This window comes from Onychomys torridus, chromosome 3, assembly GCF_903995425.1.
Source record: "Onychomys torridus chromosome 3, mOncTor1.1, whole genome shotgun sequence".
Classification (NCBI taxonomy): domain Eukaryota; kingdom Metazoa; phylum Chordata; class Mammalia; order Rodentia; family Cricetidae; genus Onychomys; species Onychomys torridus.
Genome location: NC_050445.1, coordinates 60,071,984 through 60,360,341, shown reverse-complemented (window position 1 = coordinate 60,360,341; position 288,358 = coordinate 60,071,984). Strand labels below are relative to the sequence as shown.

The 288,358-nt window shown below is 40.9% G+C and overlaps 2 protein-coding genes and 2 pseudogenes across 5 annotated transcripts in view; 2 read left to right on the top strand and 2 right to left on the bottom strand.

The window, feature by feature from the left end:
* Positions 1-90,342: 90,342 nt before the first annotated feature.
* Col28a1 (collagen type XXVIII alpha 1 chain) lies at positions 90,343-253,909 on the bottom strand. The gene is made up of 35 exons (XM_036181591.1): positions 253,820-253,909; positions 251,152-251,312; positions 249,587-250,143; positions 243,510-243,530; positions 242,320-242,376; positions 240,962-241,015; positions 239,236-239,277; positions 236,799-236,825; positions 231,492-231,536; positions 229,077-229,121; positions 227,625-227,678; positions 211,307-211,375; positions 210,190-210,258; positions 200,918-200,986; positions 197,879-197,947; positions 193,471-193,539; positions 189,247-189,315; positions 188,091-188,159; positions 182,725-182,796; positions 181,957-182,025; positions 178,489-178,560; positions 174,137-174,205; positions 173,036-173,104; positions 169,334-169,402; positions 168,943-169,011; positions 157,203-157,271; positions 152,652-152,720; positions 114,588-114,656; positions 114,038-114,118; positions 113,912-113,947; positions 109,258-109,294; positions 106,896-107,444; positions 105,135-105,292; positions 93,406-93,595; positions 90,343-91,886 (listed from the first exon to the last, which is right to left on the bottom strand). Exons 2-35 carry the CDS (start codon positions 251,273-251,275, stop codon positions 91,714-91,716), a joined length of 3,429 nt encoding a protein of 1,142 aa, XP_036037484.1. The 5' UTR covers positions 251,276-251,312; positions 253,820-253,909; the 3' UTR covers positions 90,343-91,713.
* LOC118579852 lies at positions 95,943-96,729 on the top strand (annotated as a pseudogene).
* Positions 130,866-131,315, bottom strand: LOC118579449 (annotated as a pseudogene).
* Positions 253,910-284,856: 30,947 nt separating the features above from the next.
* Positions 284,857-288,358, top strand: part of Mios (meiosis regulator for oocyte development) — a 32,968-nt gene continuing 29,466 nt past the window's right edge. For 2 of the 4 annotated variants that reach the window (XM_036180924.1, XM_036180922.1), the window contains exons 1-3: positions 284,858-285,090; positions 286,411-286,492; positions 287,988-288,050. The gene's annotated coding sequence lies outside the window, so the exon portion shown is untranslated. The other 2 variants (XM_036180925.1, XM_036180923.1) reach the window with 2 other exon arrangements.

Here is a 288,358-nt window from a genome sequence, read left to right as displayed (position 1 = left end):
GAGGGCTTCTGCTGTGCTTATAAAAGCAATGGGAAAAAATGAAGGCAAAATTTAATGAATGGGTACCCTAAGGTGTAACTGCAGAATGTATTTCAGAATATAACTTGAGGTGGTACAACTAGGTTTTAGTTGCATCTATCTAGACCTTGGGTATTACTTATAATCTTCTATAGTATTTACTGACGCTGACTCCTTCTCTGAGAGGGAGACATGCCTGATTTCAGTATCAGGAAAACAAATCTGAGGCTGAGGATGTGACTACACGGTAGAGATCTTGCCTGGCACACAAAACCTCGAGTTCAGTTCTCAGCATCATTAAAAGATGGAAAATGTATTGAGCACAGATCTTGTCATATGACAGGACTCTTGAGCCTCCTACCTTCTTAGTGCCCAGTTCAGCAGGGTAAACTACTGAGTCAAGTGCTATTGATTTATATGTGTAAATCAATGTGCAAACACCAATCGCAGAGTGTGTGGTGATGGCGGCTACCCTAGTGTGGCTGTGCTGGTCTTGCCATATGGGAAAGTAATTTTGTGATACATGTATAGATGATAATATATTAGTAGTCTGGATAGGTTTGCTTAATTATAGTTAGCCATTTACTGTTGATATGTTGATTTGTTTATTCTATGGTAAAATCATATACCTTTGATATTTTTTGTTTGCCATAAAGACACAAATAAACCCAGAAATTTCATTTAGATTCTTTTGTATATTAGACAGAGATGGACCTTCCCAATAGCAAAGTAACCTGTGTACCCTATATCTCAGATATTGAAACTTAAAGTTATTTTTTATATCCAAGTAGAGATACTGGTTATGCACATAACAGGGAGTGACTTGATCATGACAAAATCCTGAGGGCATGCCTTGAGAGTCTTGGGATTAAAAAAAAAGTGACAAAATCATATGCCAAGGCAAAGAAGCCTCATTTGAAGGATAATATAAAAGTATTGAAAGCTCTTTTTAAAAGTTGTATTGAAAAATAAATGAACCAAAGAAGCTCTAATGTGTCTCTTTTTCTAATGAGGAGATCTGTTAAAAGACTTATGTGAAAAGCCAGGATCTCTGGGAAGACATTAGCACACATAACCCCATAGCCTCCTTAGAAGAGAACTCAGCCTGATGAGCCATGCCACATTGACAGCTGGAGTCAACTGTGGGAGAAGTGGAGATGAATTCTTCGCAAACTGTTCCAGGTCGCTGTGAAAGGAACTGATGTATTCAATCTTATTGTAGCTTGCTTTGGAAACACAAGGTAACACAGCCTATGTGTAGATCAGTTTGTACTGATGGTCCCCTGTTGTATTTGGTAAAGCATCAAGCTCCACTACCTATATTCTTTAAAAAAGGAGGGGCTATTTGTGTACTGCAGTCTACTGCAGTTGCTACCAGGACTTTGTCTACACAAAACGCTTCTATGTTTTCATAGAAAACAAAAATCCCAAGAAAATGAAATCTTTGCCTCCCTCTGTGATTTTTATAAAGGAATTGGCAACTACCTGAAGTCCCTCTTCACAGAGAGATGCAGGAACTTCCTGGAGCAATACATTCTGTAACAGTCATAAGCATGAGTAGACTGCGACTCTCTTTTGCCTGTTTATTTCCCCTAGCTGTCCCTGATGCCTAACAGAAGGCAGAGGCTTACATTAGCATTTACAGTAAGAAAGCAAACCCAAACCGTATTATGTAACTCTAGCTTATCCGACAGTGCTGTGCAGAAGGAAAAAAAGGACTTGAGCTCAAGCTATTTCACTGGGAGTGGAATTTCAGAATATTCTTCCCTGTCCTATTTAATGTATCGCTCCCCCAGCTCATGGAGTTCTTCCACAATCCAGAGAAGAAAGCTTTGCTACCTGTGACAGCCAAGCTCCAAGGACTGCTGGAGTATGGTAGGCGGCACAGTGTCACCAAAAAGAAAACTCATCTCTACTCCTACCAAGAGAAGACAGGGTAAAGAAAGAGGACCAGAAAAGGCTGCTACCAAGCTACTGTCTGTCCACAGACATTGCCCACCCTACCGTCAACCCACCCCTAGGTTGAAATGCAGAAGCAGAGAGCCATGAAGACTTTCTGCCCCTAAATCTCCATTTGGAACTCTGGGAGGGATCACCTGGAAGACTGTTGTGCACCAACCTGAAAAGAAACCATGTCATAGGGTGGTGCAGAAGGTCAGCAGGATGTTGTACATTCTTCAGTGGCCTCAGTTTCCCTGTTGTGTGTAAGGTGATCCTGCAGCCACTAGGCTGTAGTGGGAAGTGTCCCCATTGGGGTTGCTGTAATAGTTGTGGGGTACCGAATGGAGATGGTTATAGGGTAGGCCTCTGAATCAAGTGTCAAGAACCCACATGGAACCTGCTGGGCTAAATCAGTCAAGAACAGACAAGATGACAGAATTTCCACAAAGTGCTTAGATGCTGTCACTACATGAACACTATAGAACAGTGCTCAGGGGCTGGAGGGATGGCTCAGAGGTTAAGAGCACTGACTGCTCTTCCAGAGGTCCTGAGTTCAATTCCCAGCACCCACATGGTGGCTCACAACCATCTGTAATGAGATCTGGTGTCCTCTTCTGTATACATAATAAATAAACAAATATTTTTTTTTTAAAAAGAAAGAACAGTGCTCAGTGCTTTAATTATTCCTATTACAACAGAGAAGGAGGTCTATAAAAACATGAAGGAAGTTAAACTTAGATACAGAACCAAGGAAACCCTATACACATGGGTTATACAATCCACAACAGCTATGGAATGGAGTCACAAGTACCAGACACATAGACTGGGTCCTCTACTCCCAAAGGCCACTTGCCCAAGACCATCTCCCTAACCCAGCCACATAGTCTCTCCAACCTAGGAATCATGAAAACTACAATAGTCTCCCATCACCAAAAAGTCATCATAGAGTCAAGGGATGGATGGCTCAGTGACTAAGAGAATTTGCTGCTCTTACAGAGAACCCAGATTCTGTTCCCAGCACCCAGACAGAAGCTTACAACCATCTGTAACTCTAGTTCCAGGGGATCTGAAATTCTCTTCTGACCTCTGTGGGCACTGGACACTCACATGGTACACAGACATACATGCAGACAAAACATTCATACATATCAAATAGAAATAAACAAATTAAAAAGAGTTTAAAGAAGAGTCTAGAAAAGGCCAAGATAAGAAATGTAGAAGGGGGGCTGGCGAGTTGGTCCAGCAGGTAAATGCACTTACCTCATAAGCCTCACAACTGAGTTCAACTCCCAGAACCTAAGGTGGAAGGACAGGACCAGTTTCTGGAAGTTGTTATCTGCCCTACACACAAGTGCATACACACACACACACACACACACACACACACACACACACACACACACACCATGGCATGTACATGCCTGTGTAAATTTTAAAAGAAATATGGAGCCAGGCATAGTGGCACATGCCTTTAATAATAGCACTCATAAGGCAGAGGCAGGAGGATCTCTGTGAGTTTGAGGCCAGAATGATCTACATAGTAAGTTCCAGAACAGCCAGGACTACATGGAGAGTGCCTCAAAGAAGAAGGAAGAAGAGGAGAAGAAAAAGAAGGGAGAGGAGGAGAGAAAGGAGGAAGGGGGAGGAGGATAACAAAGAAGTATGGAAGATTTTTTTGTGTGCCAAACATTATCTGAAGGGATTGATTGTTTTATTAGTTTAAATTAAGATTTTATCTTGACTGGGAGAAAAGTGACTTTTTTTTCCTTTCCTTCTACTAGACATCAGGGGCAAGGCCAAAATGTTTATAGAATAGAATCTAAAGAAATATTTGCTGGTTATGGTATGAGTGTGGTTAGCAACCCAGGTACAATGCTTTTAAGTCATGAGAAATACAAGTCTGTCTATTTACATTCAGAGTAATGTCAAGGTTGAGCTTGAAATGTAAAATTTATCCTTCGCCTGTTTATGCTATGAAAATCAACATGGTTAATTGGAGAATTAATCTAAGAGATCATGGATGGCCAGAAAAATACAAGGACATTTTAGTTAGGATACAACATACTGAAAGAATTTTCTTTCTCTTGGACACATGGCTGGCTTCAGAACATGAAGCACACACTGAAACAACTCCCCTGTGGTCCTTGACCAGCCAGTCTAGACAATTAATGAGCTCTACATTTAGTGACAGGCTCTGCTTGGAAAAACGAGGTCCAGAGTGATAGATGAAGATCCAAGATGTTGACTTTCATGTACACATACATGCACACAAACGTGCACACACATACATCTACACACACACACACACACACACACACACACACACACACACACACACACATTGATTAGTCAGTTAGAAGGACTGGATTCAAAGTTATTTTTGCTTCCAAAGAAGTCTACTTCTCCAAAGAAGTGGGCTTCACAGTCACATTGCCAGCTCCCAGGGAGGACACTGGGCTGTGTGACCCTGCTTCTTGGGAGCAGTGAAGCTGAGTTTCTTCTCCCACACTGCTACAGCCACTGCAAGTGCCTGTGAGACTCTCCTCCAAGAATCTGATGCAGTCACATTTCCAGGATGAACCTGGACAATCCTTGTGAAACACATCAATGTCTCTGTCTTTAACCATCTACAGTAACTGTTCAACGCAGATTCAAAAGAATCATTAGTGAATACTGTCTTCACACTTTCATCAGTAAATCAACAAAGCATAGAACATGCTAATGGTGTAGAGACAATTCCTTCTACAGTCCTTTTCAGATCTTCATCCCACCTTGTCTTTTCCAGAGTCCGAGAGACCCTGAATAGCCTCTGTTTTCAGCCCTAACACTGCCCCTTTGAGCGGTAATGTACCCCTGAGTCACCTGAGCTCATACATTTGAATCCATTACCAAAGACCTAATAAGTTAGACCAAATTTGAGAAAATAAATCTACAGACATGCAGTATTTGAGTAATGTCTATACTTAATGACATTTAGGAGAGGACAACATGAAATTTTTTCTGGGTATGTTTTTGCCTTACGAGAATGTAGGATTAGAAACACCTCCTGTCAATCATACTTAAAGAAAAAAATGAAGAAAAGAATGTGTGTGTGTGTGTGTGTGTGTGTGTGTGTGTGTGTATGTGTTTAGGCAGAAGGAGGCATAGCAAGTAAACACTAGAGAATTGTTCAGTGAAATATAGTTGTCCCTCTCTACCTACAAGGGATTGATTCTAGGGTACCCAGGCAAGAATAGGAAATCTCCAGATGCTGGAATCCATGATGCAAAGAACCTGCATTTGGACTTTACATATCCTCCTGCTATACTTTTTTCCATCATTTAGATTACTTATTTTGCCTAGCACAGCATAAATATATAAATAGGTAAGTAATTGTTATACAGTATTATTTAGGAAGTAGTAACAAAAGGAAAGACCTGTGTTCTGTATAGGTAGAATTATTTTCCACCTGAAGGTGGATGGATTCCATAGAAGCAAAAGAACTTGCAGAAGAGCTAATAAGCTAGAAAGGTAGCAGAAGAAGAGGGAGGCACTTAGTGCCTAAGAACCAAAGCCTGTGGAGTATACAGATGGAGAAGGTATTGGAGTGCTGAGAAGCTGGGGGCCTATGAGGCAGAAGTCAGTGTCCTCAGTAACAATTCAAAAAAACATCTGGAGCAAATACAGCTAGCTGTGTGTTGAATTCTGCTTTTCTATTTTTCTAAACTAACAAAATTCACATTTTTTTCTCCAGGTTACATATATCAATAGTTCAAAAGTTGAACTTCCCAGACCCCTTTCAGCTGGTGTGTGATATGATACCATTGAGACATGGGCATGCATCCCAGAGGTGGTCCAGCCTTCCCACTGAGTGACAAAGTCTGAGAAGAAGAGGATGTTTTTCCCCTGAGTACTCTCCTTCATGCCTTGTGAGTGGTCCTGATGCTTTTGATGCAACTGTCTTAGAATTGTGAAGAACAAAACTATGACTAAAAAGACCAAGGATGGAAGGAACTGAAGGATGGAGATGTGAGGATTCTGATGGAAGCTTGATCCATGGCAGCTCTTGTTATTTGAAGCAGAGTACATTTCTAACAGATAGAATACAGTCCATCTTGATGACAAAAGATACTACTGAAAATACATCCTAACAAGCCTTCCCCATTGCTTCTCAGCTTTTGGGCCAAGATAAGCAAAGCATGCTTTTGTCAAAAAGAATTTCATTGGGTGATTTCAGAAAGCTAGATGTTCTTGAGGAGGAAGTACTGTGCTATAATCCTCTAGGACTGTGAACCTTGTGTTACACGCATCCCAGCAAACATCCTACAGGCATTGACTTCGCTTACCTTGAACTCTTAGGGTTCGGGTATGACCTTCTGGAAACCAAATTAATAGCTGGATGAAGGAGAAACTAATATCCTCAGTAATGTTGGCCACCATGCAGGCTCCATAACAAACACTTTAATTCTAATGCTGCACATCCAGGTTAAATTATAGGGACTTAATTACAGTTTCCCAAGGAGGGGATGGCAGCTGAGTGGTTCTGATTCCTGAATCATGCTGTTTCATAGATTTGAACTACTTTACTTAAATTCTGCCTTTATCACTATCAACATGTTAAGTGTGAATAAAAGACAGATTTCCAGATGATTCCATTAGTAATCCTGGTGTACATTTGTTGACATCAATATGAAATGAAGAGAATATTCTTCCTAAAATTCAAACAAGTAGAAAAAGGTAGTGTTTCTATTTCTTAAATAAAAGGCAAATTCGTTTAAAGTTCACAAACAATCCACATGTGAATAACTAACAAAGACTTTACAAGAACACCCAGTCCTGTTTCTAGTGCCTGTTTTAGCACTGAATCAGCTATTGTGTGTAGCATTACAAGATCAGCCTCTTTACTCAGGTAAACAATACAGGGGAGCTGTCAGGATTTTTTTGGTTTTGTTTTGTTTTGTTTTGTTTTGTTTTGTTTTGTTTTTGGTGTTTTGAGACACGGTTTCTCTGTGTAGTTTTGGTGCCTGTCTTGGATCTCACTCTGTAGACCAGGCTGGCCTCGAACTCACAGAGATCCCCCTGGTTCTGCCTCCTGACTACTGGGATTAAAGGTGTGCGCCGCCGCCACCGCTGCCACCACCACCACCACCACCACCACCACCACCACCACCACCACCACCCGGCAAGCTGTCAGTTCTTACAGAAATCATTTCCATCCATTTTAATAGCTGAAATTTCAGGGAAAAAATGTACCCAGTGGGGCTATGTCCACAAGCAGAGATGACCATGTTCCACATGGCAGTGTGGTTCCAAGGAGACTCTCAGGGTCTTTATGTTAAGGATTGGTTCAATACTTCATTACTGAGAAAACGTGTTTGATCAGGCAAGACCTTCTAATCCAAGCTGCTCTGTGGTCAGGGGAATGCTAATGATTGTCTGACAGCCTGTCACAGACATTGGATTTGTCCCCAGAGTTTTTCTCCTTTTTGGTGGCTCTGACAATGCAGACTGCCAAGAGGCACCATTCTCATGATCTTGAGAGAAGTCCGATGCCAGCCAGCAAGCCTACATCTATGAATTATATCTCTATTCCAGGTATCTCTTAAAATTCACAGTCACACTATTCGAGTTTTAATTTGCATTCGTTTGTTACATCACTGCACAAGACTCCTTTGTCTACTTTATCAGTCTGTATCTGATGGCCTCAGGAGATGAAAGTGCCTGAAGAATTTAAATCTCTCCAACATGGAGAAGTCCCTGAGAGACTGTCTGTGCCTTTGATTCTGTTCACAGCCCTTCAGGACACTGTCTCCACCCACACTCCCTTGCAGATGACCCCTGTGGTGATATTTTGAATATATTTGAATGTATTGAATCTACTCTGGAAAAAAAGAGATATAGAAATGATATGATAAAAGTAGATTATTGAATCTACTCTGAAAAGAAAAAAGGGAGAATATGGATATGTAAGATAAAAAAGTAGATTATTGAATCTACTTTTAAAAAGCAACTATTTGTTTTAAATAGTTTACATTGGATTTGATTTTGTATCTTATATACAAATTGTATATATTGATACAAAGTTGAGATTATTTTTGTTGGAACATACTGTACATATATTTCTACTCTTGTTCAAGGTATTTTACCTATACAGTTCATTTAACAATGTAATGCAAATGGCTAGTCCTTTAAAGTTGTTATTACAAACTATTTAGAACAATAAAGAAATGTAGGTTAGTAGTTAATCATCTATTACAATTGAACTTGTAGTTGGGTTAGGATGTTTTCAAGGTCAAACAAATATATTTTTAGACAGTCTTCAAACACTTTAGAGATCTGCAGAATATGGCGTTTAAGATGTTTTAATAACATAGATTCTTTTTTATAACAATGAGACATGTCTGCTCCTGGAAGCACCAATCTACTTCAGAGAATATGATGAACGTCAAAGAAACTTTATATGGAGTTTACTTTCTTTGTGGCCAAAGTTAGCCACTGGGCAAGCAAGTGCCCTTACCTCAACTGCTGACAGTATGCTGTCCAAATGGACAAGCGGGACACAAAAGAAATGATTGCTGAAACTTGCCAAGACAAAGTAGAACAGCCCTTCAGAAAATCCTACTTCACAGATAAGTCTGTCAGGTATGCTAGGCCTGTAGGCCAAAGATGGATGCCCCAACGTTGCGGAGGAACCTTGGGTGACTGTCCAGGCAGCCAGCTGTTTCTGTCATTTCTCACAATTTTTTGGAAGTCACTTGATTGCAATTCCCAATTACTCAGTTAATATTATTTCCTTCTTGGGTCTCGGAGGGAGCTGAGGACTAGATAGTTATAGTTACAGCTTTCCTTGTTAACAATTCAGAAAAGAAACACACTAAAGAGGTGTAAAGTGTGTAAGTTTGAAAGACATCAAAAGATAGTTTTGGGTTGGTAATACAAGTTAGGATAGAAAGTGAATTAGGAGGGGCTGGGGATTTAGCTCAGTGGTAGAGTGCTTGCCTAGCAAACTCAAGGCCCTGGGTTCAGTCCTCAGCTCCAAAAAAAAAAAAAAAAAAAAAAAAGTGAATTAGGTACAACATTTTGGACTCACCAAAATTGGATAAACAATGAAGTATTTTCTCTGAATTTGTCAATTGTTAATGGACTGGACATTTTTTTATGTAATTCTTGTCTGTATATATTGTATATATTTATTACACTTATTGTATTTTTATATTAGTTATAATTTTCATTTATTATTTTAGACAAAAAGGGTAAATGTGGTGAAATTTTGTTGTACTCTAATAAAATTTGCCTGAAGATCAGAGGACAGAGCCAGCCACTATATTAAACATAGAGGTCAAGCAGTGGTGGCACACACCTTTAATTCTAGCATTAGGGAGACAGAGAGCTTCCCCTCGTGTTTTAGTTTTTTAATTTAAATAACGTATTTTTCATTCGCTTTACAGTTAGTTTCCCCTCCCTCCTCTCCTCCCAGTACCCCCTTGCCCCTCAAGGGTCTTACCTCTTACATGACATGACACAAAGCTGCTCACCAATGACAAAAACTTTTACTTTTCAGTAAATGATCTTTCAAGCAAAGACTGATGGTTTTTTATGATACTATATGATGTCAAAGCAGTGACCTCAACTAGCAATAGTAAATTGAAGATGATTAAAGAGTACTTCACCAATGGCCCAGCTCAGAGTTCAGTCTCAAGTTGGTTCTAACCAGACTGAGCACAGGCATAGGGGTCAGGACTTTTGCTTCTCCATCCTCGCTGTGTGACTATGCCCACACCTGTGTCAGAAAGCTCTGGTTATTCTGAGTTCTGAAAAGCAGACTATCCACATGAGAATAAGCCCTGAAGGACTAAGGGATGTGTTTGTGGTGTATGGTAGATGGACATCTTCCCTGATGGAATTGACAGGCAAAAGATGGCCTGCTGGGCACAGGATGAAAGGTGGACATTACTGCCTCTCCACATGGGTGCACTGGGATAGTGATGCACAACGAATCCTCTCTTGGTTGGGTGTGATACAGAAACGGGTCCACAAGTCAGTGCTGGGAGTTGGCATGCCAAAGCAGGAGACTTGTAGCCAGCGTTCGCAAAGCAGAGACTATGGTTGACCTGAAAATAGAAAGTGGAACAGAACCTCAAGCATCAGGTAGTAGATGAGGCCTAAAAGCTTTCCATTGTTAGGCTTCTATTCCAGGCAAGAGGTGAGCCAATGGGAATACCAGAGTAATGACAGTGTGGCTGAGGCTGAGGCTGAGGTGTCGAGGGAGTTGAGAATTGGTGTTCTTTGTCATACACAGGACATACACAGGTGGAGCATGTGGACCAGAGGTCAAAGACACACAGCCAAGTCCAGTATTAGATGTATGAGTCAGGAAGCATGGGAACAAACGGGACTCTCCCACTGGACTGTCATCCATTGTCTTTTTTTTTTTCAATTTATTTATTTATTTTTCTATTATCAGCTTGATACAGTATAAATTCTTATCTTAATAGTGAAATGATTCGTTGAGGCTTCCTCAGTAATTGAGTAAAACCAAAACTTATTATAAGCCACAGTCATCCTAGGTCCCCCCTGCTATATATATAACCTCCATGGTTCTGTGGGTTGCAGTCTGATTATTCTTTGCTTTATATATAGAATCTACTTATGAGTGAATACATACCATGTTTGTCCTTCTGGGTTTGGGTTATCTCACTCAGGATGATTTTTTCTAGTTCCATCCATTTGCCTGCAAATTTCATGCTGTCATTGTTTTTCTCTGCTGAGTAGCACTCCATTGTGTATATGTAGCACATTTTCTTAATCCATTCTTCAGTTGATGGGCATCTAGGTTGTTTCCAGGTTCTGGCTATTACAAATAGTGCTGCTATGAACATAGTTGAACATGTATCTTTGTGGTATGATTGAGCATTCCTTGAGTATATACCCAAGAGTGGTATGGCTGGGTCTTGAGGTAGTTCGATTCCCAATTTTCTGAGAAACTGCCATACTGATTTCCACAGTGGTTGTACAAGTTTGCATTCCCACCAACAGTTGAGGAGTGTTCCCTTTGCTCCATATCCTCTCCAACATTGATTGTCATTAGTGTTTTTGATCCTAGCCATTCTGACAGGTGTAAGGTGGTATCTCAGAGTTGTTTTGATTTGTATTTCTCTGATGATTAAGGATGCTGAGCATTTCTTTAAATGACTTTCAGCCATTTGTGATTTGTCTTTTGTGAATTCTCTGTTTAGCGATTTAGCCCAATTTTTAATTGGATTGTTCAGTATTTTGATGTCTAGTTTCTTGAGTTCTTTATATACTGTGGAGATCAGTCCTCTCTTCAATTCTTCACAGACTTGGAAAGAAAAATACTCAACTTCATATGGAAAAACCAAAGACCCAGGATAGCTAAAAGAATCCTGTATAATAAAGCAACCTCTGGAGGCATCACCATCCCTGACCTCAAGCTCTACTATAGAGCTATAGTAATAAAAACAGCTTGGTACTGGTACAAAAAACAACATACGGACCAATGGAATCGAATTGAAGACCCTGACATTAATCGACACACATATGAACACCTGACTTTTGACAAAGAAGCCAAAACTATACAATGGAAAAAAGAAAGTATCTTCAACAAATGGTTCTGGTATAACTGGATGTCAATATGTAAAAGATTACAAATAGATCCATATCTGTGACCATGCACAAAACTCAAGTCCAAGTGGATCAAAGACCTCAACATAAATCCAGTTACACTAAACTTAATAGAAGAGAAAGTAGGAAGTACTCTTGAACGCATTGGCACTGGAGATCACTTCCTAAATATAACACCATCAGCACAGACACTGGGCACAACAATTAATAAATGGGACCTCTTGAAACTGAGAAGCTTTTGCAGGGCAAAAGACATGGTCAACAAGATAAAGCAACAGCCTACAGAATGGGAAAAGATCTTCACCAACCCCACATCTGACAGAGGACTAATCTGTCATCCTTTGTCTTATCCCAAGCCAGGACATGAGGTGCTATTGCACTGCCGCTCTCCCAGCTCTTTGCAAGCTTGCTGCATAGCAGCAGGTAAATGATAAATCTTCACTGAAAATGTGATTAATTAAACTGGCTGAGATTCCATCTCACTTTAATTATAGGACACAGATGAAGAGTCAGCCAGCCTTTGAAAATCTATTCTGGCTTTAGTAGTAATTAAAAGCCATATGTCCAGGTAAAAGAGACTTCTTATACCCTTCCCTTCATTCTCTTCCCCATACCCAATGTCATCATTCCCTTTTCTTGATGGGCATTAAATCTATTTCATTTATATTGAGTAGCAATAACAGCCTTCAAAGTGAGCCTCTCCCTACCCTCCTCTACTGGATAATAGAATCTGTTACTGCTCTACTGTCTACACGGGGACTTGTCTTGGCCACTCCAATTGGCCATAATCTGTGAGAAGCGTTTTCTCAGAGTCTAGTAAGACAAGGAGAGGTGGATGGAGACTCTGAGTTTCATACACCATGAACCAGCCTTCCTGGTCTAATGCCTTGGTAGGGCTGCATGATTCTATTCAGCAAAGCTTCAGAATGGCACAGAAGGGTTTTCTACAATAATCCCAGGGCAGACAGCATTGCAATATTATCTAGATATTCAGGATTCCCTACTGCACTTGGTCAGGTTTCCTTTCTTCAACTGAGATCTGGGACCCTTAGCTACTCCCCTCAAAACCTCTGTGAAGTTAAGCTATGATAAAGATTTCCCTTTAGATAACTGTACCCCAAATAATGAAAATTAGGAAATGTGGAGAATCAGACGCACATGTAGTTTTTGTTTCTTGAGGTCTCTTTTGTTTTTTCAACATCATAATCAAGATCATACTCAGTCACTAGCATCCACCAGATTATAATGTATCTCTCCCCAAGGCCCAGACTTCATCCTGAACCTAATATGTGACTTGCTGGTAGCCCCCAGTGGATGCTTGTCAGATATGAAAACACCCATCAGTCAACGAGGCAGGAGAAATTTGGATATAAGAATTTTTCTCTTTTTGAACAAAAGAGAAATGGGAAAATAAGCAAATGTGTAAGGTTGACAGGATCAGGGAGTCCTCTTGACTCTTTTGGAAATCTGTTACCTCATTCCTTGTGTACAAGAGAATGTTAAAATTTAATATCGAATTGTATGCAGCTAAATGCTTTTGTATATCATATTCAACCAGTTTGATGTCTTTTTGTGTTTTTCTCCCTAGTATCCATGGATCCTACTTACATAAAGAGATGTAAAGAAGGTAGAGAAACTAGGTTACCATGTGGGGAAGCGGTGAGGACGGGGAGAAGGGGGGATTTCCTTCCGAATGACTGTTTTTGATTTGTAATGTTGCTCTCTCCCACATGACTGTCTCCTCTATCTACTTCTGTGCCAAAAAGAACTCAGAACAAAGAATGAATGGACAATTCATAAATGGCTGTAGCCTGTGGAAGAAAAGATACATATAGATGTTGCTTTTACATATAGTTGTCACTTTTTAATGAGGATCTGTTTCTTTGGTACTTCCACTTGGTAACATCCCACTATTTTTTAAAATTGTGGCTGAAAAAACTTGCCCCTAATTATACGATCCTGGCTGTTGAGCTGCTGTTTATGCCTGAACACCCACTCAGAATATCACTGTAAATTACATATCTGCCACTCTGGGTTCTGCAAAGATAGGAACATGCCATAATTGGAGAACATTACAAAAGTGCTTACTGCTAAAAGGAAAATGAGCTAAAATCTGCTGCCATTTCCTTATAGCCCTGCATTTTAAGATGATCTTTATTTTAATAGCAATACTTTGAATTTGTAAAATTCTTAATCCTTATCATGTATACTTCCCTGCTCTGGGTATGTGATGTAGAATTGGTGATTGCCATTATACACAATTTTCCGACATCAAGAAATTATTTGTCCTGCTCTGTGTCTTCTTCTATGCTATGATCTGTGGGAACACTAGCCTTCCATTCTTGTTCTTCTCTCTAATACCTTCCCTGTGTGGTTCCTCTTTCTCTTTCTGACAAGGCATAGTCCACCCCTTCTAACTGCTTCTATGCATGCACTGCTGAGATAATGTCCTGGTTGATCTTTCTGCTTCCAACCCAGGCTCATCTACCACATGTAGCCAGTGGCAGTTTTTGTGACCATACTTCTGAAATGATCACTCTGCTGATTAAAGATTTTAAAAAGCATCCCATGAATTTTCTGTTAGCTTGCATGGCCTGATGCTCTCCACCATTGGAGCTCTCATTTCCCTACACTTTCCACCCCTTTTTATAGTTTGCTGAAGGTGTATATGTGCTTGGATTCCTATCTAACATTTGTCCATAGCAAGATAAAAGCCATGCAATTCAATTTATTTAATGTTCTTTTTTTTTTTTAATGTTCTTGAAATGACAGTTACAGAAATGGGTAACAGGTTAGCTTTCCATATAATTCTCCCAGGGTGAAGGGGAAATGGAGGCAGGTGGAAACATGACAGCTATGATAAACAGGAGCTGGTCCCTGTGACTATGGATGTGGCTTGAACCTTGTTTGCATTGGATCACTCAACAGTGACACAGTATGATGGTTTTAGGCAAGACAAGGTCACAGTGGATGCTGGTGAGGGGAAGAGTACATTATGTTATGATAGTTCTTGAGGTGTACATCAGTCTGTAATTATCTCAAAGTGAAATATTTAATAAAAATATCTGACAAAATTATTATACTAAACAAATACTGAGCAAATATGTCAATGATTATTTGTAAACTAAACCTCCATGTCTTAGTCTGGTCTTTTTGATAAAACCCCATATCTGAGACAGAGTACTTTATGAACAAAGATTGATTTTTCACAGTTTGGGAGTCAGAAATTCAAAGTTGAGACACCAACAGATTTAGTGTGTGGTGAGGTCCCCATTCCCAAGACAGCTTCCTGTTGTTGCTTGCAGTAGAGGGATGCAATGTCTCCATGTAGCACAACAGAAAGAGTGCCTGCATGCTCCTTAGAGTCCTTTGATAAGGTCACTAATTGCAGTGTAAGATCCCCATCTATTTTCTTCTTATATGCTAATTTGCTCTTCAGGATTTTTCACACATGCATGTAATACATTCTATCCCACTCATCCTTTGGCTTGCTCTCCTCCTCCTCCCAAGTCCCCATCCTGTGTTCATGTCTTAAGGCTGCTTGTTTTTCTTTTGTGACCCATTGGTTTAACCAGAGCCACTCATATGAGCATGGCTATAAAGCTATCTACTGGACCACAAGTAATCTACCTATAGCTACATTTCTGAACACAATAACTTCCTCTCTTCCAACAGTTCCCAACTGCTTTAGATCCCCTGGGTAGAGCAGGGTACCATGAGCTCCTCACCATTCACCAGTGACTATTCAGTGGCTCAGTCTTGTGCTGGCAACCATAGATAGGTGTTGCAGCTTCGTGAATGCTATGGCCATGTCACACCATTAGACATAATTTCACAGTCCCCCTTCCTACATTCAGCTCCTTCATTCCATCTCCTCCCCTCTGCACAGGGCAATGGTTAAAACAGAGACTCATATCCAATCTAAGTGCTGAGGGAAAGTGCCCAATGAGCACTCAGCTTTCAGCAGGACAGACATCTATATCAGGCCCAAGGAACACCAGAGAAGAGAGAAGAAAAATTTAAGAGTCAGAGGATGGGGAAGAATGTCACAAAATGCTGACATTCAAATATGACACACCACTGCACCATGAAAACCTGAAGAGACACTGACTGTTAGTGGGCTTTTCTTTCGGGATTCGAAGGGTGCTAGAAGAGGTGGAGTCATCTTCTATAGTAGTGTAGCCAGTGGGAGTTGAGGTAGGAAGAAAAAGGCTTAGAAGGATAAAGGGGAGACACCAGAGAACAATGATGATGAATACTGTGCATATGTATGAAGCTGTCAAAAATTTAGAAGTTAAGATAGCAGTATGACCCCTTTTACCCAAAGACAATCTCACAGAATATTGTGAGGTTTCCTTCCGTGGGGAGATGTAAACAAATATTTACCCCATCCTTGTATAGCCTTACAGAAAAACAATGTATAATTCCACCGAAGTCTAATGTGGAGAACCAATGAGTTTGTTGGGCTTGCTTACAGAGCATGGGTGAGAAGTTACTTCTAGAGTCAAGGATGATCTCAGCCACAGCACTGGGAAGTGTCACCCCAGCATGTACGGTGACTTAGTCATAGCTGTGTAGATAATGTCCCCTCATTTAACATCAATGGTACTACCACCTCTGAAGGATAGCGTTCTACAGCATTGTGTTGTGTTAGAACTGTTTGGTTGAAAAAGTGTTGTTTGGCATGCTGACTTGAGTTTTACTTTTATTTTTTAAAATCATCACATGAATTTTGACTTGGAATCAAGATAGAATTTCTAATGTCTAAAATAGCCCCAAACATATTTCCGCTATTTTGTATTATGTATTAATGTAAAGTGGCTTTCTCAACATTGATAGTTATAAAATCAAAATACAAATCAGCTCTCAGAATGCTGAAGATGTTCTATGCCCTGCAGCATCAAACATTCAGTGGCAACTTAGTTCTTTATGGAAAAACAAGCAAGCACATCTACCTCATTAGTCTGTGAATTTGATTGCATCTTTAGTAAGTGTACATTAGAAATTGTTTTAAAAGGTATTTCTTTAAGCATTATCATCAACAAGTGTTTAATTTGTATACCTATACCTATGCCTAGACAAATGGAGAACAGAAATTGGAATTATAAGTGATTCTCAAATACAAAGCAACCCTGGGAAAGAATAAAGCCAAATAAAACCACCTGTTTTCAAACTACACAGCAAAACTATAGCAGTCAAAGCCGTGTGGTGTTAGCAGAAACTTGACACATAGCTCAGTGGATCAGAGAGCCAGAAGTAAATCTACACACGTGATCAGTGAATGTTGACAATGGCCTCAAGAATTTACAATGGAATCAGAAGTGTCTGTTGGGTAGACTGTTGTGCCCAGATCGCAGGGACCCCGAAAAGACCACCACGGAGACCTAATCCCATATGTAAAAGCAAAGAGTACTTATTTTCAAGCTCTGAGCTTAGTCTCAGCTCTGTCTGTTTCACAGCAGTAAGAGCAGAGAGCCCTGAGCCCAGGCTGGGAAGAGTTTTTATCATAGCAGAGGTTAGGGTGAGGGGATTTCCAGGGTTCAGGACCCTGATTGGCTGACATTTGTCTAGGGGTATCTGTAAAACAAAAATAGGTGTGTGCTAGACTCAAGGATATCTGGCCACCTTATCTAATGGTTGGAAGGTTTGGGATGTCAGGTACTTCCCCTTAGAAGTATGCCCTCCCTGGGTGGGGTCAGCTTATGGCTTTTCCTGGATCTGGGTGTTACCTGCCAGTAAACCTGTCACAGAAGCTGTGTCTGCGCCTCTAAGCCTCTCATGGCAGCTGTGTGGTCAAGATGTTAGGGGGCTCCTCTACATAAACAATGCTGGAAAATGAATATCACATTGAGAGAAAGAATCTGGACACTGATCTTACACCACATGCAGAAATCAACTTGCAATGAGCTTAAAAGTCTTTAATGCAAGAACATAGCTAAACACCCCACACAACAAAGAGGGTGCAAAGGTGAGAACGTGTGCAAACTAGTGTCTGATAGGAGGGTAAAATCCAAAACCACGGGGACATATAATGCAATAGCAAAGCCGAGCAAGTAATTGAGAAAGGACTTAAATCAACATTTTTCAAAGATACCATATACAACCAACAACAAAAAGTCTTTATTTTCATTAAATCTGTGTAGGAAGAGAAATTTTTAAAAATGGCATATCATCTCATACATACAAGGATGGTTACCTCAGATCAAGAAATAAATGCTGGCAAAGATGTAGAATAAACAGAAATATGGACACTATTGGAGGAATTTAAAATTAGTGCCGACATCACACACACACACACACACACACACACACACACACACACACACACACAATATAGTTTGAAGTCCCTTCTTCCCCTAAAGTAACTGAAAGTCAAACTACTACACAATCTAAACTCTTACTTCCACACAAACTGCAAAGGTCTGAAACCAGTTAATCAGAGACACCTGTGCTCCTAGGTTCTCTTGCAGCAATATTCACAAGAGGTAAATATGAAATGATCAAAATATCCATCAATGGCTGGATGAGTCAAGACTTTGATAGACACTCACAGGAAAGAGTGTCTTTTTTTCTATTTATTTCTATTGTTTTTCCTAGAAGGCAAGCAGTTTCTCATTCCCAACATATTTAAGCAGAGAATGTTATTCAACTAAGATCAACCAAACAAAAGAACAGGTATGATCTCACTTAGATCAAAACTCAAAACTTTTCTAAAAAAAAAAAAAAATGAACTCAGAAACAGTACAGAATAGTAGTCATGGGCTGTTGGGAGATATATGGCTATTAAGCAAACAGAAGACACTTTTGCATAGAATCCTGGAGAGCTAATGCACAGAATGGTAACTAGAGTTTGTAATAATATATTTTATGTTTGAAATTTGCTGAGAGATCTTAAGAATTCTCACTAGCAACAACAACAAAAAAAGCAAAGTCATAAATATGTTAATTAGCTTGATTATGGAAGTAATTTCATAACATGCTTATATTTAAAGCAAGTCGTATATCTTAAATACAAAGTGTTTATTTGCCAATCATACCTCAAAAAATGAGGGAAAATAAGGATATTTAATTTAAGAAAATATATTACATAGAATTCTGTAGGAAAATTATGTTCTTTCTGGTAGGCCTGAATTGCTTTAGCTTCTCTTATTTATTTATTTTACTTTACTTTGTTTATTTATTTTTACTTTCTGAGATTACAATGTAATTACACCATTTCCCCCTTCCTTTTCCTCCCTGTAAGCCCTCCCATACACCCTTCCTTGTTCTCCTCTGAATTCATGACCTCTTTTTTTCATTAATCATTGTTACATACATAAGTGTATTTACATATATATTTCTAAATGGGTAAATACAGCCTGATCAATCTCTCTAATGTTACTTGTATGTGTATTTTCAGGGCTGACGATTTGATGTTGGGTAACCAATGGGTGTGCTCTGGAGAAGACTAGTTCTTCTGTTCTCAGCTTTCCTGAGTTGTCTGTAGTTCTTTGTGTTGAAGGCTCCTCGTCTTTTCCTGTCCACTTTTCCAATGTCTGTTTTCCTTGTTTGGCTCCTTTGAAATGATTGCTCTTTAAAGGATTGCTAAAAAGCACAGGTTGCTTAGGAACTCCGCTACTGAATTTTTTAATGCAGTAGGAAACTTTAAGTCCTTCAGCATGGACAGTGTGATATGTAGATGTGTGTTTATGTTCACTTTAAACTCAAGGAGAAGTTTAACGCCTGAAGTACTATAATCATACATTCACTCTTACTTTTATTTTTTTGCCGGAGCTGGGGACCAAACCCAGGGCCTTGTGCCTGATAGGCAAGCACTCTACCACTGAGCTAAATCCCCAACCCCCATATATTCACTCTTGACAGATGACTGACATGTGAGACGTGCCATGTTCAGGATGGCATTTCTGCAAGACTTTCAAAAGCAGTCATCCAAATCTGTGATTATGGAACTTTGAAGGGAGAGTTTTAAGGCCAGTTTCAATAGTAAATGAAAGATATGTTCCCAGCCTTGATGAACCACACTATACCATGCCAAAGAAGGCTGAAGCCCATTGCTGAGGAAAGAGCCCTATAACTCAGAACCTGTACTCTATGCTTCCCCTGGGAGTGTTCTCTTCTTTGTTCAATCACAAAATTAGCTGATTTTTCAATAATATTTTTTATTTTCCTGAGAACTAGCTTGGTTGTCGTTTGTCCACATCTTGGTATAGGACATATCTATACCACAGGTTGTGACTCCAAATCCTGGAGGGGCCCACGTCACGTGATCGTCTAGCCTGGGTTACTAATAATACCTTTTTACTCAAAATAATGTACAAATTTGGATGATAAACTATATGCTCACTCTTGGGTTTTTGTTTGTTTGTTTGTTTGTTTGTGTGTGTGTGTGTGTGTCATTTTGTGGTGCAAGGATCCAACCAAGGTCGTCACACCTGCTAAACAAGTGCCCTGCCACTGAGCTCCCAGAAGCCCTCTTGTAGTATTTAATTTTTTTTTTTTTTTTTTTTGTAGTATTTACCACTTTTTTTTTTGGCTATTCCTCCACTCAGGAGCCAGAAGCTAGTTTCTCATGCTCTGAGAATGCGCTGGATCTGGCGGCAGGCACCTCAGCAGTACAGTAAGAGGGAAGCGACCGTGGATGACCGGTTGAGTCAGAACACACACCCCAGCTCTATTTTGGCACACTCAATCTCAGAGGAACCAGCCTCCATGTTGAGGGGCACCCAAACATCCCTGAGGACATACCACATGTCAGGAAACCACAATCTCTTGCCAACAGCCTGAGCAACGGTCCTTTTTAGAAGGACATCCCATTGCCAGCACCGAATCTTCAGAGACACAGCCTGACTGATGGTTTCGCTACAACCTACAAGAAGCCTCGAACTAGACCCACCAGCTAAGCTACTCCCTGTTTCTGGAGAGATCCACCAGCTGGTCCACCATCTGTCTGACTGTTATGGAGACCCATCTCAATGCAGCATAATGTGGATAACACAGCCAACCACAGCTTTTATCAGGTTCTCATCTTTAGACTTTATTAAGTACTGGAAAGATAACTCAGCAGTTAAGAGCATATGTTGGTCTTCCAGAGGACTAGAGTTCAATTCTCAGCACCCATGTCACATGGCTCCTGCACCCACATGTGTGTGCGCGCGCGCGCACACACACACACACACACACACACACACACACACACACACACACACAATTACAAAACAGTGTTAATAGACTTTATTGATATTCACCAGAGATCTAAGTGAAAATGACCAAATTGCTTTCAGACTGATTGATTGAACCCAAATCCTCTCAGCGCATTTAGATTCAGCACAGCACAGCAGAAGACACACAGTAAATTACTGGTAACGGTAGAAAGTCTTCCCAGGCCTTCAGTCTCTATCAGAAAAGGACACTTTGTGGGACTGTCTGTTGTACTCAGGGTTAAGCTCTGTGGAAGGATGCTAGCCAACTATGTGAAGCCTAAGAACCGGCCAGGCCCCATAGCCAGGCAGTGGAAGCATCTCTCATGTAGGCCTACCCACCTCTAAAGCCTGTTCTCCACCAAACTTACAAGCACCTTCTTCCACTCCACACAAATGAGTCCAGGAAAAGATACCACAGAAATCTCAGCCAAAGGCCATAAGCAAATCCGAAAGGACCGTGTCTGGAAGAGAAAGTAAATAAAAGACTTCTTATATTGTTCCTAAGTCATTTTTCTTTTAGAGTAGTTGACACATTCTCACAGCTCAAAAGACACGAAATGTATTTCTGTGAAGTCTCTAATTGCTCTCCCCAACCACCTGGTGCCTCTTCCTGATATTTCTGTATCTTTCTGGAGCTGTTTTATTCATGCTCAAGGCCAAACATATGCATGACCTCTACCTCCACCATTTTCTTACGTGGCTGGCAGTATGGAACACTGTTGGCAGCTGCTTTCTTACCTCATGATGGACTTTAACGGCAGCAGTCATCACGTGATGACAGCTTTCTTTACAACTGTGCCACCTGCTAGTGAATTGTGTGGTATTTTATGTAACAAGCACCCTGTGAAGAACTGGTTTACTTTTTTTTTTTTTTAATCCTCTTTATTTCAGTAAAATGTCACAGTAAATAACCTTATCTAGATAATTTTTAGATACAAGGACTGAGTGTGATCACCAACTCCATCTTTCTGATTTGCATTCTGAAACCTAGGGTGCTATGCACCACTTGTTATCATTAATTACTGGCTTGAAATCAGAATCTGTGAGACTGTCCTATGATAGTTATTTTCTTTTCTCCTAAACATCTGTCCAAGCTGTTGGCAGAGGGGACAAGTCACTTCTTCCCATATGTGCCGTAGCTAACTCAGCTTCCCATGGGTGTAGGGTTTGTTTGCTTGACTGCTGATGTCCCTAGACAAGTTCTGTAAACAGCATCCTCTCAGCATGTAAAAGAAAGGGTACCAAGGGCACAGTTTCCTCCACTGGAACACAGACTGCACTCTACACATCCATCAGGGCACCCTGCCCCCATTATCCCTCTATGGGGAGACAGAGAACAGAGATCTCTTTTTTTAAATAATGTATTTATTTGCATTGGTGTTTGCCTATATATGCATCTGTGTAAGGGTGTTGGATCCCCTGGAATGGGAATTACAGACAGTTGTGAGCTGCCAGGTGGATACTGGGAATTGAACTCAGGTCCACTGGAAGAGCAGCCAGTGTTTTTAACTGCTGAGCCATCTCTCCAGCCCTGAACAGAGATCTCTTGATATCTCTCCCTTGATGGCCCAGTCCGCCAGTCCGTTGTTGTTGTTGTTTTTTTCCTTTTCCTTTAATAAATCTTTTTTTTTTCTAAACCTCTACTGTAATACATTAAGGAACTTGCCTTGACTGTAATATGATATAAATGGTAACCATGAAGACACCCATTTTGCATGACAGAGATGCCAGTCTCCCAATCCACCTCATCATGTAAGAACATTTACTGAAGGATGGGCTTTGTGGGAAAATGGACTGATTGTCTGTCTGACTTCCCCTCACACCCTCATTGGGGATTCATCCTAGACCAGCCCTGGAAGACATCGAACACAAGGTCTGTAACCTTTCAGATCATTGTCACATAACAAACAGTCCAGCCGAGCTGACAGCCACAGAACAAAGGAGACAGAGTCCCAGCCACAGCCATAACCCCACCTGCCTGGCCTCGAGGGGACCGACATACACAACTGCACCTTCAGACAAGGAGAAGATGGACCCCACTGCTCTACAGCATCATCCTCACAAAGGCCCAGTGGATACAGGATCTGAGGCAAGGAGCACTGCTCTGTACTGGATAAAGCCAGGCCTCCTTACAGATCTGTGCAGTTCGAGGAACTAATCAAATCAGAAGGCATTCCGGGCTGAGTGCCAGATGAGACTACTTCCCTTTAACACGCATTTCCATCCCAGCTTCTGAGGTGTACAAGCGTGAGATGGATGAAGCTGGATTCCTACATGTACCATAGGACATTTGGAATCAGCAAGACTAGCGTGATACATCTGCTCCATATTTTTTAAATGTTTACTGAGGGAGAAAAACAATGTTACTGACTGGCATAGCCAGGCATAGGTCACCAGAACAGCAACTGTTCCCACTTAGAGGTCACTTTGTATTTAGGCAGAAAAGCTGAGCTCCGGGTGAGCACAGTTGTTTCACATGGGCCTTAGAAGTCTGAAAAGAATTTGCATCTTAAGATGCCAATGAAACTTTTCTCGATATAAATTCACAAATGAATGAGGAACCTAAGTCATTTGGAGAGATATTAAGCCTTTATTTTGGGCTCATCGGACCTGCCAACACTTTCTAGACGGGCTTCTGTCAACTAGAGGATACTCTTAAAGAGGGTCTTTAAAAAGGCCTGTCAAGCATGACCCTCTGCCACTTGACAGAAAGAAGAAAACAAATCCTCATCTTCTGTATTGTTGCTACAAAGCAACAGATGTGGTGAATAGGAATTAAAAGTCTGACTGTGCTATTTCTTATAGGTAATGTAGGACATTCACCAGAGAAGACCGCTCACTCGGACATGGGTTTAAGCAAAAATAAAGAAATTCTTTATTTGCCAGCCTCTGCACTGGGTGTTTGGGATCCCAGTATAGCCCCAAGCCTTTCACGGGCTGAGCTTTTAAGCACAAAGACCATGTTCTGGGTTGACATACTTCAGTGAACAGTTAGCCAGCAGAACTTCAGAAGCCCAAAAGCAGGATTAGTACATTGAGAGACTTTCCCAGACCTGCGGACTTTGATGGATTAGGTGTTTCTCTCAGTTTTGGCAGGTGGTGCTGTCTGCTGCTGAGTTTTACAGCCTGAATGTTACTTTTACCATGGAGTCAGTTATGCTAAGGTCTGGGGCCTGTTTCAGGAAGAACATGAAAAGTCCACTTTTTAAAATGTGATTTCTTACAGGAAGGACATTAAAAGTCAACCCTTTTGCAGAACTAGCATATTCTTGTTTGGTTTGTTCCTGGACATAGAGAAAAGTACTGCCCAATAAAAACCCTGAATATTATCATTTTAGCCTAGTTTCTCAAAATATCCCAGAGAGAAAAATAAGTGGCATTCTTTTGTTTTCAGTTTTCTCTAATCTGAAAACTGCAGTTAGTGCCTACTGTAGAACATTCAGAAACAAGTACACCAGCTTCATTCCTTGGGATAGTCAAAAACCCACGGAAAGTAAACTGTTCAAAAAGAATAAGGCTCCTTCTTCTACTTTTTGGCTCAAAGGAATACACAAATACAGTGCACGTTAGGTTTATAACGAAAGCACGGTATTACATTTTTCTTACGTTGTTTAGATACTAGAGTAAATCCCCACACTAAGTGCATTTCAGTTGTACAGACTACGCAAATGTAAGTGCATTTCAGTTGTACAGACTACGCAAATGTAAGTGCATTTCAGTTGTACAGACTACGCAAATGTAACACTGGCCATTGCACAGTTCAAAGTTCTAAGTACAAGGAATTACTTCCTGCTTCCTGTTGTTTGCTCGGGGTTAACTTTTTTCTTTTTATCTTCACTATACTTGGAAGGGAACCCAGCCCTGTGCTGGCTTCATCACTGAGCTGTGTGTATCCTCAGCCTCAAAGTCTCTGTAAGTTATGCAGGCTGGCCTTGAACTCACTCTACAGTCCAGGCAGGCCTTGAACACGAGATTCTCCCTCAACAGCTGCCGGAGATTTTAACCCTGTTCCACTGGGCCCAGATGAGCTCTTTACAATTTTCACTGGACTTTCACAGACAGATTTTAGTTCAATTTTGTACACATAAAGGTGTGTAGAACATCTATGCATCTTTTAGAGGAAGCTGCTGCTGTCTGCAATGGCTAGATCTCAAACTGATCGTAAGGGGCCCTGAGTATTCTTCTAACCCGTTCTTCCCACTGTGTGCATCCATCCGCTGGACTTTTCATGGGTATAATTTTACATTAGATAGACTTTTAATTAGTCTGTCTCATTTAGGCTTATATATAGTATTGTCTCTCCCCCCACCCCGTGTGCGTGTGTGTGTGTGTGTGTGTGTGTGTGTGTGTGTGTGTGTAAGTAGAGCCCAAAGGTTGATGCCAAGTATCTTTCTCAGTTATTCACCATCTTTTTAAAAATTCTTTTTCTTTTCTTTCTTTTATCTTAAAGGAAGAATCTCTCATTGAACCTTGCGCTCACCAGTTTAGGTAGCCTGGTGGTCAGCTCCAGGGATCCTCTAGTTTCTGTTTCCCAGCACCGGTGTGACAGGTGTGTACCAACGTGACTTTTTGTTGTTGTTGTCCTCACACTTGACCCATCTCCACAGCCCCTCATCTAGGTGAAAAGCTCCATAACCCTACACCTCTTACACCCCGCACGACTATGAAAATAGCACCTGTGGATGATACCAAGCCCTTGGGCCTGCTTGCCCATACCTGCAGTGGCTTAACTTGGGAAAACATTCCCTGGGTGGGCTTGTGAAAGCTACAGGGGCACTCTGACCTGCAAAAAGTCTCTCTAATTTCTGCAGTTTACCGAAGACACCTTCTTTACTGTGCAGATTCCTTGGCTTCCCTTAAATGGCACAAATCTCTCCAACAACCAAGTCCTCTATGTCTGTTATTTTAAATGAGCCCCTTTCTGGCCAAGTTACATATTTTTCACATATTCATGCTCTATGTTTTACTCCAAATTTTAACTGTAAACCACCTAAAGGCTGCCAACAATAACCACCATACAGCCTGCACTCTGTTAGGCTATCTTGAAATTTTCTCTGCCAAATAAATTAATCCATTACTTTAAAATTCAGCCTCACTCAAGTTTTCAGGACCTTGGCAAAATGTAGACAAATTCTTTGGCCGGATGTAGCATGAGTGGCCGCTAGTCTAATCCCTAGTGCAGTCTTTGCTCATCTGAAACCTCGTGGTCACAGCTACATTGTCCACAGCTCCATCACCACTCTGTTCTGAATTCCCACAGGACACATCCTTTGAGCTCTGGTCCCAGCATTCCAGGGCTTCACTAGTCCATACCACAGACTTTCCTGAAGTCTTCCTGCAAACCAATTCCAAAAGGCGAAGAACCACATGGTCGGTCACGTTGAGTCACAGCAACAATACCACTTCTCCGGTACCAATTTTCTGTATTGGTTATCTTGTGCCAGTGTCATCAAAATTCATGACAGAAACAAAGGAGGAACGATTTTCAGCCCATGATGCTTACCAAAAGGCAAGGTGGCAGAAACTATTCATTTTGTAGTGTAGACCAGGTATAACCTGCAAAGATCTGCCCCTAGGAACAGACTCTTAAAGGTCCTACCTACTCCTCAGCAGCCCCACCCACTGGAGAGCAAGTGCTTCAAACAGGAGCCTGTCAGAACCATTCAGATTCAAATCAAGCCTCCTGTGCCAGATAAAATCTACCTTGTATACCTCATAAGTGTGCCTGGTCTCTCCTCCCTTGTCTCTTAGACTCCAGCCCATTCTGTACAACGTCCACAGCGGATTCATGGCAGTGTAGATGTGGCTTCAATGTCATTTCACTTTGAACTCCTCAGTTGCTTCCTTGAACCTTCAAAAAAGAATCCTCCCAAGCTGTAACTAGAGAGAATGCTAACATTTCTCTAAATGCCCAAGTCACTCCCTACTGAAGCCCAAATTCTGGGGTAATTGTTTTCTTTAAAGTGATTATAATGATCTCCATTTTCAACATTGTTTGACACAGAAAACATCTAGGAATGTGAATGACTACTCTTTTTACTACATCTGCTTTTTAATATTTTGGCCTATGTATCTCTGGATTTGGAAAATCAGTTCCATTATTGTTTGTTTACCTTTGTCGTTTTAGGGACCATAATGACACGAATCTGGTAATATATTTGTATTTTTGTCTCTGGATTTTCAGATGGAATAGTTTAACATAAACACTCTCCTACATTGATATAAGATCTTTGTAAGCTTTTTAGCAACTGATACTGAACGTTTTGCCTTTTAAAGCGGAAGTGCCTATTTTTGTTTTTTAAACTTCCTGGTCCCACATAAAGAAGGCACGAAACAAGAACGGTGGAGTCATGGTGGCCTCTCTTCATTTCCTGCTGAACCAGAAATTCAATTCCCAGGATTCTTTTTGTCTTCTGAAGCCTTCAATTCCCTGTTTGCTAAAACTACTTCTCAATGCAGTACTGAGTATTAAATAAGATACTTGGCAGCAAATTCCTTCATATTCATTCAAATGGTCAGCTCTCCAGTGAGCTAAGCATCTTTTCCTTCACCTGGACTCGTACACAGCCAAGCAAGAGCCAGCCCATCCAGGGATCATTGAGGGACCCAGGGCTCGACAGGCAAACCATTGCTCAACGCCCTGGCTCAGCAGAGTGACAGAAGCAGAGGCCTCTTCCCTGGCTTCCAAATGGCATTTCTTCTCTAACCTGCTATTTAAATTTAAACGAACATGGATTTTTCAATCATTCAAGCTTTCACAGTTGAGAGCGTTATAAGAGAATTTTTAATAAGCACCTATTATATTGGTCATGGAATGGCAAACCATTTTCTGCTTGCTCAAAACTTCTCTTCAGAGACAGAAAGTAGGGAAGAGGAGGGAGTAGAATATGAAGTGGGCCAAGAATAAAACCTTCTGTGCTCATTCAATCTCTCTGGCTCACTTCTGTTTAGGGCTCTATAATTGGATTTCTGCTAGTAACAGGAAATTACTATAGGCTATTCTATACCCACTTGGAAGAGATCAGGTCAGAGGACCCAAGTGCAGTCTTTGCCTAAGTCATTCTGGCCTTCTCCAGGTCCAGGGTCATCTTCCCTTTCACCAGAATGCAAAGCTGCAGACTAGAGGGCAGTCAGCCAACCCTGTCCTGCATGTCTACCTAAGACTTGGCCAAACTCTCTAACTCAGACTAACATGGCAGCTCTTCCACCCTCTGTGCCTTCTGGACAGACCTGGGCATGCTCCTGCTGGCCTGTGAGTCATGACTGCACTTTCAGAGAGTGGCTGGCTGCAGGTGGCACTCAGGCTTTCTTCCAGATCCCAGAGGTCAAGGGGTTGTAACATACGCAATGGCCACACTAAGAGGCAGAACCTTGGACCAGAACTACCGCAGCATCTCTCAGGGCCTCCATTTCCTCAACTTCAAAGATTCTTCCCAGGGTCTTATTAAAGCAGTTATCTTTAAGAACAGAGCAGGATTAATAATCAGAATGACGCGGCAAGAAAGTTCAGGGCCATTTCCAGAACCATCCCCACTTCTTAGGGAGTTCCACTTCCTTTTCCGGCTGCTCTGGTCTGTCCCCTCCATCCCTCCGCTTCCATTTTGCATCTTTTATGTAGCCCTGCTTGTACATGGCCTCATCACATCGGTCTTTTGTGAATCCCCCTAACAACTCAGTACCACATATGCTTCTCGTTTGAATTCCAAAGAGAAAAACGGTGTTGGGGGTTGAACCGTGTCCCTCAAAAACACATGTTCAATTTCTAACCCTTGGGGATAATGAGCCAGACATATCTGGAACTGGGATCTTTGTAGATGTAATCATATTAAGATGAGGTCATACTACATTAGCATGGGTCCTAAATCTAATATGACCAGTGTCCTTAGAAGAAGAGATTACATTCTATCACAGAAAAAAAAAAAAAAAGACACACCAGGAGGATGTCATATGACATGAGAGGCAGTGACTGATATGTGGCATCCACAAGCTCAAGGGCATGAGAGAGTTGGGGCCACTGCTAGATGCTAAAAGAAACAAGGATCATTCCTAGTGTCTTTTGAGGTATCAGGCCTTGCCAGCACCTTGATCTTGGATTTCAGAATGAATTCTGGTTGTTCTAAATCACTCACTTTATGGTACTCTGCTACAACTGCCCTAGAAAATTAATCTATGCAGCTTATCTTATGATGCCAAGCCAGTCCATCTGGGAATGTAGGTAGCTCGACTACTGCTCCCCCTCCACCCAGTCAGACATGGCAGAGTTGGGGCAATGTGATCCAGTTGCAGCTACTCAGGTAGTGAGGCTATATACAGAGCAATGTCCTTATAGAGAAGCAAGAGCTTGATACTCTCATCACAAATGAAGAGGTTTTAAATCCAATTCCTTTCTAAAGATACACACTGCCTAGGGTCCTCTACCAAATCTGGCCATATTCCACTCCAAGAAATATTTTTGTTATTGTTTTGCTTGCCAAAGCATTGTTTTTATTGTAAGTGATTTTCTCATCCACGTTTCCTAGAGACTGTTCATTAAACACAAAGTATCTTGGTTACTATGCAGACATGCCCTTGTTGGCAGATGCAGCAACAATGATGCTCCAGCTGAGCAGCCCCTGTGAAGCAGAATGCATCTGGACTGACCTTGAAGGCACATTTACCTCGCACAGCCAGAGGCAAAAGATCTTAAGGAGAACTAATGATCTCACACAGAAAGGTAAACAGAACTAACATTCATGCCAAGTGAGGTAAAGATAGACAGATGATGCATGGCCTGTGGCTCTGTAAACTGGATGGACACAGGTGGTAAAATAAGAAAGAACGTATGTAAAATCAAGACCACGAGGGATGAGTGAACAAGACTCTCGTCTACCAAGTGCGTGATTCCAGGTTGATGCAACTTTTTCAGCATGTGATAGACAGCTTGTGACTCTACCCCATAGGGGTGTGTGTGTGTGTGTGTGTGTGTGTGTGTGTGTGTGTGTGTGTGTGTGAGAATTAACTTCTTTCTTATTTTTTATTTACTTTATTTGTGACACGTTGAAATCAGAGAACAACTTGAGGAAATTTTTTACTTCTTTCCACTATGTGGGTCTTGGGGATTGAATTTAGGTTGTCAGGCTTGGTGGCAAGTGCCTTAACCTCCTGAGCCATATTGCCAGTCCAAATTAACTTTTCTTAAGAAGGAAAGCATTTCTTGATATGTTAGAATTCTATATAATGATAACAGCGATGAAGATACATCCAAAGCCCTAACTATTAAGATGGGAACAGAACCAGGCACTGGAAGTTATTGACAGGCTTGCTGGAGTGGAACCTGCCTCTTACTGGGATGTAACCTTCCTTGTGCCTCTTAAAGTACTTGTTTCCATCTGTGTGATAGGGCACCCTCTTACTGTAGCAAGACAGGGAGGACTCTTGGAAGTTCATTAAGAGTCTGATGCCAATAATGGCTGAGGACTGGCTCTTTCACTCAGATCCCTTGTAAGGATCCTAGGACCTTTTATTCATGTCCACTCCCAGATCGAACCTGCTGTGGATATCTTTGCAGAGGAGGGTTGCTTACCTTGGCTCTTCTGCTTACACAATGTTTTAGAGGATGGCAAACGATGCCTGTGCATAGACTGCTAGACACTCTGGCACTAAAGGGAGGATAGTTAGTGTACAGTCATCCTAGGAGGAGGGTGAGGGCAGTAAACACGAGTGTCAATCAGGGAATACCTGAGAAACTGAAGAGCAGACTAAGAGAACCCATTCCCAAAGGATTAGGCCTGATGGGGGTTGGGGAAGGGGAGTGGTGTCCTGGTAAGGGGGAGAACATAAACAGAGGGTGAAGCATGAGGCAAAGAGAGGCACAGAAAATCTACAGTGTGCTTCCAATAACATTTTAAAAGGTGAGAGAGCAAGGGTGGAAGAGAGACAGAGACAGACAGAGAGACAGGGGAGATATAGAGAGACAGAGGGAGAGATAGAGAGACACAGAGAGAGTCAGAAAGAGAAAGAGAGAGGCAGACATACATCATGGGCAGGATGATGGATGATCCCACGTTATGAGTGACGGCATAACCAACCTTAGTCCAATAGTATCAGGAAACTATAGCAACAAAATGTCTATAAACCTGTATCTGCTTTAATTCCAACAGAATATGAGAAAACCACAGTAAGAAATTAGTCGAGAGTGGAACAGTTGATGGTAAAAAGCTCAAGGAGATGATACAAAACGTTTTTTCATGTGTGGATTAGATAATTAGCAACTACGATAACATATCTTCCTTCCTTCCATTATTACAAATTTCCTTTGATGGAGAGATAGATGCTTAGCTCACATGGGTCTATGAATTTGGCAACATCTTTTAAATTAAATTGTTCCAAGTACCTTGGAAAATGCTAGTCTAAGGTGTGAGAATCCTCTCTTCATCTACATTGGGAAGAGGTGAAACATGTGCTTTTTCTTTAAAGATTATTTTTGTAATGTGTATATGTGTGTGCCCAAATCTATGTGTGTGTATCATGTGCACAGATGTCCACAGAGGTCATAAAAGGGCATCATCAGATCCTCAGGGACTGGAATTACAGTTAAAAACGCAGTGGGAGTTCTGGGAACTGAACCTATGTCCTCTGTAAGAGCTGCAAGTGAGCTTGAGCTTAACTGCTGAGCCATCTCGCCAAGCCTATCAAACATCTACTTCCTAAGAATAATTCTTTGGTTCATGACCTTGCTCTCTCGCCATCCTGGTGGCCCTCTTTCATTCTTATATGTGTCTTCTGTCCTTTCTTTCGCTTCTTCTCCTTCTCTACACACTCAAGTTTTTCTTTCTCTGGATCCTACTGTCCTACAGACTCACTCCATGGCAATTCCCACCCTCTTCCCATCACTTATTAAAAGAACACTTCCCAGTGTCTGCATCTGTCTGCACAAAGCTTTTGTAATTCTCCAATCCATACCTGTTTTCTCCCTTTGGTCCTGTCCCTCCTTGGGTCCTGTCCATGTGCATTGTTTTATTTACTCTTAAGGGAGCCCCAACCTCTCTTGGGAACACATTCTGAACATAAGCCTTTCCACACACCCACTGGACCTCTCTTCCTTCCTGATCTCAAGTTACAAACCAAATCTACCAGTGTGCTCCACAGCTTAGGATTCCTGTCCTCCACACTCACTGCAGTATTGTCTTTGCTCTCTCAGGATGATTGTGGATATTGTGAGAGAATAAGCTCCACCTCCTTCCTATTGAGATACCACAGATCCTGTCTCTTAAAGTCTCCATTGCCTGCTCTGATACTCACGCTCTCAGGACTGTGAAACATGATCCTAATTAGTTGCAATCAATAAAAACCTGGAGTCAGATATTGAGAGTGAAAGCTGAAAAATCAGAGAAGCAAAGCAGTGGCCACTAGAGATTTCCTACCTCTACAAATGTCTCAGATTGAATGGGGACAAGATCCTGTCACTATGAATTTTCGGACTGAATAGGGAATGAGATCCTGTCTTCTCCCAATTTATATTCCTGTCTCTGCTTCCCTAATGCTGAAATTAAAGGCGTGAGCCTCCTATGTGCTGTGATCAAAGACATGAGCCTCCCATGTGCTGGGATCAAAGGCTTGAGCCTCCCATGTGCTGGGATCAAAGGCTTGAGCCTCCTACATGCTGAGATCAAAGACATGAGCCTCCCACGTGCTGGGATCAAAGGCTTGAGCCTCCTACATGCTGGGATCATAGGCACGATCAACTGGCTCTCTTTCTCTTTTAGACTAGTTCAATCTTATGTAACCCAGGGTGGCCTTGAACCTGATCTTCCTGTTTCTTCCTCCCAAGTGCTAGAATCAAAGTTATGCCGCCACTGCCTGGCCTCTGTGGTTAACTAGTGGCTAGCTCTGCCCCTCTGATCTCCAGACAAGATTTATTTGTCAGACCACAAACAAAATACCATACAGCAGGACTGAAAGGCTGTGGTTGATTTCTGTAAACCAGCAATCTTACCTCTAGGGTTTTCTCTTCCTTCATTCAGTTCTTCTTGAAGAGGGCTAGAGAATGACACCTACAACACCCGGGTGATTGTTTCTTCTACTAGATCAGAGACAATCTAGTTCCCACAGAGCTATATCCCAAGGAAGAAACTAGAAAACAACCAGCCAACCAACCCTTTCATATTTAGCTCTCAGTGGTGCAAAAGTAGCCAAAAGATTAGGATTTGAGGGAATACACAGAAATAGGAGAAAAAGGAAAGTAAGATGGGAAGAGGGGGAAGGAGAGAAGCTAATCCAGCAGTCCAAGAGATCTCACAGGACGCAGGCAGAGCAGAGAAAGCAGGGGAGGACTATTTAAATGAGGAGGTGCTAGTGACTCCCAGATGTGCCATACTGACTCAGGATGTAGAAGTATTGCTAGCAGTAAGCCCAGGACAATGCTGGGCTTCATACACTGCCCATGTGGAACACACCTAGCCAATGGCTCCTTGGCAGATGTTGAGTGTATAGAATTAGCTCTATTATTCAGCCCCATTAACCCACCTGTTCATCAACAAGCTTCACTGTCTGAAATGAAGACAAAGTTCTGATCAAGCTTGCTTAGACATGCCCAAGCAAGCCCTGACGGTGTGTAGCTGCCTGCTGGGATCTGAGAGCAGCTGATTCCTACACCATTGGAAAGACCTTCATTAGGAAATAAGCTCCAAGCCAATACAGCCTTGCTGGATAAGACCTTGTAGGTGCCTCAGATGTATCAATGTGATGACATATTTTAGAATGTGACAATAGCCTGGCACACAGATTTAGTTTACACCAAACTCCATGTTCCAACGTGGTAATAGTTTCATAAAGTTTTACAGCAGCAGAACAAAAAAATAAATAAATAAGAAATCAAAACACTTTTCCAAATATGTTGGTGTGTACATGGGGCGGGCAAGAATGCTATTTGGCTGTGTTCTTAACTTGTTGGAGTGTAGCCAAATTTCTAAGTGGTCTTATTAAATAAAAACACAGAGCCAAATATAGGGGTGAAAGCCTTAGAGATCAGGGAAACAGTGAGAGCCACCAACCAACCTTACCCCACCAGCTCTGCAGCTTCCCAAAGGCACGACTTCCTGTCTACCCAGGCTTTTATTGCCTTGCTGTTCTACCCTCTCATTGGCTCTTAGCCCAGCTACCTCACTTCCTTGTTACTGCCTGTCTGTACAGACCTCCAGGTCTCTATGGTTGGTACTGGGATTAAAGGCATGTGTCACCACACTTGGCTCTGTTCCCTAGTATGGCCTTGAACACAGAGACCCTGCCTGCCAAGTGACTAGATTAAGGGTGTGTGCTGCCTGACTTTTGTGTTAACTTAAAATGGCTTGCTATTTCCTCTGATCTCCAGACAAACTTCACTTATTAACATACAAATAAAATATCACCACATTTCAGCACAAATAAAATACCACCACATTGGAGGAAGCTTCCAAAAAGATTTACCTAACAGTCACAGGATGTTAGGTCACGCACAGAGGCAGGGACTAAGTGACGAATGAAGGGGATAAGACAGCCCGAGATGCGTGGCTCTGCACCTGCAACATTCCAACCTCTCCACAGTGACAGGGCTTGTAATCAGTTAATGGGCATTGTTCCCCAAAGTGTGACTTATGGAAGGAGGTTTAGCGTACAGCAGATGTGCTGAGTGGAACCTCCTGTCTGTAGTGAATGAACTCAATGTGGCCAGTCGTACCACAGCAGCACACACAGTACCGACAGTCAGTGCATTTCTCTAGTTGTGTTACCATTATAGTTGAGTTTTTCTATCATCTAGAGAGTTCTCTCTTGCTCATTTGCAGCCAATCCACAGTCCCATCTGTTCTCTGTCTCCATCATCTTGCCTTTTCTAGAAAGTTTAGGCAAATAGGACCACTCACAATATGTAGTTGAAAAGTCTAGTGTCTTTTACTTAGCATAGTGTTTTGGGATTGATCCATGTTATGGCAAGTATTAGTATTTTGTTCATTTTATAGCAGAGCGGTTGTTCCACACAGAGACATATTGTGTAGTTCGTTTCTCCGTTTGTCCAATGCTGGGACGTTTGATTACCTCCAGTTCAGGGCTACTGTGAATGATGCCATGAACTTTGCTGTGCACATCTAGTGAAGACATGCTTTCACTTCCCCTGGCCCATTACCTGGGAGTGAATTGTATATTCTATGCTAGATCTATGCTTCACTTTAAAGACATTATTAGTATGTTTTTCTGAAGTGGCTGTAACACTTTATATTCTAAAATTAGTTCCAATTCAGTCACATTCAAATCCAGTTTCTCTATATCCTCGCCAACAGCTGGTGTTGAAAGCCATTTCCACTACAGCAAATCCCATGAATATGAAGTCGTTCCTTGTGATTCTGAATTGTACCTTCTGTTGGATAATGGTATCAAGTATGTTTTTATTTGATTATTACACAAGTAGACACTTTCTTTGATGAAATGTATTTTTCTCACTTTTAAAACTATATTTTCTGCTAGTCTACAGAAACACACCCAATTTTTATAACCTGCACTGCTATTCTATAATAATGATGAACTTCATAGCAATAGATTTTCTAAATTCCTTAGGCTGTTCTATCCCAAAGATCATGACAGTCTTCCTAGTTAATCTCCCACCTCAGTCTTTATGTTGCTTTTCTTCTTGTTTTGTGCCAGCTGATAGCTCCAGGACAGCATTTAGTAAAGGCAGCTGCAGCCTTGTTCCTGCCCTTACACAGGAAACTCATCCAGGCTTTCAGTCACTGAGCAATTACCCATAGCTTTTCAGTCAGTACTCTCTCTTAGAGTAAGGAGTCGCCTTCCATTTTTAGTGTGCTCACATTTAATCAAGAACAGAGTTCCAGTTTCATTCTCTTGCTGTGAAGAAACACTTTGATCAAAAGTAACTTGGTGAGGAAAGGCTTTATTTTGCTTACACCTCCAGGTCACAGTCCTTCACTGAGGGAACGCAGAGCAGGCAGTCAAGATGGGAACGAGGCTGGAGACAAGAACCATGGAGGAACACTCCTTGCCCTCTGGATTGCTTGGTGGCTCATGCTCAGCCAGCTTTTTTACCCAGCCCAGGACCACCTGCCTAAAGGATAGCACCACTTGCGGTGGGCTGGACCTTCCTCCACCAACTAATAATGAAGACACCCCCCCACAGGCATAATCACAGGCCAGTTTCATGTAGGCAATTCCCCAGTGGCAGCTTTTCTCTCGGGTGACTCTGGGCTTTCTCAAGTTGACAATTAAAGAAAACTGGGACAAATGGTCCTTAGAATTTTCCAGATGTTTTTCCTGCTTCTACTGGATGGTAATTTTTTTAATCTCCTTTACCCTATTAATATAATTTATCCTGTTCATTGCCTTGGTTTACCCTGCACTCTTAAATATGTTGTACTTGTTTAAGATGTATATTTGCTACATTTTGCTGTTGATTTTTATGATATTTTATTAAAGATCTTTGTACCTATGTTTATGAACCTAGCTTTATAATTTACAATGCTTGATTTGGTCAGCATCATACTCACCCCTTGAAAGGAATTGAGTAGGACTAGCCCCTTCTCTTTCTTCAAAGAGCATGTTTAGTATTGATATTTTGTTTTGTTTTTTTCTTAAAACTTTGAGAAGTTCACAAAATAGCCATATGGGGAAAAAAGAAATTGAAGGAGATGTCAGAAAATGGAAAGCCCTCCCATGCTCATGGATAGGCAGGATTAACATAGTAAAAATGGCGATCTTACCAAAAGCAATCTACAGATTCAATGCAATTCCCATCAAATTACCAACACAATTCTTCACAGATCTGGAAAGAATAATACTCAACTGCATATGGAAAAACAAAAAACCCAGGATAGCCAAAAGAATCCTGTACAATAAAACAACCTCTGAAGGCATCACGATCCCCGACCTCAAGCTCTACTATAGAGCTACAGTAATAAAAACAGCTTGGTACTGGCATAAAAACCGACATGTGGACCAATGGAATCGAATTGAAGACCCTGACATTAACCTGCACACCTATGAACATATAATTTTTGACAAAGAAGCCAAAAATGTACAATGGAAAAAAGAAAGCATCTTCAACACATGGTGCTGGCATAACTGGATGTCAATATGTAGAAGGCTGCAAATAGATCCATATCTATCACCATGCACAAAACTTAAGTCCAAGTGGATCAAAGACCTCAACATAAATCCAGTTACTCTGAACCTGATAGAAGAGAAAGTAGGAAGTGCTCTTGAATGCATTGGCACTGAAGATCACTTTCTAAATATAACACCAGTAGCACAGACACTGAGAGAAACAATCAATCAATGGGACCTGTTGAAACTGAGAAGCTTTTGCAGAGCAAAGGACATGGTCAACAAGACAAAGTGACAGCCTACAGAATGGGAAAAGGTCTTCACCAACCCCACATCTGACAGAGGGCTGATATCCAGAATATATAAAGAACTCAAGAAATTAGACATCAAAATGCCCAACAGTCTAATTAGTTTAATTACAAATTAAAACGTTTCTTGTTTTGGATCTACACTCACCTTCCTCTTCCTCATCTTCACTCCCTTTTCTCTTCCTCCTCCTCTTTTTCCTTGAGGCTCAGTTTCTCCATGGAGACTAAATTAGCTGTAAACTCACAATGCCTCTGCTTCAGTTTCCCAGGTGCACACCACCGTGTCCAGTTTAGGTTCCCGGGTGCACACCACCATGTCCAGCCTAGGTTCCCAGGTGTGCACCGCCATGTCCAGTTTATTTCTTTGTGAGTCAGACGGGGTAATTTATATCTTGCTGTGGGTTTGTGCACTCTGCTGTAGAGATGAGCTACCGGGCTGCTATGCACAATAATTTGGGAGAACCTGTTGAAAATGGCAGAACTGAGTTGATGATTTTGTGTTGATGGCTTTGGCAATAGGAGAACATAGGGGATGGCCCTCTAGAAGAGGCTGCTGCTTTAACCCTGGGAAAGGCTGAGGAGAGAGACAGTCAACAGCAACCTGCCTTCTAAAAGGGTGTGTGGTATCACTCGTAGGAACGGCTGCAGGGCAGGCCCAGCCTGGGGTCTGTTTGATTCCTTACTGCTGTGCTCAAGCCTTCAGCCAACCTTTGCAACCACTCCGCCCATTTCCTGGGGTTTGGAGAGTGGGTAAAGTGTGTGGGGTGAAGCAGGGCTGTCTGTTGTTTTGCTTGTTTAAGGCAACAACCTAGGGAAGCCAACTACTAGATGTCAAGAGTTGACTTCGGGGCCCTACCTCACCTACCCTTACCTCTGAAGAGGACAGAAGTGACAGCTGAGGGGAGAATTGCCAGCCAAATAGAGATCCACGATAATTTTTAGAGATTTCTCCGAGGAGCCATAAAACTAGGAGGAAAACTGACTCTCATCTAAGGAATAGAGATTGTGAGATGCTGAATTAGGAAACCAGACAAAAATGTAAAAGTAGCTCTACTTGACAGGCATGGAACAACAGAACCAGGGGTCTTCCAGTCACATACTGTTCTTCCAGCAGTCACTCTGGGGTGGCAGTGGTGCTGGAGTACTAGCTGCTTCTTCCAAACTGAAACCATTCAGATCAAGTGTCACACACACACACACACACACACACACACACACACACACACACACCCCTCTTCTCGGGGACAACACTTGCATGGTAAGTGGGTGTATCAGCTATCCCAGAGATGTCACTCACTATAAAGAAATAACTGTCAACCCTAGAATCCCTGATCACGGGACAAACAAGGAGACCGAGATTGGGGGTAATGTGATACAAAACCTTTGGACCACTCAGATCACACATACAGATTACACTGCAATATGCTTGTCATACATAAAGTTTCCTACACAAGCTTCATTGTTTTTGTTTGTTTGTTGTTTGCCTGTGTGTTTGTTTGAGACAGGGTCTCCCTATGGAACCCTAGCTGCCCTGGAACTCTATGTAGACCAGGCTGGCCTCGAATTCACAGAGATCAGCCTGCCTCTGCCTCCTGAGTGCTGGGATTAAAGACTTCCTCCACCACACTGGGTCATAAATCTCACTCTGAATCAAGTGGAACAGCCATCCAGGCAAGCTAAGAGGAGTCTGTGAGATCATTTAAACCTCATTAGCAGCTGCACTTAGGCGATCTACACATGTCCAATTACTTCCTATTAAATGCCTGTGCATCCATCCAGAGAAGACAGTTTTACTTACTGACCACAGAGAGGTTATTTGAAATAGGGGTTTCTCACTTCTCACCATCCTGTATGGAGCCTTATTCATAGGAACCAGACATAAAAGGTGACTGAGGAAAGCTAGCGACCCAGCCTTCTTAGGGAACCTGCACTGATGCCCCATTAGGAGGGGACTCCCTCCACATCAGGTGTTCTTAAGAAAACAGCCACCAGAGCAAACCGTAGCTGGAAAGGTCTGGGATGTGCTAATTGTGCAATTCCCATCCTCCCCAGGTTTTCATCTGCCTCAGCTCTCCCAGCCCTGCCCTGCCCCTACTCTTAACATGCTCTGTGGAGGTGTAGATGGATGGAAGACAGAGGAGTGTGGAAGCTCAGGGGCTTTGTGGATCTGAACATGCCAACTGGGAAGATTAGGGCTGAAGGGGGAAAGGCAGGGCCATTGTGAGTGAGCGGGGAGGGTGCTGGTGTGCCCACTCTTAGAGAAACTGAAAGGGCTGAGGTTAGAGAGAGTGAGCCCATAGCTTGAGGGGGAGAGACATAGATAGCCGAGGAAGAGTAAGACCATGGTTCTGCTTCAGGACAGAGGCCTACAGAAGTAAAGAGGCCCCAGCCACATATAGCTCAGGGCTAAATCTAGGTGGTAGACATTGTAGTCCCTGGGATTCCAGGCCACTCCATCAAAAAGACAGATGTGGATCTGGGGATATGGTTCAGTCAGTGAGGAGGCTTGCCATGAGGACTTGAGTTATATATAGATGTGGAGACAGGAGGATTCTCCCCCCCCCCCCCCCCCCCCGTCTCCATATTTGCTTGCCCCCACGTTCCCAGGGAAAAAAAGCCTTTTTAAAACATAAAACTTATGAACCAAAATGTAAACAGCCTCCTTCACACTGATAAGTCAGCACTAGAAACTTGAGATCATCTGGGCCAGAGAACCCAGTGGTGCTCCAAAGGAGAGGAGGCAGAATCTTCTGCCATGTTAGCTTCAGGAGATCTCAGAACACAAATTAATATAGTCGTAGCTAACGGGGATGAGAATTCTGTTACTTGAGCTCAAGTCTTTTTTAATGTGCATGTGCATGGGTCCCTAAACACACACAGAAAGCCTGAGACCCTGGCAGTGGCAGCTCCCTGGAGAGACTTTGGACAGGGCCAAGGAAGGGAAACAAGCTACAAGCAGTGGACAGCCCTTACAACCTGCAGGTTTTCCTTGGAGTAGGTAGTGGTCCTGCTGCTGTCTGGAAGGGTGCATGGACAGGGTTGTCCCCCTTTACATGCCTCCACCACCTCCTATCCTAAACCCTCAAGCTGCTGATACGTGTGTTCTTGTTTTTAAGCAAGATGTAAGCTTCAAGTGGAAATCATTAAAGAGGTCTTAATCCCAGTAAATAGATTTTTAAACTTACTGAGAAAAGTTCCCCTGAAATATGAAGAGGAGGATGCACAAGTGGGTAGCTCAGGGGAGGCTGAACTGAGGTGTAGGGAGTAGAGAGAAGGTAGCAGCTTGGGAGGGATTCCCCAACAGGAGCTTGAGGCAAAAACAAGCAGCAGTGAGGAGTGGCTTTGCCTACCTCACCTATCTGTGGAAACCAAGGCCCAGCAGGGAGAAGGTGAGAGAGGGAAGGGGAGGGAGAGAGAGAGAGAGAGAGAGAGAGAGAGAGAGAGAGAGAGAGAGAGGAGAGAGGAGAGAGGAGAGAGGAGAGAGAGGGAGGCAGAGAAAGGAGAGAAAGGGAAAAAGGAGAGTCTGGACTGGCTGCAGCATGCTCCTGTATGGACCAGGGAAGAGGCCCTTACTCTATCCCACTACCGTTCGGCCTCTGCTGGTGAGACAATGGTGGACAGAGATGCTACTGAAGTTGTATAGATGCTGGAACTGGAGTGAGATTGTTTTAACGACTGAAAACTTGCAGAGATGGATCAGGAATGAGGGAGAGGCTGTTGCTCAGGATAGCAGAGTTTGCAGAAGTTTCAGGAAATAAAAATTATGTTTTAATTATGTGCCAAGGAATGAGCTTGTTTCCTCACAAAGATTACGTTGATGAGGAATTTTGCTTCTTCTTTGCCTTTGATCCATTTTCTGTTGCTTTGTTATCTGCAACCACTGGTTAATTAAGAGTTTATATGCTGAACAAATACTCTCTCAGTTTGTCATTTGTGTGCCAGCCATTTGTCATTCTTTTTTTGGGGGGTGTGGGGGGTGTTTTATTTTTAATTACAACATGTAATTTTATATAAATTAACTTATTATTTTCTCTGTAGACTCTAGTGTTTATGATCTTGCTAAGAATGTTTCTTACCCTGAAACAAAATAAAAATATTTTATTCCATTGACTTCTATACTTTTTTCCTGAGAATCTGAGGAAAGCTTTAGAAACATGTCATGTTCTGTGGCTCCCCTTTCCATTTATCCTCGTCATCAATATCCGAAGCTGCCACAGAGCACAGGCCTTCCAAAGTTTCCTTGGACCACTGCTACCGGGATAATTGCTCCTCTGTCTTTCTTTGCACCCTGGCATACTGATCCTTTTGTATGTTCCCTTTTCCCCACCATTCTTTAAAATACTCAAGAGATGGGTTGAACAGGATGTGGACCTTCCTTATCCCATTTGCCAGGGTCAGGATGATGCTACTGGTCCTGTTGGTTCCTAAAGTTCAACTTCAGCAGGTACCCCAGAACACTATAATGCAGTCTTGAAATTTTTTGGTTTAAACATGGATTATGTTTTCAATTCCATTTATATTCCATTCTTCAAAATTATCATCATCTTCTAAATGGGATGACATTGTTTCAAGTCGGCAGTGCCTCTCAAGGTAGAAGGAATTACTACTCACAGGGATAGGCATGTTGTGTGTTTCCTCAAATGATTTCTATAAGGGTACTGCCTACTTGATCTGCCTATATCTTGGAAAAAATACAAGATTTAGAAGTAAACTCCCATTAAAAAATCTCAAAAGCCTTTTTATGACTAATCTCTTAAAATGCCCCCCCCCCCCCCCGTATGATTTCACCGGTTCGTCCAAAAATTTGTTTGCAAATCTGCTCTACAACACACACTGACCCAGTTACTTTTGTGGCTCTGACAAAGTATCTGATGAAAGAAGGACGATACAGTTTATTCTGGCTCAGAGTTTGAGGACACAGTCTGTCATCACGGGAAGGCATGGTGGCAGGGTGTGTGGTGGCTGGTCACTTTGTATCCACAGTGACAGGCAGAGAAATGAATGCTAGCACCACCCCCCACTTTGACATTTTTTTCAGACCCCCTCCAATTTGATGGTGTCACCCATACAGAGGGACATCTTTCTCTTCAGCTAATCCTTCCTAGAAACACCCTTCTAGATGCAACCAGAGTTCAGTTTCCATAGTGATTCTAAATCTTGTCAAATTAGTAAAGAAGATTAACTACCATAGTGCTAAGAGTAAACTAGTGAAAAATGCCCAAATTCTTGTTTTTATGGAGCAGACGAGCTCATGGAGACAGACTAATAGACAAAAACAAATTCATCAATGTATACCATGATGGCAGATATAGTTACTGTGAAAATAAAACAATGCAGACTAAGGGTGTGTGGAAAATAGGGATCACATTAGCAGGGAAGAGCTCTCCAAAGAGAGAACATGGTTGGTACAGAGACCAGAACGGGGGGGGGGGGGGGGAGAGTAATGAATGAAGCATTCCAGGAATGGGGAACCTCAGGGCAAAGGCTTTGTAGGAGATTCTGGTTAGTGTGTTTAAGGTTGCGCAAACAGCCACGTGTGGCTGCAAGAGTACACACAAGGGAAAGAGGAGAGACACAGTCACAGAGGTAGCAGAGCTCTTACAAGCCATCAGCCGCATTCAAATGGTCTCCTTTACATCAATAAGAAAGAGCAAAGGATGACTCCACGAAGCACACTCTCCCTTTCTCTTCCGTGCTTCAAGAGTGGAGAAGAACAATGCATTTCATAGGGCATGGGCACAAAGAATACAGGGAGACTGAGTTCCAGTTTCCTCTTCGTCCAGCCACAAGCTGGTCTCTGTAGGTGCAAAGTCAGCGTTTTAAGGTATCTTTTTCTAGGAGACAGACCTGAGTGAGAAGGACTGATCTATCCAGGGGAGATTACAACAGCAAGCATGCCCCCCACAGGAGGGAGTAGCACAGCTGTCCAGTGTTGCAAGAGAGGCTGTGGAAAGTAGCTGATGTTACCAGAGAGCAGACTTGCCACAGCCCAGGTCATCCAAGGGTCTGTCCAAATCCTAGGTCTAGATGTGACATGTGGTCACAGTAACTGAGACAAGTAACTCATGGATGCAGTCTGAGAAGGCAGGTGAGCCTAGCACTCTCCTGGGAGCGGCGTTACACTCCACGTTCTTATTGTGAAGCATGCTCATCAACAAACTCTGGAAGCTACACACAAAGAACGCCTGATTTCTACTTTAAAAGGCTCACTCTAGATCCCACATGAAGAGTTGATGATAAGAAGAATGTTCTGCAGAAGACTGTAGGACTAAATCAAAGGCTGCATTGGGAGTATACACTCGGGAAACTGAGGCAGGAGAATCCTGAGTTCAAAGCCAGCTTGAGCTACACAGTAAGACCCCATCTCACAAAACATAAACCAAAAGGAGAGCAAGGATGGGATACAGAGACTAGCTATGAGTTATGTCTACATAAAGTGCTAGTGCAGAGTTCTGGACTTGGAAAAGGTGGTGAGCTCTTGATACTCCATGAAGGTCTCCAACTGGGCGAGAGCAAAGCAGAAACAACTGGCGTGAACCTGGGCTTTGGGCCGAAGAATGAATGGCAGCATTATCATGGAGACACCCAACTGGGAGGTAGGTATCAATTTTGAGGGTTGTTTTGATTTCATTATGTCCCTCTAAATTTATTGTGGGGTTCTTCAGAGGCAATTAATGCATTAGGAAATGATTAATATTTTTTGTAGTAAAAGTGGGTTGATTTAACTTGAAATGTTTTGATATAAAAGTGAGTTTTATACTCTCTCTCTCTCTCTCTCTCTCTCTCTCTCTCACACACACACACACACACACACACATGCACACACACAAGTGTAATGCTCACTTCCATGTTATAATTCATCAAGAAACTCCTCATTAGACTCTGGCCCTTGATAAGATGTCCCAGGATCCAAAATGGTGAGAAATAAAATTCTTCTCTTTATAAATTGCCCATATGTGTTATTCTATTATAGACACATGAAGGGGGCAGAGAGAGGGGCTAAATAATAAAGTTTGATTTTTAAACACATTCTATTGAGGAGTCTTTTAAACATGGGTGTGTTTTGGGGCAGACAGACATCTAAGACTAGAGGGCAGAGAAAAGGCAAGTGATAAACACTGATAAAAAATCACATAAAAAATAATTGAAGTCCTAAGACTGGATGAGACATCTGGAGAGGAAGAGAGGATAGGGAAGCTCTCTGGGGCCAGGGGTCAGGAGAGGAAGAGGATGCCGAAAGAAATGGTGAGTCCCAAAGGAGGAAGCCAGGAGATTATTTCCTCAAAACTGATGGGAAAATAAATGCACATGAAAGTGGGGTTATCTGCTTTTTAGGGACAGTGAAGCTGAGTCTTCCCATTACCTTAGGCTGCTCCCACATTTCTCCCCAGTTGATGGAACAGGTTTATCCTCATGACCCTCGAGCCAGCATTCCAAAGTTTATTCTCTACATGTTGCCTACTGAATACTGCTGCTTTCTTAAAGAACCCCATTTCATCCAGGATAACATGACTCTACCACCCATGAACTAGAATTGATCTTGTGACACAGATCCAGCCAGAGGCTTGAAAACAAAAGCCACACAATGCAGAATTCTAGAAAATTCTTTAAGAGACTAATTCAGCTGGCCTAAGTGCCCACTTCCCTCAGGCCCTCTCTTTCTTCCTGTCCCAAACATGTATGATCTGGTTAGAAATCCATCCGGACACCAGTCAGACTACAGACAGTCCTTGAAGACAGTGTGTTAGGATGCTGGAAGGAGCCTAGACTGTCCAGTAACACTATTGATTTGCGCAAAACATTGTGGTACATTTGCTTTTTGGTGCACAGTAGCTTTACCTAATACTGGATGGCATACTAGCTATACATTCCTTGTCCACAGTTCTTCCTGTGGTAGCAAGCCCTGTCATCCCACAGGACGGGAACAAGATGGGACAAAGAGACAGGTCCTGGTCCCAGAACCATCTTAGCTTGTTCTGAATACTAACATGACTTTGGTCAAAATGCTTGAGAGTTCTTTAATGTTTACTTTGTCTATAAAATATGTGTCAGAAGATACAGCTTCTATCCTTCCTTTATAACTACATATTATTTTTCTTCACAGTTATTATTTTTCTTGGTTATCAGCAAACTCAAACTTCTCATGCTGCTTGAAGTAAATGTGAATGGAATGTCTCCCCAGGTCCAGATTAGATCAAGGATGTGAAGAAAAATCCACAAGCTACAATAAAAATACACTTTAAAAACTTGAAACACTAAAATAGAAAATGTTGTACCTTTTTAATGACCGCTCGGTAAAAGAAGAAAATACAAGAACAAAAATTTCAGTTGTGAATGGAGGCTCTACACATTTAAAGGCTAGAAAAATAGGTCAAATGTCTGGGTGATTTGTCTGAGTACAGTTTGCCGAAAACTTTATTAATAACTACTAGAGATGCTGGGACCCCACCAGTTCCAGAGAATAGAGGGGATTATGTAGGTCAACTTTGCTGGGTGGAAACTGGCCTCGAGCCTGTTTCAGAACAATAGGGTTAACCATGGAGAGGTATGTGCCTGTGAGAGAGCTCATGACTGAGAATGCAGGGCTTGGAGAAGGAAAGTAGAAATGAAAAGTCTAAGATTAAGGGAAGAAAAGATGTTAATCTCTCAAGGATAAAGACATTCAAGAGTTGTTTATGTTGTGCCCTAGGTGCGAGACCCCTGAAGAGACCACCAGAGACCCGAACTTACCAAAAAGCAAAGTTTATTGAAGCAGTTCAAGCCGCAGCAGGGCCCTTGTCAAGCCATACAACACAGTAGAGGCTGGAGGAGGTGCCACCCCTCTGCAAGCTCAGGTTTGAAAGGCAAAAAACATAATGTTGCATTATTTAGGGGTGTTAGTACTGGTACAATTCTGATTGACTCAAGTTTTAGGGGCTTTTCAGAATTTCTGTGTTATTTTGTAGTTTTAACTGGTTGTTTGTCAAACTTTATAGACTACATCCGGCACTGGGGCATTCTGTGGTTAATCAAGTGCTACCAGATAGTCCTTCAAACATCCTGACTTTGTACTTTGACCATCTTCGGCATCGGGGCATTCTATGGTTAATCAGTTGTTACCAGATGGCTCTTCAAACATCCTGACTTTGTCCTGGGACCTATGTCAGCAGCTCTGAGAATTTTGAAACTCAGGCCTGTTTCAAGCTGGGGTGAGGGGCTTGCTTGAAATGGGTGTGCTTTGGTTCTTCAGTTTACACTAAAAATCATAGCTAAAGCTGATTTCAGTGGCAGAGCCCATCCAGGACCACATGACTGTCTTGTTGGAGGTCTTTCAAAGTAACTTGAGAGGCAGAGGAAGAGCTTCAGCCAGGAAAGAACCACCTAAGTCAACGCCAATGCTTGTTTTTGCCTAACCCAAGACAAGGATTGACCTTTATCTCAGCCCATCCTCATTAAGTACCTTGAGAGGCAGGTTAAACAGGTCCAGGCCTGCTATCTGAGGTATAGCCAAGCACTCTTATAGTTGAGGAGGAGCAGGCCTCCAAGAAAGGGGAGGTGTGGCTGCAATCCTGCAGCTGGGCAGCAGCCCCAGTGTTGACCCCCCCCCCCCCCCCCCGCTCCTTGTCAAGGCTTCTCTGATCTATAGGTGAGTTGCCTTCAGCTTTGCTACAGCCTGGGACAGACCCTATTCTCTACTTGCTTCTGTGGGAAATCAGAATGTGCCTCCCCAAAATATGAAGGAATATTGAGCTGCAGGTAATTTGGAAGAAATGGATTTAGAAAAGTGCTCTGTCTTCTCTGTGTTTGTCTAACAGTAGGACTTACATTTATAAAGATGGACTTGGACCTTCCCTGCCCCCATCTCTAGCCAAAAAACAAAGGTTAACCCTGGAGACAGCTCTTACCTTCTGGGTCTGGCAATGGTATCGGGATTTATGTCACCCAGGCACTAACCAGCTTTTTATCTTCTTTTACTTGCCTTGCCCCAAGCTGCCACCATGACCTCATAACCTTTATCTTACTTCCTTATGAACACCCTCTTCTTTTCTGATGATAGAATCCAAAGCCATCATCTTAGGGATTGCTCATTTCTGACTCAGAGTTATATGAAACACATGACATAATGTATTAACGAAGTCCTGTGGGGGGCCTGCCCCCACATTTTCCCCCAGGGTACTCTTGAGCGGGAAGAAGTGAGAAATATTTAGATAGAAATATACAGAGAGAAACACAAGACAGCCTTGGGAAGGCCTGGGTCAAAACTCACCAGCCCCTTCTGTCTCTGCTAAGGGCTTTTATAGGAACGCCAAGGGGTGGAACAAAAGAGCTCCCCCAGCACAGCCAAATGCAGACCCTCCCAGGCACCTGGTGACCATGTACGTGGTCAAGCCGTCCCCTAATGCAGCCCTGCTGTGTAAAGCAAGCTCAGATCTCATTAGGAAACCTTTGTGGGCTCCACAAAGTCCTCTGATTCCTCCTGTTGAACTGTCTGTTGTAATTCCAACTTAGTGGAGTTTTGTTATTGTTTTGTTTTGTTTGTTCCCTGATGTTCCAACATTTTGCTTTCTTTAAATGGTCGGTGTGTGTGTGTGTGTTCTTGTGTGCTCTTATGTGTGAGCACACACCCACAACTCCATGACACTCAGATTAGGGACAACTTCTGATGTCAGTCCTTGCCTTCCTCCTTACTTGAGACATAGTCTCCTTTTTTTCTGTTCAGTGTTGTGTACTTCTAGCTAGCTGGCCCACAAGCTTCCAGGGATTCTCCAGTCTCCCTGGAATTAATTACAAATGCTTGTTACTGAGTTCTGAGGCTTCAAACTCAGCTCCTCACTCTTGGCCACAAGCATTTTATCCGCTGGGCTATTTCCCAGCCTCCTCTTGGGACTTCCTGTGTCATAAATGACAACTGCCTGGTTAGACTTCAGTACTAAGCAGGATTATGGGGACTCTGGAACTGGGAAGCTCAAAGACCTAGATTGTGTCGTTGATGGAATCTAGTGGCAACTTTTGTAGCTCTTCATCCATGGCTGCTTACATTTGGAAAAGGAGATCCCAGGAGGCAATATCTTAGCTCAAAAGAATGACGGTACAGTGCCTTTAGATAAAACAGTGCATAGAGATGAGGGATGGTTTAAAGTCAAAGACGACTTCCCAAGCTTTTCGTGTTAAAGAACTCACAGAGTTCAGGACACAATACCTCAATACCTTATCTCAGCATTAAGAAAAGAGCAGAATCAAGAAGGTCATTCCTCGTGCTTGTCAGGTCCAAAGGGCAGAGCATTCTCCGCACAAAGGGAAGACCCACTGACTCAGCCCCAAGTTGACTCTAAGCCCAGCTCAACCTGAACTGTAGGAGGACTTCTGGTGGTTAGATAAAAACTAACATTCCTCAGGAACTGTGAAACTGTTTCTCATCTGCCAAAAGGAGACAGAAGGAACATAGAGCTCCCTCGGCATCTACCTGTGGCTGTACATCAAAGCCCTTGTCTCTTCCAGGCTCCCTCGGTCCCTGCTCACAAGTATACAATTCATGCCCCCCTCCAGTCTCCTGGCTCTTTTCTCCCCAGGCTACTCACCCCCCTTATAACTGAATATTCTACCATCCTGACACTTACTCTCTCTCACCTCTCCTATGCTAGCTCTATTGTCTCCCACTCTCCGGCTTCCCTAGCCCCAGCCATGTCCAGTCTGTATTAATTTCTCTCTGTTCTAGACCCCTCCACATGCCTCTGGATGTCCTCTCTTTTATGCACAACAGAACCTTTCTCTAATAATAGAGTAGTCACACCGGCAATTTCTTTACTGCAGCCGCTCACCGGCAATGTTCTCCCACCCCCTTCAGAAACCATAGGTGGGAAAAGGCTGCAAGACCTCAACCATATACAGGGAAATACAGGCAACTGAGGAGAGCTGGGAGCTGGTCAGGTGGTCTTCCGAAGGGAAGAGCACATGGATTGGTTGTTCAGCACCATGTGGTTGGCCCTGAAAACTTAGATACAAGTAACATTATACGGACTGAGCAGATCTATTCAGAACTGCATGTGTGTATACATATTCATGTATGTATGGAATAACAATTAGTGACAAACAAGGGCATGAATTTGAAGGGGAATGTGTAAGAGTACACGAGATGGTTTGGAGGGAGGAAGGGGAAGGGAGGAGGAGATTATACTATAATCTCAACAATTAAAAAAAGAAGACTCTCATGTAGGATGTTTCCTGGAGGAAAGGAACGAGGAGACTAAGCATTCCCATTTATCAACCAAAGCCTTCCTATCCATTTTTTACCAAATTCACTACAGGCTGAGCAGGCCTAAGCCAAAACTCCAGTGTCTGAATGCACATAAATCTGAACCATTTTTAACACTAATTTGATATTGTGGTGAAAAATCCCACACCTCAAAACCTTGTTTCATATATAAAAAGTCTTTTAAATTACTTTCCAACTATGTATTTAAGATCTATACTAAATGTAAATTAATGTCCTGTTTAGATTTATCTCCAAGGTATTTTACTATTTTACTCTACAACCATAAAATAATCTAAACTCCAGAACACTTCTGATCCCAACCATTCTAGAAAACGAATACCCAACCCACATAAAACGTATCCAGGTCTACCTGGGCTGGGAGAGGGGGTGTTCATTTCCTGCTGAGAGTTCACATGGTGAGTAGAACTTCCGTTAAACAAGCCTTTGTACTCTCTTCTTACTGCTTTGCCTCTGCTGACAGGAGCCGGAGCTGTGAACCTAGGATGCTTGCAGAAAGCGTCCTATCTGCCACAGAGCCTTGGAAGCTGCTTCATCTGTGCCTGAAATCCACATGCACACACAACCGCTGTCACGGTCCTTGTTCATCATTAAAGGTATTAAAGGCAATAGAAATGAGGCACTGCACGACCCAGGGGCAGGAGAATAAGGAAGAAGCATTTCTGAATCACGTGTATAAAACAGAACTGCAGTCACTCTGCCTTTTCCAACCTTTCACCCACCTCCTAAGAGAATCCTTCACTCATTCTTTCAGTTCATACAAACTCAGTGGGACACTTTTGTCCACATGGGATACTGCACTGGCTTCTGGGGATATAGTGAGCAAGACATACATACAAGGCACTGGACCTTAGAAGAGGTAACCAAAAATAAACAAAAAATGTGGGAAAGAATCACTATGTGAAAGACGATTCTAGTCGGCACAGTCAGGGAAGACCACTATGCTTGAGTGGAGAAGAGCAGACCAGCCACTCAAATTGCTGAGAGAGAGAGCCTCCTAGGTTGAGGGAGGAGAAGATGTAATTACTCAGAGGCCAGAAGGGGCCTTGTTAGTGGAGTGTTAGAAATGATGAGAACAGGCATGGGGAATGGAGGGGAGAGGTAGCAACATCTGTGTCACACTGTGCCCTGTCTTGCGTGTTTAATGAGAGGTTACTGGATGTGGTTAATTATCAGAGAATGGCTAGATACTTTAGATTGATAGAGACCACAGGGGCAGCTGCAGAGGCTGGGGGAAGGGAATTGAGAATGATTAAGAAAGACTGAGGAATTCTCCCACAGCCTTGTCTGGCAGCACTCCGCTGTCAAAGGCAGAATTACAGCTTGGGGAAGCCTGGTGTAATCCCTGTCTGGAACTCTTTGCCAAGTTTCCAAAGAACTTGATGGTGTTGACTTTTCTCCAGTGCTCCTTGGGTCTGTTCTGCTAGGTGTACGTGCTGCAAAGCGACACCTGCAGCCATCTGGACACTCACATTACTCTTCCTCCTGGTGCTGTCCTCCGCTCTTCAGTGGATGCTATGAGGATTCAGGGGTAGGTCCAAGAGTTTGGTATTCTGCTGCTGGTGATTCTGCCTATGCTTCTTTGAGTGGTTCCAGTCAAGCTACCTACCTTCTAATTTGGCCTAACGACCAACAAGCTGGGTTTGCCTTCGCCACTGCCTTGTGCCCATCACATTTTCTCCTGATCCCAGTCGACCATCAGGATTTTCATGCTAGACTCCGCACCAGACTTTGCCCTCACTCATCGACATTTGTGGATGGTGCTCCTGAGATGTTAACATGAATATCTCCTGACTTGGCTTGCTCCGCCCCCATCTCTATCACTGCAGCACATATAGACATGCCCAGCTGCTCCACTGGGCCCTGTTTTCCAGTTGGAAATGCTCTGGGACTTCCCTTGGTACGCTCTCTGCCCACCCCTAGATATTTCACCATTTGATCCAAAGTTGCTTTTGTCCTTTCTCCCAAGAGTCAGAGAAAGTTCCCTTTTAAATTAAACTCCCATCTGCCTTGATATTGGAGAGTTCCCAAAACATACAAGAATATGAGGTCTGGGCTGTGGTCTGTATTCAACATACGTAAAAATAATGTGTGAGGACCTGTGTCTTCCATTCTCATTTCTTTGTAATTACTCATTACTTTATACTTTCATCTTGAAACATGAAACATTACTCAATTAACCACAGAAATGAATGGGGAGATTACATCACATTTGGGCCTGCCACACAACTTACATATCTCAAAGGACAAGGTTTAGGCTTTGCTCTTTCTTCCTCTGTGGACATCCTTGTCTTGGAAGTATTGAGATTAGAGGAGACACTGGGCTGAGAAATAGTTTCCTCACTATCTGCTCTCCCTATGGATACCATCATCTAAAAAATTATCCCAGCATCCTTCTTCTTGCCAATCTAAAAGAGTTGAATAATATGATTCAGAGAACTAGATTCAGCAGAAATAAGAATGTCAATCTTGCATTTTAAGAAACCAAATGTTGGGCAGGCTTTCTATGTGAAAGAGAATGAAAATTACCCCCCAAATATTAGGCCTCTTTTGTAGAATGCAAGAGAAAGCAGGCTTTCCAAGCTCATGGTTTTCTGTTTACGTTTTAGAAGAGTTGAAGAAAACTGAGTTTACAGCATTATAACTGGTGTGTGTGTGTGTGTGTGTGTGTGTGTGTGTGTGTGTGTGTGTGTAGAAGGAATGGAAAATCAGATGAGAAGCATGAACGCATAAAATGAAAACAAACACCAGAGCATCAAAGAAGCCCTCACACCCTAAGACAAAGTGGACACCATGTTTCCATGCACTGTCCATGTATGATGTTGTTGTACAAATGTCTGCATGTGCTGGGAGCCCTGTTCTCTCAGCTTCTGCAACACTGAGGAACTGCCTATGAGTGGCACCCTGGTGAATAAAGGCAGAGTGGGAAGAGCAGTGGGCAAGAAGACCTGGAATGGGTGCCATGTGAGGGCAAAGGGCAACAGGCCTCTGTGTAAACTTTCCCCTAAGGAAATCTGTGAAGAACCACAGAGGTGTCTTAGTGAGATCTGAGCTTGCTTTACCTAGCAGGGCTACATAAGGGGATGGCTTGACCACACCTGTGGTTACCAGGTGTTTGGAAGGGTCTGAACTTGGCTGTGCGGTATGCTTTCATCTAGCAAGGGGGGGGGTCTTTTTCCCCACCCTTGGCATTGTTATAAAAAGCCCTTTTGAAGAGACAGAAGGGGCCAGTGGATATTGATCCAGGTCCTCCTGAAGCTATTCTGTGTTTCTGTCTCAATCTCCACTATCTTTCTATCTACAAGTTTCTCATCCCTCTCTCCTAAAGAGTACCCTGGGTAAAAGTGGGAGGTGGCTTCCCACAGAAATCAAAGACCCAAAATCAAGTCAGTATTCTGACTATGGATCAGTCAGCACAGTTAATACTAGGACTAACCTAAAATTTGAGCCCTGCTCCAAGTAGTGACAGCAGTGATTCGCTTTTGATACCCAGAGCTCTACACCTCGTCTTTTTTTTTTTTTTCATGGCAAGCCCTTGTTTCTTCTAAGACAATCCTTCTCATGAACATCTCTCACAAAAGCTGGCTTCTGGCACAGCATTGCATACCATTGGAAAGGACAAAATTCTTTGTAATCCAGGACAGAGGCATCTGATAGGGTCTTTGCCACCTAGAGCAGAAGGGGTTGGCCGGACACCAGCCATCTCTGGGCCTAAGGGAAGCTAGAATTCTGGCATGCCTGTGAGGGGTCCCGACAAAGGAGCCTGGCTGAAGGCAAATCCATAGAGACGACTGTGCTGCAGCTCCCCAGGCCTCAAGTGGGCCTGGAGATTGGGGTTAAGTGAGAATGTTCTGTTCCTGGTACTTGTGCCAGCACCTGGAGAACACACATTAATTATGTGAATAACCTACTAGGGTCCTTTGATTCCATTCTGTGGGATTTCATTTTCTTTCCCTAACATTGGAGTGCTACCCTCTAATCTAATTCTTAAGGGGTGTGAAATGACTGCTGAATTAGAAGGACATACATTGTGAAAATTACAGATGAATTTCAGTGTTAATGTAAAGGGGGGACTGGTGGTTTACAAATAATAGTCAATGGTAATTGAAAAACAATTATGTAGAGCATGATGCATGGAGATGTGTATAAATTTTAATGAAACCTGTCCTGTATCCCTCCAAAACTGCAGCCTCCTCCCAGAGAACAGAAGATGGGAAGGGCCCATGTTAACAGTTAAGGCAAGTGTTTAGCACCCTGGGACTCTGCTAGTCTCACACTATACATACACCCCTGACTAACAGTGCACTTAGCAACCTAAGATCCTTGTCTGCAGGTACAATTCACTTGTTCTTCTCTCTGAACAATTCACTTAGTATTTGTTAGCAAGCTATGGTCCCTACCTACTTTGAGCTGTATAAAGACCTCACTCTGAACAATAGAATAAGTCCCTCCTTCTATTAAGGACCATCAAACACAGACAAATTCTATTCTATTCCAATTCATCTGGGAATAATGTACACTAGGCCAATGTGGCCTAAACTGGTTTTGAGTGAAATGTTAGGGAGAACCCTGTATTCACCATCTTATGTAAAATTGGGTATGCATTATGATTAAAATCAGATGCATTATGGGAAGAGACATGGTCGATAAAAATGGTTATATAACTTAATCTATCAATCAAAACAGGAAAAACACTCTCACTATGCCCCTTAGCAACCAAACTCCTCCTCTTGAACCCTACAAAGGGAAGCCTCAAACAATAATTGGAGGAACCCTTCAGTACTCTGATCTCTTGCACATACTATCTCACTTTGATTTGAGTAAATTTCCCCTGCTACTTTGCAGATCTCTGAGTGTTTACTTCAGTACATTGAATAATACATCAAGAACTGGAAACACCAGGCCCAGATGCTGACCTCTTGTAACACTTCAGCATTGTGGGGAAGGAAGTTAGGAGTTTGGTTATGTGTAGTATCTTAAAATTGTAAGTACTTGGCTGGGCCACAGTCAAGTCTAGGCAACACATTCAAGAAACTCGTTAAACGCTCTGCTTCCAAACGAAGACAGTACTGCAGGTAGCTCCTGCTCACTCACATGTAATGTCTTTCCCATATGGAAAGAAGTTGAGTATCGGTTCTAGTAATTGGGCTTTCTGGCGCCACAGTGCAGAGCTGAGTCATAGCTAGTCAACCATTCCAGATACCTGTGACCCAGGCATGACCCAGACCCAGAAAGGCTAAGGATTCCTGCTTCTTCCCTGTTAGGCTTTGAGGCCTTAACAGATTGCAGAGTAAATGGCACCTGAGCCTGGGCCAGATGAGGACCAACCTTTGAGAGCGAGTCTGAGAAAGATTCTTGGCATGTCAGTTACCCTGTTTCCAGGGACTCTAGGCAATGGTGTGGGCAGTGAATGAAACTGCAGTGTTCTTTGGTGTTTGAGTTGGTTTTGAGTAGTAACTTCACTAACTAACTAGTATGACCAGATAAATTAACTAAAATGATGGTAAGAAAATGATTCCACCTCCAGGAACTGAGTCGTGACATTTATAAAATAAAAGCTTTCTACTCAACTCAACCGGTAAATTATGAACTTCTATCAAGATTTATGATAGGAAACATGGATTTTATATAGTTTAGCATATAAATATTAAGACAGGAAGTCCAAGTCTTGATTTTTCTAGAATTCCCAAACCATATTTTTCAAATCATCCCATTATAACTTTCCTATAGTTAAAAGATGCCTGGCTGACACAGCATCCTGGATTTCCTTAATAAGAGACAAACTACAATTCATTAATATCTCCAATATTATTTAATCTAAAATAAAATTTCAATATTAGATAAAGCTTAGATTGTAAGAATGATTCTTTTGCATAGAACCTCACATCCCCTAAGAATGCTCATGCTATGAAATATTATAGCTGATTTTCTGTCTCCATGTGGATTTAATCTTGGTCTTTTTTAGTATATGCCTTGAGTAGGGATGTGATGTCTTTGCTTCCTTTTTTGTCCCCATAGAATGTAATTCATTACTCTAAATATAGTTAGCATTGAATACTTTTGTTATTGACTGAGTTCAGGTAATCAGGCAGAAAAAGGGCATGTCGCTTGTTTGATCTGGCCCCTCTGATTAAATGTCACTTCCGCCTTACCAGCTAATCAGTCAGTAAGCTAAGCTTTCCAACACACCTGACGTTCCCCGTAAAGAAAATCACTGCTGAAAATGAGATAGAGAGGGTACCCATTTGGAAGGTTCTCGTGTGTACTACAATGGGGCCATTAAAACACCAGGTGCCTGCTGAGAGCCTGCCTCCAGAAGTCTTAAGGTTTCCAAGTAGCCCCCACACCCCAACACCCACACTGCCAGGTCTCAACTCTATTAGATATTGTGCTACAGGAAGAAGAGGAGAGAGAGAGGGAGGGAGGGAAAAAGGGAGGAAGGGAGATTGATTTTAAAGAATCAGTTCACACAGTGTACAAACGGAAAACCAGGCATCTGCAGAGCTGGAGACCCAGAGAAGAGCTAGCAAGCTATGGTTCTGAAGGCAGTCTAGAAAGGGATTCAGTTATTTTTATTATGGCCAGCAGTCCTTTGGATGAAGCCCACTCACATCACAGAAGGTAATCTGTTTGACCCAAGGTCTACTCATTTAAATACTAATCACATCTGTTCCCACAACAAGGCCAGGCTGGTTTGGGTTCAGAACATCCAGGCACGGGAGCCTACTCAGACTGACCCAGAGCACTCACCACATTGCATACTAAAACAGAAAACTTTTGACCTTCCTGGTTCTCTCCTGCGGTCTTGGGCTCCATTTGCCGTTTTAAATATTCCTCAGATAACAAACAGGGTGTGCATGCCGATGACTTTCCTAACTTTTAGAGGAGCAGTCCTTTTCTGACCTTTCATTTCCTCCTCCCACTAAATCCTGCCTCAGGCTATGTTCATTTTCCTGTACCTAATACATGCTCCATTCAGCAGATACAGAAGAACAGGCAGTTTTCAAATTCAGAGGCCCTTCAGTGTGAGAAAAGATGAGTGTACAAACCCTTACCACATTACCTGTTGCTGCCCTGAGTTTTAGAAAACAACAGAGGAGGTAAGGTTTAATGAGGAAGCTAGCACGTGACGGTACTCCACACACAAGGGCTTCCCATACCTCCAAACCCGGTCCACTCCATATTCTCAGTGCACAATGGTTAGAAACGGAAGGTCTGGGAACTAAGTCTGAGGGTACTTGGCCAAGGGGCTAAACCCATCATCCCATGTCCCATACACAGTCAGCTAACTAGATTCACTCTGCAAAATCTGTTGCCCAAAGGAGAAGGGGTAAAACCATTGCCATGGCATTTATTCTTCATTTCAACTTGCAACTTGACATTTATCTTTCAATTTTATGTTCCTCAAGCCCCGAATTTTAAAATAGAATGTATAGCTACACCTGATGTGTCTGGGGATATGTCTGGAGATGGGCAGACAAGGATACTAACCCATATCACTGAGACTAAGATGAAATCTCCTTTATTGTGTTATCAAAGAGACTGGATTATATATCTCCAAGAGGTGTGGGACAAGCCCAGGGTTTTAACTAAGCCTTCTCCCTCTGGGAGCTGCTGATAACCCAACAACAATAGGAAGTGAATTCTAGGAACTGAGAAGCACACAAATAGGCCTCCTGGAATTATGTGGTTTAGACAGCAGTTCTGGTAGGCCTTACTTCTTCTCCTTTCCAAGAGAAAGAGAGAGAGGGTCTTGGATGGAGAACTGAGAACTTCCAGAGATCTTTGGTTCTAGATCTCAGAACCTTTTGCTTTCTGACCGAGTCCTAGACTCTGTCCAGGGAACAAAGAAAGCTATCATCTGCTGACCCAAGAGGAAACTGTCCTGTGCCAACCCAATATACTCCACCCACTTTTCTTTGCTTGTCTTGGTTGAGAAATTTTTCAATCCACTCAAAATATGAAAGGCTCTGAGTTTTAGATGGTGCTGGACATATCTATAATTGCTCTCTCAAGTATTGGGGAAAGTAAACAGACCTTCATTTCTCAATTATTTGCCTCATATGCTTAAAATTTCAGAGCACCAGCGGATCCTAGAGTGTTTCAGAGTGAGAGTCCCTGAGAAAATGGGATTATTAAAAAGCAAAGCCTGAGGCACATAGCACTTAATAAAGCTACAAAACAGTCTCAGAGTGGCAGAAAAAAATGGTTCATGTCAGGCCTATTCTCCTGCTTTTTAAGATTCACGCTCTTTATATATTCTGAAATTAAATGATTTTTTTCTAATTTAGATAACTTCCGCATATTAACAGTTCAGAGTGTGACTCTGGGGCAAGTTTTACATTTCTTCACCTATGTTCTGTTCTCCCAGCCGTACAGAGAAACTACATCAGCTCAAGTCTTTGAAAGAATCACCAACATGAAAATTTTCAGCCTCTCCTATCCTTTAATAGGCAAATTTAAAATAAAATACACAATCAGATTTCCCCTGCCACATAGGAAAATGCCTTGGGAATCATAATCAGAAGGATGTTTCCAGATTCTAAATTGGAGCAGGAAGATTAAATGGGATGAAGCAAACATCTGTCAGCATCAGGCTGTACAAGCTGATACATCTGTCTATAGCAGAGGTGACCAGATAGGGCTAGGGGATGGTGGGTCACTCACCTGCCAGGACAGGATGGGTGCCACTGTTTCCAGTTTTAAGGTAGATTTTCAATGACTTTATCTTGCCAATATTTGAGAATTATAGAGTTCTGTTAGAATCAAGAAAAAATTGAAGGGCCCTATCAAGCGACATTGGGTCCCTGTAACAAGCTTTTTACTTGTCCAGTGTCAGTTTATTTCCAAAATTTTGCTTGATGTTGATGCAACTGCTGTATCTCATTAGGACTGATAGAGATGCTGTCAGTGGTAGCGTACACAGGATTTTTAAACCATGGGAGGAAGAGAAAAGGGAAATGGCAGAAATTAAGGTGCAGCAAAAAGTAGAATTACCTTATCTATTCTAATTAGAACCTATTGTCAGGAAATCCATGTATAATTCCCTTTAAGCATTTTTGCCAAGGAATTAGGAAATAAATGTTCTTACTAAGTTTTCTATGCTGGACCTGTGCTGGCTAGTTTTCATCAAACTAGAGTGTTTGGGAAGAGGGAATTTCAAGTGGAATGGCTTCCTTCAGATTGGCCTGTGGAGATTTTTCCTGATTAATGGTTGATGTGGGAGGGTCCAGCCCACTATGGATGATGCCACCTCTGAGAAAGTGGTCCTGGATTATGTAAGCAAGCATCTCTTCTTAATGGTCTCTGCTTCAGTTCCTGCCTCCAGGTTCTGGCCTTGGATGTCCCCAATGATGGACTGTAACCTGTAAGCCAAGGAAACACTCTCCTCCCTAAGTAAGTTTTAGTCAGTATGTCACCACGTTAATAGAAACCGCACTAACGAGGATGCTCAGTTTGACATGTGTGCTTTGACTTGCTTCTTGTCTAAGCTTCCTATGTAGGCATTAGATCTTTTCATTTTGGAGAATTTACTTGCCTATATTGTCACTGAAAATTCACACTGCATCTAGATTCCCTCTAGTCAGAATAACAGTCATTAAGAGACAACAAGTAAGGTCAGAAAACCAGATAGCCTGCCTAAAGATCTTCTCTTGTCCTTCTGTACCCCTAGATCCAATCCCCCAATATCATCCCCAGCTCTTCAGCAAAACACCAGTGGCAGTCCCCCTCCTCGTACCCCCACTCCCACCTCCTGTGGACCCCACAGATCCCTTGTAACTTCCCTCTCCCCACTCTGCTTTGTCCCAGGCCCCAGCCCCATCAGGCACCCCCTGATAACCCAAGGGCCACTCCTCCTGGGGCAACAATTATGCTGAAGGCAGATCCACACCTCTTCTTTTCCTCCTCCAGTTATAATCCCCCAGCCTCATTCCCAGCTCTGTAGCAAAAAACCTGCTGTCTTCTCCCTTTCCTCTCTGACTCCATCCCTGACACAAAGACCTTCTCCAACCTCTCTTCCCCCCACTCATCCCAGTATCCCAGCCTCCAACACCAACAGGTACTCTCTTTGAACACACCAGCTGAACAGGTCAGGAAAATAGGCAACACACAGCAATCTGGAGAAGAAACAGAAACCAAGGAACAAACACACACCTAAAAAAAGACAAACCCAGATCAGCACCTAGACTTTTAATCATCCCAAACCTAGATGCCAGTGTGAAACCACAATCAATGCCAGGGCAATATGTTTTCACTAGAGCCCAGCTGTACTACCACAGCAGGCCCTGAATATTCCAACACAGCTAAAACACAAGAAAAAGACCTTAAAGCCAATTTTAAGAAGATGATAGATGTCCTTAAAGAGGAAATGAATAAATCCCTTAAAGAAATAAAGGAAAATGCAAACAAGTACTCGGAGGAAATGAATAAATCGCTAAAGGAAATCCAAAAATTACAAACAGTGGAAGGAAATAAATAAAACTGTTCAAGACCTGAAAATGGAAATAGAATCTATAAGGAAAACACAAATTGAGGGAATTCCGGAAATGAAAATTTTAGGAATTCAAACAGGGACCACAGAGGTAAGCTTCACCAACAGAATACAAGGGATGGAAGAGAGAATTTCAGGCATTGAAGAAATGATAGAGGAAATGAATATATTGGTCAAAGAAAATGTTAAGTCTAAAAAACTCCTGGCACAAAGCCTCCAGAAAATCTGGGAAACTATGAAAAGACCTAAAGTTAATAGAAAGAGAAAAATCCCAGCTCAAAGGCCCAAAATATTTTCAACAAAATCATAGAAGAAAACTTTCTTAACCTAAAAAAAAAGAAATGTCTATAAAAGTATAAGAAGCCTACAGATCACCAAATAGAATGGAACAGAAAAGAAAGTTCTCTCAATACCTAATCATGAAAACACTAAACATACAGAACAAAGAAAGAATATTAAAAACTGCAATGGAAAAACACCAAGTAATATATAAAGACAGACCTATTATAATTACACCTGACTTTTCAGTGGACACCCTAAAATCCAGAAGGGCCTGGGAAGATAGATGTCCTGCAGAATCTAAAAGATCATAGATGCCAGCTTAGACTATAATACTAAGCAAAACTTTCAAACACCATTGATGGAGAAAATAAGCTTTTCCATGGTAAAACCAAATTAAACAACTGTCTATCTACAAATCCAGCCCTACAAAAGGTACTAGAAAGAAAACTCCAACCTAAGGAGGTTAACTTAACTACACCCATGAAAATACAGGAAATAAATAATCTCACACCAGCAAAATCAAAAGAAGCATGACCATGCATCACACACACACACACACACACACACACACACACACACACACTACCAACAACAACAACAACAACAAAATAACAGGAATTGACAATTTGACAATTATTGGTCATTGATATCACTCAATATCAATGGACTCAATTCCCTAATAAAAACACAAGCTAAGAGAATGGATGAGAATACAAAATCCCTCCTTCGGCAACATAAAACCTCACCTCAACATCAATGATACACATTACTTCAGAGTAAAGTCTTGGAAAAAGATTTTCCAAGTAAATGGACCTAAGAAGTAAGCCAGCATAGCTATCCTAACATCTAACAAAATAGCCCTCCAGCCAAAATTAATCAAAAGAGACAGGGGAAGATACTTCATACTCATCAAAGGAAAAATCCACCAAGATGACATTTCAATTCTTGACATCAATGCCCCAAACACAACATCCACATTTGTGAAAGAAACATTACTAAAGCTGAAATTACACATCTAACCTTACATTAATAATGGGAGATTTCAGTACCCCACTCTCACCAATGGACAGATCATCCAGACAAAAACAAAACAGAGAAATACTGGACTTAACATTTCACCCAAACACAAAAGAATATACCTTCTTCTCAGAAACTCATGGAACATTCTCCAAAATTGACCATGTGCTCAATCACAAAGCAAGCCTCAACAGTCACAAGAAAATTGAAATAACCCCATGTATTTTATCAGACAACCACAGATTAAACCTGGATTTCAGCAAGAATAGTAACAATAGAAAGCCTAACAACTCATGGAAAATGAACAACTCTCTACTGAACAACTACTGGGTCAAGACAGAAATAAAGAAGAAATTAAAGATTTCCTAGAATTCAATGAAAATGAATATACAACATACCCAAAATTATGAGACACAATAAAAGTGGTGCTAAGAGGAAAGTTCATAGTATTAAGTGCCTACATAAAGAATTTGGAGAGATCTCATACTAGCAACTTAAAGCTGTAGAACAAAAAGAAGCAATCATACCCAAGAGTAGTAGATGGCAGGAAATAAACAAACTGAGGGCTGAAATCAATAAAATGGAAACAAAGAGAACAATACAAAGAATCAATGAAACAAAGAGTTGGTTCTTTGAGAAAATAAAAAAGATAGATAAACACTTATCCAAACTATCTAAAAAGCAGAGCGAGAATATTCAAATTAACAAAATCAGAACTGAAAAGGGGGACACCAAGGAAATACAAGCAATCATTAGGTCATACTTAAAAAATCTGTACTTCACCTAATTGGAAAATCTAAAAGACATGGATGATTTTCTCAAGAGATACCACATACCAAAGTTAAATCAAGATCAGATAAGCAATTTAATTAGATCTATAACCCCTAAGGAAACAGAAGCAGTTATTAAAAGTTTTCCAACCTAAAAAGCCAATGTCAAGATGGGTTTTTTGTTTGTTTGTTTTTTGTTTTTTTTGGGGGGGTGGATTTTTTGGTGTTTCAAGACAGGGTTTCTCTGTGAAGTCCTGGCCATCCTGGAACTCACTCTGTAGCCCACGCTTGCCTCAAACTCACAGAGATCCGCCTGCCTCTGCAACCCTAGTGCTGAGATTAAAGGCATGCGCCACCACCGCCCGGCCAAGATGGTTTTAATGCAAACATTCTACCAGACTTTCAAAGAAGAGCTAATACCAATACTTCTCAAATTATTCCACAAAATAGCAACAGAGGAACCTTGCCAAATTCTTTCTATGTGGCCACAATCACACTGATGCCAAAACCACACAAAGATTCAACAAAGAAAGAGACTTACAGACCAATTTCCCTCATGAACATTGATGGAAAATACTCAGAAAATACTTGCAAACTGAATTCAAGAATACAACAAAAAGATCATCCACCATGATCAAGTAGGCTTCATTGACACAGGAGACAACTTCCTGAATAGACCACCAATAGTACAGACCCTAAGATCAACAATAAATGGGACCACATGAAACCAAAAAGCTTCTGTAAGTCAAAGGACATCATCAATAGGACAAAACAGCAGCCTACAGAATAAGAGATCTTTACCAACTCCACATCTGATAGAGGGCTAACAATCAAAATACATAAAGAACTCAAGAAACTAAGACATCAACAAACAAATAATCCATTTAAAAATAGGGTGCAGATCTAACCAGAATTTTCAATAGAGGAATCACAAATGGCTCAAAAACAGTTAAAGAATTTTCAACATCCTTAGCCATCAGGAAAATACAAAACTTCTTTGAGATTCCATCTTATAACTGTCAGAATGGCTAAGATCAAAATTATAAATGACAGCTCATACTGGCAAGGATGTGGAGCAAGAGAGCACTCCTCCATTCCTGGTGGGAGCGCAAATGTGTACAGGCACTTTGGAAATCAATATGGCCATTTCTCAGAAAATTGGGAATTGATCTACCCCAAGACCCAGCTATACCACACCTGGTTCATCCTACCACAAGAACATTTGGTCAACTATGTTCATAGGAGCTTTATCCATAATAGCTAGCAACTGGAAACAACCTAGATGTCCCTCAACCAAAGAATGGAAAAAGAAAATGTGATACATTTACACAATGGAGTATTACTCAGCTGTTAAAAAAATAACATTATGGCATTTGTAGGCAAATGGCTGGAACTAGAGAAAAATCAGTCTGAGGGAGGTAACCCTGACCCAGAAAGATAAATGTGGTATGTATTATATATTAACCATTAAGCAAATAATAACAAAGCTATAATCCATAGACCCTGAAAAGTTAGGTATAGAGGAAGTGTCTAGTGTGGACACATGGATTTCCCTTGGAGAGAAAAATAGAATAGATTTTACAGGTGAATTGAGGGTGGGTGGGTGCTGTGGAATTTACTTTAATTATGTAAATATGTGTTGCATTTATTTCACCTTGCCTGTCTAAGGCACCTGATTGGTCTGATAAAAAGCTGGAGAGATGGCTCAGTGGTTAAGAGCACCAGCTGCTCTTCCAGAAGTCCTGAGTTCAATTCCCAGCACCCACATGGTGGCTCACAACCATCTGTAATGAGAGCTGATGCCCTCTTCTGGCCTGCAGGGATGTGTGCAGACAGAATACTGTATACATAATAAATAGATAGATAGATAGATAGATAGATAGATAGATAAATGAATCTTTAAAAATATTGGGGGTTGGGGATTTAGGTCAGTGGTAGAGCACTTGTCTAGCAAGCGCAAGGCCCTGGGTTCAGTCCTCAGCTCCAGCAAAAAAAAAAAAAAAAAAAAAAAAAAAAAAAGCTGAATGGCCAATAGCAAAACAGTAGCAGTAGCGGGATAGGCAGGGCTGGCGGGCAGAGAATAAGTAGCAGGGGGAATTTAGGCTCATAAAGAAGAGAGAACAAGGGAGAAAGACACAGAGGAAGCAGGAAAAGTAGGACATACAAATGGTAAAAAGCCTCGAAGCAAGATGTGGATTAAGAGAAACCGGTTAATATAAGTTACAAGAGCTAGTGCAACAAGTCTAAGCTAAGGCCAAGCATTCATAACTAATAAGAAGTCTCTGTGTCATGATTTGGGGGCTTGAAGTCTGAGAAAGCCTGCTACAGGTAAGAATAAAAATGGGAAGATCATCAGGTGGGGATGGGGAAACAGGGTGGAGGGAGAGAATTCAGGGATAGACAACTGGAGGAGCATTTGAGGGATGATATGGAAATCTACTGCAGTGGAAACTTCCTAAAATATATAACTATGATCTTAGTGAGGTCTCCTAATAATCCGGGATATGGAATCTCAGCTGGCCATCTCTTGTTACCAAAGGAGGTTTACAGTAGTGTGACTGGTTTGCATTTGAGTTTTTGGTCAAGGGGGTCACATGAAAACCCCCCCAAACAAGCCAGGCTGTCACTAAGACAATGGGATGCTCTCTGCCAACTGATAGTGGGGCCCATTGCTGAGAATAACACCCACATAACTCATTGCATTGGAGAAGTCCTGCTGGTGCCTGCATGGAGCCCTTGCCCCATGTTCTACTGTCTTTGATGAGGGAAGGTGCTTTACGAGCTACTTGTGGGAGTAGCCAACCAAATGTCTCATTTGATTTAAGGCCCACTCCAGGAGATGAAACCCATACCTGACACAGCTTTGGTGAATAAGAACCAGAGACTTGATAGCCAAGAGATCTAGAGTAAAACCAAACACTACTGCTCTAGAAAAGAAGGAGGAGACGAGGAGGAGGAGAAAGAGGAAGAAGGAGGAGGAGGGAAAGGAGGAGGAGGGGAGGAGAAGGAGGAGAAAAAAAAGAAGAAGGATCAATAAAAATGACTCCTAATGATATTCTGCTATACTTATAGATCTGAGCCTTATTCAGTCATCATCAGAGAAGCTTCCTCCTACAGTGGATGGGAACAGATGAAGAGACATTACATGGAGAGAGAGCCTAGTGGGATATCTCCATCAAATCCCTCCACTCAGAGCTCAGAAGACCCCATGGAAGAGGACGTGGAAAGAGTGTAAGAGCCAGAGGGGATGGAGGCCACCAGGAGGGCAAGGCTGGCTGAATCAACCAAACACGGCACATATGAATTCACAGAGCCTGAAGCAGCAAGCATAACGCTACATGGGTCTACACCAGTTCTTCTAACTATATATTATGGCTTAGCGCTTAGTATTTTTATGGGACTCCTGACTGTGAGACTGAGCGGGTCTCTGACTCTTCTGCCTATTCTTAGGTTCTTTTCCTTCTGTTGGGTTGTCTTGTCCAGCCTCTATGTGATTGTTTTTGCTTCATCTTATTGTATTTTATTTTGTCATGTTTAGCTATTATCTCTTAGAAGCCTGTTCTTTTCTAATGAGAGACAGAAAGGAAGTGGCTAATGGGAGGAACTGGGAGGTGTAGAGGGAGGGGAACTATAATGAGGAAATATTGTATGAGAAGATAATCTATTTTCAATAAAAGCAGAAAAAAGACAACAAATAAAACAAATACTGTGAAGAACACCGAGAAAACAGTACTTTTATACAGAGCTAGTGGGAAAGTAAACCGATCTACTTACTATGGAAACTAGTGTGGAAGTTTCTCAAAAGCCTGAAAACAGGTCTACTGTGACCCAGCTTTTCCACTACTGAGCATCAAGCTGAAGGCTTCCAAATGGACAAACCACAGATATGCTTGCCAGCAATGTTTTCTGCAGTACTGTTGATAGTAGCTAAGTATGGGGCCAACTAAGTGTCTGTCAACAGAGGGATAGATAATGAAAATATGATATATACATATACACAATGGAACTTTTTCAGCCATAAAATAGAATGAAATTTGCAAAATGGATGCTGGAAGTGTTGGAGCCCGGTTGGAAAGATATTCTGGCAGTTGGGAGCCAAGGGATAACCACAGTGTAGCAGCTTACAGCTCTGCTCCAGCGAAAGGTTTTCCTAATGCTAGTGCCACAACTTTGTTCCAGCAGGGTAGGGTTCCCAGCCAAGTTGTTAAAGCTGCTGAGCTTAGGTCCCCTGGAGTAAAACAACTCTGTTCCCCTAGGGAAAAGCTTCCCCCAGCAAAAGTGTTAACAGTTCTGCTCTGCTCCACTCTGCTCAGGCCCTGGGAGCCCCTACCCCAGCCCCATGGAAGTGTCACACTGCACATCAAACCTCTCTCTCGAGATATTGGAAAGGAAGACTCTAGGAGAGTGGCTGCCTTGGGTGAGAAAGAGCAGCAAATTCAACAGGGATTATATAGGATTTCTTCGTGTGTGTGTGTGTGTGTGTGTGTGTGTGTGTGTGTGTGTGTGTGTGTAGCTTTTCAGGGTGGCTTAGAAATGGTGGATTTTTGTGGCTTGATTCTGAGGCAAGCTCAGGGATTGGTGGTATTTTGAGCTCAGGGACCTCAGGAATTGGTGGGATTTCATGGTGCTCAGGGATTGATGGGATTCTGGGGCCTGGGACAACCTCAGGGATTGGTGAGATTTCAAACCCTGGTCCTGAGGTCAAGTCAGGGGCAGGGTATTTTTCTTTGGTCCTTTCCACCTTGATGCATGTAGAGAGCTGCGTGTAGCCGTACCCTAAAGATGGTGCTGGCTTCCACCCTCTGCCTTCCCGATGGCAAGCACTCTTTGTGGTAAACAGCTCCTTATTTGGCTATATCGTGTGCCGCTGGCATATGCGTGGACCTGTGGATAGTGCCCACGTGGCTGTCTGGGGTTGGTAGGCCAGACCTACTTAGGGGCTGGGAGAGGCCTGCCCCAAAGGAGAGACAACACAACTAACAAAGGTCCTGAATAAACTGTTTTAAGAAGAGCCCCGTTGTTGCGTCGTCCTTGCTGGTCGAGGGGGACGCGACAAGTGGTGGCCCGTACGGGGAAAACGAACGTACGGGGATACTCCCACGTCTCTCCGTGGGGCTCAGAACTTTCTACAGTCAGGCGGTATACCGGTAAGTCCTCAGAAAAAACTGAGGATCCGCGACAAAAGCGGGTTTTTACGCTCACCTGTAGACAAAGGCGGAGCGGGACAGTAGAGCCGCGACCAAAGCGGACGGGTAATTAGAATAACAAAATAAACAAGTGAAACCTGTTCTGCAACAATAGCGGACGGGTAATTTGAATAACAAAACAAGCAAGTGAAACCAGAGGGCTGGGGCTGTTCCGTAAAGGCTCCGAGAAACCTCCGAGAAACTTCTTAAATTGAGGAAGAAAGGATATACTAACATGGGCGCTTCCTCCTCGCACCCAATTTTTCTGGCTCTTAATGAGGCTGCTTCTCTCTAAGAAATTGAAAATAAAAAAAAGCACTCTAACACGGTTCCTGGAAGAGTGTGATGTAGTTGCTCTTGGTTTGCAATTTCAGGAAGCCTCACAGTGCCTTCCTGGGAGAAATTGGGAAGAGACCTAGATTTGGATACTGGAGCAGATTGCAATATCATAGCTAGCAAAGATTGGCCTCGAGGTTGGCCTATACAGGCTTCCTCACAAACATTGCAGGGATTGGGTTATGCCAGTGTTCCTAATATTAGTGCAAATTTGTTGAATTGGCAAGATTCAGAAGGTCACTCTGGCGTTATGCAACCCTATGTTCTTGAACTTCCAGTGTTCCTCTGGGGGAGGGATCTTATGAAATCCATGTGCTTTCAGTTGAGTAATGAGTATTCCAAAGAATCTAAAAATATTATGAAAAACATGGGGTGTCATCCTGATTTTGGCTTGGGAAAATTTTTACAAGGCAGAAAGGAGCCAATACAAACAGTACCTAGGAAACCCAAACAAGGGTTGGGTTTTTCCTAGGGGCCGCTGAGGAGGGCATTCCCATATCCTGGATAACGGAGGAGCCAGTGTGGGTTCCTCAGTGGCCACTCTCCTCTGAGAAATTACATGCTGCATATCAATTAGTGAAAGAGCAATTGGAGGAAGGGCACATTAAACCCTCCCTTTCTCCCTGGAATACACCCATATTTGTCATCAAGAAGAAATCAGGAAAATGGAGATTGTTACATGATCTTAGAGCTATAAATGAGCAAATGAGAATTATGGGACCCGTACAGCGTGGTCTTCCATTGCTGTCAGCCTTGCCTGAAAATTGGCCTATTATTGTGGTAGATATTAAGGACTGCTTCTTTTCCATTCCGCTGAATAGCAAAGACAGTGAGAGATTCGCTTTCACTTTGCCATCCACTAATCATGAGGAACCTGATAAAAGATATCAATGGGTTGTATTGCCACAAGGCATGGCCAACAGTCCTACTATGTGTCAATTGTTTGTAGCTACTGCTTTAGAACCCTTGAGAGCACGTTTTCCTGGCTTGAGATGCCTCCATTATATGGATGATATACTGTTAGCAGCTAAAGAGGAGAGCATTCTTCAAGAAGCATATAGCTCACTTGTAGAACTGCTAAAGCAAAAGGGACTCTGTATCGCCCCTGAGAAGGTGCAACAGAGCAAAGTTGTCAATTATCTTGGCTCTAAAATAACTAATCATCATATCATGCCACAAAAGGTAGAGTTAAGGAAGGATCATCTTTGCACATTGAATGATTTTCAGAAATTATTAGGAGATATAAATTGGATAAGAGGAAGTTTAGGAATGGCCAATTATGAATTAAAACCATTATATGATATTCTAATTGGAGATGCAGCCTTGGATTCACCGAGGCAACTAACCAATGCAGCCCGAGAAGCCTTAACAAAATTAGAGGATAGGCTACAAAGGGCTTTTCTTCAAAGAGTGCAAAATAATGATGATATTACCCTGTGCCTTCTGCCTACCCAGTTACAACCTACGGGAATTTTATGGCAAAAAGGACCCTTGTTATGGATTTATACTAAAATCTCACCTGCAAAATCAATTGAGTATTATCCTACTGCTGTAGCATTACTTGTGCAACAGGGTATTCAGCAGTGTTTACAATATTTTGGAACATCACCACAAATGCTAGTTGTTCCTTATGATTCTACTCAAGTCAAGGTATTATGTGCTGCCATAGATGATTGGGCAATACTGCGTTGTACCTATCCAGGACACATAGATTGCCATTATCCTAAACATCCACTATTAACTTTCTTTAAAGAACATCCTGTAGTTTTCCCTAAGGTAACTGCTTCCCTGCCCATTCCAGGAGCAAGTGTTATATTTACAGATGTGTCTAAGACAGGCTGTGGTGCTTATATGGTGGATTCTACTGAACCTGTAAAGCATCAATTCTTGCCAGGTGCACCCCAACAGGTGGAGCTTTCAATAGTTCTTGAAGTTTTCAAGGCTTGTCCATTTGCATTTAATTTAGTGTCAGATTCTAGTTATGTTGTTAATGCCTTGAAAAGCCTTGATGTGCAGGGCCCATCAAATCTTCTAGCCCTGTTAGCTCATTGTTTGGCCAATTGCAGAAACTGATCTGGCAACGTAAGAATCCCTTTTTTGTGCAACACATCTGCGCATATACCAGTCTGCCAGGTCCATTGGCTAAAGGCAATGATATAGTGGACCAGTGTACTAGACAGGAATGGATGTTTGTGGCTTCTGCCATACAACGAGCACATGCTTTCCACAAAGAATTTCATGTTAATGCAAGGACATTACAACAAAAGTTTTCTATCTCACGTGCGGATGCACGAAAGGTGGTACTAGACTGTCCCCAATGTGTCATTTTTCATCATCCTTCTAGATTAGGAGTTAACCCTCGTGGTCTGCTCCCCCTAAAAATATGGCAAATGGATGTTACACACATCTCTGAATTTGGACGTGTCAAATATGTACATGTATCTGTTGATACCTGCTCTGGAATCATTCATGCCACCCCAATGGCAGGAGAGAAAGCCTCTCATGTTATTGCTCATTGCTTAGAAGCTTGGGCAGCATGGGGTAAGCCTCAACAGTTAAAAACAGACAATGGTCCTGCATATACCGGACAGAAGTTCGCTTCCTTCTGTCAACAGATGAATGTGCAACTTGTACATGGCCTACCATATAATCCACAAGGTCAAGGCATTGTGGAGCGTGCTCATCGCTCCTTGAAGGAGTTGCTTCAAAAACAAAAAGGGGGAATAGGCTATGGCCGTACCCCTAAGGACAGACTCTCTCTTGCATTATTTACCCTGAATTTTTTGAATTTGGATGCTTCCAATTGTTCTGCTGCAGACAGGCATCATTGTCAGCACAGTCCTTCTAAAGGAATGGTAAAATGGAAAGATGCCTTGACAGGTGTTTGTCACGGACCTGATCCCGTGCTGACATGGGCACGAGGTTCTGTTTGTGTTTTCCCACAGGATCAGCAAGACCCGGTGTGGGTTCCTGAGTGCCTCGTGAGAAGAGTCCAGTGCCAGGAAGAACATGTCTGCGAGGACAGTGATCTCTCTGTTCATGCTAATGATGATTCAGCTGGGAATGACAGACCTAAGATGGGGGATACTGTCAGTGTTCCCCGAGACCAATGCCAGTCCATCATGATGCAATATTATTCCCACGGCTATTCGGTAGTAATAAAAGTATGGATGTGCCATACCTCCCTATGGACCCAGAGGAAGCTCCTATAGGAGAAAATAGGTCTTTTGATTTAAACGGAATTCTTTGTTTCCAAATTGTCAGAAACAGATCAAATGTTTCCCCATGTGTCTTGATATATAACCAGACGGCTATATGGTTTGATTTGCCTGGACCAGGCCCTTGTTTTTCAGCCAATGACTCTTGGGTGTCTGGATGGTGGCCTGCTAAAGCGTTGGGAAATGATACACCTGGTCAACCAAAATGGGCCCCCTTTTGTTGGGGTCAAGATGGAGGGAACGTCTGGCCCTGGACAGGTTGTCAGTCTCGTATTGTGATCTGGGCCAATCAAGGAAAGAGTTTCACCTTTTCTCCTGGAATAAGTACAGACTTTAATCAGACTTTTGCAGGTAGTAATTATAGTGAGCAAAATCCCTCTCAGTTGTATATTTCTAATCCTTTTGATAATTGGCTATTGTGTGGCATTAATGGAAGTTGCATGAATTTAGAGCCCCTAGTTATGATTGCTGGGGGAGTGCATGGGATTAGTCAGTTTTCATGGAGTAGCTCCAAGCCTTGGGGCTCCTGGGATTCTGTGCCTGGCCCGTTATCCACAGGCATCACTGCCAAAACTGATACAGGCTGTGCGTATGACGGAGTTGAGCCACTGGCTAATATTACTTATAATCCTACTCCAGTTTGTGTGTATCCTCCATTCTTGTTTATAGTGAGCAAAGAGAGGCCTGTATCTTGCCATAATAATACCTGTTTTTATACTCAATGCTGGAATGCTTCTAAATACGATTATGCCATAATTACCCGTATGCCTCGCTGGGTGCCTATGCCAGTTGATGCTCCTAATGCTATGACCCTGTTTAGACAAAAAGAGATTTTGGCATTACTGCTGCCATTGTTACAGCTATTTCCTTGGCTGCTGTTGGAGCCGCTACAGCCGCCATTGCCATGAGTCATACTGTACAGACGGCACAGACCTTGAATAATCTTTCTGCCAATGTGGCACATGTTCTGGATGTGCAAAAGGGCGTCAATGCTCAAATACGAGGAGGATTGATGGTGGTCAACCAGAGAATTGACCTAGTTCAAGAGCAAATTGATACCCTCTCGCAGATTGCCCAACTCGGCTGCCAATGGAAGTATGAAGGGTTTTGTGTGACTAGTGTCCCATATAATAATTTTACCCATGCTGCAGATTTATCTAAAAGGTTGTCTAGTTATCTTTTAGGCAACTGGACCGGAGAGTTTGATAACCTGATGGACCAGCTGAGGGTGGCTATTGTCACGGTGAATTCGACCCGAGTGGATACCGGACTGGCAGAGGGTTTATCTTCCTGGATTGCTACAGCCATGGATCACATGAAGAAGTGGGCGGGAATAGGAGCCCTAGTAGGCTTACTGGTGCTCACCTCCCTAGTATGCTTGTGGCGCATTTGTCGCATTAGGATCTCACAGCGTCGCCATGCAGCCATGATTGTCCAAGCTTTTATGGCCATTGATGCAGGACAGTCCCCCCAAGCCTGGTTGGCTACTTTAAAAGATATTTAGGCACAGGATGCGAGGCCTGTGCACTGCACTTGAGGTTATGATACGCTGACCTCAAGAAGAGCAAGTCTGATTGCATGTGGGTTGGTACCCTAACTCCCACCTCTGTGAAAAGGGTAACGGACGGGTCTAGTGTTCTCTGGGTGGACGACGCCTGGACAAACATTAGTACATGTTCCATTTTAGCAGAGATCAGACCTCTACTCTTGCCTGTTGCTCTGTAAAACAAAAAGGGGGAACTGTAGAGAGCTGCGTGTAGCCGCACCCTAAAGATGGTGCTGGCTTCCACCCTCTGCCTTCCCGATGGCAAGCACTCTTTGTGGTAAACAGCTCCTTATTTGGCTATGGCTGGAATCGTGTGCCGCTGGCATATGCATGGACCTGTGGATAGTGCCCACGTGGCTGTCTGGGGTTGGTAGCCCAGACCTACTTAGGGGCTGGGAGAGGCTTGCCCCAAGGGAGAGACAACACAACTAACAAAGGTCCTGAATAAACTGTTTTAAGAAGAGCCCGGTTGTTGCGTCATCCTTGCTGGTTGAGGCGGGCGCGACAGATGCAGGCAAGGATAACCTTACCAGGGAATTACATTAGTCTCAGAAAGACAAATGCGATGTTCATTCTCATTTGTGAATCCTAGGTCATGTGTGCTGCATGCATGTGTATGCACAGATGGGGGAGTAGGGTTGGGGGGAGTGCATGCTCCTGTGCATGGAAGCTAGAGGAGAACATTTTGTATTTTGTGCTATCACTCTCTACCTTATCTACCCAAGTCAGTGACTCACAATAAACCAGTTTGCCAGGGTTTTTTGTTGTTATTGTTGTTTTTGTTTGTTTGGTTTTGTTTTGTTTCGTTTTGTTTTCCAATTCTGAATGACTGGCCAGCAAGTTCCACTAATCCTCCTGTCTCCACCCCAAAATGCTGGGGTTACAGGAGAATGTGGCTACATCTGCTTTTGGGGGTGGGCTTGGTACTGGGGATCAAACTCACATCCTATGCTTGGCAGCAGGTACTTGTATTCACTGAGCCATTTCTCCAGCCCTATCCTAAATTTTATACAGACAGATAAAATCACATATGTATGATTTTTTCATATACATTTTCACATAGTATTTTCATATATATACACACACAAACACATACACACATACAGTGCAATGAATATACATCAATTAAGATGTTACTAATAATAAAGAGTAAGGTTTTAATGACATGAAGAGTGAACAGGTAATCCATAGAACAGACAGGGTTTCCAACACATGCATAAAGGAAACAGATACAAAATACCTAAAAGTTCACCTAAAAGGCAGATTGTTCGGAATATTAAATGACAACATGTCAAGGATAAGATTTGGCACACAATTTGCAGTTGGTGTGTTATGAGTAGTGGTGATCTGAACAAAGTTTCAGGGCCTTCCTCTTCTCAATTTCTATGTCTCTGTCATTTTTCATCTAGTGTTCAGGTATTTAGTTTGAAAAGCATGGTAACCATAGTAACAAAACATCTGTAAGGTAAACCTATAGAATTAAAAAATCTATGACTTAACAATTGGAGAGAGAATATCCATTTTCCCAATCACTCAGTATTTGTTACTGCTTTCTGATGCTGTGTAATCTGAATTCAACACAAGATGAAAAGTGAAAAGCATGAGGTCTTCTGCCTATTTCCCCGCCCCTTTGTGAACTGCCCCATCTCACAAGCTTCCTAGTCCTGGAAGACTTCCCAAACCCCCAGGTGTGGTGATACTTTATTTATGCTGAAATGTGATATTTTATTTGTATGTTAATAAATAAAGATTGCCTGGAGATCATAGGTCATAGCAAGCCATAAATAGAAGTCAGGCGGTGGTGGTACACACCCTTAATCTGATCACGTGGCAGGCAGAGTCTCTGTGTGTTCAAGGACACAGCCAAGCGTGGTGACACACTCCTTTAATCCCAGTACCTACCAGAGAGACCTGGAGGTCAGTATGGACAGGCAGTGATGAGGAAGTCTTGTGGCTGGGTTTAGAGCCAATGAGTAGGCAGAACAGGAAGGCAATAAAGGCACAGGTTAGACCGGAAGAAGTTCTCTCACCTGGGAAGCTACTGCTAAGGGTAGTTGGCGGCTTTCCCTATTTCCTTGATCTCAGGCTTTCACCGCTATATCTGGCTCTGTGTTTTTATTTAATAAGACTGTTTAGAAATTCATCTACACTCGGGATCTGATAGGACATCTGAGCTTAGAGCCTTCCCTGAGCACAGCAAACTGAAGCTGACTCATTCCGGAGGAGGCAGTCACCCTGTCAACTTTATATTTGCCCTCCCACAAATCCTGTGTGAAAAAGACCCATCTCTGCAGCCTCACATTCATCAAAAGCCTTCAAGGCTCAGATCCTCTTGCGGTGGTATAGAGATCCATGTCTGTCATCAGCCCCGCCTTGGCCGAGTAACTCACAGAATGCAGTGAAATCCCCTCCAGAATGGTGCCCCACCCCCAGGGAGATGTTGGCTTCTTTTCCTCTGCAGCTACACTCTCTCATAGCCCTGCTTTGGATTTTACCATAATTAGAGAAGCAGTCATGCCTCTGAAGTAATATGTTTATGCAGCAGACTGTTACCTGCAAGCATCATGCTTGCAATTTTCCTTTATCCGTTTCCATGACACTGGCTCTTTGGCTTAATAGAAGATGCAAGTTACCGAATCCTTTTGTTTCCCAATCATCACCAATTTTGGAATGATTGCCTCTCCAAATTTCATATGTTAAAGTGTAGAATCCCAGTACCTCAGAATGTGGGTGTTTAGAAATGAGACTTATCAAAAGGCGAAGTAAGATGAGGGCACATTTGGTCGAGATCAGCTCAATATGACTGATGTCCATTAAGAGAGAGGCTAGGAGTGGGGTGCTTGCCTTGGAAGAATGAGGACCTGAGTTTGATCCCAAGAACCTACTTTTTTAAAGGCAGATGTTGGTAGGGAAACAGAGAAGCAAGGACCCCAGCTTGACTGCCAGCCTAGCCTACATGACAAATTCCAGGCCAATTTTTAAGACATGGTTTCAAAATTTAGCTGAGAATCAAGGAGGAAAAGACCTAGTAACTTAAAGGGAACAAGGGATGCTTCAGTTAACTATTGCCATGCAACAACCCCAAAACTCAAGACTGTAAAGCTAACATGTAGTATTACTAAGATGCCAAGAATGAGCTGGATGGATTGTGACTCTGAGCCTTGCTGAACTCACTCACACATCTGGGGACTGACTGAGTGCTGAGTATCTACAAGGACCCTACTCACAATTTTGAAAATCAATTTTCCATGCATTGAGCTGAACAGGCCAAGTGCCTGTCATCATTCCTCACACTAATTCATATGGCAATGCTAGGCATCTACAGCAGAGCAAGTCTGTGAGGTCTCCCAAGGTCTTGGTTGTCAGGAATTGGTATAGCATTCTGTCCTACAGGCAGTCAGGATTCACTGCATTGGGAAAGAGATTGACGTATGAGTAGGAGCTACAATTTTGTCAACATGTATACCAGCAGGCACAATGGATGAGAGCCATGTTTTGCAATCATGAAACAAAAGTTGGCTTTTTACTGTTTGAGAACTTCATACATTCATATAATGTGTTTTGATCAACTCTACCCCTTTTCCCCTCCCTCATCCGTCTTCACCATCCACCACCACCACTGATCCCAATTTCATGTGGTTTTTCTTTCAAACCTCACTGAAAACACTCAGTGCTGCCTACATGTGCGCGGGAAGGTAGGGCCATCTGTTAGGCACGGGTAACCTCTTGGCGGTGACGACCCTGAAGAAAACTGATTCTCCCTCCCACGGCAGCCATCAACTGCCAATAACATCTCAGATGGGGTGGGACTTTGCATGCCCTTTCCACATCAATGCTAGGAATTTGGTTGGCTTATTATTTTGTAAGTCTTGTGTGCGCAGTGATAGCCATGCTGAGTTCATGTATGCCGTGGCCCTGTCATGTCTGGCAAATACTGCTTCATGACAGATGTCCACTGCCCCTGGCTTTTATAATTTTTTTCTGCCACCCTTTCATCTAAGATCCTTGAGTCCTGGGGGGAAGGAGTGTGATACAGATGTCCCGTTCAGAGCTGAACTCTATACAGTCCCTATTTGCCCACACATTAGGTAGCTGTGGGCATCTATATTGATTGCTAACTACTGCAAAAAGAAGCTTCCCTCATTAGAGTTGATAAATTCACTGATCTGTGGGTACTGTATGAACTTGGGTAGCAGTTTATCACTGTGACCATTTATTTAGTTCTTAATGGGATAGACTGTTGTGGGATATTTTAAATGCACTCCGGAGACTGCCAAAAAATTAAAACCTTGAATCAGGGGGCAGAGCCAGCAACTAGCTGACTAGAATTAGCCATAGAGAAGCCAGGGATTTGGATAGAGAAGACGTAAAGGAGGAAAGGGCAGGACTATAGTTTGGCATGGATTTTTGTTTTTTCTTTTTTCTGGTCAAGGAAGAGATGGGTCTCTTGCTGTGTCTCCAGCCAAAAAGCTAGGCTGGCTGTTTGCTTCTTGGCTTCTCTGATCCAGCTGGTTTTCACCCTCACATCTGACTTCCAAGTCTTTGTTGGTAAATAAAATGATAGAGACTTAGTTTAAACCTACATATTGCAGCCACAGCAGAGCCAAGGCTGGAGGAACAGAAGGTGCTCCAGGCTACAGCCTTGGGCTAGTGGGGCTATAGACAGTAATTAAAATATCAGGAGATGCATTTGCAGCCGCTAAGCTGACAGAAAGACTGCATTAGGCTTATTCATATTCAAGTGACTGAGAAAGGAGTTTTGTATAGAAAAGGCTGAAGATGAGGATAGACAGGATAGACAAGATCCCTGAAGGAAGTTCCTAAGGTGACTGGAGAACGTAAGCTACTCACTGGAAGGTGAAGGGTGAGCCAACTTCCATTGTGGGAGGAGGCAGAGGGTGGAGAGCAGTGTGTACAGACTTGAGTAGGAAGTAGGCTAACTTGTTGCCTGAGGACTCTTTCAGTTAGTGGGGTTGGGGGCGAAAAGGATTTATCAAGAGTGAGGGGAATGTGTGGTGCTTGGAGGTCTAGAGACCTAGTGAAGAAAGTACAAGTCCTGGCTGAGATATGGGGCAAGATCTAATATTTCTTCAGATTGCATGCTTTTAAAATATTTCCCGGACACGTTCCATTGTTTAGAAGCAGACATGTACAAGATCAACTGTGGTATTCACCAAGGTTCAGATTTCGCCAGGCCAATGAACTGAACTGAAAGAGTGAGGAGGCAGAGAAAGCAGTAACTTGTGGGATGTGCACCAGACAGAAAGTGGGATAAGCATGGAAGGTGGGTGCATGGGTTCCTATGTCTGCCGTGGAGCATATTCTATGCAAACCAGTTTGCGGAAACAACAGAAGTATGTTTTCTTGCAATTGTAGAGCCTATGTGAGAAGTCAGTCTTTCTGCAGGCGTTGTTTCTTCTGAGGCTTCGCTCCTTGGCTTCCATAGTATGCACACATCATAATCTCCTCTTTGCTTTTTTCCTACGTGTGTAGGTGAGTAAGGGTGTGCAGTGTGTGTAGAAGCCAGACGGTAACCTCAGGTGGTTTTTGTTACACGCTGCCCACTCATTTCTTTTCTATTTTTAAGAAGAATCATAAAGAAATCAAGAGATCTCACAGACTTCTGCTGTGCTGTAGATGCCTAAAACTGTCATATGAATTAGTGTGAGGAATGATGACAGGCACTTGGCCTGTTCAGCTCAATGCATGGAAAATTGATTTTCAAAATTGTGAGTAGGGCCCTTGTAGATGCTCAGCCCTCAGCCAAGTCCCCAGATGTGTGAGTGAGTTCAGCGAGGCTCAGAGTCACAAACCATCCAGCTCACTCTCAGTATCTCAGTATCTTAGTATCTTAGCTTTCTGGTCCTGAGTTTTGGGGTTGTTATGTGGCATTAGCTCATTGATCCTCCTTAAGCTACTAGGTCCTTCCTCCTTAATTTTCAGCTAAATTTCAGGAAGAAACACCCTGTACTTGTTTCTTGTCAAGATCTTCAGAACTGTTATACTGTTCAGTCCAATGAATACTGTGCACGTGCGTGCGTGCGTGCGTGCGTGCGTGCGTGTGTGTGTGTGTGTGTGTGTGCATGTGTGTGCAGAGGCACTCATATGTAGTTGCACATGGCAGATGAATAAATAGCTTCTCAGTGGGTAGTGGATACCAAAAGACTATGCACATATTCCACCATACCATGCTTACTGGCTTAAAAAATCATCATTGTTTATGGCCTTTAGTCCTTCTTTAAAACTTCAGCTGATCTCATGCCACATTTCTCCCTCTTGTTTTTCATGCTTGATTTTCTTTCTTTGTATCTGAAATCTCAATTTCTGTTTTTGAATGCTAGAGAAGGTCTTTTGAACGATCTTCCAATTTCCCCTCCTCCTCTGTAGGTGATATGTCATCAATGTTATTTTAACAGCAAAGCACTGAGTATATTTACATGCAACTAAATGCACTATACAAAGTATATGAGTTTTGATAAAACAGGATATAGACTATTATAACATATACAGTAGTAGCCATGTGTGCTGTTTGCATAGTGTAACTCCTTGTCTCTTGTATTCTTTTTTTTTTTTTTTGGTCTTTTGAGACAGGGTTTCTCTATGTAGCTTTGGAGCCTGTCCTGGAACTCACTCTGTAACCCAGGCTGGCCTCAAACTCACAGAGATCCGTCTGGCTCTGCCCCCGAGTGCTGGGATTAAAGGCGTGTGCCACCACACCCGGCTGTCTTTTTGTATTCTTAATCTACTTCTTTCTCTGCATTTGAAATAATTTCCTCCATATAGCAAGTCTTGCTTCTTTTGAGATTTAGTCAGAGATTTTCTGCTTTGCGAGTATATTATTTATATTTAATATACTTATTTATGTGTTTGATCGATGACTGTCACTTTGGTATTTTTTTCTCCTCTAACTCATTGAGGTTTTGTTGTATTTTTTTCTTGCCTTATTTTTGTGTTATTCAAGTACATTTTAGTATTCCCATAGATATCCTCTACTGAATTTTGTTCTATACTTGCATATTTTAGTAGGTAATTTTCTAACTTTATCAACCTCCTTATACTCAACATTAAGCTACTTCAGATAGAATACATAAATATTGGGCGGGAGGGGTGGCTCTGTGATTAAGAGCACCTACAGGTGGGTTCAGTTCCCAGCACTATGTCAGACAGCTTACATCTGCCTGTGCCTCCAGCCACACTGGCTCTGACAATCTCTTCTAGACTCCGTGGGCACCTACACTCATGCACATATATCCCCAAACAGACACACACATGTGCACATAATTTAAAAGTAGTACAATAGATCTTTAAATTCACATACACACACGTATATAAACTTTGTAACAATATAATTTCATTACACCTCTCATCCATCTTTACCATTCTTTGTGCTATTTGTCATGTATAGTATAACTGTATAGGAAAAACTGCAAAATTACAGAGAAAGAAGTTTTAAGCCATCATGTATTTGTAAATGCATTAAGAATAGGAATAGAATACATATATATGTTCTTCAATATAATAATTTAGAGAATAAAAATACTCCATATTAAAAATCATAGGACTTTTTTATTTTAAAAGAAAGTAAAACTTCCTTGGATACAAGTGAAAACTGACAATAAAAACAAAAGGTGTAAAGTCCTGGAAACCTGTTCGTGACCCTAAATCATTTCTAATGTCTGTTATTTCTCCTTGTAATTCAAATTACCATCCCACATGATTTTTCCATCAGGTAGAGAATTTCCTTTGCCACTTCTTATAGTGCATAGATAATGAAAAGAAATTATTTCTAGGTTTCAACTTTGTGAGTCCTATTTAATCTTCATTTTAAATAGCAGTTTCACTGGGCACAGCATTCTATACTGACAACAATTTCCCGTTTCTTTTCCCTTTTCAAATTCCATTTATTTACATTTTGTGTGTGTGGACACATCATGGCATGTGTGTGGAGGTCAGGAACAACTTTCAGGAGGGGTTCTCCTCTTTCATGGTGTGGATCTGTGGGACTGAACTCAAGACATCAAGTTTAGCACAAGTCAATTTACCCACCAAGCTGCTTCAACAGCCCAGGCATCAAACTCACTGTGTAGAGAACCATGGCCTTGAACTTTTGATCCTGTAGCTTTACTACCAAGGGCTGGAGGATCCAGGCAGGTGTCACCATGTTCAACTCATCTGGTGTGGGAGGTCAGACCTAAACACTCTACCAGCTGAACTACAGCCCAGATGTTTTCTGTTTAGCATTTTGAAAATGAGATATTGGACTTTGGCCTTCGCATCTTTGATGGGAGGTCAGTAGTTAACCACACTGTTGTCCTCTGCAGGTGTTACAAGTGTTTAGTCCTTTTCTAGAATTTCCCTGTGTGGCCAGGGGTTTTGACTATATGCTTTGTTTTGTACTCATTGTGTGTGAGGCTCACTAGTGTCTTGGGTCTGGAAGCTCTTTTTCACTGGTGTGCGACTGTCCTGTTTTTCAAGTATAGACTATTTTCACAGCACCAGAAACTCTTTCACCTCCTCTTGCCATCACCATCCCTATAGTAGAGAGACTACTGCTTCAGCGCCATGCCCCACGGGTTCTGTGCTTTAAGATTTGTTTTCACCTTCAGGAGCTACTAACCCAAAGCGGAGGACACTGCTCAGTCAAGTGTTTGGTGGCAGCTGGAGCCCCCGACATCTGCTGATTGCTCTGACTCCTCTCTTCCCCTCAGATTACAGCCCTATAATCCTTCCTATCATTAGCTGGTTTTTACAAAGCTTGTTAATATTGAAAAGCTATTTTAAGAAATATATTCTGCAGACTCCAAGAAAATAGTTCTCATCATTTACCAAGTAAAGTAGCCCTGCATGTTGCAAGGTACAGAAGTATCTAATTTCAAATAAATTTAAAGTATCTTCAGTTAATAAATAAGAGCCTATATTAATTAAAGAGATCCTTCAAATGGACACATATTCTTTCTAAATTGGTGGGAATCTAGAGCCAAGAACGGGCCTATTCAAAAGCCATACAATGTTGTTTGGATTGGAAAGAGAACAAAGACTCCCATTATGGAAGTGCAAATTCAAGGAAACACACAGAAAGATCTGGAAAGGGACTTCAGGCTTTTAACACATTCGTACCTGTTTTGTAGTTGACAGTTCGGGAAATCAAGTGAAACCATCCACTTCGCTATAGAAATCGATTTGAGAGGTTTTCCTCGAAATGTAACAATGAAAACTCCATTTATTGTGGAGCTCATTTAAGTTTTCTGTAAAACAAGCAGGACTTGAGGGGGAAACAGTGTCCATATCCGGGAATGCAAGAGAGCTAGCCTTGAATTTGAAAGTAACCGTTACAGGAGAAAGGCAGATAAGAAATACATCACCATAAAATCTTTCTACTTCTTTGTATCAAGAAGTGTTTGCAAAAGCCTACCGACAGTGAGGATATTAACATTATCTACAAGATTAAGGGCAAAAGCTTTAGAACCTTAATATGTTGAAATTTTGTTTTCTTTATTAAATAAACTAGGTAAGTCACTTGCAAACATTTTAAGAGATATGGAACCTGCCTTCTCATCTACATATTTACATCAGGTTGCTTTTTGCACACATCGACGGACTTTGATTCAAATGAGTAGAATGTCCACACTAGCAAAAAGAATGAATACAACCCTCAGTAGGTCTTCCGACATCCTGGCCAGTGTAAGGAAGTAACTGCTCCTCTTGTCTCTGACATAGAATCTGCAGTTTAAATGTGTGGTCTCCTTCAGAGTGCACTGTTTTCTTGTCACCAAGAGAGTTATTTCTGACCCAGGTGAGTTAATAATTGAAAACTCCTAAATATCCCAAGGCACAAGTCTTTCCTCTTATGTCTGTTCTACAAAAGTCCCTAACTTCTCTTTATACTTTGTTTTTGTATTTCTAAAATTTTCTTTTTTTTTCATTTTTCTTTATTAAGAAATTTTGCACTTATTCCACATACCACCCACAGATCCCCTCTTCTCCCTCCTCCCACCTCCCAGCCCTCTCTCCCAAGCCACCCCGCATCCCCACATACCCCAAATCAAGGTCTCATGGGGAGGCAGCAGAGCCCAGCACACTGAACATAGGCAGGTCCAAGTCCCTTCCCACTGCACCAAGGCTGTGCAAGGCGTCACACCACAGACACCAAATTCCCAGAAGCCTACCCATGCACCAGGGACAGACCCCCGATCCCCCTGCCTGGGTGCCCCCCAAACAGTTCTGGCCAAACAACTGTCTTCTGTATCCAGAGACATGGGGCTCCACATGTAGTCCAGTCCCATGGGGGCTCCACAGCTGCCTAAATGCCCCTCAACTGAAGAATGGATAAAGAAAATGTGGCACATATACACAATGGAGTAGTACTCAGTAGTAAAAAACAATATCATGAAGTTTGCAGACAAATGGATGGAACTAGAAAATATCATTTTGAGTGAGGTAACCCAGACTCAGAAGGATAAACATAGTATGTACTCACTCATAAGTGGATACTAGATGTGAGGGAAGGGATGGCCAGACTGCAACCCACAACTCCAGAGAGGCTAGCTAACAGGGAAAGACCCTAGGAGGGACACATGGATGACCCTGAAAAGGAGAGGTGGATGAGATCCACATGAGTGGACTGGGTGTGGCGGGGGCATGGCAGAGGGCGAGGAGTGGGGGATGAGAACGTAGGGAAATGGGAGGGTCAAGCTGGAACAGGGACAGAGTGGGAGAGTAGGGAGAAAGATACCATGATAGATGAGGACATCATGGGAATAGGAAGAGGCTGGGTGCTGGGGAGGCTCTCAGGAACCCACAAGGATGGCCCCACCTTGGTCTGCTGGCAGTGATCTAGAGGGTGCCTGGACTCCAGTGACCAGTCTAGCAAATAACCTAGCTGCCATCGTGGAGCCTTTGTCCAGTGACTGATGGAGGCAGATGCAGAAATCCAGGGCCAGGCACCAGGCTGAGCTCCAGGAATCCAATTGATGAGAGAGAGGAGAGATTCTGCAGGTGAGGGACGTCAGGATCATGATGGGAGGACATGCAGAGATGACCAGCCACACTAGTGGAAGTCTAAAACTGTTCTTAGCAGGAAGGAGACGACTGCAGCCTCCAGTGGAAGGAGCCACCCTCTCCCTGATACCGCCTTTTGCACTAGCATTTTGTGTCTCCCAGCCCATTGCTGGGAACCCAAGGTCACTGCCCTGGGTTGCAGTTAGTTTGACTTGTGCCATTGGTAGTGCCTACTGCAGAGCCACTTAGAGCATCCTTAGGCATGTATCCTCAGGATCTACATAACATCTTGCTGACCCTGGGGATGTACGCCATTGAGAATCTCAAATACAGTGGTCATTTATTTTCAAGTCGCTTCAGTGGAGGCTCCAGTAAGTACTAATAATGACCTATTTCTTAAGCTAGGTGACAGATACACAAGTTTTTATAACGTTAGTTTGTTATAAACCTACTTTCACATAATGGATATCCTTTGTATATATCAAATATTCTGCACCATTAAAAATGAAAAAATGGGAATAATTACAACTAAAGGAAATTCCATCTTCACCCAGTAGATGGACAAAAGTTAATGGGGGGAACAGCAGGCACGCTCCTAAGTTAGGAATGTTGAATTGATACATTGTCACCAGGACAAATGACATGTCTGTCAAAACTATAGCTCTTTGTCCTTACCATTTCTCTTTACAAATATGCACAGGCAGATCTAGCAAAAGGCCACGGATACTTGGTAAAGTTTTGGTAATCACTGAAAGATATTGGAATGTATTTTGACATCCAGTAAAAGGGGGTGATAAGAGAATAGCTCTGAGGCATTTAAAAACAATAATGTAGTTCTTAACCTGTGGATAAGGGATGGATTCCATGATGTGAAAGGGGGATAGGCCATGTACTGAAAAGGGAAAGATGGAAGGAGGAAAGACTGGACTGAAGTGTTGCAGAATACTATTTTAAGGTGAGTTACTTTTGTTTATGTTGCACTTGTTTAACTCTGTGATGCTGTGTTACTGTGCCTTTCTAAAACATCTGATGGTCTAATAAAGAGTTGAGTGGCCAATAGTGAGGCAGGAGAAAGGATAGGCTGGGTTGGCAGGCAGATAGAATATATAGAAGGAGGAATCTGGGAGAAAGAAAAAAGGAGTAGCTAGAGAAGGCAGAGGACCTAGGGGTCAGCCACCTAGCTACACAGCTACACAGCCAGATGCAGAGTAAGAAGGAAAGAAAAGGTATAGAGGAATAAAGAAAGAGGAAAGCCCCGAGGCCAAAGATAGATGGGATAATCTAAAGTTAAGAAAAGCTGGCTAGAAACAAGCCAAGCTAAGACAGGGCATTTATAATTAGGAAGAAGCCTCCACGTGTGATTTATCTGGGAGCTGGGTGGCGGGCCCCCTCAAAGAACAAAAGCAACCAACAACACTGAAGAGTTGAAAGATACCAAAGGAGAACCAAATGATACTCTTAAAAGGTAGCAACTAATTGAACCGAACAAAATTGAAAAATACATGTAAGGATACAGAGGGAGATGAACTGAACATATAAACAGTAGTATGGGCTTGAAGAACTTTAAATACTATGCTAAAATGTTCATTCTATATTTTGAAGAAAATGGAGAGCCAGCAAAATGCTTTAGGGAGAAAAATGACTAGATTCAAGTCACTGTACCCGCACAGCACTTAGTGACCCCAGATTCTAAGTAGATGGTGATATTGAAAGTGAGGAGGCCAAATCTAAAGTCAGGAGCAATGGCAGACCCAGGGTAAAGAGGAAGAGCTAAGCCAAACTAGATCTCTTGAGCAATGAAGTATGAGAGATGAGGAACAAAGAATCCGGGATGTTTCTCAAGGACAAGATGAGGTCACTAGCTCAAGTACTGTGTCATTCACATAGGAATGGACTACTGAAGGATTTCTTGTTTGTCATTGCTGGGGATTGGGACATAAAGCAAATGTAATAGGTTTTGTCTTAAGTTCTAACAAGGGAAAAACAAGGATAGTATCCCAACATTTGGAGAAATACCATTTAAATTGTTTTTTGCATTTTTCAGTTTTTTATGTTAGTAAAGCAGTAATAAACAACAGAGAAAGTCTATACTAATGCCAAATATTTATTTCTTATAAAGATGAGATGAAATAATTACATAACGGATAGTTGGTTTTGTTTCCCTGTGCAGACATGTTCTGACTTTTGTTATCTCTGCTTTTTAAATAGCTGAAGGCAACTGTGAGTGGTGATTTATTCATAATAGGATCAGCTTGAGAAAAATGCCAAGTTGCAGACACTGGCAAACCATAGTGCTTCTCATTAATATGCAAGAGATGAAAATGGCCAAATGATAAATTTAACATAGCACTAAACTAACAATATGTCAAGAAGGAAATAACTGGAGAATTACATTAGTATTTAAAACAGAATATCAGGAAACTATGAATGTGGCACATAAGGACAAATTTGAAGGATGATGAAAATAAAATGGAAGTCTCCGGTCCATTTTAGAGGGAATAGGGAAAGAAGACTTTGCAACCCACAACTCCCATTTGATCCTCCAGCGTTCCCTTCCTGGGCTGTGCTTGTGATTGCTTAGCATAAGTGAGCACTGAGTTCAATACCCAGCACTGGAAAGCAAACAAACAGAGAAAAAAAAAACACAACCCTTTCTTATAGTGGTGTAATCTCTGCTTTTGCTTATATGACGGAGAGGAATTTTTCTGGCAGCCCTTTGGGGGCCCAAAGGAACATATTTAGAACAAAGAACATAACTTGCTCCTGTCCCATTCTAGGAACCCAGAAAATCTTCAGAAAGTAAGGGCAAGCTCAGAATTACAGAAGAGGACTGGAGGAGAGCCATGGAGACAGGAGAAGCGTCTGGCTCGGCCAGAAGGAAAGAGGGGATAGCTTGCCTGCCTTAAGATAATAATAAGATCACAATGATGGTGCTGCAGGTCAGAGCAGGAGTATGTGACACCAAATTCAGGGAGGCAGGAGGTCCAGTTACAGCAATGGAATATGAGGAATGGGATGCTTCAGAAGGATGTGGTGTCCTGTCAGAAACAGGACACCATCCGTTCTTCACAGTGTTTTGTCTAAAGCTTAGAGCACTAGAGAGACATGGGATCTAAGGATTTTTGATTAATCTAAGAGCCCTTATTTCTGAACCTAATTTAAACAAGCCTTAAACATTACTAATTTTTTGAGCCCAGGGTAATTTTAAATGAATTAATTTAAGACATTTCCCCCAGGATGACAAATTTATGTTAAATGATAAGAAATGATGAGTGCTTTTAAAATGCAAATCAGTCTAATATTTTTAAAAATTGAAAAATGAAATGCTAGGAACTTATGTGTGAAGTAAGAATTGGGACTGTTCTAGTTTTAACAGTCACACACGTTTCTGGGATATTCTGGGTATCTTATTTTAGTGACATTTCATTTAAAGATACCATAAGGAGGAGAAAATCTTTACATTGCTGTTACTGAACATGCTGGATTAAAGATTTGTAAGGGAAAGGGCACAGTGAGTTAAACACCTGACATCCCAGGGCAACTGGTCTCTCTCTTAAGAACATTCAGGTGGTGGTTCTCAACATGGGTCCTCGGCAGGATCTTCTGGGTCCTTCTACTGCTTTACTAAGTTCCTGCCCTCCAGCTCCTTCTGAGACTCATTTCTGTGTCTTTCCATATGTTTATTGGGCATCGTATTTGGATTCCTAGATTTCTTTTAAAATTATTGTTTATTTGTAGGATCTCTGGGTTTTTCAGAGACATGAAAAAAAAAATCTGTTACAGTTGCAAATGTTTTTCCTTCATTCTCCCAAATTACTTATTTCTGTGTTTAAGATAAAGAATGAAGTCAAGAAACCTAATTGTCATCTCATAAATTTAACATGGAATTTGTAACATGTTTCTCTGTCCTGCCACCTAGCTCCCAAATAATAACAAGAAGACTTCTTATTAATTATGAAAGCTCAGCCTATAGCTTAGGCTTGTTGCTAACTACTTCTTATAACTTAAATTAACCCATTCATATTAATCTTTCCTGCAGCACATTCTGCTTCCTCTGTGTCTGGCTGGTGACTCTACCTTTCTTCTTTCCAGAGTTATCTCTCTGCACAGAAGTCCCACCTATACCTCCCACCTAGCTGTTGGCTGTTTATTATTTATTACACCAGTTACAGCAATACATTTTCACACAGTGAACAAAAATCCCATAACGAGAGTTCCAATACCTGAGGAGCGTTCTGTGTAGTTAGTGAAGCTGACGTTAAACAGCCAGCATGGTAGAAATGATGGTGTAAGATGCTTTAGCTGATGAGAAATGTTCTTATCAAGTATGTTTGTGTGCAAAAATGAAATGATGAACCATCACCCTCTTTCCCAGAATCAATTATCAGATCGTTTATTTTCTTTGATCCAAAAATCTATCTAGACAACAAGCCCTGTGGCTTTTCCTTCAGTTGCTAATGATGGAGTGGGAGGCTTTTTACTGTCAAAATGGATCTGAGAAGGATAGTTTTCACATTGGTTTGGTATACTCTCTGTTAAAACTCATCTGACTATTTCATGATCTTTTTCTATTCCTCTCTCGATTATCATTTCTAAAATGACTTTTATAAAAATGAATTTAATTTGCTTTTAAATTCACTGAATTCTTCCAGCTTGTGAGGAATGAAAGGTCCACCGAGGAATGGTGCATGATGGTCCCGCTCCTGAACAGCTCAGACAGTAGAGAAGAGAGGCAGTATGGCACATAGCAGAATGGACTCAGAGATGCCCACTCCTTTATCCTTAGAACTCCTGTATGCCATTTCATTTGGCAGAAGACACTTAGAAGATGTCCTTAGAAGGCATGTATGCCATTTATTTTGGCAGAAGAGACAGTAGACATGATCGAGGTGAAGGACCTTGTGGTAAGAAGATGACTTTGGATTATTCAAATGGACACTATCTGACTACAAGCCTTAAAAAAGCAATTACTGGTTCCTAGTCAACTGTCCAGAAGGATGGCAGCCTGAGAGAGACATCACCAATGCTGCTGATTTTAAAAACAGAGGAAGGAGCTGGATGTGGTAGTACACAACTGTAATCCCAACACTGGGAAGGCTGAGGCAGAAGGATCGCTATGAGTTTTAGGCTACCTTGGGCTATGTAGTAAGTCCCTATCAAAACCCCACAAAGTAAAATGAAAAATAAAAAGAAAGGAAAACAGAGTAATGGAGTCTCATATGCATGCCTTCCATCCTAATACTCAGAAGGGGAAGCCTGATAGCACAAAGGGTGGCCTACAGAGTATGATCTTGTCTTAATGAACAGGAAGAGGGGGGAGGGAGGGAGGTAGAGAGGCACAGAGAGACAGAGATACAACGGGACCCTTGTCAAGGAATGTAAGTGACCTCCTTTCCATGTTAGAAAAGAGAAAAGGATTCTTCCTGGGGTCCTCAGAAGAAACACAGCCTGGACACTAGACAGACTAGTTTTAGTCCATGAGACTTCCAACCCATGCAACCATACATTAACACATTTTTGTTGTTGTTGTTATTTAAGCCACTAAAACTGTGGTCATTTGTTACAGTAGCAAAAAGCAGATGTGCCCCATAATATGCAAAGCAGCTGAGCTTGTGGTCACTGTGGAAAAGGAAAAGACAGAAGGCAGGGGTTTGGGTCTTCAGTGCTGGGCAAGAGTGACAGGAGTAAGAAGACAGCGCTAAAGAGTGGTTTTTGGGTAGGACTTAGTCCAGAAGGAGGGAAAGGATGCCCAGACAAAGGAAGAAACCCAAGTCAACACACAACATGTTTGCATTTCAGCTTTCTGTGGGAGCAAAGTTATGAAAAACTTGAAAAGGGAATAGAAATACATTTGTTCCTGTCAAAATTGCAACGAGACATTCTGAAATCCTTCGACTTTCCCAACAACATATGGTGACTAATCAACACTTTATAATGCATCGCTAGACTTTCAGAAGACAAGAAAAAGCCCCAAGTCCTTAATTCCACCACAAATAAAAGAATAAAACTGTGATAGAGCCATGACCCCCATGTCCTAGCTCAGACCTTCATTCAAGGCCAACTACAGGGATGAAGAATGAAAACCGACACTGCTCTGAAGTCACCCAGCTCTACAGGAAGGAATCAATCACCAGGCACCAGGTGGGAAAGTAGGTGCTGCCAACACTTGATGATTTCTGGTCCTGGGAAGTCTTGCCCCCAGGAAAGAGAGCTGAGAAGCTTAGCAGTGCAAATCTAGACTAGTAAACTTCACTTCATTAAAAATTAAAACAGAAGGTGGGCAGTGGTGGCGCACGCCTCTAATCCCAGCACTCTGGAGGCAGAAGCAGGCGGATCTCTGTGAGTTCAAAGCCAGCCTGGTCCACAAACACTAGTTCCAGGACAGCCAGGGCTATACAGAGAAACCCTGTCTAAAAATGGAAAAAAGAAAAAGAAATTAAAACAGAAAACAATGCCAAAAAAAAGAAAGAAAGAAAGAGAGAGAGAGAGGAGAAAGGGGGGGGGAAGACAGGGAGAAAGGAGGGCAGGCTATAAACACGATAGCAATATAAACACCAAACAAAATAGAACTCAAAATATATAAGGACTCCAAGAACTCAATAAAGAAAACAGTACAATCAAATAAAAAGTCTTATAAACAGGCATCTCACAGAGCAGGAGCACAGATGGTAATGAAGCTGGCTAGGGATGTTCCCAGAGAACACCACATTAAAACAAGATACTGCGTTACAGTCATCTGAGCAAAAGGAAGAGGTATATTTGACGTGCAAACAGCAGCACCTCGGACACAACTGGTGGGAACTTAAAAATAAACAGGTTCACTTTGGGGAGGAAATTGGCACTATGTATACCAGTTTTAAATAAAAAAAAAATGCATCTCAGAAATTCCAGTTAAGGTATCTACCCTTGAGAAACTGGAATTTGTGTTTCCAGGGACATAAATATGAAAACATCCTCAGTAATGATGGTAGAATAGTGAAAAATAAAATAGAAACAGTTCAATTGATCACAGCCAAAGCGGTGATTAGATATATTATTATATATTCCCACAAATATTATACAAGTATGGTATTCATACAAATGTATGTATATGAATAACTGTCATCTAGCAAATCACAGAGAAGTACATATTTCAGTAAAAGTTGTCTAAGACTCCAACATGTAAGTAATAAATTATTTGGGAATATATTTATATAGGTAAAATATGGCTTGATTTTAAAGCTAAATTAAAATATTAAGCTGTAGAAGGCTAGAACAGAGCATCATTTTAAAAAATCTATAAGCTACAAAAGGCTAACTATATGTTATTTATATTTAGGCATCCATAGAGAAAAGAGTAGTTTTGCATGTAAAATTACACAGAAAAGTCAACAGTGAAACAAGTTTGGAGTAGGAGATCCCTGGTATAGAAAAGTAGATTGTGAGGGCATAGGGACTTCCACAGAGTCAGTGCTTTGGTCTAATCTGTAGGTGATATGGTTACTGCCTGACTCATCCTGTTTTAAAACTGACACAAATGCTGTATGTGTTCTCTTTTAATAAAAATACTACATAATGCAATTTTTATTATATCACAGACACCCCCCCCCAATGTTATTTTGGTCAGGATGGCTAGTCTTCCATTTTCTTAGTTTGGAGCTTTTTTGTGTCCAACTTGAAGGAGAGTGACAGGCTGAGAAGGAGAAAGCATGTTGTAGATGATGTGTTAAAATGCTGTCTCAGAACTCACAGCCTTCCCACACTTAGTGTGACAAAATTATTACAAAATGGCGGACCTAATTCTCATTCCTTCACCATAAATCAAGTCTCATTCATGTATTTTTAAAGAAAAAGTGAAAAACCTGCTTCATTTTAATACACAGTTTAAGCATTCAAAGGGCTTTGATACCAAGGAGGGATGAGAAGTGTCCATTTGTCATATAATTTGTGAATTTATTTCAGACGTATTTCTCTCTGCTATCACTTTGGGCTAATTTCTTCCCTGCCCTCACCATCCTCTGCCACTCTCCAGCGCTCACAGGCAAACACTCTTACCACTTCCAACTATGGCAAACCAAAGTCCTTCCCGTCACAGACCACTCTCTATTGGCTGGGGGGTGGAGGGTGGCACAGGCAGGGTGGGGTTTCATCTGACAGCATATGTGTAATAGAGTGATCAGGACTCAGGGCCACACTGCAGGCTGTGAAGTAGGTAAAGCCTGTGTTCTAAAGTCACCCAGCTGAGTCCAAACCCTAGCACTTCCATCCATCTGCTGGTGACAGCTGACAAGCCACTGAAATCACGGGTCTTTGCTTTCTCAACTAGATAGGCAGTTAGTAATACTATGATATATATGATATGATGTAGGTGGTGGTTGTGAGGATTCCATACGTTTATGAACTATCAGTACTTGTGTATGCTCTAATGTGGTGCACTGTTTGTGTTAGACTCTCTCTTTCTGAACGTCCAATGGAAGCAGGTTAATTCATGGTTTAATGCAGGTTTCTCGGCACTCCTTTTCACTGTGGAACCTGTTTCCTGAGCCGTTGCAGCCACTGAACCAAAAGCGAGCACAAGAGTTGACCTGTTTGTCATAATACCATCGAACGACATAGTCTCCACAGTTTCCAGGTTTCAGGGCTTCCTCACATCTTGGATCTAGGGAGAAAAGGGGGTAGAGGTTACTAGTAGTTTTTCTTTCTCTGAAGACATCAGGGGAAAAAAACAAAAGCTTTATGAGGTGAAATAACATAATTTTTTATGCACAGGAGCAGACCAATTGAGAAAACATGGTTCTAAGTTATTGAAAGGAGGGTTCTATATTACACTCAATACCTGAAACTCTACCATGGTGATCCATTCCTTCAAAATCAAGTCTTTCATCTTTATGAAACCCCATTAAATTGCACATTTCCAAGAAGGCATAAATGAGAATCCATTTACTAATACCTCTGGGGAATTTGCTGACAGGAAAGATAGGATTTTTTTTTTTCAAATTGTCTCACTAGGTAGCCCAGGCTGGCCTTGAACTTATAATGTTCCACCCTCCACCTCCTGTGGACTGGTATTACAAGGATGTGCTACTGTGCCCAGCACAGGACTTCTGTATTTAATTTAAATAAAACATAAGCACTCAAGGGTGGTTTTGATGTTGCAGTTCTCTTTTTAAAGGACAACTGTTACAGTCCCCAAGAAGATAGGGCATGACCCTCTCATGTCAGTTACTGTGAACTTCAGGAGTGCACCCCTATAGGAAAGTCAAAACACTAAGGTCATGCTGCTAATTTAATCAGAGCCTCTGACTTATTAAGTCCCTTTTCATTGACCAACAATGCAGAGTGCCTTGATTCTTACTTCTAACTGAAAATAATCTTACCCAAGGTAAGAAAAGCCAGACAAACAGAAACCAGCTGCCCAAGACTCTCTCTTGGAGATGGTTTGTGCATCATAAACTTCGTCTCTATAGCAAAGCCAGTCTTGCCTTCAACTCCTCACGTTTGGAGTGTGTCTTGATATATTTTCCAATACTGAACTCTAAATCTACTTCTGCTATGAAGACTCCTTAGGCCTAATATAAAAGAAGAGATTTATATGACCCCTACCTCAAGAACTAAATAATTTCAGCCTGGTCTACCAAGTGAGTTCCAGGAAAGGCGTAAAGCTACACAGAGAAACCCTGTCTCGAAAAACCAAAAAGAAAAAGAAAAAAAAAAGAACTAAATAACTTATATCGTGCAACCTGTTTTCAAGTTCTTCTAAGCTTCTGCTGGACTTGGGTATTGTTGCTTTTTTTGTACATTGCAAAACATATGCAGTGATGCATATCTCCATACATATATTAACTCAGAAAACATGTTGCTGGATCAGAATCAGAGTTATACAATCAAAAGAGTCAAACCCCCAAATATCTGCATTTGAGGAGAACACAGAGCAGGTGAGGCTGTGGCAAACAGGAAAACAATCACCTCTGAAATGCTCAGGTTAAAACCTGTGCTGTAACATTTCCATACCTACCTTTACTACCCAGACAGCTGCCTCTCAAGTTCCACAGGACTCAGCCAAAACCGGCTGTCTCCCCAATTAAGTTATAGCACTTCCTGGGGGAAATTCTAGAGACCACGCTGGTGTGCCTCTCTCACACTAGGGATACAACAGCTGTGTGACAGATGTCTCTTACCTTTGTGCAGAGATTTTTCTGGCTGTAAAATCAAATTGGGATTTTGAGTTCTGGTTTCTGTTCCCTCAGGGCTGCTGAGCAATGGTTCAGGTGTACTGGTGGCCACAGGCAGCATCAGGACAGCCAAGTGACCAGCCTCAGTCAACATGGTAGGTTCAATCTCTTCATTCTGGCCTCTAGAGACATTAACCTACACACACACACACACACACACACACACACACACACATACACACACATCACATATATACACACACCACACACATACACATACACACATCACATATACATACCACATTAATATAGCACACACATACAAACATCACACACACACACTCACACACACACACACATATATATCACATTCATATACCACACACACATCACAAATACCACAAAACACATACATATACCACACACACAGAAACATCATATATACATGCCACATTCATATAACACACACACACACACACACACACACACACACACACACACACACACACACACGAAAGAAGGGAAAAATAACATTACAATTTTTTGTTTCTGATAATGTCAACTCAACAAGGCTAACTGATTTCTTGGAAAAGAAAGAAAAGGTTTATCATTGCTGTGTCACCCCAGCTGTCCAATACTATTTCAAGTAAAGCTCACAAAATCATGCCCCAGCCCTGACTAGAGAAGGATTGACTTTCCTACTTAATGTGGGTTCTAGTGTGTACACACTCATTGTCTGCATCTGGGCTCAGATGCTCTTCTGCTGAGAACTTCCAGGGATAATTGCATGCAGGGCATGAAATATGTAAAACTGGAAAGAGATGGCCTTCATTCTTCTTTTGGTTATTGCTATGCATAAGAAAAATCAACACAAATTTAGGATTTTCTGGTCTTTTTTACTCCATTTCCTAACACTAGAACTCTTACTGAGATATTGCAAACTATCTACCCAGAATCTTGAATCTTGAGTCAAAGAACTGGGACAAGAGAAGACAATACAATTTAAATGAAAGCACCCTCACATCCCATTTGATGATTGCTCAGTCCCAGCTGAAAATCCTGTGCCTTCTCGTACTATCACCCAGAGCCCAACCGATGCCCACTACTGTAGGATGCTTAGCTTCTAAGAATTCCGAGAAACACTTCATCTCTAAGGCATCCAAGATCATAACTACACAAGCAAAATTTTTAGAACCAAACTTTCAAGTTTCATCTCAATTTATGATATATAATGAAATAGGAAAAATACTTTGCTTAAGAAAAAGTCGTTTTCTTGACTGTTTGTATCAAGAGCTAGGCAAGTCACTTGCAGGAATAATTTTAAGTGTGTTTTTTTTTTTTTTTCTTTCTTCGATCTTAGCTATATGGAGTGGAATCAGTCACTCAACCTCAGTCCTAGCCCAGTGAGATTATTCTTACAAGGCTCTTCAATGTTCACCTTTTTGTTGATTTCAGTAAGCAAATCTATGGACTAAATAAAGTAGTTTTTCTGTTGCTTTTTAAACCAGGGATCCAAGCAGACAGTGAGTGGAGCTAGCTGTCATCAGTAGATGACCTCTGTTATCTACCGTTTTGCAGCATTTGATTCTCTATGCACATGCATGCAAACACATGCACACATACTCACATACCCTATTTTCAGGCTGGAAGGAAAGGGTTCAGTCCCCTGTTCTCCAACAGGAAGGGAGAAAGGCTCTGATCCACAAACAAACACTGTTCTCTTCCTTCCCATCACCACTTTAACACTGTACCAAAAGAAAAGCCACTGGCAGCAGTCTATAATGGGAATCAGAGGGTCTCTGAGGGGAGTGTCTGTGCTCTGGGCAGCACTGATTCTTTAAAGCAGTGGTTCTCAACTATCCTAATGCTGTAATCTTTTAATACAGTTCCTCATATTGTGGTGACCCCAAACATGAAATTATTTTCATTGCTACCTCATAACTCATAGTGATTTTGCTACTGTTATTAACTGTAATGTGAATATCTGATACACATGATATCTGATATTTGACCCCCAAAGGGGTTGTGACCCACAGGCTGAGAATGACTGCCTTAAAGGCATTCCTTCTGCTTCTGAATCTTTACAGAGCTCGAGTCCTGGGACCTGAGAAGTTCCACTTTTTCTCTATGTAGAAATGCCTATTTGCTTCCTAAATCACACAATCATTTGGGAATTTCCACAACTGTAACATTATACCATGTTTCAGAATAAACACAATTAACTTTCTTCTATAAATGAAAATAATTTCATCAATCTTCTGGCTCAGTCAAGTTGGAGACTATTAAACAAATGTGTAATTGTTGTGGTTGGCAATTTAAAATTTTTCTCCCTTCTTACAAAAGCAAACATGTTTGCTGAAAGGAATTTTAGAAAATAATGGACAAGCAAAAAGAACGAAATAGAAATCAGAAGCAATTCTACTCACAGATAATTACTGTTGATATAGTTTCCCTACTCTAATTTTTTGCCTATGTGAATATATTTTTGACAACAAAAAGTGCAGGCTGGGGCTGCCTGTGCCTCCATCTTGGTGGTGGGAGTCATGGCAGCTCGTCAAGCTCTGCACTCAAAGTGGGGAACTGCTTCTAGACGGTGCATTTCTTTCAAGATGTCCTGGGGATGCAGGTTCTACGCCATGAGGAATCTGAAGAAGGCTGCAAAGTTGCATGTAATGGGCCTTATGACGGGAAATGGAGTAAAACAATGGTGGGTTCAGGCCTGAGGATGAGCATTCTGTTGCAGAACTGACATACAACTATGGCCTTGGAGACTACAAGCTTGGTAACGACTTCATGGGAATCACACTTGCTTCCAGCCAGGCTGTCAGCAATGCCGGGAAGCTGGAGTGGCCACTCAGTGAAGTTGCAGAGGTGTTTTTGAAACTGAGGCCACAAGAGGATATAAGTTCTATTTACAAGATCTACCCCAGTCAGATCCTGTATTAAAAGTAACTCTAGCAGTGACTGATTTCCAGAAGTCCTTGGTCAAATCTCCTGGGGATGAGAATTTATGAGCACGATGAGGAGAAGCAGAGGGCTTTGCTGGGCTACGCTGATAACCAGTTGCCAGACTTGGAAGACTTGATGAAAAGGGAGAACCAGTTGATCCTGACTCCACTGGTGAGTCTGGATACCCCAGGGAAGGCAACAGCGCAAGTAGTCATCCTGGCGGACCCTGATGGACATGAAGTTTGCTTTGTTGGGGATGAAGCTTTTCGAGAACTTTCTAAGAGGGATCCAAAAGGAAGCAAGTTGTTGGATGATGCAATGGCAGCAGACAAAAGTGATGAGTGGTTTGCCACGAGAAATAAACCAAAGGCTTCGGGTTAGTGGAAGCTGTGGGAAAGCAGCACTTACACCTGCAGTCTAGCATCTGAGGCCCAGCACGTCTGTTTACAATAAATACCCCACCACTTAGTTGTGTCCAGCATAGACCAGGAGGCTCATGTGGTAGTTCCACTCTTTAAAGCTCTGTTACGTTTTAGAAATGAAATATTATTTTTATCATTCTTGGTAGAGGTGAACTCCTGTGTGTAACTATTAAATTTGGTAACAAATTGTTTTTTAAAAATGCAGGCTGGGACTGTAACTTGATTTCTCATTTGTGTGTAACATGACAGCCACTGTCTGAAAGTGAATTATGAAGCTTAAGCCTGAAATCACAAGCCTGCCCACCACTCTGCCCATTTCTGCTCTATCACACTGTTCAAAAGCAAGTGTAGGGCTGGAGACTTGGCTCAGTGGTTAAGAGCACTTGTTCTTGCAGAGGACCTGGGTTCAATTCCCAGCACCCACATGGCAGCTCACAGCCATCTACAACTCCAGTCACATGGAGATCCAGGGTCTTCTTCTGACCTCCAAGGGCACTCACCTGTGGGCAAAATACTCATACATATAAAATAAATAATTCTAAGTGGTTTTTTATTTTAATTTAAAAAAAAGTACATTGACTGCTTTGTTCAGACTTAGCATTGCCCGGCATGGTAGGTCACATGGCAATACAGCCAACACCTTCAAAGGTGTCTGGCTTTACTGGATTCCTCCTAGATGAACTATCCCAGGTGGTAACTCTTCTTGGAGGTCCATCAGCACTTACACAGTGAAAGTGATTCGCATTCAGAGTTTTCTAGACCGCCTTGAGCTTGGGCTGCTCTTACCCGGAATGATGGGGGCTTTCACAGACATAGAATGCTGGACTGTACTCAGCTTAAAGCCTCCCACATTTTTATTGTAATTCATCAGGAAGTAACACAAGGAAACTTAGAAGTCTTTTTTTTTTTTCAAATAGGACATACATGAAATTGATGCATCTATATATTAAAAATAATAAAATGGAAAAAAAACATAGAATTTGGAGCTGAGAAAATAAAGTATGTATCTTCAGCACTGAGAGTACACACCAAGTGTTCTGACTCTGTGTCTGCAGGATTACAGCTAGGTCAGTTCTCAGTACGTCTAGTTGCCTTATTTTCTCTTCTATAGGACAAAACACCTCACACTCAAGGGGTGATAAGTCATCAGCAACAGTCAGCGCTTACCCAGCAAATTCACAGTCTAATAATTAGCTGTTCCTTAGGTTTTGCTGAGATTTGGACTTTCTTACCACAAAGAGAGCATTAATTTTATTTTATAAACAAGTAAATTGGGATTTAGCCAATATAAGCACATCTGTAGATGTGATTTAGTCATGACCATTTAAAGATAATTAGCTTTGATTTCAGAAAGTAAACTTAACTTTGCTGGCATCAGAGAAACTAAACAGCAATAAGCTTGGTCTGATGTCTCTTGACATTTTCAGTCCCTTGATTATGGCCTTGGGATAGGGTACTTTGTCATAGTCACTATAATATAATTAAGAAGCCTACAAAATTTCACGTCTATAGAACATTCAAAGGAAATATAGATACTGTCAAACATCCGTGCTATTTCTCCTACTCTGTAACTGGGCCTCAGCACCGAGTTAACATCAGCTGTTCTATTATAAACAGGTTTCTAAGAAAATACAGCCATAGTGAATTATATATGCAAGTGAAATAACTTGTGTTTTTTTTTCTTTTTCTTTTTCTTTCTTTCTTTTATTTTATTTATTTTTTTCTGAGAAAGGGTTTCTCTGTGTAGCTTTGGAACCTGTCCTGGAACTCACTCTGTAGACCAGGCTGGCTTCGAACTCACAGATATCTGCCTGTCTCTGCCTCCCAAGTGCTGTGATTAAAGGCGTGTGGCACCACCACCCAGTATAACTTGTATTTTTTTAAGAAGAAAAAAAATGACATTGTCAGTAGGCAATTAATAAGCTAGAGAGCATTTAGGAAAGAGTTGAGATATAAATTATGACCATATGGTGATATTATTAATATAAGCAAATGAAGAGCCCTTGATTCTTGACGTAATGACATAGTGAGAATAGAAGTTGGTAGAATGGACAGAGGAATGTCAAGAACATTCTAGAGAAGACAGTACTAGTCAGTGGGGGGTAGTTATACTCTGGACATAGCGAGGGTTTCCTGAGAGATGAGTGTCTGGTTGATGGGGCTGTTCCACAGAAGGGAAACATAAAAGAGAACACAGTGACTAGGGGCTAACCATCTGTGGAACAGTCAAAATAAGGTACACAGAGGTCATCAGAAGGGTGACTGAGTTCCAAGACGAAGGTCTGAATTGGGGATTTGGGTGTGGCAGTTGTCAGGATGTGTGTCCCTGGAACTCACAATGAGACTGTAGAAGACAAAAAGCAGGTTTAAAATAAATATCAGAAGAGAAAGAAATGGGGAGAAAGAGTTGAGGCGGGAGTCGATATGTAAGAGGCAGACAGAGAAAGGAGGAGGAACCCATGAGGTAACAGAAAAAGCCCCAGCAGAGGGATGGGACTTCACTTCAGATAGTGGCTGTCATGTCCACACAAATGAGAAATCAAGTAAGGATTTGATAATCAGCTGGTCCTTGGTGGCCTTCTGCAGAGTGCTGTGGATTAGTAATTGATAAGTGAAACACTGATTGGCCAGTAGCTAAGCAGGAAGTATAGGCGGGACTAGCATAGAGGAGAATTGGGAGAACAGGAAGGCGGAGTGGAAAGAGATGCCAGCCTGCCATCCAGGGAGCAGCATGTAAAGGCAGCAGGTAAAGCCATGGAACACGTGGTGACATATAGATTAACAGACATGGGTTAATTTAAGATAGAAGAACTAGATAACAAGAAGCCTGCCATGGCCATACAGTTTGTAAGCAATATAAGTCTCTGTGTGTTCACTTGGTTGGGTCTGAGCGGCTGCCAGACTGGCGGGTGAGAGAGATTTGTCCTGACTGTGGGCCAGGCAGGACTGGAGAAAACTTCAGCTATAGCAGAGGCACATTGGAGGATACACTCTAGCTTCAGAGGACAGTAAGGGAACTACAGAAAGATGGAAGGATGAGGTAGGAGAGAATGAGAGGAGAGGGAGGTGAGGAAGAAATGGGGGAAAGAGAGGGAGTGAAGGAGCAGAAGACACAGAGATGTGCAGAGCGAATAAAGAGCCAAAAAAGCAAAAGAAAGACAGAACAGGAGACTAGCCTAAAAGGGATAATTTTATTATGAGCAGATAGAAATAAATGTAATACTAGCAAAAGAGTGGAGAAAATTCAGAAAAGACTACTTTATTTTACAATAGGTTAATCTGAAACCTACTTGCTGAGCCTAGGGAGAATGTCTGGTGGGGATGGAGAAGCCAAGTCCCAACTTGGACCAAGTAGAAGGAAACACTGAAGAACTTAAGTTAAATAGCATCACATCAGAGCTGAGGCCAGAGGCCAGGCTATGATTCTGGAATGAAGCAATATATTCAATTTTAGCATCAAGTCTGAACCTGACCAGTTCTTTGAGAATGTTCCAGTAGAAACTAGGCACGTTAGCTCAAGTCTGTGATCCCAGAACATAGGGGGCTGAAGCAGGAGGATTGCCATGGATTTGAGGCCAGCCTAGGTGTATAGTGAGCTTCAGGTCAGCTCAGACTATAAAATAAGCCCTCATCTTGAAAAAAAATCCCAGTGGAGCCGAGCTCAGAAATGGCTTGTTTGGGTGACCTTGAGATGGGATGATGGGAGAGAACTGGAGACAGAGGCATCCAGCTAGTGACACATGGCACAGATGTCAGCCCTGTGCTGACCTGCGCTGTACACCGGTGCAGAAGATTCTTGTATACTGGAGGCAATGATATTAGGAAGAGGGCAGCTCTCTTGCCTGCTCCTCCACCACACCTCCTCTGTCCTGTAACAAAGCTACCTGGGGCTCATCCCACACTAGCTTGGCTGTGTCAGTCATCTGGTACAGAAACCCCACATCTTCCTCCAGAGAAAAAGTGGTCCAGCTGTCAGTTATCTAAGTTACATGCAGTTGAGGAAGAATTTTTCATGATGTAAAGAAATTTTTTTTCAAGAGTAGAGAAGATTTCATTCCTTTCTACTTCCTCAAAATGAAAAAGTATGTAAAGAATTCTGTAAAAAACTAGTTCAAGTGGATTAATGTCCATGCACAGGCAGTAATTATTAATTCATTTATAATTGTGGAAGATAACTTCACACAGGAACTGAAGGTGCTTATGGGATTAATAGACCATTACTGATACAACCACTGACCTCATAAGTTGATGTTTAATTGAGTTCTCTGCCTTGCTTTCATTTATATCATGAAAATCTTAACCCAACTGTCCAAACCAGGAAGAATAAATAAACACGAAGTGTTAATATTATTAATGCCATCACATATTTAGGAAGCATCTACAGTAGAAAGTTTTTACCAACTTTTTTGAAGTCTTTAGTTATTTATCCCTCTCATTTTCCCTCTTCTAGCCTGTCCTCCCATCCCCCACTCCACTTAACCCTTCCTGTTCCATTATTCCATCTTAAACCTATCTATCATTATGTTCTCTCTCCCCGTCTTTGGAGCCCTCCCTCACGGTCCCTCACTAATTTCCAGGCCTCGGTAGGTATTCCAAATTTGAAACACAGATGTGTCTGCAGATTTAAAACTAACATACACAAATAAGAAAATGTGTATGTTTGTCTTGCTGAACTTGAGGTTCACCACTCAGAGTGACAGTGTCTAGCTCCATCCATTTACCTACAAACTTAATTTTTCTTAACAGCTGAATAATATCCCCCTGTGTGAATGCACCGCATTTTTATTATCCTATTCACCAGCTGATGATAGAAACAGGTGATTTCCATCTCCTGGCTATTGAGAATAGGGCAGCAATGAACATGGATGTGCAAGTATCTCTATAGTCGGTTTGCTGGCTAGTCATATGCCAACTTCACACACAAACTAGAACTATCTGGAAAGAGGGAACCTTAATAGAGAAATTGCCTCCATAAGATCCCGCTGTAAGGCATTCCTTAATTGATTGATGGGGTAGGGGCCAGCCCATTGTGGGTGTTTCCTTCCCTGGGCTGGTGGTCCTGGGTTTTAAAGGAAACCAGGCTGAGCAAGCCACAGAAAGCAAACCAGTAAGCAACATCCCTCCATGGCCTCTGCATCAGCTCCGACTTACAGGATCCTTCCCTGTTTGAGTTCCTGACCTGACATCCTTCAGTGAGGCACACTGCTGTAGAAGTGTAAGTTAAATGAACCCTTTCCTTTCCAGCTCGCTTTTTGGTTATGGTGTTTTGTCACAGCAACAGAAACCCTAAGACAGTAGGACACAGAGTTCTTTGTATACATGCCAAGGAGGGGTATAGTTGAGTCATATGGTAGATCTATTTCTGGATTTTTGAGGGACTTCGACACCAGTTTCCATACTGGACCACCAGTTTGCACTCACACCAGCAGTGAGTCTATGTTCCCCTTTCTACACATCCTGTGCCAGCATGTGTCGTCATTTTTTTTTTAAACTTAGCTATTCTGACTAGGGTAAGATGAAATCCCAAAGTAGTTTTCATTTGCATTTTTCCTGATGGCTAAGAATTTTGAACAATTCTTAAATGTTTCTTTGCCATTTATGTCTCTTTTTTTTTGAGAACTCCATTTTTAAATTGAGTTTTTTGTTTTCCTGATTTTTTTTGGGGGGGGGAGAACTTTTTATATTCTACATACTAATTCTTTGTAAGATGTATGGGTGGTAAAGTTATTTTAACCATTCTATAGGCTGCCTCTTACCTATATCAGAAGCTTTTTAGTTTCATAATTGTCAAGTCAAGTATAGTGGTGCCCATCTTTAGTCCCAGCACTTCAGAGGCAGAGGCAGAGGCAGGTGGATCTCTTTGGAGTTCAAGAGTATCTTGGTAAGCAAAAGGAGTTCCAGGACAGCAAGAGCTACATAGTGAGATCCTGTCTCAAAAAACAAAACAAAAAATTTGTTGGTCTTAATTCCTGTGCTACTGAGATCCTAGGATCTTTTTATGTTTATAATTTTACAACAGTTGTAATTAGTATTTTGCATTGAAGAAAAGCTTCAGATTTTTCTTTTAGGCCAATAGCTAATATAACATTTATTTTACCAATAAGCATGGCTTGAATGTCTACTAGATGTAAAACAAAACATAATTTTAAGTCATGTAATTAAACAAGGTTTAATTAGATGCAGATTGTGTCCTCAAGGGATTTCAATCAATTAGAAAATTAAGGTACATACATAATTATTAATAATATACAATGTAATAAATTACAGAAGAAAGCATAAATTACCCCTAAGAAGGGGGGCAGAGTATGATGGATAATCACAGATAGCTCTCCTTACTGTTCTACAGGAGAAACAGCGGAGTCTTCCCAGCTATGAACCAGGAGATACTTCTACTATCCTTATTTCTCAACATTCCTCTTCTCAGATACTTTAAGAGGACAGCTCAGTCAGAATCAAGTCTCCTTCCATAGTTAAATGGAATGCTTAAAAGGTTAGATTTTCTTTGCAGTAGACACCACCAACTTAAATTTCAGACTAAAGTGTAAATAATTCATACCAAATTTTTCCCTAAGAACAGACTTTTTTCAGAAAGATAAGGAACAAGGAATGACAGACCTATCTGAATGAAGTGATAAAAGGGACAACAAAGAAAGGAATAAGACACACACAAAAGAAAGAGAAAGAGACTTCTAGGCATTTACATACTTTGCAACATGGCCTAGAATAGACTTGGAAACAATTTGAGAACCTGAAGGTTTTAATTGATTCATTTTATTTCAGATACTTGGATGTTATAGCAATACAGATAGATACTCATGCACAGAATATGACTAGGTGTTTTGAATGAGAATGCCTTCCATAGGTTCATATGTTTAAATGCTTGGGCCTCAGTTAGTAGATTTGGGAAGGATTAGCAGGTGTGGCCTTGTTAGAAGCAGTGTATCACTGGTAGTTGGCTTTGAGGTTTCAAAAACCCATCCCCAGCTCAGTATCAGTTTCTCTTTCTCTGTCTTTCTGTCTCTCTGTGTGTCTGTGTCTCTCTCTGTCCTCTGTCTCTCTGCTTGCTGCCTGTGGATCAGTATGTAAAGCTCTCAGCTACTGTTTGAGTAGCTGTCTGTTTCCCACCATGATGGTCATGGACTAATCCTCTAAAACTGGAAGCAAGCCCCAATTAAATGGTTTCTTCTGTAAGAATTGCCATGGTCATGGTATCTCTTCACAGCAATAGAACAGTGTGACTAAGACAATAATAATTTATATACACACATAGTTATAATAACATTTCATTTCTGTGTATGTACATCTACCTTTAATTGATGAGATTTCTCAGGTATCTCCAAGGTTTAAGCTGAGGTGAATGTATGTTTGTCTGCTCAGACTAAATCATCATTGGGAAACTGGTTGCTTATACGTTCTTCTACTAAGAGAACCTATTGACTTGGAAGCATTCCAAGAAATTCAGATTCATTGCAAGCTTCCAGTATCTCACTCTCCCCATCCTCAGCTGGAGTGCTTCACCTGTCAACATCTGTTAAAGTCACTTGTCTCTCAGGGAGATCAGAATTCCTAGGATACCATACCAAAGGTACAGGGTCTTCTTGTTCCTCATTCCTATATTAACTTATACTTAGATGCTACTAAGGGCCTTAACATGGTGCAAACAAACTTCATTGTCTTCTTTTTAAGAAGTAGCCCCTCCCCCATGTAGTCTTCATTGTAGCCTATGGTATTTCACTCTATCTTATCTCTAAGCTAGTATCCCCATGGTCACATTAAGACCCACCTTTGCTCTAACTGCCAACTCACCAAATCCTGCTAATTCTACCTAGAAAAAGCTCTCCAATCTATACCTACCTCTTATTTCTACTGCCCCTGCTTAGCTGATTTACAGCCTTATAGTCTCTCAACCAAGATTTGTACATATCTCATATCTCAGCAAGGCAGGAGAAAGGACAGGCAGGGCTGGCAGGCAGAGAGAATATATAGAAGGAGAAATCTGGGAGAAATAAAAAAAGGAGTAGCCACAGAAAGAGAGGACCCAGGGACCAGCCACAGCAAGCCACAGAGTAAGAAACAAAGAAAGGTATATGGGAATAGAAAAGGAAAAGCCCAGAGCCAAAAGGTAGATGGGTTAATTTTAAGTTAAGAAAAGCTGGCTAGAAACAATCTAAACTAAGGCTGGACATTTATAATTAAAAATAAGCCTTCATGTGTGATTTATTTGGAGGCACAGGAAGGGCAGGGACAAAGCCTTTAATATCAAACAGACTACACCATTTCAGTGTAAGGAGTAAGCCAATAGCTACTTACTGACCTATAGCTACTTCCCAACTCTCAACTACTTCCCAGCTCACAGCTACTTACCGACTCAGAAATTTCTTTTGTGGGCTTTGGAGTAGATGTGCCGAGTTCTTGCACTGACATCCCAAATCCAGGTTGAAGGGATGATGATCCAAAAACTTGAATGAGATAGGAATCAAAATCCTCACAAATTTTTTTGGACAATTTTTGCTTCAGAGTATCTTTTTAAACAGAAGTAGAAAGGGGGATTAGTGGAGCAGAGAAACTTTACTCAGCCCTACTCAGAGAGATCAGCACTGTCCTTAAGCCCCTTCCCATCAATTGAAATCAACTGCTAAGTTAACTACAGTAGGAAACATGTTATTATCTGTGAAAGATTGTGTCAAATCTCTTTATTTAATAGTACACAGTAGCACAGAAGGCATACGTATCATCAATGCCCATTTATCCGAAGTGCCAGTTCACTGAGTTATTCTGTGGATAGGGCTAGCCTCCTAATACTACATAAAATAGGCAGCTGCATCTGGCTTTAGGGTTAACAAAAGGCCAATTAATCAAAAAATATATTCTTTATTACTGTAACAAATTAAAAACTCTCTCAGGTAAGATGGCAAAGCCTTCATTCAATTGGTAAAATATAACCATTTTCTCAAATGTGTGATACTTTTGGTCATTCTAACATATGAACAGCCCAGTGAAACTGAATATATCGGATGAATTTACCAGTCAGCCAGCAGAACATTGAGGAACTGGAGACCCAGATCAGCAGACCTCCTGAGCACGGTAAGTTACCCCTATGGCTGGTGGTTTGGGTACTTGGTGTAGGAAGAGCCTGAGGTAGTGAAGTTGTACTCAGCTGCATACTGGTTTTCCCATTGGTAAGTATCAGTAAATACGAAAAGATACTTAGTTTAAGAGTGCCCATCAGGTTAGCATAGTGACATACTTCCAAAGGTTACTCTTTAAGATAAATCGCCAGGGTAAAGCGAGCAACTAGAGCATGACCTCCATATTGCTTGCATTTCTCATCTCTTTAGACTTCTATAACTTTATCATCAAGGTTTTTTTTTTTATTATTTCTTTTCAATTCCAGGGTTTTTGTTTGTTTGTTTGTTTTTGTTTTTGTTTTTTTCAGCTTTGCCTTTCGGTCATTACGCCCCTTCTTCTAGTTAGGAAACTTGTGAACAGTTACCAATAGTACCAACGTCAAAAGTCCCATCCCTTCATCCCTGTCCACTGCCACGGAAACTCCAGTTGAGCTCCACAACTGAGCATTCACTACACATGAGTAAATACAGGATTGTGTCCTCTACACTCAGTGTCACCACACTTAGTCTTTAACCTCCTGTAGTTTACAGGTTACAATGTAATGTTGACATAATCCTCTTTAATTCCCTGGTTTCTGGCTGTGCGGGGCAGCTACCCACCAACACCACAGCTCCCTGGAGTTTTCTTGAGTGAGAGTATAGCAGGAAATATTAGATAGAAGGATTTAGATTGTGGAGATAAACAGATGGAAAATACAGGATAACCTCAAGAGGGCCTAGAACCTATTCCAACAAGCCCTGACTATCTCTGCCCTAAGATATTTATAGAACACCAAAGGGTGGAGCAAAAGACCTCCCTGCTTCACAGCCAAGTGCAGACCATCTCAGACACCTGCACTCAGACCCGTGGCCCTAATCATCCTCTCTATGCAGACCTGCTGGGTAAAGCCACAAGAAACCTGAAAACAGGCTCCCAGATGGCTGCTGCCAGGATAATCTGGTGGTAATACTGCAAAGAACACCATAGATCCATTGGCACTGGGGCAGACATCCTTACCTTGCAGGGTAAAAAAATCATCAAACTGATAAACATGTTCTGGGTCAGTAGCAATGACATTCATTTCTTGATAAAAAATTTCAAAGTTGGGATCATCTTTCTTCACCACCCCAATCACAAATATTTCCACATTGGAGTCATTGGCATCCTTCACCACATCTGCCAGTTTCTTTTTATCTCGAGAATCTGTCTGTCCATCAGTGATCACCAAGGCCACCTTCTTTACACCTGGCCTTGCCTCCTTGAACATGTCATTGGCTGCTTGAAGAGCAGTGGCTGTATAGGTGCCCTCTCCCAGATACTGCATGTTGTCTACCACCAACTTGAAGTCATCCTTGCTGGAGAACTGCTTCAGGCTAGCCACCTTCTCCACCTTGTGGCTATAGTTGATTATGCCTATCCGGGCTGTGGCAAGGTCCAGGGCTACCCGGTCAGCCAGAGTCTTCACAAAATTTTGGATGATCTGAAAGTTCTCTGGTCCCACACTTTCTGAACTGTCAATCACAAACACCAATTCCAGTGGAGTCTCTTTGCATTTGGGCCCACAACCTAACAATGAATATAGACATAGAAATGTTGCAGAAATGAAAAAACCATTACAGAATAATATCACCACCATGGGAGAGTGGCAAGATGGGTGGCAATGAACCAAGGCCTCAGCTGTGGTCTTCTTTTCCTATTACAGTGGGAACAGTTTATAACTCTCTCCTCTTTGGATTCCACACTTTATTCAAAAAATATGTATGGGGGGGCTGTCTTGTAGAAATTTCCTCCAAATTGAAATTTCTAAACTGAACAGAAGTTCCTTAGGATTAAGGAACTTCTAAAAGGAGGAAGTCAATAACTCACAAGTCTTAGAAAGTCTCTGAAATTTACCAGATTCATATAGAAGCAGAAAGGACTACCTACCAGTCACATAGAGAGTTCTGGATTGAGATTCTAGGGTTTTGTTTGTTTGTTTGTTGTTTTTAAAAGTAGGCACAATGCTTGGGATGTCTTCTGGTAATGCTGGTGCCTTTGAGTCATTTATGTTCTTGTAAGTAACCCCTCCCATAGACTCCTGAGTGTCACCCCAACAAACTCATTGGCTCACCAAGTCGGACTCTGGTAACATTGTGACTTTGACCTGTCATCTATTTCCTGTCTGGGGTAAACAGACACTTGTTTCTGTCTCCTCACTAATAGTACCACACCACAAAAGTGTAGTGGATACTAAACACCCAAATGTCTATTTCTTATATTAAACGTAAAAGCCTTTTTAAAACTTAGCATGGTCTGTGAAAGCCTCCTTGCTTCCATTCCTCCCTCAGGGGCAACAACTGCTGCTCTGAATTTCCTTCCTCATCTACAGTTTGTAGTTAAACTAAACTATTTTAACCTTCAACCATATCTTTAAGTGAAACTGGAGATTTGCTCACTAGGATGCCAGATGGATAAAGTGAAAGGATGAAAATGTTTAATTAGGGGGTAGATTAGGGCCCTCGAATCTACATGAGAGCAGCTTCTCTAGGCAGTGACTCTAGTCACCCACTGGGAGGATTATTACAGCTCCCATGCTATCAAGGAAGCCAGCAGTCCATCTGCACCTGAACTCTCTGATAAGAGGGATTCCAGAAAATACTGGTCAATAAGCAACCATTCAGAGCCGGGATCCCCAAAAATCTAATCCAGGAGCCATGTCTAAATTCTCCTATTACTAGATGTCTCAGTTCTCAGGAGACAGAAGTGCTGGGATTTGGTGCTATTCTTGCCTCTGACCCCTTCAAACACAGAAGTCATCCTCATCCCATCCATCTTCTCCTTCCGCTAATCTTTTTCATTATTCTCTCTCTCTCTGGTAACTCTGAGTCTAAAGTGCTCAGCCATGAGGGAATTTAGATTTCCTTGTGAAACAAGGTGGACCCCTGAATGCCTTCCTGCCTGTGAGATAGAACACAGTTGCAGAAATCACACTGAAATTCACTTTGGAGAGACATCCCAGCTGAGGGAAAAGCCTGTGACAGCCCTTAGCTAGTCTCCAGGTGTGTGTTGGGCTTTTGCAAAGGAATTTCCATGGTGTCACTTTTCTTCCCAGGCTCAGGTAAGTCACTGACTATGGATGAGCATAGCACTTATAAAAGCCCTGCTACCCACACCTCCCACTCTCCAGACAGCCTTAAGGAAATAAGAAAACAATTGCCTCCCAGGGTTCTACAGCCTCCCCCATGTCACCTCTCCATGTACCACTGACTTTTCAGGTGAGCCTCCCATTTCCCCACCATGTACATGTGTCTTCTGAATGATCACATTAGCTCTGCCACACAGCACACAGTAGGGCTTATACTATACAGGACATTTCACTTTCTTGATAATTAAATCTTACCACATATTTCAATAATAAGTTTGATAATTTCTTCTTTCTGGGGAAAAAGGAAAATGTGTCAACATTAAGTTTATGATTACAGTATGTTTCCTATAATCCTGAGAGATTTGTCTTATACTTGGCATTAGACCATCTGATTCACTCCTTTACTAGAGAAAATTAAATGAATAACACAAAAGTTGGAAGTTGGATATAATATATATAAAGTTGTGTTATGCCCAAAATGAGGTTGAATAGTGAAACTTAATAGCTCGGACTTTTAGACCTTAAATTGAAACTCCAGTACGTGTCAGCTGTGGGACCATGGCTATTAGAGGACATAACAGTGGGACCCGGGTTGTCAGATGATGTAACTTAAGTGGGACCCAGGCTGTCAGACAATGTAAGAGTTTCTGGGTCTTGGGGTAATGACACAGATTCTATGAGGTGAATGTGCACAGGTCTGACCTCACAAAGTCCTGCCTCCTCTGGCATGGTGCCAGTCAGCAAATGATTTAGACAATGTGCTGAGTCACTAAGGCAAACGCTGAGACCTAGAGGTAACCATTCGTGATCCTTTTTCTGTTCCAATACTCATTTCTGAAAGTCCCCTCCTCGTGTCCTGCTAGTCTTCTTGATTCCTTGTGAAATGCTCTAATATTTCTAAAGTCCCTTCTTGTCCTATAGCCTGTCTGCTCTGCCCTATCGACAGGCACAGAAGTTGTCTGTCTGTTCTAACAACAGGCTCCCAACGTTGGTCTACCAACGCTGTGTGTTGCTTGTTTACAAGGGACTGGATGGACTAACAGAGGCCAGCGTCTGTGTTTGCTAAAGACATGGGGCTGAGAGTAATGATTAACAGGACTCTGGATCTCAACAGGAATGAACAGTAGTCAATGTAAGAAGATAAAGCCAACAGATACACAATGAGAAACTTTAAAGAACAAAGCCATGATGACAGAATTGGGGACAAGACAATGTATAATGTGGAACCGGCAACACAGCTTACTTAAATTAGCAAGCAGCATTATGGAGACTATTGAGGTCATTTTCATCTAACAATAGTTTTATGACAAACTGATTAAAAACAATGATTCCTCTCATATGATACTGAGTTGTACTAATCAAATTATCTAAGAGGAAGGTGTCAACAGTGTCTCTGTTGTGGGGTATTTGTACACTGTGTGAAGGTATATTGCTATGGGTTGTGTAATAAAAAGCTGAACGGTCAATAGCTAGAAAGAAGTTAGGCAGGATTTCTGGGGACAGAGAGGACTCTGGGAAGAGGGAAGGTGGAGTCACCAGCCATACAGAGAGGACACAGGAGATGCAAGATGGAAGCGAGGCAATGCTACATGATAGAATGTACTATAAATGGGTTAATTTAATTTAAAAGAGCTAGTTAGGAATAAGCCTAAGCTATAGGCCAAGCTTTCATAATTAATCAAAAATCTCCATGTTATTACGTGTGAGTTGGCAGCCCAAAGAAAAATCTACTACAGGTCTCTCTTCTTCAGGCATTGCCATACTTTTCCACATTCAGAAAGACAGTTGGTAAATCTGAACCAGAGGGCATGCTGAAAGGGAAATTGCATGTATTTATGTAGGATAGCTCTAGAAAGGAGAAAGATATGTCACCTGGTTTATTTGAAACAAGGCCTCACTATGTAGCCCAGGCTTGCTTGGAATTTTGTTCTTTTGTTTTTTGTTTTTCAAGACAGGGTTTCTCTGTATAGTTTTGGTGCCTGTCCTAGATCTTGCTCTGTAGACCAGGCTGGCTTCAAACTCACAGAGATCTGCCTGGCTCTGCCTCCCGAGTGCTGGGATTGAAGGCGTGTGCCACCACCACCAGGCCCTGGATTGGAATTTTTAATCCTCCTGCCTCAGCCTTCTGGCTGTTGAGATTTTAGGTATATACCGCCACAGACAGCTTTCTATTTAACTTTTCACATGTGGGAAAAATATCTAAGCTTTATGAGCATATTTTTTCACTTAACTTTCTATCATAATTGTTTTTCATATTATTACTTATCTTGAAAAGCTTGATCAAAGGCATGGTCATCTTTAAGGAAGGTCCTTTGATGAGCAGTACAATGCTCACAGCTATGTTTTAGAGAAATTGTGAGAACTGATGCTTCCAACAGCAGTGTTGAAGGAAGCCCATTTGATTTCAGACACAACACTGGTTATTATTACTACATAGTCATATTCTAGATGGTGAAAAACTAGGGTTGACAAGTAACTAAGAGAAGAGGGTGGGAATAGAAAGAGTTTAAGAGGGAGCAGATAATCATGGGCTTGCTCTGGACTATGGAGGCACGAAAAGAGTCAGATAGAATCTGGGTGACTGAGCCCCAGTGAGTTTGGTGCATTCTGGGACATCCACCTGAAGATGTTCAGATGGCTGTAGGATGTAAGCTCTGATGTTCCAAGGAGTGATCCAAACTGTAGGCAGATTTAAGAAATATTGTAGTATATATGACTACTTAAACAAGGACCACAAGTCAGTTTGCCCAAAGCAAGGATGCTCAGCCTTTTGAGTCTTCTAAATTCATTTCTTCTTCTTCTTCTTCTTCTTCTTCTTATTATTATTATTATTATTATTATTATTATTATTACTTTTTGTTTGAATATATATATGAAAGAGAGAGAGAGAGACAGTGAGACAGGAAACCAGAGGGTGGGGAGAGGTGGTGAATGGCGCCTGCTTCAATGTATATGTGAAGGTTTGTGTGGATTGCAGGTGTCAAATTCAGGTTATCCGGCTTACATGTATGGGAACAAACACCATTATCCACTGAGACATCGCAGTGGCCATCTCTTTAGCCTCTTTAGAAGCCAGTGTAGCTACCACAGTCTGAAAGATTTTTTTTCTATATTCATAGCAAATACAAGTGTTTTCATTTACCCTTTGATTTCCTAGGATATTCAATTGGCCTTTCAAACTACAAACCCTCGTGCCTTAACAGTTAACCTTCCCTCTTGCATCTGAAGACAGGAAGCCTGAGTTCAGACTCTGGGAAATACCAACACTGAAAGGGGGCTGCTGAAGGAACTGAGAAAGGCTAACAATAGTAACGGGGGAGTGCTCAGGCCTAAAGGGACATTTATATCATTTCACTCAAGGCTCAGGCATCATAGCAGGAGAAAATGTGGCAAAAATGTAACAGCTGAAGGGGTTATTTTCATCAAAAATAGCTGAAAAGCAGTCCATGCTTAATAAATAACCTCCTATCCTTGCTCATGCAAACAATCCTAATTAAATTCAGACACACACACACACACACACACACACACGCACACGCACACGCACACGCACACGCACACGCACACATACCACATGAAAGTTTGAGGGAGAACTTCTTGGGGAACAGTGGGTTCAGCTGAACAAGCAGGGGATAAGAGAGGGTAGAGCGGTGGAAATTACTGAAACCCACTATAGGACTGTACAAAGCATCCAAGGTTGAACAAATTTACAAAAGCAATAACAAACCCTTCTGTTTAAGAGACAGTCTCTCTTGCCCTGAATAATACCACATATCATTTTGTCTCCTCTGGACTACCACATTTCCCTCAATCTTCTTTTAGCAAAATATTCATCCCATGGCAGATGAACTCTTTTTGTCTCTTTCTCCCAGATTCAGGGTCATGGTCTCTTACTTCCCACAGGCTCCTATTTTCATAGTGCAAATCCGTAAGTCTGACCACAGTAAATGCCCAAGGAATGTTGGGGAGATGAGCATGCAAATGTCTACACGAAGGAAAGTAGACCTGTCCCACCCCCATGTCTGAACAGGAAGACAGCGGCCGGCCATGAGGAATGCCCCTCCACCATTTACACATAATCCCATCTTTGCTACTGCTAGCAGGTACCCGCTGCATGCATGGCTCTTCTCTCACTGTAGATGTCTTCAGGGATCTGACTGGTGGTAGGGACAACAGAAAGAAGCTGTTGTCCTGACCAGACAGACTCCCTTCCCTTCCAGGTTTTCCTGCCACTGTACATAGGATCAGCATTCCCAGCTGATAATGGACCAAAAAGGAAGAAAGAAAACGTCCCCTTCTCTAATCTCCAGGAGAGGAAGTGCTTTTTAATCAGAAAGGAAGAGTTTGAAATTGCAATGAAAACTCTAGAACCCTCCTGTTCATTAGAATTTAAAGAATCATCTTCTTGTTTTTAATAGAGAGTGAAAAAGAATAGAAAATGCTTGTAGACATTCAACAAATCTGTAAATTTGGCCATATGTATAATCCCAGCTTTGAGATGACTAGCCTCAAAGCACTTCCTTAAGGAACTAGCTCAAGAAAAAAAAAAAAAGAGTCCCTACCCTGAAGTGAGAAAAGCCACAGGAAATAAAAGCTCATTTGGCCTCTGGACTTCTGCTAAGCAGATCACTCCCTTACTGCCAATAATAGCAACCTGATCATTTCTGCTAGAAGCCAGAAGGGAGCATTCCTAAGCCTTCACATGGAGCTGAGCATGGCTTCCTAGTGTGATTTCTCCCCCTCATCCAGATGAAATCACCTCAGGTACCCACATCAACACCGGCCTGGCAGCAGACACCATCATTTAAACAGAACAAACCAAAACCCAAAACATACTTAGTTCTACAACATGAATGTAATAGTTCTGCAAGCATGGGCCCCTCAATTTCCCTCTAGGATAGATACTCACCGTAAGTCCCAAGTCTCCTTTTGGTCCTTGTAACCCCTACTTAGTGGGAGAAAGAGTAACATTCAGAATAGGCTAGACGAGCCTAAAGTATAAAGGCAGAGTGAGGCTTGAAAAAGCACATCTTGCCTGTTCTCCGGGAGATCCGGGCTCTCCGATTTCCCCCTTTTCCCCTTTCTTCCCCACATCACCCCGTTCTCCATGGTCTCCCTGTATAAAATATGGTTAAAAGATAAATGTCAATCATGAGCATTAAGGGCAAATAAGAAAAAAAAGAATCCTACAGTTTGATTTGTTGCAACTAAAATCCCCTTAAAGACGTAGAGTTCTTATTGACATAAATACACATAGGGAGAAAAATCATTTACACTTAAGAGGAAATAGACATCTTCTGATCAGCTCGTTGCCTTCAGGAAACTCAACTGTTGTATAATTTACCAGGTTCCCAAGGTTTCTGTGTCTCCTACATGTCTTATATTAATTTATTCTTACTTTGGCTACCTTTGAAGAATGAGGGAAAATGCAATGTAAGTAGAAAAGCCGTGGCATTTGGATTCTATGGCAGATGACTCTTTTAGTATGGTGGGAAGGGCAGGAAGCATGAGATCTCTGTCAAAATCAAGGTCAAGCAATTGAGACCATATGCCTAAACATTTCCATAAAATTCTGATTCACTTACCTTCTGGCCAGGGAGGCCATGGCCCACTGTGCCCTTTGACCCTGGAAAACCTTGAGGTCCTTGCTCCCCCTATGTGAGATATAAGAAAGACATGTTCTTATTAATTCCCCAGAATAACTCAGAATGTTTAGGGAGTTAGAAACTCACTTGCAGCTTCCAAACAGCATCACAGTACTACCCAATTTTGAGGGATGTTATAAAAATATGAATATAGATACAGATTATAAAGAGACAGAGGCTTCTTGGTTTGCCATCATTCCTGTGGTATAGACACCTCTGTCTTGACTGACCTAAAGCTATGGGTGTTAGAATTCTGCAGTAGCTAAGTAAGGGATCTTACTTCTTATATCATCAGTGCACTATATGATTGCGCAAATGTGCACAGCACAGTCATGCAATCAGCATGTGTGGTGTAGCTCTGTAAGTCCACCTGCGCATGTGCAAGAGAATCCTTAAAAAGTGGACACAGACTCCTACCTCCTCTTCTGCTCTCTCACCCCACTCTCTCTTTCCTGCATGTGTCTCTGCCCCAAGCCTGGCCATGCTCTCTTCTGCCCCCCCCCCCCCCCCCACCCACCCCACCCCACCCCCCGCCACTTCCTCCTAATAAAACTCTGATACTGGGTTTTGTCGTGCCTCTGACCTTTCCTCGTATGGTAACCAGTGCCACCTATTTTTAAAACCAATGGACATATTTACTTGTTCACAAATAGCTAATGTTTCAGTTTATCTTTATATTTTCCTATATTTATAATATGCTAAAAGCACTTATTAATAATGGGGAGAAAAATAAAACATTTTCCTCCAATCAAGGATAAGGGTCTGTTTATATAATTACTATAACCTGTTAGTTCCATCTTTGATTGTTTATAGCAACAGGCAGGACTTGATTTTGGCTCTCCCCTGCCCATCTTAATTCCCTTTCTTGTCCAAAACACACAAGAGCAAAAACAACATAATGGTATAGAGAATATGAAACAGAAATAATCACTAAAAAATCACAAAGTCATCGAAACTATGCTGCTAAGAAATCTACCCAAATCCTTACTAAAGTCTGGATCAGGAGATTTGTCTGTGGCAAAGTATGAAAGATACTGGAGTGGCAGGGCTGTCTTACTTCCCTTCATCATACGCTCAGAAGTTCCCTAGGCAACCCCAGGAGAATGTCAGTGGGCACAATAAAAATTCTAACCCTAGTCCCTACCTCACACTAGCTTAAAGAGAATCATGGGTGAAGGGAGAGATAAATATCTGTTCTGCCTTGAGTCAATCTCTTACAGCACAGTGTGACTGAACTCTAGGAGTTCTTTTGTATCTGAATAGATTGCAAGCATTGGCTCCTAAATTCAAGATACAAAGCAAGTTCCTTAGAATGGCCGAATCTGCTGGGCAGTGGTGGTGCATGCCTTTAATCCCAGCACTCGAGAGGCAGAGGCAGGCGGATCTCTGTGAGTTCAAGGCCAGCCTGGTCTACAAAGCGAGTTCCAGGAAAGGCGCAAAGCTACACAGAGAAACCCTGTCTCAAAAAACCAAAATAATAATAATAATAATAATAATAATAATAATAATAATAATAAATAAAATAAAAGAATGAGAACTTGTTCCCTAGATGTCTTTTCATCTTGGTGTCCTTCAGCCAAGCCTAATGCTATGACATAGTGAGTCTAGCGGGAAGGACTGCAAACTCTGGACACATCTACAAGATGACTCACCCTCAGGAAGCTGTTGTCCACTTTCAGCTTGGTAGAAGTTATTGATATTGTTTATTCAGTTTGCAATCAAGAGTGATTCTCTTTTCCCACTAGGAAATCTGGAAATACTGAGAGGCCCAGAACTCTGCATGGAAACTGGTGCCAGCTAAATAACACATGTGTCATCATAAAAGAGTAGGCAGAAATGTAAAGAAAACAGAACAACTTCACACTTACCAGAAAACAGTCTCCAGTAGGCATGGATCCCAGCCTTATCTAGAGTTTAGAAGGGTCTGCCTAGCTACTGACTGGGTGGCCAGTCCATAGAGAGGTATGAAGGACCCTGAGGAGACAAGTGCCTGAAATTCTACTACCCTTCATTTTAGTGATATATTACACGTGTAGTCTTAAGAAAGATGTCTCAGGGAAGGTCACAGTGTAAATTTGCTTCCTCTGATGTTTTGTGGAAGTGAATGAGGGCATCTTCATTCAATGAGATATTTGGTAAAAAGGAAGCTTTGGATTGAGCAGTTCCTCATACTACTGGTATCTGTGCTGAGGAATCCAGAAGGACTCTTGGTCAGGTACAAGGGAGACAAAAAGTTCATGACAGAACATTCAAAGGAATCCAGTGGTTAGCTTTGGCCCTATCCCAAAGGAGGACAGATAGTAAGAAGCACTGTGATACTATGATGTAATGGAAAATTACCACTGGGAAGTCTACATTTAGAGTGGCTTGGGAGGAGCTCCATACCTGTTTAACAATTATGCAGAATGTTTGTTTCTTAGGCAATATTTCAGATCTCTACAGCACATATTACAAAAATATCCAATAAATGTTTATGACTAGCTGCCTTTAAGAAGTGATGCAATTTCCCAACAAAGTGAAAAGCCATATCCTGAGGAAAATCACTGAGAAGGCATGTATCAAGAGGCAACTGGATGTCCAGGAGCCTACACTAAAATGCTTTCTAATATAAACATTCTATTTATAGTTGTTAATGAAGGAAGCTGGGCCTCTGTAACATAAAGGATTTTCTTCCTCTGTAACCATTAGTTTTCCTTCAAAACACTTGAGGGTTTCCTAAAACTTTCAGAGCAGATCACCTGGCTAAAGGCCTTTATTAGGTAAACCCATGCTTAGCTTAGCAGATGTGAATGTACCTTAATCAGGTTTCCTTCTATGCTTCAAGAAAGTGGTAAAGAATGATCTCACTCTAGATCAGAAAGAATGCCAGAAGGGTTTATCTACTGGAAAATATAATTAAATACATCTTTCAAAGTGAACTACTCCACCACTGTATCCCTATACTCCATTTCTAAGTATGGCCTGCTAAAAGTGGAATAGATTTAGATTTCAATAATTGATTATTTTATAGAAAAGAAATTTACAAGAGTAAATAATAAATCATTCTTAAAACAACAACTATATATAAGGTGTTTACATTATGAAACATTTCAGGGTAGGCTCCTGGACATCCAGTGACCCACGTGGTAATTGACTTCTCAGTGATTTCCCTCAGGATATGGCTTTTTACTTTGCTGGGAAATTGCATAACTCTTAAAGGCAGCTATTCATAAGCCTTTATTGGATATTTTTGTAATATCTGCTGTAGAAATATGAAACAATTAGTCTACATAATTGTTAGAAATGTATGGAACTCCTCAAAGACCTCCTTGTATAAGTGAAGTCACAACTCTTTTGGAGACTGTCATGGACCTGTAGTTGTGGGACAACCACTGCTCAGCCTCTTAGAAAACACTGGATCCCTAAGAAGAGCCAGAGCATTAGCACACCCTTCCCTGATGGAAATACCAGGTGTTATGTGTAATCTGGCAAGTAGGACTCAGACAAAATTCTGAACCTATTCCTACCAGCTAATGTGGTTGCTGTGAGATGATGGGACGCTGGGGCTAGGCAGAAGGGGAGATCACACCTACCCCTCCCCACCCCCCGGCTGCTCTGCTGGGACCCACCAGAGCTCAGAAGACATGCAAGCAGGAAGGCTGGGCGGGAGTGACATGTGGGAGGCTGGAGACGGCTCCCTGTGGTACAGGCCTGGAAGTAAAGCCACATTGCTACTGCCTCATTCTGTCCAAGATGCTGGAACAAAACACTGGAGTGTTGGGAAATATTATTTTAAGGTGTGTTACTTTTGTTTATGTTGCATTTGTTTAACTCTGTGAAGCTGTGTTGCTGTGCTCATATAAAACCACTGATGGTCTAATAAAGAACTGGCCAATAGCAAGGCAGGAGAAAGGATAGGCGGGGCTGGCAGGCAGAGAGAGTATATAGGAGAAGAAATCCGGGAAGAGGGGAGATGAAGTAACCAGAGGAGGAGGAGGACTCCAGGGGCCAGCCACCCAGTTACACAGCAAGCCACAGAGTAAAAGTAAGGTTTACAGAAGTAAGAAAAAAGGAAAAGCCCAGAGGCAAAAGGTAGTCAGGATAATTTAAAGTTAAGAAAAACTGGCTAGAAACAAGCCAAGCAAAGGGTGGGCATTCATAAGTAAGAAAAAGCTTCTGTGTATTTATTTGGTAGCTGTGTAGCAGTCCCCCCCCAACCCCCGCCAAAAAAACCAAAAAACAAAAAACCAACAACACTGGGGGATAGCAGGCTCACACATGGAGCTTTCCATTTCTTACTGTTCTGGAGGCTGAGAAGCCCAAGATTCAGACAGGGGAGGAGGCATTGTCTTTGAAGACCATTTTCTGGTTCACAGATGGTGTCTTCTGGCTGCATCTTCTCATGGCGGAAGGGACAAAGCAGCTCTCTGGACCTATTCTGAGGACACTATTCATTTGTGAGAGCCCTGCCCTCTTGACTTATTCACATCCCCAAGGCTGTGCCTCCCAATAACATCACCTTGAGGGTGAGGCTTTCAGCATAGGGATTGCGAGGGAACCGAAATGTGCAAACCCTATCACCCAGGGAAAGGCATGGCACTCCCTATGGGGAAAGGTCATCTAAGGGAAGGACAACCAACATCCTTACCTCTTAGGCAAAGGTGATGGCTCATTATGGTGATAATTTATTTGTGCTGAAATGTGATTTTATTTGTATGTTAATAAAGTTGCCTGCAGATCAGAGCTAAAAGCAAGCCACTTAGGAGAAGTCCACACAGTGGTAGCACACACCCTTAATTCGATCACATGGCAGGCAGAGTCTCTGCATAGTCAAGGACACAGCCAAGTGTGGTGACCCGAACCTTTAAACCCAGTACGTACCATAGAGACCTGGAGGTCTGTATAGACAGGCAGTGACAAGGAAATCATGTGGTTGGGTTTAGAGCCAATGATAAGGTAGAACAGAAAGGGAATAAAAAGACAGGACATGCAGGAGAAGGTCTCTCTCTCAGGGGGAAGGATGGCAGCCACTGGTAAGCTAAAGGCTATTCACTAGTGCTCTGACCTCTTGGGCTTTTAACTCTGTATTTGGCTTTGTGTTTCTTATTTAATAGAACCATTTAGAATTTCGTCTATAGCTCATAGCAGTTGGAGGAAGGAAACAGATTAAAACCCACAGCAAGGAATCTTAGGAGCAGGCATTAAAGCTGCCCTATTGCTTGGGACCAGGAACACATGCTCAACCCCAGCCAACAGGAGCCACCTGTGCATAGAACTGGTATGAATTTTACCACATATAAATCATTTTCCACTAAATAACGAAAGTAAAAATCCTTTAAAAATGGAAGGAATTGGAGGCAGAGGGATGGGTCAGTGGTTAAAGCAGCTGTGGCTCTTGCAGAAGACCTGGGTTTGATTCCCAGCACCAACATGGTGGCTCACAACCATCTGAAACTCCCATTCCAAGGGTCCATCGCCTCTTCTCTGCAGGCAACACACACACACACACACACACACACACACATACACACATACACACACATACACACACGCACATACACACACACATACACACACGCACATACACACACGTGCGCACACACACACATGCACACACACATACACACACACATACACACACATACACACACACTCACACACACATACACACACACTCACACACACATACACACACACACACACACATACACACACACACACACACACATACACACACACACACACACACACACACACACACACACACGGTATGCATGCCACAAAACATCCATAAACACAATTTTTTAATTAAAAAGAATGGAACATTTGACAAAATTTTAATTATGTATGTAGGTTAAACTGTGTGGTACCAACAATAATGTTCTGATATTTACCATTGTGCTGTATTTCATAAGAGAATGTGCTTGTTTGTAACAAAAAATACTGAAGTATTTAAGAGAAAAGGTAAAAATATCATATCTTCAATATACTATCAAATGTTTCATTAAAAAATAACATGACTATGTATATACACAAGCACATATACTTTGATTTTTCAAATTTGGTGATATTAACATCTAGCAGCTCTAGATAAAGGGCCTATAGGAATTCTTTATGTTGTATTTACAATTTGCTTAAACGTGCAATGATTTCAAAATAAAAAGATCAATGTATGAAAGGAATAAATGAGAGAATAAACAAACACACAAAGATGTCATCTATCCTCATTAGAGCAGCTGAGCACACAGGCTACCTGGAGTCTGAGAACTCACATGTTAAATAAACTCCAGAAGCTACAACAGAGTCCAATATGTGGAATTCATGTGTGTGGTGTGTGTGTGCCCACATAAGTGTGCATGTGGGTACACATGATATGGTAGCCAGAGTGCCATTCCTCAGGTGTGCTATGCAATTTTTTTGTCCCAGTCTCTCTTTGGCCTGGTGGTAGACAATGAGGCCAGACTAGCTGGCCAGGGAGTCCCAGGGAGCCTCTGTCCCTGCCTCTCAGCACTGGGAATCCAACCCAGGTCATCGTGCTCACAAGGCAAGCATTTTGTCCACTGATCCACCTCCCTAGCCTGCAGTATAAACTACTTGAGGGTATTTCTGCTCTTTGAACTCTGGAGGCTTTGACCATTACTAAAACTCTTTAGAGCTCCCAGGATTCACATTCACATAACCTCCAGTTCAACATTTGAAACAAGCAATAATGTTGTTCCAGGTGAACACAATCAGTTTACACTCACAGAGTGGTTATCACCCACCAGATTAGGACTTCCACCTCAGCAAAATGTAAATGTTAACAGAAGTGGGACACCAGGCTACGTGTCAGCAAAGGGGCTCTCCGCCTTCCACTGCCCCTTCCTGTTGGAGTTCATGCCACCTGAGTTTTCTCTGTCACCTTGTAGGTAACAACCATGCTAATTTGTAGAACACAGATTTTTATTTCTGAGAAGAGAGATGAGTTTCATATTTAGAAATGGTAACTAAGAAGCCCATGATTAAAGGGAAAATGTACTAAGATGTTCTGAAATGTTGGCTCCGGCCTGCTGCCTCATTGAAGATTGAAAGGCAAAAGAAAAAACAAGCTGCACACAGGCTCTATTCAGTGAAAACATGATCCATCTTGGTTTTATTTTTATCTTTATATCCTTGTCATTTTACTGTAGAGTTCTCCTCCAAGGCATTTTCTATCACTTGCTAAAAGAGAACGGGCTAAATCAATAAGGTTTTAAACCAGACCCAGAAATTCTAGTTCAAACAAAAACGTCTCCTCTGACAAGAGGGTAGCCTTGTCTGAGCACCCCAGAGACCTGGTTACATGGTGCAAACAAATGAAGGCTCGGGCTAGCCTTGCAGCTGTGGGTCAACGGGGAACTTTGAGGCTCTCAGCCTATGCAATTGTGCAACCATGTGAAAAAGTCTAAACCTCAATACTTTGTAATGGTCCTACAGTATCACAGGATTTCTTTTTTAAATGTCATTCTGCGCTATGTCTCTGTTCTACATTGCCTCTCCCTTTCTGATCACACTATTACTAATAAGAACTTGGCAGAGGCACTTGAAAGTCTTGAAAGTGGAGAATGAAAACTTTCTGCCAGCTGGAATAAAGAAAGTGGTATTGTATTAAGATGTTGACTTAGTGGGTGAATGCTACAGTTAATCAGACCAATGACCAGCCTGAACAGTCTGTCAGTGTTTTGCCTGGAAGCCAGAAACCACTTTGTACTGCTTTGTGGGCACAGCTAGTTCACAAGAAGGAAAATTTCCATTTTTATTGGCCTCTGTAGTACATTAAATTGTACATGTCAATAGAAGGTGCTTGTCTAGGGGCTTCTCGAAAACCAGATTGGTCTGCTATTTGGGCATTGATTTCCTGAAAGTTCTGATCATAACACTCTGCTATTACATGTAGCAACTGCCATTTATTGTTTCCCTATGAGCAAAGAGCAAATATATGTTTCTGAGTAATTTCTTAATAGTCCTGTGAGCAAATACATAGGTGATAAAAGTCAGGCTTTAACAATTCTCTCAAGCTACCATGGATTATATCTGATTTTGCAATATTTTCAACAGTAGTTCTGTTTCCCAAATTCAAGCTGACAGCCCCTCCAAACAAAGGCTCTGCTGCTTTTCACTCCTCTTTTCCAGCTTGGCACCGTAGAAGCCCGGGCAATTCTTCCCTCTCTAACCTGATAATCAACTGCTTCCAGTTCCTTAAAATCCCATCCCCCTGTGGCACTGCATTCTTCTAACTGAATGCCCCATTTTGATATGTTAACACTCTTTAATGGGGACCAAGACAGCCTAATGCTTGTTTGATAAAGTAGCCCATTTGCTTAGGAGGAGAATCAATGAGTAAGTTACATGCTATCGGGCAAGCGTTTGTTGGAGCAGAGCCCCAGAGATTCTGGTTCTGGGCCAGAATAGAATCCCAATAGGCTGAATGGAACAAAAACATGGCTTCATTATATTTGATTTCCATTCAAATGGTGATCTAGTTGCAATTGTGTTTGGTGAGAGACAAGAAAATCCTTCACAGATTCAATGGTTGACAATCCAACACCTTTGCTATGTGTATTTATTTCTTCATTCTTCATGGTCCCGCTGTGCAGCCAAGAAATGTCAGCCACATATAGCGAGAGTTTTCAGAGCAGCTCCTGTGGAAACTTCCAGGTGCTGGACCATGAGACTGCCGACATTAGTGCTGATGGCTGTATCTTTTCCTAGGGCTGCTATAATGAATTACCACAAATATGAAGGTTTAAAACTCTACCCATCTATTATCTCACAATTCCAAGAGTGAGAAATCTGAAACCAGTTTCCAAGGTGTAGACAGAACAAGTTTTTTCTAGAGGCTCTGAGGATAAACTACGTTGCATTCACTTTTTCCGCCTTCCTGTCTTCTGCGGGTTTTCCCCAGCCCCTCTAGTCCAGGCTGTTTCTATCAACACATCCCTTCTACCACAGTCTGTCTCCTCCTGCCTGCCTCTTGCTTGAGACTTCCTCTGGGGTCCACCCAGATAACTTGGAACAACTCCTCTCCCCCATTCCTAGTTCCCTTCTGCCATAAAGTAAGAAATCCACATCCCACAGGTGAGGAATGGACATCTGTATGATTCAGCAGTGTTCAGCCTACCAGAGTGACTTTTATCTTATTGCAATAAAACCAATGGAATATGGCTACCATGTTATCTGTAGTTAACCTTACTATATTTCCCTTTAGATAACATCACTAGTAAGTGAATATGCAAGTTAACTCAGTTTACACTTTAGGATGTGGAGTTAAAAATTTTATATAATGCCTGGTAGTGGTGGCGCACGCCTTTAATCCCAGCACTTGGGAGGCAGAGGCAGGCAGATCTTTGTGAGTTCAAGGCCAGCCTGGTCTACCAAGTGAGTTCCAGGAATGTTTTTGTTCAACAAGCAGCTATGTATGTACAGCTGTGGTCCCAGAAGATTATAAGAGAGGCCAGGCAGTGGTGGCACACACCTTTAATCCCAGCACTCAGGAGGCAGAGGCAGGCAGATCTTTGTGAGTTCGAGGCCAGCCTGTTCTACAGAGCGAGATCCAGGAAAGGCACAAAGCTACACAGAAAAACCCTGTCTCGAAAAACCAAAAAAAAAAAAAAAAGATTATAAGAGAGATGAAAAACTCCCATTGGTTACTGTCATCCTGGTGACATGCTGCAGCCTGATCACCACTCATATCTTTGTAGTGATGCAAACATGACACAGCCAGCCATCTAAAAGTATAGAACATCTAAAAGGAGAGGAGAGAGAGTGGGAGGTGGGTTGGATCAAAAGATATAACATGCATGTATGAAATTCTCAAAAATAAAAATTTTAAGAATTGAAAGTATAGTACACTCTGACAAGACACCTGCTGTGGCAAGCATAAGATCTGGGTTTGGATTCTCAGCACCCACATTTGAAAAGTCAGGCATAGTAGTGTGTGTCTATAACTCTAACACTAAGGATTAAAATGTGTGAAGATATGTGGATCCTTGAAGCCCAGTGGCCAGTTAATCTGATCAAAACGATGAGTTTCTGGTTTGGAAAGAGACCCTATCTCCTAAAGTTAGAGAACAACCAAGGAAAGACATGTGACATCACTGTCATGCTTACACACCCAAACATACACACACACACACACACACACACACACACACACACACACACACACAAAGTATAGCACATGCAGCAAGGTATGATACCTAATGCTTGATGATAAATATATGATGCTTTCTTACATACTAATGATCCTATATTCAATCATTGCATTAGAGCATACTCCAACATGACTGTAACATGACTATAAAATAGTACCTTATGCTGTTCTGGCAGGAAACTCACAGATGTATGTTTTCTGCATCTTTGGATTGTGTCAGGAGGCCATGATAAATGGTGGACCTATACCATCTGGACTTGTGTAAGGACACTTCACAATGTACACACAATGATGAGATCACCTCATGGCATCTCTTAGAACAGATCCTTGTTGTTAGGTAAAGCATGACTACATCATAGCTCATAATCCACACTTGAAGACATATGTTTCAACTAGTACCTCATGGATTTGCTCCAGAGAGATATCAAAAATGCACTTTACCCTAGGACAGGGCAAGATGTACCTGCTGGAATGCCGTATAGGTACTTGTCTCTCACTTCAAAGGAACATGAGAGTCAGGTGATTAAGATACAAAATGGGAACTCTGACGAGTCTTTCACTGCATGTGTTTTTGTTCTTACTTTTTAATAAAGAGCTAGACTTAACAGTAGGATTCTACCAGAGACCTTCTTTCATTTCACCTTAAGATGGCAGACAGACTTATCCAGGAAGAAGCAGGTCATGTCTATGAACTTCTAAATTTCAGGAACCAAAAGAGAGGCAACCAAAAGAATAAACCATTATAAATATATAAATTGGCATCACAAAACTTACAATACACATAGACAAATATACTCACCTTGGTGTCACTGTGCTCCACTAATCATTTTGCTGAAGCTTTGGTCTTTACTTCCAGGTTCTATGTATAACCACCAGCAGATGAGGAAGGGGTTGAGGAAGCAGCAGACAAGCATTTATAAAGAATCCCAGAATGGTCAAGGCACTTAGCTTGGCTGCTTGATTGCTTCCTTGACCCATGCTCACTGCCATGGGTTTCTATTTGACTGGCAGAATTTAGTCTAATTTTCTAATAATAAAGTTGTTTTTAGTTTAAATCCTAGCATTAAATACATTGGCAGGTCATAGTAAAAAAAACACTGTGACTTTAAAGGTTTTGCCAGCTGGTCTCAGCTGCATATACCAATTTGTCTTGCCCTTCTGTCTAAATCTCTCTATATAAACCTGCCAAATTTCATGAGTATCTTAGCTAACATTCAAATACACTTGTACCAAAATGATAAATACAAAGAGACGAGTGGGCTTAATGGGAGCTGGCTATACTAGGGACAAGGATATCTGCCACAGCCCCTTTGCTGGCCATCTGTAGTCTCCTGGTTCCTTTCCCTGAGTCTCTAACAGATCACAGATTTTGCTGTTTGGTTCCTTTTAAAGATTTCTTTTAATTATGTGCATGCACGTGTATGCAGGTGGCCATGGAAACTAGAAGCAGGCATTGGCTCTCCTAGAGCTGGAGTTACCAGTAGCTATGAACCTGCTGCCAGGGTTGCTGGGAAGCAAACTCAGGTCCTCTGCAACATTGCATACTCATAACTACTGAGCTAGCTCTCTCTCCAACCCTGGCAGTTTGGTTTAGATGACTCCATCTTTTCCTCTAGTGTCCCTTGTATTCTCAGGATAGATGAGTACCAGGTTCCTTTCTTATTATTATCCTGAGCATCTGGTCTGTAGTGACCCTCTAACGCTAAGCTCCAGTTCTCTAGTCTCTCTAGTCACTATTATCTCAAACTCCTGGCTTAGCTTCCTGTCTGCTTTCTAGTGTTTTCCATAAGATAGCCACTGCAGAACCAAATCTATCAAAAACAGAAAGCCTACTCTGTCATGTTTTCTCTCCCTCATAAACTCACCCCTCAGACTCCCAGGACTGCAGATTCTCTGTATCATACATGACCTCTGTTCTCTCTGGTCATCCTTACCCAACATATGCATAAAGACTAGCTCTCCTAAGACATACAAGCAGTCTTCTTCCATCTGTCCTCACTCCAGCCATAACTAGAATCATTCATATCAACCTCTCTCATACCACGTAGGTCATAACAGCTTTGGATGCTGATATCTTTTCCATCCTATTTACTATAAATTTCCAAAGTAGAAACTTTTCATCCTGCCTTTTAAAAAACAATTTTATTTTATTTTATGTGCATTGGTATGAAGGTATCAGATCCCCTGGAACTGGTGTTACAGACAGTTGTGAGCTGCCATGTGAGTGCTGAGAATCGAACCTGGCTCCTCCGGAAGAACAGCTAGTGCTCTTAATGATTGAGCCATCTCTCCAGCCCCATCCTGCCTTATCTTTTACCTTCTGAAGTACATTATTTCTGATCTCTACATATCATATTGAGCTATAAAGAGTAGATATGGAGGCTGACCACCTTTTTATAAAAGCTGACTAAGGACCATATACTCTAAACTCCATATTATTTAATCTCACAACCCGCACAAGTATCTAGGTGCTTCTTAGGATGATTAAGAAAAAGTTCTTGATAAAAATTTGGAACTCGAACTGATCATAGAGTATCTAGCCCCAATGGATAAATCTACAACACAACTATTATAACCCAGTGCTCAAGGAAAATCAAGTAAGTAAGACTGTAAGAGCCAGGGTCCAAAAATCTCTGCTGTGGTTCCTAGAAATGACAGAGAAGCTTCACCCAAGTTACCTCATAATATAATTCTAAACTAGACCTGAACAAGGACAATGCCAAAGACATACTGATATGGAATGGGACTCCACCCCTAAATCCAGGGATGCTGAGCTAAAGGAAATAGTCTTCCCCCAGGGAGGAGCTCCCTAATTGGTTACCCCAAACCAAGTAATCATCCCTGAAATCTTCTACATGCAAGCTACGCTGAACAGAGTCAGCAAGCTGTAGCTATGTATTTAAGCATATGTCTGTAACAACAACAATCAAAGCAGAGCAGACCAGGAATTTGAGAGAAAGCAAGGAAGAGGGCATGGATGGAGTTGAAGGAAGGGGAATGGAGGAAAATTATATAATTATATTTTAATTTTAAACATTGGGGGCTCAATATGGAAATGAGATGATAAAATAAGGATGTATGGGAAAGTTCTGCAGATAGTTATTGGGGAATCAGCTGAAGAAGATATTTATAACCAGGTTCTCTGGGCCAGGAACGTGGAGCTGGGTCTAGGGTCACTTTGTGACTAGCTAGCCCTTATGGCATTGGCTTCTGAGGCAGCTGAATAAAACCTGGAAAGAGGTGCTCGTGAGTGAGAAAACCCACTGTGGCTCACTTGGGATGAATTCTGCTGACTGCACAGACAACTTCAGCAGGAGTGTGGGGAGAGCAGAAAATGCTGACCTGGTCAGCCACAGCCACTACCTGGGCAGCAGAAAGTGGGGCCTCTTGGCATAATATTCAGTCCCTCTACATAATTTTGCTGAACAAAGAGATTCTGTGACATGTGTACTTTTCAAATTACTCTTCTTCCCCCCCCCCCAAGGATCAGTTCATTTACAGACAAGAATGGACACAAAAGCAGTTAGAAGGGCTAAGCTGCTTCATAATGATGTAATCTTAGAGTACACTGAACCATGACCTAGAAAGACATCTGAGTCCTGGGTTACTAAAGCTTTCTCTTGCTGTAACAGAAAGCCTGAGATCTGAATTTACAGGAGAGAAGAGTTATTTTGGCTCACGGTTGCCAAGGTTGCAGCACATGATTTGATTAGCAGCATCTTTGGGTGCCTAAGGCAACACTGTACATTTTGATGGAGAATGATTGGTGGAACAAACATCTCACCTTGTGGCAAATAGGTAGCAGAAGAAGAGTCAGGAATAACATACACCTCCCCAAAGGCATACCCACCCATGGCCCACTGTCTTCAATTTGGCACATTCATCTGGGAACTCATCAGGGAATTTAAGCCACTGAGATAGTTAGCACTGTGGTGATCTAATCACTTCCCAACAGCACCATCATGTCTTTAATACATGAGCCTTTCGGGACCATTTTATACCTGGGCCATAATAAGCCTAACATCTGGAACAACTGAGTGTTCTCTTACATGGAAAAGGGGGGGGGGTCTTTACAGCTGTGACTAAGTTCAAGTTCTTCATATAGGGAGATTACTTTTGATTATCTGGGTGGGTCCTAAGTGTAATCATGAAGAAGCAGAAGGAGATATGCCAGAAGAGTAGGTGGCCTGTGGTAGAAACAAAATCAATGAGAAAAGGTAGAGCCTGCTGTGGATATCGCTCTGTGTAAATAAAGTTCTGATTGGCCAGTGGCCAGGCAGGAAGTATAGGCGGGACAAGAGAGAAGAGAATTCAGGGAAGTAGAAGGTTGGAGAGAGACACCACCAGCCGCCGCCATGAAAAGCAACATGTAAAGACACTGGTAAGCCACAAGCCATGTGGCAAAGTATAGACTAACAGAAATGGGTTAATTTAAGATAGAAGAAGCAGATAACAAGCAGCCTGCCATGGCCATACAGTTTCTAAACAATGTAAGTTTCTGTGTGCTTTCTTGGTTGGGTCTGAGCGACTGTGGGACTGGTGGGTAAGAGAGATTTGTCCTGACTGGGCCAGGCAGGAAAACTCTAGCTACAAGAGCCCATTGGCTTTATAGATGGAGAAAGGTGTTGTGTCAAGGTACACTAGGAATGTGGATCTACAATCTAGAAAAAACTAGGAAATGGACTCTTCCTCTTTGAAGCTCGCTTAGTGTTTTCTGCATTAAGATTCATTTAATACTCAAAGACTTCCAGAATTATAAGGAACTGCAGGCCAGTTGTATTCAAGCTGACTTTGTGCCAATCTGTTATAGCAACCTTACGAAAGCAACCAGAGACTAAGGCCATTCCTCTAGCTCCTGGCAAAGCAGGCTGTAACTAGAGCATTTTGTGTTAATTCATCAAAAGTAAGTTGGCTCATAAGTATTACTCCAAGCATCATGAAGCTAAGAAGAGGAAGCCATGAACAGAGCATTTTGCAGGCCACCATTCCAAGCAAGGACAGTTCTTTGGAGAATACTATTCATCTATGGCATTTCACTCTTCAAGAGACAAAGGAATACTGGGAAAGACACTCTCACTCCAAGGGAAAGGGATGACTATTCCATGTGTTAGCCTTTGCAATATGGCTGGAGACTGTTGGAAAGCCATGCTTCAGCATGAGTGACAGTTTGATTATCATATGTATCCCTTTAACTTACTTAGTTTCTAACATAACCTGTGATCTATATTGTTAGAATTGTTTCTTAATCCTATAATTAAAGATGGAGCTCAATTCCATTTCCAGAGCCCCTCTAAGCTGAAATAGAAGCTTCCTTCTGCTTCTTTTCCATGCTTCAAAGGACCCTCAGAATCTGAAGCAGCAAGATATCCCACTAAGCAACCTGGGAATACCTACGCACTGCCAAGAAACAAGAGTCGTAGGCTACTGTTGCTGTGATTAAAAAAAACTATGACCAAAAGGTTTTCCATGGCTGTAACCATTCAACACGAATTCACTAGTTGAATATGATTCACAGTTAGTCTTTCATAGTTCTGGACCCCTTAAGTCTGAAATAAATATTAATGGAGATAGCAGTATGGTTTATTTCATTCTACAGTGTGTAGTTCATCATCCAGGGAAGTCAGGGCAGGAACTCAAAACAGGAACTTGGGGCAGAAGCTGATGCAGAGGCCATGGAGGAATGCTGTTTACTGGCTTGCTCCTCATGGCTTGTTCAGTCTGCTTTCTTTCTTTCTTTCTTTTTTTTTTTAAATGGGTAGAAATACAGTTTTATTGGAGAAACTCATATCTAAGTTACTTTCAGTTTTTAAGAACTCCTAACAAGCATCCAAAAAGAAAGCACACACAGGTTCAAAGGAACAAGACAAACGGGCTGTAGCCACCACAGGGTCACCACCTTAAAAAGTGTCACCTCCCTCCTGAGGAAAGGAAGTACACTGGGGGTCATAAATAAGACGTTCTTGCTTTATAGGAAGGAAGAACTGAGATCCTGTTTGGAGGTGGATTAAATACAAAATATAAAATACTCTCTGACCCAGATGAGGAGGAATCCTCCAACACCTCAAGTCTCATGCAATAAAATCCAGGGGTCTGTTGAATCTGCCTTTTCGATTCATGTACTGCCTATATTTCCTCTTCTGAGACACGTTTATGGCATAGCCATTTACAGAGCCATCTACCTTCTTCCCTTTTGTGGAGTCAAAAGAGGCAAATCCCATTAATTTCATCATTTCTATTTCTTCCTCTGTCTTACCCTCCAGATCTTCCTCAGTGATCTGACGCTCTTTGCTCTTTCCTTCTTTAGGTTCTTTCTTTTCTTCATCTCTTCGTTCCTTCAGTAGAGAAGGGGAAGGAGATGTGGATCTGTGTCGCCTTGGAGACCTGGAGCGTCTTCAGTGTGGGGATCTTGAGCGGCTCCTTCTGGGATCCCTCTCCCGAGACCTTTCTCGGTGCCTTCTTTCTGATCCATGGTGTGGACCGCCTACGCTCCTGCGGGGAGCGCTACGGCTATGACCCATCAGAGCCCCGCTCCTCTGGCCGCCCCTCAGTCTGCTTTCTTATAGCACCTAGGATGACGAGCTCAGGGGTGCACTGCCCATGATGAGTTGGACCCTCTCACATAATCATCAATCAAGACAAATGCCTCCCAGACTTGCCCACAAGCCGATCTTAGGGAGGCTTTTTCAGTTGAGCTCTCCTCCTCTCAGATGACTCTAACTTGTGGCGAGGTAACAAAAGGACAACCCAGCACAAAGAGAGTGACTGTGAGTATGTACCGTGAGGACAGGAGTGGTAGGGAAGCAGAAATGAGAAGAAAGCCTTATCCCACTAACGGTAATATACTCCAGTACTCAACTGACCAAGTCACTCTGTCCTTAAAATATGTCCAGAGTAAATATCCAAGTGAAATTAAAATATATATACAGCTGGACATGGTGGCACATGCCTTTAATCTTAGCACTTGGGAAGTCATCCAGAGCTACATAGAGAGATCCTGTCTCAAAACACCAAATAAGAACCAACAAGAACAAAATGCATATGTATATATACATATATATATATATGTATATATATATATATTTAGCTTACATATGTCCATAACAGTATTATATATAAAAATCAAAAGTAGAAACACACTAATATGTACATCAGTAGAAAAATGGATAAACAGAAGGTAATATAACCACACAATATAATATTATTTGGTTTAAAAAAGAAAGGTCTGATACATCATGAACAATCTTTGAAAACTTTATGTTCTGTTATAAAAGCTGGCCAGAAAAAGCACACATATCATAATTTGATTTATGTAAGACACTCAGAATAGGGAGATCTATGAAGATAGAAAGATTAGCAGTTGCCAGGGCTGATGGTTCAATAGGAGATAATGGGCAGTGGCTGCCAAGGGCCATGTGCTTTCTTTGGGGGATTATGAAAATATTCAAATTAGGTGGTGATGACAGTTGTACAGTTATGTGAGCATGCTAAAAAAATTAATCACCAAAGAATACATTAAAGGAGTAGATTGTGTAGTATGTGACTGAATGTCAATAAAACTTTAAAATAAAACAAGTCCTTTTAGGGCTCTGTATCTTCAGAGCAGTGATTCCCATACTCTGGTTACATAAGAAATATCTGTCCATCTTTATGACAATAGGAATTACTGGGCTCCAGCATCTGAGTCACTTCTCAGAAAATGTCTTTCAGCGTTCATTTTTTTATATGCTCTGGGGATTAAAGTCCTATGTGTTCTTTAAATAAAGTATGGAAGAGCCTCATGACAAATACTTCCTGCAGGCAATCCCCCAGCTCCTTCATCTATATGCAGTTTTCTCTCTCACTGAGTTCAGAACAGCCAAACTTACTCCCAGAAGGAAGCTTCTCTCGTGAGTGTCTCAGCAAAACTGCTAGATTTTCTCCATTCACTACTCAGTGACAACTGATTCTCTAACCCGGAAGCTTAAATGTATGGACAGCATCTGAGGTCAAGCAAAACAAAAGCCATGGAAAGATTCTCGGAGTCACAGTCTCTTACTAAAACAAATCCTTAAAGAAAACTCATTTGTTGACTTGGGGTTTGGCTGTACTGTGCTTGCTTCCAGGGTAAATCATGAACTCCTATGAAAACTTAACAGTAAAAGTGACAAATACACGGATGATGAACTTGCATTCCCCTGGATTTTTTTTTTGTTGTTGTTTTTGTCTTTTCGAGACAGGGTTTCTCTGTGTAGCTTTGTGCCTTTCCTGGAACTCATTTGGTAGCCCAGGCTGGTCTCGGGAACTCACAAAGATCCGCCTAGCTCTGCCTCCTGAGTGCTGGGATTAAAGGCCCACCACCCCGCTCCCCTGGATTTTTATAAGGGTTGGGGATTTAGTTCAGTGGTAGAGCGCCTGCCTAGCAAGCACAAGGCCCTGGGTTCGATCCTCAGCTCAAAAAAACAAAAACAAAAACAAAAAAAAGCCTACACTCATGTACAAAGTGAAGTTAAAAAATAAAAAATAAAAAAAAACACATCAAAGAATTAACAGCAACAGAAAAACTCCATGGCAGGCAGGCAGGCAGAGGGCCGTCCCAGGCGAGGGCATCGTCAGCTCTAAGAATATGCCTTACATACAGGGTAGAGGGGAAATTTTCAAATAAGAATGAGAAAGCGTGAGAAGCTCACGCTAACACTGTTTAAGGTAGGCAGGGTACATAAAATGTTACGTCCATCTACGGACTACTATACAATAAAGTATACATTGATTTCGAGAGTGTCCCTGTTACATTAAGCAAGAGAAAAAAATCAAGTTGGGAGTGTAGGACAGAACGATTTTAAAAGAGTCCATTCACCTACGGGTGAATATGCAGATCTAATGGAAAGAAAGGCAAAGAGACTGTGCACCATGCTATGCGCTTGATATGTCCATGGGGCAGGAGGGAAGAAGGAGGGGAGTTTCACGAGGCTGAATGGTATGAGGGATGCCTTGTTACCTTATTTAAAGTAAGAGAGTCTCCTGAATTTGTTATAGTCATTGAAAAACCTACAAGAAAAGAAGGAAGCTCCCCTTCCCAAGAATGCCCCAAACAGATTGTCATTAAGAATGTTGTAGAATTGATTCTCATGTTGGGTGGTAGTGGGGTGGGGGAGGGGTAGAAGAAATCATTTCTGATCTAAACGTTTAAGATGGGGGAGTGACTCCATTCTCGTTGGCATCACGACCTTTTGGTTTCAAGGCTATTCCCATCACTACACAGCACACTATGATGTCTCCCACCTCTAAAACAATTACCTTCCTTAATCACACACTCGGTTTTCCATTACCTCTGGCTCTATGTCCTATCTCCCAGATGTTGCCTGTATAGTCTGTCTTCACTCCCTTTCTTATCACTCTCAATTTTTCAACATTTTAAAATGCTTTCAAACTCAGGAAAAAAGAATAAAGATAATACAAATATTCTCCACAGTCCCTGGATCCAGATTCATCAGTTAGGGCCCCTCCCCATGTGTATGTGAACAGCTCTTGTTAGGGTCACCAGTGACTTCCATGTTTTCAGTTCTGATTGTGTTCCAATTCTCATCTAAACAGCGGCACTGACACCATGTCCTCAAAAGTTATCTTGACTTGGCTTCTGGGTGCCGGGGGATTTCTTCATCCCAAACACCTGTCTTCTCTGGATCTTCTCCTCCTCCTGTCACCCTCCAAATGCTTAGGGGTGCTGTGCTTTGTTCCCCTTGTAGGTCTTATCTAGCTCAAGAATTTAAATGCCATCTGTATTATGAGCTATGAGTTGTATGTCCTGCCCTGACCCGCCCTGTCCCCTCCCCTGACACCGAGATTCCTTTCCCCAGTTCCTCCCAAGTAGCTCCAGGGGAAGTTTATCTTTGTAGACCCAGAGTTAAGCCTCTACTTCCTCTATACTGCTCACACCCATTTTCCCTTCATTGCCTCTCACCTCAGAAGATGGCAACTCCATCCGTCCATTCATCCAGGCTCTTGATCTTAATATTCCTCCATTCTTTTGTTTGTACTATATCCCACATCCAATCCAGACCCCAGCCACCTGTTGGCACCCCACTCTGACACCCTGGGCAAAGCTGTTCACACCCCTCACCTCTCCTAGCACTCAAGGCTTGATGCACTCTAGTCAAACCATTATTGACAATCCTTGAATGTGCCAGCCATGGATTCTGTTCCCAAATTGTAACTGAAGACTCCTCCAAGTTCTTCTGCCTGGGTTTCCACTTATAAACATACAGCATTGAGTGCCAAGGACCACTTGGGAAAAATGATAATGAATATTGCTAATATGAGAGCATTTTGACAAAATGAGCAAAACAGTTAATGTAAAAATCTTTTGAGAGTCTCTTCCCTATATTTTTTGTTTTAAAAATCTACCAATGTCATTGTAATACACACCTTTAACCCCAGCACTGAGGAAGCAGAGCTAGGTGGATCTCTGTGAGTTTGAGGCCAGGCTGGTCTATATAGCATGTTCCAGGCCAGCCAAGGCTACAATGCTACACAGCAAGACCTTGTCTAAAAAAAGAAAAAAAAATTTATTGAGTAACCATTAATCCAGCTAGTTACCCTGGTAAACCATTTATTTTGCACAGTGGCTGACATGATTAAGATTAGTTCCAGTTCACAATCTCATCAGTGAAGTACCAAGGTTAAATGTTGATATTATTTCCTCTTAATGAGGCTGGCTGCAACACTGGCCCCATTTTTAATGAGAAATGATAAATTATAAACATGTGCTCTGACTCTGAAGGAATATACTCTCTTTAGTGCATGGTTTAGACTGCTTTTAGAACATGAGTTCAGTTTTATTAATTCCCAACCCTACATTACATACCAACCTTTGAAACAAACCTAGCCCACCATATTAGCCTATGAGAGCATTGTGTAGCAGACATCTTGTATTTAAAGAAAAATGCTTTTAACTGAAGTTTAGAGAATTAGACTATGTGAACTTGTAATTTTCATCATGAGGTAAAAATGCTGGAACCAACTCTACCGGGTTTTAAATAAGTATCAGGTCAAATGCCAAATAATGTTGCCTTGTTTGGTATCTTTCTAAGAAAAGGGCAAGAAATCTAATTCTACAGCTCAGCTCCCTTTCTTTTTCTCTTCTGCTATGTAATTTTTTTGGCATTTATTTTTATTTATTTATCGTGTGTGTGTGTGTGTGTGTGTGTGTGTGTGTGTGTGTGTGTGTGGTGAAATGTTATTAATGTACATGGAGATCAGAGGACAGCTTGTGGAAGTCACCACATGAGTCCTAGGGATCAAATTCAGGTTGCCAGTTTTAGTGGCAAGTACCTTTACCCTCTGAGACATCTTCCTAACCCACTGTATGTTTTTATATTTTCATTTAATAAAAAACAATGGGCTTCAGTGTCAGACATGTCTACCTCCTGCACTTAGATCAGTACCTAACACGTAATATGCTCATTAATATTTGCTCTGAAAGATGGGAAGAATTAAAGAAATTGGGGAAAGGTATGGTGAGGACTTCCTCTTTTTGTATTGAATAGCACTTGCTATGTACCAGGTGTACATTAGGTGGTCCAGATCTAACTATAAACAAGGCATCTGCTATCTCAGCATCTGGTGTTTAGGTAGAAAACGAACATTTAGAGCATGGGAAGTGCTATGCTGGGATGACCTAAAGTTCCATAGAACCCAAACAGAACTCAGGGAGAACAGAGGCTTTCAGAGGAGGTACCATATATCACGAGCCCTGATAGCTGACCAGAGTTGACCTAGTGAAGTAGGATGCTAAGGGAATCTCCCCCCAAAAAGGGATCATCTGACATACAGCACTGGGGTGAGGGAACCAAGATGTCACAGGGAACTTAAAGGTACTCAGTATGACTAGATCTTCAAGAGCTGAGGGACTGAGAAGACTCGAGAATGGATGCCATGTCATATGTGCTTGGAGAATTTTGAAACTGGTCTCTACCAGTGTACATTGAAAACCTTCTTAAAAAATAAAACAATTATTTTCTTGATGAATAAACACACAAATGGTTTTTAAATCATAAACTAAACTTGGGATAATATGTTCACACCCACATTTACTATGGATGTAGTTTATTAAGAAGTACACACCTAATTGCACTATATAAGGCTAGTTCTTTCCAATAAAGTTCTAATAAATTACAACAAAAAGGAATCAGGAAATATGAAGAGGAAAATGGGAGAGACAAGGGGAAGCTTTAAGACAAGGGGAGGAGGGAGGGAGGACAACACAAGGGGAGAGGGAGGAGTAGGGATAGTATTAGGATACTTGAAAAGCCATAGGGAGTTAGGTTTATCTAAAATTAGATAGATACACAGAAAGATAGATAGACAGACAGACAGATACACAGAAAGAAAGAAAGATAGATAGATAGATAGATAGATAGATAGATAGATAGATAGATAGATAGAGTTCAAAGGCACACCACCTGGGATGAAATTATTCTTCCAAGAGCCATAAATATTATCTAACAAAAATCCCAGTACCAGGCATGAGATGCCTCCTTTAGGTTGCTAGTAGGTGAATCCCAAAGTCTCCCCAAATAATACAGGCTACTTCTGTTGCTCTTGCTTGCCTCACAGAAACTGAAGGTAAATCCCGTTGCTGAAAATATCATGTGATTCAGACATAGGACTCAGGACTTGAACTAGATATGACATGAAAGTTTCCTTCCTGAAAACCAGCTTTCATAATAATAAACAGTGCTATGCCAGCTGCCAAGGGAGGGAAGCAATTAATAATTCTACCTAACTGTGACACCTATGAACCACAACAGTGACCATCATAGTAAGGTATTCCTAACAGTACAATAGTGGCATTCATAACTTGGAGGTAACCAACAGCTCTCTAATTGGGCTTAAGGCTCACATAACAGGGGAAACCATACCTGGTAATGGAGACCTAGCCAACTACTTGTGGCTAGTGAGGCCACAGATCCTAGAGGAGACCTTACTGCTGCCATTTTCCTAAACCATCATAATTCTTAACTGCATTCTAATTGCTTATCTTTATTCCCACAAGTAAGTGTGGTTCTCACTGCTCATCAACAAAACTTCTTTGTGCAGCATCAGGATATAGTTACAGAATGCCACAACTGGTCAAAACGCAGAGAACAACTGGCCATGGAAGCCCAGCCCCAACTGATACACCCATATCACAACCCCTACATGTAAGGCTCAGAAGAACATCACAGAAAAAGGAACAGAGAGATTATAAGAACCAGGAAGTTTGCTTTCAGGTTGTGTCTTTTGATATAACAGGGAAACTAGACCCATGAAATCTCATCAATATGGCTGATAAAACAAGGCCAGAACAAAACAATACCAACTCACATGCCAGATGGATAGGGAAAATTTCATGAGATCCACCACAGGCAATTAAGTTCCCGAGAAAGGGAGAATTTGTCTTCCTCAGAGATGAGTCACCCTAATTGGTTACCTAGTACTATGTGATCAGCCCTAAAAACATCTATATAAGCAACACTAAATGAACTTAGCAGGTATTATTTATATATGTATTCATATATGTCTATAACAATAAGAACTAAGGAATAAGTTCATGAACTTGAAAAGGAGCATGTGGGGGGTGTAGTAGGGGCTGGAGGGAAGGAAATTGTGTAATTATATTTTAATTAAAAATAAAATAAACTGTAGGCGGGAGTGGTGATGCACATCTTTAATCTGAACACTGCAATGCAAAGGCAGGCAGATCTCTGTGAGTTCGAAGCTAGTCTGGTTTACAGAGTGAGTTCCAGGACAACTAGGGCTACACAGTGAAACTCTATCTCAAAAAACCAAAAGTAAGTAAGTAAGTAAGTAAGTAAGTAAGTAAATAAATAAATAAATAAATAAATAAATAAATAAAATAAACTTTAAAATATGAAATGCACTTTAGAGTGTTTGTTGATAAGCAATAGAAGATAAATACCTCTTCACTGGACTTTGGCAGGGCAGTCAAATATGGCAGGCAGACCTTCTGTTAGCTGTGCCCTACATCTGAGACTCTTACTGACAGCAGCTTAGTATTTGGTGATCATAAACAGAGCAGGGGGGGGAAGTGATGGATTCCGGTCGTGTTCTCGATAGCTGCATATTCAGATACACACTCAGGTTAGGAGCTTTGCTCTGTGGCAGTCCCTGTAGAAATGCATCCTAGTGCAGCTCAGTAGCTGAAAACCCAGTGGTTCATTTTATTTTTAATTGAAATATAATTGCATAATTTCCTTCCCTCCAGCCCCTATCATGTCCCCTGGATTCCTTTGCTAGTCTGCAGTCCTGGCCCCGAGACAGTCTATCCTCAGCAGAGGATTGCAGTTCTTCCACACAGAGTCAGACTGTACCACAGCTCTGTTCAAACCCAGCAAGTGCTTCCTTCCCAGTTTCACTGTTGAGGACAGCCAAGGATCCCATAAGCCTGAAGGGTTACACATCCTTCCCCAACCCACTGCTGTTACTTCCTGGATGGCATTTACAGCCAGCCTATCCTTCTGCTCTTCTTTGCACACTCCAAGTACCCTCCTACCTAGGGAAACTTTGCAGAACTCTTCCTTCATCTTGGTGATTCCCAGATCCACAAGGCAATCCATTAAAATGTCTTCACACTCTTCTCCTCCTCCATCTCCTCCTCCTCCTCCTCCTCCTCCTCCTCCTCCTCCTCCTCTTCCTCCTCCTCTTCCTCCTCCTCTTCCTCCTCCTCCTCTTCGTCCTCCTCCATCTCCTCCTCCATCTCCTCCTCCTCCTCTTCCTCCTCCTCTTCCTCCTCCTCCTCTTCGTCTTCCTCCATCTCCTCCTCCTCCTCCTCCTCTTCCTCCTCCTCCATCTCCTCCTCCTCCTCTTCCTCCTCCTCTTCCTCCTCCTCCTCTTCGTCTTCCTCCATCTCCTCCTCCTCCTCTTCCTCCTCCTCCTCTTCGTCTTCCTCCATCTCCTCCTCTTCCTCCTCTTCCTCCTCCTCCATCTCCTCCTCCTCCTCTTCCTCCTCCTCTTCCTCCTCCTCCTCTTCGTCTTCCTCCATCTCCTCCTCCTCCTCTTCGTCCTCCTCCATCTCCTCCTCCTCCTCCACCTCCTCCTTCTTCCTCTCTCTCTTTTCATCATAGTAGTTTTCATCTGCAAACATGCTCTGTAACTTCCTAACTTATTGTATTTATTGCCAACAAGATGCAGTTCCCATAAGATCCTGAACCTTTACTGCTTTTGTTATGATATATCAAATACCTAAAATGGAGCCTGAAATGTTACTTACATTCAAAAACCTTTCCTGAATGAACTGCTGAAATAAAGCTTTGTGCAACTAGCCATAATTAACCAGTGGGTTCAGCATCCTTTATTTTAAGCAGGAAGGAGAGCTAACTTTATAATTATATGCAAACTGATTTTTTTCTGATATGCAAAATGGAAGCAAGTTCCACTTTGAAAAGCATATTAACATGATTAGCCTTGCCACTCTGGCAAAGAGTGTATGTATATTATCATCTAAATACATACATGGCAGAAAAGCACAACAAATATAATGATTGACTTTACAAAGTCACTACAGTAAGGTAATTTAGAAAGAGAAGAGAGATAGAAGTCTATGGAAGATTAATTTCTTTGTAAAACTAGCATAAAATCAGAAAGGGAACTATTAGCTCAAATTGCATTTTCAAAGTCAACAGAAGCCAGTTGGGGAACTTGGAATGGAGACTAGTACTCTAGTAGATGAAAACCTTATTTTCTGCTTTGAAGGCAAAGCTCACAGAAGCCAAAGCAGCATTATCAAAGCTCCTCCCTGTGCCAGCACAGCGGACTGTAATGGATGTGTTAGTACTGCTCTTTAAATGTCATCTCTACAAATAGGAATTTTCCCCTTCCCTAAACTTCCCTAAGAAGCAGCTAGCGCTCAGTGTCTCATTTCCTTATAATTTACTAACCTAGAATGGCCATGGAATGTATAACATTAGCAGTGACTGAAAGATCTAGCAACAGGCCACTGCTCCATAATCTATCAATGATAGGTAAAATATTGGTCATAAAAATCTGTATGAGTAGGTTCAATCAAGAATTTACTGGGGTTGGGGATTTAGCTCAGTGGTAGAGCGCTTGCCTAGCAAGCCCAATGCTCTGAGTTTGATCCTCAGCTCAAAGAGAAAAAAAAGAATTTACTGAATGTATGCCCTAGGATCACTGAACAGACAGATCCAATGCCCTCAGATTTTTTTCTAGCAAACAAAGACATTTTTTAGTACATTTGCTGTGATCCTATTGTAATAGTAACAGATACTGTGACCACAACTGTACAGTCAAGAAAGCTAAATCTTTCTTCCAAGAAAATGTCAGCCAATAGATCAAGTGTATCTACTCAGAAGAGCAAAGTAATTACACAAATAAACACTAGGATACAGAAAAAAGTCATTTCACAAGTTTAAAGTCCCACTAATGACAGAATTTTGTAATTGTTGAGTTATAGTATATATGAATGACTTGTTTTTGAAGGTCAAATAATATAGTTTCAGGGGAAACTCTATTATCACATAACATGTAACTTTCCTCCATATATTTACTTAAGTATTACTTCATTTATTCTTCAAGTAAATATTGATTGGCCAACTATATACTGGACACTGATTTAGGTGCAAGGGGATGTGAGCACAAATCAAAGTAATAAAATCCTTACTCTCCTGATTTCCGTTTCCTAGAAGACAGATAATAAATCAAATAAAACAAATAAATATTTTCAGAGGCTGATCATGTCATAAAAACAATAAAGCAGGATAATAGAATGACCTTGAATTCCATAAAGAGAAGAGAGTATGGTCAGGCATGGTGTTGCTATGGAGATCATTCTTCAGCTAAGGCTCACATGAAGAGAAGTAGCTTGTCATGTCAAATGCCAAGGGAGAAGAGACAACAGAGCACAGTCCAAGAGAAGGAGTGAGTGCATTCTCAGAAACAAGAGGAGAAACATGGTGCCCTCATCATGTTGTGTAGAGAGATTGAGAGGCACAGGGTCACATTGGAAACAGCATCTACTCAGAACAGCTTACATTATTATCATTGTTTACTATTTATTTTTAGAAATGCTCTAGGTAGACAATAGAAGTGTTTTAATTGAGGAGAGTAAATTCCCTCCCGAAATAGATTGGATGCAGCTAAAAAAAAGGAGGGGGAAGGTATTTTCCAGGGAACTGGAAAGCAGACTAGAACAATATTAGTCATAGCTCAGAAAGATGAGATAGAAAATATGAAAAGGCAGAAAGGTATGAAAAAAGGTTTAACTAACTGAAGTACTAGAGGGGCTAGCAAAGGGGTTCAAGGAGAAGGAAAATCAGGCCAAAAGTATGTCTGAAGAGATGATAGAGAATCTTCTAGAAATAATAAAAGATATAGTCTAAAAATCAAGAATTATATCAAATCTGCATCTATTAAATACACAGTCTACAGCTAAACACCAAATGAAAGAGAAAGAAAACCCTCAAAACCAGAGGAAAGGACACATTACCATGGAAGAAGCAGACTGATGGCTTCTTCAGATCAGTAATGAACATCAAATGTCAGAGAAAACTCCTTTCACTGAGAGAAAAATCTATATGCCTAGATTCTACACACAGAAAATGTATTTTGGGGAGATATTACAAAGGAAAGATCTTTTCAAGTAAAGCAAGCAGGGATTCATCAGACAGACCTGTTTGTAAAGAAAGCTCTTGGTTGTGGTTGAGGCGGGAGGAGAGTGGTCCCAATTCTGAGATATAAAAATGGACTCAAGAGAATGATAAATGCATGGATCAATCCAAACAAACAGTCAGGATTGTTTTTAAGAAATAAAATCTTGCCGGGTGGTGGTGACACACACCTTTAATCCCAGCACTCAGGAGGCAGAGGCAGGTGGATCTCTGTGAGTTCCAGGCCAGCCTGGGCTACAGAGTGAGTTCCAGGAAAGGCGCAAAGCTGCACAGAGAAACCCTGTCTCGAAACACACACACACACACACACACAAAAAGAAATAAAATCTTGTCTTGAGCAGATAAAATTGATTAAGATATGAAATGAAGTAACAGTACCAGAGTAGGGTAAGAAATTAACACCTTCTTCCTTATCATTGTTGGTAAAAGTACCTTTAGAGTTTCATACAGATGTCAATATCTTGTTTATTTTTTTGGTTTTTTTTTTTTTTGGAGATAGGATTTCTCTATGTAACAGTCCTGGCTGTCCTGGAACTCTCTCTGTAGACAGGCTGGCCTCGAACTCACAGAGATCCACCTGCCTCTACCTCCCAAGTGTTGGGATAAAGGCGTGTGGTACCACCACTGGACTGGATGTCAATATCTTAATCAAAAGTAAATATTAGAAGAGGAGGGGAACATATTGTGTAATTACCAAACCAATAAATTGAAAAGTACGATTGTCAAAAATTAATCTCTTTCTTTCTTTTTCCTCCTTGTTCCTGCTCTGAGTCTCAAAGAGGCACTAGGTTGTAGAGCCCTCATTTCTCCCAGTTGTAAAGCCTTGGTCTTCTCACTCAGTTTGCCTGGGGCAGAGAGACATTGGTGACTCATGGTTCCCACCCTAAGAACATTAACTACATTGAGAGAATTCTTCACAAGATGAAGGAAAGATTACTCTGGAGTTATCTTTATGGTCTGCCAGCTTTAACTATGAGTTCTCGTTAAGAATTATAATTGTCCCTTTGCTACGGATTCTAATGACCTTGACTTAGAACTTAAATTTCCTCCCTCTTATATTTATATTTCAAATGAGAAGCTATATATAAAAGTTGCTAATACTAAAAAAACAAAAACAAAAACAACAAAAAAAAACAACTACTGTAACCTTCTTAAGATAAACTGCAAGAACAGTGAAAGTTAGCATAGATTGTGGGCTTCTCATCAACTGGTCAGAGAAGTTTGTAGTGTAATAAAGTCTATTCAGCCTTCAGCAAACTAACCCCAATGAGTTGATAAGCCTGTTGATGTGTACAGGTGGGTGTACAGCCTATCCCAAGGCCAAGCTTTCCCAAGGCCAGCCTCAGGTGGACCCTGCTGTAATTTCTAAGGAATCTCTAACACTCTTCTCAAAGGTCCTCACTGCACCTGGGGAAAACAACTGCTTTTTATACTCTTGTCTCTTCCAGTGGTGGATTAGCAGGGAAAGAAGTCCCTCAAGCACCCTACATCGGTAAGAGTCAAGGATTAACAAGAAGATGCAAATTAAATTTTGAGTGGTTCAGGGACTGTGGAAGAGCAGCCCTGGGTGATCCTGGGAATGGTTTGGTTTCCTAACTCCTGGGACAGCAACACTTGAATACAAAAGGTACATGGAACTTGGGAGCATAACATGGCCCCAGCTCTCACTGGGAGCTCTAATCTCTAAGCAGTAAAGTACCTCCTACCTTGCTAAAAGGAGAGGGGGTACACACTAAAACTGACTACCAGGCATTGCTGATAGAAGAAAAGGTTTTTTACATTTTTAATAGTAAAACTTGGGGGCTAGAAAGACAGTAACAGCAGCTAAAAGAAATGCATCCATGCCGCTACTAAACTCGGGTTTGTAGGGATGCTATCTGTTACAAAAAACAAAGGGGGTACATATATAGTACAGTTTCTTGACACATTAGACAGATTGGTGGGTGGGTAGGAGGACAGTGGACAGGAAGGAGAGATGAGGGAGGAGAGGGAAGGAAAGAGTTCCCACTGGCTTACTGTCATTATAAATTATACACCATTATAGTGTGGTAGGGCTTTTAAATATATACCAGCTCAAATGAAATATCTTACATAATTTTCTAGCTTTTGACATTATTTGAAATCTTTTTTTTTTCAACATTTGGCATAAGCATACCCATTGTACAGTTGTTCGTATCCAGGACCAAGCTAACAGTTGTTTTGACTTTTTTTTTTCCTTTTGGAATTGGGAAATGTTGTGAAGCTTTGGAGTAGGATATCATATTAACTTTGACAAAAGCACTTTGGGGTTTGATTTTTCTTTCAGTTCACTGCAGTGTAAAGAGTGTGGTAGTAGGAAGCAAATTGGTGATGGTCACAGATCATTGCCCACAGCCTTGTTTACAGCATATGGACAAAAAACAAAAACAAACAAACAAAAAGTGATGAACTGACATTAATGACTCAGGCCCCACTCACATGAGAGCTCAGGCTTTTCATCCCAGCTCTGATCTGGAGAAAGGGCCGCTGTGTGGTGCCTGGTGCTTCGGGCCTGTACTTCAGCACTTGGGAGGGGGAGACAGGGGGATTCAAAGTTCAAGGCCATCCTTGGTGGCATTGGGAGCTCAAGGTCAGTGTAGACTATATAAGACACTGTCTTAAATTTAGAAAAGGAAAAGGAAATTGAGAGAAAAAAAAGTCACCTAGTAATATGCTCAGATTTAGAAGAGCAGGGAGGAGAGGGGAAGGGGGACAAGGCAGGGTGAGCCATCCTTTTTCCTCACTGGCTGGACAGAATAAAAAAGGATTTGGCCCAAAAGAACATCTAAGTGCGAACTAACAAATGAAAACCACAAACGGTTCAGCGCCAATCCCACTGAACAACCCCAGCACTCCCTGATGTCAGCAACCCGACAAGATGCTACATAGGCGGTGCTGGCTTATTGTCCCTATGTCGAGCTTTCATTTGGTTTAGGAAGCAATTTTACTGCTATGAAGATGTGGGAATGCCTTCCACATGAAAATGAGCTGTGTGAACTTGGATTGCCAGGACCAAGTTTTAGCCCCTACCTCCCTTGCCAGTTGTTTGGTTGCGGATCTAATCCCTAAATACTGGACTGTGGCAACATTTTACCTTCAGCTGTTTTTCATTTGACATGATTTTTCTAGTTCACAGAGGCTGTCCTCAGTCTCTCAGTTCACCTGACCCAGTCTCTCAGGCTGTGATTACAGGCATATATCAATATGCAGGGCTTCTGTGGTTTTTACTTCTCTTTCTTTCTGTGTAGGGGAATTAGAGTATGAATCCAAAAATAACAATGGGGGTGGGGTGCTAGAGAGATGGCTCAGCAGTTAAGAGTACTGGCTGTGCTTCCAGAGGACCTGGGTTCAATTCCTAGCACCTACATGTCAGCTCACAACTGTCTATAATTCCAGTTCCAGGGGATCCAACACCCTTACACAGATACACCAAGGCAAATAAATAAATCATTTAAAAAATATCAATAAGGGTAAGTGTCCAAGATTAATATCCAAGATTAAACCAAAGACAAGTCACATACCGACACCACGCTGTTAACTATCATTTACTATTTCTATTTAATTTCTGAAATGAATGAAAATTGAATGGAGTGACAGCACCATCCCAGCTTGGTGTTACTTTCTACTTTTTACACTGCTGTTTATTTGCTTACAGAAGTGGGAAAGACAACTTTTAAGTTCCAACACCAGGAAATTTGTAGCTCCAAACTGCAAGTGACTCCCAACATGATGCAGACTATGGCTGTTACTGTCGTTGCCTCTCAGAGCTTGAAGGTAAGTCCCTATTGCTGAAGACACTGTACACTTAGGACACAGGACTCATTATTCATGCTGGATTGAACCTGAAAGCCTCCTTCCTACAGTCTAGCTTCCATGGTACCAGAAAACACTATACCAGCTGTTGAGAGGTAAGCAGTTAGTAGTCCTACTCAGATGTGATGCCAATGAACCACAATGGCCAGCATGGCAAGATATCCCAAAGAGTGCAGTAGGTGGCTCTGGTAGTTGGAATGTAACTGCTCCCATAAACTCATTGGGTTGGGAGCAGCACTATTAGAGGTTGGAGTAGGTGTGGCCTTGTTGGAGAAAGTGTGTCCCTGTGGGGTGGGCTTTGAGGTCACATTTATGCTTAAGCCATGCCCAGTGTCTGAGACACCTTCCATTGCCTGTGCAAGATGTAGAACTCTCAGCTACCTCTCCAGCACCACATCTGCCTGCATTCTGCCATGTCTCACCATGATGATAATGGACTGAACCTCTGAACAGTAAGCCACCCAATTAAATGTTTTCCTTTGTAAGAGCTGCCATGGTCATAGTATCTCTTCACAGCAATAGAAACTCTAATTAAGACAGTGGCATTCACATGTCAATGGTAACCACCCCCATGTAAGAAACCTTTCTTTATGGCAAAATGAGACTATCACCAAAAAAAAAAAAAAAAAAAAAAAAAAACAGCTGTATACAATGCAAAGATCAGTGGATCATGGAGGGCCCAGCTCCACCGTGTACATCTACGGCATAACTCTTTCATCTGTGGCTCAGAGAACACTGCAGAAGATGGGGCAGAGAGACTGGGAGAGTGAAACACCAGAAAGTCTGCCCTGAAACAGCCTCTCATAGAAATGACCAACCACACAAGACTGGAACAATAGCGGTATCAATAGACACACTAACACAGAAGGGGGGAAATCGCATGGAGTCCCACATCTTGACAAGGAGCTACAAGCAAGCAATGACTGCCAGGAGAGGGAGAATTAGCCTCTGCCAGGTACAAGCCCCCTATCTGGTTACCCAATGCAAAGTACTCAACCCTGAAACAATATCTATACACATACAAACATAGACTCAGCAGGTTGTATTTATATATGTGTACATATTTAAATACACACACACATGCACACACACACACACACACACACACACACACACACACACAAGGAGGGAGGAAAGGGAAAGGAAAAACTGATGTGTAGTAGAATAATGTTTTAAGGTGTGTTACTTTTGTTTTTGTTGCATTTGTTTACCTCTGTGAAACTGTGTGACTGTGCCTGTCTAAAACACCTGAAGGTCTAATAAAGAACTAGACAGCCAATGGCATGGTAGGAGAAAGAATAGGTGGGGCTGGCAGGCAGAGAGTATATATAGAAGGAGAAAACTGGGAGGAGAGATCTAAGATCAAGGAGCCAGAGAAGGAGGAGGACTCCAGGGGCTGGCCAGCTACACAGCAAGCCATGGAGCAGGAGTGAGATTTACAGAAGTAAGGGAACAGGAAATGCTCAGAGGCAAAAGGTAGTTGGAGTAAGTTAAGGAAAGCTGGCAAGAAACTAAGCCAAGCTAAGGCCGGGCATTCATAAGTAAGAATAAGCCTCTGTGCGTGAATTTATTTGGGAGCTGGGTGGCGGGCCCCTCCAAAAAGAGTAAACCCCCCAACAACACAGATATAATTATATTTTAATTAAAATGTATAAAAATAAAACCAATAAGATACACAAAAATACCAAAACAAAAAAATGCATAAAAAATCAAGAATAAATACCCTAAAAAAAGGAAATTTGGAGGTTATATGAATAGTTATTTCAACATAATTGATGCAAACCAACAGAAATGTACCTAGGAAATGGCATGAAGTTTAAACACAGAATCCAGATGTTTACAATCCTGTGTTCTAACCTCAGTTCCTGGATCAGAAATGTCAAGCAGGTGTAGCCTTTCATTTTCTGGGTACTGCTGCACTAGGCCCCATAAGCTAGACTATCAGCACAGCCATGCCAGCCTCAAGAAGGTTGCTGGTCTTACAAGTAATTCAAGACTCCAACCTTCCCTGACTTCCCACATGGGCCTAACTGCTGGCTCCTCTTTATCTCCTCACATGAGGCTTTTTATACAAGCTCTATCCCTCCCCTTAATGCCAGCTCTCGACCCCCCACAATGGCTCTCCTGTTTCTATTCCTGGCTACTCTGTAGATACAGGTGAGCACCTTCTCTCTTCTCCTAGTCCTGCATTCCCCACCCCAAGCTTCCTCCAGCTGTTGACTCCTCAGAAAATCCCCGTCAGTCTCAACATCCTGCGTGAAACAAACAAGATTATCCAGACTCCAATTTGTCTTTTGTGAGATACATGAAAGCATGGTGCTGAACTCAGTACCTATAAGTCTAAGTACCATACTTCACAGTATTAGGGATATCTGGGGGTCCTTTGTTTCCATAGAGACTATCTATGTTTGCTGTTTTCTTCTGAAAGCATTAGCATACTTCAGAGTAACAAATACCTTTAACTTTTTCATCTTCCCTAGAAAAGGGCTACATTATGATTGATGGTCACTGTCAGTACCTCACCAAACCTTTCATTATTTTAATTTCTTGCATGCGCAGTCAAACTACCTTTCCCTGCCTCTCTTGCAAGTAATACAGCCATATAACAACAATATTAACAACAACAACAAAAAACAACTGTGCAAAGAGATAATATGCATTGCATTCTAGTCAGAAGGTTTAGGAGGCGAGTGGGTCCTTCCTCACCCTCTCTTTGTATCTGTGTGGAGTTAGTGATAGAGGGCACCAGCCAACACCAGTGGGGAAGCTGGAAGTGGAAGACATTCTTCTTGGAGAAAAATTTCCCACTAACCATGAACCCACACTGGATTGTTATGTGCATTATTACACATTTGGGGTAAAGAAAATATTAGAGCCCTATGCAAACTAGTACTGCCAACATATTATATTTAAGGGAATCAAATAATTTGAAAGTTAGAGCCTAAGACTCTTCTCCTAGAAAATGCCATGCACTTGGCAGAAAGAGAAGAGAGGCAGGAAGAGGTCATTATGATTAGCTGCAAATACATACCACACCTACAAACAAGTGTATTATCCCTCCTATGGTGTTCCATTTCAGTTACACCTCACAGAAAGTTTAGGAGACAATACTATTATCATCCACATTATTCAGATAAGGAAATGAAGGTGCATATGCAATATTCAGAGACTAGAAAAGCCAAATTCAAAGTACATCATCCCATTGCTCAGGTTGGATGAATATCCACCACTGTTGACTGAGTCCCCTTCATTTGTAGTCCCTAGATGTCCTAGTGCGTGTCACTTGGTGACAGTGAGAGCATTGCAATAATTACTATTTGTCATCTCTACAGACACTAGGATCTCTCTCTGTTAAAAACATCCACCAAATGGGGAGCAAGTCACTAAGGTAATATTTCAACGCCAATAATAAACTTGCTAAGCCTGAAACCCAGGCCAAACACAGTATATGGGAAGTCCACCAGCTGGATCAGATCAGGCCTACCCAAGCCTGGGTGAAGAGCTGAAGCCAGTGGCAGAGGGGTTCATTGTCTCCATGAACAAATGATGTGTGTATAGGAAAAGTCACAGCAGAACTCAGCGCACAAACCTACTTCAGAAATGCTCTTAAGTGTGAAAGGACTGTAAAGACCTCCTGATCCTCTGAGAAACAATGCTAAGAGAATGTCTGGATGATTGGGACCCTGAGACAGACTGAACAAGGAAGGCCAACTCCCAAGTCGAATGAAGAGTTTGGGAGGGCCACATTGTCTGCTCCTTGCTTGCTTTCCCAATTGGAATGTCCTACCACCTCCTGACTAAGGAAGGAGCCAACAGTCCTCCACCACAGTGAGGCTGAAGCAGAACTCTTCTGTGGTCACAGCCTTGGTCCCATCTTCCCTGTGGATGAGAAGTTACAGGAAAGCAGGATGCAGTTCAAGCCCCAGTGTTGACGGGGCTCTCATCAAGGCTTTGGACAGGTGTAACACAAGGTGCAGGCTTTGTTGACCCAAATGTTCTTAGAAAAGTAAGAGAACTATGTCAAGGAGTGGTCCTAAAAACTAAAACATCACTTATGATGTAGTCTTCAAATGCCAACTCTATCTTTGAGTTCCTTCCCTTTTGTGGGTCTGTGGGTGGGGATGATGAGGAAGACGTGCTGAGGGAAGGATTCATGCCCAGCTGCTAGCTGGAAGCCAGGCAAAACAACATGTCTAAGGAGGCTTTGTGACTCAGCCTTGCAAGCAGCATCAGGTCATGGACCTAAGTGGATGAGGGTCACCTCATCTCATTGCTGACAGGGTTTTATGTGGAATGTGGTGGTTTGGGTTTGGAGTTTCATCCATGTCATGCCAGGATCTGTGACCTAGCTTCACTCAGGGTAGATGTGAACATGGCATAACCTGAAGGACATAAGAAAGGGCCCAAAGCCAGATGAGTCGTGGTTGGTGAAAAGGATTAACTGAATGCAGTCCAAGGTACTCCAGTGTGAATACAGGAAGCAAATCCCAGAAAATAGAAGGAAGATAATTGGCACTGGATTTATGAGTGGAAGGGATAGGCTTAGAGGACATGGAAACCGAGCTCATGTTGGTGACAAGGAGTCTCACATATATTTATTTCTTCCTCTTTCCTCGTCTTTAAATCATTTTTATTTTATGTATATGGGTATTCTGCCTGCATGTCTGTATGTCTTGTATGCAGTGCCCACAAGGACAGCTGGATCCCTTGGGAACTGGAGTTACAGACAGTTATAAGGCACTATGTGGGTGCTGGGAATCAAATCCAGGTCCTCTGAAAGAGAAGCCACGGCTCTTAACTGCTGAGCCATCTTTCCAGCCCCATATTTCTTAAGAAAATTCTTACGAAAACTTCCACAGGACATTACCATCTTTCAACCACAGAATTTAAGGATGGGGTAGTAGAGTGATGTAGTTTATAAATAAGTGGAGTTCCACTCTGTTTTCCTGTGCCTTATGTTATCAACAGTATGCTATCCTGTCTTTGCTTAGAAATTCAGCCTGGCAGGTGAGTAACTGTTACTTAAAGGACCTGCCATGCAGACTTTAGATATTGTGTTTGGATTGGAAGATTAACACCAGTTCAGTGATTTTTGCCCTTGATTTAGCTCACTCCATACAGAAGTATGTGGTTGAACTCTAACATAGGACTTCCACATTTACTTTAGGTACCTTTTGTCTCCTGTTTACCACATTATGCTATTTTGAGAGTTTGTTTTAAATCAGCAGTTCTCAACCCACAGGTGGCGACTCTCTTGAGGTCAAAAGACCCTTTCACAGGAGTTACCTAAGGCCATTGGAAAACACAGATATTTACATTATGATTCATAATAGCAGTAAAATTATAGTCATGAAGTAGCAACAAAAATAATTTTATGATTGGGAGTCACAAGATGAGGAACTGTATCAGAGGGTCATATACAGCATTAGGAAGGTTGACTGCTGTTTTAAATGTTTCCCCATTTAGAATGAAGTTCAATTATCTATAGTTATAGATTAGCAATTACAATCTTTCACAGGATAATAAATAATTGCTGATTTATTGCACAAAAAAAGGATAGAAAGGTGAGGCGGTACAATTTACAGATGAACTCAACATATTAGAAATAGAAAAAGGGAACGTTTGAAATTACATAGTAATTAGTATGTCATTACTGAACCTTTTCTACTTAGATACAGGGAAACCCTGAGAATTCCACCTCATTAGATAAACTTAGTACTCCTGAGCAAACACAAAGTAGAAGGCAGCTGGCTGTGAATTCCAGCAACAAAGACCTGGGGCCCAGAGCAGTAATAGCCACTCTGGCTGCCTGGGAGAACCACCTGGAGGGTTTTAGAAAGTTCTCAAACTCCACTGCAGAGTTTATATTTCCATCCTTCATGCTAGGGTACCAATATTACCAAAAAGGCTCCTAAGACCTCTATTGTAAGCTAGAACTCACAAGCCCTGCCAATCCATCCCCTGTGGCCACTCCCTGTGCCTTTGAGCCCCACCACTGCCCCCCCCCCCAATGCCGTACCTCCCCCATGTCCTCCCTGGGGGTGGGGGCTGAAAAGAGAGCCCTCAGATGAAGCAGGTGAGAGAGCTTCAAGGGAGTTAGAGAGCATCCTGGTAGGAGAGATTCCAAAGATTCTCAAACCACTGAACCATCCGATGCTTCACCAAGCAATGTGTGTCATGGTTAATGTTGACAAAAAGACTGCACTTGCACCATTTCTGCAGTTCTGGATGCTGTCTCTAAATCCTGGATGCATTTTAACTGTGACACCCTCACTAAATCTGAATATTGTAAGGAAGCCATGTTCTTCTCATTGTCCTACTGACTTGAGAGATGATTCCAGTACAATCAGATTCACTTACTTTGATTCCTTGTGATCCATAACCAGGGGGGCCAGGAGGGCCAGGCAGGCCTTTTTGCCCAACATCACCCTGTGAAGAAAGAGACAGAAATTGACAACAAACTATAGAAAGGAAAGGAGAGGAAGAAATGGATATATATCACTGCTCTTGGCTTCATTCTTACTTAAGCTGATTAGGTTCCTCTTGCCATAAGATAGTTCCTATTTCATCTAAAGCTACGTTGTTCTAAACATTCTTAGGCTATTTGAATTGTTTATAAACTTTTACATATAATCCAAATGTAGGTAAAGAGGCAAGGAAGAACAGCTTGAAGAAAACAGGAGGAGAGGCCAGGGACTTCTGCTTGGTAAATCTAGATGCCCCAACTCCAGGCTGTCCACACCAAGTTAAAGGCCACAAATGCCGGATTCTATGAAGGCTGGAACATGCTGCTTCCTTTTAATATGGAATGCCATTTCACTGGGAATACCATGGGAATACTATGGTGATACTATGGGAATACTATGGGGATACTATGGGAATATTATGAGAATACTGTGGGAATACTGTTGGGATACTGTGGGGATACTATGGGAATACTATGAGAATACTATGGGAATACTGTGGGAATACTATGGGGAATGCTATGGGAATACTATGGGAAGGCTATTGGAATACTATGGAACTACTGTGGGAATACTATGGGGATACTATAGGAATACTATGGGAATACTATGGGGATACTATAGGAATACTATGGGAATACTATGGGGATACTGTGGGGATACTATGGGGATACCGTGGGGGATACTATGGGAATGCTATGGGGATACTGTGGGAATACTATGGGGATACTGTGGTGATACTATGGGAATGCTATGGGGATACTATGGGAATACTGTGGGAATGCTATGGGGATACTATGGGAATACTGTGGGGATACTATGGGAATACTGTGGGGATACTATGGGAATACTATGGGAATACTGTGGGGATACTATGGGAATGCTATGGGAATAGTACGGGGATACTATGGGAATACTATGGGGATACTATGGAGGTTACTATGGGGATACTACAGGGATACTATGGGAATACTGTGGGAATGCTATGGGGATACTATGGGAATACTATGGGAATACTGTGGGGATACTATGGGAATACTATGGGGATACTATGGATGTTACTGTGGGGATACTACAGGGATACTATGGGAATACTGTGGGAATGCTATGGGGATACTGTGGGAATACTGTGGGGATACTATGGGTATACTATGGGAATACTGTGGGAATGCTATGGGGATACTATGGGGATACTATGGGAATACTATGGAGATACTATGGGAATGCTATGGGGATACTATGGGGATCCTGGGAATACTGTGGGGATACTATGGGAATACTGTGGGAATGCTATGGGGATACTATGGGAATGCTATGGGAATACTATGGGGATGCTATGGGAATGCTATGGGGATACTATGGGGATCCTGGGAATACTGTGGGGATACTATGGGAATACTGTGGGAATGCTATGGGGATACTATGGGAATGCTATGGGGATACTATGGGGATACTGTGGGAATACTGTGGGGATACTATGGGAATACTATGGGGATACTATGGGGATACTGTGGGGATACTATCGGAATGCTATGGGAATACAGTGGAAGGGCTGGCAAACGGTTCAGTTCATAAAGTACTTGCCATGTAAGCAATAGAACCCGAGTTTGGTTCCCAGCACCACATGATAAAGCAATCTCAGAGCTGGGGCAGCAGAGGCAGGACAATCCCTGGGACTCAACAGCTGGCAAAAAATGAGTGAGTTAATGCTACAGAAATCCTCTCACCAGTCAGCTAACCAATCGAAAGGAGTGTTTTGGTCCATAGGCGGAGTTTTCATTGGGAGTAGACTTGACCCAAAGATGAGGCCTTTTTGGAACAAGGAAGCAGCTGGCTTCCTGGCTCAGATTCCCATCCCTTATTGTGATATTTGTGCCAGGATTTTACTGATAGTAAACAGTCACCATTTGACCTCCTTTATGATCTGGCGCCCAACGTGAGGCCTTGTGTCCAGCCAGGCACCGCCACTCTGCTGCCCTCCCAGATTGGTTCCTCTTGGCTTGCACTGGCATTGCCTTTCTGGGCAGCCCATGGGCACTAAGGCAGGTTTTGGTCCCACCGCTGCCTTTCACATTTGCACTGTGTGCCACTAACCTCCCAAGCCCAGTGCAGGTGAGCGCTAGAGTAAAATCGAGTGCGGCATTCAGCTGCCCTCTCAAACCTATTTTGTTCACTGGGGACAAGTGCAAGAATACAAGCCCCACTGTCCCAATAGGTGGGGTGGACGGTTTTTGTCTTTCTCAGGGTTATGACTGTTTGTCATCAAGTAGGGGGGTTGGTTACAAGTTGTTATAGGGTAAGGGGCTGAACAAAAGAGATGAGATTCAGGGACCTTGTTCAGAAAAGAAAAAAGGAGATAAATATGTAGGATGAAAAGGTATCAGTTTTAAACAATTTACATTGGTATGGATTCTTGTATATTGACACAAATTTAAGGTTACTTTTGTTATACTGTATATATGTTTCTACTTCTGTTTAAGATATTTTTGTAAATTGACACAATGAAGAAAAATGGATCCTACTTCCCCTGATGGTGACTTTGTCATCTTAGGGGAGTCTTCATGCACGTACAGTGACCCATGATTTTTCTAAACTATCCTTCTTCCAGATAAAACTCAAGGATAAAAAGGAATAAAGTAAGAATCCTGGTGAGGTTGGGATCCTCAACCAAACTCTTGGATCAAGAATTCTTTCCTCCTCCTCTCTGATAATGGGGTTTAAATTCTCATGAAGTTGGGTGTGACTAGACCTATTCAAAACCTGGATTAGTGGTGTGTGGCTCATCGACGACACTGGTTTGGGCATGAACATGATGTAAACTTCCTTGTATAATGTATAAATGTATAAACAATCAGAAGAGTGTCTCAAACTCAGCACTGCTGATATTTTGGCTGAGATAACTGTAGGGAACTTGTCCTGTTCATCAAGGGTTGCTTAATAGCACTCCTGAACTCTATGCAGTAAATGATAGTATTGTCTTCAGTTGAGACAGCCCCAAATGTCTTCAGTTGTGATCTTGTTTAAGTGCCTCTACTACAGCTCTGGAGAGGAGAACAAAATCCCCCTCAGTGAGAAACAGTGGATTAAAACAATTAAAGAATTGGTATCAATATAGAGGAGGTAAGTGAATGATACACAGAAATAAAGAAAACAGACACTGAAAGAGGCAGCCCTCAACCTTCTATGGGGACCATTAAGGTTGATCTTTGCACCAAGTTCTGACGCAGTGGCTGGAGATATGCTATACAGTGCACACATTAGCTGATGACCTGTTAAAAGGCAACCCCAAAAAATCTGGCCAAATGAATTGCGATTTTTTTTCTTATCTATTTGTAGCTCAGGATGGATTCAAGCTTGATATGTAGCATAGGTAGGACTTGAATTGGCAATCCTCCTGCCTCTGCCTCCCAAGTGCTGGGACTAGAGGTGTATACCACCATGTCCAGCTAGTGTTTGCTTCTTGATAAGATAGCACAGCTTCTGGAAAACCTGGAAATATTTAGAACACTTTGCAACTATAGTTCTCTCAACTATGTTGAGAGAAGTTGTGCTGTGGGATATCTTTCTGTATGCTGTGAGATGTCTTTCTTTACGCTGTGAATGTGTGTTGCTCTGATCAGTTGATAAATAAAGCTGTTTGGTCAATGGTGAGGCAGAATAAGGTTAGGCGGTACATTCGAATTGGAAAGAGAGGAGAAGAAAGGAGAGTCAGAGAGACACGTGAGCCAGCCACCCAAGGAGCAACAAGATACCAGCAGACCAGTAATACCACAGCCATGTGGCAAAACATAGATTAATAGAAATGGGTTAATTTAAGATGAAATAGAAAGCTATCAAGAAGCCAAGCCTGCCATAGGCCATACAGTTGGTAATTAATATAAGCCTGTGAGTGATTATTTTATAAGCGTCTGTGGGATCTCAGGCCTGGGCAGGACATAGGAAAACTTCCAGCTACAAAGTTGCCTTTCTGATTTTGTAAGGGAGGCAAATGTTTTACAGATATTGCAGGTCACATGACATGAACAAAGACGGTTTCGTCAGTAATCCAGAGAAAAACTAAGACAACAACAGAATTAAGTCTTCTTCATATGAAGGAGCTGTTCAGTGGGCTGGCGTTAAAGCTTGGCTGTCCCGCCTCAGAAACGCTTGCAGTGACAAGTGTTTCAGAACTGAGTTTTTACACAATTTGGAACACTTGTTTGTGTATAGTGATAAAATCCATATCTAAACACAAAATGTTTCACAGACACCTTCTACAGAAGCCTGAAGGCAGCAGGATTTTGACAGTCACTCATTACATGGAGTCAGCTATGGACTTGCCATTTGTAGTCAAGCTGTGCTCAAAAGTTTCTGAATTTGGAGCATTTTTTATTCAGGATTTTCCAATTAGGGATGTACCAACTGGCACCTGATGCTCACACACATCATCAGAAACCTGAGGACTTACCTTCGGTCCTTGAGTTCCAATGCCCCGAGGCCCAGAAGGGCCTGGAGGACCTCTGACCCCTGGCTCTCCCTGAAAAGATATAATTAATGACAAGTTACCAATTTTAAAAAAAAACTTACATAACTTTTCATGTTGAATATATATATTTTTAAGTCCCTTGAATTTTCCTAAGAAATTCATTGAGCCCATTTCATCTAAATGAGTTTGCTGTTTTGACATTGTGTGCTCTCTTGACTTTCTTATATACTTATATATACTCTTTTCTGATAAAGGGTTGCATTGCAAGTCAATCAGTTAATTAACTTCTTGGCAGCATTAACGTGTGCTTCTTTCAGAACTTGCTTCTCTAGAATTTGGAAAAGTAATTATTGCTTTTTTTGAACAGAGGAGGAAAATTGAAGGATAAAAGGTGGCCACAAAGAGCTCTGACCACATCCTGAATGAGCTGCCCCTATCACTTCCTCAACTAAAATAATGCTATTTGACTTGGGGGTTGACTCTGTGATACTTGGGCCACAAGAGTGATTATGAGCACAGGCTACATTCTATGAAGATCTTGCTGTTTCTCCAAGGCATGACACTTTAAGGCAGCTCATCAGATCTTCCTGAGATGGCATTGTTAAGAAGACACATATAAAACCTTCTTCATTCTTCAATTTCTCTGTGACAAGATAATGTAAGGAATGTTCAGGGTTGATATGATTTAATGCTCAAACAATCCTCTATTACCATACTGACTCCTTTACCTAATTCTTCTGAACTTCAGTAAGTCTACCAGATATGTGGAAGATAATATCTGCACTCCACAGGGATGGGAGTAAAAGAGAGAAGAATCCAGAAAGCCGAGCACAGGATAAATATCACTTGGTAAATGTCAGCTCACTACACACCTGCTTTAATTAAAGAAGACACAACTAAAGCTTTGCAAGTCTGCCCAGGGACGGGCACAAGAGGCTGGGCTGAGCAGAAGTGGAGAAGCAGTAACCCTTTGACCAGCTATTATAGCCTCTTGAGCAAACAGTTTAGCACTTTCTATAAAACCCCAACATATATGGACCAACCGAACCAGTGATTTCATCACTAAGCAGATATTCAAGGAAAATAAGAACACATTATACCCAAAGTTTCACAAATATGAGTCCTTAGCAGAATTATTCATTTTAGCTCAAAACCAAAATGAACACAATGTCCGTCATCTGGGGAAGGAGTAGACAAAATCCTACAAGAAACAAACTGTGGATTCATGCTATAATATGAACACACCTCAGAAACATTGCTCTTAATGACAGATACTGGCATACTGTAGGATTATTGAATATCCAGAAGAAAATATATCTATAGAAACAGAAATATACTAGTATTTGTCTGAGGCCAGGATTAAAAACACAAATTGATCATAAATAAGTATGAGGGATCCTATGGGGTAAGGAAATGTTCTAAAACTGATCTGTGAAGACAGTTGTAAACTAAACTTTACTGCAAAAAATCACTGGATTGTGCCCCCAGTGGAGGACTCCAGTGAATAGACGTGCTTCTGTAAAGTCATGAACCAAAAAAAGGAGGGGCCCAAGAGATGTTCTAGCAGTTAGGAGCACAAGTTGGTCTTCCAGAGGTCCCAGGTTTCATTCCCAGCACCCACATGGTAGTTCACTACTGTCTGCAACTTCTGTTCTAGGGCATCTGACACCCTCTACTGGTGTCTGGAAGCACCAGGCAAACATGGTACACAAGCTTACATGCAGGCAAAATATCTTATGTATAAAACTTAACTGCTTTAAGTTTTTGTTTTAAAGAAGATTCAGAATCAGGCTTTGGACCTATATGTCCCAAGATGTTTGTCTTTCTACAATGTTTCAAGATATAATTAAAATAATCTGGGTAACTTTGCAGCTCACTTTTTTACCGGCTCGTTTCTCACCATCTTTCCAAAGGATTTACAGGCAGTCCATGCCATAGCTGCTAAGAGAAAGATATTTTTTTCTTCAGTGGTGTAGTCATCCACAAGTTGCCAAAGCTCCTGTAAATAACTCTTCATTCACACTTCTGAAAGTTTGATCCCTATTAAATTCATTGTGCTCCAAGTTGCACTTGAGTGGAATAATTTCTTTATTTCTGTCATCATGCTCTTGCTGGGATGATTAGACATTTGTTAAGTTTCCTTGGAAAAAGTCCACACAACACAGTTCCATTTCTGTCATCAAGTACTAGCGTGCCTTTGATGCTCCAGGTACTAATTATCTCTTCGATATCTCTCTCTACTGACTGCCAGCCCTGAGTGACTTCAAATTCCTCCCAGCTCTAAGGATCAGTCTCTCACAAAGAGCTTGAAGCAGGGAACATGAATACTCTGTGTCCGACACATTTCTATGATCTCTCCTTTCTTGAGAACCTCTGAAACACCCGTAAAGCAAGTGTCTGTATTGTGTGAGGGCCTTCAGCTACACCCGACTAATCTACTTCTGCTGCTTCTTGGGGTTTTAATACTCTCCAACAAAAGAGAGCACCAGCAAATATTGCTATACAGCTTTTACTTGGAATCATTAAATATGTTGTCAAACAGATGTGATTGATGACTTCCTTTCCTGGGTTGCTGAGCATCTCTATTGTCCCAGGCTATGGTAGACAGATTAATCACAATGTAGCTGGACATGATGTGCCTCCTCTGTGGAACGCACCACCTGAGCTGTGAATGATGTGGCTGAGAAAAAGTAAACCTGGCTCCAGTTTGAATAGGTGGCTAGGTCTGCCAGTTTATAAAAACAGGAAGAAAAACACATAAACCACCACCCTGAGCATAATGGATAGCATGAGGAAAATCCTCGAGAACAAACAATATACTCCTGAAGAGTACAAGAACACGCTGCCAGGGCAGGGATTGGGAAATAAACTGATTTAAAGAGAGGTGAAAGGTCCCTCAATTAAATGCAGTGTGTAGTGCTGGTTGTTTTTGCTGTTTGCGGGGTGTGTGTGTGGGGAGGGGGGAGCCACCACCCAGCTCCCAAATAAATCACACATGAAGTCTTATTCTTAATTATGTCTGGCCTTAGCTTGGCTTAGTTTCTAGCCAGCTTTTCTTAACTTAAATTATCCCATCTACCTTTAGCTGGGTGGCTGGCCCCTGGAGTCCACCTTCTTCCCTGGCTCCTAGATCTTCAATCCCTTTGCCCAGATTTCTCCTTCTATTTATGCTCTCTGCCTGCCAGCCCCACCTACTCTTTCTCCTACCATACTATTGGTCGTTCAGTTCTTTATTAGACCATCAGGTGTTTTAGACAGGCACAGTCACACAGCTTCACAGAGTTAAATGTGACATAAACAAAAGTAACATGCCTTAAAATAACATTCTACCACAGTGTGGGCATCATTCAGACTCAACTTACTTGAACAAAACAATAATAAAAAATTCATGAGGCAAACTGGAAAATTTGAACACTAGATATTTGCTATAGTAAGAAATTGTTGGTGTGTTTAGGTTTTACAGTAGTTTAGCAGCTATGTTTTGAAAGGAACTTCTTTATTTGAGAGATAAATATCAAATCTTTATGTGGATGCTGTCTGGGGATTATTTCAGAGAAAGGAAGTGGAGAGAGAAGTAAGATTGCAGAAGAAACAAGACAAGCTGCATGCTGGTAAGTGAAGTGTAATCAGTACGTGGAACGCTTGTGTCACATGACTTTCTTAATGTTTACAATAAATGGTTTCAATAACGTTTGCTTAAATTCATGAACAATATCCAATAAAAATCTCACCATTGACCATGAGTCAGTATTGTTGTAGTGTTGTAGGAAAAGAATACATAATTTAAATGATGTTTTTTTAAGAAACTGCCCAAAGGGGAGAGGTGCATGGGTAGATAATGAGCATCACAAATAAAATTTGCATGTTTCATGAATTCTTAATATGTACCAAATATCATATAATTTTTAAAGGGGGACTGTAAATGAAGGCATAGGTTTTTTTTAAAAATCTCATTCCTTGAAGAAAAAAATTGACACGCCTCTACTGAACTCATGGTATTTTCCTTGTGGTTTTAGTTAAAAGTGTCTTCTCAACTAGTACAAATCATATTAAAACATGTACATGTGAACACACACGTGTGTGTACAGTATTCTTTCTATAGACAACAATATCAGAAATTTGATGAGATATAAATAGAAATAAATAGCATCTCACCATGATGACAGAGAAAATACATCATAAATGTGCTTTGTCTCTTGTCCCTTGGGCCAAGGGTCCTTGTTAAACCTTGACAGCTGGGGCATGGAAGACAGAGGACTGTATGAATCTCATGTCACATTCAACACCACTGCATCTGCCACCTCACAGAAGTGGTACCTAAGAACAGGTGTGCTTGCCTTATTGTCAGTAGAATGAGTGCCCTTGTCTAATAATGGATTTAGCTGGCCGTGTAACATGGAGGGTGTTAGAGCCTGCAGGGGGAGCCCTTGTACTGGGAGACAATGAACAAAATAGCAAATTCTGGAGTTTCTATTTGTACCCACATAACTCACTTTGTAACCCCACAGCCCAAACTCTACAATCATCTGCTTTTACTCCCTCAAGGAAAGAGCTGTTTAGATGACCTCCTGCTTCTCACTGCCCACAAAGGGACTCGAGATGGCAGATACCTCTGTCATTTCACTGGAAATGGGCGGTTTAGGACTGACTACATGCTTGTTCCAGAGAATGGATGATCTACACACTTGTTCTTGTGAATGGATGATCTAGCAAGGGTTTTAGCCACCATAACCTTACAGAGCTGTTAATTTTGACTCCTTTAAAAACAGGCAAGTTCTTACAATGATGGAAGTAAGCATACACTCAAACTCTTATTTTTTCACAAAAGAAAGGACTAGAGAATTACCAGCTACTTCCACATGCAAGTTTTCCTCATATCAGTAAATTTTTGCTATAGCTTATAATAGAAATATCATTATAAGTAATAATAAACACTTATGAAGTTTATTATGCAGCAAGTAATTTCAGTCACTATCTTAGCAATCTTATGAACATCAACTTATTCCATTTGATAAATAAGGAAACTGAGGCTTCAGGGGACAAATGGCATGTCCACACCTATGGAGCTCGGGGAAATCCAAAGATGACTTCCAGAGCCCATTTCCCATTTTATGTCTCCTAAAACCAGCTATAAATGGGCAGCTGTCCACAAAATCTTTCTTTCAGCTGCTATTTAATGCAGAGACCACAGCTCTGTGGCTGTGAAAGTCTCTTTCCTACAACAGGTCAGTCATATTCCCAGGAAAAAAAAATATCCCGAGTTATAAAAATTCTTCACAGGTAATAAAAGGCCTACACCACCTGCATGAGTGCTCAGCTGGCTAAGACTTCCCTTTCTATCACCTGGCCCCCTTCATTGCCATTCCTTCATTCTGTGGTTTACCCTAAACTTTGCAGTGATCTAGTCCAGATCGCCTTTGTATCTCTTCTCATCTGGCCTACAGTGTACCTGATTTCATGGAGCGATGCATGTTATGATGGCTGTTAATTAGAATGCTTTTGTGTTAAATGACTTATGGTCATCTCTTCATGTATCTATCAGAGGGACCCTGTGAAGCAGATGTCATACAAATCACAGATGAGGAGGCTAGGTCTCAAGGGTCATGGAGCTGACAAATGGCAAAGGGTCTGGGACAGCAATAATGATGAAAAATAGCACAATGTGATGCTTCCTATATTTTTTAAGACTTAGATAAAATATTTTAGACAATAATTAACCTACTAGGCTGACTTACACATGCATATACATTAATAAGGCTTTACTTATCATCTCTTCTTTTGTTTACGCCAATGAAGGCGTCCTCTTTGAGAGGATGATAAAAGCAACTTACAGTTATTCATCCAGTGGTCTCACACTTTGCTAGTTTGGAGATATCAAAAACTAAATTGAACTCACTGTAGAAAACATTAGTCTTAAGAACTGTTCAAGGAATGATACTCTAAAGATTCACTAAATGATGAAGCCAAGGAAAGGTTGAATTTTAAAATAAGGGGGATGTCAAAGAAATTAAAGACGTTAAATGTTCCTCTCCAGGTTCTAAATAAAATTAAACTGTGACTATGATGTCTTCATCTTTCACCAACATAAGCACTGTGAATGACGTCAGCAGATGCCGTGGGTTAGTAACTCATGAGTACCACAGTCACACTAGCATGTTGTCTAAGTGTCAGTGGAAATTTTAGAGGCCTTATACAGACACCTAGATAAGGGTCATATAACGACTGGCTGACTAATGCTTGTCCTATCTGTCTGTCACTCCTCACTGATGGCCATTGTGCCGGGAAACAATGACAATTACCAGCATGACCACTATGAGAATACAGGAACAACTGAGAAGGCTCTTGGGAGCACAGCGTCTCAAGCTGCTATCATGCTTCCTTTCTGGTGTCTTCCCAGCTTTAAATTCCAACTCCTCTACCCCTGCTATCCACCCTCAAACACTTGTATCTTAGTTTCTGCTAACTTTAATGCTTGCTAAAGGACTTTGAGGCTTGTTGATAATTTCTTCCTTTTCTCAAAATCAGCTCATTGAAACTGAGCAGATGATGGCCTGGTACCAAAATCTCACTGGAAAGGGAAAGTCTTCCTTAGTCAGTAGAGTTCAAAATCATGCAAGTAAGGACACTAATGCTGCCCCTAATGAGGGAAGAAGAGACTCTCTGCTATAAAAATTCACTGTACCTCTTTGTCAGAGGAAGTTCCTACAGTCTGCATTGCTAAAAACACAAAATGTAGAGATGGCGATGTGGGTAGTGAATGTTCAGAGTTTAGTGTTTGTCTTCAGGGCTAGGGTGATGTGTACACACCATGGAAGAGGAATGTAGCCCCAGAAAACAGCAAACAGAGAAGAAAGCAGTATTTAAAGTAATGGGCAGCCTGGAGTCAGCTCAGCTTTCAAGGATTCAAGGAATTGCCTTGAAAAGTTACCTCATCAAATTTCCCAGGTCCTGAATTTGACATTTTCAGAAACCTACAGGTCAAACTCCCCAACCTTCAAACTTCACGTTTCTGGCTTTAATTATTCCTGCTTTGAGCTTATGGCCCATTCCTTAGCATTTTAAAATATCATTTTATTAATTCTTTGAAAATTTCATGAGCATGTGTTTTGATCATATGCAGCCTCCAACCCCTCCCAGACTCACCCCTCACTTCCCTGCCTCCTCCAAATTTGGGGACAACCAGGGAGAAGTGGGTTTCTAGCCCACTTTGGAATCATGAATCTTTAATATCATTATCCCAAATCCTGCATCCTTGACTGGCCCTTCTTGTCTGGCCTGTTCAAAATGGAGTTCCTTGTCCAGTCCACATCTGCTGATGGAAGCCCCAGATTCCTAATGCATCTCTGTGTGAATTGGTCCTCTATTCTGCCAAGACTTGGTGGTAGCATGCACATATGTGAACCATTGCAGAGAACAGAGAAGCAATTCAGACTCTGGGAACATTTTTAGAATAATGATACTCAGTGGAATTTCACATAGACTTGCATTTTAATTTATGACTATGGGCCACTTTTGTCAAATAAAGGATGTATTTACAATACTCAATATTTAAGGCTTGGGGAAAATGTTTAACTCTTTTTGGTTTGTGTTTCTCTTTACAGTTTACACAATCTAGGTTTTGATAATGGAAACATTAGGATAGAAAGAAGAGCAATCCAACTGCATGCAAAACGGCACAAGGTGAATAGGAAATGGCTCACAGTGGAGACTGAGCACAGGGGTGAGGTAGGGAGGGTTGGAAAGTCCTTCTGTCTGTTCTAACTTAGTCCTCCTTTCAGTCTGTCACTCATCAGATTCATAGTTTCCCTCTCAAGCACACAACATACATGCTCTGATACGTTTACATTGCCAAGAGGCAAGTTGTTCAACCTCTGCTCATCAATTTCCTCAAATTCTGTAAAAATAGGGAAAATGTTCCAAATGCAATATTCTAGAAATATTTAGGTAATAAATACTAATTATAATCATTATCATAATTTGAAGAACAATAACAACCCCATAATCCTCTGTCCACCTATGTTATTTCAACCACTTGGTAGCTTTTTGAATGCCCCCAAATCCAAATTAGCTTGGAGGATTGGTCTATATGAAACCATCCCACAGGTTTGGGTGAGACCTTGGCTTTTCCTGGCACTAACAGAACGAAGAGGACCCCGCAAGATGAATTTGCCCTTGAGGGGCTCGGATGTCTACCCCAGTATTCACCAAGGCCAGAAACAAACTCTGGGACTGGGGCTTATCTGAGGATCAGCTCTCTCTCTCAGCTGCAGGCCCCTTTGGGGCTTTTCAGGTAAATCTTAAGAGCAATGACTTAGCTGCAGCCCCTAAAAGGAAGCTGAGAGTGCCTCAAAGTTGTCTTCAAATCATAAGGATTCCCTTTATTCTCAGGGCTCCAGTGGAGGGACATGGGCAGGGATGGGCAGGGTCTCTGAGGATGACTTCCACCAGAGTGAGTGTAGACATCAGGACACAGCAGGAGCTCTTTGTACTTAGCAAGAGGCCAAACATTCCGGTCCTTTCCCAGTGCACTTTCCAGGTGGACTTTCAAACCTACATCTACTGTTGTCTTGAAAATTTTTATAAGAATTTTGAAATAGCTCAGAAATTCTTGCCAAAATTTGATGGTCTATAAACATTTTCCACTAGGGGAAACCAGAGTTCCACAAGGTGCTAGATGCCAGGCGTTGCTTTTTATATGTTTTAAAACATAGAAGCTTTGATTCTAATGTTTGTGTCATATGCTAAACATATGTGACCTTAACTAAATATCACATAAACCATCATAAATTAATCATCAGCCTTAATAGTTTCCTCATTTCAAAACACATTTGTTTGCAAGTTCATGCCTTAAGGCCAAGGTTTTAAGGTGACTACACAGAGTTTAAATGAAAAACATACCAGGATATAAATGTGGACACACACACACACACACACACACACACACACACACACACACACACATACCTCTAGATACTTACAGTTTCTCTGGCGTTTTAACTCAAAGTAACAGAAAGATTTATTATTTGGGTACTAGGCTTTTGTTGTCTGTCATTGACAGTTTTGCTGATTTGATCTCTACTTTATGGAAGGATGAAATTAACTGAAAGTCAGCTTTTTCAAAATATTTCCCTTACTTTCTTCATTTATGTCTGTGCATATGTTTGTGCATATGTGTGCTTCCGTAGTCTTCTTCAGAAGAGAAGGCCAGATGGATACTTAGGGTCTCTATTCAAAAGGAGAGATAGTTTTGAAGGTTGTTTAAAAACTAGTGTTTGCTTCCAGAATTTTCTTTATTTTCAAATCTATGGCTGAAAACTTTATTTGATTCTAAGACTAGCACATGCTCCTAACATCTCATTCAGAGCTGGAGTTCTTGTGGCCAACACACGGAGCAAAGGAAGAAACAGAAGACAATGCAGAGAAGGAACAGGCAGAGCAAAGGGAGGCAGATGAACAGAAGCAGGTAGATCCTGGCTATGATCCTCCTCCACTCTCCTGCTGGAAGCAAGTTGGAGGCCAAGATGAGTTTCACTCACAGTATGCCTTCTGGAAACACATGTGCTACTTCCAAAATCAAAAAGGTAAGATAAAATTTTACAAGTAAGAATGCTTGGTATTTTTTGCCAAAAAATAATGAAAAATGTGAAAGTACAGGGGATTTTTGCAGGAATGTGATATACAAAATCATTCAGAAAATACCTTAGTCTGCATATTAAATAATCTGACAGAGAAGAATACTCACAAGGATTAAATTTTAAGTGTTCTTTATCTGTGTTGTTATTAATACTAAATCTGAAACAGTAACATAATAACTTAATTTAATAATACTTATATAAATATTCATAACTAGCTACTTTTTGAAAATATAAACGGCCATATGCTTCCATTGCAACACAAACACAGCCAAGTATATATTTAACATATTTTATTTCATATCTTATTTTAAATAGAAATAAGCTTCTGCTTCCTGTAGGGAAATATTTAGTATAATAACAAAAGGGTTTACCAATGTTTCACTTGGAGCAGGAAGTAATGATACTTAATACTGAATATTTCTAGTTTATTGAATTTTAATGTTTTGATAGATGCTATATGTTAAAGAAAAATGTGACCTAATATCTGAATACAGTATGGTTTGTTGACAACATCAAGGCTCCTTCAAGGATCTGCGTCAACTTATCAGAGAATCTCAAGTTCTACATATGACATTTATGTGTCACTTTCAGCTGGGATTCTCACAATTATCCCAAGAATTACAACTGGACAGAGGTGGAAATCCTTACAGACGATTGTTATTGCCATGGGTCTTTAATCTTTTGTTCTCCTTGGGTGAGGAAGGAGCAAAGTGGACCCACTGCACCGTAGGGAAGTGGTACACAGGCATTCTCACTGCTAACTACTGTAGCAGAAACAACAACAAAAAGGTTAGCAGTAAACACATATATCATCTTTCCGCAATGATCTAGAAGCATGAGAGATCTAAGTGAATAGTTGAGTAGTTAAAAACAAACTTCTCTCCGTGAAAACTCTGATTATTCATTCAATTCCTGTTCATTCAGTAGATTTTAGAGCTGGGTGATAACACTTCTGAAGCCAAGAGGTTAACAGAGACTACAGAACGCTGTCCCCAAGAAATGTTACATCTCATGGAACCCACAGAGCACCACTGATAATAAATAAGCATATTGATTGATCCCAGAGAGTGATCCAGTCTGCACATGAAACACATGCCAAAGGGCAGCGGTGATGTTTTGTAAGGGAAATCTAGAGAAAAACTTTAGCTGAGGTCTTAACATCTGGCCATCCTTCCAGATCCATTACCCTGAAAGCATGAAAGAATTGCAGGAATAGCAGGCCGGGGTGAGTGGATGTCAGGGCAAGGGAAAACAGGCAGAAGCCATGTCAGGTTATAAGAGCATCAAAGACTGGGGAAAAGATGCCGAGTTTCATTCCAAGGCCAGAGAAGTCACCAGAGTACTTCTAAGCAGGAGTGGGATTTTGTCTGATTTATGGTTTTAAAAGTCCACCTAACCTGGTAAGTTATAAGAGGGCGGATTTGGAAGGGGGAAGCTCAGTGAAGAGGCCATCTGGATACCCAGACATGGTGACAGTTTGCCTGAAGGAAGCCGCAGAAGAAAATGATCCAGACTGCAGGTGCATTCTGAACATGAAGAGGCAAAGGACAGAACGTAGAGGAAAACAATGGACAGGAAAGGACCAAGGATGACTAAGTTCTTGAGCTGCACAGCACTGCCTTTTACAACAAAACAGGATAAGAATTAAGGGGACTGGTTTGAATGTTAGGTTAAAGGTATCTGTAAGAAATTAAAGGAAGGTATGTGTAAGAAAATAGACACATGAGAAAAAGCTGAAGGAAGAAAGGCTAGAGACTTGGACACCATCATCATAAAGCTTCAAGACAGGATGAGAGAAGCTAGGGAAAGAGCAGGATGAAAAGGAAAGAAAAGGGCTCTGAATAGAACCCAGAGCTTGGTATGGAAGAAGAAAAAGCAAAGAAAGGGTCTGTTAAAGAACCATGAAGTCATTCAACATATTCATGGGCATGTTTCCAGGGTATCTTGGGTAAGGTTGAATAACTCATCAATTACTTCATACATCACTATTCTTCTAGTGTGTCAGATAAAAATGAATCACATTTACCAAGGTTCCCTGTACATACTTTCTTAAAAACTAGTATTGTTGCCTACTTAAAAAATCTTACCTTTGCTCCAGTGTCTCCCACACCACGTAAGCCCATTGGTCCAGGGGGTCCTGGCATTCCTCGAGGTCCCTAAGGTGTCGAAGTATGAGAGAGAATAAGCATTCTTGTAGTATATAATGCTCAGAAAAGTGGAAGGAAAGAAGAAAGGAGAAGGAAGAAAGGTTTCATCATTGCTACAGCTGACTATATAGTTTATAGGGAACTATAAGAGTTCAAAGATTCCCAACACAATGGAATTATAAATGTTTAAAGAAACAAAAATTCTAAGTAAGCCAAATGTGATCATTACATTATATAAATGTATCAAATTATCATACTATAGCCCAAATATGTATATTTAGTATGCATAAATTTAAAATGATTTATATGAAAAAGACACAACCACACTTACAGCCACACCAGGATAGCCATCACCTTTGAGTCCTGGAGCACCCACTGGTCCTCGAGGACCCTGGACACCCTGCAAAAATCCCAATACCAAGTCATGGTACTACAGCAAGAAACATCTAGCAGATCTTAGGCTAAACACTGAATCAAGAAAGCAAAGATGGAGTTCATAAGGCAAAGGAAACTTTAGGAGAATAGCCTGTCACATTTAGCAGTCTCTTATCTTCTCAACAGTCCCATTCATTTGAGGTCACTGGATGTGGGGTGTGAAAGGAAGGGATATATGAAGCATTACAAAGTCTTCTGTAGGAATCATGGGTCATGGGGGTCGGAAAACAGCTGTTGCTAGTATTTTAATTTTAAAAATGTACAAATGCTTAGTGTACCACAAATCAGGGAGAAATACAAACATGAGAAAATTTAGGAAGGTCTGTGCAGGGGGAGTAAAAAAAGAAGAGGTAACCAATTTGACTCAAATATAAAGAGCCTACTACACTGGGTTATGTCTACTGTGTTCTTCTGTGTGCTGAAATTACAGAGTATTGAATCACCCAAATGGAGATTCAAACAGGTTAAGTTACAGAGTGATGGGCCCCTGATTATTTGCTGCTAACCTCGAGCACTGTGACTTTAACTAGCAGCCATTCACTTCCTATACCGAGGCCAGACATGGATGGTTATTGTCCTTTTGATAGCAGCAAGCTATTAAATGTGTACAAATAAAAATCCAAGAAATTTCTGAGCAGAGTACACTGGGAGCAGAGGAGGGAAAAGAACTTGAAGAATCTTTTAGAGGATGTATTAATTTCACATCTTACTAAACATATATCTAAAAGAGTGTTTTTGCAACACACCACACCGTTTTGTGACTGTGATGGCTAACAGCCTTTGTCTGTACACATCACTTGCTTTGATAAAGAGCTGCTTGTGCTTTAGATAGTTTATTTATTATTATTTTATGTTAGTGGGAACTCTTGTAACAGACCAACTTCTGTTTTCCAAGAATAGGAACGCAAATGGTACCTTCAAATGTTCCCTTTACATGAAAGCAAATTCTGAGATCAAATGGTGATTATCCCAACCCAAAATGTTGTCCTCAATCCAGCTCTCCATTGATACTAATTCCTGCCAATGAATGGCTGAGGAAGGATAAAAGCTACAGGCCATTTAAGCACCAAGAAAGTTCCGTTTAGTTTGAGAGCCATGAATGCAGTAGCTGTCTTTCCTTGTCAGTCCCAAGAGTCTGGTTTTATGTGGTTAGCCTCAAAAAGGATCACCTTTATAGACTATTTGGCCACTTACAAAAACAGAGTACCCTATTTGTCACCAGCACAAACTCAAGGTGATCTCTTAACGTTGGAGTGTAATAGGGAGCAAGATGAAGGCGATGGTAATTTTGGTACATCTCTAACTGGAAATTGGTCACTGACAGAATCAGCTTGCTAAGCCATTCTGGCTCCAGTTGACATAACTCTGGCCATTCCTGTATGAGACTTTTTCCCAAATAAGACTCCATTTCTGACCATGCTATGATACAAGGAGAAAGCCAACAAAACAAACAAATAAGTAAAACAGTAACTGCTCCCTGGTTATGCTTAAAAGAAAAAGAATCTAATTTTACTTTGGGTTTTTATTTCTGTGCTCTAAGCTAATGCTATATTACCAACAGCTGAAAGCAATTAGCCACTGGTACTCACCACAGAGGAGGAGGAGGGAGTCCGGAACACACATTATATACATTTTCTCCCTGCAGGTCTTTGTCTGCTCTCCTGCAGAAGTTGCAGTAACTTTGTTACTTCTAACCTAACTGTAAGTGTGATAGGTTCTCCTCATTGCCAATTTGATGAGATTTGGAATTACCTGAGAGACAGGCTTATGCATTTGTCTTTGAGGGAGTTTCTAGAGAGTTTGCCTAAGGAGGAATGATCCATTCTGCATGTGTATTGGCATCATCTCATAGTCAGGGGTCTGGACTTAATAAAAATGGGACAGGGAAAGGCTCTGTGACCACCAGCATTCTCCTTTCTCTACTTCCTGATTGGACAAGAGAAGAGCAAATTCCTGCCACTGTAATTTCCCCACCATGATGGACTCTGCCTCCTTCACCATGAACCAAACTGAACCATCCCTACCTTAAATTGCTTCTTCTCAGATATTTGGGCACAGCAAGGCAATGAATCCAGGAAGTGTCTTGGACCAAGACTAGGGACAGATTTTTATTTAGGGCATTTTACAATACTTTTATAAATAGAATTTTGCCATTTTGCTTTCTCCATTTGATTCAAGAAAATGTGGTTCAGAGCAATTCATTTTGGCCTGTCTCTCATTCAACAGAAATCAGCACAAAAATTGAAGTGTGGTATTTTGAAATGGGTAATAGGGCAGACCAAGAGTTCTCCTGAAGTGGCATGCAAAATTGAATTAATGTGCCAACCTTCCATCAGACATTCAAAGGTACATATGATCCTGAAAAATGTGAAAATGACTGTATTGTGAATGAATGGCATTAAGAATACTACTAGAGCCCAAAAGGGGAGAAAATGCCTGAAGAGGCAAGCATCTCTAAGTACCATCATCTGTGATGCCCAATGATCTTCAGCAGATAGCAAGCGTACTGTAGCAGCACATGGTCATGCAAAGGCAAAAGTGAGAAGAGATAAACAGTATAAAGCATGGAGTATGAACAACCAGTTATCAAAACAGCATGGGAACTGTCCCACACACATAACTAAATAAGATAGTATCTGTAGTTTCACATGGGAAATTTTACATTTTTCCTTGAGTCAGCTACATAGCCAGGGTCCTAGGAGCAGGATGAACAACTTGGCTGAGGTTGTCTGGGATTTTTTTTTAAACTTATTCCTGAAGCTTTATATGACAGGAACCCTTAGTCTTGGGCAAACCAGAGCAGTTGTGACTCTGGTGACATGAAAGAGCATTTTCTAACAATGACTAAGTCAACTAACACTCAACCATGAGAGCTAGTGTTCCCTAAATATGTGAAAATTAGAACTGTTGCTTATTCCTTTTCTTTTCCCCCAAAGAGCATGCCCTCTTTTCATTTATTTCATCAATAGAGAGACTTTACAAGTAAGTGATCAGCTTGTTAAATGGGACTGTTTGGATCTTGAACTTCCCCCAAAGGTCTATGTGTTCAAAGGTTGGTCTCCAGGCTGTGGCCCTACTGGAAAATGGTAGAGCCCTTGGGGGTTCAGGTCTAGTTGGAGGAAATTAGGTCATGGGGAGCATTTCCTTCAAGGGGATATTGGGACCACAGTCCTTTCCTATTTCTTTTAACTCACTGACTGCCATGAGCTAAGCAGGAATCTTCTATCACATATTCCCACCTTGATGTACTGAGATGCTACAGACCTCAAGCAAAATGAACAGAGGTCCACAAACTGAAAACCATGGGCCAAAATAAACTTACAAGTTGATGATACATATATTTCACCATGGTGGTAGAAAACTGACTAGCATATTAGTAATCGAGTATTCTTCTTCTTCTTCCTCCTCCTCCTTCTCTTTTTCCTCATATCCCCTTGCTGCTCCTCTTCTTTTCTTTTGTAGTGCAGGGATCAAACAAAGAGCCTTGTGCATGCTAAGCAAGTACTCAGTCTCCTAGTTACATACCCTCCATAAGTCTCCCTTCTCACACACAGAAAGGGAGCATAAACAAACAAACAAACAAACAAAAAACCCATACCTTTGGCCCTCGAACAGAAAGTCCAGGTTCTCCTTTCAGACCAGGCATCCCAGGTCCTCCTCGATCTCCCTGTCCAGTTCAAATAACATTGGCAAGACTCTAGGTTATATGAGGAACTGCAGACGTGCACGGTGAAAATAGATCATGTGTAAAGTGCTTAATCTATCCATCTCATCCTTTGGAAAATTTTGAGAAACTCAAATGAGGAGTTAATAAACTGGTCAGTAAAGACCTCTATAGGTGTCTGGGACAATCCACTAAAATAATATGTGATAATTAGACTCAAATATTTAGACGTAAGAATGCCTAGGAATTCTTTTAAAACTGAGTGCATCTTTTCTTTCAGACTTTTCAATTGTAGATTTTAGTAAATCTGTTGTTGTAAATGCAACAACATTCTTATTTGTGTTGTGACTTAGTGTAGATGAATTTCTAAGTAGTCTTATTAAATAAAAAACACAGAGCCAAATATAGGGGTGAAAGCCTTAGAGATCAGGGTAATAGGAATAGCCACCAGCTAACCTTATCTCATCACCCCACAGCTTCCAAAGTGAACTACTTCCTATCTACCCATGCCTTTATTGCCTTGCTGTTCTGCCCTCTCATTGGCTATCTTAGCCCATCTACATCACTTCCCTGTCACTGCCTGTCTGTACAGACCTCTAGGTCTCTATGGTTGGTACTAGGATTAAAGGCATATGTCACCACCCTTGGCTCTGTTCCCTAGTATGGCCTTGAAGACTCAGAGACCTTGCCTGCCAAGTCATCGGATTAAGGGCATGTGCTACCACTTTTGTGTTTACTTAAAATGGCTTGCTATTTCCTCTGATCTCCAGGCAAACTTTATTTATTAACATACAAATAAACTATCACCACATTTCAGCACAAATAAAGTATCACCGCAGCTTAGGGGTTGAGAGAGAGAGCCGAGAAACATGGCGAGCTTAGCATTAGGGGTGAGAAGTCTGGCTTTTAGCCTGTTTATATGTGAGTGTTACTTGGGGATCAAACTAAACTTCTGGTTCACTCGAACCATCATCATTGACATAAAAACATGAATGTATTTTCCTTTCAACTTTAAAGAGTCACAAGAATGTATACCTTTGGTCCAGCTGGTCCAGGAATTGATGCTCCAGGCATTCCAAAAGGGCCCATAATGCCTGGCTCTCCCTGAGAAAACAAGAATAGCTGTTATATTTCAAGCAGAGAAACCATATGCAGTAATTATAGTAAGGAAAGAAAACAAATGTCTGTATATTTCAGGGTATTCAAACCCCTGTCTCTAAGTGTGAATATGAAAACGATTGGAACATCCTTTGCAAACCACTGCTGAAGTTATTACCCTGTAAGTTCTCAGTGCCTTTAAATAAATGTGTTCAATTAAGTCCTGAATAGTAGGAATTTTTTATCTCTTGTGTAGCTTTTTACTGGCCAATAAAGATGGAGCAATCCGTGGTGCCTGTGTTTTATATTGTATGCCAAGAAGCTCAGAGAAAAATCTTGTATTCAATTACAGAAGTAGTCTTCAACATAAGCTCCACAGTACTCGGCTAATTTATTATCCTTTTTCCTTTGTTGCTTTTATTGTCATGGCCCATGTTGTATCAGTATTCCATTGTACAAACCCTTTTTCTGAAATAGATTTTATATATTTTATTTCAAAATTGAAAAGGAAAACTGAAACATCTTTCTCTTTCTTGCTCTTTCCTGACTTCCTGCCTCTGCTCTATCTCTTCTGCTTCCATTTTATCTAATATTAAGTCCCAAAGATTTGAGGAACAATAGGTAATCCCTGTGTCTTATCTGAATCTAGACCAGTGTTTCTCAAAGGCTATTACAGATAGAGTTTGGCAAATATGCAGTGCTCAATTCCAAGCCCATAAATCCAGACTCCCATAGATCTGAAGGATGGGGCCCAGGAGTGTGAATTTTTATAGCTCTGAGAATTCTGACACAGTGTTATTAACACAGTTTGAAAGACCTCTTCCCAAACACTTGTCATTGCACATCGCAAAGTTCAAAATGATTCCCTGGGACAGAAAAAAAAATCATAATTTTATATATTGTGGTGGTTTGAAAGAAAATGGACCCAAAGGAAGTGACACTATTAGGAGGTGTGGCTTTGTTAAAGTAGGTGTGGCTCTGTTGGAGGAAGTGTGTCACTGTGGAGACAAGCTTTCAAGTCTCTTTTGCTCAAGCTTTGCTCAGTGTGACACTCAGTCCACTTCCTGTTGCCTTCTGATCAAAATGTAGCCAGCACCATGTCAGCCTGCAAGCCACCATCCTCCCCACCATGTTGATAATGGACTGAACCTCTGAACTGTTAGCAGCCACCTCAATTTAATATTTTCCTTTATAAGAGTTGCCATGATCCAGTAGGTAAAATGAAAAAAAACAAAAACTTTAAATAAACAAGTAAACCTTAAAAAATAGTTGCCATGGTCATAGTGTCACTTCATAGCAACAGAAACCCTAACTAAGACATATATTTTCATTTTCATACATAAATTTATAATATTTTTACATCTTTATATAAAGTTCCAAACATATATTGCAAAATAGTTTATACATTAAAAATTGTAGCAAAAAATAAACAAATTTATTTGGAATGTGATCAAAATTTTACTGACAGGTGTTTGTAATCAGAGACATTTGGAAACTACTGTTCTAGATAAAGGACAGGGAAATTGCAAACTGTGGATCAAAGCAAGCTGGCCCCAGGTTTTGAACAGTCTTGAGCTAAGACTAGTTTTTATATTTTCAAGTAGTTGTAATATAAGTGCCTACACAACAGTCTCAATTTTGCTTCTTGGCAGATAAAGCTGAACTATGTTTTACCTGGCCCTTTAAAAGAGAAAAGAAAAAAAAAAAAAAAAGAGGGAGGGCTCACTCAGAGATTGAAGTATTTCTATGTTAAGCCTCAGTTGGCTTCTAGGATCTTAGTTCAATGACTAATTCCTCCTTTGCCCAATGTAGGTGTTCTTAAAACTCAATAGCATGAACTGTGCACTGGACCATCCCAATTCTTCCAGGAAAAACACCATCAAAGCATTCACTGATGAGGAGCCATGTTCATCTTCCCAGCTGAAGCCTCTGCTATGGGGATTCTCCACAGTACAGCCTACTAACTGAGTACACAGCCTGCTGGGACCTGCTTATGCCACAGCATGTATGTGCTCATCCTTAAATCCAAACCTGTGGGTGATGGCATGTGACACATGAGTCATGATCTGGCAACAGATAAACTCACATCCAATCCTCTGACAAAGGAACAAAACATTAGTCACTTAAATTTTTTCACCAAAGACAAGTAACTGGCTCAGCAGGAAAAGGCATTGGTTGCCATGCTTGACAATATGAAATCAATCCCTGTAATCCACATGATGAAGGAGAAAACTAACTCCAACAAGTTGTCCTCTGACTTGCACACACACACACACACACACACACACACACACACACACACACCATGGCACATGCTCACATACAAATACATAAATAAATTTTTGCTAAAACCAGGGTTAGGGCAAAAATTATGTTTCTAGATTTATTACTTCTAAAATATTGCAATTTTTCTTCATCTTTAAAAAACCCTATATTAAAACACCAGGTTTACTTTGATAAGATTAGCTACAACATACAAAGTAATACCTTACCGTTAATACTTATAAAATACATTTCTTTCACAGCGACAGTTCCTTATAATGTGTTTCATGAACAATCTGTGGCCCTTGAAGAAACATGGGTCCCTGGGTCTGTAACCAAGAATATACTAAATCTAGATCTCAGAGACTCTGGAGGCAAGACCAAGAAACCTGGATTTCTAAAACTTTCCCCCACTACACTGAGAGGCACTAATCTTCGACCCTGTTGTACAGTTTCTCATGTTGTGGTGACCCCCAACCATAAAATTATTTCATTGCTACTTCATACTGTAATTTTGCTACTGTTATGAATGATAATTTAAATATCTGAAATGCAGGATATATGATATGGCTCTATAAGCAACCCTCTTTAGTAGCACTCACATCTTGTCAACACCAGTTTTTAAAACTTGCCTTCTTGAAACTAAAAAATGGAGCTGCAGCTAAGAGCACTTGTAGCTCTTGAAGAAGGCCTGGGCTCTATTTCCAGCATTCACGTGATGGTTGACAACCATCCCTAACTCCAGTTCCAAGGGATCAGGTTCACTTGTCTGACCTCCAAGGGCACCAATCATGTACATAGTACATATTCATACATGCAGGCAAAATGTAAACACCTAAAATAAAATTAATAAATCTAATTTAAAAATTTTAAAATAAACTTGCTTTCTTATCAAGGGGTCATTAAATATTCTTACCTCTTTTCTGATAGTTTGAATGTAATTGACCCCCATAAGCTCACAGGGATTGGTGGCACTATTAGAAATGTAACTTTGCTGAAGTAGGTGTGGCCTTGTTGGAGGAAGTGTACCATTGTTGGGGTGGGCTTTGAGGTCTCATATATGCTCAAGCCATGCCTGGGGTCTCAGACCACTTCCTGTTGCCTACAAGTAAAGATGTAGGACTCTCAGCTACTGCTCCAGCACCATGTCTGCCTGCACACCACCATGTTGCACCATGATGATAATGGTAACCTCTGGAACTATAAGCTACCCCAATTAAATGTTTTTCCTTTATAAGAGTTGCTGTGGTCATGGTGTCTCTTCACAGCAATAGAAACCCTGACTAAGACAACCTGTGTCTCCCTGGAAATATAAACTCTCAGGATTGCTGTTGCAGTGTTCTGACATCAACTAAAGCAAGCTCTCACTAAGTCAGGATACTTCTTACTTCTTGCCTCACACTCCACTTCCCCCTTTGCACCCTGTTCTGGACAATTCAGGCCATGGACTCTTACTTTCCATTTCACAGAACTGTTTTTTTTCTCTCTCTCTGAATAACTCCTGTGTCAAGCATTTACTGAGTGCCAAAGACTGTGCTGAGTGTCATCTCTTAAACTCTCTATTGTCATGATTGCTCTGTGAAATAGATCACATTCTCCAGCTATATGAGTGATTGGTTCAGACCGCTCAAAGCAGAGCAGGATGGCACTGGCCTTCAGAAGCCACTCTTCAGCATCATGGAGGCTACCTGTCAACCAGTGTTGGACTCACTTTCGCCTAGTAAAAGAAGGTGCTAGGAGTGGGATGTGCTATGTCCCTGCCTTTACATAATTACTGGAGATGACTGGCAGTCAGATTCTCCCCAAGAAGCACAAATGATAATCTACTTTGTGAGATCTCTTTATTCCATTCTATTATGGTTTGGAAAGAGAAAGTTTTCCAAAGACATTTTCCTTTGGGGGTTTTTGTCATGTATTTGTTGGGAAGGAAACAAGTAATCAAATTTGAAGTGGAAATTTAATACTCTATTAAAACCAGACACAGTTGCAATCTCCTCAAAGCACATATGAGGATATAAGAAACATACCTTTGGCCCCTCAGGTCCTGGAAAGCCCCTCTGTCCTTGATTTCCTTTGCTCCCTTTCTTTCCTTCATCACCCTGACAGAATAATTGCAAAGATGTAGAGGTTGTGTTAGCACATGCTCTTACAGCCACACAGCACCCACATCAGAGCCAAGCTCTCAGTGAACAGCAGCTTTCAGGTGATCCCACCTGAACACAATCTGGCCACCCAAGGTTTGTCAAAGCTCTTCAGAATCCTGCCCAGTCTTTGTCATTTACTCACAATGATTTGATATTTTTAAGTTCTGAATGGCAGAGAACTTTTGTTTGAAGTTACAAGTCTTCTGTACCACAAGTCTGTGCACAGATGGTTCTGATACATTCAATATTTAAGAAAAGAGATGGTTTTTATCCTGTGTCTCAATTTTCATGCTATTTCAGTTAAAAACATTAAAAGAGACATTTTTCAAATCAAGGCTCCATTTCTTCCTCAGTGGGGAGTCTAGTTCATTCTACATAAGAAGGCCAATAATTTTGTTGGTAAGAAGATACTAAAGCAGTAACCTGGAGCAGAGCCGGAAACTGCCTCCCACAGCTCCTCAGCATGGCTGTACTCAGCAGTGTTCCTACAACCAGAAAGAATTCTGCTACCTTCCACCAAAGCTCTCAGCATTAGAGCACTCTCTCTCAATGAGGCTCTACTGTGGGCATTACATCCAGATGTGGGTCAATGTCAGTGAAGGACTCTCTCCTTGGGTTTGTGGCTGAGGTTCCTGGCACATTGCTGGTACATCTGATGGAGCCACAGTCTTTAAACAAGCATCATTTTCATCCCAGAGTGCTTGGGAGAGCACAGATTTCTAGATCTCATGTCCAGAGAGTTTCTGATTTAGTCAGTCTCCACAAGGACCTAATAATTTCCATGTCCAATATTCCTTGGTGATGCAAACCCAGCTGATCTAAAGACTACGCCTTGAAAACCAATGCATCATGTATTAAGACATCAACAAAAGGATGCTCTACTGAAAAGATAGAGCCTCCAATTGAATCCACAATGGTGCAATTAACTCTGTAGAGTACACAGGCATAAAGAGCAGTTACACAAGTAATGGACACACTCAAACAGCACTTGCTCCATCATGATTGGTGTAGCCAAATGATGTGGCACAGCCACAGCTATTTAATTTCTTTCATTTACCACCAAACTCAACTTACTGACCGAATCACCTCAGAACACAGAAACAGGTGCACAACTGCTGTGGGATACTCTATGTGCTGTGAATATGTGTTGCTCTGATTGGTTGATAGATAAAATGATGATTGGCTAGTAGCCAGGCAGGAAGTATAGGCGGGATAAGCAGACAAGGAGAATTTTGGGAATAGGAAGACTGAGGGAAGAGATGCCAGTCTGCTGTCCAGGGAGCAGCACGTAATGACACTCAGGTAAAGCACAGAACACATGGTGACATATAGATTAACAAAAATGGGCTGAATTTAAATGTAAGAGCTAGTCAGTGGTAGGCCTGAGCTAGTGGCCAAGAAGTTTTAATTAATATAAGCTTCTGAGTGATTATTTTATAAGCAGCTGCGGGGTCTGTGGGGCTGGGCAGGACTGGAGAAAACACAGCCACATGTCATGAAGCACCAATGCTGACTGGGGTGGCCTGGCCTGCATTCTATGTTCCAGCTATTATTTGTGCTGCATTCTTCTTGGTGATCATTTTGGTAACTTTGCCCCTGCTTTGAAGGCCATTCTCTTAGATTTCCCATATTCACTATTCATGTGCTGTTGTTGTTCTGGGGACTTTCTCCATCCATCTCATAACCTAAACTTCAGATCCTTCTCAGAGACACCACCCTTCCTCATAGCCTCACTTCTGATTGTTAATAGGCCAGTATTTCTAAATATATATTTTACATGATGTTTTAAAAAATGTTCCTGTAGTTGGGTGGTGGTGGCGCACGCCTTTAATCCCAGCACTCAGGAGGCAGAGGCAGGGGGATCTCTGTGAGTTTGAGGCCAGCCTGGTCTCCAAAGCGAGTTCCAGGAAAGGTGCAAAGCTACCCGGAGAAACCCTGTCTCAAAAAACCAAAAAAAAAAAAAAAAAAAAATTCCTATCTCTTTATTTGGAGAACAGGTGGAGAACAGGTGGACAGGTGGATAGGTTCAAGTGATTGAAATTGTACAGATATATTTAAATTTCAGTTATTCACATTAAGACTTAGGATTTGATTTTAGTTAATACTTTTATAAGGCTGATAAATTGGGATATCAGTATTTCAATAGAATTATAAATGGAATACTACTATGTATGCAGTGTGATTGACAACTCTGCATAAAAACTACAGGAATTCTGGCACCTTAGAGATGGTATGTTATTTTGCTAAAGGTCTCATCCTATGGGTGAATTTATATCTTCTCATCTTTGGACCATTTTTTAATGATGCAAAGACGTGCTACATTTTTTTATGTTGCCTTTGTTAACTCTGTGAAGCTGTGTTACTTTGCCTTTCTAAAACATCTGATTGGTTTAATAAAGAGCTGAACAGCCAATAGCAAGGCAGAAGAAAGGGTAAGTGGGGCTGCCAGACAGAGAGAATAAATATGTGGAGAAATCTAGGAAGAGAGATCGAGGACTAAGAAAAGGAGGAGAAGAGCAGGGTCCAGCCACCCAGCCACCCAGCTGCCCAGCCACCCAGCCACCCAGCCAGACACAGAATAAGAGGGAAGGAAAAGATATACAGAAATACTGAAAGGTAAAAGCCCAAAGACAAAAGGTAGATGGGGTAATTTAAGTTAGTTAAGAAAAGCTGGCTAGAAATAAGCCAAGCTAAGGCCTGGCATTTATAAGTAAGAATAAGTCTCCATGTGTATTTATTTGGGAGCTGGGTGGTACCCTTTACCAAAGGGTAAAGAGTAAAAACAACCAACTACAAAGAAACCCTGTCTCAAAAAAAAAAAACCAAAAAACAAAAAACAAAAAAACAACCATGTTATTCAAGTGGCATTTCTAGAGGGAGTAAAGTTTACTTATTAGGAATCTAACCCATGGCCTTGCCTATGCTAAGCACATTCTTTTACTAAGCTACAAACCCCATCCCCTAAATTGACAATTAATGAGATGATATGCCTTACTATTATGTGAAAGCCTATAAATTTTTGGGTAAACTTTATGTACTTTCAAATTCTAACATTGTATCTTGAGAATTCTTTTCCTTCCTATGTTTTCTTTAAATATCAGTTAACTGTTTATTGAAAAAACATGTGTTGAATTCGTTTCTATGCTAGGTCTTAAGATGGATGTGGGAAAATAAAGACACATAATATACACTTGCCTTCTTCTAAAAGCTCACAAGACAGTGTCCACAACTTTAAGCAAGATGTAAACATGTTTGACGCAGCAAGAATGAAAGGCAGATGCTCCTAAATTGGCTCTGTAGATTGGGGACTGGAAAACACAGCTGCTTCCTGCGAAGCTGTCATTTGCATACCTTGGGGCCAGGCTGGCCTCTCCCTGGCATTCCTTCTGGGCCTCTTGTTCCTGGAAGCCCTGCTTCTCCCTGGAGGAAAGGACACAAATGCCTCAGCTGGTTCCTGGAGGACAGAATGCAGAACCCACCCACAAAACACACCAGACCTTCGTTATCGTCTCAAAATTAAAGTGGAAGCTTATCAATGACTAAATTAACATTAAACCCCCTTTAACCAGAGCAGCTGAAATACCACAAAGACCTCCAGTCTCCCAATTTCCAAAGCCCTAAGCTCACTTTCCTAAGCTCTTCTCTCACGTGTTTGAGTAGGTTTTTGCGTGTTGTTTTTTGTTTGTTTGTTTTCAACAAGAAAGACATTCCATCTCACCATCTGTTATTTTTCAGTAGTTTTGTTGAAAACAGAGTGCTTCAAAGGTCAACAGAAAATAGTTCAGTGCATCTTTACAACAGCCTAACTTCCTAGATGCATCTACAGACTCTCTCTTTTGAAGGAAGAGAGGTGTTTTTCTTTGAAATTAAATTGATGTAGTTTCTAGCACTCTTGGAAGAAAGCCAAAGTGTCATGTCCAAAATACCAGCCATGACAAAGCATGTGTGGGGCACCACAGCAGCCATGGAACCAGGCTCTTTCTGGGGTCAATGAAAAGAACGTTTGTTCTCAAAGATGCTGTCTGCCCTGGGTAGTTTAACCCCAGATCCTGGAAGGCTGAGCTGCCCTTCTGGTCCCACCGTTTAGACACTGATAATACGAAAACGATGTAAGATCACCTTCTTTCCAGGGGCTCCTTCTTCCCCGGGTACTCCAGGCTGTCCCGGGAGCCCCACTGCGCCTGGCTCCCCCTGGTGAATAAACAGATATTTTATTTCAGTGAAACGTCCTTACTGTCAACCTCCATTTTGTGGTATTTGGACATATCTTACAAATACTGAGAAAAGTCTCTGAGCAAAGAAATGTGATTAGGAACTAAACCTCACAACTTTGGGCAAGTTACCAATTCTCTGTGCTTTTCATTCTTTTGCCGTGGGTTGAGTGAGCTTAGTGGGAAATAGGGCCTTTATAGAAATAATCAAGTTAAGACGAGGTTATTAAGGTGAGTCCGAATCATGGCTGGAGTCATGATGAAAAGTGGATAAGGCCCTGTGAAAACAAACAAAGCTCTGGGACAACAGAGGCCAACACAGAAGAGCGGCGTGCAGCCATAGGCAAGGAGTGCTGAGGACCTAGGGGCAGGGGGACAGCTAGGCAAGGAAGGATTCTCCCCTGCAGGGTTTGTTGAAAGCACGGCAGTAGATTTCTTGATTTCGGACTTAGAGCCTCCGGAATGATGAGATTTCCAGTTTTCCAGGACTCTGCTTATGACATTGTCACACCAGCTCTATGAAACAGCTACCAAAGGGGACTGGAAAGTGGGGTTCTGACCCTGTGGTCCAGCTCTAGTGCAGTAATTCCCTTGCTTTCCGGGTGATTTGCAATGAGCAGTGACTCCTTTAAACCATTCATTAAAGCACACACACTGCTTGCAAATGGTATGATAGTGTTCTTACCAGAAAAAAAAAAAAAAAAAAAAAAAAATTGAACTAATTCAATGTCAACCAACCTGAAAAGTGAGTGAGGGAGGAAAATCACAGTAAACCTAAGACTGACTAAAAGTACATGACAAAAATGAGAAACAGAAAAAACTCAAACACAAAGCAAGACCATTCATAACATTAAAAGGTGATATTTCTAAAATTAATGATAAATGAGTAGCAGGAATGATTAGGATGTTGAAAGAAATGATGACATGAGTAATATTAGAAAGAACAGTTGATATGAACTTGTGCACAGAGTTTTAAAAAGCATTTAAAACTCAGTGAAAATTTCAAACAAGGACACTGCAACTCCTGTATACACATGTTGCACATGTATATACACATACACATGCACACACTCATACACACATAAATAAGAACCTTTTTTAGAAAAAGAAAATCATTAACAAATTCATAATCTTCAAGAACTTTATTAAAAGGTCGAGCATTGCCGTTAGCAGATGCATTTAGTGATTTAAAGCCTCTAGATCAGCGGTTCTCAGCTTGTGGGTAATGACCCCCATAGGGGTTGCATGTCAGATAATCTGCATATTAGATATTTGCATTACAATTCATAACAACAGCAAAATTACAGTTATGAGGTAGCAAGGAAATTTTAAGGTTGGGGTCAGTACAACATGAGGAACTGTATTAAAGGGTTCCAGCAGTAGGAAGGTTGGGAACCACTGCTCTGGATCCTTCACTTTCTAAGACAGCAAAGTTCTGCTGAATTCCTAGCCAAGCCAACACTAAACTTTCAAATCTTTGAAGAACAGGGTCTCTATCTTACAAAAGATTTCAAAACAAAGCAGAAATAGAAAAAGAGGCAAAACCACCCATTTTGATTTAAATTAGCCAGTTCATTCCTAGACATTTACTGAAGAAAAGGGAAAACAAGTGTCCAACCACACCTCAATAAATGTTTCTAATTTGTAACATCAAAAGCATGGAAACAGCCAACATCTCCACCACAAGAAAATGGATAAGTAAATTGTGGTATCCCTGTACAATGGGAAGCTTTTCAGCAACAGAAACAACTGTTCACACACTTTGCAAAGTGCATATCAAGATAATTCTTCTGCATGGACAGAAAAAGCAATCTGTGGTAGAGCAGGCTGTTGAAAACACATCAGTATGTAGAAGTTAGGGGGAACAGAAGGACAGTTTTGCAAAGGATGCATGGTGGCCCTAATGAGCAATGGATGCCTATATTAGCTTCGTTGTGAGAGGGTTTCCAGACCATTCATATGCCAAAATCTATCAAAGTGTATATACTAAGTATGTTTATTTATTATATGCTAACAACATTATGAATGGTTATTTTAAAAGGCCATGATGTCCTCAGTAAAAGATTAATTAACTGAAGCATCCTTAAAAAGTAAATACCATGAGAAGCTGAGTTTACCTAAAAAAAGTAAAATACAAGAATGATTCAACATTAAAATCCACAATGTCCTCAATAAAAGATTAATCAATTGAAGCATTCTTAAAAAGTAAATACCATGAGAAGTTAAATTTACCCCAAAATAAAATAAAATCAATATAAGAATGGTTCAACATTAATATCAGATTAACAGACTAATAACTATTTCAGTATCAAGAGAACTCCACTAAAATCCATTACTTATTCATAATAAGTAAGGCAAAATTGCTAAAAATTGAAATGAAAGAGAATTTCATTGACCTAAGAGAGTACTTCAAAAATTTACAGCAAGCATCATATAATTTTGTTTCTTTCCAGACAATATTATTTCAAGTAAAAGAGTACGAAGCGCTTCCATGGGAAACAGTAAGTGATTTCACAGGGTGACGATGGGTAAAACTGAGCATGCCGAAGTGAAGACAGAGCCAGCGATTGTCCAATAGGCCTGCAGAGGCCAATCAGAAGTTGTTGGAAAGAGAACAATTCATACTAACGAATTTTCTTTGGGAAGCCTGTAAATGACCTTAGCAAATGTATGAGATAGAAGGTCTTTATAGAAAAAAGAAAGAAAATATTTTCCTGAAAAGTTAGAAAGCCTTACTCTGTGGTGGGAAGAACTCAATAGATAATCTGTAGATTCAACAAGATAATTTATTAAATTTGATAATCCTAAAATGTGTTAGAATGACCAATTCACCAACAAGCAAGAAAGATAATAAGAATATTTTTCTTTTCACATGATGGGATGTTTTTTCCCTTTGAGGAAGGTTCTTATGTATCCCAGGTTGGCCTCTAACTTGTTGCATAGCCTCAGGGATGACCTTGAACATCTGATTCTCTTGCCTCTACCTCTTGAGTGCTGGGATTGTTGATGTGCATTACTACACAAATGTGTACATACTAGGGACTGAATCCAGGGCTTTGCACATGTGTTAAGACCACATGGTGAGAATAAAATCACTACTATGATTTTGAGCCAAATTTGAAGCCAGTTTTAATTAAATACTGGCTAGGATGATAAACTCTAGCCAAGTCCATTCTTGGGTTCTCCCAAAATGGCACCAAGTCACATTTTGCAGAAACTTAAATGGGTAACCCCATAAGGCCACCATATTTCCCATCAGGTCCAATCAGGAGCAAGCATACATCCAGACATATTTTCTGCCCACCTACCTCCACTTACCACCTACATGTGATCAAGCACATCAAATGTAATAGGGTCAAATTTATTTAAGGGAGTGAAAACATGTAACTTGTTATCTCTCATAAACAATAGCTTCCGGCATTTCAGGAAGTACCTGTCCCTGGACAAGTGGCTTGAAGGTTAGAGGCATTTTTGTTTCATGGATCTCTTAAGCACAGTAATTAGAAATTCAAACATAACTTTGGTTCTCACATGTGTGAGGCAAGCACTCTACCAACTGAGCTATATCCCCAGTGATGGTAACATGATGTGTTTTAGATCTAGAAGAATCAAGATGGGAAGGTAATAGTGCAGAGAAATATGAAAAGATGTGGGGACAGAGTAGAGATCTAAGCACTGATTCATACAGATATATGCATGTAAACTGATACAAGGCATGGGTTGTACTGCAAACCAGTGTGGCAAAATGGTGTTCTCAGCAACTGGGACAGACACATTAACAATATGGGAGGTAGCTAGATTCTTCATACTTATGCCCCACAGAAAGCTAAAGACCATGTGGATAAAAAGATTACTTTAAAGTAAAGCAAAGCATAAAATTTTCAGAAAATGACATGAGAATATTTTCATGACTTTAAGAGGTTTTAAAATAAGATTTTAAAAGTACAAGGCATAAAATGTGAGAAACACACCAAAATGTCAAAGGATAAATACTGGTTAGAACCTAGGAGAAGATACTGGTAACTCAGCCAACAAAAGCTTAACATCCAGATGTATAAAGGACGCTAACGATAAAAACCTAACAGAAAGTACTGAGCATCCTTAGGAATCTACAAAGAAAAAGATGAAGGTCCACTGAGCACATGAAAAAGCTGTTTTAGTTTCCAGAGAATAAGAATTAAAATGATGAAGCATATTTGTGCATATTTGCTATTTTCCAGTTAAGACGAGGCTATAGTGTGAGCAAGAAGTGAAGTGGCAGCCCCTGTGGGACAGGAGCCCTGCTGCACCCAACCGGAAGACTGTGTGCTCTGTGACCACCTCACAGTGCCACCTCTGTTTGCTTTCTACAAGCCCGGCAAACTTGTAGTCTGACATTTACAAAAGGAAATGTGACATGTTATGGCAGGAGCATGGGCAAAAGTCAGACAAGAGAAGAAGCACTTTAATACCAAAGCCAAGAAAGGGAGTAAACATGGAATGAGATACTCCCATACAGTTACATATTTTATTTTTACATGAGAGAAACTTCAGATTAACTGGAAAAAAATGGGATTTAAACCAAGATAGTCTAACTGATGATGCTAAGGAACATACTATGGACTGTCTTTCTAAATTGACATGTAAATTGTACTTTACATGAGTATACTTGTATACTGTATATCTGTATGTGTGCATACATATATGCATCATATTTAGCACTTAGCATAGTATGTACTATATCAAAGCCATGCAAGAATGACAGTTTTATTACTTTATTAATATACTATTATATTTTGTGGTATTTATTGTTAAGCTTACATCTGATGTATTTATTCTTCTAGTACCCAAATGTTGATGAGAACCTTGGCAGTGACAGCCAAGTAATGGTGAAGTACAAGACTCGGCATGGCTCACTGGGGCCTGCATACCTTCAGGGTGAGTAACAGAACCTGTGACGGTCATAGCAAGCATCAATTTATCCGTTCAGCAGTATCTAAAGCCCACCATGTTGTCAAAACTGGCATCCAATAACAAATGAGGTGAACAAAGTCCCTTGCCCCTAGCAAAGTATGAGTTTTATAACAACCCTATAGATAGATACACCAAGAAAACTAAGAAATAATAATTACACTTTTCCTCTTAGCACATTTTAAAGTTAACAGAAACAAGCTATATAAATATATATATATATATCATATGCATGCTTTTTCTTGCATTTGGATGTGAAGGAAACCTTACATTGTGTTATGTAAATTGCCTAGTTGCATGTTAGCAGCAGTTAACTCAACTCACCTTTGGTCCCTGTATTCCAATTCCCATTGGTCCTCTAGGGCCTATGGGTCCCATCTGGCCTACTTCTCCCTGGGAAGGAAACAATGTTTGAATATTAAAGCACAATAAAAGTAATACATTCCTGTCTTTGATCTCCTTGGAGCTTTTGTATATCAACAAAGTGAGATGATTTTATGTACCTAATTCACACCACACCACACATACACACACACACACACACACACACACACACACACACACACACACAGTAGTAGTTACATATGAAACCCCTTTAGTTATGTGGATTTTTATTGTAAGTTTGACTTAAACTATAGGCCATGTGGTGTACACCTGTAGGGATACCTTGAAAGTATAGACAAGTTATCTTGTATAACAGTTAAACAGACACACAGAAAGCCCCACTAATCTCTGACCAAGAGCAACAACAAAACCAAAGAACAACCCAAACTCTTAGTGGTGCACCCCAAATAAAACAGGGGCCCATAGGAGCACACACCTGTAATTTCAATACTAGGGAGGCAGAGGCAGGGGGATCCTAAGTTAGAGACTTACCTGGTCTATACAGAAAGAGCTTGTCTTCCCCATACCCCAAAAGACAAATAAATGCATAAACAAACAAACAAACAAATAAATCAATAATCTGAAAGATAGAAATGATGTTTTTCTTCTTGATATGTGCTCCAAGGTGAGAAAGCATTTTTGAGAAGTATCTTATTGTTTTTTACAACAATGAATAGTAATCCTTGAAGGAGTATGGAAGGTAGCTAATTATATAATAACTGCCTCCCCTGAAGTTGTCTCCATCTTTTTAGATGCTAAAAGTTAAAGCCGCTGTGGGAAAGCTGATGTGAATGCAAGCTCACCAACCCAGAGAGGGTTGATTTTATTGGTGCCTACTTGTACTGCTAAAATAGGGTCTCCATAATTAAAAATAAAAACAAGATATAAAAAAGATTATGCAAGTAAAAGCATTTTAAACCAAGAAGAATATGTATTATACCTTCCAAGTCACTAATAAAATCAGTATCATTTGGCATTAGGATGTTCTGATTTTTAAGTTAATTTCATCTGTTCTCTTGAGAAGTCATTGAACTTCAATCATAAACAACAATTACACTATAAATGTATTAAACTTTTCTGTTATTCAGAAATTTACCTTGGAACCAGGTGAGCCTTGTCCTGGGGGTCCTTGTGGACCAGGTGGACCAATTGGACCTTGAATCCCCTTTAGAACAAAAGTTTTAAATGTTGTTAGTGAAATTGAGATGTTTGGAGGACAGCCTTGTATCTTCTGAAGTGAACATATAGCTCTTCATTACAAATTGCTGACACCACACCAACTATTGATGGGACCACTGGAAGTAGCCACTGAAATCCCATTGTTTAAATTCCAATGCATATCCTTTCCTTCTATGATAGCAAGAGAAATTTCAGGTGGCCCACATAAATACCTAGAATAAATCTCATGCTTCCAGTGAATACCTTTAATCCCAGCATGTACTTGGTAGGCAACAAAAAGCCCATCTCTATGAGTTTGAGGCCAGCCTGGTCTATATAGTGAGTTCCAGACCAGCCAGTGCTATATAGCAAAACTCATGCTTCCTCATCCCCAGTAGAGTCAGGTTGTAAGTATGTGGACTAGATTCTGACTATTAGGACGTGGATAGAGTGAGGTATGTAAGTTTTCATTCAGTCTAGAGCAGTGGTTCTCAACCCTTCCCAATGCTGTGACTCTATTACAGTTCCTCATGTTGTGGTGACCCCCAACCACAAAATTATTTTCATTGCTTCTTTATAACTGTAATTTTGCTGCATACATCATAATGCAAATGTTTGTGTTTTCCTACGGTCTAAGGCGACCCCTGTGAAAGAGTCATTTAACTCCCAAAGGGGTTGCCACTCACAGGTTGAAAACCTGTTGTAAAGGAAGAACTACTCATGGTTTTTTCTTCTTCCTGTGGACAAGCCATGGAGTAGTCTTATACTAGGTGGATGAAGAAAGCTCCCCAGGGAGACAGACTAACAAGAATGGAGACACCTGGCCCCTTGACAACACTAATGAACACAGCCTCTGCCCTGCTCGCAATTTTCAAGGTCAAAAGGAAAATTTCCTGGTGCTAAACCAATTCACATCTCTTGTCACACACACATTTCCTAGTTAGATGCAGGGGCATGTTAAAAATGTGACCTGGACTCTAAAAGGCAAGCTGACATACATCAAAGTGAAACATGTTTAAATAAATGATTCCTTGCTGAACTGTAGGTAAAATGAGGTAGAGGAACAGAGGACTCATGAGCTACTTTTCCGGAGAAAGTTATCTAGATTGCAAGGAGTTTTCTTTGCAGAAAATGAAAAGGGGCTTGGTTGAGACTTTCTTTACTCTGACCTAGAAGGAGGACTTCAGTCAAGCCACTTTGATTTTGCTTTGGGGGACACAGGGCACTGTTTTCTGACTCATGCCTGAGTAATCTAAAATGTCCTGTAGTAGCCCAAAGGGGCCAGATGGGGACTATCCTATGTACCCAGAGTTTGTCAGAGCAGAGGTGTGTGAGATCTTCCTGTAAGGGGGCAAGAGTGGCCTGATGCTATTTTGACCTTGCCCAGGAGACAGAGAGGGGCAGTAGGGCTGCAGCAGGAAGAATGGAGCCCCGAAAGAGATGCAGCTGGGGCAAGTTTTTCTCCCACATCCTAGGGGAATTGACCGAAGGGCTACCGAAAGGGTCCCAGAGGTGAGAGGACAGAGCACGTGTCTCCCAAACCCTGATGCCTAAAGCCATGCATCACAGAACCAATCAAGAAAGAACACTCATGTTCTTCTGCCCGGTCTCTCTCTGCTTAGGCCCAGGAGAAAAGAAAGGCCCTCATCCCCTCGAGTGTGTCCCAGATGACGAAGATTAAGAGAAAGTTAATAGTAACCAGAGAAGTTTTTGTTTGATACGGAGTAAAACCCGGTATTTGCGACATGCAGCAGCCCTACGACTTCAGTTGTCTAAAGGAGATCCAAAGTCTGTGCTAGGCTGGAAATTTTATTCAGTGGCAGGAAAGAGAAAATGTGGTCCCCACTGGGTGGGGGAGGGGATTAAGGCTATCAAGATAAAAATGTTAAAATCATGCTTGTTTGCATCCCATAAACTGTAACTGTAGAAATAATGTTTATAAGACACATTATTAATTATATAATGCAAAAAAGACATCTCTTTTGCTGCAGTTAGATAATACAGCTGCTTGTTTACTTTTAAAATATAAATATTGGGGCTAGAGAGTTGACTCAGTGACCACAAGCACTTGCTACTCTTCCAGAACCTTTAAGTTCATAGCACTCACATGGCAGCAACAATCAACTGTAACTCCAGTTCTAGGGAATCTGATGCCCTCTCTGGCCTCCACAAGTAACAGGCATGCACATAGTAAACATACATACATGGAGGCAAACACTCATACATATAAAATAAAAATAAATATAGTTTAAAATAAAATATAAGTATCATTCCTTAGGGGAGCCACAGTGGTTCTAAGAAGGAACTTCTATAACTTTATAGCTATCTACAGTATCATTTAATGGACAAGGAACAAAACATCACAGCATGTACATAGTACATGTGTGCCTACATATCCTTGTCTAGTTACTTACATTCCATTTTACTCTGTGAAACATCTGAAGTGGTTGAATCTATAAATATTTAATTGAAATCTGCAGACCATTTGAAGGACATTGTCTACAGGTTGTTTGTGGAGAAACAGATTTTCCTCATAAGTATATGAGTGCAGAAATACATTTCTATACGGAATCAACACAGGAAGAAGCGATGAGCACAAGAACATGCCAGATGAAAGTTAAGAACAGAATTGAATGACTGCATAAGCAGAGATTAAGTTTAAGTAGCACTTACACTATTTCTCACATAAGAACAAATGAATTCTTTGCACAGAAAATTTACAAACATGTCTGCTCGTTCTCCTACCCATTAAAGGTCAGCCCTGTAAAGACATTATACCTTTAAGATTTTGTTTTTCTTTTGTAACAAAGAAAGGGCATATAAAACCAAAAGAAATTGTTTTAAAAAAATTTAACTAAAAAAATAACAATTTCCATTAAGAACTAGCATTAAAGGGAACAGGAAGCCAGGAAGCCACAGGTGGGAGGTCCAGAATCCACAGACCATCTGGACAGACTGGTCTGTCTTTGAACCTCATTGTCAGTCCCAGATTAGTATCTCAGCCCCCAACAAACCACAAAACCCAGGATGCGACAAAGCTGCCAGGATCTTGGAACCAGAAGGCAGCCCAGCAGACAAACCATGGGTCTTGAGAGTCAATCTGGGATCATCAGTAGCCAGAATGCCCAGCTCTGATTATTACCTCCACACCTATTTACAGATTGACCTTGATGTTTTCTGCACCCTAATCCTTTTAACATATTAGACTGGGAACTCTGCCAAGGGTGATGAAGTGGGAAAAGGAATATTAATCAACTTTACTATTGCTTGGGATAACAAATATGTACTAATAATGATAAAAGCATTCTTAGGAATGAACTCAACACTTCAGGCCAACAATGAGATTTGGAATTACCTGACTTATTCTTCCGTCATCACCTCCGTCAAAGAAGTACTATTCATTCTCCAGGCAATATAATAATTCAAACTGTAGCCGTAAATTTTAGTCAACTGAGCTAGCCACTTTCTAACTGGGGCAATGAATCTGGTGGCTTTGATTACATGAGACTGTACGGCTAAAGGCAGAGAGTAAACAACAGAAGATAGTGCTGATGTTCAGGCTTCGGAGCATTTACATTGGACAGTTTTCCAGCTTCCCCCAGTATCAGAAGATGTTAAAAGCAGTTCCAGCTCTGAGCATATAGACATCCTTCCTTTCTTGTGACCACAAGAGACCCCATGTCCTTTACAAACAAATCCCATCATGTTCTGCTTCTTTGGGGGAAGGATGCCTTTAAAGTTAACTAGTCAGCCCTGATTCCAGTACTTAAGTCCCAATGCTATGTTTAGGTAGGAGAATGGTAAGGGAATATAAAACACTCCTCTAATGGTAGTGGAGCTGAGACTACAGTTACTTCAAAGAGGAAAATACATATAAGCCAGTAGGTAAGAAAACACTTCTCTCCCAAGGAGGACTACACATATAAAATATTATACCAGAACACCTACCTATCAGTAATGTCTTAATATAGGATTTGAAAGTCCTAAAATTATAATCTCCTCATGATACTATTTTATCCTTTCCTGCATTATTCTGAACTGACACTCCACTGGAATTCAATTGCCAAATGAGCATAAACATGCTCAGAGGCCTGGTCCTCCCTGAACACAAGGACTGGGATGAAATGTCTGTGACAAGAAGGAGAAAGCAAGAACCACTTACCTGCTCACCTTGACTTCCAATGCCAGGGATACCCACTGGTCCCTGGGGTCCTACAGGTCCCAAATCCCCCTGTTAAAACATGAGTAGACAAAACATCATTCACCTATGCCTTGCTAATCTGGAATTGACCTACATTAAGATCTATCTTTATACTTTTAACACATTCAACATGGAAAATCAAATCCTGCATTCCCTTTCAATAACTTATAGTCCAATGTACCAAAATAATTAGTGGTGTATTCACTGTTTTATCTAAAGTAGTTATCTTCAGTTTTTATTATTTATTTTAGTTTTTGAGATTATAATATAATTATATCATTTAATCCTCCACTCTGCCCAGCAACCCCCCATATACTCCTTGCTCTTTTTCAAATTCATGGCCTCTGTTTTTATTAACTGTTGTTATTATACACATATATGTGTATATATAAATATTCCTAAATATATAAGAATGACCTAGAATTGTACCAGTTTTCATTTAGCAGCCATTTTTCTCACAACTCAAGCTATATAAAGTTATTATAAAAACACAAACATTTCTTTAAGGAGCACAGCTAATATTTAAAAGTACAAAATTAATAAAGTATGAGAAAAATAAATCAGAAAAAACTATTTCTAAATTTTTCAGATAACATGTCAAAAATTAAGAAATACAAGGAAACAAAAGGAAAGAACCCAAACTTCTCCAAGGAAACAAATTAGAAATTACCAGTGAGGGCAGGTGTGGTGTTGTGCCCTCACTAGTAACTTCTACTTTAATCCTAACACTCAGGAAGCTGAGGCAGATGGATCTCCATGAGTCAGATATCAGCCGAGTCCACATAGCAAGTTCTTGGCCAGCCAGGGCTACATACTGAGACCCTGTCTCAAAATAAAAAATAAATAAATAAATAAAAAATAAAAATGGATGTTCATAAGAGAGCACTCGGGTCCTAGGTTGCTTATGAAGTAGAGCTAAGAGAATTTGCTGCCGACTGGGAAGCACCAAGGATTTCTCCCTGGTTTTTGAAGGAAGAGAAGCCTCAGAAGCAAGGCTGGAGGTGAAAGCCATACCTGGAGCTCTGTAGCAGACTTGTTCAATTGAGAAGCCTAAAACTGACATCTAAGTGAAGACACTAAGTGGGAGAGATCAGGACTAGGAATTTCAGTTTGAGGGCCCTCAAAATAATGACAATAGTTAATGCCATGCCTGGGTGACTTTACCAAGAAACTTGAGGTCAGAGGCAAGTCCTTCTAGAACTCCAGTATTTAGAGGTTAGAGAAATGGAACAGTAATGTGGACTAAGAGCATCCAGAGAGGCCAAGAAAAGAGATGGCTTCAAAGGAGGAGGGGTCAATAAATACCACAGTTAGGTCAAAGGCACCTATTGAGAAATGTGCCATTGAGCAGCATGGACAAATATGCTTCGTGTTTGTTTTAATGGCCATTATATTTAGACTACATCGGAGAGAGCCAATGTTTTCTGACTGAGTACTTGAGATTGGATTTAAGGTCTGATTCATATGAGGCAAGCTCTCTATTATTGAGACAGACAACCAACTTTTTTCTTTTATTTTGATATAAGAGCTCTTGATGTTGTTTTTGTTAACCTTGAACTTACTCCGTGGTCCAGTCTTGAATCTGTGATACCTAAGCCTCCAGAGTAGCTAGAATTATAGGCCCAGTTAGCAAACATTTTCCCAAAAGGTTGAATAATGAATGTTTTGACTTGGCAGCCAATATAAGGTCTGCTTTGTAACTGAAGGTTGCTGCTTTAGTTGTGTGTAAACAGCCCCCATTTTAAAAAAAATGGAAGCAACTAGGCCAGCAAGATGGCTCAGTGGCTAAAGGTGCTGGCCACACAAGCCTAGCAATCTGAGTTTGATTCCTGGAACCCATGTGAAGGCGGAAGAAGACCAACTCCACAAAGGTGTCCTCTGACCACCACATGAAGTAACTCATAAACAAATAAATGTTTTTAAATGGATACAACAGGAGAGAACGATACAGAGAATTAAGATAGTCTTTGAAAGACAAACATATGTTTTCTCTTGTTCATGTTCCTAGATCTTATGTGTTACATACAATCCTGTATGCACATATGACTTCAAGTAGAAGCACAACTATCTGTGGGAACTCCTGGATGGGAGAGAGGAGGATTATGGGAAGGGAAATATGCCCAATGTATAATATAAACTTGTATGAAAATGTCTTTATATTACATAGTACCACATATACAATTAATAATTTTATTAAAGAAAATAAATCAATAAATATCTGTGTCATAAGTACTTTGTCATTTTTTTTTAACTAATTACATATTTGTGAGTCTTAAGATAGGAATACTACATTGTCACTTGAATCACACACCATAGTTTCTGAACTTTGTGTTTTGCTTAAAATAATAGGAAAAGAAAAAAAGACCAGTAAGGGATGAGCAGACAGAGTTGGTTTTTTAAGAGAACGGCAAATAAAAGCTTTTCTATGTGACAGTGTCCAGGTATTTCAAAGTTTTCTTTGCATGAACTCCAGATGTGAGAGCACATATGTCATGTCACAGTAACACTTGGAAGGTTAATGTACTGAGGTCACAACCACCACCATGTTCTCACAACTCCAAAGGAAGAAAGAAATATTTCATAGCTGTAGTTACACTTAAAGTTGAGCTATTTGAACCAAGAATTTTATTAGATCTAAAATTTGCATGTCTCACTGTTTATCATTGCTTTTGCTAATTACAGTCAGAAGAGAATATACCACTCATGATTGAAACTCAACACTTGAGATGATCTTATCAGTTGCTATTCTAATAGAAATAATATAATGATACGCTTACAGCTTGACAGATAAATAACTCATGATTGGCATGAGGTCTCCAGATTTTGCATTCATCTCTTTTTACATCTGTTTTATTATTCCCTGAAAGTTCATACATGAATATTGTATTTATATCATCTCTATCCTGTCTTCTCTCCCCCAACAGCTCATGTGCCCTCCACTTCTTCTAAAATTCATGACCTTTTAATTATGTATGTGTGTGCGCATGTGTGTGTGTATGGCAACTTTCACTCCCCACCACTCTTTAGGGTCTGATCAACTTCTAGTAGCTTCTATCACCAACTTCCATTCCACTCCTAATCACCAAGACCTTTAAAGTAAACAAATTACTAGTGAGGAGTAAGGCAGCTTCTGCTAGCTAGAACCTGGCAGTGAGGCTACAGGGCTGAACCTGTTCACAAATCACAAACCCCAGACAATGCTATGGACTGTAGAGAAGCAAGAGTACTCTGTCATCATGTCTGAACACAGAAAAGCTAATAATAATAATAATAATAATAATAATAATAATAATAATAATAAATGTTCAAATCTCCAAAAATGGATAGACATCCCATATATTGTCTAAATTTGGGTGCTTCTACCATTTATTTAAATTTAACCAGTCACAACTCTCATCCACAACTAGTTTCCCACAACTTCTAGAGGAAAGTAATAAAATACTCAATCATAAGATTCTCTCCCCTCCCTAGCATCCAATCCAAAGCCATCTTGTGTTTTTGTGAATGTGCCTCAAACCACCCAACACAAGCTCAAATTCTATGGAAACCTTAGTCTTGCACCCTTGTCCTGAGTAGGTACTGGCTTCCACCAGCATGGGTCTTCCTCAATGCAATGAGCTTATAACTTTTGCCTAATATTAGGCAAACTCTGAAGGTCTCTGCTTTTAAAGAACAGCAAAGCTAGTTTTCTTAAACAAGTTCCCTGCTGGGTGGTGGTGGCACATGCCTTTAATCCCAGCACTTGGGAGGCAGAGCCAGGCGGATCTCTGTGAGTTCAAGGCCAGCCTGTTCTACCAAGTGAGGTCCAGGAAAGCTACACAGAGAAACCCTGTCTCAAAAAACCAAAAAAAACCCAAAAACCAAAAAACAAGTTCCCTTACTCTAGCTTCATTTTAAGAATAATGTTTTTGAGTGAGAGCCCAAGGATATAAAGATAGATACATAGGTGCATAGATACATACATATTCATGTAATATATTATAAGCAATATGTTTTTTTTAATTTTTGAGATCATAATATAATTGCATTGTTTCTCCTTCCATCAGTATACTTTCAACAATTGTGTTCTTTATCAAGAAATATCTTTGGCTAATATCTGGTTTCAAAGATGTATTGCTGATAAAAGAATGCACTGAAAGTTAGAACTCAAATAAGTGAGGAATTATTTGAAATATAAATAATGTGAATTTTCACATCATAATTCATCCTGCATAGTAAAACACCTCAAACTTACTAGTTTATAATTACTAGATACCTGTGTGGGATGGTTGTCTTATTATATGCAACCCAAATTGCACATGAATAAGGAGCAATGTCAAAAATAATTTTACTTTATGATGGCTTCCATTATATACTTCATATGCAATACCTTATCCCCTTTGATTGACAGGCCTTGCAATCCTTGTGGGCCAATTGGTCCTTCAGAACCCTTTTCACCCTAAAAACAAATTGGAAAGGTATCAATACACAAAGAAAACTAAGACTTTTAAAGGAGTTTATATTATAGTTTCTTCAAAGCAAGCATCCAAACTCACTGCTTATTCAAAATTGGTAATTCTAACTTTGAGATTTGCAACTCAGAGGGAAAAAATGGGTTGTTTTTAACATTTAAATAGGAATGAGTCTATCCAAGAAAGGCACATACACAGCATCACTCAAGCTGAAAAAGAGCTAAATTCCAATCCCATCAATCATGTAGTATGACTAATGACAACAAGCCTCTTTTCCTTACTAATGATGAAATGGATCCATGGTGATAATGAAAATTTGTCTCTCCTGTGAACTAATGCTTGCTGGAGTTGGATTGCTGAATCAATGTTTGAATTTATAGAAATTCACTGAAAATGTAAGGTTATAAGGATTCATGGAAAATCTTGAATAAGCTATGAGAATCACTTCTTCTGTCCTGATACTAGAAGTCTTGGTACCCTATGTCTTTATGAGGAAATGAAGCCACATGAATCAGTCAGAAGTGAAATTCAGTTAATGCATTCATTAGAACCAAGAGTAAAAACTAAAACTGTTTTCTAAAAGACAGGGAAATACAACTGCATTCCTCTCCATAGTCACACGTGTTGGTTAGCTTTAATTCTCAACTTGACACAATGTAGAATCACCCAGGAAAAGTCTCAATGAAAGATTGTCTACGTTGGAATGCCTTGTTGGCATAACTGGGTGGGGGGTTGTCTTAAGTCAGTTAATCAATATGTGAAAACACAGCCCTCTGTGAATGGTGCCAGTCTCTAAGGAGTGAACTGTGTCTGAGTGGGGAAATAGAACTGAAGATGTGCAAGAAAGCAAGTGACTGTGCATGCGTTCACTCTCTCCTTGTTCTTGATTGAGGATGGGGGGGCAGCTCTCTCAAGCTCCTGCTGCTGTAAATTCCTTGCTATGATGGACCCTAACCCGAAATTCTGAGCTAAAGTAAGCTTCATCCTATGGGTTGCTTTTTATCAGGTTATTTTATCACAGAAACAGAAATAAAACTGAAACACCATAATTTAACTACTTATTTCTACTTATTTCCTATACCATTGCAAATTAGCTATCTACTGAAATTCCTATTAGTCTGCCCAGTGGGAAAATAAAGTGTTCTAACTAAGTTTTACCCAGAATGCAACCTTGTATACTTGATCCTAAAGCATCACTGAGGATACTAGGTCCTTTCCTTGATAAGTCAGGAGCCAACACAGTGCCCTGGGTTATTATTATTACTATTCCAGAATGTAGCATATGTATGGGTAATGATTTGCCCGCATGTATGTCTGTGTACCACGTGCATTCCTGATGCCATCAGAGGCCAGAAGAGGGCATCAGATCCCCTGGAGCTGGAGTTACATGTGGTCATGAATCCTCATGCAAGTGCTAGGAATCAAACCTGGGTCCTCTGGAAGGGCAGCTAGTACTCTTAATTACTGTACAATCTCTCTAGCACCCCATTGTATCATTTTTATACAGTATAAAATATGCTGGGCATGCCATTGAGGCATCTGGAATATTGTACTTTGCAGTATCTTATTATTTAGCATAATAACCTCACCCCCTCCTCTGAAAAAGAAATATTCTGGCTACTTGAATTGCTTGGGTGAGACATAAATAGAAATCTACTAAGTACCAAGTATTTAAGAAACTACATGTAACTTTTGAAATATAGTAACAAATTGCATTTGATCTGCCTTCTTAAAAGTGACTCTTTGGATAGTCACCTTAAGGTGACTTAAGGTCACCTTATTCCACGTATTATTTCCAGTCTATAATAAATTAAATAAGAACAACTTTTAAAATTTAACCCATCTATCACTCACAATTTAGTGTCTATTGCTTTAGTTAACTGCTTTCCCCTCTTGAATCGTGGGTTTCTCATGGGTACCAAATGTTTATCATGGTAGAGAGATGATTAGAGCATCTCTTAGTAAGATGAGTAAGATGGTAAGAAGGAGATGCTTAGAGCATGTAGCTGTAGTTGAGAGCTCAGAACTCAGTGACTTGGAAGAACGACACATGTAGAGGTTCTTAGACACTTGGAGAGCAGCATATGGTTCTCAGAAATGTGTGTATACCTCAACATGTATGTTTCAGAGAGAGACGTTAGAAATGAAGATTTCAAACATGTCTCTTAGTCTGAAATTTTGTGGATAGGGCCGAAAGTACCTTCGAAAATTGTTTTCTATGTGGCTACTGGCAGATATGCTGTAGACTGAAGACCAAGGGTTTGCCAACCACAGACCACTAATCAGACCCCACTGACTACTTTTGTTAATATAGTCTTATTAGTCAGCTACATGCCATTATTTATATATTGTTCGTGGCTATTTTCAGACTGCCATAGAGCTGAGTTATTGCAACAGTTATCAGGGACTTATAAAGCTTGAAGTACCTGCCATTTTGGACCTTTACAGAAAGAACAGCCAACACACAGGGTAGAGGAAACAATAGGAAGCCTGTTTTCCCAACTCCAGGTCAGCAGTGGGTCTGTCAGAATGTCTTGTTCTTTCTTTGTGATAAAGTTACTCTTTTTATGATGTTGACAGCAATAATATTAAAACTGGGGTGTCAGACTCTTTTTCTTATCTGAGTTAGTAAAACAAAGCTGTAAGACAAAGGTTGCCATAGCTACACTCAGAAACTTAACTTCTGGACCCAAAAGAAATGCATGGAGCTTTAGTGCCTATAAACTAAGATAATTTTCCAATTAATATACAGTAATTACACAAAATGCAAGCCTGCTGATTACTTATTTTATAATTATAAATTTCATGCTTATGTGCTTTCATGTTATGGAGAAATTTGCATATTCCTTTACTTAGTAGGGTGAAAATGGCCAAGAGAACATTGGCTTCTGACAGTTTGTAATTCATGGCCATGTAAGACAAAGTACTTTTTCCACTGGTTCAGAAGCTTTTGTTACCTTTGGTCCTGGAAATCCTTCTCCCGGTGGGCCCTTCTCTCCTGGTGCTCCCTCAGGACCACGGGGACCCTGGTTAGGGTAGAAGAGGGTGGGGGAAAAGAACAGGGGTGAGGATGGGAGGTGGTAAGATGAGGGGGGAAACAACAGAAGAGAATGGTCAGTTTCATTTCCCACAGACATGGTGATGATGTAGTCCCACTCAATTTTTAGTAAGAATCCTAGTGCAATCCATACTGATCATCTGTAACGGTCTGTGAGTAGCAGGATCCTCACTGCATTTGATATTCCTTCTCTCTGAAAGGTGTAAGAGCCTCTAGCTGTTTTTGCTCTTTCTCTTTTGGCTCTTTACTCTTTGGGGAGGCCACCACTCAGCTCCCAAATAAATCACACAAGGAGTCTTATTCTTATTCTTTTTTTTAAAAAAAGATTTATTTATTTATTTATTATGTATACAGTATTCTGTCTTCATGTATGCCGGATCTCATTACAAGCAGTTGTGAGCCACCATGTGGGTGCTGGGAATTGAACTCAGGACTTCTGGAAGAACAGCCAGTGCTCTTAACCGGTAAGCCATCTCTCCAGCCCCAAGGAGTCTTATTCTTAATTATAAATGTCCAGCCTTAGCTTGGCTTGTTTCTTATCAGCTTTTCTTAACTTTAAATTATCCCATCTACCTTTTGTCTCTGGGCTTTTTCCTTTTCTTCTGTATATCTTACTTTCACTCTTACTCCATGGCTGACTGGGTGGCTGACCCTTAGCATCCTCTTCTCCTTAATCTCTTGCTCTTTCTTCTTTTCCTCACAGATTTCTCCTTCTATGTAGTCTCTCTGCCTGCCAGCCCCCCTATCCTTACTCCTGCCTCACTATTGACCATTCAGCTCTTTATTAGACCATCAAGTGTTTTAGACAGGCAAAGTAACACAGCTTCACAGAGTTAAACAAATGCAACATAAAAGAATGCAACACATCTTTGCATCATTAAACAAATGTTCTACAGTGCAAACAAATGCAACACATCTTATAATAATATTCTACAACACTTCAGAATATGGGTAAGAAAACACATCCCATGAGACAAGAAATGCAGGACTGTGTGGTCAGGAGAAGGATGCAGAGAGACTTACTCATTTGAGCAAACATTGGGAGAGCCTGGGAAAAGCCTGTGGAGACAGGCCCATGAGAAGCATGACTACTGTTTCCACTTTCTAACCTGACAAACTTCAGTGATTTTTGGAGCTGGGTGAACTCACAGACAATTTTGTGTATAAATTCTGTATCTTCCTAAGATCACTACTGGGAGGGACATGGTATTTAGTCTCAATGGTTTTAAGAAGTCCTCATTGCTTCTCTTAGAAAGGCACCAGGAGAGGTGAGGGCTTCTCCCACAGTAAGGAAGGAAACAGTGCAGTGTAAAGTGGGCTGCCAGTAAACTCACTCATTGAAAACTGAAAGAAAAAATGGGTTTGCATCAACACTAGACATTTTATTTTAATGTGTGTGTATTTGTATGGGGGATGTGTGCCCTGGAGCTGGAGTTACAGGCAGTTGTGATACCGTCTGACATGGGTGCTGGGAATTGAACTTGAGTCCCTACAGAAGCAATACATACTCTTAATTGCTGAGCCATCTCTTCAGCTCTCCCCCTTACTTCCTGAGACATGAACCTGGAGCTGTCTACACTGGCTAGCCAGTGAGCCTCAAGATCTACCTGTCTCCACCCCAACAGTATAGAAGTTACAGATGTGCATCACTGTAATGCAGTATGCTGACTCTGAGCTTATGGACTATTCAGTGGACTATTATCTCAGGCCAACTCTCTTGGCCAGGGAACTCTATCAGTCCATCTATTAGAGGAAATTGCTTAAATTGTGTTCCAAACTTTCTCCTTTTCTATTCATCCTCATACCCCCAGGAGGAGGGAAACTTTTTGACCTTTGAAAATTTCTATTTTGGGAAGTGAGATATGGTCAGAGGTCGAGAGAACTGGCTTCTCTTCCAAAAGACCTGGTTTGATTTCCAGCATCTACATGATGTCTTACAACTGTCTGTAATTTCAGTTTCAAGAAATCCAGCACTTTCCTTCTGGTCCCCCTTGGATATCATAACATGGTACACAGACATACATGCAGGCAAAAACCAATATAGATAAAAAATAAACAAAAATAAAAATATTTCTAGTTTTGGACACTGAGGAGATGACCAGAGGGTAAAGTCATTTACCTTTGGACAATCATGAGCTCAGATCTCCAGCACACAAGCCAAAAGCTTTAGAGATGTTTTCTGCACAAGAATGGCAGCAGAACAGGACTCAGCATGATGTGCCTCACTCATTCTCATGCTAGAGAACAATTAACAAGCTGTGTGATGGTGCATGCCCTTAACCCCAGCATGTGGGAGACATGGGGCAGGTGGATCTCTGTAAGTTCAAAACCAACCTGGTCTACATAGCCAGGACTACATAGAAAGACCCTGTCTCAAAAACAAACAAAACAAACATAAACCTGACTTTATCCCAGTCTTAAACACATGTTTTGCTTTTTCTTAATATTACATATTTTAAAAGTTGGCCTTTATTATTTATGCACAGCCTACTTAGTAAAGACTTAATTAAAAGAAAAAGCTAACATGGAATTTAATTTCAATTGCAATGCTTATGGGAAAACTAGCTTTTAACTCCAAAACCTTAATCAAAAGTGTAATATCTATGACAGTTTGCTCTAATGGCCAAGCAATTAATTAGAGAAAAAATTTAAATGAGCATAAAAACTAGATTGTAAACTAAACTGAGAAGTGCCAAGCTAATATTACACAATTTTACAAAAGTATTAACAATTTACTCTCCACTAATGATATACCAAATAAAAAAAAAACAAAATTACATTAAATAAGAGGAATGTGTGTATTAAGTTCACTTGTTCATTCAACAAACATTCACTAAATTTAATAGTTTGTTTCTCTATTGGTGTGATAAAACACCATTTCCAAAAGCAGCTTGGAGAGGAAAGGGTTTCCTTGGTTTGCAAATTGCAGTCCATCGTCCAGGAAAGCTATGGTGTCAGCTCAAGGAGGAACTGGAAAGCAGAAACAGAAGCAGAAGCCCTAGTGCTTGCTGTCTTGTCTCCTCTGCCTTTCTTGTGTATCTTAGACCCACCTGTGTAGGGATGGCACCACCCACAGTGGTCTGGGTGCTCCCACATCAATTAGCAATGAAGAAAATGCCCCCACAGACATGTCCACAGGCCAATCTAATGGAAAAAGTCCCTCAATTGAGGTTCCTTTTTCCTAGATGACTCTAGTTTGTATCAAGTTGACAAAAATTAACAACTGACTCTTGTCAACTCTACACACAGACACATCACTATTAAATCATAACCTTTCCTTTGTTCTCAAGAACTCATGTTAATAAAACACCATTAAAAAGTCTTAAAGTTTAAAATTCCTAGTCTTTATAATTTTCAACACTTTCAAAGTCCAAGTTCTCTTCAGAATTTTAAAATCTTTTATCTGTGGACGCCTCTAAAAATCTAAAATAAGTTACATACTTCTTCTTATTATTATTATAAGAAAGACTAGAGCACAGTAATAATCAGATCACAGCAAAACCCCAGTTCAGCAGTGTAGTTCAAGTCCTGGGGATCAGTGTGTGACATCTGTAACTCACTCATGATCTTCTGAACTCCCAAGGACTTGGGCAGTCCCGCTTCTGTAGCTCTGCCATTTATAGCACACACAGATCATCTATTAGGCTCAGGCCAGCTCCACTCCATATCTGCCACTGTCCTCAGTGGTCATCCCACTGCCCTGTCATCTCCAATAAGTGAGGGTCTCCACTGTAACTGAGGCCTCACCTTCACCAATGGCCTCTCCAGACTTCTTCAGAACTCCAGTTCTGCTAACTAGTAACACACCTCCGCTTCTCCCATGAGCCGTCAATCCTGAGGCTTCCACAGCAATCAAGGCTGTACCTTTACCAATAATCTCCTAACCTCAGGAACTCCAACCCTGCCACATTGTGTCAGGCCTCAGGTTCTCTCCATGACCCCTTCACTTCTTGTGTCTCTGCTACAGAGCTTTGTAGTCAGGTTGACAAGGGGTTAACTGTGCTGGTTAATTCTTGTCAACTTGATACAAACTAGAGTCACTTATGAAGAGAAACTTCAACTAGGGAATTGCCTCCATCAGATTGGACTGTGGGCAGATCTGCAGGGTGTTTTTTTTTTTTTTTTTTAAATTAGTTGTTGATATGAGTGGGCCCTGTCCACTGTGGGTGGTGCCACCACTGGATGGATGGTCCTAAGTTGTGTAAGAAAGCATTCTGAGCAAGACATGGAGAGCAAGCCAGTAAGCAGCTTTCCCTCCATGGCCTCTGCTTCAGTTCCTATTGCCAGGCTTCTGTTTGAACTTACACCATGGATGGCTTCTCTCAATGAGGAACCTGTAAGCTGAAATATTCCCACCACCACCTCTACCAAGTTTCTCCAGGAATAGCATTTTATCACAGCAACAGAACACTAATTAATACATCAATGCCCAGTTGGTAAAATGAACTGTGCTGGGGTCCGGGAATAGCAGACAGACCCACTCCTGGTCTCGGGGAGTAAACCGTCTTTTATGATAATTGAAAGCTGATTTCAGGGACTTTTAGATTGAGGTACAACCGTAAGTTGTACTACATGTTAACAATGTGAGCTCAAATAAGTAGTTTAGTCTTTCTAATGCTAAACTTAGTACTTAATGCTAAGTACTAATCACCCAATACAAACTTTCTAGGGTTGACTAAAAGAGAGGGATTTGAGTCCCCAACTGCTACATCTGTCCTTTTCTGGAAGTCTGCACGTAATCCAGTCTCCGGGGGATTGGCTTACATTGAACAGTGTGGAGAGAGGCACACTGAACAGAACCAACACCAGTCCCCTTCCTTCCTTCTCTGAGTTTCTAGAACGTGTCAGCTGAGGTGAAAGCATATTGGCACTCTGAGTAACTCTTGATTCCAAGCCCTGAGGACAGAGCTAATACTCCCGGGCACACAGTAGGTGATTTCCAAACCAGTGATCCAAGAATTAATCAGCGCAAGCTGAAGTGATAGTCTAGACTGTGGCTACTCTCAGGTCCTTCGGCCAAGCAGAAATGAAGGAAGGTGGTTATTAACCAGGGGAGGGAAATGACTGGTGCTTGGACTAGAAGAATGATGCTTTCGATCTACTAGGCAGTGCAGACTATCATTTTCAAAACGCTTATTTGCAAATGGTTATGCATCATTTTAATTTTTATATTTTAGCATAAATTGTTATTGATTATTTGGAAATTTCACATAATGCACCCCAATCACACTCACTTCCCAGTCCTCCCAGGTCCACCCCCACCCTTGTGACCTCCCCCAAAACAAATAGAGGAGTTCACTTTTATTATTTAATTTCAATTTGTGTATGTTTGTTTAGGTAAGATCTCATATGGCCCAGACCCACTCTGAATCCCTGTAGCCAAGGATGACCCTGAAATCCTGAACTTGTGCCTTTAGCCCCTTGGTGTGGAGATATGGTACACAGATTCTGAACCACCACAGTGTAGTGCTGGGAACTGAACCCAGAGCCTTCTGCATGCTAGGCAAGCATTCTATCAACTGAGCCACTACAACCTGTGCCTCACCCTTTCAAGATACAAAGGCTTCCATAAATAATCTCACTGTCTTTTGTAAAAGCCATGCAGCAATTGCACCCATGACAGACTTATTTGGCTTTTACCAAATATATGTACAATGCAGGCACATAATTAGTACAGTCTCATCAGTGAAAAGCTTTATGGATACATTAACAATGAAATAAAATATGATGGCTCATTATATTTATACTATAACTTCCCTTAATAAAAGCAAGCATCAGTGTGCTAACGCATGGTAAAAATTGGCCATTATCTTCCTCCAGTGTCAGCTATTTTCTTTCTAACCTCAAAGTAATTGGAGTTCTACTCCAGAGCATACTTTTTAGTGGAAGTACTCTGAATAACCTTGCACACACAGAGAAATTACCTGGAGACTCTTGGCCAATTTGATTTTACGAACTAGTTATAGTTACCGGATAAGCACCACACTAGTGTAATTACACAGAGACTAGGGTTGACAGTGCAGAGCTTGGTATCGGAGCCCAAATGCTACTTCAGCTGTCAGCATGCTTGTATCACTGTGACACCAAGAGTCAAAGTAACCGCCAGGTCACTAGAAATGACCATACAAAGAGGCAAAAACAAAGCGACTTCAGCAGAATCCTTCCCAATCTTCTTGCTACTTCTAAATAATTGCAAAACTCATATGGTTGGGTTTTTTTTATTATTATTATCATCATTATGACATAACATTTTTTGTACTGGGCTTTTCCTCACCTTCATTGTGATCTTCCTTTCCAGCTAAAGCACAAACCATCAGATAATTTGCATACTTGGAAAACAAGAATGGCATGTTCTGACAGCAGCACCGGACAGTGTTCTGACGACAAACAGAAGGACAAGTAATATAACGTTTCCTCTTAAGTGAATCATAAAGACATAATTGAGCCAAAGAAACAGCGATGACCTCAGGGGCTCAAAAATAAGAGGTGTACTCTATAGGGGCCTGTAAGCTGCTGCTGTGGCCACAAAACGAGAAGAGGATTTCCCTGTCCCTGAGGCACTGGGTAGGTGTTAGGCACTGTTAAAGCTGTTAAATCACTATTAGAGTTAATGAGAGCTTCTTTAAGTTCTTAAACACTCCTGATGTTCATTTCCTTTAAATGAGCAAATCACTTTAGGGCTGCCCTGGCTTCCCAGAACAAAGGGACTGCCAATCGAACAGCCAAGCTCACTACCCTTATGCCACCACAGCCATCACTTAAAGACATCTTGAGAGAATTACACAGTGATCACCCCTGGCTCCTGAAGGCACAGCCTTGGCCAGAACCATTTGAAATAGTTTGTGTCAGCCTACATGGACCTAGATGACCCTGTAGCCGTTTCTACCTAGGTCACAAGGGGAGAGCAGATGGACTTCTATGACTAGTGCTAAAGAAGCATAAACTAGGGGTTGGGGATTTAGCTCAGTGGTTCGATCCTCAGCTCTGGCAAGAAGAAGAAGAAGAAGAAGAAGAAGAAGAAGAAGAAGAAGAAGAAGAAGAAGAAGAAGAAGAAGAAGAAGAAGAGTGATTGATGCAAGAAGCATAAGCCTTCATTTGCATTCAAGGTATGATGTAAGTGTTTAAAGGATAAATTATTAAGAAATTGTAAACATATTGCCAACATTTCAAAGTGCACAGTTGGTGGTAGAAAGTGGAATTAACACGCAATGCAGGTTTACATCACTGTTAAGAAGATAAGGGCCACTGGGCAGTGGTGGTGGATGTTTTTAATCCCAGCACTTGGGAGGCAGAGGCAGGTGGATCTCTGTGAGTTCGAGGCCAGCCTGGTCTACAAAGCTAGTCCAGCACAGGCTCCAAAGCTACAGAGAAACTCTCTCGAAAAACCAAAAAAAAAAAAAAGAAAGAAAGAAAAAGAAAGAAAGAAATCAGGCAAGTGGAAATGATGAAAGTCTGGGGATATATAGCAGAGCACTTGCCTAGGATCCATGAAGCACAGGGCTCAACACTCAGCACCACAAAAAAAAAAAAAAAAAAAAGAGGGTGGGGATGGACATTTCAGTCCAGCACTCCAGAGGTATAGATGGGAAAATCAGAAATTCAAGGTCATCCTTGGCTATATAAAAAGCTTTAGGCAAGCCTGGGCTACATGAGACCCTATCTAAAATATAAAAGTTAAAAAAAGGACAAAGAGAGAAAGAGAGAGAGAGAACAAAAGAGGGAAGCTATCATAAACAGAGACTGTTAAAGATATGGGTAAAACTAAATAAATTAATGGAAAAAACACTGTAACAAAACATAATTTAGGTAGAATGAAATGATGTAGAACAATGCTAATAAGGAATAAATATCTAGACTCTATTAAGAAGTCAAATTGGAAGACTAGAGACACGTCTCTGCAGTTAGAGACCTTTCTACTCTAGCAGAAAACCCCAATTCAGGTCTCAACACCCACATTGGGCAGCTCACAACCACCTCACACACACACACACACACACACACACACACACACACAGAGTCATATAAAACAAAACCTCAGGCAATATACTGTTGTTTCATTCAGAGGTATTGCAAAGAAACACATTTCTGTTAGCAATTACATGAGGCGATATGCTCTGCAAACCCACACAGGGAGGCTACTGCTGCAGCTAGCTGCTATTGCTTCTGCCTCAGTGAGTCAGCGACAGTTCTTAGCTGAGAATAAAGATTACTTGAGAAGTTACAAAGATCCTCATAACAGAAGAGTCATGTTTTATTCATTTCCTCTTCAGATCTCTCTTGACAGAACCCTTTTTTCCCTTTCCAACAATAGCAAATTTCAAAGCTACAGAAGGTGGAAGTTGTGAATAAAACATGCTTGATCTTGGTCCCATCACCAATCCTAACTTTAGAGCATTCTTAAGGATTACATAATGAGAACATCCTCAGCCTCATTTCAGCCCCATTGTTCTCAGGGCTACAGTGATGTCAACCACCATGTATAGACAGAAGGCCTAATCCAGATCTGTCACCTCATAGGAAACTTTGACACATGAGAACTCTTTTTCCTTTGCCAAGCTGATGAATCTTACAAGAGATTACAGTGGCAGAAGACCAGTTGAAAAGATCACACATACGTATTACTCATCTTAGTTAGGGTTTCTATTGCTGTGAAAAGACACCATGACCATAGCAACATTTATAAACTAAAACATTTAATTGGGGCTATTGCCATTACAGTTTCAGAGGTTCAGTACATAATCATCATGATGGGGAGCATGGTGGTATGCAGGCAGATGTGGTGCTGGAGAAGTAGCTGAGAGTCCTACATTTTTGCAGGCAACAGGAAATCAACTGAAATACTAGGCAGTATCCTGAGCATAGGAAACCTCAAAGCCTGCCCTTGCAATAACACACACTTCCTCCAACAAGGCCATACCCACTCCAACAAAGCTATACCTTCTAATCATACCACTCCCTATGAGATTACAGGGGCCAATTACATTCAAACTACTATACTATGTATGTAGCCTTATTTCATGCATGAACAGTAATGTGGATCTGGTTCTTACATACTTCTATTATTAAAGTACCTTTTAACACAAAAACATACAGAACAGAGTCACTTGGCCATTTATTTTTTACCAGAATGAACACATAAGGATTATATTTTCCAATTTTTTTTGTACTTACTGGCTGTCCCGGTTCACCAACTCCAATGGGGCCCGGGGCCCCTGTTCTTCCTTCTTGGCCCCTTTCTCCCTGAGACAGGAGGAGCAGAGTTACATGGTGAGTTTTTAAATAAGTAATAAGATGATAGAAACTGTGCTGGCAATTTCAACAGGGAGAAATAGCAAAAGGGCCAAACTTTTCATGTTCAGGAGCAACAACAACACATTCAGAGGAGGCTGATGGGCTTGAATGGAAGCAAACAAATTGCCCTAAAATGTTCACCAGCCCTTGTCTAAACACAACCCAGTGTGTCCAGCACTTACAAATGATAGTGAGAGGAATGGGGGAGAGGAACTACAGTTGTTTCTGAGATGGCTAAGGTAAGATGTGAGCTATTCCCTGCCACTATCCTAAAATACCACCCCTTCCTTGTCTCCACGCTATCCATTTCCACTCTCCTTAAGCTCTGTTTCAGACTTGATCTCCTTTGGAAGACTCTTCCTCCAATAATTTGTCATATAAGCTCCACCTACCCTGGAGTCTTTATGTTGTTACTGCTGAAATGCTGTGTGTTGCATTTGACTACCTTCCAAGCATACTGAATAGAACTGCACCCTTTGGTTCTGATTTAAAGTCTTATTGTCTAGACCATAAAGTCCATTTAAAATCAGTATGTCCCTCTGCTCTCTCATATGTTCTGTGTGACACAGAGCACCCCAGAATGCCCGCTACCTTTGCAGTTCCTTATGAATCTTCCTGCCAGCATTTACTCAGTGTGTTGGGCCTCTAGGTTCTGCTCATGTAACATGAGCAGCTGGTACTTTATATATTTAGATGCTACACTTCCCAATAGTATATTTGCACATTAGTGTTTAAAGCCCAAGAAACCCAAGAGAACCACGTGTGCATTATGAGAGGTGGGGTGTTTGGAGATAAGCAAAGTTTTCATTCCAACCAAAGCAAAACATGTCTTGGTTATTCTTATGGTAACTGTCTGAGACCACAATGCTGCAGTGTCCAAAGACCCAAAATGTACATAACAGCAACAGAAAATGACTGAACAGTGTTTACTCTTCACTTTCCCGGCCCAGTAATAAGTTCAATAGTCATCTATAGACAACGAAGCAACTATCATTACCTTCACACCTTGCTGTCCAATACCGGGGACTCCTGGAGGACCATAAGGACCAGGAGGACCTGGCTCACCCTAGAGTGAAACAGAGGAATATTCAGCTCCGTGGTATTTGTTGAGCAGTTCTTTCGTGTGCAGGGTTGTAATGGCAGCTCTGTGAACAACAGCAAAGCCTAGTACACAGTCCCTGCCCTCAGTTATCTAGAGTTTTTAAACACATGTGTAAAAATATTACAAATCATAATAAAAATAAGCATAATATTCCTTGACCCCTCTGACTCCTACAGTCCTTCCTCCCTCTCTTTAGCAGGATTTCCTGAGCTGAGCCCAATGTTTGGCTGAGGGTCTCTGTATCTGTTTCCATCAGTCACTGGATGAAGGCTCTCTGAGGACAACTGAGATGGCCAGTTTGGACTATGGTTCCACTACTGCTAGGAATCTTAGCTGGGGTCATCCTTGTGTATTTGTGGGAGTTCCCCTTGTCTTCCCTTCCCTTCTACCTGATCCTGAAAAGCACCCTCCCCACCTCCGCTTCCAGTCATCTAAGGATTGTAGGAGCCAGAGAGGTCAAAGATCAAGACAACTCACAGAAACAACTAATCTATCTCATAGGAGCTCACAGAGTCTGAACCAACAACAACCAGGGAGCCTGCATGGGATTGACCTAAGCCTTCTACATATATGTACCTTGGTCCCTCTGTGAGACTCCTAACAACGGGAGTAGAGCTGTCCTTAACGCTGTGTCTGGCTCATGGGAACCTATTCCTTATACCAAATTGCTTTGCCAGCCTAATACAAGGGGAGGTGCTTAACCCTACGGCAACTTGTATCTTAAACATACATATAAAAATTTTAAATTAATTGCCTATTACTTTGATTAATATTGGCATGTTTTCTCCAAGTTTTTATACATATACATGTCCCTTCAATTTATGCTAAGGAATAATTCTACCCACTCTCATGTTTAAGGTCAGGCTTTATCCATATTAAAGATTTCTCTTTATGTTTGCAAGAGGTAAAGTTAGACATACACTGAGACCAGACTTCACTCAAGTTAAGGAAAATTAAAGGGTTTTTACTAGTTTTGATGCCCCCCCAAGACCTATGACTTTGGAGGGGACAGACAGGAACCAAAGGAATGTTATGCTGGTGTGGAAGAACATGGCTTTAGAGAAGTCTGTTGACTTTGACCAACTGGAAAAAGAAAAAGAACAAGAAAAGTCAACTTCTCAAAACATATGCCCAGATGCAAAATTAATTAAAACACAGGAAATCTGTATAAACATCGGGGTCAGAGTTCATGATGCTTTGGCACTTGGGTGATGGCATTCACAGCTGGCTGGCTGCTGCACATGCTATGGAGAAAAACTCAGTCTGGCAAGTCAATCAAGTGAATTTCTTCCTTTTGAAATTCTATTGCTCCAGCATTCTCCAGATGTTCTGCAACAGGCAGCTAAAGGCCATTCTTATTTTACATGTTCTTATCCATGGAATTTCTCTCTCTTTCTCTTCATATCAGACATAAAAGTTAATACCAAATTTGAATCCGTTTTCTTAATCTCAAAATATAAGCCATGGCTGGGGGGTGCTCACCAACCTAAGACAGAATGCCTGTGTGGCCTGGACAGGTGTCTCCATGATGGGTAAGGTGACCTGCTGATGTACCATGCAACCTAAGTCAGAAGCTCATTTTTTAGTAAAACGGGGGGGGGGGGGGACCTGAAGGTCCCTGGCCCCCATTTTGGGTAACTGTTGACTTGCTTACCGACCTTGACCTTGATATCCTCCCTATGCTAATTCCCTGCAGGATTCCACCCTCCTGAATGCTTAAGGGAAGCTGCTTGTCTGTGTACCCAGCATATTGGGCATTAACAGCTTTGATGCAAGATTGTAAAACATCAGAAGCAGGGTTGGGGATTTAGCTCAGTGGTAGAGCACTTGCCTAGCAAGTGCAAGGCTTGGGGTTCGATCCTCAGCTCAAAAAAACAAACAAACAAACAAACAAACATCAGAAGCAAACTTCTGACCTCCAAGGTTCTCCCATTGTGCTGTAAGCCTGTATTTAAGACCTCCTCCCTCCTTCAATAAACCGCATTCAAAAAAAGAAGAAGAAGAGTGGGGCAAGATCATGATGGGGAAACCCACAGAGACAGCTGATCGGTGCTAGTTGGAGCTCAGGAACTCTGGACTGACAGCCCAGGAACCTGCATGGGACTGAACTAGACCTGCTGAATGTGGCTTGATCTGTCTGTAGGGTCCCAGGACTTATCCCAGGTGCATGAACTGGCTTTTTTGGAGCCCATTCCCTGTGGTGGGATACTTTGCTCAGCCTTGATACAATGGGGAGGGGCTAGGCTCTCTTTCAACTTGGTATGCCAGACTTTGTTGACTACCGTGGGAGGCCTTACCCACTCTGAGGAGTGGATGGGGGTAGAGTGAGAGGGAGGGGAGGGAGGGGGAACTGGGGTTGGTATGTAAAATGAAAAAAAAATTTATATTTATATATATATATATATCATGGCTAGAAAAGACCCAGCCTCCTGGAGATGCAAATCTCCTCTCTGAAGAGCATTCTCTTACAGCTTCTTACACTTTCCACCCAGGTTGAAATGCCCATGTATGTTATACGAGCCCCATATGGGTAGCTGGTAACCATCAATCCATAAAGGGACACTGTATACTTGCCTTGTGGAGGACCATGAAATAAATACAGAGAAGTTTAAGACATGGTTTGTGTTTATTTTTTAAATCTAACAGGGCAGACATTTGACAGACAATACAGTACAACTTCTCCTACCCCCACCCTAAATCAGCACCTAGGAAAAATACTAAACACAAGGCTGGGTATGTGGTTGGGTTGTTTTGGTTTTGTTTAATATTTTATTACATTTATTTATTATTTGCTTATTTATTTATTTTACTGGGTGTGTATATATGGGTTCCCATGCCATGGCACACAGATGGAGGTCAGAGGACAACATTCGAGAGTTGTTTCTCACCTTCCACCAGGTGAGTCCCTGGAGATGAACTTAGATCACAAGTATTGGCAGCAAGCACCTTTACCTACTCAGCCCTCTTGCTCTTTTATTTTATTTTATTTATTATTTATTTTCAAAAGGTTAAAAAAGATGCATGGAGATATCTGGAATGAAGCTATTCTAAAATCATAACAATAATGGAATTTTTACCAATTTTTATTTTCTGCTATATTTCAATAATTAACAAATCCTCAAATGTACATGGTACACAGTTAATGTCCAAACAGTCCTACCAAATAGGAAAGATTCACTTGAACTGCACATAGCTAGTTTTTCCAAGATAAAGTCTTTCTATTCATATTGGTGTAAGATAACCTGTAAGATAATAAAAAACACCAGCTATCAAGAAAAAGATTAATCACTCTACAAGAAAACATGTTAAAATTTTTCAAGCAGCCTTAATATTTTAAACATATTATTCATTGGGATAGTTTTTTTTTTTTTAAGCTAAATGCCTTATTTTGGAAGATAATTTAAAAAGCTAACGTGTTAATGGTGTCCTCAAGTCACCATTTTGTTTTGTTTTGTTTTGTTTTTGGAGACAGGGTTTCTTTGTGTAACAGCTCTGGCTGTCCTGGAACTTGTTTTGTTGACCAGACTGGCCACAAACTTACAGAAATCCACCTGCCTCTGCCTCCCAAGTGCTGGGATTAAAGGAGTGCACCACCACCCTACTCTCCAGTCAATTTTTATAATTTTTTAGAAATTAGCCTGTTATTTAGCTAATCTTTTTAAAAACATGTTTTTCTTTAAGTTTTGCTTCTTTAAATTTAAAATACCAATTTTAGGAAAATATTAAAATGCAACAATAACATAAAACCTTAAGCTCACTTGCTCTATCTTGTTCCTTTTAAATACAGCTTTGTTTCATAATAGGTCAGAAGCCACTTGCACTAACCATTTGGGGGAAATTTGAGTTGCCATTAGTGTGGAAGCTTTGCCCTACTCAGTGTTTATAAGTTTGATATTGGAAACAAACTGCTGCCCAGGTTTCCAAGAAAGTTTCTTCTAACTACTGACAATTGGTTTGGTCATTACCATGAAAAGTACAACCCAAGAACATCAAGAAGAGAAGAAGCCATTCCTGCTGTGGGATGTCTTTCCGTATGCTGTAAATATGTGTTGCTCTGATTGGTTGATAAATAAAGCTGCATTGGCCTATGGCAGGATAAGGTTAGGCAGTACATTCCAGCTTGAGAGAGAGAAGAAAAGAGAGTGGGGAGACGCTGACGCTAAGATCTGCTGTCAGTAAAAGCAAGATGTGAAAATATTGGTAAGCCAAGAAGTCACATGGCAATGCATGGATTAATAGAAATAGCCTGAGTTAAGTTGTAAGAACTAGCTAGTGAGAAGCCTGAGCCATTAGGCCATACAGTTTGTAAGTAATTTAAGCCTCTGTGTGTTTACTTGGGTCTCACCAGCTGTGGGACCAGGCGGGACACAGGAAAACTTCCAACTACAATCCCACCCATATGCCCAAGGCATCCCTTAGCCTAGTTGGTGCCATGGAGATTTCTTCATGCTGCTTTTTTCAAAAGAATTCTAGGGGTGTGAAGACCATGGAAGGATTGCTTTCCCTTCCTGGAACATGGCCCACAAGTAACACATCTTCACATGCTACTAAGTTAAACTTTATTTCCAGGAGATTGGTGTTACAACATATGACCCATAAATGAGCACTAACATAGGGATAATGTTAATTCCCTTTGCATTTTCCCTACCCTTTCCCTACCATGCCCACTGTGGCAAAGAAAATGATACTCATTGCGAAATGCGCTGCCTCAGCAAGACAGGGCATGCAGAGGAATCTACACTCAGAATTGCTCTCTGGAAATTCAGCAGGACAGCACAGAAAGGGAAGGCTCCAGACCTGATCCTTTTATCTCTGTTATTCCTGCCAGCCCTAAGCAGCACACATGTATGTGCACACACATGCATGGATCATGTACCCGCAACACTAACTGCACTTAATATTTCCCTGTTTCATTTTCTTTGACCACCAGAAGCACTTACCACAAGAAAGCATTAAAAGAGAACTGGTTTAAGATGCATCACCCCATAGAGGTTTGTTCATTATGGCCTCCTTGTGAATGAGAGTATGAGCATGTGTGGGGCAATGAGTTGGTCAGGACCATTTTGGTCCTTCTTGGAAGTTACAAATGTCTCTGTTGCTCTGGGCCTCAAGAAGAGAATAAGCCAATGTGAAATGAAACCTACTGTTGATAAGCATTTCCCTGATGCTTCACACACATTATCTCATTTGATCTCCAAACAATCCTAGGAAATAGGGTTCCCCCATTTCAGAGTGGAAGAATATAATCTGCATTTGAGCTCACTTTTCATTGTGCAAAGAATCACATGGAAAATAAAACATGGCCTTGGAGCCATTTAGTCCAATGGATTAGTTCTTTCATTTGCAACATTAGATCTTTTATGAGATTCTAAAATGCAAAACAAGGATGATTTCATGTACCTTACAAGGATGTTAAGAAGACTGAAAATATTGTGTGTAAAATTTCCAAGTCATATCCAAGCATTTACTGTAGCTCTTTATTATGTAAGCATTCAATTGTTATTCACTGGAGCTTCATTGACCAACCTCCTACAAGGTCTGGTGCTCAACAACCTATGCCTGTAACTGAGCATCAGTTGGTATAATTAGAGTCATGATTCACATTACATCCATACTTTGCAGATGCTTATAGTCTGCCCAGAGAGACAAACAAATAAGAAAGTAAACACAAGCATGTGGATTAGCTAGACTAGAGATGTTAACAGAACATCTGCATCTCTTAGGAAGAAATGTTTAATTCTGCCTTAAGGAATTCCAAAAGTTTATAACAATAGGGGAGATATTTGAAATAAACAAAGAGGTAAGAATTTTATTTATTCTGCTACAAAAGAAAAACAGTAAGAATTGAAGAAGAGGGAAGAATGATATGAGATGTTCTTTGGCAGCAAGAAGCTTGGTAGGCTCAAAGAGCTAAGAATAGGGTGACAAATCGGGTCCCTGTCAGAGCAGCAGTGCCTAGTGAAAATTACTCAGCAGGCCCCAAATATAATTTTAAATTTTCTAGTTGCTACTCTAAGGAAGTAAATAGAAATAGATGAATTATAATTAATAACTGGTTTACTTATTACCTGAAATATTATGTCAATGTTATCAATACTTTAAGGTATTAGTGTTTATTTTCTTCATTATTTCAGTGAAATCTTTGAAGCTCATATGTACCTTAGGCTTGAAGAAACTCCAACTATATAAAGCACATTCCAAGTGCTGAAGAACCGCATAAGGCTATGGGTTTTGGAAAGATTAAAAAGGCCAGAGACTTGATTCAGAACCATGGACAGTACCAAAAAATTAACTGTCCCAGAAACCTACAAAAACAGCCTCAGGAAAGTTTGGGAAACAAATAGTTGCAAAAGGGACTAACCATTTCTAAATACAGACTAAAGTCACTTTTCTCTTAGACCTGGTTATCATCTAATATTCTCTATCTATGGGATATCTCCACGGTCCATTCCTCTTACATCAAACCAGAACACAGGAGGCATCCACATAAAATATATAGAGACACCTGTAGGCACGCCTCTGAAATCTCTCCTGAATTTATCCATCTCTATAATATACACCAGGTTTATCTTTCGTTCAAACCACAGCAGCATCCTTAATAGGCAACCTACAATTCCAGCACCCTCCAATCTGCTTCCTCCATTGTTACCAGAGAAATCTTTCCTTTTTTATTTTAACCTGAAAGAGCAAACAAACAAACAAACAAAAAACCTCTTTGAGACATTTCCCTTTGCTAGCACAAGAAAACAGTTCCATGCAAGGTGCTCCATAGCATGGCACAGCCCTGTCACAATTTCCTCTTTGCTTTAGTAGCAATGGCCAGTCCCTTATGCATGACCTGTTCATTTCTGCCATGAGATCTTAGATCTTAGAACATGCTACTCCCTCTACCTTGGGTGTTCTTATGACCTCTTTGTTATTATCCACCCTTCAGATCATATTTTACGTACCGTTCTTAAAGGAGAATTCTCTGATGAGACGAAACTCACTGCAATAACAAGAGCACTGTTTTTTGTTTCTTTTTGTTTGTTTGTTTGTTTTGTTTTGTTTTTTGCAACACTGTATTTCTAGTGTGTTAATGTGGTCCCAAGCCTCCACTACCATTCTGAGAAGATGATAAGTGAGATTTTGCTCCCCTTTGATATCTCAATGCTTAGCTAATTATAGTTATTCATGCAAAATCCTAAGCATTGGATGTTTACTGAGCATCAGCTAGAGAACAGGAACTGTATGGATACCTGGTCAGCTCTGGGAGAAACTATAGGTCTCGAAATTCTCCTTTGGAGTTACCTAAGTTTTCAGTAAAGGCAACTGGTTTAGGTATATAAATTATTAATTGTAGTGGATAGCCATCCCAGAACTGGCCTGGAAGTTCCAACCCCCATTGAGGCTTCGGTAATGGTCACGCCCACAAGGCAGGGCAGAGAAGGAAACGGAAGACGGAGGATCAAGAGGAGGAGGCACGCTTGGTTCCGGGGCCCAGGACGCTGGAGGTAGACCGAGCAGAGTTCTCCAGAGAACACCACCGGACTGCACTATACCTTTGCCAGACCCTGCAACCTACCCCTTCATTGTAAGTTACACCACAAAATAAACCTCCCTTTTAACTACATGGAGTGGCCTAAATAATTTCACCATTAATTAATGCATGATGATGCCAAGTGACTATTCCACAATTTTTCCTTCAAACTCACCCAGACATAATTAACAGTTCTTATAGCTAAGAGAATAATGAGATCACAATAAAGAGCTTAAGCTTACATTCTCAGGAACGTTCAGCCAAAGAAGACCCAACACTTATGTACCTACCACTGACTCTAACCAAAGAAAATCCCTCCTTTCTCTAAAATAATGAACAATGGAAGGCAGTGGGCCACGGACCCTTTGGGGTCAAATGATGCATTCATAGGTGTCACCAAAGACCTTCAGAAAACACAGATATTTACACTACAATTCATAACCATAGCAAAATTACAGTTATGAAGTAGCAATGAAAATAAATTTATGGTTGTGGTGACCCACAAGACCTGTATTAAAGGGTTGCAGCATTAGGAAGGTTGAGAACCACTAATGTCAGAGCTGCCCAATACATTGGAATCCAGCACAATTATGAACAGTTTCATCATACCTTGGATCCCTTTCACCATTAAAAAAATGTTTTGACAATGTCTTTGAGTCATTTCTGAGATACAAGTGACATATCCAATGTGAGTCTTGTGACAATTGTTCTCAGGCTTTCAAAATGGAAAAGGATAACTGCGAACATTTTCTATGTGCAAAATGGTTCAAATGTGGCCAGGTTACATCTCAACAGGAATCTAGTAAAGAGTCTTTGCAGAGCCTTAGGGGAAAAGTCAAGAAAGCCCCCCCTTTTTAAAAAGAAGGCCAAATAGGAAATAGGGCACAGGGACGTACATTTGAATTGTTCTCTCTTTTGAGCTCCTACTTTCTCTTGTTCCAGAGGAAGTTTTGTGTGGTTAAAGGCTTACTTTGGGGAGGAATAGTGGTATAGACTTCTGATGCTATGAAGAAGGCTGTCAAAAGGTTCAGTTGCTTGACAAAGCTTGGCAACATGTGTGGGATTCACTCTGGAACAGATGCCATGTGGAATGTTTTGCATATATTAATTCCTTTAGTCATAACAACAATTTTTATCAACCCAGAGCATGGACAACAAAGCTGAGTCACGGGAAAGTCAGTCAGCATGCCTAAATTCACAGCTAATAAATCCTAAAACTGCTGTCAACCTTGCAGTTTGGTATCAGAGATGGCGCCCTCAGCTACCATATCAAAGTACCTCTTAAAGTCACATACTTTAGGACAATTTAGGTTTCTCCTGCACAAAGTAAGTTGCTAGAAAATATTCAAGTTGGACAATTTCCATTCCTGTGGCAACAAAACCACTGATTTATGGAAAGGGGTGACCAATTTGACAGTATGATATGTTTCTTTAAAAGTCATGCTTGGAGGCTAGAAGGAGGAAATATTGTTTGGTTCATACAGAGTTCACTGAAATGATAAAAAGAAAAAGAAGTATAAACAATAATACTTCTTAAATAACATTGTTAACATGTTGAATTCCAATGAATTTCCCTCAATGGTTCAAATTATATTAGAGTATGTGTCCTTTGCAATTTTAGTAAAATGCCTTATCCTTGGAATGAACAACTTCCCCCTGCAAAATTGCTATTGCAATGTACTTGAATTAATGACAGTGACATAATTATAAAAACCACGGCATTCTTCTGAGCACATGGCTGGGTCTATTCTATCTAGCACCCAATCTAACTAGGCATATGAGTTACACATACGAGTTGTCCTGGCAAGTGTTGGCACCTTTTTTGGTTTTCTTGGCTCATGAGAGCTTCTGTATTGGCAGGCTCTAGCTGCATAAACACACAGGCACACACGTGTACACAGTCTACCTCAGCTGCGGAAGCCATAGGGATCAGAGATTTAGGCGTGAAAATCATCAGCCTTGAAGTCATTGGCTGACATCTCACGTGTTCTGGGAACACTTTCAAGTTGTCACTATCAGTTGTCTCCTGTCAGATGAATTAATAAGCTTGCTTAAATTCCTGGTGAGCAGATGCTCATGCAAGTCAAAGCTCTTTGCACATCAGGAATCGCTGAATTACTAACAATTCTTTCCCATTAATTAGGTTTGGAACAGAAATAATATTTAGGCTTCAGCATCTCTGAAAGCAGAAGGGTCTCAAAATTTGGCCAGTATTATTCATTCAACAAATTTTATAATGAAAATTATAAAGAGCTCCTCCCTATGCACTGATTCATCATAATCTTGTTTAGAACTGCCAGACCCCAATAGGAGAACTGTCAGGGACCAAGATGTCAGGAACCAAACATTAAAGTACTAGCTAGGCCAGAGAACAAGTCATAAGCCCACTGCCCCTTCCCAGAGCTGTAACACCCGTTTACTAACCAGAGGCCCCCAAAGATAAGAGAACATCCTACAGTCAGGTGCCATGACAACTGAACGTAAAGAGCATTCCATGGTCAGGTAGCCTAGCAACAGAACAAATGGCCCTTGACCAGTGACCTTAGCCAACATCTTGCAGTTGCACAATTTGCATGTCCCCCACGTCTTGCACCATTTCCACGTCCCCTCCCCTTCCCCTTCCCTCCTTCCTGCCCCTTCCTCTCCTATGCTATATAAGCCTTGCAGAGGAAAATAAAATCTTCAGCTTGATCAGAATCCTGTCTTGCTGTCGTCTCCCGTGTCCTCTGTTCCTTCATTCACTCCCACAGGTGGGTCATCCCCCCCTCCCTATTGAAGCCCTGCTGGCTGGGGCAGAGAACCAGGGAACACAATACTTAAGCCATTTTAAAACTGCTTTCCACACCCAAAATACAGCCAATATGCTTAGAGAATTGTGAATCTGAAAACTCTCTTGATTAATTATTTTCACTAGGAATTGCAGACAGACACTACATAAACTTTCTCTGACTTACATCACATGAAGTTATAAGAGATTACATATCATATTACAAACCATGGTTGGTAGGTAGTTGAAAACAGAGAGTTGTTTGAGATCTTAAAATAAATCTATACATGATTCTTGTTTGAAGAGAAATCTAAAATTCTTTCAGTTTTTCTTATTATGGCATTTAACTTTTTCCAAATAACAACTGGAAATATTAGTCATATTTAGTAGGTTAACCTCCTAGAGCAGAGGTTCCTAATGCTGAGACCCTTTAATATAGTTCCTCATGTTGTGGTGACCCCCAACCATAAAATTATTTAAATTATTTTTGTTGCTACATCATAACTGCAATTCTGCTACTGTCATGAATAATAATTAGAAACATTTTTGGAGCTAGAGGGTTGCCAAGGGGGTTGTGACCCATAGGTTGAGAACCTGGAGCCACTGTGGTAACTTTCAGCCAAATGAAGTATTTTAAGAACAGCCAGCCGGGCAGTGGTGGCGCACGCCTGTAATCCCAGCACTCGGGAGGTAGAGCCAGGTGGATCTCTGTGAGTTCGAGGCCAGCCTGGTCTACAAAGCGAGTTCCAGGACAGCCTCCAAAGCTACAGAGAAATCCTGTTTGGAAAAAACAAACAAACAAACAAAAGAACAGCCAAAAGTAATGTATTTTGAAACTACTGTGTCTTCAGTAGTGATATTTCTATCCCAGTAAAATATTAACAGTATAGAAAGCATGAGACCCTAAGTTGATCATGAACTACATCCTCTTGCCACTTTGAGGAGAACACAAAAGTATGAAGAATGTTTTAATTTGTGCACAGGAAGCTATTGATGGGTGAACCCTACACCATCCTGCCCAGTCTATAATGTTAGAAGAATAATCGGCTGTTCCAAAGAGTCATGCATTTCCCTGCACCACCCACTGGCCCTGCCTGATTTCTCTGAGTTTTTTCAGTGTCTCTGAAGCTACACTGAACATAAATACTAAGTCTCCTACATAAGAGTACTTAGTGTTTCTTATACATGAACCCAAAGAGGAAGAAGAAAATTCTAAGGAAAAAATCCTTTTGGAAATATTGTGGGTACCCTAGAACGATGCAAGGTGGGACATGGAAGACAGCAGCTGCCTCTGAAGATAAGTTCGTGAGATACAGTATTAATAGCATCAATTCCAATAGTTTGAGGTACATATGGGTCAGTCAGTCACCTGTGCTCTTTGGGCCCTAATCTCCAGGCTCTACTGTGGGGCACCTTCAGGTGTCAAAGGCAGCTTCACACATGCTATAACTCAGTCCTTTCCCTCAGAGTCTTAGAAAGAGCAGATTTGCTAGGCGGTGGTGGCACACATCTTTAATCCCAGCACTTGGGAGGCAAAGGCAGACGGATCTCTGTGAGTTTGAGTCCAGCCTGGACTACAGCGTGAGTTCCAGGAAAAGGCACAAAGCTATACAGGAAAACCCTGTCTCGAAAAACCAAACAAACAAAAAAAAGAGCAGATTTGCATGAGATTTGAAAAAGAAATATCCCACAGGAAGAAGCAAAGTGCTAGAGAGGTCCCCAGAAATCCACAATGATACATCCACTGTAGACTACTGGCAATAGTCGAGAGAAAGCCTGATCTGACCTAGTCTGGTGATCAGATGGCCAAACACCCTAATGGTTGTGCTGGAACTCTCATCTAATAACTGATGGAAGTGGATGCAGAGATCCTCAGCCAGGCCCCAAGTGGAGCTCCAGGAGTCCAATTGTCAAGAAAGAGGAGGGACTGTAAGAGTGTGAATTGTTGAGCCCAAGATTGGAAAAAGCACAGGGACAAATAGCCAAACTAATGGAAACACATGAATTATGAACCAAAAGCTGTGGAGCCCCCAACTGGATCAGGCCCTCTGGATAAGTGAGACCATTGAATAGCTTGAACTGTTTGGGAGGCATCCAGTCTGTGGGACCAGGACCTGTTGTTAGTGCATGAGCTGGCTGTTTGGAACCTTGGGCTTACACAGGGAAACTTTGCTTAGCCTGGAAGGAGGGGACTGGACCTGACTGTACTGAATCCACCAGGTTGAATTGAATCCCCAGGGGAGTCTTGGCCCTGGAGGAGATGGGAATGGAGGGGAGGGGCTGAAGGGAAGATGGAGGAGGGGGTGGGAGGAGAGAGGACAGGGCAACCCATGGCTGATGTGTGAAATTAAAACACAAATATAATAAATAAAAAAGAGGGAAAAAAAGAAAAGAAAAAGAAATATCCCTTAAAAAGAACCTCAGAAAGGTTTCAAGATCTAGCGAGAACAACTAAAGTCTTGTATCCTCTCACTGTGCTTGTTTGTTTGGAATTATTTACAAATTTGAAAGTCCTCCCCATCTTGACCCATTCTAGCTAGCTAGCAGAGGGCCCTGTTGATTACAGCCTGGCCAACCACAGTGGCCTTGGGAAAGTTGGCAGTGCTGGGACCGTCAAGCTCCAGTCTCTCCTGAGTTACAAGTTCAGCTTGGTCCCAGGTCTAAGGCTTTTCAGGTACTTCCATAACTATACGTCTAATTATTTCAAAGACTGTTGGGATGCTCTTCTGAGTGCTATCACATGATCCTTGTGAGTGGGAGAGCCTGAGGGCCTCTGAACCAAGGCTTCTTTCTGAGAAACATCTATATTTTGTTGCTATGGCAACAAGGGCATTCAGGACAGACTAGGAGTCAATTTCCTTGTGGAAAGTATTAATGGCAGAAATGATGGGTGAAACTGGGTCAGAGGCACATTTTTCCTGATTTAGCACATGCTATTTTTTTCTTTTTGTTCTTTGGCCACCTTTTCTGGGTTCAGGAGACCTCTGATGAAGAAAATCCAACCCCAGAACAACAAACAGTGATTGTAGTTCATGAGAGACACCATTCATAAATTCAGAGCTATAGGCAGGCCCCATCTAGAAACTCTCACGGAATCTTTGTGAATGTTGTAAGTGTACAGTGTCTACTTTGGTCTCTTAGAGACATGGTATTTGAAAATGCAGCTTGAACAGTTTCTTTTTGTCCAGGTAGTTTCCTTCCTTTTTTCCTGGGATTTCTTATGAGCTTATAAATGAGCAGAAATGCCCTTTCAACAAACAGTTTCTCACACTTAGAACAGACTGTGAGAGGACATAGGCATAGTTCCCATGTTGACTGTAAGAAACACATTGGTCTCAGGTCAAATATTCAGCATATTCAGCATTTTTTTCCTGAAGGAGGGTAAATAGCATATCTTGGATAAAAGCAGACTTTATCCTCAGGTACTGAGGTTTTCCAGCTCTAACGGCCTGAGAGCATTGCTTACATTCTTGGAACCTCAGAAGCTTAATTTGTCTAATGGTGATAAGAATAAGTCATGCCTTAGGAGGCAATACTGTCAACAGCATATTAAGAATTGTACATGTCACATAAGAAATGTACAACAAATGTTAACTATAATTGTAGAGGTATGAGGATAATCTTGCCTGTGCCCATTAGGAAATATAGATTACTTGAAATTTAGAGTTTTTGCATAAACTTCAACTGCAATTTCTTAAAAGTATTTTCTAACAAAATAATATATGAGGAGAAAGAATCAATATAATATTCAATATAACATGATTTTCAGACTGAAGAACAAAACACTTTATTATATATTCACAATTTAGAAGCACATGCTAAGAGGCAAGATGGGATTGTTCCCTCAAACCTTATTCTTAAGACAATATACTTACAGATGCATAAGATGAAAAAAAATTTAGCCAATGATTAATGTGACCCTGATTGACTAACAGGCCCAAAAATATTAAAAATGACAAGAAAGTACAAATAATTTCAAAACAAAAATTAAGAAACCAGGCACTAGAGAGATGGACCAGCAGTTAAGAGCACTTGCTACTCTACCAGAGGATACTGGTTCAGTTCCCAGCATCCGTATGGCATCTCACCACTGCCTTTAAGTCCAGTTCCAAGGGATTTTATGTTCTCTTCTGGCCTCTGCATATAAAAAAACAACAAACAAATAAGAAATAAAAATGTTTAAAGAAATGTTCTTGAGATGAAATTTGATGAAATCATCAAATATTTTTGGGAAGGTGACTCCCTTCTTGAGCATGCCATGAAAATCAAGCACAGGACTGTTCTGTCTGTTAAAATCATCCCTCCATGCAAAGAAGTCTCATTTATTAAAAATCAGTGCATTGCTGGAATTAAAATCTAAAGTTGATGAAATGGTTTATTTCTTCAAAAAACAGCAAACAAACAAACAAAAACCTAAGTAGAGAGTCTATTAGGCATAAAGAAAAGTGATGGGATCCAGCAGTAATGGCACATGCCTTTATAATAATAACCCTTTAAGGTCCTGTCTGCATACATTCTCACTGCCATAGCCATCACCGCCACCACCCAGTACCGTTTCCTCCTCAGTCCCTTGTGAAGCTGACAGCCTCACCTCTGCCCATGCCTCTCCCTCACCCCCACCTCCACCTCAGATGCATCTGTCACCTCTAGGCCTTATTTCTCCTTTCCAAAATGACAACATGAGGCCAACACAATCCCTCACATGCTTTATGGATCATTCATCTGTTTTTCTGTCACTGTTACAAACCTCTGCCCTGATACCCTAGTTTAAGCCTCTGTTTTAAAAATATAAAAATCAGCATCTTGCTTGACCAATGATTCCTAGAAATACAAATGTAGTGTCAAGATGTGTATGATTTTTCTTTTGGCAGGATTTTACCTACAGCTGAAGCAATTTTATGAAAACCACTCAGTATTCAGCAGAGCCATTTCTTTCCCCCAGAGAGAATTAATCATAGGCAAGGACTGGAAACGACATTTCCCTAGATGAAGCTCAAGCCTGCTCCTGCTGAGAGGCCCATTCTGTTTTAATTTGCCAATTAAAAGTGGCCTGGGAAATCTCAGACTGTCATTATCTCATTAAAAATAGATATTTGTCACTCCCTTTCACCCTCTGGAGAATTAACGCTCAAGTAGCCCAACTGTTCCCTATAACTTAAAGTTAGCATCATCTTCAAAAGGTGACCTTTATTGGGGGTCAATGGAGGATGGCATCTTCTGCAGCTAACAGTTGCCCAAAATTCTACACACCTCCCTTCACTAACTATGTGAATACGTTACTGGATATTGATCATATCTATGAAGTTTACTAGTCATTGAGAAGAGCTGAAAAGAAAAGAGCGTTGGTTTTAGGTGATAAGTGGCCAGACATATAGGAAAAGAAAGTCCTGTAACCAGGTACACCCTCCCCTTTAGAGAATCATGGGATGCTATCTGGTCTTATTCCACCCCTCCCTCTATCATACTGGATTATATATGGGATGTTGTCACAAACACGATACTCATGGTTGAGAATGACTGGGTTCTGTTTTTATGCCAGTCATAAATCCTGTCCTCTAATAAACTGTATGTGGAGTTGGTTACTAGGAGAAAAATGGAATGGCTGGAGTCGCATTGTAGGGTACTGTTTTTCAGTTCCCAGTGAACCATAAATACTAGACATCAAGAGTAAGACAGAAGCCTATCAGCAATGCCAGATGATTCCTCATAGTTAATAATGCCCAAATAATAAAGTAGTAAATAATAAAAGGATACCACTGCCTCCCTGTGTATATGTGAGCTTGAGCCTGTGCATACACCTGCAGGTTACTAAGTATTTCCAGAGGCACTTTTCAAAGAATGAACTGATTCCTGTCTAATAAAACTCTCAGTAGCGTAGCACACTAGAGAAAGGCTCTATGCCCATCACTGAATTAGGAAAAAATTACCTTATTCCCTTGAAATCCCTTTGGGCCTGGATCCCCTGGAGGTCCACCAATGCCCTGCTCCAAGATGAAAACCATGAATTAGTTTATGTGCCAAACTAGAAGACCAAACAAAAAAAAAAGAAAAACACACACACAAAAAAAAAACCAAGCAATTTCCTAGGGTTCCCAGTCATCCTTGTATCAGTAGCCTGACTGTGAGGCTCCAACCTACTTTGGGATCGCATTCAAATGAGAACCTGCATAGCATAAACTCCTTGAGTCAAATTAAAAGCTTCTAAAACAATATACACTAAAAACAAATACATTTTGAATAGGATCTTTGCTTTCTAAGTCTGTGTTTTTAATCTTCTTCCTGTATTGGATTCCACTTTTTAAAAAGACTTTTGCCTATCAAACAACTTTTTAAAATATTTATAAGCAGATCATTGAAAGCTGTCCCTTACAACAAAGCCTGCAACGGCTAGTCACCACCTTACTCAGGCAAATCCAGGTCAAAATGAAGAAGCTGGTTAATTAGATACAGCCTAAGAATTCTTGGGTTGAAAACCATAACTTTTAGCCTGTCTGGGGAGCTGTGTTTTGTTGGCTGGATTTTGTTCTTGCTTTGTTTTGTTTTGTCTTGGTTTTGTGGTGCCAAGGATGGAGGCCAGGGCTTCGTGTTGTCTGATAACCACTGAGCTGTACCTCCAGACCTTCAGGAGAGTTTTTGCAATGCTACAATTACTTCTTCATACTCATCTACATCCATTGTTATCTTAGAAGAGACAAGGCCTTTCACTGGGAAAATTGGGCCGAATTATTTTCTGGGGGCCACAGTATATAACTAAGTTATAGACTCATTTCATATTTTCAAGAATTAACTACTTGCATTGAAGGGAATAATTTAGATAAATAAATTTAGAAAAATATACAACTATTTTTTGTTTGTTTGTTTTGTTTTTTGAGACAGTGTTTTTCTGTGTAGCTTTGTGCCTTTCCTGGAACTAACTTGGTAGCCCAGGCTGGCCTCAAACTCATAGAGATACTCCTGGCTCTGCCTCCCGAGTGCTGGGATTAAAGGTATGCGCCACCACCACCCAGCATGTACAACTCTTATAACCATATTATAGAATGAATAGCTACTTCCTTCTCATACCTACCTGACTTTCTCCACATACATTATTTTCCATTCCCTTAGCTAGTCACCAGATGAAGTTATCAAGTTATTTATTGAGAGATTCCTATTGGTGCCTGTCTTTCAAGAACTGTGTTAATCAAAACATTAGTAAAGTGGTTTCCAAACTTGGTTACAAACTAGAATCATCTAATGCCTGGCTGCAGTTTTCTAGACACTCTGATTTAGTTAAAGATGGTTCAAATGGGCCAAGAGGTTGTTGTTGTTGCTTATTGTTTTACTGTTATTCAAAGCTCACAAATTGCGTCTAGTTCAAACTTTTCTATTTGCCTCCTTACCTGAATTCCTCTGGGTCCCTTTGGTCCATATGGCCCTGAAGATCCCTGTAGGGTAAAATTAATGGTAAGTCACTCTAATTATCCATCTCCATAAAGCATAGATTTTTAGATTAAAAATAAGTTCTGGGTAACATTCATTCTTCCCTGGTTACTCAGACCTCAAAAAGAATTAATTGAAATGACCCTAATGATCCTAATTAACAAGAGACCCCTGAGTCAAACTTCACTTCAATAAATAAACTCCAAGAAAATCCAACTTAAGATGTCAGTATTTAGCCTATATGTAGATATTTGGTTCAAAGTAAGGGAATTGCTTCACAGAGGTCCTTAGAACATTTAACTAAGCCGGGCAGTGGTGGCGCACGCCTGTAATCCCAGCACTCGGGAGGCAGAGGCAGGTGAGTTCGAGGCCAGCCTGGTCTACAGAGTGAGTTCCAGGACAGGCTCAAAAGCTACAGAGAAACCCTGTCTCAAAAAAAAAAAAAAAAAAAAAAACGAAAAAAAAAAAAAAGAACATTTAATTAAGTATAGAAACTCCTGTAGTTAGTAGAATATTATTTCTTTACAGAAAACCAATGTTGTTCAATCAGTGATGAGTTTGCTTGACAACTGGATTGCTCTTGTCCTTAACTTGGAATTTGACAAAACACTGTTTATACTCAACGATCTTCCAAACTTCCAAACTATTTCAGTATGCTCCATATCTCAAAATACATTTACAGTTTATTTTGGCTGAGTATAATACAGTGTAGATTACCTTTTCTAAGCTTTCTACCTTTTTTCCAAATTATTTGATAAGAATCAGGCCCTACCGTAATTTGTTACTCATTCCCTAGTTTTGACATTGAAGTGTTTCTGATGAGTGCTGTTTTAAATAACCTTAGAATTATGTGTGTGTTTACATCTCTGTCCTATTCTGATTCATCACTAAGGATTTAGAAAATGACTACTGAAGCAGAGGCCACTGAGGGTCTGTCACTCCTTTGTCTATCATGTATATATGGAAAAGAAGAAACTTTATAAAGAAAATTTGTTGGCCATGGTCATTACTTGAATACAAAAATATTTATTTTTTAATTGTATGGGATGTTAATCAAGAACAAGTATCATTTGTTGTCTTGCTGTTTGCCAATTTGATAAAATTATGTCAAATTATGGTAATGTGTTAATTTCACTTCACTGATTGCAGGCATATTTGTATATTTTCCTCATTTATGTTTCTTTCTGTCTCTTAAAGTTTTCACATATTTTTCTTATAAATTTGTGTGAAAGGATTTTTCATATCAAGAGTGCCATATTTTATGGACCCTAAACATACATACATATTCACATCTTTATATCTTAACATTGAGATACACTTGAAATGAATCACATCTTATAAATTGGCAGTATTTTTCTTTTTGGCACAGAAAACTGTGCAGAATTTTACAACATCTAGCATCTTAGTCAATGAAATATAATAATTATTTGTAAATCATTTTAATCTCATAATACTTCCCCGAGTGTTTGGTTCCATCTCTTTTCTGTTCCATGGACTTCTTCTTCTGTGCTTACAGACTTCTGTGTCGTCCCCCGTTTGAATGTGTTCATTGTCACACTTTGATTTACCCAGAAATAATCACCTCGCCGCATACTGCAGCCTGTCTACAGCCCTCCCTACCGCAGTTTATCAGCTTCCAGGAAAGATCAAGCTATTTAAGGAATTTGACGCAACATGCCAGCATCGTTATTTTATCCTCTTCCTCAGCCTCTCCTTATCTTCTCTTGTCACTCCCATCCATCCATATAACACAGACGTTTTGTATTTCCTTATATTGATAGCCTTCATAGTCAATAGTTCTTCACTGGAATGGCAACTATTTTTATTCTATGCCTTTGGCATCATTTATAATTATATTTTTGGATGCACAGTCAGTGTAGTTTGGATCTATTAAGAATTTAAAAAGATCAAGAAAGTCTTTGGCATGCTAAGTTGAATATGTCTCTAGCCTAAGCTCCTCGCCCATATTTATATTGAACTAGGGTAAACAGCTGTACTATTTATTCTCCACTCTAGTTCCTCCACCTGCGGCCTGTCATTTCACTAACTTCATGGCATCTTTCAGTCTTCTGTGTGAAGTTGCATCCGAAAGCCATCCCAGTGCACCCAGCGCACTTTGCATTGACTTGCTAGCTCTTCTTTCCACCATAACATTCATGGGACCGACCTCAAAGACTGGGATGTCTCGAAATGGCCTTAATGGTCTGGGGGGGGGGGGGGCTTCATTATCTAAGTTATATATTCTCTGGTTTTCTCTTTCATGTTTTACAAGTTTACTTCATGTTTACATGTTTACTTCAGTTTTTACATGTTTCTTAAGGAAAGTCAGGCCAAAAGGGATGACAGCTGTTCACATTTAAAACCAAGCTCCTTACTTTGTCACCTTTCATTCCTGGTTTACCACATTCTCCTCGTTCACCCTACAAATAAATAAATAAATAGGTAAGTAAGTAAGTAAATAAATAAAGAACATGTTGGCAGTCTTCAATATTCCAAGTTTTAGAGAAAGAATCTTAGCATAATTACATAAGGTGAGTACTCCACTCAATTTCACATCATTTCATCTTCAATACTGAGGGAGGAACTGAACTTTGAATTTTTTTGTTCATGAGTTATCCTAATTTATTCCAAAGTTATTCAAATCAGTGGTACCACCTGATGAGGGCTTGTCATTTTTGACAGAGTAATGGATTTTGAAGGAAAATAACTCATCATCTACATGTTTCACCTCTTTGTATAGTGATCTAATTCCAAAAGATTCATCAGGTTTATAATTCCGTTCTTACAATCAGGAAAATGTAAACTCTTTGGGGTATTGTCCCTCGATCATATAGCTTGTATTTAATAGGATATATAGTATGTATAATCACATAGCAAGTATACAATAGAATCAGGGTCTGAACCCAGCTCTCTTTTAATTGAAAGTCCCTATATTTTTCACAATGCCAAGTTCCAATCTGAATACTGACCTTGATCAGTTAGTAGCATTAGCATAGAAAACAAATAGAAAGTTCCTAAGACTAGACAGTATTATATCTGGAGAAGGCAGTCATGGCGAGTTAACAAGATCCTGCAGAGAAAAATGGGTCCACTGTTGAGCATGCTGCACAGCTTTCATTATTACACTTATTATCTGTCTGCATGGGACCAGACTAGGCCCTCTGTATACAGGAGACAGTTGTGTAGCTTGGTCTGTTTGAGGGACCCCTGGCAGTGGGATCAGGATATATTCCTGGTACACGAGCTGGATTTTTGGAGCCCACTACCTATGGTGGGACACCTTGCATAGCCTTGATGCAGGGGGAGGGGTTTGGTCCTGCCTCAACTGAATGTACCAGGCTTTACTGATGCCCTATGGGAGGCCTTACCTTTTTGGAGGAGGGGATGGGGAGTGGATTTCGGGGAAAAGCTAAAGAGGAGAGTGAGGAGGGATGAGAGAGGGATCTGTGGTTGGTATGCAAAAATGAATAAAAAATGTCTTAGTAAAGAAAAAATTAAATTAAAAAACTAACATTAAAATTATGCTTCCAAGTTTATAGTAGTATTTTGCTGATATTACCTGACATTTACTGCTTTAGATAAATGTCAGTTTAACTTTATAGACTGAACATTTGTGTTTCAAAAAAGGTAACGAAATATGATACACCCACATATTTATAGAGAGACAGACAGGAAGAGAGAGAGAAATGATGGAATTCCACTCCTATTTCTGACAACACGGATTAACCTAGGACATACATTAAATGGAATAAACCAATGCAAAGACAAACACTCCCATGATCACCCTTATATGTGAAATCTAAAAACTAGAAGCAGAGAGAAGAATGGTGGTTATCGGGGACAACACATGGGGGTTTAGTGAGATTGGTCAAAGGACATGAGATTTTAGTTAGATGAAGGCAATCAGTTCAAAAGGTCTATTTATATCTAATGATATAGACAAAAGATGTATTGTGTAAGGTGGCTATTGTTACCTAAAGGATGACCTCTTATAGTTGGCGTATGCAATATATCACCACAGGCTACAGCTAACAATGATTTTACTCTTGATCATTAAAAAATAAGTTTTGTCACTATAAGAAATGATAAGTGTGGTGACAGGCAATTCATTGAGGTCGATGTGAATATTTTACAATGCATAAAATTTAAAGTACAATTTACACAAAAACATAATTTTCACAATTAAAATATTAAGAATAATATTTTTTACAAGTTTTACAGTTGTGCAAATGGACTGAGAGCCTCTGAATAGTAACCCATTCTCTCAGACTTTTCAAACTTCTGTTAGTTAGACTGAAAAGCACCAGGCAATTAGACAGAAAAGACTCAAGTTTCCTCAAAATGTTAACATCTGTTGTTAATAAGACTCTTTAGCACCTAAAAATGATTCCATGCGTATCTTTATTCTGAGCCTCAAAACAATTCTTTTTGCTAAAGCAAGGAAACTTGACTGAAGGGGTTAATGGTCTGCTTGCATGCCAACTGTGAGACTCACTGGTCCAGAGCCCTTCATTCAACTTCTGCATCTGCTACATTTGCTTTATTATCTATGAGCTGCTCTAGCACATGTTACTCACTGTGCCACTGCACAGAGAAATAAGAAAACTGCACTAGAATGTAATTCAGTACACTGCTCCTCTTCAGGGGAAGTCAAACTATGAAAACAAGTAGTTGAAATTCCAGTGTCTTAGTGCTACAGACTGCTGCATTGTACTAAGTACAGCAGAAGCCCTGGACTTAGTAATACAATGGATTCATACTCTTGTGCAAGCTTTATCTTGCTGCATAATATCAACTAACCTGACTGCCAGGCTGTGTACCACACACTGAGTAGCACTGATGTAAGTAAATGGCTTTGTAATCACCAGTTATGGGCACAAAGTTTGTCCCTGAGCCTTTCTGTGATTACATATCTTCACAACCTATATGTGTATTTACGTACACATCCCAGTCATCTGAAGGGAATGCAAGGCTCAGAGACATTACGTTGCCATGACTACAAACTTGACCCTGTTAGACTTTCAAGTCCATGTTATTAATCGCCCATAGCTCAAGGCACACTGCCATGGGCCATAAGTTACTTTCCATTCACATGACCCTCGGCACAGGACACTGTTCAGCTCCTGCTAGCGTCTGAGCAGAAGGGAGGAAGGTGTTGTTCTCACAGCCAGCTGTGCTCTACGCAAAAGTGATCTATTCTCGCCACAGCTTGTGAGTCAAACTGACCCAGGAAAAACTGAGTTTTCACTGAGAACAAGTCGAACATTTATTTCAGAATGCAAGTGGAAAAATCGCTCTTGAACTCTCAATTGGAGTGCAATTAATTTCCTAATGTTGGATAGGAACAAAATGGTCAAAATATCAAACAGAAAACTACCATAAATACATTCAAAATTCTTTTGGCCAGAATTCACATTCCATTTGTCCCCAGACAGATTTGTTAGCAATAGGGTCCTGAGGAACAGCATTTGTTTTGTGGGCAGATTTCTATCAATGAAAATATTGTCTTCAGCAAAGGCAGTTCTTTTTTTTTTTTTTTTTTTTGTGGTGGGCTCATGAACGCCCGTAGAATGACCACTCACATAATTCTAGTGAGCAAGTACTTCTGGGAGCTTTGAACAGATCTGCCCTGTCTGTCCCAGCCTTGAGCTCCTAATGCTGTCCTTCTTGATTCCGTCTTGAATCTTGGTCTGAGTGTCAACTGAACTGAGCCATTTTGCTCTGACAGTTTGTATATTCCAAGTGAGAAAGAACTCTTCCAGCAAGTCTACAATTCCCCAGGAGGTTAAATGAATCTTCACACACACACACACACACACACACACACACACACACACACACACACAAATACATGATATTGAGGCTCATCCATGAGTTTTCCTCAACCATATATAAGATAAGCTTACATTTATTGAGTTTTTTAAAAAATTTTCACAAATATCAATTTTATTAAAATCTTTCTCTTTCCCTTTTATAACAACACTTTACATTTATGTGCCAGCAAACAGCTTACAATACGTTGTCACACCCATTATCCTATCTGATTATCCACTAACTTTGTAAATCACTCAAGCCTGTATTAATTCAGTTCTGTGTAGAGGAAGAAACAGTCACGCTGGTATCTTGAGCTGCTCATGTTTTTCTGATGCTGAGTTAGAAAACACAGGCTGTGTTAACCCTCCCTCTTTGGGGCATACCAATGCTGGAACTATACTTACAGGCCTGTGCTTAGATTCTCCCCTGCTATTTGTGGGGCCCAGATCCAAAGAGTACAGGCAGAAGTCCATATAGCATGTTTCTAGACAGCTGAACATTATAAATCCAACTCTCAAACTAATGTTCTGGCTCCCTAATTGAGAAATGTACCTATTAAAAAAATAAAATAAAAAGGGCTGGGATGCATCTCAGTTGGCAGGGTGCTTGCCCAGCATGCTTGGAGTTCTGGGTTCCATCCCCAAAACTAGATGACCTGGAAGTGTCAGAACACACTTGTAACCCCAGCACAGGAAGGAGAGGAAGGCAGAACAGAAGTTCAAGGTCATCCTCCACTACATAGCAAGTTGGAGGCTAGCCTGGGATAGGTGAGAATCTGGCTTGGAAAAATCAAACAAAGAACAACACATAGATTGTTTAAATATCCATAGAGCCCGGGCCGCAAACTCAAACCCCTGAACTTCCTATAGCCTGCTCCTTCTACAAGAAGAGAAGCTCTAAGTCTTGAAGTTCAAGGGACACAACAATACTTTCTGCATGATTCCTACTCCTGCTAAAGGCAGCCACACCTTGGTTCCTCAGACTCAGGAAGTACTTGATTGGAAAGAGGTTTGTGTAAGACCTAGCATACTTCAGCCATTTCACAGGAACTCCTGGGCTTGTGTCTGCCAAATAGAAAGGTGGCACAAGATTCACATACTGTAAAGTGCTGACTTCTTGGGAAATGGGGAAGCCAAGGATACCCATAATAGAACCCACTAAAACTGCAACCCCACTGCCCAGGTCTGTGGCCTATGCTCTGTAGGATAGAATTATGATAGGAACGTGTTCCAACTTCAACCAGAAAATCTGCTCATACAGAACTCCGGGATAAATGTATCAATAAACTACTGAGCACTCTCAGAGATTTCCACACCCAGTGCAACTTCTTAGTTTCTTTTGAAGCATTTTAATTTCCTAGTTTGTAATTTGCAAACAATCATGAAATTACCTACCAAGTTGTACCTTGTGTTTCCATGTTAAACCTACTCTCTGCAAGTTGTTAGCTCATTGAGATCAACAGTCCTGTATTGCTTACCCACAATCAACTCTGTCGTTCCCCTGGAGATGGTCAGAATCTGGATTCTCATAGAACATAAGCAACAACACAACTGCTTCCTCTAAGTGTTAGCATTGCTGCATTTGTTTGTATGAAGAAACTTTTTGATCTGACAACCTTTGTTGACTTTTTTTGTCAAATCAGTTTCTCTAATGAAAAAAATTATGTTTGCAGAGTTGGAGGGACACTGGAATCTTAGGGGTGTCTCCACCCTCTACAACACATATTCCTATCTTATATTTCATTATTAGTTGATGCTAACTGACATAAGAATGTGCTTGGAAATGAGGAAGGACAATAATAGTATATAAGCATACTATGTTTATGTATTTATTCTAAAATTCTGATCAATTGATTGTTACCAACTTACCTTGTCACCCTTGTAGCCAGGAATTCCCTAGTTTAAAAGAGAAATCAAAGGGTAAAGGAAGATATTATAAAACAGCATTAGAGGAAGCACTAGACATTTTTCACATACAAGGTGCAACAAATTCTACCAGCAAGTCTTGGAAGTAAGTCCACATAAGCGCAAGCTACTTTATATCTCCCTGAGCTTGGAAATATGCAGTTACTAAGGAGAAGAATGAACCTATGTTTCTCTGTTACATTCTATTCTCAGTTCCAGATTTTTTTGTTTCAAATTCAATTTCTTACCCTTTGGCCCAAAACCAAAGGAGAAAATGTACACTGAAAGTCATTGTGAACATGATGACCAATAACAGTGCTTTTAAACTGTTATATTGACTTTAAAACTATCAAACTATTGCAGCTGAATGTTTCTCAGGGTCAGTTAGAAAGACTGGCTTTGAAATGAGCTGAGACGATGCCCTTTAGAATATTTCTAAGTGTCTGTATCCATCATGGTCCTCCCTTCACATCCAGTCTAAAATATATAACATCAGGGAAATGAATGGTTCCTCTACCAGCCTTAATGAGTCAGTGACCTTTGAATTATTGGTTTTTATCTCACGCTAAGTGAGATGCCAGCACCTCGACTGTCTTCTGAGTCACTCGTGGGAATCCTGAGGAGCCCTTTCCACTATGTCATTCCCATAAGCCCTCTAAAAGATACAATTCTGGGTATTAAATGGACTGGGAAATTGCCAACTCCAAGAAACAGCAAGTCCTTTCCTTCATTATCCTACAACTATATTTTCAAGGATGGAAATAGAATTGTAAGATTATTTAATAAAAGCTGGAGAAGCCAATGGCATAAATGAGGTAATACTGCAGTTACACATGAATTCTACAAAAATTTTATTTCATCTCATGTGTAACATTTCCAAATAGAAACTTCAGAGAGGAAATAATACTACTTTCTGCATTAATGGGTGTTTAGTAACAGAAGCTGAAAGTAGAGTTGGCCAAAGAGAGTGACAGCATAATTTAATACAGTGTAGAAATATTTGTTCACGTAAATTGTTCGATTTCTAAAACTGTGCTTAAAATTAAAGGCCATATTATACTCAGTTAACTTGGTATTTCCTGCAAAAAAAATCACCCACATTTATTGTGCCAAGAATAGGTAAGCTTCTACTCTCAGAAATCTTGGGATATCCTCTACTCACTACAATGCACAACCTTTTAAAATGTTTATTATTACTTTATGTTGAAAGAGGGAAGAATGGATTTTGGATGGAGCCAATAGAGCTCTGCAGAAACAAAGGAGTATTGCTTTGTTCACAGTATATTCTTGTTTTCTTCTGAATCCTGGTCACTTTATCAACTGGTCACCTCTTCAGGGGTTTGTTCATTTGCTTGTTTTTCTCATTCAGGGACTATTAATCACTGGCTTTAAAATAACGCCAATTTAAAATATCCAAAATTGCATTACCAGTCTGCCAAGTTTATTTCTGATTTTCTCATTTCTAGGCATAACAATTTTATGATTTCTAGTACCATTGTATTTCAAGTTACACGGTCAAATTTTTTATAATCATCTTAGTCTTCTCTATCCTCTTTGTCCCCACCCCAAGCTCCTTTTTTAGTTAATTTTCTTCATTTCCAGCCCTTGAGTTCTTCACCTCATGTCAAGTTCAGGAGCTTCCCATCCCCTAGAGAAACTCAGCACTGAGAATCTACAAGACAACTAAGACATACTTCCTGAATAGGTAGCAGAAGTTCTGAACAAACTCCTGTCAATGGGATCGAGCTTTCTACCAGATGTTTTCAGGAGGTTAATTAAAATCTCTGAGAGACCAGCTTCTTAAAATTCTGGTTCTGATTCTGTGCCTGACTGTTTACAGTAACCAAGGGGATAAGCAAACAGGGGTGACACAACACAAGCCCTGTTTGTCACTGTGGACGTTGCCGTTTGCTATCCTTACTGCCATGATCTAGAAGATGCAAAATTAAAAGTGTATTTAAAATTAAAAGTGTATTACATACCATAATTACTTCCCAAGCAATCTCCAGAAACAGAGAGATCAAGTTATTTTTGTCAAGATAACCAAATTGACAAAGGCATAGTTTAGACAATATAATTCTTACACTTTAAAAATTCTAGCTTATTTTTGTCATTTAAAAGATACCCACAAGAAGTAGGGTGAAGTGCCTTTGTCATTTGAGTCTTTCATAAATAGTTCAGCTGGGTATTGGGCAATGTCATAGGTCCTATCACCACTCCGTTGATCAGAGTATTTTCTCCCCATAGTTCTACTTCTGAGAGAATAGCTGTCTGATTGCCTGCCGAGCTCTCAAGAGCATAGGTATGTAGGAATCATTTTGCAATTGCACTGCAGGGTCAAGCCAGTCAGTCACAGAATCCCAGGATCTCTTTCAGAAAAGCATTCCAATTTTGCACATACCCCAGGACCTCTTTCTCCAGTTTCTCCTTTCTGAGCATCACCCTGCAATAAACAACAAACTCAGTCAAAATTCTTTGGCAAGTGATGGATTGCTCAATAAAATGTGCTATTCCTAGATATTGGATTAAGCCAATTAGAGAAGAATCTTAAGCTTTGACCATTGACATTTTCACCATGCAATCTAAGAAGAAAATGGCAGTTCAGATAAGGTTTGGCCTTTTGGAGAAAAGCCAGATGGTCAGGGTGCATAATGCAGATAGATTTTCACAACTTCAGCTGCATTCCAGTTTACAACATGGTGTTATTCTCAAACACAGCATTGTGTTTTTCTGGAACAGGACACTCTGGCTTTTCTCCAAGGGGCTTTGAATATTTTCTGAAATGTTCCTCAAGAGATATTGCCTGATTTCAGCAAGACTTAGGAAAATCAATTATGGGGCACAAAACTACAAACCAAACTAATGAAATGTGAATGTTGACTATAGCCTAGTTTTTAATACAATAAAAGAAGGTGTGATGGCATCAGATGGGACCTGGTAGAATAAGTAAACAGGAGATGGTTTTTGTAGGATGGCCCAAGAATGCTACACACTCCCTCTCCTCAGCAAGCAGACTCGTGCCAAGGAGACCCTCGTGTGTATAATGGTATATGGATTATCTTCTTAATAACGGTCTTAGAAGTGGGGTTGAATTAAAGTTTGAGTGCTTTAATGCCTCTTCTGTATTGCCTGTTTTCTTCCCAAAATGTGTGTGCCAAGTTGTCCTTGCAGCAGAGAGCAAAGGCCTCACACACCACTATGACTAGTTACTATTATTTAAAGTTGAGGCTTCCATTGCTATAAAGAAAAAAGAGAAAAAGAAGAAAAGAAACATGTCTTGAAACTCAAAACACCAAAAAAACAAGGCTGCATGAACTAGAAAATTGTTTCTTTTAAAAAAAATTGTGTGGAATTCAAACTTTCCAAAAATATAAATAGTTATTAATAAAGAAAGGACCCTTTGCTTAGTCAAATTTCTTTTATTCACTTAATGAAAAATCTCTATTTCCTTCTTTATTAACTTTATTTTCTTTCTTTAAAATGCTTTGCACCATTTGCCGCTTTAATTAATAGACACCTGATAATTCCTTATCAGCTCTGTAAACTTTTCATATGCTACAGAAATTGACTCAATTTAGTTGAATGTGGTGGCTCATGCCTCTAATCCCAGCACACAGGAGTCTGAGCCTGGGCTATAGAGTGAGTTCCTGGTTAATCAAGAGTGATTTAATTTTTATAGTTTCTATTGCTGTGATAAAAAAAATCTCTATGACCTAAAGCAATTTGGTAAGGGAAGGTTTATTTTAATTCACAACTCTCTGGTCACACTCCATCACTGAAGGAAGTCAGGGCAGGAACTCAAGTCAGGAACATGGAGTCAGGAACTGAAGCAGAGGCCATGGAGAAAAGCTGTTTACTGGCTTGCTCCTTACAGCTTTCTCAGACTACTTTCTTATATAACTCAAGACCACATGCCCAGGGGTGGCACCTGCTGTGGGACTGGCTCACCCACTTCAATCAAGAAAATGCACTACAGTCTGATGGAGGCACTTTTTTCAATTGAGGATTCACATCCCACATAACTCTAGGTTGTGTCAAGTTGACCGAAACAAAAGAAACCTACCAAGACATTCTCTAAATAAATATACAAGATGTATTAGCTTCAAAGAGACTGTTTATTCATTTACCGGATTTCCTTTGGGTCCTCGCTCACCTTTGATACCAGGGTTCCCATGGGTTCCCTGAAAGTAAATGGAGAAAAGTTTATTTTTATTAAGTACTCTATCAGTTGTCTATGCTTTTGAACAATTTCTGACCAGCTGTATCAAAAATGTTGCAGCTGTAACCAAGCAAGCCAATATTCAACTCTGTTACCCCCTACTGTACTAGGAACACTGCAAATCTTCCATATGCTCAGAAAGGATATTGTCTGTCTTCCCATCTGAATTCTTCTTCAGTCACTGCTCATCCATTTTTCCAAACAAAATTAAACTCATATAAAAGGTTGAAAGTCTGATTGACATGGGGTGGGTGGTTTCTGGCCTGGGCTACTGCAGACCTCTCCTGAGCCAGCTTGCATGCCTGTTATCAAGAGTTTCAGATCTAGGAGACCAGCTCTAGATACAGGAAAAGGGACCTCATCCATCCTGTACCAAATACCACCAAAAAGCTTGCTTTCCTGAGAAATGGTTTTGAGGGCACTAAATAAACATGAAGTGAATGATTTACTCCTATGAAGCTGTAATAGTACTGTGAAGTACTATGAAGCTGTGACGGGAATTGTCAATTAGCTCCCGATAGTGAGTTTTCCTGTCCACTCTTCTCAGCCATCTCTTAATGTAATAAGTTAAACAACAGCTTTAGAGAAAAAGAAGATTAAACCTTCACTTTAGTTAACTTGGCATCTATTGATTGGCATATTATCATGTAATAGATCTAACTTCGTATTCTGTGAGAAATAAATCCCCACACTCCAATGCCTTGGTTGGTATAGTTACTTGAAAAAACTTGGAAGTCTGGAGCCAAGTTTCAGGGTAAAATATGTCACATTCACTCACACATATGTGGTTTTGCCACCACCTTCAAATACAAGCTCTGGGTCACAAATGTTGTCCATTCACTTTGTGAAACCTATTCTCCAGGTTTCCAAACACTTAGGACAAGATTTCAAATCATATAGATAAGTGAACAAGCAGTGTGGATGCTTTCTGATGCTATTGATCAGAGATAAATAATTATGGTGAATCCCACCACTGTGTTTCAGTTGCTAAGTGGCTGCTTTCATTTAACAGAATTACCTAGTTCCCCAAGCATCCTAACTGACTTCTTTTCCATGAAGCTAGACGGTGTTGCTGTTGCATCACTGGTGAGATAAATCATCACCTAAACCACAAATATCTTATATTAGCTCTTTCTATGTTTTTGTTTCATCATTGAGAAATTCTGGCTCCGACTATCAAATAAGAAATGACACTGAAAAGCCCTTCTGAAAATAGTCTCATCACTGTCTTCATCTTCCCCAAGTACAACATAGACATCTACTCACGGGAGGCCCTGGGTCGCCTGGATCTCCCTTCTCACATTCACAGATCTTGTGTTCACACTGAATCAGCAAGAAACACAACATTAATACACAGTGAAATACAGTGTGTGCTAGTCTGCAAAATCTTAGTCATTATATAACTAAATGAACTCTCTTGAAGAAAGCTTCTCTCTCTCTATTAAATTATTCAAGGCTAACTCAGGGTGCATAAGAGCCAGCTACTTAAATATTATTAAGTTTTGTTGTGGCTAAATTAAACAAATGTTCAACCATATATTTATTAATGCATTTCTACAAAGAGACTGTTTCAAATAGAAAAACAAGCATGTTCTATGGAATTTTGGAATTTCTATTCATTCTCTTCTATATAACACATCACAGCACAGAAACTATTAATTTTCCCTACTCAACAAAAGAAAACATGATTTGAACCATATTTTATCAGTTCCAAGATGCACATTTGTTTTTAACATCACTGAAAACAGATTGAGTTTTATGACAGCTGCCTAGCAGGCTCAACCATGACAATGTGTTATTTTCTCTGCAGGTCTTCAAAAGTTACAGACCACATTTAACAGATGCTGCTGCTGTATCACCTGTGCTTCTCATGGTGCAGAGAGTCTACTTCAGGAGTCCCAGGCATGCTCATAACCACCTTTTTTAAAGCTGTGTCCTTTTGTATTATGCTCTTTCCAATAGATGGCTACTAGCTAGCTTCCTTTGCAACATGCTCTGATTGGTTGCTGTTATCTGGCTCAATTCTCTTCAAAATAGAGAACTGAATAAGCATCAAGTCCAACCAGCAAACAGCAGTAACTGAGCACTAGATTGGTGCCAGCCAATAGCAGGAGAACTTCCGAGTCAGAGGACTCCCGCAAGCAGTTAGTGTCTAACCCATGCTTAGACTAAAACCATCATGTCAAAGGAAAGAGAAATTTTGTCAGTTGGTAGCATCAATCTCTAAAACAATCTCTCAAATCCCACTAAATATTTTCTACTTTTTCTAAAAATTTCTAACCTACAGTTGAAATACAGAGGCATAAAAAATAAAATCATGTGGCTTTTTCCAAATAAAGTAGCTGATTTTAAGAAGAATTTCACATTTTCATTTAGTCACACCTGATGGGAATCACATTCCTTTGCTAATCCAGGTTTTCAGAGTAATTCACAGTAATAAAGCATGTGGTGCCTACCTTCCTTTCAAATAAGACATCCTAGAAGGGGGAAAAAAGAATGAAATATTAACTCAATTAATAGTTCTGCGTCCATCTTCTTATTAGTCTTAATTATTCTCTATGGGATATGCAATTTCCAAGAAGAATAGCAATTTAGCCTTTTTAACCTTGTAAAAGCAATAAAACCAGCCAGCTAACTACCCAGGGAGCTCCCTCAGCCATGTAATAATAGGAACCATGAGGGGCACTAACATTCAAAATTATTCTTTATTTCCTAAGAATGTTATCGTACTGCATCCTATGCCATAGCTTTTGTTTCTTTGATCAGTTCTAATTATCTCTATAATTTAGCTCTATGCTTAATTGATTGTAAGGAGAAACTTCTCACTTTCGCTTACAAAGACTTAAGCAAATACATAATTATATATTTTCTTGTCCCCAGCACTGTACATATGTGCATTTATTTTCCTTGGCACTAAAACAATGATTTGGGAATCATCTTTTTATGAAATTATTAGTAGGCCTTAAAAAATTGGATTAAAACTCAAAATCAACATTACAAAGGTTGGTGGCATTTTTCAAGATAATCTGAAACATGGGACACCACAACCTTATTATTGTGATTACCTAGGAGAAAGATTTTTCACTCAAACTTTTAAGAGACCCAAATATGATATTTTATTTATAAAAGCCCAATGTAAGAAAAAGAGATGTAGCTTTTACATCTTAGCAGTATTAAAAATAATATCTTGTGACACATTTGAATAGTTCATAACAATATGCATTATTCATATAAAAGAAAACTACATTTATAACTTCCTATGTAGAAGGAATTAAATGATAAAAATATATGTGCCACAACAAAAAGTATTATTATAAATATGATTATATGTAGAAATAATTATGCATGTTTCTCAGCATAACAACCCTGACTACCCTAGAACTCACTTTGTAGACCAGGCTGACCTCAAACTCACAGGGATCCACCTGCCTCTGCCTCCCAAGTGCTGGGATTAAGGATGTGCACTACCACTGCCCGGCTCATCTTTATCATTTTTGTGGCCCGTTTTATTTGAAAGGGTCTTACTATGTAGTCCAAGCTTGCTAGAACTCATTATGTGGTCCAGAGTGATCTCAGCGTCATGACAGTCCTTCCTTAACACCCCAAGAGCTAGGATTACAGCCATGAGCCACCACACTTAGCTCCTTACCTTACTGATATTTAAACCCATGCTTTTAGCATAGTTGTGCCTTTTTTTCAGCTCTCCCTTTGAAAACTCAATTTTGCTTCATATATTTCTCCTTATCACCCTAACAACATAAATAACTATTTTTGTAGTTGATTTGTTTTCACATTTTCTGGAATTTATATTTTTATAGAAACAGAAATGGACCCAACACTCATAATAGATAAGATTGTTCCAAACAAAGAACAAAGCTTCATCCCTAAGGGCACTCACAGTCAGAAACCTCTGACTGAGGACAACACAGAAAGCAGCGTAGGAAGTCTTAAATGAGGAGAGTGGGAGAGGAACAGTTTCTTGGAATAGGTGGGGCTTCTGGGTGATTCTGAAGGAAGGAATGCAATGGACCAACTAACACCCCAATGGTATGCTGCTCTGTATGTCAAAGTTTGCAGGGGAAAGAGTGGTAAAGAATAGTGTGGGCAATAAGACAAGGGTGACAGTGAGGACAGATAGTGAAAGGGTCGTGGACAGAGCTGGGTGCACTGGGAAGTGGGGGTTCCACCCTTAGTGAAGAGGTTGACTTTAAGAATGGCTGGAGAAACACACACACGGTCACAGGCAGGGTGAAGGGCGTCTTCAAAGGCGGTCTACAGATTTCAGTTTGATTATGGCTTGTAAGTTCTGTTGAAACTCGAGTTTCAATGACAAGAATAAATAGAGAAATGTCCTCACCAAAATAAAAGAAGTACATTCTGTCAATGGGTTCAGATTTGAATGATGGAATAGTGGTCAAAATAGAAGGCTGGAAGGGAAGGGCCAGTTAATTGAGTACAAGGCCAATGCTATAAAGGGTGATGAGGAAATGTGAAGAACTGACAAAGTTATTAATATCATAAAAATGGGATGGGAGCAAAAGCCAGCAAATTCTGCAACAACAAAAGCCTTTGAAATTTAACTTAGGAGCAAAATTGCTACTATAAACTCTGAAACAGACAGAAATGAACCTCTAGTTAGATTAGTCACTCTGTGGTAGGGGGGGAGAGAGACAGAGAAAGACAGAGACAGAGACACAGTAAGTATTCTTATGTGCTGGTAATTTCTGCATTCTAATTGTGTTGGTGATTGTATGAATATGTGTACCTGTCAAAATTCATGGAATTGTGCACTTAAGTAATGCATATTTGTTCTTAAATTATGACTAAATTATTTTAAAAACCTAACCACATAAGAATTTCAAAATAAAAAGTGAAAATGTCAACTAATGGTATACTAATCATAGATTAAATGAGGAATTCACCAATGATCTGGTGAAAAATCAAGTCCTGCTTTATAGAGAGGGGTTATGTGAACACTGAATGTAGGTGTGTCCTTCTTTCCAAAGCCAAATAAGAACTCTGGACCAGGGTCACATTTGGAAAGCAGTATCCCTTTGTCAGGAGAGGTTTATTCACAGAACTAACATCTGAACAAACAAGCTGATGTCACAGGATGCTGAGGAAACAGAGTCTCGATGGTCATTTTCTGTATTCCCCAGAAACAAACAGTCCTGTCTGCTGCCAAGAGCTCTTGTCTGTGGTTGGGCAGGAATCTCAGCAAGGGTGTGTTTAGAGGGGGTAGCAACATCCCGAGTCTAAACATTTGGCCAAACAAGGAGCTGCCTGCTTGATGCCTTCTGGAGTCATCCCTTCTCACACTACAGATGAAGAGAGGGAAGGAACAGCAGGCCACTAAATAAATGTCCACCTTCCCAGGATTCTACTCTATATGGAACGTCCTGCATTCAGCTGAGTGGTGAGGACCCCTCGAACCACAGGCACAGGCAGGGCTGGGTATTGTTCTCGCGCCTTGACAAGCTTCCCTCTCCTGTGAAGTATCTGCTCCCAGCCACACTCATCTGGGAACCATGGGCCATAGTCTCTGACTCCAGTCTAGATAGGCTCAATCCCAGGAGACAAGAGGCAAGAAACAATAGTAACTTTGGAAGAGTGATGTTGCTAGTTTGGAGACAGTTCTGGTTGAGCAAATTTTCAAAATTCATTGTGATTTCCTTTTTAAATATGTGTTTTCCGGGCTAAACATACATACTCCGCAGTCTCGGTGTACCTTAAATATTCAGCTCTTTTGCAATAAAATAGGGTGATTGCTGTGTGGTGGTATTGTGTTCCGTAAAATATTGTGCACCCTAATAAATTTATCTGGGGTCAGAGAACAGACAGCCATTAGACACAAAGCCAAAAATGGTGGCTAGAAAATGGGTCAGAGCAAGCCATAGCAGAAGCTGGGCGGTGGTGGTGCATGCCTTTAATTCCAGCACTTGGGAGGCAGAGCCAGGGAGATCTCTGCGAGTTCAAGGCTACATTGGAAACAGCCAGGCATGTTGACACACGCCTTTAATCCCAGAAAGTGAGGCTTTAATCCCAGGGAGTGGAGGCAGAAAGAGAAAGATTATATAAGGCATGAAGATCAGAAACTAGAAGCATTGGGCTGGTTCAGCATTTTGACTGGTTAAGCTTTTAGGCTTTGGAGCAACACAGTTCAGCTGAGAATCATTCTGGATGAGGACTCAGAAGCTTCCAGTCTGAGGAAACAGGATCAGCTGAGGAACTGGCGAGGTGAGGAAGCTGTGGCTTGTTCTGCTTCTCTGATCTTCCAGCATTCACCCCAATAACTGGCTCAGGTTTGATTTTATTAATAAGAACTTTTAAGATTCCAACTACATTGCTGTGGATACTGCTCTGTATGCTGTGAATGTGTTGCTGATTGGTTGATAAATAAAATGCTGATTGACACCGAGCCAGGCCTGATAAGCAGACAAGGAGAATTCAGGGAAGAGGAAGACTGAGTCAGAAGATGCCAGTAAGCTGCCCAAGGAGCAACATGTAATGGGGTGCAGGTAAAGCCACAGAACATGTGGCGATACATAGATTCATAGTTATGGGCTAATTTAAGATACAGAGCTAGCTAGTAAAAGCTTGAGCCATGGCCATGTACTTATAATTACTATAAGCCTCTGTATGTTTACTCAGGGGGACATGAGTGGAAGAGAGCAGGCTGGGACACAGGAAATCCTCCAATTACAGGTAATAATAATCATCTTACATTGTGATTAATGTACAACATCAGATTTTGATAGAATAAAGAAAAATAAACCATAGAGGGGCTAGCGAGATTTTTCAATAGTTAAAGCACTTGTTCTTGCAGAGGACCCAGGTTTGGTTCCTGGCTCACAACCATCTGTAACTCCAGTTTCAGAAGATCCATTGCTCTCTTCTGACCTTCAAGGGCATATGATATATATACATACATGCAGGAAAAACACACACACATATAAAATAAATTTTACATAGATTACATAAAACAGAGAAGTGCTCAGAGCAGTGCCAGATACATGGAAAGCTGGACAGCGCCCCACACATGACATTATTTGCTAAGAAAAACATTTCCTATGTTGGCTTCCAATTGAGATTAAAAGTTAAATCTTGAGAAAGGATGAGGAGAGGACAAATGGATCAAAAAAATCTTCGGAGTAAGTTTGAATTTTCTTCGCAACATTTAGAAAATATTCATGAGAAATGATCAGTGCCTGAAGGACACCTCTACCTTGCTGCCATCTCAAGAAAAGTTAAGCTTTTGAAATTCAGTACATAATCACATCCATTTACCCTTTCCTTTTCTCTTCTCCAACACTTCCTATATACTCCCCGCCCCGTCTCAGGTTTACTCTCTCACAGATTTCTTTGCATGTTGTTGTCGTCATTGTGTGTGTGTGTGTGTGTGTGTGTGTGTGTGTGTGTGTGTGTGTGTGTGTGCGCGCGCACGCGCTCTTACTACAGAAATGCAATCTGCTTAGGAAAAACTTTTAATTAGTGCTTTTTAGAAAATCAATATTAAATACTTAACAAATCAACTAACTTCTGTCTGAGAGTTTTCTCCTTGAGAAATGTAAAGAGAGATTTCATTTTGATTGTTTCGCCTAGTTTCCCAAAGCAGCAAGGGAAAGCTCTTACACATATATGGGTAGTCAATACGGAAAGGTACGTCCATACCTAATGACACAAAGAGAAGGATTCCCTGGTCTGATGGGAAAATCATTGATTGACTACAGGTGATTTGAAAGTGGATCATGTGACGGTTAATATTGACTGTCAACTTGACAGGATCTAGAATTGCCTAGGAGACAAACCTCTGGGCTTGTCTATCTATGAAGGAGTTTCTAGCCTGACTAAAGCAGGAAGACCCACCCTAACAGTGGACAGCGGCATTCCATGGACTGGAGTCTTGGTCTGAATATAAGAAACCCTGAGCTAATGGACGCATTCATCTCTTTATGTTTTCTGATTATGGATATGATATAACCAGATGCCTTATGTTTCTGTCACCAGGCTTTCACACCATGATAGACTACCCCCTCAATTTGTGAGCCAAAATAATTTCTTCCTTCCTTAGGTTGCTTTTTCAGACAACAGGAAAAGTAATATAGACAGGCTTGTAACAAGTAAGAAATAAAAAGAGAAAAAAATTAAATGTGTTTAAGTAGTAAACATGAGAATAGATAAGGCAGTCAAGGTGATTCTGAAAGTGGGAAATGGGAAGGGTCAAAGTTAAAACAAGGCAGACCACAAATTGATATCAAAATGAGTATAAGTCAACAATGTACATGATTTTAGATGAACAAACAGGCAAGTGTGGTGTATGCTTTAAAAGTAATCTTTCCAAAACCTCAGCCTGTGACAAACTTCACACGTTCCCATTAAATTGTCAAGGTAGCAGAAAGAGGCTCCAGAAAGTTTCAGGTTCTGTGCCCAATGAGAATCCTACTTTGTCAACATTTCTTATCTACTCTTAATAGCTTAAGTCTAACATTTCAAAATACACAAGACATCTATTTTGAACCCTCTGGGTACCTACCAGGCGTTCCTGGATTTTGTCTACAAGGGTTGGCTCACTCAGTAGGAGAACAGGTTCACTGGATGAATCCCCAGATATCAGCCGAAGTTTGGCATCATTGACCACAGTGGAAAGTCCCACAGTAATAAAGGATATTCCTGAAAGTCTAGCATCTTCAGAAATGCTTTGGACATCTGGACTCTTGGGATGATCAATGCCATCAGTCATCAGCAAAGCCACTTTCACACCATCTTTACGCCCTTCTCTCTTAAGCAGCCTTGTGGCATTGGAGATGGCATAATAAGAGAAGGTACCTTGCCCAATTAAATTCAGTGACTTGACCCGCTGCTTAAATGTCCGTAGATCCTTCCAAGAAGAAAAGGGTGGATTAATCTGGACGGAGCTGCTAAACTGAAGGGCTGCCAGCTTGATGTCATATTTCAGTGAACGACCAGGAGTCAACTGGAAAATCTTCTCACTCAAGCTGTCCACAAAATCTTTCTGATTATCAAAGAGGACAATTTTAGAGCTTTCAGAGCTATCCAAGATAAAGACAATGTCTATGAAGCAAATGGAGTCTGAAAGAGAACACAAGGGGTGTGTAACGTAATTGTCCCTCCTCAACATGCAACATCACATAATTAGAAGCCCAACATGATGTGCTGTTTGTTTTGTTTCTAAGAGAGTAGTAACTATGAGAGATACTTTGAAGGATGACAGATTGCCTTTAAGGTAAAGCTTAATTTTACAGAACTAAATAGCTTTCCAATTCTACAAAATATTTTCCTCTCATAAAAAGAAAAGCAAGACCAAGCAAAAAAAGTGTCATATAGTCTCAGTATTGTAAATCCACTTAAAGCATATAAAAGGAAAGTGCAATATATTTTTAAAATTAAACAAATATGAGGCAAAGGAGTCTAAAGGTAAATCAAAAATATTCTGTTCAACACTTGGGCTATGTCATATTAGGACCTTGAAATCAAATTAGAAAATGTCTACACTCATTATAGGAGTAACTACAGGAAAACAAAGTTTTTGAAAATAAAGTTGAATGTGAATCCTAGATCAGTTTCTTTTTTTTCTTTTTCTTTTTCTTCTTTTTTCTAGACAGGGTTTCTGGGTTTCTCTGTGTAGCTCTGCGCCTTTCCTGGAACTCACTTGGTAGCCCAGGCTGGCCTCGAACTCACAGAGATACACCTGCCTCTGCCTCCTGAGTCCTGGGATTAAAGGTGTGCGCCACCACCTCCCAGCTCTAGATCAGTTTCTTAATGGCTAATTTGCTTAGGGCCTTGAATGTGCCATTTATGCTCTCTGTACCTGTTTACCTATAATGTGAGAGTGACTTTCTCTGTCCTTCCTTTTTTACAAGTGGAGTTCAAATGAAATAATACATGCACAGTGCTCTAAAATCTCTGAGGTGATCTAAATATGTAGGGCTTATTACTACTATGATACAATTTTATCAAGTAGAACATCACATGTATATGTACATATGAGTTTCTACTTATATCAAACACTATTTTAAAATTTTATATTAGTGCTTTCACAGGCTAAAACTAAAACTTTTTTAAAACTCTATTTTTTACCCCGGAATTCATTTTTCCTGGCCAGTGCATTTGGCTTTGGTCCTTTCTTTCTTTGTCCACACACCGCTTGAGTCATAAAAGCTGGCAAAAGCAGGAGACAGAAGGTAGCATCTCTTTTCCTCATGATGGGAGATGGTGAAAATTCATCTGCCTGGTAACACCTTGAAATGGAAAATCAAGTTATAAATACTTCCATAAAAGGTAAGGCTTACCATTTTTTCCTTTTATTGAAAATAGATTTTTTTTCTCATGTCCTGATTATGGTTTTCCCTCTCCCTACCCTTTCCAGTCCCTCTGCATCCCCCCTCCCATCCAGATTGATCCCCTTCCTGTCTCTCATTAGAAAACAGACTTCTAGGGGACTATGATATAATATGATAGGATAGGATATGATAAAACAAAAACTAACACACTGGAATTTGACAAGTCAACAAAGAAACAGACGGAAAAGAGTCCAAGAGAAAGCACAGGAAAAAGAACCTACTCATTCACACACTCAGGAATTCCATAAAAACACTAAACTGAAAGCCATAATATAAAAGGGGAGGATAAATAAATAAATAAATTCAAGCTTGTAGGTTAAAAATTGGCAAGTGGGTCAACAACTTCAGTGGTTTAAGGCACTTGCCACCAAGCAAGATGACCTGAGTTTGTCTCCAGGACCCATTTAGGGTAAGGAGAGAACTAACTTCAGCATGGTGTCCTCTGCTGGCTCACACACACACACACACACACACACACACACACACACACCCCTTCACATTTCAAATAAAATAATCACACTGAGATTTTTAAAGTTTCTAACCTAAGCAAGTCATGGTACCATGACCAAACATGTCTTAGTAAATATTCACTTATATTCAATAGCTATGTTTTGAATATAAGGGGACAGGAACAAAAGGTGTATTTAGAACTAACAATCTGCATGGTTTTGAGTGCTTGCCTCCTCTAGCTCTATTAACTGCAGGAGGCCTGGAAAAGGAACCACAGCTTCCTCCTTTGGCACCTTGCCTCCAGAGAATGTGAACTGGAAATTCATGACCATGATTTTCCAGATGCTCAGTAGAGGGTGGAAATAAATGCAAAGGCGGTGATGAGTCGGAGACTGACTTCTTTCATACATGCCAAATGGATAAACCACACCCCAAAGAAGCAAGACTATTAGGTCGGTGATAAAGCAATAGCTGGCTTCAGGCCTCTAGTCTCTTCCTCAAATAGCATGCAGCAGGATGTTTACTAAGAGAACATTGCTTCTGTATGAACAAGCACCTGGGCTGACCCATGTATCAAGTATACTTGGCTACATGTCAACCAAGCTTCAGACCAGGTATACTAAGATAAGAAGACAGTTGGGTATTCAAAGCAAAAACAAACAATAAAACCCACTTGAACTATGCTAAGGAAATAGAACATGCAAATGGAATCTCCATTTTAACCAAGGAAAAGATCATGGAAGAACTACAACTTTAATTCTGAAAGTTAGTGTAAAGATGGCGTCACATAGACACACATGGCTGCTACTGCATTTTCAGAGGGAAAGAAATCATGGGTGCTACACAGGTGTTTTCTCTTTGCTTGAGTCCATACCATGAGGAACATCTCAGAAGTTCTGGGAGGGAGACACTGAGAGGGTGAGAGGACTTTGGAACTATTGGCTTCAAATAATGACTTATCCTCCCTTAAAATGAAGCACTCAAACATGTATTTTTCTTGACTTAGAGTTCTGAACTTATAGCTAAGTTCAGGCCACCACGTGCATGACAGTCACTGACACAACTCAGTCCCTGCAACAGTCATACACCTTTGTGTTATGACTTCTTCTGAGGGCTCTTTGCTAGCCACCTGAAGCAAAGCTTTTTGCTTCCCTGGGCACTCTCCTGCCTTTCTGGTTTTCTTTCTCTAGCTTTTCCAGTCTATCACCTTCCTGAACTCTTTGACTTTATTTGCTTGACATTTTGAGGGTCCACCCCTTCCTAATCACTATTGCTCTCATGTTTAATAGTTCTTATCTTTTAGAAAGATGTACAAATGGATAGAAAGGATGGAAAGTGAGTTAGTTAAATGAAAGAAATATAAACCTCTATGTTAATATAGGCTAAATGTTATAAATGCAGCTATTTTGGCGAATACTGCATTTTGAAATTTTGCCTAAAATTTATTTCAGGTGAATATCAGGGTCAATGCATTCAAGAAACTTTATATTTTATAGTTCTTCAGAAGTAAAATAATTTTTCTGTAGATTTTATGAATTTTGCTCAGTTTTTGTATTTTACTAGTTTCTACATGAAGATAAAATGATTGGATATTCTTTATTCAAATTTCTAAATTAGTCAAATGTTAAAAATATTCTATAATTAATCCTGAATTGTAGAAATTCACTTCAAATATTTAAAAAGCTTCCCAAAGATATTAACATTATTGTAGTACTGTTTAGTACCCTGTAAATTTAGAATAAAGTTTGCAAAACAAAAAATTAAATACCTTAATAACTCGTTTTAGTTTAGTCTAACAATTATTCATGTTTATCTAACAGTTGGTTGCAAGTAACAGCAGAGGGCAAAGTTTTCAATAAGCTCCCTTCACATAACCAGAACATCGGCCATTTATCCTCACAGGGTTCCTGGATGGTCCTTAGTTAAAGAATGAAAAGCAAGCAGCTGTGTCTTACCTTAGGCAGTCTGGCAAACAGGAAAGAGAGACCAGTGCAGTAGATGCCCAGAGCAAGGATGTTATTAGAGATGCAGTTAGCTACTTGATATTGTTCTGTTCTCTGGGAAATAATTGTCTTTGCTTTTGGATTTTCTGCAATCTCTTATTCTTGTTTACTACAGTGGCTGGGCATTTGGCCAAGGTGCAAGATCTGGGTGGGATCAGTAAGCAACTTAAAGGAACAGTGTCCCTTCAGAATAAGTCTGTGTTTTCCAGACTACTGTTCTGAAAAAGAGAAAAAAAAAAAAACTGAGAAAATGTTCTGCCCTTCAGGCATTGATTGGCAACCTGCCTTCATTCTCACACTATATCCTCCTTTTGATTTCTATTTTTCTCTTTGCCTGGGGTTTGCTCTCTGAGACACCGGTTAGAATAGCACTGTGAGGCATATACATCAAATCAGACTCAGATTCAAAATTGTTTTGGCGAAGAAAATGAGATTAATAATTCTCAAAGTTGAATGATGAGCATGTAGCAGTTCATTATTCCATTCTTTCTACTTCTGATTCTTGGAAATTCTTTGTAATAGAAATTTTAAGTAATATGTAGTCTTAGTTGAGTTCTGGGTCTGCCCCTAACTTCTATGAGGGCCTTTCTCTCCCATCTAGGAAGTGAGGCAGAGAATCATCTGTTAAGATGTTTTTCTAACTGTAACTGTAGCTTGGGGGAAACCTGAGTAAGTCCTCCAGCTCTGCTTGCTTTCAGCTGATTTTAAATCACTTCCGCTAACTTTGGAGGTGACAGAGCTGAGCAATGAGATATTTATTATTGATCTCCCACAGACTGAAGGTGCTGGAGGGAACACCCTTGGAGGTGTCACCACTGACTGAAGCCACCTACCAGGTTACAGCTGTTCTGTGAAAAGTTGCATTGCACTATCTTTTCTAGTTGCCTTTCAACCTCAACAGGGCACCGATGCTTCCCCTGTTCTCCGATTAAAGATTAAAGTCTTTTTCAATGACTAAGTGCAGTATTACCTATGCTTGGGAAGAACTAAAAAGGCTTGAGCTTTTTTTTTTTTTTCCTAAGACAGGGTCTCACTTTGTAGCTCTGGCTGTCCTGGAACTCACTCTGTAGACCAGGCTGGCCTCAAACTCACAGAGATCTGCCTACTTCTGCCTCCTGAGTTCTGGGATTAAAAGTATACACCATTATACCAGCTGGCACAGGACATTTTAATAACTAACTTTTCTTTACATTTAAAGAAGTCAGGACATCTAGTGACCGCCCCCCCCCCCACCCAGGACATAGAAGTTTGTGCATTAGAAAAGCAGACCACTCAAATGTGTAACTCTTCTGGTATCCACCTATCTGACACGCCCTCTAAAATTCCAATCAGAACCTTGCACCTTCAGGGCCTAAGCAAAATGGACTTTTGCTAGTGATAGCCCCCATCTTTGGACAGCTGGATTTCTGAATAGAACTTTTTTCATGCCTAAGAAAACTTGCCTTCAAGTCACTGATTTTCTCAAATGGCTGGCAAAGAACATGGGTTTGTGGTTACAGTTTTATAGTGGCTGGTATTCTAAGATGCCTCTCCAAGAAAAGAGGTCATCTTTTTGTACTGTCTCGGTGTCTTTTTTTCTATTTTCTAATTTGTGGACTCAGTCCATTGTGGTGGGATGTCTTTCTGGACGCTGTGAATATGTGTTGCTCCCATTGGCCAACAAATATAGCTGGTGTGGTAAGGCAGGGGAAGAGCCAGGTGGGAAATCCAAGAGAGACACATGGAGAAGAGGTCGGAGGCAGGGAAGATGCTGTGAGCTGCCAGGGGAGCAAGACGTAATAGAACACAGATAAAGCCACGAGACACATGGTGATACACAAACTAATAAAAATGGGTTAATTTAAGATGTAAGAGCCAGCTAGCAACAAGCCTGAGCCATGGACCAAACAGTTTGTAATTAATATTAAGCCTCTGACTGGTTATTTGGGTACAGGAAGGCAGGGGAGATTTGTCCATTAACAAGTCCATGGTAAATCAACATTTATTGGGGCAAAATATACCTTATCACTCTACAAATGATAGACTTCTCAGTATGGACTTCCTCTGAGATCCATAACAACTTGATTATTGGAGATGGCAATAGATATGTTATTATAATTATTTAAAATTAGCTTCCTTATTAATTTGTTGATTATTTGTATGTGTGTCTATATTTTCTGGGCATAGTGTGTGTGCCACAGTTTATGTGTAGAGGTCAGAAAATAACCTTGTAGAATCAGGTCTCTTCTTCTACTTTTACTTGGGTGCTAGGGACGAAACACAAATTGCCTGGCTTAGGCTGCAAGCACTTTAACCTTCTGGGTGACACTGCAGGTCCTATTATTAACTTTTTTAGGATGATATTTTAACATAATTGATTCCCTTATTATAACAATAACAATCTCTGCTTTAAGATCACCAGGCCGGTGTCAGGCATGGTGCTGAGTGCCTCACACACACTCCACCCTCTGCCCCCAAGAGGCATGCACTTCAAAGTCATGGAGTGGAGAGCAGTGGAGTGGTGGTTAGCACAGACTCTCAAGAACCAGCTTGGGTAGAGGTAAGCGAGTCCACACATTTATAAATGGCAGCAAGAGTAACCTCGGTGGTGACAGAGTGGCTGCATCATGACTACCACTGTCATCACCTTGCCTGTGACATTGTAAGTATATCAGGATGCTGCCAATTGGGGGAGGTTGAGTAAAAAACAGACTGCATGGCTCTATGTTGTTGTTGTTATTTTAGAATTGCATATGAATCTACAATTATTTCTTGGTAAAAATTTAATTTAATTTAATTTTTTTGGTTTTGTTTTTGTGGGTTTTTTTGGTTTTGTTTTTTGTTTTTGTTTTTGTTTGTTTTTTGTTTGTTTGTTTGTTTTTTGAGCTGAGGATCGAACCCAGGGCCTTGCGCTTGCTAGGCAAGCACTCTACCACTGAGCTAAATCCCCAACCCAAAATTTAATTTTAAATGAACAGGAAATAAGGTTTTCAAGGAAAATAAAAAGAAGACTGGGGAGATGGCTCAGTGAGTAAAGAGCATGTGGATCTGAATTCCATCCCCTGAGCCTATGTAAAGATGAAGCAGCACATGCCTATACCATCATCAGTGCTGGACCAGTGGATGCAGGAAAGTCTGAGGACTCACTAGCCAGCTAGTCTAGCCAGAGAGCTCCAGGTTTTCAGGGAGACATTGTCTCAACAACTAAAATGGAAAGCAATTGAGAAAGGCATCCAACAGGGATGCTTGGCGTCCACACATATGATATGTACATGCAAGAAAAAAAAAGAAAAGCAATTCAGGTTTTGCAGATGTTGCGACAAAAAAATCATTTAGTAACCATCTTACTGTCATACTAAACTTGAAGAATGTCAGAACAGTGCGGGGGCGGGGGGATGACTCGAAGGATGAAAGCGCTTGTTGCACAAGCATGAAGTCCCGAGTTCAGAGCCCCAGCACTCAGGTAAAACAGACAGCCATGTTATCCCAGCACTTTGGAGAGCAGAGATAGGGTCACTGGGGCTTGTGGGCTGCCACTCTAGGTTCAGCGAGAAATCCTGATTTAGAAGAATAATATGAGGGTGACCGAGTAAGACAATACCGTCTTCTGCATGTCACATTCATGCATCGACACATTCACCACACATACAACACCCCCTCATCCTCCACACACATATACCACACACGTACACCAGACATAAATAGACAAGCACACACCATATACACATGTGTATGCACCATACACACATGAGCACATACATACACCACACATATACATCACAAAACAAAGAAAAGATCACTTGAGCCTCACTTCTAACACCTATCCCACCATCAGATGAAGTTCCATGTAATGCTCTGTTTCATTACCTCCTCACAAAGCATACTTTCAAGAAATCCCCTGGGCCTTTTAAGCAACAGTGAAATCTTCAGGTAAAAAACACAGATTTTCTTCCTTCTCTGCAGATGTTAGCCACACTTGTCACCTTCACGTGACAGATGTGAGACAAGGCGTAGGAAGTGGCATTTCAAAGGAAATCTATCAGCTGTTGCCTTAAATATCTCAGGAAATTAATCTGTGGGAAGTACTAAAAACATTTAAAAAATCAGCTGAAAGTTGTATCCAAAGGATCTGTCTGGGGTAAGAGTAAGTAAGTAAGGCATCACACAATGCTGCACAAGCTCCTCTCTATTTGAGCCACCTGTGCTGCTGATCCATTGTAAAAGAACCCCAGCAGTCATGATAGAGAAGAGAGAAGGCAATGAGCTTCCAAACCATTTTAGAGAAATTGCTATTAGAAGTCCCTTGCTAATTTTTCCCCCAGTATAAAACGTGGTGTGGTCGAACTTCTGACAACTGTCCCAAAGCTCTGAAGCTTCCAAGACTCCTTGGCCCCAGGAATTTATGGCTTAGACATTTTCTTGTGCCTTTCTGCAGTAAACTGGAAGAACAACAAGAAGGTATTTATAGGTCCTATTCATCAGCAAAGAGAAAAATCAAAGTTCTTCAAAGATAATAAGGAAATGAAAATCGTTATTGGCAGTGAAGCTTGGGAAAAGGGGCATTGCCTGAGTCTAGAACAGTGGGTTCCAGTCTGAGCGTCCTCACCAAATTCTGAATCAGTTCACTTCTGGAGATGTCTTTCTGTATGCTGTGAATGTGTATTGCTCTGATTTGGTTGATAAATAAAACACTGATTGGCCAGTAGCCAGGCAGGAAGTATAATATAGTGGGGATAAGCAGAGAGGAGAATTCTGGGAACAGGAAGACTGAGTCAGGAGTAGCCAGCCAGACACAGAGGAACCAAGATGTGAGGGCAGAACTGAGAAAAGGAACCAAGCCACGGGGCTAAACATAAATAAAAATTAAGGGTTAATTTAAGTGTAAGAGCTAGTCAATAGTTAGCCTGAGCTAATGGCTGAACAGTTTTAATTTATATATATATGCCTCTACAGGTTTACTTGGGTCCAAGTGGCTGCAGGACTGGCAGGTGAGAGAGATTTGTCCTGACCATGGGCCAGGTGGGACATAGGAAAACTTCAGCTACAGTTTACCTTTTCCATACCCTCTAATTTTATTTGGTTTTTTTGCTATTGCTATTATTATTTTAAAAACTGTCTTTTTAGAATAATTTAGGCATGCAGCAATTTGAAACAGTTGTTTTCTTGCATTGTTTATTCCCTAATATAGCTTCCTTAATCTTCTGGCATTTGGTTCCCAGCTTGAGTAATTGTCACACATGCAACACATATTGTCTCTAAGGGCAAAATGACAGCCTATATTCCCACAACAGTATTATGACTACTAGACTGTCCCTTTTATATGTTTCTTTCTTTAATGTTCTTTCTTCCTTATCAAAGCAACTGCTTTAGATCAAAATATTAGGAGGCTACCTAGAAAAAAAATTGACAACTTTCCTTTCTAATAAATACCAAAAAGAAAGTTGAATACATCTTAGGTGTGAAAGTTCAGTTTTAATTTGATTATTCTCTTCACTCAATGGATAGAACAGTTAATTTTTTCATTTAACACCTATTGAAAGAAGACCAGATCTTTTAATAACAATGACTGACTCCTGTTTTTTAAAAAAAAACTTTGTGTATATGGGCATGTATGGTATATATGTAGTATGCTTGTGTTCACATGTGGGATTTCTAGTGCATGGGTAGTTTTGGGGTGTTGGGCATCCCCTGCTGCTAGCAATGCTGGCTTCCCTGTAGTTTCTGAGGAGCAGAACTCAGGTTCTCACACTTCTGTTGCAAGCTGTATCTTCAGTCCTAAATCTTTCTTTTTATGGGAAAAAATATTTGCTAGTTTTCAATGAGTTGATTTAACTTTCTGGTATTGGTGTGGTATTGAATGTTGATGATTCCCTTATTCCCCAGTATTCAAACCTTTCTTATACTGAAGGCAAACAATGGTATCAAATTTCAAAACAGAATATAAAGACAGAGCATATTTAATTTCTCTCCATTTCAAAGTGGATAAAATAGGGGATAATGTTAACAGCCACAAAAGGGAAAAGCCAGAAGTTCAGCTCTTTATTTCAGTATTAGCTACCTCTCGTGATTCCTAGCCCCCCTGGAGGCTCATAGCCTTTTACACTCTCCAGTCTTATGGCAGAGGAAGAGAAGGAGACTGCATGGCAAGAAATTTACATTTGGAAACTATGAGTAACTTTAGGGGCAAATAGTTCAGGTAAAGTCATTACGGGCCAAATTCCAACATGTTATGACTCTCATTTCTCAGTGTATAAATCTTAATGCTTGACCACCAAAGGTAGGAACACTCCATCTTAGAACTTTCTATATTGACTGGGAAACTTTATCCTCCAGGTCTGGGTTGTTTTGTCCACATAGCTGAAGGTTTTTTACTGATTGCTTTTTCTGAAGCCAACCTAACCAAAGTAGAGCTAGCAATACTGTTAGGGCTCAGCACTCGTATGAACAGTAAATCTAATAAACCAGTCAGCATACTTGAGATTCAAAAGAAGATTCAACAACAACAACAAAAACTGAATAATTTTTGAATTCCTGGACAAAAATGTTTTTAAGAACACCAGGTAGCTTAGTCTCCCCCACTGTGTTTCATTGTGTGTCTGTTCATAACATATTGTTTCACACAGTGTTATTCCAAATTAAGATCGTAGAGTCATCTTTAAGTTTTTATCAAAATGTAGTTATTCTTGTTAGATGTCATTTGAGATCATTTGTTCTCTGTTACAAGATGCTATCTTAATTCTGCAGTGTCTCCCATAGCATTTTTTAAATGCATATTTGTGTTTTAATTTTACATATCAGCCATGGGTTCCCCTGTCCTCCCCCTCCCGCCCCTGCCCCCGCCTGCCCCCATCCCCTCCCCTCCATTCCCATCTCCTCCAGGGCCAAGACTCCCCTGGGGATTCATTTAAACCTGGTGGATTCAGTACAGGCAGGTCCAGTCCCCTCCTTCCAGGCTGAGCATGTGTCCCTGTGTAAGCCCCAGGTTCCAAACAGCCAGCTCATGCACTAAGGACAGGTCGGGGTCCCACTGCCTAGGTGTCTCCCAAAAAGCTCAAGCTATTAAATTTTAATTCATGCTATCTTAACAGTTATTTATAAATTTATACCTCTAAGTAATTACAGTTAACTCTTCGGGTTGACATTGCCAACTGTATCAAAAACTCTTAAGAAAAATGGTTTGGATCTTTCACAACAATGGCTGTCAGGCTGGAGGTTTAGCTTAGTGGTAGAGTTTATGCTCAGCATGTGTTTACCAGTACCAAAATAAAAATAAAAAACAAACAAAAAATGTAATTATTCTGATATAATAGCTTGCTTCTTCTGTTCCATTAAATTCTGCATGACGGATAGATCAGTTGTAGATAAAGCTTACAGTAAAATGAACTTGAAGCAAATTCTTAATGTACTATTTGGGGTTTTGAAAGCTTTTAATAATAGTAAGCCATATACTAAAGTTACTTGCTGTAATAATCATTACTTATATTAAGAAATTCTGAAATTATATATATATATGTCACTTTATTTATATAAGTGATTTTTACTTAAAATTACATATTGCATATTTTGCTAATTGGTCAAATTCAGAAATGTCAAATACTAACACAAGTTAGCCAGGAATTACCATGACTCCTAGGCCTTATTGCTTGAAAGAAAATATTTGGGCACCACCTTGTGGAACTTTGTGGAAAGTGTTAGAGTCTAAACACAACCAATTAAAGTTGCTCACTGCCTATGGTGCTGAATGAGTGGGGAAATTGGTTTCTACAAACTTTCATTTTTAAGAATGATTTATTTATTTTTATTTTATTGTATGTGCATTAGTGTTTTGCCTGCCTGCATGTGTGTGTAAAGGTGTCAGATTCCCTGGAGCCAGAGTTACAGACAGTGGAAAGCTGCCAAGTGATGGTGGGAATTGATCGGAGTTCTTTGTAAGAAGAGCCAGTACCTTTAACCACTGAACCGACAAATTTTCTTACTAGAAAAACAAAGAGGTAAGTGAAAATAGTGGCCAGACTACTTTCCTATATGAACCGAAAAACTGGCTAATGTAGCATAGGATGAAATAGAAATTCATGTAAATTAACTTGTTTCCTGCTATGTGAAGAATAGATAGAAAACAAGTAACAACACTGTTGTAATCAAGCATGAGAAATGAGCAAGTAAAAAGAGGGAGGGTCTGGAGAGATGGCTCAGAGGTTAAGATCACTGGCTACTCTTTATTAAGATGTAACTGTAATTATTGCTTGATAATTGTTTTGTTATATGTAATTTTACTATATGAAAGTTAAAACCTTCCTTTTTGAAAAAAAACAAAAAAAGAAAAGGGGAAGTGCTGTGGGATGTTCTGTATGTTAAATATGTTTCTCTGATTGGTTAATAAATAAAACACTGATTGGCCAGTAGCCAGGCAGGAAGTATAGGTGGCACAAGGAGAGAGGAGAATTCTGGGAAGTGGAAGGCTGAGGCAGAGAGACGCTGCCAGCTGCCATGATGAGAAGCAGATGTTAAGATACTGGTAAGTCACGAGCCATGTGGCAACTTATAGATTGATAGAAATGGGTTAATTTAAGATATAAGAACAGCTAGCTAGAAGCCTGCCATGGCCATACAGTTTATAAGCAATATAAGTCTCTGCATGTTTACTTGGTTGGGTCTGAGCGGCTGTGGGACTGGCGGGTGAGAGATTTGTCCTGACTCTGGGCCAGGCAAGACCAGGAAAACTCCAGCTACAGTAAGACCTGGGTTCCATTTCCAAAACCTATAAGGCAGCTCACAACTGTTCCAAGGGATATGACACTGTCTTCTAGAGTGTCCTCCACAGCACAAAGTACATAGATTGTGCACAGACATATATGCAGGCAAAACACCCAAGCACATAAAACAATAATGTTAATTTAAAAGACAATGGCAAAATTTACTAAAAATATGTATGTAGAGAAACATATTTTTATGTTTATGTACATATTTGTGGGGTATAGTGTGATAATTCAGCACATGTATATAATAGACAGTGATTTGTAATTGGCATTTCATGTCCCTAAATTTTACCACTTATTTTAAACCTTTTTTTTCAAAAATAATCAAATTTGGATTATGGAATTCTGAAATGTCTAGGGGAGACTACTCAGATTTCTACCTGCAGAAGGATGAAATTTGTTTTTATCTCTCACCTTGTACAACAATCAATTCAAGATAAATCTAAGGCTTAATCAAGATAATGGTACAGTCAAGAACCTTTTAAATAGAACATCACTGCCATAGGAACTAAACCCAAGAAGTATTAACAGATGGGACTACACAACAAAAAGTTTCTGTACAGCAAAGGAAGCAATCAGCAGACTTAACAGACAGCTCACAGCATGGGAGAAAATCTTTCCCAGCCACACTTCAGAGAAGGTGCTAATGACAAGAATTAAAAAGAATGGCAGGAATTAAATACCAAGGAAATAACTTGATATTTAATTTAAGTTGGTATTTTGTAACAAAATAAATATCAATAGGAAAACTGCCAATCAACAAATGGGCAAATGAACTTAACAGACAGCTTTTAAATAAGAAATGCAAATGGCCAATAACTATTTTAAATAGTGTTCAATATCCCTAGCCATTGGAAATGTAAATTGAAATACTTTGAGTTGCCACCTCACTCAGTCAGAATGGCTGTCAACAAATCTGACAACAAACGTTGGAGAGGATGTGTAGAGAAATGAACTATTATCCACTGTTGGTGGGGGTACAAAGTAATACAACCATTGTGGAATTTAGTTTGGAGATTTCTCAAAAAATTAAAAATAGAAGTGCAGTATGATCCAGCTGTTTCACTCCTGGGCATATACCCTGAGACCTCTGTACCCTACCATAGAGATATTTACACCCCAAGTTTACTGCTGCTTTATTCATTGTAGAAGGGAACAAGAGAACTGTAACCAATCTAACTGTCAATCAGCAATGAATAGATCATGAAAATTTGGTATATATATATATATATGAACACTACTCAGCTCTAAAGAAAAATGAAGTTAAAAAATTCTCTGGAAAATAGATGGACTTAGAATGTATGGTATCAAGTGAGGTCACACAATTGTAGGAAGAACTAAACCTCATGTTCATTATCTTATGCAGAATCTAGTCAGCAATATATGTGTATAACAACTCTACATGTGGATGCAGGATAGCAGGAAGAAAAGAGAGCAAAGAAGGCCAAACCTTAGGGGTAAGGAAGGACTGTATGCAGGTAATAGATACAACTTATGAAAGAGGACATGTAAATAACAGTTTGTCTTAATCAGGGCTCCTATTGCTATGAACAGACACCATGACCATGGCAACTCTTATAAAAGAAACATTTAATTGGGGATGGCTTACAGTTCAGAGGCTTAGTCCATTATCATCGTGGCAGGAAGCATGGCAGCGCACAGGTAGATGTGGGGCTGGAGAAGTAACTCAGAGTTCTACATCAAGATCGGGAGGCAGCAGAAAGAGGGAGTGAGACACTAGGCTTGGCTTGAGCATCTGAGACCTCAAAGCCCACCCCCAGTGACACATTCCCTCCCACAAGGCCACACCTCCTGAGAGTGCCACCCCCGATGGGCCTATGGGGGCCATCTTCATTTAAACCACCAGACAGTTTTTCTAGTTCTGTTTCTGTCATGAGTTTTCTTAGGGGGTTGAGTATACAAAATATATTGTGATAAGTGAACAAAATATACTCAATAAAATTTAATGTGAAGTTTCATAGCTTCCATTCCAAATGCCTATTCTAAATCTATAGAAGTTCACTGAGTTGTACAGACTTTGGGTCTGGTTAATTTGGATGTGCAAATTTTTATTTATTTCAGAGTTTTTAAAAATAATAAAGTTTATAAAATATAAAGGTAAGTTTATTTGTATCTGCAAATTCCCTTGAAATGTATCTTTTTTGAGTGGAGAGGGTTTCTCTTTGTAGCTCTGGCTGTCCTGGAATTCATTCTGTTACCAGGCTGGCCTTGAACTCAGAGATCTGCCTATCTCAGCCTCCTTTGCACTGGGATTAAAGGCATGTGCCACTGCCATCCAGTTTGAAATGCATCTTTTAAAATAGAGTCGGGTGGTGTTGGTGCACGCCTTTAATCCCAGCCCTTGGGAGCCAGAGGCAGGTGGATCTCTGTGAGTTTGAGGCCAGCCTGGGCTACAGAGTGAGTTCCAGGAAAGGCCCAGAGCTACACAGAGAAACTCTGTGATAGGAAGTCACAACATGCCTACACGGTTGGGCTTGCCCAGCAGACCCCCTAGTTATTTCCAGTTCAAAATAGCCATTTCGGGGTCGAAACATCTCGCATGACTCGCGTGGCCATGTAATCTACGCACATGTGTGGAGTAGCCACATGCGGTCCTGTACGCATGCACAGCCCTCTCTTTAAAAAGCCGGCGCCATTTTGCACAGGTCTCTTCTCTTCTCTTCTCTTCTCTTCTCTTCTCTTCTCTTCTCCTCTCCTCTCTTCTTCTCCTCTCCTTCTTGTCCCAAGTGACCTGTCATGTCTGTCTCTTCCTATCCTATATTAATAAACAGCTCTTCTGTGGATTTGTCGTGTTCGGGACATGTTCCTCGCAGGGCAAGAGCGCCAAAATAACTAACACTCTGGTGCCGCTGGGAATCCTTGCTTCACACAGTGGGCCCCCGCTTATCAGCTGATGAGCAGATGAAGCAGCTTGTGCCCAAGATCCGTCCTTGGTCTCAGGTTTTAGCTCTGGATCATGTTTGTTTTTTTATTTTATTTTTCTGCCTCTCCGCTACAGACATGGGAAATAAGGCTTCCAACCCGATCAGTACTTCCCCTCCCTTAGGCTGTCTCCTTGAAGCTTTACTTAAAGATTCCTAAGCTTATCTGTCTCTGTACTGAGAGATGCCCCAAGAATGCTTTAGAAAATAACAAAACATCCCATTATTTTACGGGAGTTATCTAATTTTGACCAGCGAACAGGCAAATGGAAAGAGCTGCTCTCTATGATAGCTTTCTTCTCAGTGCTAAACTGTCTCTCTGGATTCCTTCTCCCCTGCTCATGTGCTCCTAGCTATGCCTAAACCAGAAGATTCTCTGACTCTGGAATCTCTGACTCTAGATGCTGCTAATGAACCTCCACCTATCCAACCTCTGGTTCCCACTCCTACTCCTAGGGCATCTGTTCCTTCAGCTCCTCTTCCGGATTCTTCTCCTTTGGCAGCGGCCGTTTCCAAAGGCTCTGTTCTGGCTCCAACTTTTGCTCTCCCTTCTCTCTCTCTTCCCTCCACGTGGTCTCTCTGTCTCCGTCTCTCTCTCTCTCTCTCTCTCTCTCTCTCTCTCTCTCTCTCTCTCTCTCTCAATAAAGCTCTAGAAAGGTAACCATGGCTTGTGATTCTTCCACCAACCAGCACGCACCTCCAGCTGGCTGCCTCGGGTGGTGACCAGCCATGAGAAGTGTGGCTTTCCACTACTGATAGTGCCACGATTTTTCATAGTGAATCTGCTGTTCTAATGGCTGAAATCTGAGCTATGTATTTGTGACAGACAACCCTGGGGGTTGTCCTCAGGCTGTGCTGGCAACGGCAGGCACATTTTTTGCTCCCGATGAGAAGGAGCAAAAATGTTGTCTGGGATCTACCAGGTGACCAACGGCAGCACAGTCGCAGCTCTTCCCATCCCTTGACGAAGAGCGGGGGTGGGGGGTGGGGAGGGGGGTGGACGACGACACGACACTTGAGCTGATCTTAGATCTTACTTCATTCTCAGGACGCCTGAGTTGAAGTCTGATCCCGGTTTGTTTGTTTGTTTGTTTGTTTTTTTCATTTTTTATTTTCCACTCAGCTACAGCTTGAGACAAAGGGCAGATACCACCCCCACCCATTTACATTGGCGCTTGGGGCGGGTACCAGTAAACCTGACTGCATAAGAGTGTGGCAGGTACTTCAGCCAGCGAATGGGAAAATAAGAGTTGCTTCATCTCCAAGCTTTCTGCTAAAACTCTAAACCCTTTCTTTCCTTTCCCACTTCTGCGTCGGACACACATAACCTTTTCTGTCTGACTTCCGCGCCAGCAGTGGGCAGGCTCAAATGCATGGGCTTGGGCAGTTTCTAGGACTCACCCTAACTCACCTTAACTCCACCCACTCATTCTCAAACTGCCTTGAGAAGCACAGACGGGTCTAAAAGCAGCTGAGATCTAAACAATTAAGTTTACAATAATCAGGATGGCTCCTAAGCCAAAAAAAATCAGCTTATAGCCTCAGGCAAGTCTTCCAAAAGGATCAGGTTACAGTCTGCCTTTTGGCAGATCCTCCAAAAGCTGTCCCTAAGCCACCAGTCATCAGGAAAAAATTCAGGACACAGTAAAATCTGTCTCTTGTTCCCAGCTAAAAGTTAAGTATCTGAAGAGCAAGGCTCCTGACTCCACGGGCAAAAGAGTCATCTGTGGCATTTAAGGTGTGCCAGGGAAGAGATAAAAGCCAGAAAACAAAATTGCCAAGTGCTAGCACTTGCTGACTCCTGAAAGCTGTTGGGTCCCTGTTTTAAGTGAAAAAGGCCACAGGCTACCGAATGTCCTGCCAGGCCATCAACAGCCTTGTTAAAGGTGCCGCCTAGAAAGACAACCAGTCAGCTGACTGCCCCCAGGCGCCAAGACGCATGGGTACATCAAGCTAAGAACTCTAGTAGATCTAGGCTTGGCCACAGACACAGCAGGGAACCCAGAACTCAGCAGGGAAGCGATCAGTTTCTTTCCTTCTGGACACCAGAGCCACTGATTCAGTCCTGGGAGTTTTAGGATGTCACTCCTCCTTTCTATTGTCAGGTACAGAGGACAGCCTTCCTTACCTCACCAGATTTAATTGTACTTTCAGAATTACTTAATGAGAAAGATTTCCAACTAAGATAAGAGCTCATTGTCTCACTTTAAAGTTACCGCCTGTGTTTCTCATGTGCATACAGATAGGGTCATGATCTTTGCCTTGTCCCTAATTCAAAAAACAAGTTCTCATGCACTCTCAAGCTCCAGAGGAATAAGGTATCACCCCTTCCTTTCCCAACTAGGGTCACACAGGGCCGGAGGCAAAAGGACCATCATAATATCCAGGTGGTAAGGATATAACAGTCTATCACTATTCAATACTCAGCAACTGATCACCTGTGTTTCCTAAATGCTAAACTAACAAAACAAACAGGTGCCTTAAATAAACTACCTTAAATAAGGCTTGTCTCAGATAAAAATTAAGCAGAGTACTAAAACATCACAGCCACCTTTTTAACATGTCTCCATCCGGACAGGCCAGATCTACCTCAGATAAGTGTCAACTCCAAAAATAAAATAATGAGTCTTTTCTCTAAGCTTTTTATGTCACCAGTGTCTTGTCAGACAAAAGGTTCCCAGCCACACCATGAAGAACAAACAGCTGCAGGACAAGGCATGACAGAACTTCATCCCAGAACCAGTGCAGCATGAAGGATGGACACAGCTGCAGGACTTCATCCCAGGACTTCAGGAACCAGCTTTCCCATTTCCCCCAAGAACCAATCGACATCCACTATTCAGCCCAAAGCAGTCTTTGAGAGAAACAGTGCCCCATACCCACTCATCCACATTTTTTCTTTTTTTAGAGAAAAACAAGTCAGGAATGATAGGAAGTCACAACATGCCCACACGGTTGCCCGGCGGACCTCTAGTTATTTCCGGTTCAAAATAGCCATTTCCGGGTCAAAACATCTTGCATGACTCACGCGGCCATGTAATCTACGCACATGTGTGGAGTAGCCACATGCAGTCCTGTACACATGCGCAGCCCTCTCTTTAAAAAGCCGGCACCATTTTGCACAGGTCTCTCCTCTTCTCTTCTCTTCTTCTCCTCTCTTCTTCTTGTCCCAAGTGGCCTGTCATGTCTGTCTCTTCCTATCCTATATTAATAAGCAGCTCTTCTGTGAATTTGTTGTGTTCAGGACGTATTCCTCTCAGGGTAAGATCGCCAAAATAACTAACACCCTGTCTCAAAAAAAAACAAAAAACAAAAACAAAAATAAATAAATATTAAAAAATAAAAAAGATAAGAGTGATAACTTGTCTGTGTGTGTGTGTGTGTGTGTGTGTGTGTGTGTGTGCATTAGAACAAATATACTAAAGGTATGTCAAATGTCAACTGTGGAATACAAAATATGGGTAGTGTGTATCATTATCCTATGTGATTCTATTTTTCTGCATGTTTGCAACTTTCAAAATAAATTTTTTTTTTTTTTTTTGGTTTTTCGAGACAGGGTTTCTCTGTGTAGCTTTGTGCCTTTCCTGGAACTCACTTGGTAGACCAGGCTGGCCTCGAACTCACAAAGATCCACCTGGCTCTGCCTCCTGAGTGCTGGGATTAAAGGCATGCGCCACCACCGCCCAGCTCAAAATAAAATTTTAAACTAATAAATACATAGATAAATAAAAGATCTGTAAAATAATTTCCTAGCCAGGCTAACATGAAAGATGGAGTTATGGGAACAAGGGGATGTAGGAGTCTCTACTAGTTTAGTTAGGTTTCTGTTGCTATGATAATGATCTTGACCAAAAGCAACATAGGGAAGAAAGGGCTTATTTGGCTCACATGTCTCAGGCCAGAGTCTGCTGAGGAAGTCCAAGGCAGGAAACTCAAGGCAGGAACCTGGAGGCAGAAACAGAATCAGAAGCCCTAGAGCAATGCTGTTTGTTGCCTTTCTTCCCTTGGTTTGTTCAGCCTGCTTTCTTGTATGCCCCAGGACCACCTGCCAAGAGGTGGCACTGTCCACAGTGTACTGGGCCCTCCCACATCAATCATTAATCAAGAAAATGACCGTGAAGCTTGCCAACAAGCCAATCTTAGAGAAAAAAAAATTTCAACTGAAGTTCCTTGTTCAGTTGGCTAGCTTGGATCAAGTTAACCTGCACACCTGCCCCTGGGATTCTATACAAGATCCCACATAATCCACCATCTCTTGAATTTATTTACCTTTTTGTTCCCTACTTTCTAACTTACTTTAATGTTTCTGTGTCTTAGCTCAAAAAGTCTCTTCACACCACAGAACTTTTGCTCTTACAAATTCCTTTTGCACAGAATGCTTAGATGCTCAGGTTACAGATATTGTTGTGGCAAGCTCTTTACAGTCAGGATCCCTTGTACACACACACACACACACACACACACACACACACACACACACACACATGTATACAAAGCCACAATTATTTTTTCATTGCATTTCTGTTTCTTTCTTGTGTTCTACCTGAGCATGACTTCAAGGGAGCAAGGATTCCATCAGTCTTGCTCAATAACTGGCAAAGCTTTTCAGTTGAAGGACAAGTGACTATTTTAGGTTTGACAGGTCACAGGGTATCTGTCACAAGTACTAAACTTTACTAAATATACTTCTATAGCACAAAGGCAGCCTCAGACAAATATGCTAACAAATGGGCACAGTCTTGTTCCGGTAAAATTCTGTTCATACAAATAGGTAGCAAAATAGATTTGGGTAATTGATCATAGTTTTTCAACTATAGATAGCTTACACCCAGAATAGCAGATAATTCCTAGATAGCTTATGAAATATTTGTAAAATCAATGATTTAAAGTCTAAAGACTGCTGTTAGGGCCACTCAATCAGCTCACTGGATACCTCCAAACACACAGAAATCCCAGGTAAGAACACAGTTTCGGTTTCAGACTCTAGCTGAGACAGCATATTTCTTAAGTGGATTTCTTAGTCCATACCTTCCTTCACTCCAAGTCTTCTACAATTTATCCTGGATACCAAATGCATCTAACAAAAACCACAACTTCTATTGAGTGACTTTTTAAACTTACAGATTTGAAGGCATTATGCCCTTTCACTATTAGTGACAAAAGTTCAGTGCAAATGAGGTTAGGCAAAAACCAACACAGTATTAAATTTTTAAACTTTCCGATTGGTAAAGACTGAGGTGTGCCTGAGATAGTGTGTGTGGGGGGGGTGGAATTCCTGTACCAGGAATCCTGTTGCTCTGCAGGACAAACACATTGGAAAAGTGAATCTAAGCCTCAGACAATCTAGTTAGCACATTTTCCCTGTGCATTTTAGCCCTACCTTGTTTCTCTAGACACAAACATGTTTCCTGTAAATGGGAGACACCACTGACAGTTCCAAATGCACATCAACCGAGCACCAAGATGATCCTACAGAAGGTCAGAGACTATCTTCTTTGTGATCTACAGCTCAAGAGTCCTAGGATCATGTGTTCGTTTCTAATCCAACACTAGCCAGATGAATCACATGTCGTCAGTCCTGTTGTGTCTGAAGATACCGTTTCTTTGGAGTCACCCATCATCTCCTCTTTTACATAGAACTGTGGGTCTTGAGGGGAGGAGTTTGATGAAGACATCCCATTCGGGACTGAGTGCTCCAAAGTCTCTCAGTCCCTGCACATTGTCCAGCTGTGGGTCTCTGTGTTAATTCCCATCTACTGTAAGAAGAAGCTTCTCTGATGGGGGTTGAGTGATACCAAGCATTATCTTGCAGAAAAGAAGTCCTGTAAAGGGACAGGAAGTAAACATTTTAGACATTGGGGACTAATTGAAGTTGGGGACTAATTGGTCTCTGTTGTAATTACTCATCTTATATATGGATAACTTTCCATCCTTGCTAGAGGAAGTATGGCTGATGGCTTTGTTGGCACTATGTAGAGTGGTTCACAGAAGGAAAGGTTTCTTCATAAACAAAAGCAACATTATCTGCAATAGCTATTTGCCAGGCATGATAGCACTTGGGAGGCTGAGGAAGAAAGATCATCTAGAGGCCAATGTGATATAATGAGTTCCAGGCCAGCTTAAGTTACAGTGTGAGGCCATAGCTAAAATATCAAAAATACAGCAAAACAAAAAACGAATGAACTAGCATACAAAGAGGCAAACAGTGTACATATCCCTGCTATATAAAGCAGACTCCAGCCAACTTTCTTCTGCTGTTCTCTGTGGTCTGGAGAATGATCTGTAATAGCCAAACTTATGATTTTGAATGAGTGAGTTTGTTAAGTAATTAGGAATCTAAAGTTAAAGTAGCAAGAAATGGATATAGATAGATGACTAGATGATGATGATGATGACGAGGACAACAACAACGACGAAGACACAATGATGAAGATAGAGATAGATAGATAGATAGATAGATAGATAGATAGATAGATAGATAGATAGATAGATACCATCAAATTCAGTACTCAAAACACCCAGGAACAATTGACTAGAGAAGCCCATTAAGTCAGCTGGAGTTCCTAACAGAGTTCACACAAAGCAACATCCCCTCAGCTGAGACTTCCAAGTAAAAGAAAAAGTAACAGCAGAAAGTTAACATAATCAAATTGGGGACTTAAGAAACATCCAAAAACAACAAACTAGGGAAGTTGTGCCAGTCATCTGGAGTTCCTGATCGAGCTTTCTTTGTATGGATGAGCTTCTCATGGCTGAGCTTCTTTCTGGCCTCTCTTTTACACTGGAGGCATTTTGACATCACAGGATAAAAATAGTAACCACTCTCAGAAATAGTTTGTCTTCTGGCTGTTTTCCAGGACATGATGATTTTTCTCTAGGTTGGTTTTGCTGTTCTTGTTTCTCTTTATCAAAGAGCTAGGGAACCCAGCTAATCTGACAAGAGGTCTTGGAGAAAACTTGACATAAATGTGTTTGGGTCTGAAGTGGGGAGTGGGCAACCCCACTTCTAAAGATAGCTTCTCAGTGAGTTCAAACAACATGTGACAATTTGCCAGTATAAAGTACATTACGTGTGCCAACTGGTTATTCTGTAAATGAAGATTACACAGATCCGAACTATGCCTACTTGTTATTGGTGGCTGCTTTTTAATACAGTTGAGTCATTGCAATGGAGACCAATAGTCCCCAAAGCCTAAATTCTTTACTTTCTGTCCTTTACAGGAAAGCTTACCAACTTATATTCTATAGGATAAAGTTCAACATTGTCAATGCTCGTCAGAGAAGCTTCTTCTTGTAATAGATGATAAGTATCACATAGACTTACAACTGGATAATGTGCAGACAGTGAGAGAGTTTGGAGCACTCAGTGTTCATCATCTCCTCCCCTCAAGGTTCATGGTTCTGTATAGAAGAGGAGATGATGGGTGACTCCAAGAAAACAGTCTTCCACACACAACAGGAAGAGATTCGGATTAATTCCATGGGCAAAGGAAATCTCAAAACAGCCTGCAGTAGACTCTGTCACATGGTTACTAGTGTTCATGCTTATAAAGACTTATAATAAAAAGGAGCAAGCTGACCAGGAAAGTGTACTATTTGAGGAGAAAAAGAACACCAAGAAGTAGAACAGAGCTAAATCCTGTATTCAAGGGGATAAACAAAATAAGAAATGGAATAAAGGGAGTGGTGACCTCAGGGCAAAATCCCACTGAGGTAAATTTCCCAGTTGTAGAAAGTTACTAAAGAAAAGTTTAGAGCCAGGCGTGGTAGTACACACCTTTAATCCCAGCACTTGGAAGGTAGAGGCAGGTGGATCTCTGAGTTTGAGGCCAGCCTGGGCTACAGAGCGAGTTCCAGGATGGCCAGGCTCAGGTAGTAATCCGAAACTGAAAGCTGGTGGAGATGGAATGAACAAGGGGCCATGTTCCAGCCTCCCTAACTCTCCAAGCTGAAGTAAGCATTGTAATAGTCTTCCAGTTATCTACTGTAACTTGTTCTCTAGATAGGATATAAGTGATCTTGGAGTACACTTCAGTGATAGAAGGCTTGTTTAGCATGCATGAAGCCCTGGGTTCAAATCTCAGTATCACACACACACACAAAAGAAAAACATGTGGGCTGTCCAGTTGATTTTGAGTTTCAGTTAAAAATATATGATCTGTTAGCATATTCATATCTCATAATATTTAGGACATACTTCTGAAATTTTTTATTGAATATATGAAATTAAAATTTCATTTGATTTCCTGAACATTTTTCCTCTAAATTTTGTAATCCAAACACCTATTTTCTGATTATTGCTCAGACATTGTTCAACTATTAATATAGCAACATAGATGGCATATATACTATTGATTCATATGTTCATGGGTCATAATACATCAATGAACAGAATCCCATTCCCTTGCTATAGTAGTGCTTCTCAACCTTCCTAATTCTGTGCCTCTTTAATACAGTTCCTCATGTTGCAGTGACCCCCAACCATAAAATTATTACTATTTCATAACTGTAATTTTGTTAGTTTTATGAATTGCAATGTAAATCATCTTATATGCAGGATATCTGATATGTGACCCTAAGGGGGCCACAACCCACAGGTTGAGAACCACTGGGCTATAGTGACTTGTTTAGAAGAGGACACATTTCAATATCTAGTTCAGGCCAATAAACTTACAAAGATGTTTGCTGGTGATTTCTAAGGAAGAAGCTTTCCTGCTCTTCAGAGCTTTCAGAAAAGACTTCTCACATGAAGGAATCCCTATAGATAAAGAATCAGCCTTTTGATAAAGGTTATCAGAGAACAAGAGAATAGAAAGAAACATGATCCATATTGACATTCTTCCATCACTCAATCAATGTGGAAGCTCATTAGATCTCCGGACTATGGCACATAATTCAAATTTTCCCTTTGGGGCTTGAGTTGAACTGGCTCAACCCAAAGTCTCTTAAACTCTCTTCCTACTCTAATTTCTTCCAGAATTATCTGTGGAAACATCCATCTAACAAAATTTATAGCATTTTGTACTGGGATATAAACATTTTCTATTGCCTAATATTATCTCACAAGTTAAGGGAAGGAATTCAATGTTATTTTACTTCTGTCATAATGCATATATATAGGCATGATGACTATTCATCAGTTAATAATTGTGGAATGAAGAATAACTTGAAATAGTGTATATTCTGGAACTGTCTTTTCTTTCCAAAGGCTTTTATCATTTAAACTTGAAAGATTCCTTATAATCTATCATGAGAATCCCATTCCTCTGACTTCTTTTTCTGTAATATTTCCACTAGTGTATAATGTTTTGGCATCTCTCTGCCCCTGGATCAGTCCTGTCTATGGGAGGAGTAGTGGTATTTATCCTGAACAATGAAGGTTAAAATCGAATATCCACTTTTCTATTTTGCTTTAACTGAAAGAATAAAACTGTGCTAAAGATCATGTATATATGTGACTTCATCTTCTCTACACTTATGTTTTAAGATCCAAGAATGAGAGACAGAAAGTGACATCCTCTAAAGCTACAGTTTCTAGAAAATAGACTGCCCAGAGCTCAGTCTGAGAACAGGAACTAGGAAGTATACATCACAGGGTGGGTCCAAGTTCCATTCAGTGATTCATACGGACATTTAATTTCCTTGTCTCTGACTATAAAGCATATTTAACTCTCAACCCAGAGGAAGAGTATTCTTGGCCATCACTGACAGTACCCATCTGTGTGCATGTACAAACAGTCTTAAAGTAACTATGTATTTTTCATTCCTTAGTATATTCACCACTTCTTAAACTCTACCTGGTAAAATAAATACAAGTGAAAGAAAACTGTAGCTTCAAAGGAATCATTTACAGTAATCAAAATTTCAAAGAGCTAGTAGTAATGGCAATGTTAATTTTAACCACAGAAACTTCTGGAGTCAATGCTTTTATTAGAATGAGTAATCCTATGTGAGTCTATTGAATGTGGTGGGTAGACTTTACTATATCTGGTAACATCAAAGCAGCTGCTGATGCATCTACATCCTGTATAGGCCAATAAATGAGAGTCTCATTTCTCAAACATTTACATAAAATTATAAGAAAGAAAAACTCTCTGTCAATAATACAGGTATTTAATAAATTAATTTTAACATTTATATGAATTAACATAAAGTATCCCTACATAAACAGAAGATATTATAAATCTTCAATTAGGCTGGTAAATTTACATATATGTAGGGTCAAAAAATGACATTTAAAAATTTACATACTAAAGTTCATGCACCAAACCCCCCTACGTTTATGTCCTAAACATGAACATAGACTGTTCTGTATAGTATTAAAGTTTAAGGCTGCCTGTAGAAATGATTGACCAGCCTGCTTTTTAAAATAGCTCAGCCCTTTGCAGTCATACTCAGTCATGTGGGGCTCTTCATGTTATGTTCAATACATTTATTCTCACATACTTACAAAGAATTGAATGTGATATGCATCTCCTTGGCTGACATGTCAAAAACCAAACATAGACTGGAATTTTTTTTTGAGCTGAGGATCGAACCCAGGGCCTACCGCTGAGCTAAATCCCCAATCCTAGATTGGAATTTTAACTCCAAAATAAGTACACAATTACAGAGATTCTTTGCTATATTATCAAAAGTAAAGATGCTTCCTAGAGAGATTGCTTTTTAACTTAAATTCGAGCATCCATCACACGAGAATTTACCTGCCATGTGTGAGTGTTCCTCATTACTTACGGTATTATTCTTAGTACTATTCCACACAGAGAAAGTTCTTCTCTTATAGACTATTGCCACCTGACAATGGCAGTCTGGAATGACTACAATTGATGTCAATGCCCCTCTACATCACATCACATCATGCTTTTTATGCAATTCAATCTGTGTGTAGAAGGAAGTTTTGCATGCTGATTATTAAACTTTGTAATTAATATTATAATGACTGAAGAATCACTTTTTTGTTCAGTTGTTTGTCTTCGAGACAGGGTTTCTCTGTGTAGCCCTGGTTGTCCCAGACTTACTCTGTAGACCAGGTTGGCCTCAAACTCAGAGAGCCGTCCGCCTCTGCCTCCCGAGTGCTGAGAGGTATCTCACTGTAGAGCACTTGCCTAGCATGTGCAGAGCTCCAGGTTCAGCCTCTAGCACTGCAAATTTTAGTTGCATAAAAATTGTTTTTCTTCTGTTTACAGCTCCGTGTTACTAGTTCATCAAAAGAGTAGGGGTCCATTGACTGCAACACAGTACAGATTTGTTCCCCCACTTTTATACTTGGTTTTCAATAGAATAGAATTTTCCTTGCCAGTTGGATGGAATTGCAGGTAGAGATCATGAATCTTTGGGCCAGTCTTTAACAGAAAAGTGATTTTTTTTTTCAAATTTCATCATAAAACCATCTCGTTCTTGTCAGTAACATGTTTATATCATGTGATTAACTGAACTAGAGTTGGAGGCTTTCTCTTCCTCAGCCCAGGCTGCTTCTGGCTTCAGAAACTTTCTCGTTTCCCTATTTGGGGGTTTCTGTTTTCCCCAAACTCATGAATAGCAGTGTCTGACCATTTTAGGCAGAAATGAATAAAAAAAATATACTTAGTTGGTGTATCATTTTTCTATTACTGTGATAAACCACTATAACCAAGGCATCTTATAGAAAAAGAATTTATTTGGGCTTCCATTTCTAGAGGAATAACAGTCTGTCACCATCAAGGCAGAGAAGTGTGGCATCAGACTGGCTTGAACAGCAAGCTACCAGCTCACATATTAAACCACAAGTGGGAACAAGAGAGAACAAACTTGGACCAGTGAGTGACTTTTGAAACCTCAAAACCTATCCCCACTGACATATTTCTTTCAGCAAGACCATACCTCCTAAGCCTCCCCAGACAGCCACTAACTGGGGACCAAGTATTCAAATGTCTCATATCATACCCTTGTACTAGGTTGGTTATACCTTGCTTTGAGTTCAGAAAGTGTCCAAGTACTCTTGTATATTCTCTGGAGACTGCTTTGCTGGGGCTTTCATATCTGAAGTTCTCTTAATGCCAGATTTAATGAAACTTCTCTTGCTGGACATCAAATACAATTTCCATAACATACCATCTTGTCCAAACCCGGATGCTCCCAACATTTCTCCCCTGGAGATGTTCTACTCCAGCCAGAAAGTCCTGTTGACAGCAACAGCCTGACTCCTTCAGCCTGGTGGTTCCATTCAGTTGACAGGGAAGGCTGGGGCATCCTCGGGGCTAACAAATGCTTGGAGTCAGCATTGTTTTTAAAACACATACCTCTTACCTCTTGGACTTTGAAACTAGCTGCTCCATGTCTTCTCCTACAGGTTTACAGTCATTCCTCTCTAACAGCATCTCACCCAGTTCTGCATTCACTTTCCTCCCATAAGATGCACAAATCAAGTTTCCCACAGAGAACAGCATCCCTAGACCTCATCTACAAAATTAATTTCTCTAAAACTAGTCTCTCACAGACTCCTTGGTTCAAAGTATTATATCCTCCAAGAGGGTTTGAGTCTTAAGGCAGCAAAATCTCTCCCAGCTCTGCTTAGACAATGGCACCTCACTTTGAACTATCAGAATATTCAGTTCTCATTTCTCTGTTCTAGTCTGATAGGGCTGGAGCCAGAACTAAAGACAAAAATCTCATTAGTAACATCCTGTTCTACAAATGATCTGTGAACAAATCCTGAAAGATACACAGAGAACAAAATAACTGTGCATGGTAGAAACATCTGATTTTTAAGATATGCCTTTCAGTATTTAACAGCAATTTTTAAAAAAATCCATTTGGATTAAAGATATTCATTTGCTTGCATGATTTTCACATTGTTTTAATTCAATAAATAATGAGAGGAACACTGATTATAACATATATCTCACCCTCAAAGAATTTTCAATGCAGCCACAATACTGTGAATTTATAATACAATTTGTGTATACCAAGAGTCTGAGGGATGTACAGCAAATGATAGACAGGCATAGGATGACATTACTGTTAGCAGCAAATGACTTTAAGGAGGGACTGAAAGTATGCATTTTGAGGCATGGATGAACTTGGATTTTTCTCAGTCTTGAACAAGGGCATTCTAAAGATAAAGACAAAGATGAAAAGGAAGGGGAAGAAGAGGAAAAGGAAGAAGAAATCCGGGACAGGAAAAGTAGGGTTGGGGAAAAGAAGGAGGAAGAGGAGAAACAAAGATATTGAGAAAGTGCTTTGGGAAAGTACAGGTAAACAGTTCAGTAGGCTGGCATTAGTATGAGTTAAGGAAACATATGTGAGAAATAAGTCTGGCCAGAGTAGGGGTAACCTCATCAATAACATCTTTCAGTGTTCCAGAGGCTTTGGTGTTTCTAGAACCTAATCTTTTTCTTAAAATAATGCTGGTTTTGAATTTATTATCTTCAGTTGGATTACATCTACATTCTAGTATTATTTTAGAATCATTTTCTCTCTATTTTACTACCAACAGAATTGACTACCAATATAATTCCTTTAGGGTCTATGTACTCTAGGTAATTCTATAATTAATTTTGTTCATTGAAAACAAATCTTTGTTTTCTTATCAACTGTGCTAGTTTGCTCTCTGTTGCTGTGATAAACACTGTGACCAAAAGAAACTTGGGAAGGAAAAGGGTGATTTCATTTTACACTTCCAGGTAATAGTTCATCACCGAGAGAAGTTAGGGCAGAAGATCTAAGCAGGCACTGGAGGGAGGGACTTAAGCAGAAGCCATGAAATGATGTTACTTATTGTCTTACATGTCTTATGTACCTTTCTTATACGTTCCAAGTCCATCTGCCTAGGGATGGCACCACCCATAGTAGGCTGGGCCCCCTGCATCAATTGGCACTTAAGAAAATGCTCCACAGACATGCTTCTTATGCATTCTTATGCAGAAAATTCTCACTTGAGATCCCTTCTTTCCAGATGACTCTAGCCTGTGTAAAATTGATAAAAGGTAGCCAGCACAATTAGCCAATTGTCAACTTGACACAAGAATACATTAAATACTATTAAACCATAACTTTTCCTATTTGTTTGTCCCCAAGATCACATGTTAATACTATGCTATAAAACATAGCACAACTCTAAAAGTCCTATAGAATAAAAAAAATTCAACATTTTAAGTATTTAATGTCTCTTTGAAAGTCTAAGGTCTCTTAACTCTAGGGTTGTTTTTTTGTTTTTTGGTTTTTGGTTTTTTGGGTTTTTTTTTTTTTTTTTAGCTAAGGATCGAACCCAGGGCCTTGTGCTTGCTAGGCAAGTGCTCTACCATTAAGCTAAATCCCCAACCCAACTCTAGGTTTTACAAAATACAAAATAATTTATATACTTTCTTATTCCAAGAAGAAAGAACCAGCCTCAGTTACAATCAGATCAAAGTAAAACCAAATTCGAACAGTATAAATAGTTCAGTGTGTGACATCTAAGACTCATGATTTTTTGGGCTCCAAAGAGCTTGGGTGACCCCACTTCTGTGGCTCTGCCATCCACAGCACATGCATCTTATCTACTGAGCTGTTTTGAGTCACTCCCTACCTACCATTGTCATTGATGGTCATCCCATGGGCCTGGCATCTGCCAAATCCTGGAGTTACCACTGCAACTAAGACTGCACATGCACAAATGGCCTCCTGGCCTCTTTGTAGGGAGGCATGAATCCCATCACGCTACCAGCCTCAGCCAATTTCCATGCTTCCTTCAAACTTTCAAAACCAATACCATGTGGGAAATTCCTACACATCCCCAAGTTCGGTTGCCAGCTAGTAATACATCCTTGAATCTCTGGAACCTCAGCTCCTATGTGCTGAACCTTAGGAAATATGTCCTTGACAATTTTACAATACTGCTGGTCTTGTATTAGTCATAGTAGATTGTCCCAGAAAAGCACAGAAGTGTTCACTTCCACAGATTCTTCATACAAAGGGCCCTGATAGAGCCTTTGAGGGACTCTCAAACTTCCTCTGAAACTTCACAAGCCACACCTCCGATGTCTGCACTTACATCAACATTCTTATCTTCTAACTCCCACAATAACAGCTCATTAGGTTCTGAACACTCACATCTGATTGCTTTTCTAGCCCCAAGCTCCAAAAATTTTCACAATATTTCCCCAAAGAACATTCCCTGAATTCCTGGTCCCAATTTCTCTCCGAAAGTTCTTTCTGTTGTGATAAACACCACGACCAAAAGGCAACTCAGGGGGAAAAAAAAGAGTTTATTTTATCTTACATTTTCAGGTAACAGTTCATCACTGACAGAGGTCAGTGTGTTCAGGCAGGAACTGAAGCAGAGACTATGAGGGAACATTGATGACAAGTTTGCATGCTTGGCAGGTTCAGCTACCTTTCTTATGCATCCCAGGCCCACCTGCCTTGGAATGACAACCCCTCCATGGAGGGCTGGGCCCTCCTGCATCAATTAGCAATTTAAAAAATGCTCCACAGGTCAATCTTATGGAAGTAATTCCTCAATTGAGGGTCCCTTGTCCCAGGCGACTCTAGTTTATGTCTAGTTGACAAAAGCCAAACATCACACTGATCAGTATCATCTGCCAGAATAACATCTTGAGACTGGGTTGAGAAGTTTTGTAATAAATGAAGAATCTAGATGAAGGATCACTTGAAGGGCTTTCAAGAGGCAAATTTGGCCACACAGATGAATTGTTAGGAAGAAGGGAGCAGGCACCATGTGGGAAGGCTATCGCCTGGTTGAGAAGTAAGAAATACCTAAACCAAGGCTATAGGTTATAGGAACAGAGAGACTAATTTAATGATATTATCCATTTCTAGGTCCCAAAGACAGTTTATTCAAATACTGTCCAATGAGAGGTATAGAACAAAAATATGACTTAAAAAAAAGAGAATGATGTTAATTTTATCTTGTGTAATTCTCCAGAAACCTTTAATGATCCAAGGAAGGAGTCTTCAGCTTTCCAAAATTATGCTAAGACTTAGACCAATGAGCTACCTTTGCTTTCCTTAATATATAGCTTCCATTTCTGATTTATACTTGTTGCCATTTTCTAGGCAGTGGATGAGAAAAGCTTCTCTTATAAGGAACATGGCCCATTTTTGCTCACATTCAATGCTCATACTCACAACTTTTTAACTGCATCCAGCTGAAAGGGCAGCCAAAGGATATGGGTATATATGAAAAAAAGCTGAGTCACCAAGTATCTTTCTAAAACTTGGAGGCAGGTATGCTCTTTAAAAGTGATAAATGGTCCAAATGTGGCACCACACGACTAATCCCAGCACTCAAGAGGTAAGGAAAGTATTTCAAGAGAGAGAGGAGTCAGCTGTGTATGACATGCAATGGTGAAGCCTTGGTCATTGGAATTGGCAGTGTGAATATCATTGTTGACCTTTGGCAAACAACGTCGTAGGTAAGAAAGACAGAGTGGAGTAAATTCCAGAAAGACACAAGAAAGTGGGGTCAGACAGAGCAAGTATGATCCTGTCCTTTGAGGAAAACAGAGTGATTTGAGTATGTAAATGTCACACCCAGCAGAAATGGTGAGGCTAAAGGTACCTAAGCATAGAAACAGCCAAAGCAGATATTTTCAGGTCTCACAATAGCAGAAACATGTGCTCCCTCCATATGTCAGCTAGAAGTGTGATAGTGACGAAGAAGTGGTGGTGGGGCCAGAAACAATGGGGGCTCTAGGGATCCCTACCTAGTAGTTGGATTTTTTTTTCTGAAGTAAGAAGTCAAGTCATCTATTGATGGAGTTTTCCTCAACTATGGCAGGTGTTGATAAAGCCATTTTACAAAATGTGAGGTTGGTCTTACTTATGTGGGGACATATGTCCTAGGCCAAAACCAACTAGAGGATGGGCAGGATCATGCTAAAGTGATGGATCTTATGATATATTTCCTTGATTATACTTCATGTTCTTTACATAGCAGGCATAAAAAATGCAATACATTCTTCAAACTCACCCTCTTACTAAAATGATCAGTCACTACGGTAGTAGTGTGCCCAACTCCAAGCACAAGGATACAGGCATAGGCTGTCAGCCACCTGAAGGGAATCTCTATGTCAGAATGGAAACATCTTCAGCATACCTCAGGAGCCAGGCCTTAGAATCTTCATCACTGACTTGATCAATCACCAAGTTTTGTTCATCTCACTTTCTGAATTACCCTACCAGCAACCTGCTTGTCTCCTTACCACTCGTAATTTGAGTCTTCATTATTTTTTACTTGGTTATTCTACGTTCCCAGCTTTCTGTGGAAAAACTGGTTATATCACTACTTTAGTTAGAATCATCAATGACTCCACAATTGCCTTTCCAAAAAAGCCTGTGTAAGGGCTATAAGCTAATTTTCAATACCTTTTTAATAGGGCTTCCCAAGCTCTCCTCACTTCTTTGGTTTATTCATATATTATTTTCCCCTTAACCTTGTGTATCGTGTATCAAATCTGTCAGTAGGCCAGGTGGTGGTGGTGCACCCCTTTACTCCCAGCACTTGGGAGGTAGAGGCAGGCAGATCTTTGTGAGTTCGAGGCCAGCCTGGTCTACAGAGCAAGATCCAGGAAAGGCACAAAGCTACACAGAGAAACCCTGTCTCAAAAAACCAAAAAAATAAAATTAAAAAATTAAAAAAAAAAAAATCTGTCAGTAGATACCTCAGACTGTGGTTAGTATCAAATTTAAATACACTATATTTTCCTATGCATATATAGCTATGATAAAGTCTAATTTATAAATTAGACACAGTCACAGCAACAATAATAATACAATATAGTAGTTATAACAAAAACAGTTGTCCCTTTATACTCTCCAATGATACTAAAATCTACATATGCTAAAATGTTTTATCTTGGTGTGATATTTGCAAATAACCTACATACATTCTCTGTACCTTAAATTATCTCTAAATTACTTATAATAGTGTACACAATGTAAGTGTTATGTGAAGAATTAGTATACTACATTCTTTAGTAATCATGACAAGGAAAAATGTACAAGTTTAAAGCAGACATACCCATACACATACATATGAAGAGGCGGACAGATAAGAGGGACGGAGAAAGAGACAAGAGTTATTTTCATACAGCCAATCTAGCTCAAACTCACTATAGAGTGGAGTCTGGCTTTGAACTCTTCATGCTTCTGCTTCAACCTCTGGGGTGTTGACATTACAGATGTGCTCCTCCATGCCCAACATATTTTGGTCAGTGGTGGCTGAACCTTCAGGTGCAGAGCTGGAGGATATGAAGGGCCAACAGCACCATAACAAAATGAATGTGAATCTGTCTCTCTTAGTGTTTGTATTATGCTCACCCTTCTTGTGGTGATTTGTCAATATAATGCCTACATAATAAGAGGAAATGAAGTTATGTAGGTGTTGTGATGTAGTATTGGGCCATCAGGTAAGGGTTACTTGAAGGGAAAGCCTGGCAGATTTGATAGCCCAGAGGGCAGCTTAGGTACACTGGAACAAGGGGTGGTTGGATGATGATCAGGGCTGGACTGAACAGGACCCAAAAGATTTCATCACACTCAGAGATCAAAATTTATGAATCGTTTATTTCTGGAATCGTCCATTTAATGTTTTCAGACTTTGGCTGAATAGTGGACACCTTAACTTCGTAAAGCAAACCCACAGGTAAGTGAGGGAATGTTGCTTTCATACTGCTCTATCCTGTTTCCTGACCCAGCATTTGCTCTCTTTCAGTACTAGGTTTTTCTCTTCCACCTCTTCTTGTCGTTTACCTTTTCATGTAATCAACGTTTATCTTTCTTAGTCTAGTGGTCCTCAAAGAAGCTCTGCTGACACCCCGTGACCCACCCTGAGTTGGGTGTTCTCCCAAGTAGTATTCAATTAGTTTTAAAAAGCCATCATTTTTCTGTCCTGTTTCCTACAGGGACCATGTCTTTTTATTCATTCCTGTATCCCAACTTTTCAACACATTGTGAGCCAGTCCTTGGTCTTCATGACCTGTTTTCAGAATAACCAAAGGGTTTAATCATGAGCCCCAAATCCTGAATTTTCTACTACATCGCTCGTCATTGCTTTTCAGTGTTAATTAAAACGGATCACATAAGCTAAAGCGTGTGCACTGGCTTGATCCTGCTTTCTGGCTCCTGAGAATCAAGCGAACTCCATGGGCCCAGGGTTAAAGCATGGCTAGCTTTCGGGACTTCCGGGGCAGGGCTTACGCTGGGCGGAGCGCTCGCGAGGGTGGAGAAGAAGGCGGGGACTCTAGGCTGCGGCCCCGCCCACGGGTGGGCGACAGAAGGGGCGCGACTCGAGGGCGGGGCCTCCTCTGGGCGGAGCGCTTGGGCGGAAGGCGGGGTCTCCGAGCGGTGGCCCCGCCCCGGGGCGGCTCCAGGTGAGGGGAAGGCGGGGCTCGAGGCGTGGAGGTCCGCTTCCCAAGCCGCGGCGCTGGTTCGGTCGTGGGCCCCGCGGGTGGCCCAGGTCAGCGTCCGCGCTCCGGCGGCCATCTTGCCCGCGCGCGCGGCTCCCGCGGCGGGAGGGGCGGCGTCAGGCCGGAAACGGCTGTGTGGCGGCACGCCACCTCCGCAGGTCAGTGAGTGCGGCCCGGAGCGGGTCTCGGTGTGGGCCCGGGGGTGGCAGCTGCGGCCGCTTCCTCAGAGCCTCGCCGGCGGGTGGCGGTCTGATCAGTGGGATGGTCACGGCCCCCGGCGGCCGGCGGGCCTCGTGGGGAGCCTTCGGGCGCCCCGCGGCCGCGTGGCAACCGCCCTCGGTGCGGCCGCGGCGGGCGTGTGCAGCCGCGTCCCCCTTGGCCGAGCGGCTCAGCCGGGCGTCTGGAACGTGGGAGTCGCGATCAGATTCCTGGTTTACCCGGAATAAGAACACGAGGAGTTGCAGTTGTACCCTGTTAAATGCTTGTTAAAGGGCCTGTCACCGCGTGAGCTCTGTGATCCCTCTGCCTCCGCGGATAATGCAGATTGCTTGAGAGGAACGAAGCCTGTATGCCTTGCTGAATTGCTCAGCAAATGACTGTTGTCGGCTTTTTGGAATAACTATTTTAATGAAAATTTAAATTGTGTGCAGTGCATCATCTTGGAGATGGTAGTACTGCAAATTTCCTGAAACTGCTGTCGTACAGCGATGTAGCTCGGTAAGAAAGTAGCCAAACCCCCAAGCATATAATTGTATGTTTTTGAGTTATTATAGTGTATTGAACTTGTGTCCAGTAGACACCTGGGGTTGAGATGTGTTGTAAGTGTAAAGTACAGACTAGATTCCCAAGATTTAATACAAAATTGTAAAAAGTTTAGTAATTTTTTTTTGTTGTTGTTGTTGTTTGTTTTTCGAGACAGGGTTTCTCTGTGTAGCTTTGCGCCTGTCCTGGAACTCGCTTGGTAGACCAGGCTGGCCTGAACTCACAGAGATCCGCTTGCCTCTGCCTCCCGAGTGCTGGGATTAAAGGCGTGTGCCGCCGCCGCCACCACCACCACCCGGCATGTTTAGTAATTTTTTAAAAGTTGGTTGTATATATGTAAACACTTTTTTGGGGGGAAGTTGAGGATGGAACCCAGGGCCTTGCGCTTGCTAGGCAAGCTCTCTACCACTGAGCTAAATCCCCAACCCCCTATGTAAACACTTTTGATATGCTAAATTAAAAGATATTCTAAGATGATTAAAGGTGGTGGTGCTGCCCTTAATCCCAGCACTCAGGAGGCAGAGCCAGGTGGATCTCTGTGAGTTCGAGGCCAACCTGGTCTACAGAGCGAGATCCAGGACAGGCACCAAAGCTACACAGAGAAACCCTGTCTCAAAACAAAACAAAGATATTCTAAGTTTCATTTGTTACTTTTGAATTGTGCCTGCTAGAGAATTATAGGTCATGGCTCACAGTATTTCTTTTGGGTGTTATAGATGTTCTGGTGGTGAACCAGGAACTCTCCATGGTTTTTTTTGCTGAGAAGCCATCGAAGGGAAATAAGCACTAAACCTGAAGGTGAGGACCTCAATTATTGCAACTCCTTCCTCCTCCATGGATTTTGCAGTGTTCCCGCCTCTGAAAGCATTTACTCTCCGGGCTGTTTGAAAGAAGGGTAGAATGGTGGGGTACCAACATCTGTGTGAATCAGAGAGCTTAGTTCATCTTGTCTTGGATGTTAGAACTTTGTGAGGTGGAAATTAGGTAGATTTTACCCAAATATTAAGGAACTGGTAAGGATCTAAGCTGATTAAGTGTCTGAAGAATTTCTGAGTCCTTATTTGTTTATTTACTTACTTTTCTCTCTTCCAGATTATATTATTGCATGAGAACCCATCTGTATTTTGTGTTAGACTTCTTTAGGATGGTTGTAGACACATTGCTTTTTCCAGGGCCATCTTTGTAATGTGCAGACTGTGCAGTAGCACCAGCCTAACCTTTAGAGTGACCAGCTGTTTAAAAGCTCAACCATCACTTCTTGATATTTGCATTTTTCACTGGGTCCTGTCAGTTAGGTAGCTGATCCTCCCTACAGCCTGTGGCTAAGATGGAGTTGACAGGCCTGGCACAGGATCCAAGCCATCTGTTCTTGACTTCATTCCCTCACAAAATGAAAAAGATTTGTCAGTTCCTGTCAAACTCAAAGGTTCTGTGATTTTTGTATGCGTTACTGTCATAATTTTGTGGGCAGTCACGTATTTTATAAGGATAGCATGAGAATGCTGATTGGTTCTTCACTGAGCAACATGTAAATCAAAATGTTCAAATTCCAGTGCCTTCCTTTGATTTCTGCTGCTGTGGTAAAATACTTTGACAGAAGAACCCTCAGGGAGAAGAGTTCATTTTAGCTACCTTTCCAGGTTATAGTCCCTCATTTTGGGGAAGTCAAGGTGACAGGGACTAGGAAGACAAGCTAGTCACATTACTTATTAGTAAGGAGCTGAAATCAGTAATTTAATGTGTGCATGCTCACTGCTCAGCTAGCTTTCTCCGTTCTCAGACAATTCAGGATCTGCCTGCCCACTGGAATAGTATCACCCACATTATGTTGGTCTTTCTACTTCAAATAATATAATCAAGATAATCCCCTTTAGACAGGCCTACAGGCTAACCTGATCTACACAGTCCCTCAATGAGATTCTCTTATCAGCTGATTCTGGATTATGTTAAGGTGGCTATAATTGGCACATATAGTAACCTTACTATTTTTGAGACAGATTTCCTGTGTCTGAGATTGATGCTGAACCCTTGATCCTCTTACCTCTACCTCCCAAATGCCATGATTACAGGTGTACACCACTATACCTAGATTTCAGTAACACTTGAATTTTTGAATTGTATTTTTCTATATGCAATCTAAGTTTTATTATTTATTTATTTATTTATTTATTTATTTATTTATTTATTTATTTTTTAACCATACATGCTTTGTATCTACAATAAGATTCCAGTATGGAATTCTAGGTTAAAGTGTGTTTATGTAAGTATTGAGTTCTTTTTATTTTTTCCCCAGGAGCATAGCAAGAATTTCAAGACAATGTTTATTAAGAAGCTGCCTCTATTTGTGAGAATATAGGTATGGCTATTATCCTTTACTCTAGTGCGTTGGTTCTCAACCTTCCAAATGCAGTGACCTTTTAATACAGTTCCTCATGTTGTAGTGACCCACACCCATAAAATTATTGTCATTGGTATTTCATAACTGTGACTTTGCTATTATTACATATCAAAGTGTAAGTCACTTTTGGGGATAGAGGTTTGCCAAAGGGGTCACAATCCGCAGATGCTGTAGGTGGCATCTAGTTTTTCTTTTTGCTGCCTTAGCTGGTTCCTATTCTCTGATTTGCTTCCCTTCTTCCTCCTTTTTCAGTCTCCACACTCTTT

Excerpts from the sequence above, each read along its gene's own strand:
- Col28a1 (XM_036181591.1), bottom strand. The coding sequence starts at position 251,275 with ATGAGGAAAAGAGATGCTACCTTCTGTCTCCTGCTTTTGCCAGCTTTT. Across the intron at positions 188,160-189,246 it reads AAGGCTCACCTGGTTCCAAG|GGAGAAGTAGGCCAGATGGG; the intron begins GTAAATTTCTGA and ends TTTCCTTCCCAG. Across the intron at positions 105,293-106,895 it reads TGATTTTTTTACCCTGCAAG|ATACTCTGAAGCAAAAATTG; the intron begins GTAAGGATGTCT and ends CTGTTTAAAAAG.